At 43.7% G+C, this 248,067-nt stretch overlaps 1 protein-coding gene, 1 long non-coding RNA gene, 1 other non-coding gene and 2 pseudogenes across 10 annotated transcripts; 2 read left to right on the top strand and 3 right to left on the bottom strand.

Annotated features, from left to right (window-relative positions):
* Positions 1–5,650: 5,650 nt before the first annotated feature.
* On the top strand, positions 5,651–52,055 carry LOC110341501. Of its 2 annotated transcripts, none has more exons than XR_002383468.2 (4): positions 5,651–5,742; positions 42,176–42,300; positions 51,736–51,788; positions 51,905–52,055. It is a non-coding gene; the product is annotated as an uncharacterized LOC110341501 (long non-coding RNA). The 2 variants fall into 2 exon arrangements; XR_002383467.2 differs by lacking the exon at positions 5,651–5,742 and adding an exon at positions 27,920–28,036.
* LOC101838323 lies at positions 43,711–45,045 on the top strand (annotated as a pseudogene).
* Nr5a2 (nuclear receptor subfamily 5 group A member 2) lies at positions 45,316–173,145 on the bottom strand. 7 transcript variants are annotated; one of them, XM_021229165.2, is made up of 9 exons: positions 172,875–173,144; positions 166,325–166,416; positions 161,787–161,924; positions 158,054–158,172; positions 156,451–156,592; positions 153,731–154,377; positions 97,917–98,036; positions 89,116–89,263; positions 45,316–48,416 (listed from the first exon to the last, which is right to left on the bottom strand). In XM_021229165.2, exons 3-9 carry the CDS (start codon positions 161,866–161,868, stop codon positions 48,169–48,171), a joined length of 1,506 nt encoding a protein of 501 aa, XP_021084824.1. In that variant the 5' UTR covers positions 161,869–161,924; positions 166,325–166,416; positions 172,875–173,144; the 3' UTR covers positions 45,316–48,168. The 7 variants fall into 7 exon arrangements, with proteins under 7 accessions (XP_021084824.1, XP_021084826.1, XP_021084825.1 ...); XM_021229167.2 differs by lacking the exon at positions 172,875–173,144 and adding an exon at positions 167,681–167,808; XM_021229166.2 differs by lacking the exon at positions 172,875–173,144 and adding an exon at positions 166,849–166,955.
* A 10,557-nt stretch (positions 173,146–183,702) lies between these two features.
* LOC101828715 lies at positions 183,703–212,258 on the bottom strand (annotated as a pseudogene).
* On the bottom strand, positions 195,617–195,676 carry LOC121137332. The gene has a single exon (XR_005874586.1). It is a non-coding gene; the product is annotated as a U7 small nuclear RNA (small nuclear RNA).
* Positions 212,259–248,067: the final 35,809 nt, after the last annotated feature.

Below are 248,067 nucleotides of genomic sequence, written 5' to 3'. Positions count from 1 at the left end.
CACCCCAGCTGGGGCTAAGTGTTCAGATACCCGAGACCGTGGCCCCCAGTCCTCCTTAAAGACCCTGCAAGCACAAAGTGAACAACGGCACTGCCACCACTGCTGTCCACCCCGGGTTCCTGAGCTGAGCCTGAAGCAGTTCTTGAGTAATTTCATGATGCATCTTTTGACCCAGATTTTTCTCTTTTCCTGTTACTGAAAATACACATTTTTCTCCCCCGTATAACATATCCTGAATATGGTTTCCCCTCCCTCTACCCTTCCCAGTTTCTCTCCACTTCTCCTCCCATCTGAATCCACATACTTTCTGTCTCTCATTAGAAGCCTTCTATGGATCTCTGTGAGTTCCAGACCAACCTGGTCTATAAGAGCGAGTTCCAGGACAGTCTCCAAAGCCATAGAGAAACCCTGTCTCAAAAAAAAAAAAAAAAAAAAAAGAAAGAAAAGAAAAGAAAAAGAAAACAGCCTTCTAAGGAATAACAATAAAATAAAACAAAATACAACTCACAGGTTGGAATAGGACTAAATGAACAATCAGAAAAATTACCCAAGAAAAGGCACAAGAAACAGACTTAGACACAGAAAGCTACTCGCTCACACACTCAGGAGTCTCATAGAAACACTAAACTGGAAACCATAACGTATGCAAGGAACCAGATGAGAGCAAAATGAATAAATAAAAACAAATAAAATAATGGACTGGAGAGATGGCTCTGTGGTTTAGAGCTGGCTGTTCTTTCAAGGGGCTCAAGCTCAATTCTCAGCACCCACATGGCAGCTCACAACTGTCTGTAAATACAGTTCCAGGGGACCTGACACCCTCATACAGCATACATGAAGGCATTGGCACATAAAATAAAAATAAATTAAAAACATAAAAATATATAAAATTAAAAATAGAAGAAATTCAAGAAGGCCTGACATAACATGAGACAAGGCACCTCCAAAGACGCCTTCGAGTTCATTCTCTGTTGGGCATCTACTGGTGGGCATGCGGCCTGCCCTTAAGAGTAGGGTGTTTCCTCAGTGAGACTCCTGCAGATAAAACTGCATTTTCATTTGCAAGTTCTTATCAATTGGAGATGGCTGTTCCTCAGTGAGACTCCTGCAGATAAAACTGCATTTTCATTTGCAAGTTCTTATCAATTGGAGATGGCTTGTGGGTTACAGATGGAAGCTTATGTCTGCTTTTTGTTTCAGCTCTAGGACCCCGTCTGGTGTAGACCCACACAGGCCCTGTGTGTGCTGTCCCAGTCTCTGAACTCACATGTACTTTGACCTTGTTGATTTAGAAGGCCTTGTTTCCTTGGTGTCCTCCACCCCTTCTGGCCTTTATACTCTTCCAGCCCCCTCTTCTGCAGGGTTCTCTGAGCTGTGAGGGGAAGGATTTGATGGAGACATCCCATTTAGGGCTGAGTGTCCCAAGGTCTCTCTCTCTGCCTACTGTCCAGCAGTTGGTCAGATTTTTCAATCATTCATGCCTTTATTCCACTCAGCACCTACTCTGTACCATTAATGCCTCCAGCTCTGGGGACACAGCTTAGAATAATATAAGCATAGTCTCCATTCATCTTCACTGAAATTCTGATGAAAAGGAGTGACAAGATCGTTGGTGGCACACACCTTTAAACCCAGCACTCGGGAGACAGAGGCAGGTGGATCTCTGTGAGTTTGAGGCCAGCCTGATCTACAAGAGCGAGTTCCAGGACAGCCTCCAAAACAATACAGAGAAACCCTGTATTACTACAAAACAAACAAACAAACAAAAAATCCAATGGTAATATGAGCCGTACATAGAAATGTTGCTAACCAAATGATATCGAGTGCTCAGGTAGTTCATTCAGACCAAATGGCCAGGCGAGATCTCTCTGGATGACACTGAAGGTGACACTCAAGACCTGAGTGACTGGCAGCCTTTTGATCCCGTGAAGACTCGGAGAATGAAATTTTAAGTGGGAAAGAACAGGCTGCTCAAACAGGCAGCGCGTGGCCTGGAACACGTGGCTGAGGGGAAGCAGGTGAGCTAGCATTGAACTGTTGAAGTAGGGTCAAGTCCTAACTGCTCTCTGTACCTTCTCAGAGCCATTACACTCCGGGGTCACATCCAGTTCCTGCACGGAGGTGCGGTGAGTGTCGTCTTGTCAAGCACTGTTAGGTGCTGGGAGTGTCCCCAAGGAGCCTCACTCTTAGGAGGGAGTCAGAGAAGGAAGCACCCAACTTCACTGCGGTGACAAACGTTCTGCTAAGGGGCAGTGCCTGGACTGTGGAGCACAGGGGAAAAACATTAACCCTGGTAAGCTGTGGACATCAGGGGAGGCTTCCTGGAGGAAGCGTAGCTTGATTACAAATAGCCCCCTGGCCTGGCCAAGGAGGAGGGAGAGCATTCTAGGGGAGGAGCAAGGATTAGGACTCAAGGGATGGCTAAGCTCTTTCTTTGGAGATGGCCTCATGCAGTGTGAGGAGAGCAAACAGTGGGTGACCGGGTTTTTACAAGAGGGGCCAATCATACTTAGTAAAGTAGGATGGGGATGTGTGTTTCAGTCATTTATAACACTATGGGAGATCACACAATATCAAGGGAGAAATTAAACTCAAAACATCTGTAGTTTGCACGGCAAAACTTCTACTCTATAGAAATTCTTGAAGCCAAGGAACAATTTTGTAAATTTCGATATTCTCAATAATAGAGCTGAAGCTTGAGAACAGACCACTTTGTCCAGTTTCTCCTTCAGTGCTTGTGTTTGCTTCTGGGCCACCCAGGTAAGGCACTCTCCACTTGTTTTCAGTAACTGAGCTGCGATTTTGTAAACAAGCTATCTTGGTAACAAAGGATGTGGCAGAGGCAGGAAGGAAGGGCAGGAGGAGACTGGAGTTACCAGGGAAGCTATAATGCCCAGCCACAGCTTTCTTTTCCTGGGGCCTCTGAAAAGATATCACGTGGACATCGCTTTGTTCCGCCTGATGAATGCACCAACCGCCGGCGGCACACCATCATTGGAAAGTGAAAAAAGAAAGGACTCTGTCCCTTGTATGCGAAGTCAGAGTGCTGCATCCTGACCCTGACAGGAAGGGAAGTTTTCATGTGTGTTGCTCCTGTCAAGTGTTCCTGTGTCGTTCTGAATTAGTCCAGGGAGGAAGGCATGCATTCCATGCGGGGTTTAGAAAGGCTGACTTGCTGTGTGAGTGTGCTAGACTGCTACCTCGCTGCATGTAGTCTTAACCTCTACATTGCTGTTGCTGGCTCGCTGGCAGATGCCTTTGCAAGGATGCTACGTGAGAAGGACGCAGTTTTCAAAGCTTATAGATGAGTGGTTTGGCAGGGAAGGGGCTTCTTCTTACATCGTGAAAATACGGTCCCCTGTGAGCAAATGACGGGTTTGTAGAAGAATTAAGGCAGAATCTTCTTTTCACACGTGTGAATTTTGGTTTACCGACAGTAATTATGAATTTGTGTGTGGACAGAAAGACAGGTGTCCCCAGGAGACTGGCTAGCCATCGAGCCTCCTAAAGAAAGCTTTAGTGAGGCTGTTAGCTCCTAATTCACTTTTGAAACTCGGACTGAAGTTACCGAACATTTTGTAGTGTACATTGTGTGTGTGTGTACGCTTTAGAGCTAACTACAGACTGCATATTCTATCTACCTAGTACTACCTATACTTCTCTCTGTAATGATGCATTAAAATGATGCAACAAATTTAATGTCAGGGAAAAAACGACTGTAGATAGGGATGAAAAAAGAGGCCAGAAGTTCTGAGATCAATATTTTATTTTACTACTTCATTTAAAGGACTAGTGTCAATTGATGGCGTCCCCTTTAACTTTGCCTATAACTGATGCAGCCGGTTTGTCCATAAAGCTCAGACCCATATAAAAATACACAGTGGTGTTGGCAATGTCCTCAGCCTTTACAGTGAGCACAGAAATAAGGTCTGTTCTGAGTTTGTGGACACCTGTGTTAAGCAGCCACTTTATAACAGGTGTTCTTGTGAGAGCAGTGTGTAGTGTGTCACAGGCCCTGTCTTCTGGTTTAAAGGCTAAAGCTTTCACCCCCTCCTACTTCTCTAGCCTGGAGAAGGTGCTTGTGTCCCTATAGGGTGTGTGTGTGTGCACGTGCACACGTGCCCACAACTGCATGTGGAAACCAGAGGTCAACTTTCTGTGTCATTCCTCGGAAGCTGTCTATCTTCCTGGGATCAGGGACCCTTTATTAGGCTAGACTGACTGGCCATCGAGCCTAGAGATCTGCCATTTTCTGCTTCCCCAGTGCACACCATTATGGTGTGTGTGTGCGCACACCAGGATGAACTCAGGTCCTCATGTTTGCACAGCAAGAACTTCGCTGTCTGAACTATCTACCCCAGCTCAGGAAAGGCAAGAAGGCTTCCCGGAGGAGGGGTGTAGGCTGTGGTTTAAAAGAAGCATTTTGGGGCCTAGAGCAGAAGATGGGGACAGCAGCTACTCTCCACCAAATGGTCACCACGATAATAAAGAGTCCCTCTGGAAGTGTTGCTGAGCTTTTGGGGTCACTCAGTACTTCATAGGCCTCTGGGGACCATCAGAGCCTGAGGTTCATTGGGGTGTACAAGCAACCAGACTCTCTTTACCTCCAAGATCAAACTGTGGGCACATTTGGCATTGTATTTTCCTCCGGTCCAACCTTAACGGGGCCTCATATCCCCGACTTGAGGGTCTTTGTTGTTCCCCCTCTTCTGTATGAATCTCCCCGGCCCTTCCCTTCCCCAGCCCTTTTCCCTCTGTGTGGTGATTGACACTAAACTGATCCCTGAGCTTGAGCATGGGGGCGGGAGCAGCGTGTGCTGAGTCAGTGATTCTCGCCTCATCTATTCTCCAGGAGCTGGTTCCCTTACAGCGGCCATTCAACCTAGATGAAGAGAGGAGGAGAGAGAGAGAATTCAATTCCCAAATCAGGGAGGCATGAAGAGAGGCTTTCCTGCCCTGAGAGATATTCAGAAGGCTCTGGCCTGATAGACTTGAGTGGGTGTTGTACATGGGTAAGAGACAAGGCTATCTCTCAGAGACTCCAGGAACATGCTTGCTCTTCTGCCTAGAAATGGATTACTCTTCTCTAAATAACTCTGATTCTGCACTTACTTTTGTTGTACTTATTTATATGCAGCATCAGAATGGAACCCTGGGCCTTGTACATGCTAGACAAGTACCACTGAGCTACATCCCCAGCCCTTGGTATTCTGAGCCCAGATTTCCATTTGTAGTTCAGGCTGCCCATGGATTTGTGACTCTCCTGCTTCAGTTTCCAGTATGCTGATAATCAGCAGGACCCGTTCTTTGTTTGTTTGAAACAGGCTCTCAGGGCCCAGACAGGCCTTGAACTCCTGGTCAAGTGCTGTGGAATATTTTAACTAGGCAAAGTTGTGTTACATTTGTTTATGCTGCAGAGTATTACCTTAACTGTGTAAAGATGTGCTACTTTTGTTTATGCTGCATTTGTTTAATGATGTAAGGATGTGTTTTAAATTATGTAAAGAAGTGTTGCATCTGTTTCACCTTGCCTGCCTAAGGTACCTGATTGGTCTACTAAAAAGCTGAATGGCCAATAGCTAGGCAGGAGAGGGATGGGCAGGGCTTCCAGGAAGAGACAATAAATAGGAGAAATCTAGGCTTGGGAGGAAGAATAAGAGGAAAAGGAGACAGGAAGAACGAGGGAGAAGCCTGGAGCAAGAAGCCGGGCAGTCACCAGTGAGACAAAGAAACAGCAAGAGAGTAAGTAAAGGTAAAAAGCCCTGAGGCCAAAGGGAGATAAAGAGAAACAGGTGATTAAAGTTTTCTTCTTCTTCTTTCTTCTTCTTCCTGAGACAGGGTTACAATGTGTAACAGCCCTAGATGTCCTGGAACGCCCTCTGTAGACCAGGCTGGCCTTGAACTCAGAGATCCACCTGCCTCTGCCTCCCAAGTGCTGGGACTAAAGACCACTGCCTGGCCTCCTTCTTCTTTTTTGACAAGGTCTAATGTACCCCAGACTGGCCTAGACCTGGTCCTGCTACCCCTACCTCACCTTTGCTAAGATTACAGATTCGCACCAGCAGGCCTGGCTCTGAGTTATCTTAAGAATCAACTTGTAAAAGTTGAGTTCAAAGAGCTGTGGTCATTAGAATTTCATTATCTTCATTAAGGAGGTTTGCTGTAGAGTTAGCTGCTTGACCCCAGTGTCTGGTCTTTGGGGGCACTCATGCACACGCACATGCATGTATGTGTTTTTATACCTCACAGGTTTGCTGTTCACATTTCTCAGTGGAACCTCACTCTGGTTAAACACGTGAGATTTACCATGAAATATGCTTTAAAATTTTCCATATTTATACTAATACTCTATCTGTTGCAGTATGTTCTACTACTCATCTCTTCACCGATTTTTATTGTGCCCAAACTAACGAAAGCTCAAGGCTGCCTGTTAGAACATCTGAGCTATATCTATGTATCTATCCATCCATCCATGCTTCCCCCTCCTCCTGCATGTGTGTGTCTGCATACTTACATGACAATCAGGAGGAGAATGTAAAGATTTAGGTCTCACTTTGTTTCGACAGTAATCATACTACCTCAGCCTTCCAAGTGCTGGGGTTATGGGTGTGCACAGCCATGTCAAGCTTATAAAGTCTTGTTGTATGAAAGCAAATAGTCCTAACAGTGTGCTGAGGGATGTCATCATTTAGACAGTTTAGAGTCCTTTGGAAAGTATCTTAGAAAAATCATGAATACTTGTCAGAAGAAGAAACCACTATAGAAGTATGATTGTAGCTAGTAGAACTCTGGCAATCTTGCCAAATCCTTGGTTCAGTAGTGATATTGTTTTTGTGACATTGAAAGACATTTTATTTTTGTTTATTTACTTAAAGATTTTATTTTTATTGCATATGGATGCTTGCTTGTGAGTATGTATGTGTACCACATGTGCGTAGTGCCCGTGGATACGGGAAGAGGGTGTTGAATTCCCTAGAACTGAGTTAGAGTTGGTTGGTCACCATGGGGGGTGCTGGGAACCAAACTGGGTCCTCTGCAAGAGCAGAAAGTGCTCTTAACTGCTGAGCCATCTCTCCAGGTCATGTTTATTTTTTCAGAGAGGGTTTCCCTAAATAGTCCAGGCTACCCTTGAAGCCACAGCAATCCTCCTGCTTCAATCTCCCAAATTCTGGGATTAGAGGGGTGAGCCACCATGCCTGGCTGGATAAGATATTTTTAAATAAATTTTGAAGCAGGTATAGATTTGGGTGTTGAGCAAGTAAACAGTGCAGAAGATCAACCAAAGAAACAGCCTAGGGCTGCTTATGCCCAGGACCCACAGTCTATTTCCTTTGAACATGCACTTTACCATGGAAACTTAAGAAAAAAAAACATATTTACTGAGAATAAGTTTAAAAATACAAAACTTATCTTGATCTTTCTAGCTGTTGCTATGGTTTTGAGTAATCCATCATTAAAGCTATGGCACTTCAATGACGTATTAAAGTAATATATCACAACAATGCCAGGGCTTTGATGATATATTAATGTAATACATCGTTAAGGCGCCATTGGCCTCATGATGTATTACCCAAAACACTACCAATTGGTTAGATCAACACACAGGGACTTGTGTGTTAGGGACAGGAGAATGGCAAATGATTTTAGACTCGAGCACAATTGAACTTCTCAGAGATGTCTCACTCACAAAAGCAGTTCTGTGAGATTGGATGGCTTCAGAGGCTCACCCAGGCATGGTGGGGTTGACCTGTGAGTGAAGGACAAGGAAGGCATCTGCCCTGACTGCCCTGGGAACTCGTGCCTGGGACCAGATATTCACGCAGGGAAGAGCACGGTGATGCTGCGCCTAGCAACAAACTATGTGTGATGCCTGTGTGCTTTCCTCTCATTTCTACTGAGACACCAGGGAACCAAGGGTGGGGAAGAAAGCGGCAGTGGCGGTGGCAGACTTGTTGGCCTGGCTCCAGAACTGGGCCAGGCTGATGCATCAGATTTTGTGGTCTCCGTTTAGGGAAGTTATGTTTCTTCAGCTATAAAGGGAAAGACCAAGAAAAAAACTGGCTTTCAGAGTTCCCCTTTTTCCCTTCCTCACCCTCCATTCTCATCTGTCCAACACCCAGAGGTGGCATCTGGCAGATCAGATCTGGGAAAACATTGGCAGCTGCCTTGCTTTTTCAGGGTGCTGCCAAAGGCCTGGGCTCAAGGAATAAGGCGCTGGGAGGGTGCTGTGCTGGTGACCAAAAGCTCAGTTTAGCCCAAATTCCCCATCAGCATTTAGGCCTCTTTCCTGACTTCTGCTCTCACTATCAGCACAAACCCATATTCTTCTCCATGACCAGGATGTCACCATGCTGCCTCCATCCTTCCAAAGGCTTCTTACTGTACTTGGAAGAAAATCCAAAGTCTCGCCAACTACAAGGGCTGTATTGGTCGCCTGTCATCTCCTACCATTGGCTTCTGTATCAGTTTGATGGCTTTGCACAAGTCAATGACCTTGGCCATCTTTGGATTGCTGTTTCTTTCTCTGCAATCTAGTCTTACATGCTGCTTAGACTTTCTGCCCCAGGTCACCCAGCCATTTGTGACCCCAGTTCTCCCTGATAGTTGACGGTTTGTCTTTCTAAGAATCCAAGTGGAAAGCCTGGACCCGATGTCTCTAACCCTCTACTCTGCTGGGCCTGGCACAGCTCAGAGTGTAGGTTGTGCACAATGTGATAGCAGAACCCTAAGTCTGGGTGTTTACTGATTCACTGTAGTGAAGACAACCAGAGGGTGAGAAGCTTCCGAGATGAGATGATACTGAGCTAAAGAGAAGCACACAGTAGCTTAATACAAAAGGGCCTGAACAAGACAGTTGGCTCCTCAGTAGGAACCAGGAAGCCATCTCTACAGGAATCAGAGGAGCGTGAACAAGTTGGATTGGGATCTGGGGAACGTAGATACTGAGTCTCTAGAGCTAGAGTATATATTGTCTTACATGTTCACATGATCATGTATGTACAAAATTGTGACCACTATGTCATTCTTGCCCTTCCACTCGTGTGTGATTATTGAAGCAGCTGGGTTCATGCTTACAGTGATCACAAGGGTTTAATGTAAACACAATCACACATTAAAAAACAATAACACCCTCTAGCTTGTGTTAGCTTGTGGACCTCTCAACCTAGAGTCTCCTAGTTAAAAGTATGTTTGAAAAACATTAGAATGAGAAAAAGGTCCATGCTTGTATCCTGCTATCTTGGAAGTTTTGTGGTAGAAAAAAATTAACTTTCAAGTAATTTCACTTCATAATGAAAAGAAGATTGAAAAATCTGAGACTCTGGAAGTTGGGCTATCTTTCCCTTTACAACTCACTTGTCTCTTGGGGTCTTGTAAAGCAACTGACTTCTAATTGTTATTAAATTAACTCATATTAAGACTTCATTAATTTGGTGTATTGCCCTTTCCAGAGGCACTTGCAGTTACAGGAATACTCGGTGACAACATTGTACTATAGAAAACTTGAGGCAATATGAAAAATGCTTCTTAGAAGCATTTAGAATATCCCCCAAATTAAGGAAGACTCTGACTGAAGTGGCCTTCAGTCAATAAATGAAAAACATTAAGTGAATAATTTTCAGCATCTTCCATATTGCAGTTCTCGGAGATGCAGTGATGTCCCAGGTGACAAGCACATGATATAAACTACTCACCCCATCCCTCTAACAGAAGAACCAAAAGATGTATGGTGTAGACTTAGGTACAGTTTGGAAAGCAGAGCCCAGGAAGAATTTTACTGGCCACTGACATCAGGCAAGTTTCCCTTTGTGCAGGGCTGAGGTACAGCATAGCTGACTCTGCTCACAGTTGGGTGTGGGAGACACTTGAATTAAATAATTACTCAGTCAAAACTAGAAGGGGAGAGCAGAGGGTCCCAATAAGCCTGCGACTAGGAACCTCTCCTATTGAAGGCATCAGTAAAGGGCTTCCTCAGCAACCTTCTCCAATCCTGAGTTCTTAAGGGTGAGGGTGGCAGGAGCCCTTCCGAGTCAACAGCCCGAGCCCTAAGGAAGTCACAGGGTTTGAGCTGTGTCTTACGAGGATGAAGAAGAGAACTAAATTGATTTAAGAATCTCTTACCTATGTATCGGGAATCAAGCTAGCAAATGATTCTTTCCTGTAAGATGCTTTCACTGTGGTAGTGACCCACATACAAGGCGAGAAGGCTTTCCTGAAAATGGAACAGCTATGGTTTAAGGGCAGTTGGGCCAGCGAGATGGCTCAGTGGGGATGTGCCACCAAGACTGGACACCTGAGTTCTACTCCTGGGAACTAAGTGATGAGAGGAGAGAATCCCCTTATGGATGGATGGATGGATGGATGGATGGATGGATGGATGGATAGGTAGGTAGGTAGGTAGGTAGGTAAATAAATAAATAGATGTAGGGGGGGGAAACTAAGGAAAGTAGTAATTGGTTCACTAGCCTAGCAAGGGACATCTCATGGATTACGTCTCCAGAAGCCCGAGAGACCTCTTTTTGATCCTTTACGAGTCACTGTGACCAAATTCTGGATGCAAATTTAAGATGCAACTTAAAGGAGGAAGGGATTTATTCTGGCTTGCGGTTCCATGGCAGGGAAAGCAGTCACCAGGATGGCTCCGGCCTGTGGCAGTGGGAACATGAGGCCCAGCTTGCCCACATTCTGGAGGACCAGGAAACAGAGTTCTGTCCAAACCAGGTAGATCAACCCTCCAGCTCTGCCCACTGTGGCCCTATGTCTGCAAGGTAGGTCCTGTGTCTAGAAAGTTCCATAACCTCCCTAAACAGCACCTCCATCTGGGGGCCTCGTGCTCAAACATGAACCCATGGAGGACATTATGGTTTACAGCATGGTAGACTTCTAGATAGCCTCTGCAGACATGGGGAAGCCTTTGGATAATATGGATAATAGATCCCATTTTAGTGCTCTCACCACTGCAGTCCGTCATGCTAGCATACTACCTTTCGGAGGTAAATGCCAGAATTGCTTGGCACCAGTTTCTTTGTTTTCAGAGAGCACGTGTCTATGCAGAGGTGGTGGTGTGTAGGGTAGACTGAAATAACGAAGATCAAGCAGGGGGAGAGAGAGAGAGGGAGAGGGAGGGAGAGGGAGGGAGAGGGAGGGAGGGAGAGGGGGAGGGAGAGAGGGAGGGAGAGGGGGAGGGAGAGAGGGGGAGAGAGAGGGAGGGAGAGAGGGAGGGAGAGAGAGGGAGGGAGAGAGAGGGAGGGAGAGAGGGAGGGAGAGAGGGGGAGAGAGGGAGAGAGAGGGAGAGGGGAAGAGGGAGAGGGGAAGAGGGAGAGGGGGAGAGAGGGAGAGAGGGAGGGAGAGAGAGGGAGAGGGAGAGGGGAAGAGGGAGAGGGGGAGAGAGGGAGGGAGAAAGAGGGAGAGGGAGAGGGAGAGAGAGAGAGAGAGAGAGAGAGAGAGAGAGAGAGAGAGAGAGAGAGAGAGAGAGAGAGCAATGCTGCCCGTGAACCCTCAGGCAGGAGCTTCCGGAGAACGTGTGCAGTGCAGAAGGAGAAAAGCTGTGTAGTGCTAGAAAACCAGTCTGCAAAAGCCCGAGCCTGACTGAAGGCTTAGTTGCAGTGGCTCTTCCTTTCAGCTCACCACAGTCAGTGTTGACCCTTGCCGGCTGTGTGGGCTGCCGTTGCCATGCACAACTGAAAATCCACTGAACTTTCAGCCAAGCCAGGGAAGGCATGTGGCAGGGTCATGCTTGAATGCGTCTTCTCTGAATTCATACAGAGATGGAACGTTTGGGAGGTGGTTATGTGGAGTGGAGCCGCATGACCGGGACCAGTGACCCGATGGAAGAAAGCACAGACTGGGAATGTGGTTCCGTGGGACAGTGTTTGCCTAGCATGTGCGAGGCGAGACCTTGGCTTCCATCCCTAGCACTGAAGACAGGGAAGGGAGGGAGGGAGGGAGGGAGGGAAGGAGAGAGGGAGGGAAGGAGAGAGGGAGGGAAGGAGAGAGGGAGGGAGGGAGGAGAAGGTGAGAGGAAGGAGAGGGAGGGGGGAGGGAGGGCAGAGCATTTCCAGTCCTCTTACTTAACCCATGAGGGCATCAGGCCATACTCCCAGGCAGGCCCGCTCACAGCCTCACCAGATCGGTTCCTCCACATTAGACACCCAGCTTCCACAGCTGTACCTCATCACCTAAAGCCCATCATGCCTGTGTATTTGTGAGAAAATACCTGGTTGCAGCCATGTATTCAGATAAGTGGTCCAGGCTGTGTGTTTGTTGTGGCATAGACATGGAATTGGGAGAGCAGCTGAGTGACACACACCAGAGTGACACACACCAGAAGCATCTTCCACTTGGGTTTTGCCTTGCCTTTATTTTGTGCCTACCTTTGAGATCGTTGAAACCAAAAAAGTCTAACACCGAAATGCCTCTGCGGTCCCCGGAGTCCTGCCAAGCTTGACAGCCAGACACGGGGCACTGCGCTGAGCCATATCTGCCAGGGGTCACTGCCAGCCTATCACTCTTTGGAGAAGTGACAGGAGCATGTTCACAACGAACAGATGGCGTTTCACCGTGCCCTTTGATCTGTGCAGACCGGCTTGTAAGGTGTCTTGTTATGACTGTCACTTTTCGTGTCAGGCTTGTTGAACAGGTTTGAGACTGTGGTAGGCGTGGCAAGGGAGTAAGGCATCTTCTCCGGGCAGGTGATCCTAAGGTCGCCAGATGGCTGGGGGACTTGGCAGTGAACCTGGGCTGCAGGTGCTGAAGCGACTGGATCCCGAGCTTGCTGAGTTAACAGGATCCTGACACTAATGGGACAGGTGGTAGTGACAGGAGAAAAATATGGCTGCCTCCAAGTGTCCTCTGTCCCCTCCTGCCTGCCCTGTTTCCGGGTTGGTAGTGTCTGTGTGTTAGAAATCCACTTAAAAAAAAAAAAGCCGGACGGTGGTGGTGCATGCCTTTAATCCCAGCACTCGGGAGGCAGAGGCAGGAGGATCTCTGTGAGTTCGAGGCCAGGCTGGACCGACAGCCTCCAAAACAATACAGAGAAACCCTGTCTCATAAAACCAAAAAAAAAATTTTTACCTCTGCACCAAGAGTAGAGAATATGGAGCTGTGGATGCAATGAGTTATGTGCACCTTAGTCATGTGACTTCCTTGTTGGGCACAGCAGATCACTGAGATGGGTTACTCTGTGCCCATCGGGAGCCTCGGGATTTACATGTCTGGTGCTTCAATTGTCTTATGTCTATGATGCCTCTATTTAGCAGGAGGACAGGAGAGAGGGGGAACTGGGATTGGTATGTAAAATAAGATTGCTTTAAAAATAAAAAAAGATGCCTATATCTTAGCGTAGATGTCTATATCATAGCTTACTAAAACTAAGACTTCATGGGATGGATGTGTGTGTGTGTGTGTGTGTGTGTGTGTGTGTGTGTAGGTATATGCATGTGTACAGACTGGCATCTTCCTCAATTGTTGACTGCCTTAGTTTTTGGGGGGCAGGTTGTCACTGAATCTGCAGTTCATCAATTCTGCTAGACTTGCAGGCCAATGAAGCCCTGAGATTCATGTGTCTCTGCCCTCCCAGGATAGGGCTCCAGGCATGTGTCTCTGCCCTCCCAGGATAGGGCTCCAGGCATGTGTCTCTGCCCTCCCAGGATAGGGCTCCAGGCATGTGTCTCTGCCCTCCCAGGATAGGGCTCCAGGCATGTGTCTCTGCCCTCCCAGGATAGGGCTCCAGGCATGTGTCTCTGCCCTCCCAGGATAGGGTTCCAGGCATATGTCTCTTTTATGTGTCTCCTGAGGATCCAAACTCAGGTCCCTTATACTTGCAGAGCAGGTAGTTTACATCTATCATCCCCACAGTCCCCGTCGTCTTTAAGACATTCATGCCATTCAGAAGTACTTAAGTATGGAAAATCAAGGCAGTGAAGGACATTGTCCCATGTGGTGTTCCACAAGCGTGTCACTGAGGTTCTGCTCCTTTTGGTTCCCTCTCCTGGGTTGGGTGGGAGGGTGAGGACGGAACAGAAAGCATTGTGGTAAATGCTACCAGAGGGTACTGTGGCCATTGCCAGCTGTGGAACAAATTCCCAAGGCACTCATATCTGTTGAGATTCTGTGATGAAGCTGACAGCTACCCAGCTCTCAGCAGCTCAGGGAAGAGTGAGACGTCACAAGCTCATATGAAATGGAAGTCTTCTGCAGTCTGGATGCAGGTGTTCCATGTCCACAGGAACCCGTCTCTCATCACGCAGGCTGCCTTCCTGTGTTTTGTTACATTTTCAGACAAATCACTACCCAGGTGTTGGTGACGATGGACACATCAGTTCCAGACATTTGCTGTGGCAGCCATGCTCTCAGAGGAGATTATCTCCTTTGTCCGCAACCTCCAGTAGATAGACGTTCGCTCTGTGGGTGGCGCTCTTCTGCCATCTCTGGGCAGTCTCTCTCCTGGAAGCCATCATGGTAGTTCTTCAGGGACAGTGCTCACTTTTGTAACTGGAGATCATGGTCCAGCACCCAACATGAAGCATGGACTAAAGGGTGGAGGGAAAGCAGTTCCTGAAAGGAGAACATGTCCTCCTGCCAAAAGAAAGGGAAACGGATGTTGTACAGGCAAAAAAAGAACAGATGTACAGAAAGAGCTTATGCCTGCAGAGTCCCATTCATCCTGTTCTCAGCTCCCATTAGCCAGGGGCCACACTAGCCTCACTAGTCCTTGTATGTCCAGTCACCTGTGGTCATTCTATGACACAGCCTCTCTATCACCTTTCAAGGCTATTTCTTCCTTTAAAAGTTTTTTCCCCCCTTAAACTAAATGTCAGTGACCATGGTATAGAATTTCAGATCAGTTCTAGTCTCTAGTCCCTGTCATGACAGAAGTAGTATGGAGTTGTAGAAAATGGGTCTCTTAACATATACGTCCTCCCTCAGTTAATATTTTCTCTTTTTAAAAATAATTGTATTATTTACTCTTCAGCATGGTTTTCAGCTTGTAAGTCTTGATATTCCATGTCAGCATGCAAAAATGTTTTCTAGAAACCACTTAATATCTCTTAAGATGCCGGGCGTTGGTGGCACATGCCTTTAATCCTAGCACTTAGGAGGCACAGGCAGGTAGATCCGAGTTTGAGACCAGCCTGGTCTACAGAGCGAGTTCCAGGACAGGCTCCAAAACAATACAGAGAAACCCTGTCTCAAAAAAACAAACAAACAAATAAAATCTTTTAAGATGAATGCACTTTAATATATTCAGTCATTTTCCTGCTCATTTCTGTTTCAACCAATTCTGTCATGGACAACCTGTGCACATAGCTTAGGGTCTTTTGGTAAATACAGCTATTAACTAAATCCCTAGTGGTTAAATATATTCAAGGTCACAGACAGTCATGGAGGCCCACACCTTTAATCCCAGCCCTGGGGATTTGAGACAGGTAGATTTCTGTGAATTTGAAGGCAGCCTGTTCTACAGTGTAAGTTCTAGGACAGCTAGGGCTTGAGCTAGACTCTTGTCTCAAGAAAAATATGCTCAAGGTTATACAGATTTTAACTTTGGGTAAGTATTAACAGATTGGGCTCCCAGAAGATTGCCAATATCTTTTCATTTCCAAAACTGTTTTTGTATATATTTATATGTTTGAATTCATGTGTGTGTAGGTAGGTACACACGTGTAGATATGCATACATGTGTATGTGTGTATCTGTATATACATGTGAAGGTCAGAGGACAACACTGTGTATTGTTCCTCAGGCATTATTTACCTTTAAAAAATTGAGACAAGAGCTCTCACTGGCCTGGAACTCACCAAGTAGGTCATCCTGGTCAGCAAGGCCCAGGGATCCTCCTGTCTTCCACCTCTGGCCCTGGGCTTACAAGTATGCCTTTTTTTTTTAAATACGGGTTCTGGCCATTGAACTTAGATCCGTGTGCTTGCAAGGTCAGCACTTTACAACTGAGCCCTCTCCCCAGCCCCTCTGCTAACGTCTGAGGGTATTTGCACACCCAACCACCACTGGGTATCTCTAAACATTTTATTACTAATCTGATAGGTGAAATGTCATGCTGCTGTTTTTATTTACATTTGACACTTTTAATTTTATTTGGGTTTTTCAATACAGGTTTCTCTGCATAGCCCTGACTATCCAAAACTCACTTGGTAGAGCAGGCTGGCCTTGAGCTCAGAGATCTGCCTGCCTCTGCCTCCCAAGTGTGGGGATTAAAGGTGTGTGCCACCATGACAATCTAGATTTATTTTATGTGTTGAGTGTTTTAGCTGCATGTATATGTGCATCACATACGTGCCTGGTATTCATGGAGATCAGAGGAGGATATCAGATCCCCTAGAACTGGAGTTACAGACAGTTGTGAGCTGCCATGTAGGTGCTGGGAATTGAACCTGGGTTTTCTTGCTTTTAATCACTAAGTCATCTCTCCACTCCCGTCTTTGGGTTTCCATTGCTCTGAAGAGAAATGACACCATGACCATGGCAACTCTTATAAAGGAAAACCATTTAATGGGGTGACTTACATTTTCAGAGGTTCAGTCCATTATCATCATGGTGTGACAGGGTGGCATGCAGGCAGACATGGTGCTGGAGAAGGAGCTGGGAGTCCTACATTTTGACCTGCAGGCAACAGGAAGTGATCTGAGACATTGGGCATAGCTTCAATATGTATGAGATCTCAAAGCCCACTCCACAGTGACACACTTCTTCCAACAAGGCCACACCTGCTCCAACAAAACCACACCTCCTAATAGTACCACCCCCTATGAGCTTATGGGGGGCCAATTACATTCAGACTACCACACCTCCCCTATTGCATTTTAAGACCACAAGTGATCCATCTAGGGATATAGGTCAGTGTCACAGCATGTGTCTAAGGCCTGAAGTTCACTTCCAGCTCTGTTCAAAATAAATAAAGGGAGGGAAGAAAAGAAATTACACAATAGGTCTAGTGGCTCCCTGTACAGGATAACCTTGAGTTTGAGGCCAGAGTAAGATGCTGTCTCAAAGCAACCAAAACAAAAGATGACAAATGGAGTTGGGAATTTGTAAACACATTTAGGTATTTCTGTATGATCCCTGCGGATCTGCGGTCTCTTCTTTCCCCTGTTAAAATGCTGTTGGAGCCTCCTGCCCACTTCATACCAACTCAGGATGAATCAAGAAAGAAAATCCAGTAGCCACCGTCCCCTGCCCCCACCCTGTGTCAGTACTTGGATTGTTAAATAGAATGAAAGAGATACAGGAAAAACAGTTATGGTATTAGGTATTATCTCTAACCTCCAGCGAGCTATGCAAATCCCCATGAAATTAGAGCCCTTTCATTTTGATCTGGTAGTTAGACTTTTATCTTCTTTCTTCTCCTTAAGGAGCTCTTAAATAATTACTACAACCAAGTTTTTGTCATTAGGGGAATTTAAAGATGAGAATTGTCTGTTACAGATTAACCCAGGGGATTCGAAGCACTGTCCAAACTCCACAGTTCCTGCTAGTTCCTGTTGGAGTTTTCCCCGGTACAAGAATGAGCCTTTTTTTTTTAAAACTCATCCTTTAACACGTGATTTAGACACATCTTCCTCCCTCCCTCCTCTCTCTCTCTCTCTCTCTCTCTCTCTCCTTCCCTTCCCCATAACTGACTCTGGAACTAGAAAGCTATTGACAGTTTTCCAGTGATGCTGCTGCACACTTGTCCTGCCAGCACCTGGGAGCTGAGGCAGGAGAATTCTGAGTTCAAGATGAACCTGTGCTACATGAGCAGACTCTATTCAAAACCATGTTTTTCTCCAATTGATGGAAAATACATGGCATTGAAGAAAAGAATTGAAACAAAAATGATGGGTAATTAAATGGTTAACCTAATCATAATTTATATTAAGAAACAAAAGCAGTGAAAATGAAATGATGCTGAGGTTATATTAAAAAGAAACAAGGCATATGCATCTTCTAAGTACTGTACTAGACAGTGCTATTGCACACAGCCTCGAATTTTTCCTCAAATGTATGTAGCTTGTCACAGTTCAGCTGGGGGCTGGGCTTAAGGGCCCAACTGTGCTATTTATTTTCCAAGAGAGAGCTCTCGTATGTCTCCCCCCTTTCATTTCTTAATTATTGAAATGCTGCACATTCTCTCCTGATACAAGATAGTTCCTGGTTTTGTGTCCGATGAGGACTGCATAATGGATACAGGGGAACTCTCCCAGGCCGGCTGGATGGCCTCTCCAAGTACATTGGTAAGAAACTGTTAGAATCAATCAAATTGTACCCTTGATTTCAGCTAAAGGCAATCTGGAAACTGGCTTATTAGGTACTAATACGTGTTCTTGCTTTTAGACATTAGCTTGCTGGGGAACTAATGGCTAGTGTGGGGTGATTTAAATAGAGACTGTGGTGGAGGAGGGCAGGGCTGCATCAGTGCTGGTCCAGGATGTGCCACCCAACCAGTCGCACAGCCTGGAAGGCTGACGACACAGCCTGGAAGACTGACCTGTCAAGCCTTAGACTGCAGACTTCACCATTTGACTGTGAGGTTCATCTGGAGCAGCACACTAGAGGCTATCGGAGGGCTAAGAGATCCTTAAAGGGTCGTTCAAGGAGAAGAATTAGAAATAAGCAACTTCGCACATTGGGAAGACTGCGGGCAACCACAGAGAAATGCAAGAAACCATGGGGCAAGGGAGGGGTTTGCTTGGATGGTGGGGAAAGGAAAAACCACAGATGGCTGAGGGCAGGATGGGCTGGCAATAGTCCTGGAACAGCTGGAGGAAGCGTTGACCCCAGGAGACATAGGATAAATGATGACTGAGAAGTCAGTGAGGTGTGGAGGGTGAAGTGTCCTCTGGTTAACACAAGTACTAGGCTGTGGTGAACTGACATGCCTCTCACCATTAGAAACCAAAGGTGGACAACATAGCAAAAGTCTAGTCCAGCTCTTGACACATTTGTATATTCCATACATACATGTGTGCAGGCATGCATACATACATATATACATATATGCATACATACATGCGAACATACATACATATATTCATACCAATGCACTCATACATGCTAGATAAATGCTATACTGTTGTATCTCCAGCCCCTTAATAGTTTTATTTTGAAACAGAAGCTCACTAAGTTTCCCAGGCTAGCCTTGAACTTGTGTGATCCCCCTGTCTCAGCCTCCTAAGTAATTGGTGCTACAAGCCTGAGCCACCAGGTTATCTGGCAGCCCTCTGATTTTTGTCATATTTTCTAGGTCTGCCTGTTACAGTGTGTAAGTGTGTGTAGTCCAGTGCCATGCAGTTCTGCTGCCCCTGGCGGGCCCAGTAGCTGGTCATTTTTACCTAAACTGTATGTGGCTTTGGATTGTGAATTCATTCCAAGTCCCCTTTTATTAGAATAATTATATTAATTTTGTTCTACTTAAAAAAATCAGAAAGTGACTAAATTCCAATTATTTGGCTAACCAAGAAGTGACTTTTTGTTTATCTTGTTTTGGTTTTTTCGAGACAGAGGGTTTCTCTGTGTAGCCCTGGCTGTCTTGGAACATGTGAGTGTGGGTACCTGCAGAGGCCAGAGGCTAGGAGCTGGAGTTGCAGCTGGATGTGAGCCATGTGACACGGGTGCCATGCTGGGGACTGAACTTGGGGCCACTGGAACAACAGTGCACTTTTAACAATTGAGCCATCTCTCCAGCCCCCATTTTCCTTTTCTTAATTAGCTAATTCCAAATCTACTCCTTCAACCCTTCCTTTAAGTAAATTAAAAAAGTGTTACTTAAATTCTGCTGTATATAATTGTGAGACGACAGAGAGCAGAGGGTTACTAGAGTGAAGATTGTGAGCTCCCCCATGCATTGTGACCGGTCAGAAAGACCCGCGGTGTCTGCTCATTTGGTAAAAGCCCCAAATACAGTGCTGTTGACTGTAGTACTCAGACCGTCCCACATTAGGTCTCCAGACTTGTTCTCCCTACTTTGTGTTCTTGGACCAGCACCTCCCATTCCCCGCCTCCTAAGGTAACCACTACTTCGCTTGTTTCTTTGAGACTCTGCATCATTTGTTTGTTTGCTTTTTTTGTGTGAATATAAGCATTTAATGGAAAAGCATCAATATTTGATTTACAGTCACCTGAAAAGATTGTAACTTGTTAAAACAAGCCACTTTGTTTTTTTCTCTTTTCCATGCTTTATTTTTTCTAGACCATTTTATTTTTGAGATTATATTTTAATTACTACATTTCTCCCTTCCCTTTCCTACTTCTAATTGCTCCCATGTACCCCTCCAGGAATTTCAAATTTGTGGTCCCATGTTTCACGAATTGTTACTGCATTCATATATGTATATACAATGTATTACTACATATAACCTCTTCAGTCCATATAATTTACTTGTACAAGGATGATGCAAATGGACATGCCAAGATGGGCGGAGCAAGGCCTGTGATGCCTCGACTCTACACGATGAACTGTAGGCAACTGAGGGAAGCCGGAAGCGGGACAGGTGGTCTTCCCTAGGGAAGAGACGCCACTTGGTGTTTGCTTGCCCTTTGATCCCACGTGAAAGAGAAATCATGCAGTACTTTTTTTCCTACTTAAGTTGGCCAGACGTCCTCCAGGTTCCTCCATGTTGTGGCTAATGGCAGGGCCTCTCTTCTCAAGGCTGCTCAATTCCGTTGTCCACGTGTACCGCAGCACCTTTATGCAGTTCTTGTGGAGGAGGTTGCTGCAATGACCACAGGAGTGCAGATGTCTGAGTGCTATCATTTCCTTTGTGTATACTCTGAGTGGAGGTTGAAGGACTACATGATAATTCCATTTTTACTTCGTTTAGGAACTTTCCTACTGCCCGCTACCTGCTAGGGCTGAACTAAGAGCCTCTCATTTAGCATCAAGCTGCCCACCCTGGCTTTTGGAGAATGACCATCCTAATAGGTACACACAAACCCTATGTTTTGTTATTTATTCAAAATATTGCAGAATATATCAGTGACTTTTCTGTTTTATTAAATATGGCATGGTGAAAGTGATTTCATTGTCTTTCAAGGATTAGGAATTTAACAATGCCTATGAAAATTATGAAAGCATTTCAGTCTTTGTTCTCTGATAATTTCTCACAATCTAGGAATCAGATTTCAACACAGGGAAATAATATTTTTTGCTCTAATATGCAAAGTTAGAGTTATTTTTTATTAGTGTATATTAATTGTACAAAACAGTGAGGTGTTTGGTTTGGTTGAGACAGTTTCTCTATGTAGCCCTAACGACACACGCTGTAGACCAGGCTGGCTTTGAACTCACAGATCTGCCTGCCTCTGCCTCCTGAGTTCTGGGATTAAAGATGTATGTCACCACTGCCCAGCTATAAACAATGAGTCCTATTATGACATTTTCATATACACATATAATTTTAAAATCATAACTGAGTACCCATTAACCTTCTTTATTCCTCTCTTCCTCATGCTGACTTGATTTTTCTCTCAAAAGTTCTCCTGGACTGAGGTTTTGAGCAGCCATGACCTGTAGCCCTCCCTTCCTGATGAGAGTGCAGGTGGCCAACAGCTCTTAGCCACTGGACGTTTTGGCTGTCAGCTCAAGGTCCCCACACTGCCAAGGCCAGTTCACCCAGGCGGTCCTGGTCATCAGCTGTTTCAGCGAGCCTCTATGATGCCACTTTTGCTCTGAAGCCTCCCTCCCCTCCCCTCCCCTCCTTCAAGAGAGTTAAACCTTATGGTGTAGAAGGTTCTCTCTGTGTGCCTTCTCCTACTCCCCTTCCCTTCACGGAGAGTCTCCTGGCAATTCTCCTGTGCTTCTCAATCCATTTTAGCCTCTGCCTCCTGGAGAACATGAGCAGGCAGCTCCTGGGATGGATAGGAGTCAGGTAAGAAGCAGGATCAGCAGTGACCACAGAGATAGTGCGGCCCTAGGGGGCGGGGAAGCTAGATGGTGCCTGCAAAGGCCGGGTCCAAGCACCAGGACGGTTGTCAGTGAAACTAGCGGGGGAGGCAGAAGCAGCACCACAGCAGCAAGCATGTTTGCTTTATCACGCAGCAGCATCCTCTCAGGACTTTAATCAGAGCGGATGTTAGGCTTGTGCTTTGAAGGTGGTATCTGAGAGGGGTATTACAGCAAAGGCACCAGCTAAGAGCTAAAAGGCTGGTGTGTGATGTCGGAAAATCGGGATGATGGTCTGGGTTCGTGCTCTTAACCACAGAGACATCTCTCCAGACCCTTGTTGCTGGTTTTGTTTTAGACAGAGTCTCACTGAACTCACAAAGTACTCCAGGGAGGCTGCTCAGCAACCCAGTGGAGCTCTCTGTCTTTGGCCAGTACCCCAGCACTGGGCTTGCAAGCATGTGCCGCCATACCCAGCTTCCTTATGTGGGCTGTGGAGATCATACTTGGGTCTTTATGGTGATCACTTCACTGGCTGAGTTACCTTCCCAGTCCTGAGCTTAGGGGTTCTCGATGAGAACTGGGTGTGTATAAAGGAAAACTGTCCATTGCCTTTGACTGACTGTATTTGAGATGCTCAGGATGCACTAGTTGAGACTCAGGTAGGCACATGGTGTCAGGATGAGGCAAAGTATTTGCATCTGTAGGTAACTGAAGCTGAGGCTGTGGATTCAGGGCCAGAATTCTCTTCAGGAAGCATGGCAAGTGTCCCAGAATATGGAGAGGTCCAGTCTGCCGCTCCACTCTGCCATCCCGAGCCCTGCCTGGGGAGAGAGTCCGGTGTGTATTTGCCCCTCACTGTGGCTTCCTCACTCATCCATTCTTCTCCAAGACTCAAGTTCTCTGCCACTTCCTTCTCTCACCTCTTCCCTGAAAGAAGTCTCATTGCCTGGGGCTGCTTAGCACAGCTGAAGGAGTTCTTGCCATTAGTGTCTTTTTCTTTTGGCTTTTCAATGGCTAGGATAAGGCCCACCTGTGCTATTGAGAGTGTTCTCTTTGTATAAAGTCAAGTTATTGTGGCTGATTACCACATCTACCAAACGCCTTCCCAGAAACACTTAGACCAGCATCTCAGTAACTAGGTGGGTGCAGGAGCCCAGGGTGCTGACATGGAAAACCCTGACAAAACTAGGACTTTAAGTGGGGAACACTGAGACTTGGGGCTTCAGTGAAGGGGGCAACGGGGAAGGGGAGCTAACATCCTGCTACATTCAAGGATTCGGGGGCCGTGAGTCTGGAGGGACAGTTCCAGAACACTATTAGGGGGAGTCATAAGCTCAGTGAAAACTGAGAGCCTCTGTGACTTAATTTTTTATTTTTTTAAAGATTTATTTATTTATTATGAATACAACATCCTGCCTCCATGTATGCCTGAACGCCAGAAGAGCGCACCAGATCTCATTACAGATGGTTGTGAGCCACCATGTGGTTGCTGGGAATTGAACTCAGGACCTCTGGAAGAGCAGTCAGTGCTCTTAACCTCTGAGCCATCTCTCCAGCCCCTTTAGAGAAACAGGTGCTCCCAGGCTTCCCTCCCACCCTCACCCCAGGCTTCCCTCTCTACCCCCACCCAGGCTTCCCCCTCTATCCCTACCCCAGGTTCCCCCTCCACCCCACCCCAGGCTCCTCCTCCATTCCTACCCCAGGCTCCCCCTCCACCCCACCCCAAGCAGTTGAGACTATGTCCAGCTTGGCTGCTCTGAAGTCTGGGCTGTCTTCAGGGACCCTTCTTTGGCTATGGAGCCTGGTACCATGTCATGCTCTCCACCCCTCTGGCTTTCCTGTAGTTTCCATTGTCTTGGGCCCTTCAAATCTGTTTATTTTTTAGTTTTTATCCGGTTATCTAAATTGTTTGTCCTCTATTGCCAGCTGTGGCATGTGATCCAGAAAGGAAATGACTTTTGGGAGTGTGGGAGCCAATAGCTCTAAGCAGGAACTGCCCACCTGTGGGAAAACAAGTTAAAAATCGCCATTGTGGTGACATAAATGTATTTATACTTTGACAGCACAAACTTTCTTGGAAGGAGCAAAGAGTTGCCCTGTGATTAAACAAAACAAAACTGTCACACATAACCACTAGTAGACAATGAAAAAGTTGACCTCCCCTTGTGTGAGTGAATTTCCTGTCTTCCGTGAAGTGGGGGAAAACTTGCCCCTGCTTGGATCATTTCTGTTTCACAAGGTGAAATTAACCGACAAACTAATTAATCAGAGGAAGTTGACCTACTAGACAAATGGGAGTTGCTATCATTTACAAGTATTTCTATTATTTATACATAATCTGAATGCAATTTGTTAGTCTACTTTGGTGTTAACAAGAAACAGTACACTTGGGGTTGTTCCAGGTCTGCTTACCCTAAAAATTGCTTATCATTGAGTTAAATGTCTGCTTTGTTGATCAGATTGCTTATTTAGGTTTTCTTGGATAGCCCGATTTTTGATCCATGGGTTAATGCCCAGGTTAGCCCAGCTTTTTGACCCGAGGGCTGTTGGGCCCCAGCCCCCACGGGGTCTCTGTGAGTTGTTTATTAACCATAACCACAGGTGCATCCTGTTTTCTGGCTTACAGCCCTGGCCTTGCCCCACTGGCATCAACCACTAATTATGAAAACACGAGCTCTTACACCTAGGATTTCTCCACTGTGCTGTAAGTCTGTATATAAGGCTGCTACCTCCTTGCAATAAAGACACATACATGCACGCACACACACACTCTCTTAGCACAAATGGCTGGACATCTTGTCTTTCACTTGAAACTCCAGGCTTTTGACCAATATGTTAGACTTGCTCGTGGAGCAGGTGCCACAATTGGAGGTCCCACCAAGATCAGGAAAGAAAGGGGACCCTGAGAGATCACCCTTGGAGGTTATGAGGGTGAATTGAAAATGGGTACCTCAACTTCTAAGAAAGAAACAAGTGAAAGAAAAAGTAAAAGAGTAAAGAAACAAGGTACTGGTACTAAGTGAAAGAAAAAGTAAAAGAAATAGAATAATAAGTAAATAAGCCATGTAAAGATGGAAAGTACACAGAGTCTGGAATGCTGTGTGCTATTGTTTGTGTTGTCTTTCAGTTGTTCAATTGCTAAAGAAGGAACAATAACTGCTAAAATACACTTGCTTATCAATGCTGCTAAATTAATCCAACTTGAATATTTTAAAAATGCTTTGACTTCAAAATTTAACTATAAGGACAGGTTACTTGGGAAAAGAATTTCTGCTTTTGTTTCCACATAAAATGAAAAGCTGTGGCTTCCTTCCAGATTAATATTATTTGATGAAGCAAGGCTCCCTGAAGCAGTGGCCCAGGTGATCCAACATTCAAAGCATCTGGGACAAGGCAGCCTTGCAGACCACTACAGCCAGGATTTCTGTTTTTTCTTAGAATCCCCAAGGTATTTTCACACCCTCAAGCAGCAGGAAGCCCACACTCCCAATATTGTTCATAAATGTTTGTTTTCCATTTAAATGGGGTTGGTTATGGTAGGCCCTTTAACCAAAGAATGGGCTGGTCCCTATCTCTGGGTCTTGTAGCCAATATGTTAGACTTGCTCATGGACTTATTATCATATACTTCATTTGGCTAAGGTGCCTCCACACTAGACAAGCCTAGGCTCAATTTGTCACTCGAGGGCCACAGAGAATCCTTCAGCTCAACTATGGTTGAGCCTACAGAAAAATTAGGCAGCCAGTAACCAGCAACACTAAGGGGATGCCAATCAACCTAAGAGGAGGGTCATGCAGCCTTGGGTGATTTCTTCATTGCCGGGTAAGATTGGTGTTAACATCCTAGTCACTTAAGATAGGAGCTGGTTTATATATAAAGAAGGGGGAGATGTTGGGCCCCAACCCCCACGGGGTCTCTGAGTTGCTTGTCAGCCAATAACCACAGATACATCCTGTTTTCTAGTCCTGACTTACAGCCCCAGCCTTGCCACCCTTAGCATCAACCTCTAGTTATGAAAACACGAGCTGTAACACCTGGGGTTTCTCCACTGTGCTGTAAGTCTGTATATAAGGCTGCTCCCTCCTTGCAACACACACACACACACACACACACACACACACACACACACACACACACACATTTGTAGCACAAATGACTGGACGTCTTGTCTTTCATTTAAATCTCCAGGCTTTTGCCGATACATTAGACTTGATCATGGCGCAGGCACCACGGAGGGCCACACTGGTTTCTGACTGAGCCTGGCCTCCCATGTCCCAAGGCTGCTGCTATCTGCAGCATCTTAGCCATTCGTCTGCATTTCATTCTTTTCTCACCATTGCTTACTGGTGGCTCTCTGATCTCAGCCTCTCAAGTACTGGGATCACCTGTCTGGCTTCTAAGCTAATATATAAACATTTTCTTTCTACAACCATGGTGTGATAATGTTAGGAGTAATTTTTAATGAGAAATATACATTATACTTCTGTAAGTGTGGTCACTTATACCCATCAAACTTGCATTTGATATTGTAGATACAGGACATTTCTGCTTATACAAGGGGCATGGGTGTACTCACAAGGAAATTACTAAGGACAAGAAGTCACTGGGACAGTGAAAACATGTAACAAAGACATTTAAGAGGGGAAAAGTTAGCTTAGTGTCAAATCCCAGAGTGATTTTCACATGCAGTGTAATGGACCATCAATTATGATGCCCGTGTTAAAGGCAGCTTAAAGCTTTCACTGCACTCTCTTCAAGCTCTAGTAGAGACCCATGAAGGGGCTTTCCAGGGATCTCAGCATTAACAGTGTAAAGGTTTAGGGGGTGGGCAGGCAGAAGTGTGGCCTCTGTCCAGCACAATAAAGCCCTAAGTTCACTGTTGAACTGCACTCATCCATTCTCCTGGGAAACCCTTCTGACGGACAGGAGCCCTCCCTCCTTCTGCAGGTGTCTCTCTAATGCAGTGCAGCGTCCTTCCCGTGGCACACCCTCTCCCCAGTGTCACCTTTGGTCCCTTATCTGGCTATATATTCCATCGTGGTACTTTGTGGCACGTGCTTTTGTACTCTGCCTCCTTTTGTCTCTTCCCATGAATCTCAAGCTCTACAAAGCAGGGGATTTATCCTGGTCATTGCTTCCTTTGCAAGGCTCTGAACAGGCAACATTGGCCCAGTAGGTATTGAGGAAAGGCACCAAAAAGAGTTGGTGTGGAGGGAATGCCACAGGCAACTGATGTCAGATTAGCAAGACATTGTTAGAGTCTGTTGTTTTCTCCCCGGCATTACCTACAACTGTTGAGTTTGACTTCTATTTGTGGTGCTGGGGAATTGAACCCAAGGCCTTCACATGTACAGCAAGCATCTGCGACTGGGCTGGGATGTGACATCAGAGTTGCTTAGAATGGTGGTGCTGTTAGAGCAACAGACCTTTCTTTCCTTGCTGACGCCTGTGTAGCTCAGAATTGCCAATCAGCAAACAAAGGCCTGAAAGGGCTGTGGCGCCCACCTTCTGCTATGTTGGTGCTATTTGCCCTTTTTCTCTCCCAGTGCCACTTTTAACTGATAAGATACATTTTAAGTTGAAGTCTAAGTGACCAGCCCAAATCCAAAACTTCTAGCTAAAACCAAACATCAGAGAACTGTTTCTGGGAAAGCTAGCTACTGTCTTTACAGCTCCATTTGGTCCTTAGATGGTGGGCATGGGTGAAGCTCCAGGATTAGCGTGAAGGGTCACACACTTCAACAAAAACCTTATAAGACAGGAATTTGGAATATATGCTATATAGTTGTCAACACCTACGCTCAATCAAAACAGATCTCTCTAGACCATGAACCTTTGTGGACAAGAATAGCATCTAACACATATGTTGCACACAAAGGCACATGTGTGGAATATGGAACATAGAGTTTTGTCAACTCTACAGAAATCTAGTCACAGCTGGGAAAAGAGAATCTCAGTTGAGGAATTGCATATATCAGGTTAGTCTGTGGGGGCATTTTCTTAATTGCTAATGGATGTAAGAGGGCCCAGAACGCTGTGGGTGGACCTATCCCTGAACAGGTGGGTTCAGGCGTTTGAGCAAGGTAGCTGAACAAGCCTATAAGCAGCATTTCTCCACAGTCTCTGCCTTGGCTTTCCTGGATGACGGGTCCTGTGAAGGTAAGATGAAATGAACGCTTCCCTCACCAAGCTTTTGGTCAAGGTGCTTATCACACCCACAGAAAGCCAATTAGAACACACAATGAGGAGGGTCCATAGACATTTTGGTTTTTTCAAGACAGAATTTCCCCGTGTAGCCTTGGCTGTCCTCAAATTTGATCTGTAGCCCAAGTGCTGGTATTAAAAGCATCACTGCTCAGCACAATTTTTAATTGACTGCTGTTAATTATGGGTGAAATGTTTGGGGCAATAAGCCTTCCATGGCCCAAGGATTCAGGGCTCTGGAACAAGAGTATGAAGAGCTGTGGCCAGGAGGGTGATATTTTCACTGCAAAGACTGGTATGTTTATCTTTAAATTGCTCTCCACAAAACTCTGTTTGCAATGATACCAGAAGCGTGCTTTTTTCGTGTGTGTAATGATACATAAAATAGTGGTATGGCCCCTCCCCCAAGAAAGACTGTGAAAACCAGAGTTGGGGATGGTGGAGAGGCAGTGTCTTCTGGACATGATAGGACTATTGTACCCAGGAACTTACAGCAGCTGCCAACTGTTAAGCATAGGGGCAGGAGGAGCTTATGAGCCCCACCCCTACCTTAGGAGCTATTGATGATTGATGGCTGGCTTCCAAGGGAGCCGGAGGCAATTTTCTCTGAGTAGGTCCTAGTGGGTTGACCATGCTTAGGCATCCACACGACTGATCATCAAAAAGGAAGTCAGGACAGAAACACAAGCAGGGCAGGAACCTGGAGGAAGACGCTGATGCAGACCTCATGGAAGGGGGTTGCTCTCTACGGCTTGGTCAGCCTGCTTTCTGATAGAATCGGCCCAGGGATGGCACCACCCATATCTATCACTAATTAAGAAAATGCCCTACAGGCTTGCATACAACTCTATCTTACAGCATTTTCTTGATTGAGACCCCCTCCTCTTAGATGACTTTAACTTGTGTTCAAACATGAATATGTATTAAATATGTACATTCCCACGTTTCCTTGAAGTCTCTTTCTCTTAAGACTTCCACATGCTTCAGCTCTCGTGTCGGGTTCCCTCTGGTATCTGTCATGAGGCTTTGTTGCATATCAGGCTATATTTGGGAAGTTTTCGGCAGTGCTGGGAGAACAGGAAATTGCCATCTATGTAGACTGGGAATCAAAATAGAGATGGAAAACCCCTTCTTAGGATGCTTACAACAGGACCATCTGAGTTCCTGCTGCACCTGGTGAGAGCAAGCATGGGTGGTGTGTCTGGGATGCTTCGGTAGAGTGGGTATACACACACACATGCGAAGGGACATAGGCATGCTTTAATAGATACCTAGGGAGTGTGGTGTTGAGTAATGTATTGTGAGAATGATGCAAAATGTTCTTATATAGATCAAGATGGCTACAACCTATGCCTCTACATGATGTAATCTTATGGGACCACCTCGTACATTATAATGTGGCACTTGACTATAATTATTTGGTATCAACTTCAAACACAATGATGCCTCATTAGGTCACACAGTGTTCCCAGAGCAAGATGGCACAGTGACATCATTCACAGCAGAAACAGAAATGCAGTTCTTGTTCCTTGTTCACCGCTAGCTTATGGGTTCATTCATTCAGCTACTGTAACTCTGCCCCTCCACTGGCTCTGTTACTCCTAACACTTAAATTCCTCCATGCTTGAGCTCATCCCAAGGTCTGTCCAGGCCCTCACCTTCTGGTCTCCTTTCTCTCCCTCTTTGTGGGTCTCCATTGGTCTCTGGCCCCACACCTCATTTCTCAACAGCTGCTGTTCAGGATTTTCTGCCTGTGGAAGCAGCATCCATATTTAACTACTGAACCTTCTATGAAATCCTCTTTGGCCAGTAACACTTCAGACATGAACCCACATTCCAGCATTTGAACCAACCAGCTCCTCTCCTGAGTTTCCTCTAAAGTGAGCCAGTTGTGGTGTTTACCTTTGATCTCAGTACTTGGGGAGGCCTAAGGTAGGCATACCACTTTGATGTAGGCTAGCCAGGTCTACATAGAGAGTTCCAGGATAGCCAAGGATATATAGTGAAACCCTGTCTCAAAAACAAGCAAATTCACCCACCCCCAAAACAAATAAAAGCATCAAAGGGAAATCAGACACAGGGGTGCATGAAGTGAAACACACGAGGGGTGTGTATAGTGAAATGCACAAGGTGTGTGTGGTGGACTGTACATGGTGTGTGTGTGTGTGTGTGTGTGTGTGTGTGTGTTACACAGAGTGAAATGTACCTGTGGCAATGTTTTGTGCCCCTTGCTTCTGGAATGTCTCAGCTGTGGTTGAGAACGGGAAGATTCTTCCGCAGGTGTCAGGTGATGAAATGAAAAGGAAGAGGTAGAAGTCTTCTCCTCGGCCCGTGTTTTTTCCTAGATTCTGTGTTAACACAAAATGAAGAGTGTGACTTGTGGCTAGAAGCCTGGGCTGTGTGGTCTGATGAGGTCTCTCTGCCTCCCAACCCTGTCACTTATCAACTGTACACCCTTAACTGATGAAGTTACCCCTCTCCCCCAAAATCTGCATTCCTATGGCACTGATGAAAGTAAGTGTGGGTGGTGTGCTTTTGGGCTGCGTCAGTAGAGTCGGTATACATTTTTGTATGTGCATATACACGTGTATACATAAGTATACTTTGATACAGACCTGGGGAATGTATTCTTGGGTCTGTGCTGTGACTAGAATTATGCTATCCTTTTGGGGGGCTGTGAGAATTAAGGAGGTGATGGAATGAAAATGAGGGCCCAGTCATTGTTAATCGCCCACACTGTTTTCTTCCTGAGTGTGGATGAGCAGGCACCAACTCTGTGCTGAGCCTCTGATAAAGGACAAGGCGGCCTCCTCCATGGCCCCAACTTTAAGACATCTTTGAGAGAGATGGAGCGAAGAAGTGAGCATCAATTGCACATTTCACAGGAAGCCTGGCAGGAACCCAGGCCACACACTAGCCACAGAGATATCTGATACTCAATGTAAGACCACAATGTGGTAGCAGAGGGGAAATAAAACCTGCTATGACAACACTTGGAGGCACAGCACGCGCTTATTTATATGTGCTCTTTTCCTCTCTGTGGCACACATCTCATTGGGGGTAAAAGTTTTGGAACAGAGACTTTAACCAGGGAGTACTTTGAGAACTGCCAGTGGCAGAGGAATCTGAGCCTCAATGACACAATAACCTGTTTTCTCTTCCTAAGTATGGCTTGGCATCTGCGTGTTCCCCAATGCACAGAGGACATTCTCAAATGATTCCGTGGCAAAATAAATAGGGAAGTCACTGATCAAACTGAGATATGAGAGAGTTGGTGTCCCTCTTATGTAATAGTACAGTCGGGACTCATGTTTGGGAAAAGAGGGCCATTTCCTATTGAGACGGTACATATACAAAGGTTCTTGGATCTGTACTCTCATTCGTGTGAGACTCAAAGACTATGCTGTGCACATTCTCAAAGCTCTGGCCAACACTCTCCTGTTTTATGTTTTATCTCACAACTTTGAGGATTGAACCTGGGCTTTGACATATGAGCCAAGCACTCTGCCACTGAGTCAGAACCCTGCACAATGCCGTTTTAGACAGCTGGGCTTAGAACTCTGCTTGTGGATAGAAGTTCTTGTTGAGAATGGAAGTGTTTCACTCTGTTTTGATTTTGATGGCATGGACTTTAAAAAGCCTACCTGCCACTGTTGCTTCTTTCAGCCCTGAAGAGAACTCTCACAGGGTGGTGGTTGCACACATCTTTAATCTCAGCATTTAGGAGGCAGAGGCTGGTGGATCTCTGAGTTCAAGGTCAGCCTGGCCTACAAAGTGAGTTCCATGACAGCCAGGGCTACACAGAAAAAAAAATCTGTCTCAAAAAAACAAAAAGAGCAGTGCGTTGGTGGTACATGCCTTTAATCCCAGCACTCGGAAGGCAGAGGCAGGCAGATCTCTGAGTTTGAGATCAGTCTGGTCTACAGAGCAAATTCCAGGACAGCCTCCAAAGCAAAACAGAGGAACCCTGTCTTGAAAAAAACAAACAAACAAACAAAATAAAACCAAACCGAAAAGAAAAAAAGCCTCTCAGCTGAGGGAGGGACAGCAGCTTCTCAGGGTGTCCTGGTGTGTGCTTTGAGGAAGGTTCTGTCTAGTTAGTGCCTCCACAGGCTCTGCAGTCACACAGAACCCTACTATTCTAACACTTAGTAACTGCAGGGCTTAGGCAAGTCACGGCAATCTTTTTTTTTCCTTTTTTGAAAATTTATTTTGTACATTCCAATCCCAATTCCCTCTCCCTCCTCTCCTTCTGCTCCCCCTACCCTACTCCTCCTATTTGCTCATTGGAGAGAGTAAGGCCTACCCTAGGAAGTCTACTAAGTGTGTTCCATCTTCTTGTTGAGGCAGGACCAAGGCACCTCTCCACCCCCCACACCTCTGTGTCTAGGCTGGGCAAGGTGTCTCTCCATATAGAATGGGATCCACTAAGTCAGTTTGTGCATTAGTGTTAGATCTTGGACCCACTGCCAGTGGCCTCATATATTGTCCCAGTCACACCATTGTCACCTATGTTAGGGGAGTTTAGTTTGGTCTTATGCAGGTTCCCCATTTGCCAGACCTGAGTCTGTGATCTCTCAGTAGCTCGGGTCAGCTAATTCTGTGGGTTTCCCCATCACAGTCTTGACTCCTTTGTTCATTTTATTGCTCCTCCCTCACTTTGATTGTACTCCCAGAGCTTGGTCCATTGGTTAGTTGTGGATTTCTGCATCTGCTTCCATCTGTTTCTGGAAGAGGGTTCTAGCTTCTCTGGGGTTGTAGCTTGTAGGATGGGTATCTTTTGCTTTATATCTGGTATCCACTTATGAGTGAGTACATACTATATATATCTTTCTGGTTTTGGGTTACCTTGCTCAGGAGATTTTTTTTTCTAGTTCTGTCCATTTGCCTGTGAATTTTAGGATGTCATTGCTTCTTACCATTGAGTAGTACTCCATTGTGTAAATGTACCACATTTTCTTTATCCATTCTTCAGTTAAGGGGCATTTAGGTTGTTTCTGAGATCTGGCTATTACAAATAATGTTGCTATGATCATAGTTGAGCAAATGTCCTTATGGTATGAATTTGCCTCCTTTGGGTATATGCCCAACAGTGGTATTGCAGAGTCTTGAGGTAGATTGATATGTATTTCTCTGATGATGAAGGATGTTAAGCATTTCCTTAAGTGTCTTTTTACAATTTAAGATTGTTCTGTTGAAATTCTCTGTTTAGATATGTACCCCATTTTTTAATTGGAGTGTTTGGTAGTTTGACCTCTAGTTTCTTGATTTCTTTGTATATTTTAGAGATCAGTCCTCTGTCAGATGTGGGGTTGGTGAAGATCTTTTCCCATTCTGTAGGGAGCCATTTTGTCTTGTTGACCATGGTCTTTGCCTTACAGAAGCTTCTCAGTTTCAGGAGGTCCCATTTATTAATTTTTGCTCTCAGTGTCTGTGCTACTGGTGTTCTATTTAGGAAGTGGTCTCCTGTGCCTATGCATTCAAATGTATTTCCACTTTCTCTTCTGTGAGGTTCAGTGTGGCTGGATTGATGTTGAGGTCTTTGATCCATTTGGACTTGAGTTTTGTGCATGGCAATAGATGTGGATCTATTTGCATTCTTCTACATGTTGACAGTTATACCAGCACCATTTATTGAATTTGTTTTCATTTTATATTTTTAGTTTCTTTGTCAAAAATTAAGTGTTCATAGGTCTATGAGTTGATATCAGGGTCTTTGATTCAATTCCATTGGTCCACCTGCTTATTTTTATGACAATACCAAGCTGTTTTCATTACTATAGCTCTATAATAGAGCTTGAAGTCAGGGATGGTGATGCCCCCAGATGATCCTTTATTGTACAGGATTGTTTTGGCTATCATGGGTTTTTTGTTTTTCCCATGTGAGGTTGAGTATTGTTCTTTCAAAGTCTGTGAAGAATTGTGCTGGGATTTTGATGGGAATTGCATTGATTACTGTAGATTACTTTTGGTAGGATTGTCATTTTTTACTATGTTGATCCTACCTATCCAAGTGCATGGGAGATCCTTCCATTTTCTGATATCTTCTTTAATTTCTTTCTTTAAAGTCTTTAAAGTTCTTGTCATATAGGTCATTCTCTTGTTTGGTTAGAGTTACTCCAAGATATTTTGTTATTTGTGGTTATTGTAAAGGGTGATGTTTCCCTGATTTCTTTCTCAGCTCATGTCATCTGTATATAGAAGGGTTACAGATTTTTTTGAGTTAATCTTGTATCCTACTACAATATTGAAGGGTTTTTTTTATCAGTTATAGGAGTTCTTCGTTAGGATTTTTGAGGTCACATATATACCATCATCAGCAAATAGTGTAAGTTTGACTTCTTCTTTTCCAATTTGTATTCTCTTTGATCTCCTTTTGTTGTCTTATTGCTCTAGCTAGAACTTCAAGTACAATATTGAAAAGGTATGGAGAGAGTGGACAGCCTTGTCTTGTTCCTGATTTTAGAGGAATTGCATTGAGATTCTCTCCATTTAGTTTGATGTTGGCTGTTGGTTTGCTGTATATTGCTTTTATTATGTTTAGGTATGTTCCTGTTATCCCTGATCTCTCCAGGATCTTTTTCATGAAGGGGTATTGGATTTTGTTTAAGGGTTTTTCAGCATCTAGTGAGATGATCATGTGGTTTTTTTCTTTCAGTTTTTTAATATAGTGGATTACATTGATGGATTTTCGTATGTTGAACCATCCCTACATCCCTGGGATGAAGCCTAATTGATCATGGTGGATGATTTTTCTGATGTGTTCTTGAATTTGGTTTTCCAGTATTTTATTGAATACTTTTGCATCTATGTTCATGAGAGTAACTGTAGCCCCATAAAGAGTTTGGCAATGTTCTTTCTGTTCCTATTGTGTGGAATAATTTGAGGAGTATTGATATTAGATCATCTGTTAGAATTCTACACTGGATCCATCTGCGTCTGGGCTTTTTTTGGTTGGGAGACTATTGATAACTGTTTCTATTTCCTTAGGGGCTATAGGCGTATTTAAGTTGTTTATCTGTTCTTGATTTGATTTTGGTATGTGGTACTTATCTAGAAAATTGTCCATCTCCTTAAAGTTTTCCAGTTTTGTGAAGTATGACCTGATGATTCTCTAGATTCCCTCAGAGTCTGTTGTTAAGTGCCCCTTTCCATTTCTGATTTTGTTAATTTGGATATTCTCTCTCTGTCTTTTGGTTAGTTTGGATAAAGATTTGTTTAATTTGTTGAATTTTTCAAAGAACCAATTCTTCGTCTCATTGATCCTTTGCATTATTTTCTGTGTTTCTATCTTATTGATTTCAGCCCTCAATTTGACTATTTCTTGCTATTTACTCCTTCTGGGTGAGTTTGCTTTCAGTTGTTCTGTTAATTCACTAGTGTGGGATTTTCTCAGCTTATTTATGTAGGTATTTTGTGTTGTGAGCTTTCCTCTCAGCACTGCTTTCATTGTGTCCCATAAGTTTGGGTATGTTGTGAGGTCATTTTCATTAAATTTTGGAAAGTCTTTTCTTTCTTTCTTTATTTCTTCCTTGACCCAGTGGTGGTTCAGTTGATCATTGTTCAGTTTCCATATGTTTGTGGGCTTTCTAAAATTAATGTTGCTGTTGAATCCTAAATTTAAACTGTGGTGATCTGATAGGGTACAGGAATTTATTCTAATTTTTTTGTATCTGTTGAGGTTTGCTTTGTTACCGAGTATGTGGTCTATTTTTGAGAAGATTCCATGAGGAACTGAAAAGAAAGTATATTCTTTTGTGTTTTGGTGGAATGTTCTGTAGATATTCATTTGAGTCATAACCTCTGTTAGTTCCCTTATTTCTCTGTTGAGCTCCTGCTAATAGATCTGTCCAGTGGTGAAAGTGGGGTGTTGAAGTTTCCTACTATTAGTGTGTGGAGCTTGATTTGTGATTTAAGCTTTAGTAATTTTTGTTTTACAATACAGGAGCCCTTGTGTTTGGGGCATACATGTTCAGAATTGAGATTTCCTCCTGATGGATTTTTTTCCTGTGATGAATATGAAATGCCCTTCTTTGTCTTTTTTGATTGATTTTAGTTTGAAGTCTATTTTGTTAGATATAAGGTAGCTATACCAGCTTGTTTCTTAGGTCCATTTGATTGCAAAATTTTTTCCCAACCCTTTACTTTGAGGTAATGTCTGTCTGTGAGTTTGAGGTGTGTTTCTTGTATGCAGCAGAGGGATGGATTCTGTTTTAGGTAATGTCTGTCTGTGAGTTTGAGGTGTGTTTTCTTTTTTTATTATTTATTTTTAAATTTAAATTTAGATTAGAAACAAGGTTGCTTCACAAGTCAGTTCCAGGTCCCTCTCCATTTCCCTCCCCTCCTCCCGTGCCCTTCCACCAACCCCCTGAGGTGTGTTTTCTTGTGTGCAGCAGAAGGATGGATTCTGTTTTCATTTCCAGTCTGTTAGCCTGTGTCTTTTTTATAGGTGAATTGAGACCATTTATATTAATGGATATTAATGACTAGTGATTGTAGTTCCTGTTATTGGTGGTGGTGATGGCATTGTGTGTCCAGATCCCTTTTTTGGGGTTTGCTGCTATAAGCTCATCTATTTTCTGTGTTCTTGTGGACATAGGGCTGGGTTTGTGAAATTACAGCAATCTTTAGTGGCCTAAGCCAGAAGAATTGAAGGTTGAGGCGGTGTATACTTGTAATTCTAGCACTCATGAGGCAGGAAAGGTTGTTTTCGGCCAAGTTAGAGGAACACAGGACATTAGGGTAGGATAGCCTGGGCTACGCGTGGTAAGTCTGCCTTAAAATACTCAATTGTTGAGAGGATTCAATCTTGTTTGTATGCTAAGATAAAGCCCATGGGGCTGGAAAGATCACTCAGTGATTAAGCACATATTCTGTACCTGATTTAGGTGGCTCACAACTGCCTGTAACTCCAGCTCCACGGAATCTGACACCCTGTCCTCACCTCCTCAGGCACCTGTACGGAAGCATTCATGTGTGTGCATGGTGCACACCATTTACAATTAAAACAAATCTGTAAAGAAAAATCTAAGCTTAAAAGAACCACCAAGGGGAAAAAAAGAACCACCAAGATAAAGTGGCTCAAACTCTCATTTTTCTCCCATCCGAAGCTGGCTAGTGACATGATCAGGTTGTTAGGGATACTCCATGTTGCTGCTCCTCAGTGTCTGCTCTTGGGTCACTGTCTACACTGGGGCCCTGCCAGGGAATGTGGTGCATCTCTACTGCACGAAAAGACTCTGGCCCTAGCTTTTGCTCCTGCTCCATTGCCACAGCGCCGCCTTACGTGGGCACAGCGGAGAACACGGGAAAGTAGAGTCTTCAGGAGGCCAGGCGTTGAGTGGGGAAAAAGGGAGTTTTGCTGGACAAGGAACCACTTACCACTGTACACAGCACCCTGTTTAGTACATTGCTTAGAATGAGATCCTATTCTCATCAGTTATCTTCAGTATATATTCAGTGTATTTCCTCAGTGAGCTCACCACCTGGAACATACTAGATATGCCCAACCATTGCTTTTTAAGAGAAATACAAGCCAGTAGACCGACTCTTCCTTCAGAGATGTGTTTTTTAAGGGATGGTAGGCTGCAGTGGTACAGGAGGAGTGTTCTCTCTTTTGTTAGAGGGGAGTTATGAGGAAGGGCTGGGAGATCAAGTATCAAGACCTCATCAACCATGAGCATGTCTGTCGGGCATGCATGTGTGTATGAGGTGGTGCATGCATGTGTGTGTGTGTGTATGTGTGTGTGTGTGTGTGTGCATGTGTGTATGAGGAGGTGTATTCATGAATGTGTGTATGTATGAGGGGGTGCATTCATGCATGCTTGTGTGTGGTGCATACATGTGTGTGTACATGTGTGTATGAGGGAGGTACATTCACACACGTGTGTAGAACAGGGGTTGACTGGGGATATCTTTATCATTTTCCACCCTGTCTTTTGAGACTGGATATTTTCACTGGACCTGAAGCTTGTCATTGCAGCTGGATAGGTTAGCTGGTTAGCCTTTAGGGTCCACCTATCCCAAGTCCGTCAGTGCCAGGGTTATAGATGCAGCTGGATAGGTTAGCTGGTTAGCCTTTAGGGTCCACCTATCCCAAGTCCATCAGTGCCAGGGTTATAGATGCAGCTGGATAGGTTAGCTGGTTAGCTTTAGGGTCCACCTATCGCGTGCCCATCAGTACCAGGGTTATAGGTGCACATCACCATGTGGAGCTTTTATGTGGGTGTTGGGGGTCCAGATTCAGCTCTTCATTTTTGGCCATAAGTGTGGGCAATCTCTCGCTATGCAGCAGAAGCCTGAGAGGTAGGTTTTGCTTACAGTGGTGGGGATTCAACTCAGGGCATCATGCGTGCCAGGCAAGTGCTCCCTTACTCAGGGCATCATGCGTGCCAGGCAAGTGCTCCCTTACTCAGGGCCAACTCTAACTGCATGAAGAAGGCTTTTGGAAGCCTAAGTATAGTGTTTCAAAGAGTAGACACATTTTCTTTCCCAGCGTGTTGACTGTTGCCTATTTGTGAGGCTGACGTGTCTCATAGGCAGTGGTTTCCCTCCTACGTCATAAATACTGAAATGAGCTCCGTGAATTCATCAGGTGGTTTTCAATTCTCAGTGAAACATCATTCTAGCAAACTGGAAAGGCACAAGCAGATTATCCCTGGAGGTGGGAAGGGAAGGTTCTTCTTAAAGTTTTGGCTAAGCTATTTGTCTGGCCAGTTTGGAATTGGGCACTGTCAGGTTTGGAGGAGCAAGTACTGGCTAGCCACCCTAAGCAGAGTCCCATTCTCAGTACAGTTGTCCAGTCTGGCTGGCCTTGAGCAGAAGAGTTTCTGGAAGATCTCAGCCTCTAGTACAGGTGGCCTAAGTTTTGGACCTCTTTTTTTTTTTTTTTTTTTTTTTTTTTTTGCTTGTTTGTTTTTCGAGACAGGGTTTCTCTGTATTGTTTTAGAACCTGTCCTGGAACTCACTCTGTAGACCAGGCTGGCCTCGAACTCACAGAAATCCGCCTGCCTCTGCCTTCCAAGTGCTGGGATTAAAGGAATGTGATACCAACACCTGGTTAGACCTCTTTTATTGTTAGCATTTGTTTTCATCTTTGCCTTGTGATATGCTCTTTCATGGAAGCACCTGTCTGTCTTACTCAGGCAGGTTTTTCCTCTCTGGAGTTACACAGTATCATTTTAGATCCTCGCACATCTCTTTCTTCAGATGGTAGGGCATTTTGTGTAAATAGAGTGTCATTTTCACTGCCTAGTTCCTTGAACTAGTGTGTAGGCATGTGATGGTTAGTTTTTGTTTGTTTGTTTTTTTGGTTTTTCGAGACAGGGTTTCTCTGTAGCTTTGGAGGCTGTCCTGGAACTCACTTTGTAGACCAGGCTGGCCTCGAACTCACAGAGATCCGCCTGCCTCTGCCTCCCGAGTGCTGGGATTAAAGGCGTGTGCCACCAAAGCCCGTTAGTTTTAATTGTCAATTTGACGCAACCTAGAATCACTGGGAAGACAGCCTCTGTGAGGGATTTTCTTTTCTTTTATTATTTTAATTTTAAATAGCTTGCTTCACATGTCAATCCCAGTTCCCTCTCCTTCCCCTCCTCCCACACCTCCCTACTATCCCCCCCAGCCTCCCACCCTATCACCACTAGTGTCTGTCATTTCACTCAGGGCAGGGGCCAGGCACTCCCCTAAGAGTCCAGGCTGAGAGAGCATCTATGAGGGATTTTCTAAGCAAGGTTGGCCTGTGGAGGATTGCCATGACTGCCTTAGCTGATGTGGAAAAGCCTGCTCTGAAAATGGGCAACAATATTCCTGGGTTTGGGCCCCGGACTAAGAGTATCCAGCTAAGCAAACGCATGCACGTTTCTCTGCTCTGGAGTGTGGATGTAATGGAATCGCTGCTTCAAACCCACAGTGATGCTTTCTCCCATCAGCTGATTTTTCATTAGGGTATTTTTTTTTTTATCACAGCAACAGAAATGAAATGAGGACATGTTTGCATCTCCCACATTGAAACAATTCTGTCTTAGAGGGAAGGAGGAAGGCAGCTTGAAACTTACTGGTCATAAGTTTAGAAAATGATAAACCCTCCTTCCCAGAACAGCTAGGTAGAGCTGATTGCCAATTAGCCAGGGAGCTCCAAGGATGCAGCTTTGAGAGTGGGTAGTCTCACAAAGTAAGATGAACTTACAAGTGATATGGCTATCTGTGAGCCACCTAAGCTCCTGGAACCCCAGTGAGCTCACTAGTTTACCACTAGGGCAGAATTGTTTCTTTTGGTCTGTGTTGACTCATGTCTTCCCAGGAAAAGTCACACATCACTGAACGACAGGAGTGAATTGCCCTTGAAAGAATATGAAATACCCTTGTGATTCTAGATTGGGGGGCACAGGGATCCCAGTCAGTGCTCCACTAAGTTGTGCATGGTCCAAGTTGAGGCAAATGAAGACTACTGTAGTAAGGATCTCGAATGTCTCCTAAAGATCTATGGGCTAAAATTGTGGTCCACGGGTGATGGGAATTTTAGGAGGTGGGGCCTTGTGGGGGTCCCCAGGTTACTGAAGAGAACTGTGAGTGCCCCTCCTTCTTCCTATCTCAGTTTTTGTTTCCTGGCCATGAGGTGAACACTTGATGGCCTCATCAAGTGTTTCTACCCTCTCCTCAGATGAGAAACAATGGGGCCCATTGATCACAGGCTGGAATCTATAAAAGTCTGAACCACCCCCTCCCAGTGGAAGACCACAAACAACACACACCAAAGACCACCAATCCTTTCTGGTTAATTATTGCTAGCATTTTAAAATTTAAAAACTAGCCCAAGGATTAATGTGGTCTGTGGGTCAGGGAGCTTTAATGTGTGTGTGTGTGTGTGTGTGTGTGTGTGTGTGTGTGTGTGTGTGTGTGTGTAAATTATGGGATGGATCTATCAATGTCTGCACTGAGCCAGAGATTTAGAAGTAACTGTCATTGCACCTGCCCTGATAGTCGCAGTTGTTTGTGGTGAGGGCAGGGATCAGATATGGGAAGCAGAGGTGTGAGTCTCAGGTAAGTCACACCCGATGGGGTTGGTGTCTGTGCCTGGTTGGAGTTCATCTGCCATGGGGAACAGCTTGAAAGGGAGTAGAAGCAGGAAAGACCAGCCTGTGCATGGGCCGAGCAGTCATGGTTCTCTGTGACTGGGCCTGGGTGGGGTTGGGAAGGCTAGACTCGGAGGCAGGGAGTGCTGAGGAAAGGTTGTACTGGGGTGAACCTCTTGGGCTGGCTGCTGTACGGAGCGAGGTTGGGAATGGACGGACTAAGAGCAGGGGTCGAACTGGGAATCTAATGCAGAAATTCAGGCCAGAAATGCCAAGGGTCTGAAGTGACAGGGAGGCCAGATGTAGACTGATTTGAGAGAGGCAGGGAAAGGAATGGGTGGGTTTTAGATACTGAGGCTTTGTGGGAAGAAGGGGCACCAAAGTAGAGCAGAGGACTGTGGGTGAGAAACTAGGCAGGGCTTCAGCTCCTGGTGCAGACCTGCAGGGAAGCTCTAGCTTGGCCTTAGCTAATTGAGCTGGGCTTCACTCTCAGAGGGATATCCCAGACCACAGAGGATGGGGGACGGCACTGGCTCACACACAAGGATTCTCTCAAGTTGAGCTAAGACATCTAGGTGTCTATACCGCCTTAGTGATGCTCCTTGGTTATTCTTAACTCGTAGGGTCTTAGTGAGAATCCAAAACCTAACCTGCTGTATGTAGCTGGGAGCTTGACCTGGCCAAAGCTCCTGTTGCAGTTTCAGATCTGAGGAACAGAGTAGGTAGAACCAGTTCTCTGTATCCTACCGGGTTCTTGATAGTTCAGTTTCAAACCCGGCAGCTAGTCTAACCATAACGCCCCCTTTGCCACCTTCCCTTTCTTAGCGGCAAACATGGAAGGCTCTTCTTCAAACAAAACCACAAGCCCAGCCCGCCACCACTCACCACGTTATTAATTCGTAACTTAACACAAAACAAATGCTTACGAGAAGCAGTTAAGACTTCTCCAAGAATATTTATTTTGAGTGACTAAACTATACACTTCCTGTTCGGCGCTAAGGAAAATTGGTCTGTATTATTCCAGGGAAATGTCAAGACCACTAAGTGTTGGTGCTTTCTGACCTGTGTTCTGGTGAACAGTCTCCACATGGTTCTCATAATAACATACATCAGAGATGGCTTCAACCCGAACGTCAAACTTCATTAAAGGTACAAACCCCCTCAAAGTTATTTTGAATATCCCACAAAACAAGCAAATGCACATCAGCACAAGTCATTTTCCACCCCTTTGGGCGCCTTGTGCTGCAGGGGGTTTAGCAACTTGGTGTGTGTTATTCTAAGGGTGGAAGTTGGGCCCCTTGGCTCTGTCAGAATGACCTCTGCCAGCGGCCAATGGACTCTGGAGAAACTCTCCTGCTTTAGAAAAACATTAAAAAAAAAAACCCCGATGTTCTCACCTCAGCTGATTGATCCGGTGATAACCTGGGTGCACACAGTTCAATTAAACATGAATATGTATTTGTATTTTCTGTGACATGCCAAGAGTCATTCTGCTTTTTTCTTTCTGGGGATTGACACAGGAGGCGGGATTTGTGGAACAGTCTAATTGCTTGAAATCTCAGTTTCATGATGTGTATGTCCCATGTGGATACATCCGGCTGGTAACTTTCTGCAGTATCCTATAGCTGTAGAATGCCGTGCAGGACCAAGGCCTCCTGCCTGCCTTAGCCGGAAGAGGATGAGACGGGCACAGTGAGAAAGGGAGCTAATCTTTGATGTTTCATAATTAAGTGGTTTGACTCTTGTAATACTTTATAGTGCATATTTTATTTCCAAAACGAATGTTTGTATCTGTTTTGGTTGGCTTTGAACATCTCCAAAAGCTGGGTAGTATTGAAAGAGGCCTATTTCTTTCATGTTTTTTAGATATCTTATTTTTAGGGTTAAACTCCAGGGGATAAAAGCTCTTAGGGTTCTGAGGGTAATGTTCTGTTTGCATATGTATGTGATGTATGTTCATGTGCCTGCGTGCTTGCATATGAAGGCCCGAGGTTGCCTTGGATGTCTTCTATCACTTTCCACTTCCTGAATCTAGCTGCAGTTAGGTAGGATGCCTCGACTACCTACCTTTTACTGGGTTCTGGGCCTTTGAACCTTGGTTCTCCTGTTTGTACAAGTACTTTACCATAGAGCCATGCCCCCTGCCCCTGGTTCTGAGTTGATGCATACATACGGATGCCTGATTTTCTCTACTATCTTTGCCTTTTGATACCTAGTATCTTTTCGAAGAAAAGAGAGTGCCAAAAGCTGTTAGAGTTCCTTGACTCACACCACCTCTATTCAAAGTGCTCCCAGTGGGCAGGGTATAACGCAGAAGTCCTGGCTTGCTTAGTGAAGCCATGAATTCTAGCACCGCTAATTACCAAAAAAAAAAAAAAAAATACAATCCCTGCTCTAAACCTCTGACCAATATGGTGCTTTGTTCAAAGGGCTTTAAAATGAAGCCATTCTGAGGATCTGAATTTAAGACACTTTGGAAAGTTATTAGGGCATTGTTTGGTAGGCAAAAAGTTACATTAAGAATTTTGTGCCAAGGGGAAGGAGCCAGGGCGCCTCAAGATGTATCGTCTGACCTCATTCGTGCTGCCCGGGGCCTTGGTCATGTACAGTGGCAGAAGCCTCCAAAGCAGTGCAGTGATAGCAGCCTACAAGTATGTGAGTGTACAGGAGCTTGAGATGGACACGAAGTCCCCAACTGAGCACGCAGCTCGGACTCTGATGTGGACAGAACTTATCCAAGCACCGGGTATGACCCTGAGCTACCTCTTTGGGGAACCTGCCATCATCAACTATCCATTTGGGAAGGGACCACTGAGTCCACGTTTCCATGGGGAACACACATCGCGCGGTTGCCCATCTGAGAAAGAACGCTGCATTGCCTGCAAACTCTGTGAGGCTGTCTGTCCTGTACAGGCCATCCCCATGAGGCTGAGCCAAGAGCTGATGGCAGTCGCCGGACTACACGCTATGGAACTAGCTCTTGTAGACCCCCTGCCTGCTGGGATTAAAGGCGTGCGCCACCACTGCCTAGCCAGTGCTCAGTGTTCTAGCAGAGCATCCAAGTAAGGTTCCCAGCGCCCAATGGGTGGGTCACAACAATCTGTGACCCTAGTTCCGGTGGTCCAATGCCTCTGACCTTCACAGGCACCCAAACTCGTATACATACATACATATGCATAGTTAAAAATAAATATTATAAAACCAACTGGGTGTGTACTCATAATCCCAGCTCTCAGGAGGTAGAGGCAGGCAGATCTCCATGAGTTTGAGGCCAGTCTGGTTTACAGAGCAAGTTCCAGGACAGCCAAATAAATAAAAATATTTATTATCAAATATAAATGAAAATTAAATAAAAATTAAAATACTGTAAAAAATAATAAACAACAATAAGAGAAGCTCACTAATGTGAAGCTCATCACCCTGGGTCATATTCTACTCTATTCCCCTGGAGTTTTGAGTCAAAGTTAAAGTTACAGAAGAGGGGGCATGGTTTTCCCAGTAGGGTCAACCTGCAGGGTCTGGAGGTGCTCAGTTTCAGATCTGGGACCTCTCTGCATCCAGGGATGCAGAGGCTTTGGTTGTTGTTTTTCCTTTTCTTTCTTTTTTGGTTTTTTGAGACAGGGTTTCTCTGTATTGTTTTGGAGACTGTCCTGGAACTCGCTCTGTAGACCAGGCTGGCCTCAAACTCACAGAGATCCGCCTGCCTCAGCCTCCTGAGCGCTGGGATAAAAGCAGTATCTAGGTTTCTGCCAGGAGGCCTGCCCTGTTTATGCCATCGTGGAAGGCCCCAACTTTGAGTTCTCCACAGAGGCACATGAGAAGCTGCTCAACAATGGGGACAAATGGGAGCCTTAAATCTCTGCCAGCATCCAGGCTGACTACCTGTACCGGTGACCTGGCCACTTGGCTCAGTCCTGTGTCCTGATGCCCATAAAGAAGCTATGATCCCCCCACTAAAAAAGAATTTTGTGCCAACTGCTTAAAGCATGGTATCATTTTGTCTGAACTATGGTACACAAATTGAATGTTCTGTTGTCATTTCCCGCATCTGAAGTCTTATACACAAAGTATCTATATTCTTATGACATTCTTTGGATTCCATTCATAGGCATGTTATTTAATTACTAAATGCTTTCATATCCAACACAAGGACAACATAAAGGGTTTTAAAAGTTACCGGGTGGGCATATCAATATTTATTGAAATACTGAAAAAAAATCCATTTTATTGAGAAATTCCTGGCAAGAACTGACATGACAATATGTATTTCACTGATACAGTAAGAAAACTGTCAACAAGTAACCAACTTCACATCTGAACACAGCATGGATTCCAGAAGAGCCCATAATCCAAAGATTTAGACATTACAGATCATCTGTTTACAGAGACCAACTACAGGAGACCCAGCTCAGCTGAAAACCTTCCCACTTGAGTCTGCCTTTATGAACAACTGTTGTAATTGATAAGGCAGTTGGCTAAGTTACAGACTGGCTACCAACTGACATCAGACAACTGGCCAGTTCTGAACGGGCCATCAGTGCTGGGCTAGCACTCACCTGCTTACTTTCTGTCCTCGGCATGGATGTGGCTGTTGCTTGGCTTTCTAACCATTCTCAGGGTAAGAGCTAATAGGTTAGTGCCGTAGCAGGACAATTTTAGGCTTAATATTCAGTGGGGAGTACAGTATATTTAAAATAAGGAAATATGGATTTTTTTCAATGTAAAAAAATCCTCTGCATAACCATCCTTCTAGCCTTTAGCCCACACTGATAGACAGGCTAGGGCTTTCTCATTGAACGCTGACATCACCATTCCTTCTCCAAGTGCCTTTAACCAACTTGGTTTTTAGTTGGGAGGAACAGCCATGCTTCTGTTTTATTTAATGCTTTGGATCTGAGCTGATTAATGACCTTCCATCCTTCTTTGAACCATGAAGATAACACTGAGAGTCATTGCCTGGCCCAGGCAATGCGCATCCCTCGTGAGGATGGATAGTAGAGGTGATTAATAATAAATGTAATAAGATAATCAATCTTCTTTGTACACACTGAAGTAATAAACTAATATCTTTGGTATACAACTTACAATATTTGGAAAGGAAAACCAGGTAAGACTGGGTCTTGTTAAAATGACTTCAAAACAAGAAAAAGCTACAAGTCACGTGATTCACAATGGATATTAAATAAGCTACAGAAGGATTATGGGAATTTCCAGACATGTAATCAAGTGGATGGTTTTAATCATTAAGACCCTTCTATACCCCTGAACTATGTTCCACTAACTTGAAGACATGCTATAGTAAACACATATTTGGTTTCTTCAGTCTTGGCTCTATCTTATACAAAGGGGAACCAGAGGAACAATAAATTAGCATCATAATTGTCTACAGTTGAAACTATGATATACAATATAAATAAACTATTCCAAAGCCAGAAAACATTTGAGAAAAAAAATTAAGGGACTGGGAGATACTTTATTTTTTACAGTTTCTACAAGTGATTGTGCTGCTGATCTCAACAAATCAAAGACGAAATGAGAGTCCCATTCTTGATTTTAGTGTCTCACGACATACAGTAATTAAGTACTGTTAAAAATAATTACGAACCAGAAAAGTAACACTAAAAGAATGACTGTTTATGCTATCTTGAAGTGTCAAAGTCCCCCCAACACCCCCCCCCCAGGACCTAAAGAATGTAAACACTATGTTTTGTTTGACTTGAAAGTATTAATACTTTATTTTCAACAAATGCTGATCTACATCTGCACAGCTCCCTTTTAGGACCAGGAAGTAAGGCGAGGCTTCCCTATGTGGCCATGGCGTATTAATACTGACAGCACGTTTGGAGAGTGTGTTTGCCATCTCCGCCCTCCAATAGTTTTGTTCTACAGCAGACTTTGGTCTATAACTTAGGCCAGTATCGTTCTCTTCCATTGCTCTCTGCAGATTACTGTCTTTCCAGGCCATGAGAATCACTGCTTTTGCATCCCAAGTTAGGAGGTGCTCTCTGATTATCAATGAACCTTGCAACAACTGCCTTTGCAGCTCAACCATTCTTTATTTGGCGTTGCTTAGCATGCTTTGACTTTTTGGCTACTTACACTGTGATTATTTGACATCCCAGCAAAAAAAAGTTTAGTGTTTTTATTTTTTAGTGTACTATAAATCCTGATGACTAAACAGACGGATGTATTCTAACAAGTCACTTGGCCAAAATTTCTTATGAAACTCAACCATGCCAAAGCCACAGTTCAGCAACAATAGCAGAATTAAGGTCTAGCTTGCTGGGAGTATTTGTTTAAACTTGTTTGATTTCCTTTAATATTAACTAATGCTTATATAGAAGAGGGATACTGCCTGCTTTGCTTTTTAATTACGAACACACGACAAAACAACTTCAGAATGTATTTAAAATGGCAAGCTGACATATTTATACATTGTTCTTATTAGCTATTGGCAGGTCTAAGACAGACATTCAGAACTCATGATTTAGTGGAGCTACGGGAGGGTGTGGCTGAACAAAGTCCTTAGTACAGCTTCAGGGCTCACGGGTCAGAAGGTGTAGGGCCTTCTGGGAGGAGGGAGGGGCTGCCAAGGCACAGCCCATGTGTTCTTAGAGTCGTTCAGCTTCACCAGGGAGGAATTCTGGACAAGTCCAATTAATAACACCGATCAAATGCTGAAATTTCTTAACAGATCAGTTTAAATACACAAGAATTGTTCTGTCCATTTCTATTCTGATGTGGTGGTATTGGACTGTGAAGTCAATCACCCCATTACACAGGAATCCTTACTCCTTTGGGGATGAGAGGCCTTCAATTCACAGTTTGCAGTACGAATACCCTGATATATCATTTATTTGCAATTAAGTATTTGATTATTATGCGTTTTAAAATTCGGTGTCTTTAAACCGAGTCGTAATTAGCATTTCTAGGAGCAGTTCAGAGTATTATGTTTTCTTCCTCCTCCTCGACTTCCTCCAGTCTTTGTTCCTAGAGCAAGCTTCTAGGAGTGGTAACTTAGGCTCTTTTTGCATGCAGCATCTCAATGAGAAGGTTATTGTAGGGTACATCCCCATTCAGATGCTTGTAGTAGAGGTACTCTTCTGCCTGCATGCTGATTGCCCGGATTTCGGGGAGTCGAAGAAGTAGCTGTCCGAATTTCTCTGTTTGCTGTGGGTAGTTACAAACCGTGTAGTCCAGCAGAGCGGCATTCACCTGTTCCTGGACACCTTCCACCAGCTGGAAGTTCTCAAGATTCTTGACATCTGCGTGTAAAACACAAGATTTCAATGGCGTGTTTTTTTTTTTTTTAAGATTCCTATTTACTAAAGCAATGTTCAGTTCATGGTTGTGTTTTCCCCTTGATATAATGTACGGTTTATATACTGTTGAATATTCAGGAAACCCCACTCACCATGCTTTCTGGAAAAGGGATCGCAAAAGAGCTTTGCAAGATGGTCTTGTTGAAATTCTGCATATACCTCAAACCAATTAGACACCAATGGATTTTGAGCAAGGTCAACTCTTCTCATATCTTACAAAAGGAAAGGCTTGAGGAGAGGGATCATAATATATTGCCAGCAAATGAGTCCCTAGAGAAAGACCTATCTTAAACCAGTATATTACACAATTCATATAATTCTGTATTAATTTTTCTGACCCAAGGTGAAATCTGTGTCCAGGGTGTGATGTAGTTAATTCTAATAAAAAGTGACAGGGTTCTTGTTTCTGTTTGACATTTTCTAAATGATTCTGAAAGCCTTTGCCTTGTCTAGCCTATGCTAATGAACCATCTGGTACACTCCAGTGACTGCCAACTGAAGGTTCACTACTGGGAACTCTCTCAAATATATATCTCAGTGACTAATGATCTTTATCAAATGAAAGCCTTGTCCTTTAGGCAGAATACAAGCCAGGATGTTTGGTGCCCTTTAACCTGAATGTAGCTTCATAAGGCCGACTCTTTACTCTTTTTTCCTCCTGGTCCTGGGTCACGGCTATGAAGAAGCTGGACACAGGCAATTCATCCTGCCTGACTCCGGGTCATCATCTAGTTTTGAGACGTCAGCCCTAGAGGTCCTTCTACATACTGGATAAGAGACACAGTACCACAAGAGTAGGCTCACATACAAACGCACACAGATGATGGCCACGGGAAAGATGGAATGTTGGAATTTCACTTCTGGAGTTTATTTATGTTCACTGTATAACATTTATATGAAGTGTGTATAGAAGCTGCTGGAAAAAATATACAGATGTGCATGAGTTTATATATATATTCCTCACAGAGTTAAACAGACACAGCCATCCTCATCCTTTACTTTCTAATTGGACTAGAATAAACAAGATTCTGAAGTAAACCAAATTACTATGAGAAAATTAGTAAAAGGTTAAATGTGCTAGATGAAAGGTCGTTACCATAGTAACTCATAGCCAATATGTTAGGCGCCGTCAAACTAGCCTGTGCAACGTCTGTGTGTGTTCCTCGTTCCTCATCTCTCCATGAGTCCACAAAATGGAAGGTTCCCTTCCGTGTACCACTGAACTGTGCTTGGAAGGATCCGAGTGTTTGTTTGAAGCATGATCTACACTAGTGCTTCTCTCTATTACCGAGACCCTGGCCCAGATTCAAACCAGTGAGGAATCGGGAAGAAGTAAATACACAATATGGAGACAAAGTCCTAGCTCAAAGTGAGAGAGATCGGAGGTACAAAAATACTTGATTATTGTCTGAGTGGGCAACCAGATGCACGCTACACTGAAGCTTTGTACTACTTGTGGCACTTGGCATTTATTTGACAGCCAACCAAATACTTCATCTTAATGTGAACACACCCCTCGCCCAACACACACACACACACACACACACACACACACACACACACACACACACACACACACACCGTTCCTTTGTGTAGCCCTGGCTGTCCTGGAACTCACAGAGATCTGCCTGCCTTTTGCCTCCTGAGTGCTGGGACTAAAGGTGTGCGCCACCACTGCCCCCCTTAATGTGCAATGTTTTTAAAGTGGGTTTAAATTACTTAATATTTAGAAGTATGGCTACGCTCTAAAGTTATGCTTGGTTCAAAATGAGCAAATGTAAATGATCAGAAACACCTTCAATGTGCTCTCCTTCAGTAGTAAAGAGAACTCTACATTTAGTTAGGTGACAGTGATTGAGAGATGACCACACATTTCATGACAGTGTAAGATGGACATGAGGCAGAGAAGCTGGAAATAGTCGGAGACCAGTTGGTAGGATGCTGGAATTTGAGCAATGTGGAATACACAAGATAAATGAGGAGTTTTGGGGGCAAAGTGGTTTTTTAGATTATTTGTATACTACTGTTCTAAACTGAGCACTGATGAATCTCAGATTATCATTTATGGGTAACTTCTGAGAATACTGGTCCAAATTTGTACTTCCTCTGAGAAGTTCAAAACATTTGCAGTTTTCCACATAGGAGGAAAGTACCTAGGTTAACTATATGCCACCCACCCACAGTTGTCAGGGTTGAATTCACATGACTAAATTAGCATTAAAAGTATGCTGTTAATTGTCCCACAGACTTCTAGGTCTAGGCAGGTGGCAAAGATCCTGATACTTTGAGATTTTCAAGAAAGCAAAGGCAAGCCAGGCATGGTGGCACACACACATAATCTAGCTGCAGCAGGAGGGCTGTGGACTCCGTGCGAGCCTGGAGTACACAGCCAGAACCCAAAAGGGCGAGAGGAAGGGGGAAGGCAGTGTTGAACTGTCTCCCATCTGCTGGCAAGCAGATGCTGGGTCACTGCACTCTTGCCTGCCTCTGAGCTGCCTCCATCTATGAAACTGTCCCTTTCCCTCCAGAGACTGCAAGCTGCTGAGGAGAGGACCACACATTAGTCAGGGCATCCTCAGAAAGAATGCTAGTGACTGTCCCTTTACATTGTTGGTGTATTTTCACAAGACTGTAACTGTGAAGTGACCTTTACTATGATCCTGTGAGCCAGCCTGCTTTCCTTTTCAACTAGAAACTCATTTTTTGAGAAAACTTACATATACAATATTTTCTTTAATTGAAATTTTTTTTTTGATTTTTTTTCCCCAAGACAGGGTTTCTCTGTATTGTTTTGTAGGCTATTCTGGAATTCGCTCTGTAGACCAGGATGGCCTCGAATTCACAGAGATCCATTTGCTGAGTGCTGGGATTAAAGGCGTACACCACTAACACCCAGCACAACTGAAATATTTTAAAGGTTAATAATGCTCACAACCTTTAAAATTACAATGTGGTTAAGTTTTGCGGTCCAAATGGCAAGATTCACTGGTTGGTGTTGCCATTGAGAATCAAGCCTGTAGTCCCTGGGGTCCTGTGTCTCCTGAATCTCTGGGCCTGACAGATAAACCTTGGTTTTTTTTCCCACCCAATCTAAATGGTCTATATAGAGAAGAGCTCACAAGGACCTAAAAACAACAGAGATGGTAAATGTCAAAATATAGGTGAAAATCTCTCCTCCCAGGAAACCGGGTTTGTTTTTGTTTTTGTTTTTTTTTTTTTTTTGGTTTTTTTTTAATGTGGTTTGTGTGTACTTTCTCTTCAGGAAGCGTGACTGCATTCCTACAATAACCACTGAATTGGTGTTTTTTTTTCCCTGTAAGTTTATTTCCTTTCATGAACATTTAAGAATGCAATAGATTTTAAACGCAAGTCCTGAGACTTGCAGTTCCGTTTTCCCTCAGTAAATACTGTGTGACACATCTGGATTGCAGGAGGAAGAGAGTGACACCCACCGGAATTCCCACCAGCTCTGTGGCGTCTTACACCTGATCTCAAACATCTTGCATTTGGCACTCTGTGCTCCTTTGGCATTTTACATAACCTTCATTCTCACACAATTAAAACACTAGTGGCTGTTACAAATTCTGCGTTGGAGACTGTATGTAAACAGGCAGAGGCATCCCCAACCCCTCCTTGCAGCATTTAAAATTTGATGCCTGGCAAGAGCACTTGGAGCTTCCTTCTAAGTATCAATCGCTTATCTATTCTACTTTAGTCACTCGGGGACTAATTACCAACTTTTTCTATGAAGCACATTACGATAAGCTCACAGTGGGGTGCTCAGGGTTTTTTCCATCCTTATTGAAAAGTAGACCCTTAGGCCTTCTGGAATATATTACTGCGCTGCTGACTTCTCCGTCATCGGCAAGATTCGGCTTTCTCTGAAGATGAACCTTGGCCTCCCTGGTCACTGTCACGGGAGAGGCGGCGACCTTGCTGTTGCACATACTTTCAAAGATTGCTCTTTTGCTGAGCAAGGGGCCTGGCGGGCACCAGGACAAGTGTCTTTTCCTGAGACACAGTCTTTTAAAACAGAACTGAGGGATGACGGGATATAAATATGTAGGTATTGTCACGTGGTTTGTTGGCAGAATGCTTTTTCCTTTGATACAGCAGGGGAGGAAAAAAGAATTTTCTATGAGGAAGTTTTAAAAGTATTTTAAGGGGATAAATTTGAATAATTTGTATAAATAATTTTGTAAGAAGTTTTGGAGGTTGGAGAGGAGACTTGCTCTTATATGAACAAAATGCACTCTGGAAAAGAGGGTTGGGGAGAGGAGAGGAGGGAATCTTCCGTGCAGTTGCCTAAAATTAGATTCTATTCCTCAGTTCCCAGTAAACCCTGAAACTCAAAATTTCAAACTCATCCCTATAACCCCTCTACTTGATATATTTGTAGTGATATTCTTATTAACCCAAGAGTTTTTACCAAGTTGAACATACAACTTGATACCTTTAAGCAAATTAGTAACAAGAAATTTAACCCTTGTGGAAGGGCTGTGCTTAACACATATATACCAGCAGTTTCAACGTATGGGTGACTAACCCCTTTTCAGAGTCAAGCGACCCTTTCACAGGGGCCACCCATGACCATTGGAACAACTGATATTTACATTACAATTCATAACAGCAGCAAAATTACAAGGTATGAAGTAGCAATGAAAATAATTTTAAGTTGGAGGTCACCACAACATGAGGAACTAAATTAACATCTCAGCAATAGTAGGGTTGAGAACCATTGATAAAGTGCTTGCACTCTTTACATTTGTAGCAATAGAAGCTCTTACAACTGTGGGCCTTTGTGGTCTACAAAGCACTTCAGCACATCTTACCTTTTCATACATACGTACACAAGGCATGGCTGCCTGAGCCAGATGTTGAAGATACAGGAATAACAGTCCCTAGGTTAAGCAGTCCATTTAATGTGATACAGAGCAGCAGTGGGACCTTGAAACCACATTGGATGGACATCTAACTCAGGGCTCAAGGCTTCTTTGTGGAGATGAGGCTTGAAGAGTTTTGGGTGCTGGGAATCAAACCCAGGTCCTCTGGAAGATCAGTCAGTGCTGAGCCATCTCATCTCTCTAGCTCACTTGTTTTGAAAGGCTTAGGGGTGAACCAAACCAAGAGATGAAAAAAGATGTCCTACAGATAGTGTCCCATCCACAAAACCCGGGAACAAGACAAAAGGAATCCATCCTTGGAACACTGATACCTCACAATGTCTGTTTGAGGGGAGCAAGTGTGTCAGAGAGGGACGGGCTGAAGCCCCCTTATGTGTGTGTCAGGCAGCCTGGATTTTCTCTAAAAGTGGTGTTCGTGCACTTTGTTTTCCAAAGGACACTCTCCTAAAAAGACAGGAAAGCAATTGGCGTGTGCAGGAGTCCGTTGGAAGAGGCTGTGGGGGCTCTGCAGCACCACTCATGGAGGATTATTTATGAGAAGGATGATATGATACACACAACGAAAAAGTCAGAGTTGGAGATAGTGAGGTTTTCAAGATGTCAGTGAGACCCAGGGATTAACAGACAGGCCACCAACACTTACCAGGCACTAATCAACATGCCTAGTTACTTTCTTTAAAGAAAAAAAAAAAAACGCCCCCATTAACTTTTCTTGCTCTCACAGAGAAAATAGTCATATTCCCATTGACATGTGTGTATACATGATGTGGAATGGGCCATGGGCCACAGTCCATGCTCAGAGGTCAGAGGACAACTTTGTGGTGTTGGTTCTTGCCTTCCACTTTTGTATGGGTTCTATGGATTGAATTCCTTATCACCAGGCAAGTGTCTTTAACTGCTAAGTCATCTTTCCAGCCACTATTTTCATTTTTCAAAAGAAAAAATCCCAAGGCCTAGTGCTACATCCGGGAAAGCAGAGCCCTCATTTATGAGCAGGTATGTCTCACCCCGTTCCCTTAAGTCCATACCACAGGACTTCCTTCAGCAGGGTCGGTAACTAATCTGCAGGTGGGGACATCCTGGCTAACCAAACTGTTGACTTTTGAAAGTGTACAATATGTTAAAGAATGCTCCTCCTCACAAACTTAGCGTCTATACAGGAATGCATCAGCTACTGCTCCTGACCATTCAGAGGCAATTCACCATCTTAAATGCCACCATCCATTGTGAACTGAAGACAGTCGAGCGTTGAGGGTGCCTTCAGAGACATCTCTGAATAATGCCTACCCAACCCTCTACACCTGGGCTGTGAGCGTGCCAAGAAGTTTCTGTGTCCTCGGCTTTTTTACATGCAGGCATCAGGGAAAATGTCTAAATGACTAAGACAATTTCATCCCATGGTCCAAATTTGAGTTCAACAAAAATCACTGACAACGACGGTCTAATGTAGTCTTCATGACTAGACCCACAAACAAGCTACTCAAATCATCAACGCCAACTTTCTCATGTGCAAAACGGAATTACTTCCCCATTTTAAAAGGTCACTTAAAAGTAAAACAGCCCTTCAGGAGTGAGCGTTGCTTTCCTGTGCGGATGACATGTGGAGAGGGTGTTTGCTTCCACAAACGTGGAAGGTGGCTACGGTCTTTCTCAGCACCAGTCAACCTGGCCATTTTTCCAGTGGTTGACTTTTCATGAACAAAACCCAGAAATCTCTGAAGGCCCATTTCCCAAAATTAAAGTGAAAGGCAGGAGAAGCACTCAGGGCATCAATCCATTCTCAATCAAAAAGGGATGGGAAAACAAGAAATCTACACTTGTCTCTATTTTGCTATGGACTCAAAACTGCTCCAAAAAAGGAAGACAGAAAAAAGCACCACATAAAAAGTTAAAGTCTATATAGAAAATAAGATGATAAGTTCTGTGCATATTCTGCCTTAACTAAAATTTTCTTGTCTTGAGGAGATGAGTCAGTGGTTAAAGAAAGCACTTGCCAAATAAGCACGCTGAGCAAACCTATACAAATGCTGGGTCAGAGGTCAGGTGTGGTGGGATGCACACTTAATTCCAGCATTTGTGAGGCTGAGGCAGAAGGAGCTCTGAGTCTGCGGCCAGTCTGGTCTACACAGTGAGTTCCAGGACAGCCAGAGCTATGTACAGAGAGCTTATCTAAAAACAAAACAAAAAACAGTAAAAATCGGGTGGGAATGGTGTCCAGCTTCTACTTCCAGTCTCCAAGGTGGAGACGGCATTCCTAAAGCAAGCTGGTCAGCAAGACTAACGCTATCAGTGGAGTGTGGGGTTGACTGAGCACCCTGCTTCAATGAGTGACGTAGAGGAATGACCAACAAAGATCCCTAACATTGACTTCAGAACCCCCGAACCACACACGCAGGGAGGGATAAGACAGAGATGGGAAAAAAAAATGTGCATGGGACTAGGGCCATAATAGTTTGCCTAGCATGTAGGAGGCCATGCTTCCATCTCTAGCAATGTGAAAAAGAAAAATACAATGCATATATGTTTCTAAGCATAATCTAATATGCACAGTCTATACTCATGTGAGATGTGGGTCATCTGTGTGTTCCTTCCCTTATCACCATGGAGGTCCACCAGGTGACTACTGCCCTGATTCTGATACTTAGATCATTTATAACTCTAAGTTCATACCATTGCTAGATTTTGATGGCTTACATTACACATATATTTTTCTAGATATTTTTTCTTGTTAGCTAATTTCTTTAAAAATAAGTGCCTAAAGTAAAGGGCATTTTTAAAAAAGTTGTCTTTCTCATCTTCTACAAAGGCAGCCCTAAGGGAGACAGACATGGTCTTTGCAGCTGGATCCTCCCACTTGGCCAGTACATAGAAGACGAACAAATGTAGCCGCTTCTTGAATATTCCAAACTAGCATCTCCCCCACACACACACAAAGTTTGACACACTCTCATTCTTCCACACTGGATTCACAACAGCCTTCTGTTTTGCATAGAATCATTCCCTAACAGGATGCAACACACACTCCAATCCCATTATGGATTGTGCTGCCTGGGGAAACCGAGTCAGTCGGGAGTCTTGCCAGGTATTCTGTGTGGTGTGCCTGTGTCTCACATCCTTTGAACTCTCCCATGCTCAGCGTCTTCATCAGCTCTGTCAATGCCCATGCTGGAGGCTGCCAAATAAATCTGACTTTAGGCATACTTATGCCCTCTCTACCTAGATGGCTGGGGAGTTCTTAAGTTCACAATGTTTACAACTCAACCAAATCTCCAGTGTTCTAAAACCTGAACTTCTCCTGTCTTTCCTGGGCCAGAATCCATCCAATTACAGATGTCTGGCTGGATGGAGACACACTTGATGCTCCTCTCTGCCAGTGCACACGCCACCAAGTCCTGTTGGATCCGCTTCCTAATTATGTCTCCAATCTATCCTTTCCTCTGTCACCACCATAACTTGCCTTTATTGCTTCAGCAACCTCTTTAACTGTTCTCAATTCTTCCAATGCTGCCTGCCTCCAATTCATTTTCTTCGGGGCAGTCAGAAAGATAGCTTTAAATAGGAATCTGATTGTGTGCCTGAAATTCTCCAATGGCTTGCCACTGCCCTTGGGCTAAAGATTAAAGACATCCATCTAGCATTTACCTCTCTGGTCTGATTTCACCCGTTACCAACTGTTTTGAGATGGGCCTGAGCCCGGACCTGTGCTGGCCCCTCTGTGATTTCCTTTCCTTCACCTTCTTTCCACTAACTGGTCTTGATCCCGAGACTCAGGGCAGACACCACTGTCTATGAACGGCTCAGTGACGTATTCCATTTCCCCATCAGGGCACTGAGTGCTCCATGGCCACTTGTCTGCTAGCTGCAAGACAGCAACATGCCCAGCTGCAGCCTAGGAGGATGTCTTGGCCTTTCAAATTAAACAATATGCCTGCCTATCAATTTTATACACATCGACCTTGCTTGTGTCTGGAGATCTTTTAAATATTCTGGTAACATCTTTCTCACTAAACTTTTTTTCTTTCTCCATCTTTCTTTCTTTCTTCCTTTCCTTCTCCCTCCCTCCCTCCTTCCCATCCACTAGTCCTCGGCTTATTCTTGTCTATGCTGCTAGGCACACTCCCTTGGAAAGAGGCAGCCTACAGCATCTTGTGTTTTATTTCACACACAGTGCAGACATACCCTCCGACACCCGGTGCCTATATGACTGAACTTAGTAATTTCTATTAAGCTCCTAGGAATAGGACATAGAGAAACTAATTCAAAAGGAATTTACTGAGCTTTTTTTTAATGAGACAGCAGTACCACTACTAAGTTTACTGCCTTGTCAAATTCAAAACTAATTTCAAGTATAGTAGAAAACATCTCCTATATTTTATCTCTAGAAAAGTACAACTTGATTGAAAATTGTAGGAATTGAGTTCCACGAACAGTGGGAAAGCAGTTGTTTGAAACGGTAAAGTAGTGATATATCATGTTAGCGACACTGTATCAGGTGATATAGAACATTTATTTCTTCATTTTGTGTTCTTAAAATATGAGATAGGATCCTATCATGTAGCCCATGCTAACCTAAAGCCCATGATCCTCAGCTACCAACATTTTAACATCTGTGTAATGATTTGCGATTTAATTTCCGAAATCCCTAGGGACAAAATGTGCAGAAGAAAGGTGGTGTACAGCATTGAGATTTTAAGGCCAGCAAATGGATTATATGGTGTACAGGTCAGGTGGCTGTGACAACTACCTCTATATGCATGGACAGTAAGAGACAGAATTTAAAGGGGGCATATTACTTAATATTTCCTTGGTGCCTTTAAACTTCAAATAAAACTGTGTGTGAATCAGACTTGAAGACAGAGACTAATGTTTGATAAAATATGTGGGCAACATTTCACATGTGAGCATCAGAACTAGAGCCACCTTGGCTGGTCTTGGGAGTCGCAGTGGCTATTTCCTTTCACAGAGATCATCTGTCCCTAGAGTAGGGGACAGCCACATACATCCCCAGCCATACCTCCACTCTAATAGTCACATTCTGAAACAGTATTGAACTATATTTGCATTTGAATGAACTACATTCAGGAACTTTGGTAGTTTTTTTTTTGCAAAGTTTTCTTATTTTCTTAGAATAAGATATGAGGTTCAGTTTGTTCAGGTGGCAAGTCAAGACTATGAATAAACCAATGTTATCATATGAAAGAGAATTAAATAGGCAGATCCAAGTGGGGATATATTAAGCCAAATTTAAGCTCCAGTTGTGGAGTTTAGCCTGTACTAGATGTCTGGTTTGCCTCAGGATAAATTCAGCTTTCCAGCTAATCGAATGAGGAAAACCGCCTAAGGTATGATAAAATTTACAAGAGAGTGCAGTTGAACAGTTCTTGTTAAAAATATTAGCTTAAAGGCATTCTTATCGTCTTTGGGATGAAGATTGTATTTGCATTTAATTATCTGACTTCAAACTTTTATGAATTTGGATCAAATATTAGCTCAGTCAATTAAAATATTATTTTGGGTACGTGCACCTATCAACCCAATTCCGGTTCACCTTGCTTAGCTTTGGTAGTACTTTGCAAGCAATATCAACTTTCAGAGAGATTATGTCTAAGCAGAAAAAAAGGGTAAGATTTGAGCAGTGAATTGAGAATAAAGAGTTAATTTGAATATTTCTCTATATTATAAGTCCAGAAGACAAAAGATGGAGTCTTCTAGATAGTTCTACCCAATCAATACTCCTTCATAATTCAGCGTTTTTACAGAAATCCCTTCCTTTGAAATAGCAGTCTTTCCACAAGATAACCTACAATTTAGATAGCCAGGGGCCGCTTGATGTTTCTGGGCTCTGCTACCCATACAAGGCTGCTCACAGCCTGTTCTGCAGCCAGGTGCTCCCAGAGGAGCAAGGGAGACCATTTCAGGCTGAAAAGTGGGCATGGATGGAAAGGGAGAAAGAACTACAGGAAAAGGAGGCTTCTATGAGACCGAAGAGTACCAGAATACCTGTTTTAAAAGTCTTCCAAACAGCAGTGAAGAATGAAGACCTCCAACATTATACAAAATAATTGAGTTGTGTGCAACTCAAGGTATCTGGTCCTCACCGCCAGCTGTTGCCTGCACCCAAAGGTCATACAGAAACTTCCTACTTAGAGGACAGTGGAGACAGATGTAGTCAACAGACTTCAGGGTGATACAGTCCTTGGCAACATCTTGACATTGACTGATCTTCCAAGGTTCCATGGGGGTGGAGGGATGCGGGGAGTGGTTAGTTGCATGTGCAGGAGAACCATACTCATGGTTCATCTCATTTGGGCAGATTTGGGAATCCTGGTATAATCCACTTGCTATATAAGAATAAATATTTATTGCTACAGAACAGTGGTTTCTCAAACTTCCTAATGTTGCAACCCTTTAATATAGTTCATGTTATGGTGACCCCCCAATAAATTATTTTGTTACTATTTCATAACTGTAATTTTGCTATTATGAATTGTAGTGTAATATCTGATATGCAGGATACCTGGTATTTGACTCCCAAAGTGGCTGCGACCCACAGGCTGAGACCTTGCTTTAGTTCATAATCAAGTTCATAAAAACAAGGCCAGGCGTGGTGGCAGACGGCTTTAATCCTAGCACCAGAGTTCAAGGCCAGCCTGGTCCACAAAGTGAGCTCTAGGACAGTCAGAGCTGTTTGTTATACAGAGAAACCGTGTCTCAAAAAACAAAAACAAAAGAAAAGATGTGGTGGCCTTTAATCTTTAAGCACTTGGGAAGTGAGTTCAAGGCCAGCCTCATCTACCTAGTGAATTAGAATTCAGCCAGAGTCATAAAGTGAGAGCCTGTCTTAAAACAAAACAAGACTCCAAGTAACAGCCGGATGTCCTATAGAGCTTGGTGATTATCCCCAGTTAGGACTGAGCAGCCTGAACCCCACCTACCTTAGATGTTTCAGTTTTATTTGTGTTGGGAAGTTTAAACTTCCTTTCTGTCCTGGGTTCTGAAGATCTTAGGAGAAATAAATTCACCCCTCAATGAACAGCAGAGTCTTAAACATCAGGAATTAAGAGTGCTATTTTGTCTGCTTTTGTATCAGTATTATGAAATATTGGCTGAGAATTAAAATTTCTTTTTTTATTATCAGAGCCTTTCCATTTATTATATCACTTTTGGAGTAATTCCCCGCGGCTCTGGTCTAAATGTTTCTTAAGAGACACAGGATGAATAAATGAATAGTGTCAGGAGAAGGTGGGTATTTTAGTGTTGTACCTGATCCGCTCTAGTCCTTTTAATATTTTTTTATTTATTTTGTTAAAGGTTTATTTATTTTTGCTTTGTGTGTATGGATGCCTTGCCTGTGTGCACATCTGTGCACTATGCGCTGTCAGTGCTCACAGAGGCCAGAAGAGGGCGTCTGCAAAACTGTAACTGGAATTAAGAGGTTACAGATTGCTAATTTGGGTGCTGGGAGCCAAACCCTGGTCCTCTTAGAAGAACAGCCAGTGCTCTTAACCACCAAACCATCTCCCCAGCACATCTACTCCCTTTTAAGTATACTACCATAATTGCTTCACATTTACAGAACTTTAGTACCCATTTCTTGGAGAAAGCATGGGCTTGTGGTTACCAGAGGTGTACATTTACTTAGCAATTGGTGACCACACTGAAAGGTTTTGCATTAATGGGGCTTCTACTGGGACTCTGTGCTCCTCTGAAGAAGACAACAAACAATCCACCCTACCCCGCACACGGAGGCCAATGAGAACCTGTTATTACTCACACCTAAGTATCCAGGGTCTCGCTAGACTATGAAGCTCAAATAAAGTCACCTTTTAAGAGTCAGATGCACGCTTTGCCTGTTATTACATCATTTCCCGCAGCTTATTGAAATTCAGCTCAGTGAGGCAGAGGTTGAAAAGAAGGGAAAAATTATTCAGAAAACCAATTCTTAGCTTGAATTATTGGGCTTGAAAAATTAAAAAAGAGGCTCTTCAGGGTGGGGTGCTAAAAGAACAACCAGCTACCTAACAAGATCGTTAGAGCCAAATACTTATCTAGGTTTTGGACATAACTTAAATTAATAATTCATTCAATTGCTCATGGATTTGTATTTCTCTGTGAAAGACAGAAAATCTATATTACCAATCTGTTTCATATTTGCGTAATCATGTGGCAGAGATCTAGCAGGGAGATTAGGCTGAGTACTCCAGTTCAGGGGCTTGTCGTCTGCTGAGGAAGCTATCTTCATCTGGGATTTTAAAATGTAACTCTAGATTTTGCTAAGACAGCTGTAATAATATATTTTATATTTATATTTTAGATATGTAATATATATCTAAATCTATGATTATGTTGGTTTAAGAAGTTGCCTTTCCATCTCCGTTTATTCGTCTCAGGATGAATTTAAAAAGAAAACAGTAATGACTACAGGATAGGACGGTGCAGCATCAGTTACTCCCTCTCCGTAGCATTGACTGGACTGAACAACTGTCCTTGTTAGTCCATTCAGTCCTTGCCTAGGAAAGCTCGTATAAAACTCTGTACCCACCCACTGGTTTCCAGACACCAGCCTCAAGCGAAGAGTGTCAATACTTGGAGCTCTTCTGACCTTTCCAATGGCCTTCCCTAAGGGAGGACACAGGTCCCCAGATGCTGCCTCAGCTCAGGCTGTCACCGTGGAACCATGACTGCCTCGTGGGATCCTATGCTTTAGGATAAGACAAGCCAAATATTCTTCCCATGAGCCTCCTGTGGAATCATAAATTATACCCATGCCAGAGTCAAGGGCAGCCTCCACCAACTCAATTTTCCAGCTGTAGCTGAAAAATGAGCCAAGCTCTCTACTTCGGTGCCCAAAATTTGATGTTGGGGGTTATCTATGGATTGAAGACTGAAAATATTGAAGATAGCTTTGTTAGGTCCAAGACAGTGAACTACAGCACCAAGAGCAAGCTGTGGGCCATTCTGATTGTGGCCAAAGGCAGGGTTGGCTGCAGGACTATTTCTTTTTCTGCAATGCAATTTCAAGAGAAAACTGAGATGTGACTATCTACTCTTTGACCGAAGGAAGTCTGTTTACTTTTCTCAACAACTGCTTTAACACCAATTCCTGATCATCTAACTCATAGAAAGCCAAGAACACAATCTACTCCAGGCCAAACCCTGTTAGAAAGTGTGACTACTCAGAGGACTTACACATCACCTACCAGTGGTGGCTAAGCAGTTTTAGTTTAAGTGATGAAAGTTTTGTGCTTTGGACTCACGATGTATTATTAACTAATACTAATTCAGCAGTGAGAATGCGTAAGACTCAGTGGCGTTGACAATATCATTCCCTCTTCTAACACTGGTTAATGAAGCTCCTGCTACAGTCTAAGCTCCACCCTCTATGCTCCTCTCTCTGCCTTGCCCTTCGTTTCTAAGTATTTGATGGGCATGGAGATGAGGTGCACTTCCTTCCTACCACCAAGACCCTGCCCCGTCTTGGTCCCAGAGTTGGATCCAGAGCTATTCCAGAAGCCCTATCTACAACCCTTCATGGGTAGGGAGTGCCTGTGGAAGCCAGAAGGGGGCGGCAGAGTCCCTGGAGCTGGAGTTGCAGGCAGGGGTGAGCTGCTGTGATGTGCACACACACTGATGAGTCAGCAAAAATGAAGCATCCTTTAACCCTTCCGAAAGAGGCAGGATAGCCCACACTTTGGTAGTCAACACATCGAACACTGTGTTATAAAACACAACTGCTTCGTAATCATCTACCCATTCTGGTCACTAATAAGAAATCCTCAAATGCTTAGTTGAGATTCCCAGAAGGCCTCCATTGATGAGATTATCTACCTACCTTGAAGTAGTGGGCACCTGGGGGACACCAGTGGAGAGTGACTTTCTCTTTGTTCAGTGGGGATGAGTGAGCATTGCTGAGCCAACCCAGCTACAGGTTATTCTCAGGCTGCATTCAAGCCTTTGCCTGTGGCTGAGCTAGACAAAGTGGGGACAGAGTGCATGGCACAGTCCTGTCCTTTGTCCAAGTGTGTCCAGGAAGAGTGCAGTGACCAGTGAGTGGGAAGGCCAGGACAGGAAGTAGCACCAGTTGTGGGGCAGGCCACAGACACTTGCACACAAGCACGCCACCAGGGAGGAGCCTGAGCAGGATCTGCAATGAGGGTCTAGAAGACACTTCTGGGAAGAAAGGCTTGTAAGTGAAAAACTACATTGTGGGATGGGAAAGACCTGAAGTCACATCTTAGATTATTTACTAAACACCACACCAGTTTAAGAATTCGACTAGATCACAGAATAACACTTATGTGAATGCAACAAAAAATGTTAGCATAAGCCTCTGTGGTTTTTTTCTTAATAGGGAAGAAAATTTCAATCTACTGTGACCAGTGACAGAAGCTGTAACCACAGCTGCCTTTATTTGATACACGTTTGGTTTGTTTACAAACCTACTTTCCGTCTCTGCAAGTCTACTCATTATTTATTGCCTGATTCTGTAGACCAGGCTGGCCTGGAACTCACAGAGATCCACCTGCCTCTGCTTCTTGAGTGCTGGAATTAAAGGCTTGCACCACCACCCAACTATTGCCTGATTTTTTTAATATACTCACAATTTCTGCTTAAGATATTCTTCCACGGTATCTTTGAAGCCTACATACACATACACACGTGCTTGCACGCTCAGCAACCTCTCTGGCAGGGAGCCAGGTAGGTGGGTGGGTGACATGCCGGCTGTCACTCTGGATTTCCCCCACCAGCGTGGCCCCACCGAGCTCGGAACAGCCAGCTTGGAAAGTCCCTGCTGTCTATAACATCCTGCCCCTTTCCTGCTGGAGTCTGCACCCTCTGACCTCCCCTCCAGAATCCATCGGGTTAAGCCAGAGCAAAAACTCTCCTGGGTGACTGTGGAGAATGTCACGGAAGGAAGGATCTCTCCTCTAACCCAGCTGGGGATGAAACCCTGATTCTTAGGTTGACTCATATCCCCAGCCTGGAAAGACAGTTCTTTTTTTTCCTCCTACATATATTTTAATGACTTATTTACTCTTATTTGACGTTTTGCCTGCATATATGTCTGTATGAAGGTGCCAGGTCTCTGGAGTTACAGACAGTTGTGAGCTGCCATGTTGGTGCCAGGAATTGAACCCACTTCCTCTAGAAGAGCAGCCAGTTTTCTTAACCGCTGAGCCATCTCTCCAGCCCCGAAAGACAGTTCTTTTACCAAGAGCCTGAGTGCTATCTAGAGGCAATATCAGGTGCAATCAGAGATTCTGTAATCTTCCGAATGATGTTTACATATATCTGATTACAGTTAGGATAACCATACTGAAAGTAGGTTTATTTAGGCACGGGGGTGGGGAGGGGGAGTTGCTGGAGATGGCAAAGTGGTTAAGATCATTTATGGCACCCACATACCATGGGGCTCACTTGTGCCTGCCAACTCCAGGGAATCTGATACACCCTCTTCTGGCCTCCACAGGAAGCCCAACCATGTGACATACACACACGTGAAGCACACACATTTTAAAGTTTAACCGCTAGACTACAGGTAAGGCCAGGTGGGGTGGCATGCTCCTGTAATCCTAGAGGGAAAAACAGGAGAAACAGGAGAGTGAGTGAGTGTGTGAGTGTGTGTGTGTGCGCGTGCGCGTGTGGTGTGGGCATCTCAGTATACACGCACAGAAGATATAAATGGATTGTCAAGCACTTGCCTAATGTTATGAGGCTATAGGCTCCAATTCAGCAATGGAAAGAAAGGGGAGGGACAATTTAATCTTGTTGATGTTACTATTGCCTAACTAATTTGGGCAATGAAAAGCTTTTTCCAGGAAGGGGTACAGAAAAAAAGTTGGGGAGTCTTTCGCTGACTTCCTAGGATCCTCAGCTATAACCAGCATGGGCTAACTACAAGGAACCTTTGCATAACTGAGACAGAATAAATGCCAAGCAGTTTCCCGTGGAAAAGCATTCTATTGTACTGTCAGGGTCAAAGGCGGACACTAAAGCTACTTGGCTTTTTGGTTTTACAACTAAAATTAAAACAATTTTTTTTAGTGGTAACAGCTATCCACCCCCCTACATACACAAGCACACACACTCACTCTTGAATGTGAAAAAGGGTTTTAGATGCAGTATTTCCAAATGGCCTTTTGGGGGAGATTGAGATAGTTTTTTGTTAGGGTGTTTGATTCAAATGTTGCTGAGAGATCTACAAAAGTATTTTCTAGTTTAAGATTCTTATATGAACACAAAAATGACCAAGGCATACATTTTTGCCTTCTTTCTAAATGTATAATTTCTCAAGCTCAAACTAAACTGAGTTTGGAGTTGGACGGTAATCATGACAGATGAGAATGACTTAGTGGACTGGCACATGAAGAGATGGGTAAAGTCCTGAAACCTACAGGCTTGGATGCATCCATCGCATGGGTTTGGCGGTGGGGAATTCACTAGGTTTTACGATTTCACATGGATCAGAATCAGGACTGCTTAGAATTGCTTTGTCAGTTTTCTCTGTGCATTGCTCAAATCAACACTGAAGTACTGGATAACTCTGGGGGCTTTGGCAGTTCCCACAATGCCTGTGTACATGTATTTCATTTCCCAGCCATCTTGATTTTACATGCACTATCTGGTAGCTAAATATGACCCAAACACAATAAGCCCCACACCCTTTTTTATTTCCAACATGCACTCTGAGGGAGAATGAGAGTTTGGTTCAGACCAGGGTAGCATCAGCTTCTTAGCTCTCTGAGGCCCATTGCTTGCCCGGTGTGGAGCATGGTATAGTACACCATCACTCCCCCAGTGCTTACTCCTGCAGCCTGGAAGACCTGAAGAAAACTGCAAAATAGAACACATGGCAACAGACCTCTATGCTTGTTTTGGAATGGTTGTTTTCCTTTGATAAAAGGATTAAACTCTATGCAGAATTCTGTGCTTTCTTTTAGAAGATAATCAGACAGACACAGACACACACACACCATATATGTATTATATTCATGACAACCATATTTATACAATCTGAATGTTTACAATTCTCTAAGCTGATTTTTCCCATTCAGTCTGGGGAAAAACAGCAGCGCACAGCCCTCTTCCATTGGTGGGCATCTAACAAGGCATGCTCTTGAAGCGTGCGGCTCTTGACTTGATGTACACGGTAATGAAAGCTTGCTATTGATTTTTCTGTAGCTGCTTGTAACTATTATAGTTGATACATCAATAGAAAAGGAAAGCACAATGTTTCACGGGAGGCAGAAAATCACAGAATACATGGTGCTCTGACAGTAAATCACGGCATAATCCTAAGAATTGATAGATGGTTCCTGCTAACTTGAAACCCATGGCTTTCTCTGAAAAGACTGTCCTATTATCGCCCCATACTTCCAACCTGACTGACTGCCTACAATGGTGCAAAAGGACGACAATGTTTCATCTCCCGAAGCCTTTCTTTCCCTCAGGGGGTGGGTGGGGTGCGCTGAGTGGGGACCTGCCTGCCTGCTGGTGAGCAGTCATGGGGTCATTTTCCTCTCTCAATTCCTAGAACTGAGATGATGTTGACTAATTCCTCCAAGAAAGTTCCGAGGTTAATTTCTGAGAATAATCAACAATAGAGCGCAAGCAAGACAACAAACAAGCAGGTTCATCCCTAATTGTCACGAGAGGGGCATAAAACAGAACCCAGGACAGAATGGTTATGAATCCTCAGCTTCTGCCCTCAAAAAAAGGCAGTCATCAAATGCTGCAGATCTTAATGTAATCAGAGACAAGGTGGGGGATGCTTGGGGCACAGGAAGGCCTGTATTCATTCTCTCACTGAGTATGATATCTAAGGTCTCCAAACTGCTGTGACAGCTTGTGATCCTCTCTCTCCTACCTCCCAGCTCTACACCAAACCATTTTGTTTGTTTGCCACTTAAGCACACAGGACTCGTGTTGAAACACTGAGACCTACATGGTAGCTTTCGTGGTTAAGCCGCCCTATGAGCATCTTGTAACCAATCCATTAATTACTGGAGCTCTGAGCATTGCTTGAGGCTACCCCATCACACGTAGTTAATTATTTAACAAGGAGTCATATTTTTAAGTGGTGCTGATGACCATCCAAGTAGTTTGACTGTGATAGCATGGAGCATTAAATATGGATGACACTCAGCGGAGTCATGGAAGACATACTTGTCTCTAAACCAGGTTGATGCCATCAAGACAAAATGGGGGTGGTCTCCCCATTAACTCCTTGTAAGGGCAGTATAACTGTTTGTTCCCTCTGCCAGGCATCCACCAAGGGAGGCAGGAGAGGGTTTGGTCTCGTGTCTTTCAACTTGGCTTTGGTTGTTTTCCACCACCAGTCTCAAGATCGAATGAACTGAAAATGTTGGAGAGGAGGTAGGGGGAGGGGTATGAAGGGGGAGGAGCAGATGATAATAAGCCTTTCAAACTTCCTGTTAGGGCTTCTACTTAATCACTGTTCATTTATCCATTCACCCATCTCCAGGCAGTATGAACTCCTACTCTCTGCTCAGTTTGGGCATTATAGACGTCAGTTAAGTGACAGAAACATCCATACAATAACTTTGATACAGTACTTTCTGCAAGGCACTAAATGGAGCGGGGGAGCCCCCAAGAGAGTCAAGCAGATAACCCGTGAAGAATCAACTTGTAGGCCCTAAGCGATGGCCAGGAGCTCATAATAGAGAAATACAAGCTCAGGCTTCATAGGCATTAGTAGCCAGCTGCCACGGCCAGCTAAGACAGGCAGGGCAGTTCACACAATGAGGAGCTCTGGGACGTACGCTCTTGGAAATGCCATGAGTGATTATGGGGCTGCCTTGGTGACAGCTGCCAGGGTGCTGCACTCGGGGACCTCTCTGCCTTCCTCTACTGTACCTGGGCGTGCTGGGTGGACACACAGATGTGGCAACAGCAGTGGGGTGCTTTCAAATTGCCACAAGTCGGTGGCTGACACACACACTTATTGTGTCACAAGCATAATAAAAAAGGCTCTTTTATTTATTTGTTTCTTTATTTTATTTATTTTTGGTTTTTGTTTTTCGAGACAGGGTTTCTCTGTATTGTTTTGGAGGTTGGCCTCGAACTCCGAGATCCGCCTGCCTCTGTCTCCCAAGAGCTGTGATTAAAGGCGTGCACCACCAACGCCCAGTATTCTTTTTATATTTTTATAATATATTTATAATTTTAAAAATCTGTAAGAGTTATACCCCAGTCAGCGGACCCTAGAAACCAATGCTGAAGCTGTAGCTCATCACTGATTTCTGGGACAGGAGTGGGTAGGGCTGGGGAAGAGCGCCCTAGCTGCCCATCCACAGATGCATCTGACCTTGTTCCTCCATAAACCCTCCCAATTAGGGCTGGGAACACACAGTACTAAAAAGTGCAGCTGGAGACAAGATGAAGAAGGAAAGGACAGAAAATGCCCAGGAGACACAAACTCCATCACTATATGCCCAGAAATCATTTTTCACTCCTCTTTTTTGTGGAATATTACTGAGCCAATGAAATATACAAAGGGAAAGTTATCCACAAGGAAAACAACTTTAATAAACTAGGAGTTTATCAGGGAGACTTTGCTTCATTGTTTATGACCAGGGTCCCACCACATAGCCCAGAGTGACCTCAGCATCCTAAGTATTGGTACCGCAGAGCCATCGCGGCTGACTTGCGTTTTAAAAATGCCTTCGCCTTATTTAAGCTTGCCATTCTCATTTTTGATTCAGAAATCTTTCCCAATGCATCTCCATTTATTCTTTACGCTACAGCAGCATTTCTCTCTCTTGATTTTGAGCTTCTTTCTTTTTTAACTAATGTGACTATTAACCACTAAGCTACCCAGTTTTGTTTTGGAGCTGATCAAATCCGTAGTTAATTGTAACTCAGACACCTACTCAACATGTAATAGTTACTTTACTGACTTACCACTTTTTTTTTTAAAGTTTAAATTTAGATTAGAAACATGGTTGGTTCACAAGTCAGTTCCAGGTCCCTCTCCCTTTCCCTCCCCTCCTTCCGTACCCTACCCCCAACTCCCCCATTATCCCCTCATTTCCCCAGGGAGGGTGAGACCCTCCATGGGGGTGTCCATAGACTGTCATTTCATCCAGGGCACAGCCTAGAGCCTCCCCCAAGAGTTCAGGGTGAGAGTTCATCTCACATTGTTGGATGGGAGTCCAATGTCCATGTGTATACTCGGGATGAATACTGATCTACTGCCCAAGGCTCAATAGATTACCTACGCCTCCTCACTGACACCCCCATTCAGGGGGTCTTGATCAGTCCCATGCTGGATTCCCAGGCATCAGCCTGGGATTCAAGAGTTAACCCTTGACTTACCACGGTTTAAAAATGAAGACTGTGTCATCTACTCATCATAAGCTTGCTTTAGAACAAGTGATTCTCTAAAAATACCTGAGAAAGATTTGTTAATATTCCCTCTGTCTGTCTGTCTGTCTGTGAGTGTGTGCAGTACATGGACTTTGGAGGCCAGAGACGAGAGATCTGTGCTGGAGTTGATGGCTGTGAGCTCTGCAGTGTGGCTGCTGGAAAGAGAAGACGGGTCCTCGGCAGAGGCAGCCACACCTGGTGCCCCTTCTCCAGTCCCAAGCACATTCTCAAATACATTTTCCAAGGACTGAGAATATTTTGAGAGATTTGTTGACTGATTTTGAGATCCAGGCCTGGTTGACCCTCTAGTCTCAAAACTATGATTCCCAAAGACCAGGAGAATGACTTAGAGAGTGGCCGCCCTGGTGATCTGCACATGGAACCATTTAACATTTATTTCCAATTTAGTTTTATTTCATGTTTCACGACAACAAACACCCTTTCTTGTTAACTGAAAAGATCTTAAACATATCATAGGTTGTCTGAGAAGGTCGTTGGCTAACTTACCCAAAGATAAAGAATGACATGAGGTGAGGTTTGACTGCTACCTATGGATGGCTTTTTATGTAGCCTATTAAAATCACAGCTGTTATCTCGGGGAAAAACAAACAGCCCTGGGTCTGCCTCCTTACCCAGATTCCTAAGACAGCCACAGAGCAGCAGATTCTACCGTGGTCCTTTCAGCTTGTTGTATAAAGAAAGGTCAGATTCACTTAGGAGAATCTTTATAAACCAACAGGTGCAGTGTGGTGAGGGTGTGTGTGTGTGTGTGTGTGTGTGTGTGAGAGAGAGAGAGAGAGACAGAGAGAGACAGAGAGACAGAGAGACACACAGAGACAGTCAGTCTATGAGAATCTCTTGGCTGACATTTAGTAAATGTTCATAATCTGGTATCTTGCATGTAGTTACTTTTCATACTTAGTAATCCTTTCACTTTCTTTATATTTTGCTTACTTTGTATATACACAAATGTGTGTGCACGCTGTGTGTGGTGTGGCAGAGGACAATTTACAGGAGTGTGTTCTCTCTATCGTGTGTCCCAGGGTTCGAACTCACGTCATCAGGCTTGGGGCATAAAGCATCCTTTCAACTGAGCCATCTCAGTCACCAAAACATTTTTAAAGTGAACATTTTGAAGGATAGAGTTCAATTTGGAAATGAAGCTCTGGTAGCAACGAATAATTTACTTAGTGTAGTTTATTTAGCATAATTATCCTATAAATGTATCTCTTTTGAAGGTTAAGGCTCTCATTCCTAAATGTCTGAAAGCAGACAAGACACCTGTGCAGCAATCTATGTCTGCATTGCTTCCAGTTCCCTTTGCTATCTGTCTGGGCCCTCGAGGGACACTTACAAAGCTACACAAGTGGACATATATCAGTAGGTGCCCCCTTTTCAGAAGGGTCCTCAGATCCCCATTTTCTGCAGATGCTTGGTTTGTGTGTGAGGGGATTCTATGTTAAGGCATTTGTGTAGTGTAGTGTATTTCTCACGAAGGAAGAAGCAGACCGTCTGCCTCAGTCTCCCCAGGGAAGCTACTGAAAATATGGACATTATTATCCCAAACACTCTGGTTTAATTCTGGGCATTACTAACTGACCCTTTCACCCTCTACTGACTCCTAAGGAGCAATGGCGTTTAGGAGTTCAGACACTGAATGGTGGAGAGTTCTTGGTAGATCATAAAATTCAGATTCCTGAACCCTAACCATTGACATTCCCGTTTAGCAGGCCTAGGCAAAGTCCAGGAACCTGGATTTCTCATGAAGACTGGATAAGGCCTTAGACACTGACTGGTCTGAGGGACTGTCATTCTAGTTGTAGTGACAGGAATTTCACATGGAGAAGGAAATAAAAGGCAAAATATTTCTAGAAGAAAGAACAGAAAGAAAGCAACTCCCAATGGTTTAAAGACCTGGCAGAAACTCCTCAAATCGTCACGTTTGCTAGGGGTGGAGCCATGAGAAGAGAGAGCAGTACCATGTGAATTTGGTTAAGTCCATTTCACAGGTCAAACAGCAAGATGACTTGCAAAAGTGCAGATCAAACTGTCTCTGTAGGAACTGTATGGTGCACACAGAAATGAGCACGGGAAAAACTGGAGAAACACATAAACACAGTAACTGTACATACTCACTGGACTGGACCAGTACTGCTTTCTTTGACCTAAATCACAAAATAAGGCATTCTTTTGGGGAAAATGGAAGAACACATGTAGCCCTCCTGGGTGAGTATTTCCTCCCTGACTTCTATCAAGCCTGTAACAACTTCAAAATTAAAGGTTGAAAAGAGACTAAACAAATACAGCACAAGCCACACAGTGCTTCCAGGGAAGCCACACGCCACAGAAGCACAAGAAATCCCACTACAAAACTAAGCAGCTGAAACTAAACCGATGGGGAAATGGCGAGGTAATTATTAAGAAATGGTATGACTTTCTTCAGATCAGACAACGTAGACTTTAAGAGTAGAGGATTAAAGGACAGCAAGAAGAATTTGGGATGGGGGACATGATGAGGTAAAGCTGACAGGAATTGGAGGGGACAGTGTGGGGTATACAATAAAAACATTGGATCCATGTATGAAATCTCTAAGTAAGACAATATTATTATGTAGGGCTAGAAAGATGGTTCGGCTGTCTTATAAGGATGTGAGTTTAGTTCCCAGCAGCCACATCAGGTAGCTTTTAACCACCCATAATCCAGCTGCCTCCATCCTCTGCAGGCACCTGTACTCATATATACCCCCCCAAAAAACAAACAAAACCTATGTGAAACTATTCTTTTATGGCAGTAAGAGTCTATCAAGAAAATGCATCAAAATGATCAGAATGATAAAGGTGAATAAAACCTGACACTTGACAAATATATTGTATTACATAAGTCAAACTTTCAAAAATGAACTAAATTATCACATTACAAAGAAAGTCTCTATCACATGTAGTTTGGTTTACAATCCAGAAATGAAAACATAGCCAAATTCATATTTGTTTGGGAATTTCAAAGCCCACCACTAGAGAAACCATTGATTTTTAATACTGTAGTAGAACACAATAGAAATATAGAATATTTGGAGATGACTATAGAGCCACAGAGAAGACCACTCTTAGGTTGCGTGCACCAGGCTCTGACATAGACTCTTTTGTGAGTGGCGCCCCCTGGAGTTCCAGAGATTGACAAGCATGACCTTCTAGACTCCCCGAAAGCCACGGTCGCTGAAGATACAACTATGGTTGTGCCAAAAGGCAACTTTTTAAAACTTTCCAGAAAACTATAAATGTATTGCTAAAAGCAGATGAAGAATGTTCAACTCAAGAAGCTAGAATGAGCACAAACTAACAAAGAGGATGATCTACTGAAATAGAAGGCAAAGAAAAATACAGCTCTGTATCTTCAAGGTGAACAGTGTATTTTCTTCATTCCCTCCTATACAAACAGAACTTCTCATAGTAATTCCTGAGACTTTAGAATCATCTTATAAGAGGTATAACTGTTATCACAGCTCCAAGTTACCATTATCCAGTCAAAAAAGCAATGTAAGTAATTTGGGAAAAAGACCAGAGTACATCACAGAAAAGTCATTTCATTTAGCCAGGGAATCTGGTGGCTTATTTGACATTTATTCAGTATGTGGATATTAACTAATGAGACTATGTCAAGGAAAGGATGGCACTGTAATAACAAACTCTGCAAAGAAGCTAGAAAAGCACCCTGTCTCGTAAAACCCCCCCCAAAAAAAAGCTAGAAAAGCATGAATTAAGAGATCGTGCAGAGGGGAGAAAATGGCACAGCTTCCCCCGAGGCTATCACCACACCGCCACCAACTGAAGAAAAGATAAACCATCTTCATGAAGTAAAACGCTTTCCCCAAATCAACCTCTAAACATAACTCAATTCCTACCTTAGTTGTCTGCGGAATAACAACCCACCCCTACCATGTCTGTGGAACAGCAAGTCTAAGAACAATTAGACTATTTTAAAACTGAGACCAATTACCCAGTTATCAGGATTCACTGTTAGGAGCTACCATGGTGGTACACACCTTTAATCCAGCACAGAGGAAGCAGAGGCAGGTGGATCTCTTTTGAGTTTGAGCCCAGCCTAGCCTGGTCTACATAGCAAGTTCCAGAACAGCCAAGGCTATGTAGAGAGACTCTGTCTCATAAAAACAAAAAGGAAAAAAAGAAAGATTGTAAAGGTTTTTATAAGGATTAAAATACATGATATTTACTTTGAAGTAACTAAAAAGGTCATTGACACAAGATAAAAAAATTCAGAAAAGACCCATACACATACACTTTAACTATATAAAAAAACATGGGGCCAATTAACTACCTATAAGAAAAAAAGCACTCATGTACTATACACAAAATAAAGTCTGAGTATTTTAAAGGTCTATATATCAAGGTATTTATCTTCATTTTTCGACAGCGATGTTCATCACTCCAAAGTAAACTACAGAAAATCTATTTCAAATGATATGGCAATGCTTAGCTATGTGGTTATGAACTAATTAGAAGATACGGAAAAGAGCCGGATGATGGTGGCGCAAATCCCAGCACTCGGGAGGCAGAGGTAGGTGGATCTCTGTGAGTTCGAGGCCAGCCTGGTCTACAGCGCGAATCCCAGGAAAACCTCCAAAACAATATAGAGAAACCATATATATGGAAAAGGATCACATTATAGTATGTATATACTCATACACTCACACATACTTAAAAGTTGAAAAGTAGCTCCTAAAGAAAATACAAACACCAAAATCACACAGGAAAATATTGACAACTATAGCCACTTCTGGGAAAGAAAAATATGCACTCACCCATCTACCCACAGAAGGGTGAGTCCTTGTGCCTGAGTAAGGAAAACATATTTCCCAGTGACCTAATGACATGAGAGGACAGTTTAAAGAAACGGGTAGAAGAGTGTTCCAAATCACTGACAATCACAATTACAAATTCTAAATAATGGCAACTTCCTCTAATGAACTATAATAAATGATGGCGTTGAGTATGATGTGGCGTGATAGGAAGTCTTTTTTACTCTGCAGTAGAATGTCATTATTTGGTACAGCCAAACTGGATAGGAGAATAAGTTAGAAATTTCTAGAAATGAAAAGAATTAAGATATGGAGAAAAAACGGTTTCTTAAATTTTCTAAATATTCATGAACTGGGGAGCAAATCATTAACTCGTGGAGTTTGCCATGTAATGGAATGATGTGAGCAGTGGTAACAGGTGACCCAGCTTTCCAAAGAATTCCAAAGGTTCTCAAATCAAAACAGAAATCTGGAAAATATAACCCGGAGCAGGAGGGGGCAAACCAAGATGTTTTTAAATGCTGAAAGCTGTATTCTTTTGTAAGACAAGAATAAGCTGCTACAGCCACCTCATTGAGAGAGGAATTTCCTTGAAGTTATAATTAGAAATAATACTGTTACAGTACGCAGGGGCTCCAGGTCTGCTGATGGGCCCTACCTTGGACACACGCCAGCACATGTGGTTATCCCATCTATCTCGGAATTCCTTGTGGCCAACAACAACCGGTTATGGTCTCTTGATTTTAGGAGAAATCACTAATTACTAAAACTCTTTGCTGGCCTTCTTTTATTTCTTGTGCTTCGTGTTTTGGCCCCCATTCATTAGGAAAGCCCGAATCTGCTGTGAGTCCAGGCTTAGAACCTGTGACCACTGATCCTTCTGCTCATCATAAAGAGCCGTCAGATTGGGAACCTTGTTTCCGTATGCTTCTTCGCATTAAAAAAAAATCTGCAGAGAGACCAGCATAAGGGTCCATACCCTGCAAGCTTTTGGCTTTGCAGCGATCAAACTAGTAACCCCATTCCCCACTCTGGGAAAACAAGAGAGAAAACTCCAGCTGTGAGTTGCAGTGGGGGCAGGGAGGGGAACCCCCTGGGCAAAGGCATGTTGTTGGGTGCATACTTAGCTTCCATTTTCAAAGGAAGTGTAGAAGGATTTGATTTCCTCCAGGCTCCTGACTGGTCTACTTAGAATGAGTTACCATCAATGTAACGGACGAATGTGGACACTGCCTTGTGTTTCCATCATCAATTAGCCAGAAAAGCAGCTGGGAGTTGTGCAGAAACTCTGGCCTCTGTCTCTAATGAGTGCAGAGCTCAGTTCTGTTCTTTACTACCAGGGTGATTTTTTTTTAACGTGGTTGTTGGATCTCTCTGCCTAAGGACAGCACAGGAGCCATGTCTTTAACTTGCTGTAATACTCACAAACAATGCATGCAAACCACGCTGCCCATACACAACATTGAGATGGGCAGTCATAAATGAGCATGCCAACTAAGCAAGTGTTGCTTTGTCATTTGAATGGCATTCCAGGAAGGACGCTCCCGGAATCAGGCTCGAAATACAGAATGAGAACTGAGCTGGTTCTCCAAGAGCTGTGAGGCACACGGAACAATTACAACAGAAAATGATCAATGGTGCCCTGTCAAAGAAGCAACACAAAGTCAGGGGAAGAAATGAATGAAGGAGGATTCTTACACCCACACGGCCTACAGCATAGGTTGCCACTGTCTGAAGCTTGATAGCCAAGAAAAGTGTCACTCCAGATGACTCCCAGTGTCACAGGTGAGGATAAATGACCCACTTTCCTGTGTGTGTTCCAATGGCTCTGCTTCCAGGTGGTAGGACAGAGATTTTGAATTTTGAACTTCATGTCTTTGACCATAAAAATAATGAAAACATACACAAGTATGTTTGTTTGTTTGTTAATTTAATGGTTAGCAGTGCCTCTACCCCAGGTTGGTATTACAGAGTTGTGCCAGTAGGCCTGACTTACAAATGCATGTTTTAATCTCTATGCCTTACTCTCTGACTCTGCTTGGTCCCTTGATTTTGAGGCTAGCAATATGAATAAAGGGGAAATTTTTGACGTTATTATTGAACAGCTATTGCACATAGTATTGATGAGACAGTATGCTGGCAGTTTTATTTTTATTTATTTACTGATTTAGCTTAACCTTTGTTCAAGGACAAAGCTAATTTTTCTAACAGGTTTTGGTCCTCAAATTGTAACAATTCCTTTAAAAAAGATAAATTATCTAGGGCTTTATTTCCTAATAACACAGCCTTCCTAAGTGAAGCCTTCATATTTTACGTTCTTGGGATTTCTATTTAATCAGCAGTGTTAGAGACTACCCACAGTAGATCTAGAGAACTGTAGCTATCACAGACAGCACGGGTGATCTCAAGAGCATTTCCAGTTGTGGGAAACTGAAGGGCAATGCCTAAGTGCCTGGCCTGTTCTCTGCTAGCATCATCACTTAGGCTCCGCCCATCTTTGCTCTTTGACTTTGGTTTGCTTTGGGGGTAGATGGATTAAAAGGAAATGGCTAGAGTGGCTTCATCTGCCAAATTTCAGAATATTAAAAGTTAAGATAATGCCTTTAGTTAGTGGATAGAATCAGTTAAAGGTGGGGCTTGGAACCGAGTTGACAAATCAGCTATGGATGGGTAGTAGTGGCACTCACCTTTAATCTCAGTACTAGGGAAGCAGAGGAAGGTGGATCTCTGAGTTCAAAGTCAGCCTGATCTACAGAATGGGTTCTAGGATGATACAGAGGAAACCCTGTGTAGATAAACCAAAACAATAATAAACACCAAAGAGTTTTATGCTGGCAGGAGAAAGCCCTTTGTCCATATATCTGTATACCAGAGATTACACCTGAAAAGAGACGTTTCCCAACAGGTAGCCTTCACTTAGAGACTTTCACTAATGGGAATACAGATGTGTCTAGAAATAATTATTTATTGACATAATTTCCAGACATTTTGCTTCATTACTATTATTTAATCTTCATGAGACTTTATATAGATCTGTACTGTTTTGAATTTACAGATATGGGCATTGAGATAGTTCCCCAAAATACAGCAGAAAGGGTCCAAATTCAAGTATGCAAGTCTTACCAACATGCTAGCCACCCCTACCCTGTCCCCCTCGCCCCCACTGGTAAGAACTAGTTAAGAATGTCTCCCTTTCCTACTAGCTGCTTCATGCTCTATTCTTTAGGCTCTACACACGACTTTCCCATATGTGGTATGGAGTGATGAAAACAGGCTTGGAGTCAGTGACCAAGACTGGACCATGAGGTATCTTAGCTTCCTAGATGTGTGGCCTTTGGCACAGCAGCTATGCAGTCTACAAAACAAATGTGACAGGCAAAGCCCAATGTTAAATGTAGAGGATACTTCCTAATAAAGATGGAAAGAATACACACTTAAAATATAGTTATTAGTAATACCAGTGTAAGAAATATTTTTCTTAGGATAAATATCGGAAAGGATTATTTTAGATGAGTTATTACATAGAAAACAGAGAGGTTGCTCCAGGGGCTGGAGGGCAGGGGAGATGGGAATTACACCTTCATGGGAACAAAGTTTCAATTTTGGAAGGAGATGACAGTAGTGATAGTCCCTACAACAATGCATATGTATTTAATTGAATGCTTAAAATTATATATAACTGTATGCTTAAAATGGTCTGAGTTTGATATATAGATTTCACCACAAGTTAAAAAAAATAGGAACAAGCCTACTGGGTTGTAGCTCAGAGACAGACTGCTGGCAAAGCCAAAAATGTACCTCCAAAAGCTGCTATGGATGTCTGTCAAATTTCTCAGGTAGAGGCAAGATCAGGACTTTTGGGACATGCTGGGATAAATGAAACCTCATCTTGAAAAAGAAAAAAAAGTCCAACCTAAATGAATACAAAGCCCAGGCTGGGAGAAGGAAAGAACACATACTTAAAATATATAGTTATTAGTAATAATTACTTCTCTTAGAATAAATATCTGAAAGACAGGATTATTTCAGATGAGCTTACATACAAACATAGGACAAAATGACATACAACTGGAATGCAGTCATTCATTCTTGACTAATCAGGCAGACTGCCCAGATCTGAACTGAGCCCTGTCACTCAGGTCACACCGGCCTATTCTGAAGGTCCAAAGTTTCTCATAGCCTCAGCAAAGCCAGGAAAATCCACGAGAGAATGAACTTGAGAACTGATGTCTTCCAAACATCTATAGTATGGTGGTATGTATAGTGCTGGAACATGCATTCTGTCCTTTTCTGAGAATGTTTGCCCATGGTGACAAGATGATGACTTTTTTTTGATAGTTAGCAAGCTGTGGCACATGCCCAGCCCCCAACAAATAAAGGAAATGTAATCTGGGTTCTATACAAGAGCAGCATTTCCTGACTGCTACAGTCCCTTCTGTGCCCCCATCCTAAGGTGGAGTTGGCTTCCAATCCTGACTAGAGATGGGTTCAGGAGATGGGTTCAGGTCTCATAACCGCTGTCAGCTTCACTGTCCTTGTCCTGATATGACTTGACAACACCACAGGTTTAGCATGTTAGAGGTTCTAAGCTGTTGTTCTAGAATTCCACCTTTCCACACACGAGACAGATGATTTTCAAAATCTGTGTGGCTCGGGGATTGGTGAGCTCCTGGGGGTGGCCCTGCTCAGTTTCCTCAACAAGAGAGTTGACAAAGGCCTTGTCACTAACGTACTGTATGTAGGGCATGCCTTGGTTCAGTGGGAAAAGCTACCACACAGGAGGCAAAGGCAAGTGAACAGTGCAGATGACATGTGGACTTTGAACTATTTGTTTGCTTCACCTGCCTTATTTGGAAGGGTGTCCCCAAGACCTTAAGAACAGATCCCTATCAGGTGAGGCTTTCTCTACAAAAGCCATATATGTTGCCACATCCTCCGGCGTCTTGAGTAGCAGGTGTTCGGTATATTTTGTGGGCTTCAGCGTTTCCAAATGATGACATGTCTGTTAACTTTCCTAGCCATTCTTGCCTCCTGGGTTGTATGGGGTCTGTTTGGAATTTAACCTCCTCCTCAAACACTGTCAGGATCTTATCAGTCAACAAAGAGGAAGCTTCGACTCCTGGCTCAGAGGTGAGCTACCGACATGCCCCATTCTAGACCCAAGGTACATAGGTCCAGGGCTCACTGGTGTGCTGATCTGGGATGACCCCGGTGCCCACTTCTGCACAGGTCTACGCTATGGTCCACACTTCCTCTGATGTGAGCAGCGCAGCTGACATGATGAAGCAGGAAGAAATGCCAGGAGCAAAGTGCTTTCTCCCTTTATTTGCCTTTCTGGTTAGACTCAACCTGCCATGGCACGTCTCTGAAAAATCATCTCACTAAGTAGTGGTAGTTAGCAAAGTGACAGTATTGCATTAACAACTAAAACATACTAAATATTTTAAAGCATACTCTACTCAGAAATATGCTGAAATGAATGCTATTTGGGCAATTATATTCTCATGCCAACAGATAACAAATGATAATCACTTCACCGGTGGTGGTAAATACATATTGATTAAGTTCAAACTTAGAACTCCAAAATGAATTATATCTGGTCATGGTTAAACTGCTTTGCTCACTGAGAGGGAAAAAAACAAACAAACAAAAACCCCACACACAACACCTATTATACTGCATTTAATTAAGGCAAGCATCAGCTTTATGTACCATTATTTGCCTCTGCCAAATCTCTGTGGTATAAATATTGAACTGTGGCGTCTCCTGAATGCTAATCAATCCGTTCTGAATTTCAAATGATTACATAAATTTTAGGAAGTGCTTATTTGCTGCCATTCCCTCAGCTACAGATACCTCACCAGGGCAATCGTATGAAGATATGCATGGCCACTTGACAAGTGTCTAGTGAGTGTTTTACTAAATTAGAATATCATAGATGAAAAGGTAAAAACCAACCCTGCATGTTAATTGTACAGTGAATCCAGAGATATTTCCTTTGCTTATCTGACTTCATGAGGAACAATTTAACCAATTCATGTGGGGCAAGATGTGAGATGAATACACAGCACTGTGGGACTCCGTGGGCCAGTTGTCAATGGTGGTGTGTTGTGGACTGTGTGGTAGGATTTAGAGGAAGGTCTTGATACAGCATACAGCATGCTAGTCTGAGAAAGGACAGCAACCTAGCACAGCATGGGGAGATTAAAACACCTTTTATAACAGGTTTCACATGTAGTACATCTTGCTACTCAGCCATAGATTGCAATGCATAAGAAGATTTTTGCAAGGTTTCAATCCCTTTGTAAAACATGTTTGAGTGTGTTTCTCTCTACTCCCTGGGTCCTGGGGAACAGAGCTCAGGTCATCAGACTTGGTGGCAGGTCACTTTAACCTGCTGAGTCAGCCACCTAGCCATCCCCTGAACATTCTTACAGCACTTCTGGAGCAAATCCTCCACAGACAATGAGAACAAAACTATTCCTGCCCTTCCAGCAAAGGGTCCCCATGATGTCCCCTCCTTGGACTTACAAAGGAAAGGAACCATTCCTTTTGCATTAGAACTGCAAACACAGAGCTTAATCACTGGGGTCAAATTCCTCCGTTAGGTTTGGAAGCCTCTTTCACTGACTGGATTTAGTATTCCAAAAAAAAAAAAAAAAAACCAAAAGGAGAACTTGTTCTTTCCTTAGACAAAGAAATGGCTCCTCCCAAACCCTATAAAATGTGGGTTGGTCCTCTTCTGGAGGGTTCATAAGGTAAGTTACTCTCTTTTTGCAAACCCTGGGTACATCCTTCCCCAACAATGTGTCTAAGATGTTTGGAGGCAGATTCCAACACTGAGGGAAGAGGCACCAAGACACCACACCTCTTGTGGCCCCTACATGTCCCTCCTGGGACTGTGCAACTCAGGAAGATCGGGCAAGGGCACAGCCTAGGTCAGAGCAATGCTTCCTTCCCCAACCAGACAACCCATGAGCAGCCAGTCACCAGACAGCTTGCCAAGAACTTCCTCTCGGAGTTACTTATACTCCAATGCCTTGCTGACATCTGGACTTGAAATTAGCACATGGCATTGCAGTTGAAGCCGCCAGCATGTACTGGCAACTGCATAAGACTGGCCCTATCCTAGGAAGAGCCAGTCACTGAGGACACAGGATGAAAGCCCCATGGGCAGGGGAGTCTTTCTTCTCACACAAGAGTCTTGGAAGTAACTTCATAAATAGTTTCCCTATTGGCACTAAGGAGAGGACAGTCCTGGCTTAAACACAAGTGCCACAGGCAAGCAGAAAGGAGGTCTGACTGATGCCCAAGAAATGTCAGGAACCTCTTGAAACCACACTTGATGATCAAAGGTTTACTCTTCACTAAGTCCCTGCTGTGTCTGATGGGAGGGGAGATGAAGAGTTCCCATTTATAAAGTCTTCCTTTCCAAGTGAAATATGCAGCCCCAGCAGCAGGACACACTCCCATCTAGGAAGATTGTATAGGATCCTTTGACTCTGACTGGCTTGCTCTCAAGAGGCCAGCGCATGCACGCCCGCACGCACATACCACCCACCCACCCACACACACACACCCCCACACACACACTGGCTTGCTCTCAAGAGGCCAGCGCACGCACATACCACACACACACGCACGCGCACACCCTCATCTCGCAGGGCCCTTCACTGGGCCCAGCTATCAAGAGGATACGTGTTGCATAGAGACAAAGGTAAAGGAGCCAAGCACAAGGTCTTTATCAAAAGGGAAGCATCAGAGGCTGAAACTCAAACATGGGGGGAGAAAAGCACCACATATCAGAAACTGAAGACCATTGGAAACTAACCAAAAGCTAGTTCAGACAGTAAACACTGTATGACTGTATTTAATAATAAAATGCCAACAGCATGTTGCAGGCTCAGAGTGACCACCAAGCTCTTTCGTAGTCAGAGCCTCTCAAAGGCAGAACCCACAGGTTTAGTCACCCATGCTTATCCCCGAAGGGTTTTATCCCACTGGACATTAGACCTGGGATAGAGGTAGCACATTTATACCAAGTGTGGCCCTGCTGGTCTCCATGAAGTGTCCCTTCTAGACCACATTTTTCATATAATTGCGCTATTTCTATTTTGCCCGTATAAATTTCAACATTACATGATGGCTTCCAAGATCTCTGAAGAGGCCAAGGGCACAGAGCAGAGAGCAGAGAAGAGTTCACTGGCACGGCTATTGGTTCCGGGCGTCACCCCATACTAACATACTTAGTAGATCATCCAGTGTTCTTTCTTTACACTCAAAACTGGAGTGGGGTGTTGACTTAGGTCCCTTTTTCCTGTAAAGAAGACACTGAATTAGCTGGATTCGTTTTTAATTCCAGTACCTGGGAGGCATAGGTGGGTAGGTGAATCTATTAAGTTTGAGGTCAGCTTGGTCTACAGTGGGAGATGTAATACACAGTGAGACCCTGACTCAAAAAAAAAAAAACACAAAAACCTTTAATCCCAGCACTCGGGAGGCAGAGGCAGGCAGATCTCTGAGTCTGAGGCCAGCCTGGTCTACAGAGTGAGTTCCAGGGCAGCCAGGACTACACGAAGAAACCCCGGGGTGTGGGGGAACACTGACCCCAACAATAAAAACAAAACACGACACTAAATTTTGGGATGTGAGGATATTTACTACTAACACCACTGAAGGGGAGTGTTGAGGAACTTTCCTGCATGACTCACAATGGTATTTCATTCTCACTGTAAAATGCTAATGGTTCTGCATATGATTTTTCTTCTTAAAGGAAAGGGACTCTCCATCTAATAACCATATTCATAATGCAGTGACAGATCCCTGTTTTCGAAAATAAAACATACCAAATCCTCAAGTATTTCTCCATGGGCTCAACCTAGGCTATCTTTCTCCAAATCGCATGCTTCTGCTTTTTAAATTATATTTTAACTATTATTATCTCATTTCCTGTTACATTTTTCCAAATGCAGAGATTGGGAGGAAAGGCAATAAATATTTATTAAAACCCCCTATCTGTCAGGTAGAGTACAAGAAACAAAACATGCACTATATTATGACTATACAGCGCGCTGACGGGGTAGATAAGAGGCCCAGGCTTCACCATACAGCGGCCTTTGTCTGCTCTAGACTGGGACAGGAGCCACAGCAGACAAGGTAAAAAATGCCCTGCTCTCCTTACAATGCTTCGGGTTTTTCTTTTCTTCTTTTTTTTTTTTTTTAGATTCTTCAACATCTCAAGGTTCACTTTGATCAAGTCCTACCAAATTTATTCTCTGATCCTATACAGAGACTGGAGTACTCCCTCAAGATAAAGGAGTGGTGTTCGGAAGCAGAGAACCAGACCTGGGCTAGAGCAACCCATTCTACAGCAAACACGGTCCTCACCTCCATCAATGCTCCACAAAGAGGACTCTGGGAGCAGACAAGGTGCTGGAGCTCCTCTACATGGACCATTTGTGTCATTCCTGGAGACAACCAAACCCCTCTTGCCTAGAGTTGTTGCCACCACAGGGATGACAAGGATGTCTGTGATGTATAATCAGGTACCATAGTCAACACTGGAAATTTTGGATAAAGCAAAGAGCTAGAATGGATTAGTAAAGACAGGATGTTCTCATCTGTTTTACTGGATGGAAGATTCCTTCAACACCACGGAGGAACCACAAGAGATTCCTTCCCTACCATTTCCTATCCTGGCCTGAAAGTCGCTACTTGAAACAGATGTCCACATACTACCAGATTTTAGTCGTGAATATTCCTTCCAATCTTTCTGAAAGTTAGCTACCCCCAAAGAGCTGATCAATACAATATCCTCTCATAAAATCAGAGACTGGAAAATGATAGAAGAGTTGAATTTTCAAGAGAGGTTTGTGTGATACACAACTTCTCAGCTAAACTATTGCTTGTTACACTTACTTTGGCAAAGGCTTTGGGTTTAAAACAAACTATGTCTATTTGTTTCTGTATTTTATCAATAAACATTTTGTAGGATTCCCTACTGTGTACTTGGTGATGGGCTTGAAGCCTATCTGTAAAGAAAACATAGCGAAGAATTTTAACGTCAATGAAGGCTCCACTTACAAAGCCGGATTTTACTGTAAGAAAGCATCTGAAAAGCCGAGTCTGTTTCTGAAGGCTACCCTATACTGAGACTTGAGGCAAGAGTTACCTTAGCCACCGCTTAGATCTAGCTATTTCCCCTCAAGGGAAGCAACTGTTAACAAGAGATAAATATCACAAGGACTTCGAGAACTAGCGTCTGATCAGAGAAGGCGGCAGTTTACAAGAAAGCAGGGGTACTCACTCAGGGAGATGAAATATAATAGGCTTCTAGGTCTTTCATTTTTCACCTGGGAAACAACAAAGGCTTGGTAGTGTCACGCCATCCAGTCTCCAGGCTAAGAAAAATCTCTCCCCAAGTAGCATCGTAGCTGGGACATTCCAGTGACTTGCTGCACTGAGAGCTTAAGCCACATTAATATTCCTCTTAGACTCAAACATGGATGGCATTACTCAAGTTTCTTAACAGACAACCAACCAAAGCACTCTCCACTTCTGCCTGCGTCATCGTGCTACAGTTTGTGAGCTGTATTGGTAATGACAGTGAGGATGCTGGAGCTACACTCTTCCTCTGTAACATTTACTTCTGCACTGATGGATGATAGTAAGTTTTATCAGTGAATTTAGCTCCTTGTAAGACAGAACTGGCGTTTAAACCAGTTAAATAAACACTAAAACAACTAGAGAACTCATAGCATCTCTTTTCTATCAGAATACCAATGGGCACAAATTACATTATTTGGCAACAAAACATGATAACTTGGTAACTTAGCAGATATGTATTTTGAGACTAGGTCTTATATATCCCAGGCTGACTTTGGTGTGTAATTGAGAATGACCTTGAACTGCTGACTTTGTCTTCCTTGTGCTAAGATCACAGGTGGATTTTTACCATACCTAGTGCTTGGGATCCAACCTCAGGGCCTTGTGCATGCTGGGCAAGTGCTCTACAACCAAAATGCACCCCCCTAGCCCCAGTTTAGTAGAAGCAACATATAACATCCTGCAGAGATTGATCTGTATAGTCTAGCATAGGCCACATACAAAAGACAGAGATTAGGGATTTTTCATTTTTACTTCCTTTCTTGATCAGTTAAACCAACTGTGTCCCCTTGTGAATTCATATAGTAGTCCTGAAAAGTCAAGTGCTTTTTATTTTAGTCCTGCCATTTAGTGAGTGACTAGTGGGGGGGAGGGAGGGTAGCTGTTTGGGGAACCTGCCATGACTAACCTTGTCAACTACTGTCCCTGCAGACTTTCCTGGCTAAGTACCAGGCATGAGGTCCTCATGGACCTCTGCTTTCCAACTCTGTCACAGCCCTGAGACCCTCTCCTTGTTTCGTGTCTCTTCTCCCCCTTCAAACCTCCATGAGATATGAAAACCACTTCTTTCCATGCTGTAGCCATAAAGTCACAAGAACACGGGCTGGCCAGCCCATTCCCCCTCTATTCCCCAGTGCTACCTTGGAGTTGTTGGATGGACCAAGGTCGGTCCTGTCCTTCTAAGGCCAGGCTGCCCACCTACTTTCCAGCCTGCCTCCTACTTCACCCGCTCCCTGTTCCTTCAACTCATCTTGCCTTTGAACTTCAGCACTGGCTGCTCTTTCAACTCAAAATGCTGTACCTGCTCGAGCTCACACTCCATCTTCTCTGGCTGCATGAACCGGGGAAGGGCAATGTCATCTCCCTCATGTGGAAGAGGACGATGCAATCACCTTTCAGCACAGCCTCTGGCCTTCGTCTACTCTATGTCACAGCCTCAGTTTGTCAGGATGAATGAGGGGCAAGGCCGGGAAGCTCTCGGATCCGGATGTGTTTGGTTCAGACTCAAGGATGAAGAGTTTGAGGAACAAGCGCCTGGCCTAGGCAACAGACTGGTGTTTCAAAATGGCCCTGTATGACTTCCTCCTCAGTTAGAGAAGAAACAGTTACTTTGGGATCTAAAGTTCATTAGCTACGTAACTCAATAGAGTTGAAAAAAAAAAAAGATTGATTATCTATTGTTTCCATGGGGAAAATTAATGAAGAAGTTTACCACTCATAAATTGGAAACCACCTGAGTTATACTGCTAATTATATTTTTACTACTTCTTTACACACGAACCCTTGACCTAACTGTATTATACCAGTGATCAAAAGGCCTTATTTCCCTTCTTCCTCAGGTAGTGAGTAGACAAGTTTTAGCAGATAGCTTAGGCTGGCTCTTCCCCGGTGCTGTGGGCTTCTCTAGAAGCCATTGAAGGAGGAAGCATGTGGTGGGGCTCTGACAAATACGGTCTTCATCCAGAAGATCACTCTCAAGGTCAAAGGTCGAAGGTGGTGCTGACCCACCTGTCTCCTTGGGACTGGCAGCGAATATAGTTGGGAGAACAATGAAGGCAAGATTAAAAAACAGAAAAGTAGCCGGGCGTTGGTGGCGCACGCCTTTAATCCCAGCACTCGGGAGGCAGAGGCAGGCGGATCTCTGTGAGTTCGAGGCCAGCCTGGTCTACAGAGTGAGTTCCAGGACAGCCTCCAAAGCCACAGAGAAACCCTGTCTCGAAAAACCAAAAAAAAAACAAAAAAAACAAAAAAAAAAAAAAAAAACAGAAAAATAATGCGCACGAGGGCAGGGGAGGCGGCTCGGTGGTTAAAAGCACTTGTTTCTCTTTCAGTGGACCAGGACTCAATCCCTGCACACACACAAAACAGCTCACAGTCAGCTGCAACTCCAGTTCCAGAGGATTGGATGCCCTATCCTGACCTCCCTGGGCATTGGCCACACACGATGCAAATATACACACGTAGGCAAAACACTTACATACATAAGATAAATAAATAAATGTAAAAAAGGTTTCCTTAGTTTGCATGACTTACTCATTTTTGCTTTGTTTTTGTTTATTCAAGATAGGGTTGGTTTTTTTTTTTTCTCTCTCTCTCTCTATGTAGCCATGGCTGGCCTTGAACTCACAGAGATGGGCCTGCCTCTGCTTCCCAAGGTGCTGGAATTAAAGCTGTGCACCACATACATCTTCACACACAGTTCTCCTCCTTCAAAAGTATGCCTCTGAGCTGGGATCTTAGTGTCCTGCCAGGAAGAAGCTGCAAAACACTCACAGACACCCATATTTCCCACCAGCTGGAAACACCAACATCTTGCCATAAACAGAATCTGTGAGGTCACAGCAAGCAGGCCTGGGTTATCTTATGTTTGGTGACCCATGTACTGCTCTTGCATAATAGGCACAGACTTCCTTGAATAGAACTTCCCTGTTTGTTGTGGTTAATAGAGAAACCACGTAGGGCATGGCAAACCTTTGAACACTCCTTTTTTTTTTTTTAAACACTGTTGTCTTTTTACATTTACACTGACATCTCTTTTTGCTGTATTCACCACACTTTCCAAAATGCGAAAATGCTTTTTTTATTTTCGGCGTTTGGCTACATGAGAAAAATTAAGTCTGGTCCTGAGACTTCCAGCCACCCCTTTATTAACAACAGTTGTATGGTGCTGTCAGGAAGGATTCTGAAACCAAGAGGCCCAATTTGGAGGGCAGACACATCTGTTTCACTTTGTAGTTTGTTTTATTGTTTTATTTCTTCAGATATGAATTCACAACTATCTTCTAACTGAAGACTAAAGAAACAACATGTGTTGGTAAATCTGACTTCTGCCATTATTTTCGTTCAAGGGAAGTTGCCTCCCTCAGCCTTCGCCAATGAGGGATGAATGGACTCGGCAAAAAGTTTATTTAAGTCGGCTTTGTTAAGCCAAGAAAATTCAGAAATCAAGTAAGGGACAGGCAGAAAAATCTGTTCCTTTGAAGTCAATAAAAATCCATCTCCTTAATCCTTTTTTTATTCCAAGCAGGGGTGATTTTTCTCAACTGGCTCACTGAGAACCTTGATTTAGCTAATCTATCTTGCTTAGTTATCTTTCTACTCCAAACCCATGCTAAAGAAGCATCCTTCCCCTTGACAACCACTATCCGTTATCTGTGCAGAGTGGCGCATCTTGTTATAAACTTTCTCCAGCTACTCCTGATAGAAATGTAAAAAGCAGGCTTTTAATTGTTACCCCCATTTTAGAAGGCTAGAAGCATCAGAAGTTAGAAGGCAGAACAGAAAACAAAACAACAACAAAAAAACACGTTCATATATAAATGGCAGAAAGATGACTCCAACTTGGTAAAGTGGCTCTCTTCCTATGTCTCCACTGAGCCTTCCTGTCATTGCTATCTGTCCACTGCTCCATCACCTGCCCATCAGGGAGGAAATCGTAGCACTCCAACAGAACAACTCCTGTTCTACACCCCAACCCATCTGCTCAAGGGCTAAGAATTGTGTAGGAATACATCTGAAAGCATGGCCATCTCTAAAGATTTCACTATGGAAGTCATTATCTTTGTAGCATCAAGACACCCGGTGCTGGGTATTTGAAAACAATGTCTGGTTGAATGGACTATGAAAAGCAAAACAAAACACTTCACTTACCTAAGCTGAACAGCACTAGGAACTTCAGACACACAAACTCTCGGTGATCAATCTGTAGGGAACGGAACCTCAGCACTAGGTCCTGTGAATGACTCACGAGGTTGGAGAGTGTGACTCCAGCTTGTGAGACAATGCTGGCATAGTCAACCTGCAACACAGAACCACAGCTGTGACAACCAACAGGACGAGCAATACGAAGTTCCCCAGAGATTACTAAGAACTGTGGGAAAAATCAGGTTGCAGTATAGCTCTCTAACACAGGCCAATCTGATGGAGGCCATTCGGCAGCTGAGGTCCCATTCCTTCCAGGTGACTCAAGTTGACAGACACTTACCAGTACAACTAGGGAGAGCTTTGCTCTTGAGAGCAGTAGGAGATACCTCCTGCAAAATGTACCATACATATTCCGATAAAAATCCAATCATGTTGATGATGACTTTCATAGGGAGTAGTTTTTATTGCCTACATTTTGTCAAGTACCTATACTTGCCTTTTCGGCAGTGAAAATATCTCCATGCAAGGTAATTATTTTTAATTCTGAAGTATAAATTCAGAGAAAAATTTACTATGCACAAAACGAGCCACATAATATTATTTCTACATGTACATAATACCATTAACCAGCATGAGGAAAATAAGGTGGAAAAGAATCTAAGCTGGCATTGGGAACTGCCTTAATATAATCACGGTGCAAGACTACAGGACTTTTTTAGAACTAGAGCCTCATTATGTAGCCCAAGCTGGCCTCGAACTCATCATCTCAATTCAGTGTCTCCATGCTCAACTCAAATAAATAGTGCCTATTTATTTGCTTTACCACATCCTTAGGAGCTGGCATGAAGCTGTTAGTTTGAGATGATTACATTAGATTCTATCAAATTGCTTACCACCACCCCCCTTGACATATGTCCTAATTTTTATGCAGAATAATTTCTTGATCTGGAAAACAAACCCCCAAAGTCTTATTTTCATTTTGTAAAACGCACTGAGAGGCACCCATTTTTTTTTTATTTGTGGGGAACACTAAGATGTTCAATTTATAATAACAAGAGGTTAGGACAGCTGTCCCTGGTAGTCCTGGCTTTGCTCCTGAGATCACAGCAAGGGAGATCCTCTTGGTACCCGGCACTCCCAGCCTTGTTTTTCAGGACAGCTCTTGAGCAACCAGATGCTCTTTTAGGTGCATTTAATTTTTGCAGGAGCAGCAAATTTGTCTGGGAGGCAAGTCCTCATCTGCCACTCACCCAGAGCAGACTGTATTAAATTTTTATATTTATTGACATTTCATTACCATAATTGACTGCACTTGCTTCGCTAGGAGAAGGCACAGGGCTGCCTCCTACGCATGAGAACTAGTCCCTTGAGTAGAATTTGCAATTAAAAACAAGGCAGAATGGATTTTTTTATTGTGTAAATATGATGAGTTGAATTTTCAGCTTTAACTAGAGAATACTGGGGGTAAGGAAATATTTTTCAAGAGTAGGGAAATTATGAGTCGGTGGAAAGATGACCCCCTCCCCAAAGGTGTCAATCAGCTTACAAGAGAGTCAACTAACTGCCTGTGAAAAAAGCCACCACTGACGTATAGTCCAGGGAAGGAAGCTCCTGCTTCAAGCCCTATGCCATCCAACTGCTCCGCATGCACCCCTGGGCTGGCATCTATCTACCCGTGCAATTCAAATGTCAAACATTCCATGAGCTCCTTCAGGTTCTGTTTCAAGAATGTGTGGAAGGAAGGGCCAGTCAGCTGGCAGCTTGAACTCTAGAACAGGAGATGAACAGGAACAGTGCAAGAACGTAACAGGGACACTTCAGGCTTGAGAGTGACAAGCGTTTCACCACTTGCCTTAAAGGGAAACTTTCTACATCAAAGGGTAGATGGGACAGCACAGACACTTGTGGCCCTCACACCCCAGGAAAGGGTTTATTGGGCTTACAGGTCACAGTCCATCAGGGAAGGAAGCCATGGCAGGAACTGAAAGTGACCTTGGAGGGACACTGCAACGGACTCAGTTTGCTAATACAAGCCAGGACCACCTGATCAGGGGTGGCACTGCCCACAATGAGCTAGGCTCTTGCTCATCAATCATTAATCAAGAAAATACCCCGGAGACTTGGCCACAGACCAGTCTGAGAGGTGAGTCTAGCTTGTGTCACAGTGACAAAAACTAACCTGAAATGTTTGGGGAGGCAGAGACAGGAAGACTGCCACATGCTTGGGGCCAGCCTGAACTACACTGTGAGTTCTAGGCCATCCAGGCCTACTTAATGAGACAAATCTCAACAGTCAAATAAAGGTAAATACCATTAAGTTTGCTACTGGTATAACACAGGCTGGAGATCCTAAATACAAAACCCTGGTGAGTATTCAAGTCTGGTCACTCATATCCTTAAAACTCAGCATTCATTTGAGGGCCAGCCTTGGCTACTTATTGAGACCCTGGCTCAAAAAACAAACCAGAAACAAAACCCAGACACATGAAATACTCTAAGATCTAAAACTTTCTGAGCACAAATAGGACAACTCCAAGGAACAGGGTCTGTGTTACTTGGCTCACCAAAAAGTGTTGAGATGATTTTGCTCATCTCTGGACTATGTCTAAGGTGTATATGAAACCAATGAATTGCAGATTTAGGTCTGGGTCTATCCCTTAGAGATCTTGTTCTATCTCTGGCACTTAAAATCTGAAGCACTCTAGTCCCAAGCATTTCCAGACAAGAGACATTCAGCATGTCAGAGATATTCTACAGGGCAAACGGGCGAGGCGGGAGAATGACAAGACCCAACGAGAGGACAATGATGGGAGAAACTAGACAAAGACAGAGGACATGGATGAAATGATGACCCTTACAAACCAGACAGTCATCAGCATTAAATAAGGCAGTTGAGCTAGAAAAGGCACCAATCACTTCTGTGGCTATAAAGAGAATTCCAGTGAGGACGATACTGGTTGATGATTGCCGCCAACTAAATACACCGTGGGCACTGCTTAATACACATAAGTAGACAGGAGTAGAAGTCATCGGTGGCTAATCCCTGATCCGGAAGGCCGTACTAAAATAAATCTTAATTATTTATTAAGATGAGGTGACTTAAATTAGGTGTGTATCAACTTTCAACACGCCTATGACAGTAAGTCTGAATAGCAGAATTTCATACTCAAAGACATAAACTCCCCACTCCACGTTAAAGGAATCCCAGTGGGTTCCCAAGATTATCTATACAGTGAGAGACCTTTAGTAAGATATACCTTGAGAAATCAATTGGCATCTCAACCTTTATGGCCATACATTTATTTACATGCTAATTTGAAAGCTCAAACATGCTTATTAAATGGGGGCTCCGACAACATTTCTTCCAAGGATGATTTATCAAATTGCACAGCTCACAAGGAGAACAATGGTTCCCTTCTGATAAATCACAGACCCGCAACTTCCTTACATTTTATTGCAAACGTAATTATACTTTCATTGTTGGATGCAGAGTTTGTGCTCATATCAGGAGCAGCTGGCCTTGTCTTTTATGTACTTAGTAAAATTAATTGATTGCTCTCTTACATGTAATCTTTATGTCATTAAATTCAAGGGGGACAGTGAACAATGTTCTAAGACCGTGTCCCCTCTGGATAAATTTCACTCATCCTGAAGATGCAGAAATAATTTAAGCTAAATTGCTTTTAGTTCTAATGTCCAAAATTTTGATGACTTGGACACTTTAAGATTCTTGTCATTTTAATATGGTCACAATAACAGAAGGCATTAAGCTGACAGTAGACTTTTCCCTTAGGATGATGTTACAGTAGCTGTTTATTAGGTACAATATGCAAATACTAAAATCTGACCTCGTGTCAGAGTATTCTATTCTACAGTTATTTGATACGTAAACAGGTGTACGTGCATGTGTGTGTGTGGCTTTAAAATACTGGCTAAAAAAAGAACTGCCATAAAAGTAAGATACTAGCTAAAGTTTGACAACATCAAATATTAGTGATAACTACTCTTTCGTTTTTGCCTCAGAGTTATTCAGTCTTAACTTATATCAAAGTTAAGTTTATGCTGGATAAAAAAGCACACAAGTAGCTAAGCACTCAGGAGGCAGAGGCAGGTAGATCTCTGCAAATTCCAGAGCAGCATGGTCTACATAACAAATACTAAATCTGCCAGGCTACGTGGTGCGAGACCCTGTATTTAAATTACACACACGAGAGCGAGAGAGCGAGAGCGAGAGAGCGAGAGCGAGAGCGAGAGCGAGAGAACGTAAAATGTAAGTTTAAAATGTGATGCCAAACTCTTTGGAGTTTAACACCTACATGTGGAACACAGAGCTAGCACTAGCAGCCTGGTCACGGGAGGCCTCAGCTCCAAAGATGACTTTACTTTTTGCCACTTTCTGCCTCCCTCCTTCCTGCCTTTTTTCTTTTTCTTTCTTTGATGTTCTAGGTAATAAGCTCAGGGCCTCACACATTTTTAGGCAAACATTGCCCACCAAGCTGCATCCCTCAAAGTACGCCTCGTTTTTAAAATTCTATGTAGTCTTTTCTTCCTCCTCTGCTCCAACAGCACTCCATGAAAGTAGAGGAAAGTAAGAACACTGGGTCTTGCATCCTTTGGTTGACCAGAGGGCTGCCATAGAGGTATGTATGGCCACCGTGCTTGTGTTTCAAGGGAATAGGAAATTACTGTCTAGGCTTTTTTGTGTCAAGATTTTGTGTTTGTTTTTTTTTTTGGTATTTGTCTTAGTTAGGGTTTCTGTTACTGTGATAAAATACCATTATGACCAGAGGCTGGAGAAATGACTCAGTGGTTAAGAGCACTGGCTGCTCTTCCAGAGGACCTGGGTTGACTTCCAAGCACCCATATAACAGCTCTCAACTGTCTGTACCTCTAGTTCCAGGGGACCAGACACCCTCATGCAGACAAAACACTAATGTGGATAAGTTAAAAAAAAAATACCATGACCCAAAGCAGCTTGGGGAGGTGAGGGCTTGTTTCAGCTTCTGTGTCCTGACCACTCTTTCTCTTCTGCAGTTCCTACATGGGGGGTGGGGGGGGGTGGGCACGGGCACCTTACTGTGCTGCTGTGCTTGCCTGTAGCACTGCCCAGTGCAGATCACATCAGTTGCTGCCATTATCAAGCAAATGGAGGAAGGGCCTCTCTTATCGCAGCTCACTGCAGGGTGGTGTCTAATAGTTCTCTGGCAGCTTTGATGGCTTTCCATTTACTCCTCCTCCAGGAATACCTTTTACCCAAATGAAAAAGCATCTCTTCCTCACCTATAGGTGAGTGCCAGCCATTAAGCCTTGTTTTGCATGCTTTATTGGTACAATGTGGCTGAATTTCTTCCCTAGGATATCAGCATGACCTTGACACAATGCATCATGGAACCAGACTTCCATCTTGGTGTGACAAGCTAAACAAGTCTTGGGAATAGGTCACTGTGTCGCCATGTCAACCTTGTCTCCAAAACTTATACAACTATTTCCTGTCATTTCTACTGCAGTCTTCTCACACAGATACCATAATGGTTCCCACCAAAACTGACACTTGAAAGGTAGGATGACTTTCTCAAGATGGTGTTCCTAGTAAATTCTTAAAAAGGTACACAGGCTGTCCTGACATACAGAGATACAAATACACACATATTTACATATGCATAAATACTCATAGATACACAGACACATATATACAAATGTACTCTTACTATTTCCAAATCATGGTACATGTTTGTAATCTGACAGTAAGGAGACTGAAATGGGGATGGGGGAACCATGAATTTAAGGTCAATCTGGGCTACATAGTCAACTCTGTCTCAAAAAACCATCTTTCCTCATAGAAAAACACATGCTGTCCCTATCTTTTCTAGGCTGTAGATATAATAAGGAAGAAGGGAGCTCTTTTTTCCCCCATGTACTTTAATATATTTGTTTTCTCTAGAATATTGCTTGGCTCTTAGGTTCAATATATCTCTCCTCTTTTCATCATTGCATCAACTGTCTCAATATTGGCATACAGGCTACATTAAAATAATTGATGTAGTTATAGTCTCCTGCTTTTGATATCTGGAGAGTATTCATCATCCTAAGAAAAAGTACTTAGCATTTCTCTTATCCTCCTGAGCTACTGGTTAGAACGTAGTCTAACAAGGGGATTTGTGACTAGACATTGCTGCTAGCCCATACCTGAATGGTGGAGAGAGTGGTATCCAGCCTGGGAATGGACATCTGGGTCATGGCTAACTTACTTTTTAAATCAGGTTTTAGGCTGGAGATACAATTTAGCAGTGATCTACTATTTATCACTTGGCTAATGTATTTAATGCTATAGCAGCTGCTAAAAGCAGATGCCTAGCAACTTGACTTCAAGTATCCTTTTCAAACCAGTGAGGGTAGAGGGGCTTAAGGGCAAAGCATGTGTGAGGCTCAATATGATATTCTCCCAGTGTATGGACAGACAGACACCCCCTTCTCTCTCTCCCTCCCTCCCTCCCTCTCTCTCTCTCTCCCTCTCTCCTAGAGTCTCAGAACCAACACTCCCTCTCTCTGGTGTCTGTCTCACCTTCTGCCCCCTGCTATTGGAAAGCTCGTGGGCTCCACAAGTCTTCCCTGTGAGGCTCTTTCTTTGCTTGCCTTCTCTGTAATCACAGGAGCCTGGGCATATGCTTCTGCTTGCTCCATAATAGATGGTAAAAGCCTTCTCCCATAGTTACCATAAATGAGAATGCTTAGTTACAAGAGCCATCATCAGGGTGTTGACATTGGGGAAGGCGGGGCATCTGTACTGCAGCAAAGGTACAAGGAAAAAGGCTAGGAGATTCCCTCCTTCCATTCCCAGTACTGTCGGCAGTGGTACTTTACTGGCTGCAAGGATAAATAACACTGTTTACTCTGTGCCTGCGGCTGGTTTCAAAATTAAGAGACAAGAGGTGTACTCTCTCTACTTTTCAAACAGTACTTACTGTTACTCTAAGTACTCAAATCTTTCTAAGAAACTGGGATGAACTGGCACAATTTTATTTAAGAAATGAGGTAGGAGATTACTAATGAATGAATTAATTCATGAGCTGTGTCTTTTACTTTTTTTTTTTTTTTTTTTCTTGATTTTCGAGGCAGGGTTTCTCCGAGGCTTTTTTGGAGGCTGTCCTGGAACTAGCTCTTGTAGACCAGGCTGGCCTCGAACTCACAGAGATCCGCCTGCCTCTGCCTCCCGAGTGCTGGGATTAAAGGCATGCGCCACCAACGACCGGCTGTGTCTTTTACTTCTAATACAGCCTCTAATTTGTCGGGGGGGTGGTCATAGATATACCGTGATTGGACTCAAAAAATGGGTAGATTCTGTTCAAAGACTTGGGTCACAGAATGAAAACACCTAACAAAATCTGGAAGACCAGGAAGTCAAACAGACTTTCCTATCTTGAAAGCTTTTCCTCCCAGAGTTGCTGAGAGCAAGGACTAGATAGTGAATTGATCCAGGCGGCGAAAGCTCTGAAATGGTGCTTGCTTTTAATTTGATTGGGAAATGTGATTTATTAATAATATGGCCAATGGTGTGAAGACAGCCTTCCATTTTCAAATATGCACGGCTGTGGTTTCACAGCACATAAACATTTATGACTAAATGTAAAAGATCACAGTGCCTTCATGCTGGAGCCACCCTGGCTAAACACTGCCCTGAATAGCTGTGACCAAATGGACTACAGAGCTCACAGTGTACCAGAAGTTTATATTACCAATCAATCCATCATTTGTAGGGAAGAAAGAACAAAACCAGAACAATTTACCCAAATCCCAAGAAGTTGGAATTAATCCTTCCTTGTCTCAGATGTCTACACAGCAGTCTCTGCTCCCTCTTGTGTTGCTAAAATGTCACTTTCTCAATAAGGGCAAACAACTATTCAGTTAATTCTGTAATTCTTAGGTCCAATTGAAAACCTATCCATGAATATGTGCTCACTTCTTTTCCTGCTGGATCCTATTTCTTAATATTTCTTTGCTCCAGTATACTACAGGCTTGTGTATTAGATTATTATTGTCAACCCCATGGTACAACATTAAGTTCCAAAATGACAGGAAGTTATCTTCTGTTTCATTATTCCATAATCTACACCAGTGCCTAAGAATAGTGACCAGAACACAGCATGGCACCCAGGGAGTGAATTTACAGATTCACCAAATATCAATCCAGAAACAAGCCTGACTTCACAGCAATTTTTCTGTCTTGAAAATTGGAACTTGTCCCTATGCCAGCGGTTTTGACTCCATATGACATTTAAATCAGACGCTTCCACTGACATCATTCCAAAACAGCAAAGATTTCCGGGACTGGGTGGATAGCTCAATAGTGGTGAGCACTTGCCTAACATGCAAGAGACTCTGAGTTTTATCTTTAGCACAGTCATCACCGTCATAATCATCACGGTCATCATCGCTCATCACCATTATCGAAACAATAAGGACTCTCTGGTTTATAAAAGAATTAAACTGGCTAGTTAACATGCAGATGTGGTATGCTCATGCAGAAACTGAAATTCTGAGTTTGATTTAGCTGTAGCTCTGACCCTGTACTGGCCTCCCCGTCCTGCAGGCTGGCAGCAGAAAGCTGTTGGTTCTGTTTCTCTTCCTACATTCTATCACAGCAGGGACTGAGTACCAGGAGTCATCATTTCTCAATCATTTGCAGCTGATCTCTCCCTGTCAAAGTATGAGAGTGCTTCTGACCTAGTTAAGTTCCTGCGACTCCAATGTGCTTAAAACAAGCTTTTTGTTTTTGTTCTGTTCTGTTCTGCTCTGCCTGGAATACTCACTTGTTGCCCAGTGATCAGTAAGAGTGACCCTTCCTTCCCATATACCACTTGCCGGTAAACATGATCGAGGATCAAGAGCTCACTCCAGCAGTTCTGAAGCAGCTTCATTTGGTCATCAACCTGCAAGTGGAAAACAAGAAAACCAATAAAGCCAGGAAGTCCCCGTCAATGACCCTCACAGCATCTGCATTACTGTTCTTGGAAAACACTATTTCTATTTAGACAAATACTTCAGAGTGTAAACTAAGTATATGTAACCAATGGGCTGCCAGGAAAAGGCACTCCATTCGATTGTTCTAGCTAGCATTCCAGGAGCTACTGGAATTTAGTTGTGGAGTTTACAGGTGCCTGGATGGTCCTTAACAGATCCTGAAAGAGCCGGACGGTGGTGGCACACGCCTTTAATTCCAACACTCGGGAGGCAGAGGCAGGCGGATCTCTGTGAGTTCGAGGCCGGGCTGGACCGACAGCCTCCAAAACAATACAGAGAAACCCTGTCTCGTAAAAACCCAAAACAGACAGAACCTGAAAGAATGACCCCAATAGTCCATTCTCACATACGCGAAGGTTACAAATTGTAGGCTGCTGCCAAACAGAAAGAAAACCAACAGGGCAGCCCGAGGGATTTCTGGAGGTAGAGGAACTGTGACCATATTGATCATGCGTGTTGACTACAATCCTATGTTTTTTCAATTTAATTAAAAAATTTATTTTATGTATCTTTCACATCTTGTATCTTGATCCCATTGATTCCCTGTTCATTCGAATTCACCCTCCACATCGCCATGCCCTGCCCCCATGAAACAAAATTCAAGAGAAAAAGGAAGAAAATATGATGAAGAATAAAAAGGGAGAGAATTAAAAATCTTGTTATGGAAGCTACAGTGTGACACGTTACCAACAAGTCACGCCCTCCACCCCATCGTTCACCCGTCTCTACTTGCAAGGGTTCATCACAAAGAGTCACCGGTCTGGTTTGAGGCCCCTAGTCCTCACTACATGATCAGGGCTGGGCCCACACTAGGACTCTGGACATCCTGCTGTCACCCTGTGTTGTGGAGATCCTGCAGCTTTGAGTCTGCAGATCATATCCCTTCATGTGCTCAAACAGATCACATCACAGATGGTATGGATGGATGATGGGGCGGGCCAAATGATCACCCTAGATCTGGGCCGGGGTAGTTGTAGGGTTGGTCTGACAGATGGGAAATAGGAAGAGCTCTCTCATAGTCACACAATTTCAGGGCTGGCCTACCCATACCTGCGCTAACAGTGTTGGCTCTATTGTGCTACCCTGGCTAGGTGCAGGGCCTGTTCTCCTGAGTGCTGCGGTTGGTAGGGCTCAGCTCTCTGACCTGCCGCGCGCATGCCTGCGTGTTTTCCACTCTCCTGCCCAGGCCACCATAAGACATATGAAGAGTGGGGACTTCTCTCCCTTGCTCACCCACACCTCTGCTAACAGGGCTGGGTCCATTGTGCTGCCATAGTTGTTAGTGATGAAAGACTCTCAAGACAAAGATCAAGGAGATTCTCGCCTGTGATTACAGTACCTGGAACATTTGGGCCAGACTCATCTACACAGCACACAGGAGGGTTACAGGAGTGCCTGTCTTGGAATAAAAACTAATGTCCTGTACTAAAAGTTTTTTTATGACTTAAACAAATTTCCCACAAATCCTCTAAATGTCAGTTTCCTTTTATTTAAGGATTGCTGTGAAGATGAAAATGGAGTCACAATAGGCATTTCTTACACATCCCATCTCACCCTCTAGGGAATTGTATTATTCGATGACATTGTCTCACATACCGTCTACACATCTATGATCTAAATGTGCAGAGAATCAATCTGGCATCACAACTGTTCCTGACACTCCATTCCCTCTTTTGTAATTTTTCCAACCCAAACCCTGATGTGTCTAAATGCAAGATCGTCACTCATGCCACACACATACTGAAGCAAGGCTATGCCGGGGAATGCTTTAACGGTGTCTAGTTATCTTGTGTCATTGATGAGAAAGGCTATCGCAATTAAAACAGGAAAACACAATGACAAAAAGCAACTGAGGGAGGAGAGGGTTATATTCATTTACATTTCCACAACAGTCCAAAGCAGGAATTCAATCAGGGCAGGAACCTGGAGCTGATGCAGATGCCATGGAAGGTGCTGCTGATAGGCTCCTTCCCCGTGGTTCACCCAGCATGCTTTCTTACAGCACTGCAGGACCACAGGCCTGGGCTGGCACCACTCACAAAGCAATGGGCCCTCCCCCATCAACTAAAAAACTGCCCTGGATTCTAGAGGCAATTGGCTTGCCGAAGGCATGAAGGCATTTCTCAGTTGAGGATCCCTCCTCTCAAGTTGACCTGGTAACTACTCAGCACAAAGAGTTTTATGTACTAACTTTTGACACACAGAACACGCTCTTGAAGTTAGCAGGCTGGTTGGTACCATTCTGCTCAATTTTCAAATGGTACAATGAGATCTCTGAGATAATGTTCTTTCTCCCTCCCCAAATCTAGGTTGTCTCCCCATTAGACCAAGAGGTATGAAAAGTTTCTAAATCAAAGCCCCTCTAGACTGACCCTGGATTCTGCCTTCAGTGCCGAGTACCCCTAGCTTCCAGACCCCAATTACATAGACTGAAGCCAACACTGAGCTAGGTGACAGGCAAAAGTCTTCCATCATGAAAAAAGGATGCCACTCAGAATTCCATCTGTGTTTTCAGGAATGGGATTTGAACCCAGGACCCTAAGCAAATGCTTTGCCACTACGCAAGCCCAAGTGGCTATTTTTGAGTTAATGATTTAGTGGGACTAAGTGTGGGGCTCTGGGATAAAAAGGATAAACAAGGTAAGCAGTCCCTGTCACTGTGGAAATCACTTGCTTGGCCCAATACCCAGCAGGACAGGTGAAAGTGGGAGTCCACTTCCTTCTTTAGAGGCAAGTCTCCAGAGTGCTATGTGCTGCTGCTGGGGGGTTGGGGGCAGGACTGCCCAGTAGCTAGGTACTTTATCCTCTGCCCAGGGTTGGCTGCCGGTGAGCCGCTGGCCCACAACCTAGCAACAGGCATGTCACTGCACCCTGAGCGCTCTCCCCCCCCCCCCCCTCTCTCTCTCTCTCTCTCTCCTCTCTCTCCTCTCTCTCTCTCATATGCTAAGGGTGATTTCAGAGCAAAGTGCAAACTACTCCTCAGGGTTTTATTGCATCCCCATATGCTATCAGCATCTCATTTCAGATTTATCAGTCTACAGTGGTAATTTGGCTCCATTCAGTTTTTTAAATGTGATATGAATCTTTCTCTAGTTATTTATTTAGCTCTCTTTTCAGGGAAGCCCAAAAATTGTACTTTGAGATCATCTTTCCAACAATGACCACCCAGGAGAACATTGTACAGAACTTCCAGGAGGTGGGGCCAGGCAGACTTCCAAAGTCCACATACTGGTAAGGAAGAGGGATTCTGGCTTAGGAGTCTAGTTAGACAGCACGAAAATTGATTGTGACAGAGCACGCCTTTAACCCTAGCACTTGGGAGGCAGAGGCAGATGGATCTGTGAGTTTAAGCCCAGCCTGGTATAAATCCCAGGTCAGACAAAACTACATAGTGAGATCCTGCACTACTTTTCCAGGGTTTATAGAAACCATGTAAGGTGGTTTACAACTGCCTGATACTCCAGTTGTGAGAGATCTAACTCCTCTGACATCTTTGGGTATCTGCATGCGTGTATACATGCCTACACACAGACATATACACACATAATTAAAAATGATTTTTAAGTCCTTTGTATAATGAAAGAGTAAAGGGGACTGTCATGGAAATGAGGAAGGTGAGTGGGCATTAGGAAGCATGTTTCCTGGGTCCCCCACCCCTCCCTTAGTTTTCAACTGATACCCATTTTCCACACGTAACCTATGAGACACGGCTGCTGTCAGAGCTTGCCATGGTGACTGCACCATGACACTGCAGCACAGAACTCTGACCTCTCCCAGTCCTTCAGAGTTGAGGGCCCACATTCAGACCTGCTCAGTTCTGTCCCATCCCCACTACCCGACCCCCAGCTTTGGAAATGGAACAGGTGTCCACTTCTACATTGAGTGTCGTTTTGATTTTCCAATCTCCTGTACCTTGTCTGTTTCACAATAAATCCTAATTGTTCATCCGTCTGTCCTCCTCTAAGAGGCTCAGGATGCCTTTTAAATGAAGGAACCAATGCCCGAATCGCTTCCTCCTCTGTGGTTGTTTGCTTTCTCCCTGTGGCTCCTTCGGCCCTTGTAAAAGAAATGACTGTCTTTGCACACAGTGACCAGCCACGCATGGCTGCCCCTTCTCACACATGTCCTGGTGGTCTGCACGAGAAGCTGGCCCTTGGTAAGGGCTTCTGGACTGACTATGATTTCAAAAGCCCTCCTGAGCAATTAAGCCTTTGTTTGAATGCCCTCTGATGGTTCGACACCAGTATTCCATCACTGAGTCTGTGATATTTTATGACATCTTGAAATTGGTGAGAGTGTAGCTTCACGCTGCTCTGGATGACATCGCCTTCATGAGCACAGTAATTAAAAGGAGCTGGATAACAAGTGCTGGCAATTTATAATATATATACATGGGGGCATATGTATCTATACATACATATGTGTGTATATATATGTAATTTGTGTTATATATATATAGATATATAATTTTTTTTCTTATGAGCTTTAAAGAGATGCCTACCAAGAGCCAGAAGGAAAAACTAGCTTATGTTTTATGCAGAAATTCTGCTAGCAGTAATGCTGTAATGTTTAGGGTGGCATTTGGGGAGGCCAGGAGGAGGACAGCTTAGCTATCAGTCCCATTGCAGAGAGAAACGTCTCGCTGGTGGCTAGCAACAGCACCCCCTATAAGCACAGGCTATCTGTTGTAATAAGATAGCTTATCTCAGAAACTAGTTACTCATCAGAGAAACTATTTATCCTGACATTATAGATGAGGGTGTAAAGGAACACAAGTCTCATCCTGCCATGCAGCACGGCTTCCCACACCCCAGCCTGTTAATCATTAGAAGTGTGAGCACTCTCGTGCCGAGAGGACCTGACAGTCAACCTGAAGAGGAAAAACGTAGATCTTTCTCAACTCCACATTCAAGTTATCAAGCCTTTTTGGTAGCCCTCCCCTCAACTCTGAACAGGTAAGAAACTGGCTGAACTACTATTTCACTTTCCGTCTTGCAGGGAGTTTGTTTTGTTTTTTGGATTTGGCCATCTCCTTTCCCGAATCCTTCCCGCCTCACTACCCAATCAAGTTAATGTGCCTTCCACCTTCTCTTTTAATTTAAATAGATAAATAGACAAATAAACACACCTTTCAAACAAAAACAAACACAACATGCCGTAACTACCACAACAAAACACAGAAAACCAGAGTCCACTTTGTCTGGATTTAGTAATCCTGAACACGGTGCCTGCCCTGGAGTATGGTGACATACCCAGTGTCAATCAATTGGAGAAAACTGATTTTCCCTCTTAAGCAGGTATCAGTTGAAAACAGCGTCTTGGATAGGGGTGGGACTTGGTATGCCCCTTTCCTGTTCTCAGTTGCAGAGGCTTTTATTACACCATGAATCATTTCAGTTGAGCCTTTAGAAAACTAAGGAAGAGCCGGGCATTGGTGGCTCACGCCTTTAATCCCAGCACTCGGGAGGCAGAGGCAGGCGGATCTCTGTGAGTTCGAGGCCAGCCTGGTCTACAGAGCAAGTTCCAGGACAGCCTCCAAAACAATACAGAGAAACCCTGTCTTGAGGGAAAAAAAAGAAAACTAAGGAAGACATTCCACTATCAATTTGGGGGAGGGGGTGGATGAGGTGAGGGACAGACAGATAAGACATAATCTGTGCTTTTCAGAATTCAGACTCCAGTGACAGGAGCAGACTGTCAACCAGGTAGCCAAAGGCCCATTCCACCAGTACTCCAGGGCCACAGAAAGGTGGGCACACAGACTTCATTCTGTAGAATCTATTTGTTTGTTTGATTCTTGACTTTTAGTTTTGGGGTGGGTTTTCTCTGTGTAGCCCTGTCTAGCACTCACCATGTAGACCAGGTTGGCCTTGAACTTAGAAATCTTTCCACCTCTGCCACTTGAGAAAAGACATGTGACACTATGCCCAGAACATGTAGAATTTTTAAGTAAATCCCTGCTTTCCCTTATTGACTTCTGTTAGAATGACTCCTGAATCCAAATGTAGTTTAAAAATGAAAGAAAAGAAAAACATAGGAAAAAAAAACCAGGTCTGATGATAGCCCAGTGGGCTGCAACAGTTGCTGCCAAGCCTGATGACCTGAGTTCGATTCCTGGGACCCATGGGGCAGGAGAGCAGAGGCCTGCCAAATATCCTGACCTTTACCCACAAATCATTCCCTCAAAAATAATAAATGTGAGCGTGCACACACATACACAGGCAGGTACCCATGTATGAGCTATTATTAAACATTCTTCATCATTACTACAAACAATGCCCAGGCAAACAAATCTCCAAAGGAAGGTCACCATTTCATTTTGCAACAATAGTGACGTTTGTATGTGTATATTCAAAAGCAATGAGAAAAACTGAAACCCAAAGCATCCGAAAGTCAAAAAATTTCAATAGAACCTGCTTTAAGCATACAGACACATGGCTACCTTAGGCGTGTAGTGTTTTATAAAGAACACAGATGATTATCTGAAACCCATTTAGAAAACCGCTAAAAAGTCCAAGAAAAAAAATGATTTCACATTAACAATAATTAAACAAGCAATAAAAAGAATACTGAGGCAGAGAACTAACAGCTAGTAAATCTCTAGTCAGTTGATTCAATGCTCGTAGATTTATAGTTCTTCCGCATCCCAGATAACCAGAGTAGTACAACATGCTTCTAATTGTATTGCTGTTGTTCACAATACAAGGACCCATCTGGTAACAATGTCCTAGGATCTAAGCTATGCTGGCCCTTTCTATACTTCCCAAATGGCAAGGGGTCTCCATCAAGCCTTCCATGGAAGCCAACTATCCAAGGAAGGGAGCAGAAGGTATTAATTACCCATCTGCCTTTTCCTTTTCATTTCCACAAGTCACCAGTGGAGGAGGGTCTTCATACACTCCCCCTTCCAAGACCACCAAGCACACCCCAGAACCTAGGATTGAGACAGTGGACACACACTCTCTTGCTGGAATCCATCCTAAAGGCAGAAATTAGAATCATCTGGTATATGCATCTTGTTTATCTGGACTTCAACTTCTTCCAGATTCCCCAGACCCTCCTCCAAGGTGCTTCAGCACACACGAGTGGACAGGTGTGCACTGGACAGTTATCAGTGTGCGGGCTGATATCCCAGTCGGGATGGCTGCAGGAGCCAGCAGCTAATGAGAGTTATCTGTGATAGTGGAAATCAGCTCTGTTCCTGTGGATGTGTTACCTTGCACATGGGTCCAGAAATAAAAGAAGGAGTTCTGGTAACTTCCTTCCTATCCCCATGTCATTGTAGCTCTCTCAGGAGCATCACCTGTTAGTTGCTGTCATCCCCCTGTGGGCACACTGGACTATAGCAACTAACAGGAAGTAGTGTCAAATTCTGTGCCAGGCTTTCATCCTGACAGCTTTCCCTAACGAAAGGGCTTTATAGACCATGTTAACACCTTTTCCCCCCTTGGTTTTTCAAGACAGGGTTTCTCTGTATTGTTTTGGAGGCTGTCCTGGAACTCACGCTATAGACCAGGTTGGCCTCGAACTCACAGAGATCTGCCTACCTCTGCTTCCTGAGTGCTTGGATTAAAGGTATGTACCACCAACGCCCATCCAGATATTGAATTTAGAGTCTCCTGCATGCTATACAAGCTTTCTACCACTGAGCTATATTCTCAATTATTTTCATTGATTGATTGAATGACTGACTGACTGACTGACTGACTGACTGACTGACTGACACAGGTCCTATTAAGTTTCCCAGGCATTCCTGAACTCACTCTGTAGCTCATATGGCCATTAAACATAAGGTCTCCCTGATTCAGTCTCCCAATGAGGCTGGGATTAGACATGCGTCATGAGACCCAGCTATTATACATTAAAAGATAAGCAAATAAAACAATGCTTACATCGATGAACTCCTTTCATCCCCACAGCACTTGGTAAGGCAGACTGAACATGATCCCTATTTTGCTAATGCGGAAACTGAAGCACAAAAGTTACACAGTTTTTGCAACTGGGTTCTGCTAAACTGAAGAGTCAGGATTTGAAAAGTTCATGATCTTAGTGACCAGGAATATTAATATAGTATCAGCCCTCCCAAGAACACTCACACATTCCCATTCAAAAAGCTGCCTCCTTCTGAAGTCCTCCCTGATCAGCTCCATCCATACTGGTCATGCCTGTACTTTTTAACAAGTTCACCTACAAAAGCTGATTTTTACCAAACCCTTAACTAGGGATTGAAAACACGAGGCTCTATAGACTTGGAAAAATAAAATATGGGCAATAATAATCCTTCATAAGCACAGAGTCAAAAAGGAAAACTCCCCCACCTACAGCATCACCACAACCTGGAATAAAGGAGAGCGGCCGTCGTAGGGTAGCTTGTCCTCTCCAGCTGGCCCCCATCGATGAATGAGAAGTAGAGAAGAAGCCCTCAGGCAATGTCTAGGACACCGTGGACAGAAGACTAATAAACACCATTGGGAGCCACTCAGGTGTGGCTTAGCACGGTCCTGGGCCTCATGATCCCCTACGGGAAGCACTGTGGATGTCCAACAGTAGATACCCAGTCATCAAGAGACCTCTAGGAAGAAAGGAAGGAAGTTTGGGGTGTCTGGAACTTGTCTGAGTGAACTTCTATCAAAAATGGTTAACTTTTCTTTAGTCCCGTGCTTCTGAATATTACCCAGACTATCCGTGAGTGCATAATGCCTTGTTTCTGGGACGTAAATGAAGTCCTGCTTTCTGTAAAGTTGTACTCAGGCCAGGATGTAAATGCGAAGTACTCAGAGATAACTCGGAGTTTGATGCCTGAGGCTTCACAGAGTATGTAAATGTTAAATGTCACTATTCAACACATATTCAAATCAGTTATTACAGGTGAGTGCCTGTAATTCCAGCTCTCCCAAGGCTTAGCCTCAAGTTCAGCCTGGGCTTCATAGAGAGATCCTTTCTCAAAACCTCTGCATGAAAGCTGAGGAGTTATCTTAGTGGTTAAGACTACTGGCCCGGGTTCAGTTACCCGCACCCACATGGCAGCTCAGAACCATCCAGTTCTAGGGATTCTGGTGCCCTTTGCTGACTTCCTTGGGCACCAGGCATGCAAGTGGTGCACAGACTTACATGTAAGCAAAATACCTACACACTTAAATAACTCCCACATGAGGGGCTGGAGAGATAACTCAGCAGTTAAGAGCACTAGCTGTTCTTCCAGAAGGGACCCAGGTTCAATTCCATGCACCCACATGAAAACTAACAACTGTCTATAATTGTGTATGATTCAATTCCCTTTTCTGGTGTGAAGATATACTATACATACAGCACTCGGGAGGCAGAGGCAGGTGGATCTCTGTGAGTTCGAGGCCAGCCTGGTCTACAAAGCGAGTTCCAGGACAGCCTCCAAAACAATACAGAGAAACCCTGTCTCGAAAAAAAAGATATACTATACATACAAACACCCATATACTTAAATTAAAAAATTTTTAAAGATAGGGACTAGTTAAACTAAAACCACTATCATGTCAGATTATAAATAAATTCCCAATCAGCAATAAAACTAAACAACAGATTCTTTTTTCTTTTATTGGGTTTTTTTTTGAGACAGGGTTTCTCTGTGTAGCTTTGGAGTCTGTCATGGAACTAGCTTTTGTAGACCAGGCTGGTCTCAAACTCAGAGAACAACCTGCCTGTGCCTCCCAAGTGCTGGGATTAAAGGTGTGCGCCACCAATACCACCTGGCTAAACAACATATTCTGAGTACCCTGAAGATTCATGAACACCTGACCTGGTTTGGTGCTTATCCCGAGGTCCCACCCCTAGAGTTTCTCTGTGCAGCCCTGGCTATCCTGGAACTGGACTAGTAGACCAGGCCTGCCTTAATCCTGCTGGGATTAAAGGCATGAGCCACCTTCCCTGGCTTAGTGACTGGGTCTATGTGTAAGAGCTTGTGAAAATTTCCCTCTTCCATGTTAACATGTTCATTTATATTGTCATTGCCCCAAAACAAAACTGAACACAATGCACACATCAATGGATCACAGGGAACACATTCCCAACAGATACATAAATATCATCTTGCCTGCATTTATGGCTCAGGGAACACCTGAGAAGGGTCAGAAACATTGTAAGAATATCAGATTATCAGCAAGTCTGTTTTGAAACAGTATAGAAATGGCTGCATAAACCCAAGTTGCTGCAATAGAAATCCTAAGAAGACTATGCATTTTTTGTTGGCTTACAATGTCAAGAAAGGATTTGTATGTAATTATGGTGACATCTTCATAATCAGGAAATGACGTTAATGTCTGTAGTTCTCCCTTCTAGTGACTGCCATAACAGTAAGCATGTCCCCAGCACTCGGGAGGCAGAGGCAGGCAGATCTCTGTGAGTTTGAGACCAGTCTGGTCTACAAGAGCAAGTTACAGAACAGTCTTCAAAGCCACAGAGAAACCCTGCCTCGAAAAAACAAACAAACAAAGAAACAAACAAGCAAACAATAAGCATGCCTCAGGGCAGGGGAGGATTCTAGGGATGTGATAAGCCCATCGTTTAGCATCTTAGATTAAGACATGGATGGAAGAAGGTTCTGGCTGTTCCATTCTTGGTGAAATAGAAAAATACATTTGAGTTCCTTGAGATGACAGGGTGGAGGAGACAAGGCAGGCATATTCTTCTACAGAGCATACTGTGCCCTCTACAGTAACTTAACAATTGTCCTTTCTAGAATGCCTTTCAGTCTTAAAAAAAAAAAGTGTTCACAGGCTAACATGTCCTTGGTCCCTTTTGGCTGGCTGCTTCCATCAGGCAGTTAGCCAAAAATAGAAGGAAAAAAAAGCCAAAAAACAAAAACACCCTAGTGGCCTAAATATCTCTCGACAAAAACACAACTAAAATTAGGACAGAAATGAAGCCACAGGCCCTAGGGACTGTTTGATGATGGGAATTCTCTGGGCACAAAAATTCCTAGGAGAATTTTTATTTCATGCTCCCCAGGAATACACAACAGGACTTGTCCCTTCACATTATTCAAATTCCTCTTTCAGGTCACCACAGTGCCAAATGTAGGTTTGCTCTATCTTCAGAGACCCCAGAGATGGGGTCACAGAAGAGCCTGGCATGGGCCAGAGCTCCCGGTTTGGAAGTTTGACCTCAAGGTGCAAAAAGGTCATTTCTAGGTAAACCAAACAATGTTTGCTTCATTAAAGCTTTCCAACAGTGTGTATCTGGAAATATCTACCCCAGTGCTCCAAACATAGCACAATGATGCTAAACAGGTACCAGGAAAACCCCTGTCAGTGGTAGTGTGAACAGCACCCCCAGCACTTACTGCTCAGACTGACTGTTGACCCAAAATCTTCCATGCCGAGTCACACCCTGGTCCTAACTCTAGGCTCATAGTTTCTGATTAACTAGAAGTTGCATGCTCAAGACTGAAAGGATCTGGTAACTACCTCTGATTCAATGACTTCATTTTGCAGAAGAAAAAATTCAGGATGGGTGGCATCATCAGGATGGGTGGGCATAATTTCACAGTACCCTGACTACGGGTGCCAGAAATAGCAGAGGAATGCAGGCATCCCACCCAGTGGAATTTAACTACACTAGTCATAGAGAAATATGTTACCTGGCACTGGTGGTGCACGCCTTTAGTTCCAGCACTTGGGAGGCACAGGCAGGAAGATCTCAGTGAGTTTGAGGCCGGTCTGATCTACAAATCCAGTTCCAGGACATGCAAGACTACACAGAGAAACCCTGTCTAGAAAAGTAAACAAACAAAAACCCTGTTATAGTTTGGGTCTTACATGTTCTTCAGAAACTCCTAGGATAAAGGTTTGGTCCAAATCTGATAGTGCCACTGGATAGTGATGGGACCTTTGGGGGGTGGGATTTAATGGAAGGATGTCAATACCCCTTGAAGGGATTGTTCAGATGTGCCCTCCACCGTAATCATCATAGGTAAATAGCCTCCTCCACTGTAAGCTCCCATAATTCTATGTACCATCAACCTGTCAAAGGTCCAAAAGTGAATAGAATAGGTTTGACCACAATTCTAACCTTTGACACACTAGCCAAAATAGTTTCTTCTGACTAAGTGGATGTATCAGGTATTTTGTCACAGTAATAGAAGGCTGACCATAAACATCCCAATTTACCTCAAATAAGGAAATATATTGACAGCAATATAATTTCTCTATTTAAATGTAAAGACATTTATGACTTGGGAAATAGAGACCTTTGGGAAGTTGCAAAAACAAGCACCAAATAACAGAGTTTAGCATGCTCTCTGCCTGGGGGAAGACTGGGAAGGCAGCTGAGGATGGAGAGATGGTGTCTGCTTAATCCCACAGGGAGTCTGGCTTTATGCTCTGAAGGAGAAGGGAGTGCTCCTTGGGATTACAGGATGAAAATGCAGAAATTTCGAGATAGAAGATACACTGTCTGTTTCTGAAAATCCAAAACTTGAGTATGTGTTTAAGTAACAGAGTTACCCAGCTCTTGTCTCAATATTTTTAGGCACGCAGAACTTAATTTGATCCTTGAGCGCCCCCCCCTTTGTAGTAGCTTACAAAGACCAGCATAGGAAAGTGAATGGCATTTTCACTGTCATGGTACACTGGGCAGCATGTGCCAGCAACCTGTAAGAAACACCTGGCCCTGGTGAGCCTCGATGGCCCACCACGTGAAACCACCTTTAGCCCTGTCCCATCGCTCAGCGAGGCTCCTAGCTCCTTGGGCCTTGTGGTGGTTTGAATTAAAATGGCCCCACAGGCTCATATATATTGGGATGCTTCCTCACTAGGGAGTGGCACTATTTGAAAGGATTAGAATGATTAGATGTGTCCTTGTTGGAGGAGGTATATTTTGTTAGTATAGTGGTCTGCGCTTGGGGTTCTGACAGGCTATGTCCTCAGCTTCAGCCACTAACATATTCACTACATTCCCTTTTAAAAGGGCCCTGCCCACCTCCCATCTTTCTCTCTGTGTCTGTTTGTCTGTCTCTCCTCCCCCCACACTCTTTTCTCTAAGCGAGTCCCCAGTTAAACGCTCTCTTTTATAAGACACTTTGCAGTAGAACAGTGACTTAGACAGTCCCCTAGTAAGTCTTCACTGAAAGAACCAGTTCTCTCAATTGCAGAGACCTACCTATGGGTGGACTTAGTGGCTATGTCTAACCAGTGTCCTGTTTAGCTATTTATAGCTTAGCATCGTGGAGTATAGACCCTAAACCTCCACTAAAAGGCATAGACCTAAAGCAAGGTCACTATTACCATGAATACACTGTTCAGCAAACACAAGTCTCAAACAGTTTCTACCTTTTGCCAGTTAAAGAAAGATCCTGTAGTGACTTTAGAGTCAGTTTTAGCTACATCATGCCTATCTCTTCTGTACCTGTGTGAAGAAAGTATGCCCGATAGTATATTTACCACGATCTCCGTTTTCATATTGTTTCAATTACATCATAAGACAAGTGGTTCTCAACCTGTCCGTTGCAGCCCCCGTGGTGGTCGAATATCAGACATCTTGTGTATCAGATATTTACATTAGGATTCATAACATTAGCAAAATTAGGTATGAAGTGGCTGTGGTTGGAGGTCACCACAACATGAGGAACTGTATTAAACGGTCGCAGCACCAGGAAAGCTGAGAACCACTGACTTAGAGAGAAAGCCATGCTGGACCAGTAAGATAGCTCAGTGCCAACCCAGACGATGACCTCAGTTCAATCCCCAAACTCACAGAGGGGAAGAAGAGAACCAACTCCTTCCTGTCGTCCTCTGACCTGCTTAGTGGTGCTGTGGAAGGTAATGTCCCCCGCCCCAAACAAGAAAATAAATATGGAGAAAGCATTTTAAAAAGAGCCTGCAGTCTATATGCTGTCTGCTCCCTTCCCAAACACTCATCCAGTACAAAGCCATGAGACAGAGGAATGCCCACTTGAGCAAACCCCCATGAGGCAAAGAAGGCTCATGTAGATTAATCCAAGCCAGTTCCTTTCACTTTCCGTTATTTCCAGGTATTCTTTCCTTTGGTCACTCTTTAATAAACATCTAAAACTGCTGGGTAGTGGTAGAGCACACCTTTAGTCCCAAGCACTTGAAACACAGAAGTAGGCGGATCTTTGAGAGTTCCAGGCCAGCCTGGTCTATAGAGTGAGTTCCAGCATAGCCAGAGCTATGCAGACAAACCCTGCCTCAAAAGATCAAAAATAGAAATAAATATACCTAGACAGACAGACAGACAGACTAAAATCTACAACTACTGCGTTTGTCATCGAGTGCAGGCACTGAAGAAAGAGCAAAACCTAAGAACTTATGAACTAGCAGATAGCCTGATATACGGAACATACACTGCAACAATGGTAGCTGAACGGAGTGCAAGGACTGAGTCCCACACTCACACTGATTCCCATGTAAAGAGAGAGATAAGGACTGTCATAATGCTTTTCTCTTAGGGATGAGTAGTGATGGAATCCTTGCTCCCTCTCAAAAAGGGGGGATGGAGACAACTGTATTCCTCAGGGTTTCATACAGTCAAAATTTGCTTGATGAATGGATCCATGGAAACAGATATGTTATTTATTAATAGGAAGAAGTCATTTACCGTTTCCACGTACATACACAGTGACGGGAGGGATAGTGTTCTTCAGAGACAGAGCTGTGTGGTCCCCTGGGGCTTCTTGTGCACATGCCTATTCATATGTGCTGTTCAGTGCATCCCGGTGACAGCTGGCAGGCTGCTTAGCTAAAGTGGGCTAGTTACTTATGACAAACAAGAAGGTGATTCAGTCTAGCTGAATTAACTACCTTGCCAATGGCGTCTACGTTGTCCAGATAGATACAGATGCATGGGAGAAGATCACCATAAGCAGCCATCATCATACAATTCTGTTTTCACACACCAAGGGGTGGGGATGTACCTCAGTGCCAGGGTGCCTGCCTACTATGGGCAAGACACACCTCCTTTGCTTTAACCCGACCCCAAATTTTCATACAGCCCCTCATATAAATATTGTACATAAGTGTTGAACAGCGCTGTGGAGTAGGGGGGGGTTTGAACACTGAAGAGTTTTAAACAGACATCACTATGATCAGAATCTTCTAATATTATCCAACATGTAGTACTTGCTATCATAACCTATTGGGAATCTTCCTGACTGAAAAGTATTTTAAAGTCTTTATGATTCAAGACCTTTCCCTAGAGAATATCCAGCAATAATCACAGCTCCCTCCCAGGAGAGAGGACCTAACAATAATGTGCCGGTGGACCTAACCTGCTCCCAGCCCAAGGCCAGCTGCACCAAGACAGCACTGTTCTACACCAGCTGAGCCTCGCCTGTTGCTGCATTTTTCAGCAGCAGCCTAAACATGGTTATTCAGATCAAAGCACCTCAGATATCCTCATATCATTCCAGTGGCTCGAAGAGACTTGAGAATCTGGCTGAAGAGCCTACCGCACCCTCCTCCTCAGTGGGACCATCTGCCTGTACAAAGGTGGCACAGGAAAAGCACCAAGACTTTGAATCTTACATATCGAAGATTTTCTTCACCTTCAAAATGGGTTTAGTATAATCCTTCCTGTCACTTCCCCGCCCACATGGACTTTCTAAATGAGTACTACAGGACTCTTTGCTCAATGTTCTGATGACCAAGGACTAAGATGTTGGTTGTTTTTCATATCTGACATGAGAAGTGGCATTTTGTAGACATTTTTCAGAAAGATCCACAGTAGCAAGGCAACCTATTCTGTTAAATCCTTTTCTCCAAGTACTTCCTAAACAAGGAGAAGATCCTAATGCTAGGAGACAGACAGGATGCCTAAATGAGGGTGAGCGCATCCTCCCTGATAGCATCCTCAGGCTAAGAGCTATCCGTCTCCATTCACACACCACGCAACCAGTTCAAGGAGGAGAGTACCAATGAGCTCTCGGATCAATACGATGAAGTATGGAGATTGATCTCATCCTGGAGTGAGTGCATTGATGAGCTCCTCCACATGACCTTTGCTCCCTAGTACAAATTAGACTCTCCCACAAGCCACAGTCTTGCACGGGGACCCTCAGTCTTTGCTTGCTTTTAATAAAACACACTGCGAGCCAACCTCAAGATGACTACAGAAAATATGCCCCGTCTTTACAGATGAGGTGGTCCTGAAGAATATGCCTGTAATTATGATGTCATAAATGCATAGATAAAGTTATTATTTTAAGAGTTTTTTTCATTTTTGTTATTATAGGTACTACATATTTCTAGGCTGGGAAAGTCCTACTTGACTTAATTCTCTCTTCAAACTTTAGGGAGATCCAGCTACACTTCTCGGGTGGGTGGTGGTGCCACATCAATCAGGATGTGGGGCAGGCAGATTTCTGTGAGTTTTCAGTCAGCCTGGTCTGCAGAGCAAGTTCCAGGACAGCTTAGGCTACATACACAAAGAAACCTTGTCTTGAAAAACAAACAAAATCTATGTTTTCAGAGCCTAATATACCTACAGTCCATCTGGAGACCTCACGGTGACTCAGTGGAACTCTTCACATTTAATCAAGTGAGCAGCCCGCCAATGCTGAGGGTTAATGCACCACACTTTGAATAAAATAATCTGTAGGAAGCTGCATCAGGCATACATGTGTACATGTGAGCATCATCTCACACGTTGGTGTGTTCATACACTAGTATTTGAGGCACAGGACTATAGATAAAGGTCATTTGCTCAAAAGTTAAGGGCAACCACTGTGGGATCAGAAAGTGGATACAAACCCAGGGTCCTCAAAGGGCTAAGGGAATTGGTGTGAAGTTGGGTGGACAACATAGCCTTTGTTTATTTCTGCTTCTGGAACGTTCTAATATTGGTGCATTGACCTCTACGTTTTTGTGAGGGTTAATGAAGACAAAACTTGGGCTCCACAAATAACAGCTACTATTAGAATCTATCACTTTTCTTCCATTACCCCTAGCTCAATCAAGTAAGATTGTAAAAGCAACAATTCCAGGCTTTCCTTTGGATATGATCTCCTTGATACTCTGACTTCAGCTGTGCAGGTCCAATGAGACCTGCTGGCCCTTAGAGGAAACTCAAGGTGGTTGAGGGCAAGGTGGCACCAGACAGAGGTAGAGAAAATGCTGAGATCTTCAGAAATTCTATCATACTCCAAAGGGTCTCAGTCAGTCAGTCAGTCAGTCAGTCAGTCTCTCTCTCTCTCTCTCTCTCTCTCTCTCTCTCTCTCTCTCTCTCTCTCTCTCTCTCTCTCTCTCTGTGTGTGTGTGTGTGTGTATAGTTTGTACTGGGGAAGTAGTGACTGATGGATTACTGAGACATCCCGTGCCCTATACCTAGCGCCCTACACAAATATCCAAGCTATCCTTCACACTTCATAACCAGTGCCTCTTCCCACCCTGAGCCAGGAGTGTAGCCAAAGGCACTGACTGAGAAGAGCTAGGGCACCAAGAAGGGCTTCTGTGCCTTTCGGTATCTGCCTCACTATTCCACTTAGTGACTTGAAAGCATCCGAAGTTGAAGCTAGACCTGGTGAAGCTCACTATAATCTCATCTCAGAAGATGGGAATGGAATGATTGCAACCAACTTAAGGCCAGTCCAGGTACTGTAGTGAGACTCCATCATAAAGCTGTGAATGGAAACCGGCTATAAAGTTCAGTGTATGACATGAACAAGGCCCTAGGTTCCATGCAATTATACAAAACAAAAGAAAACCTAAGACAGAAGAAAAGGAAATTCTATGTAGGGTTAGTATTCAGTTGGTATCAAACTTTCTCAAACTTTAATCCACATGAGAGAGTAGCTATCATGAGAGTGATGATATTTAAAACAATAGCTTACTAAGTCTGGTAGGAGAACAAGAGGTTAAAACTATCTTCTCAATGATACCAAAGATGTCATTTGCCCTTTCAACTCTTCTGACACTCCACCTCTTGGGAGTACCTGGAGGCTGCAGATGTAATGACATCATCACTCTGGTGGCAAATGGAGTGTGTGCTTTGGGGATTCTCTGTTTGACTCCTAAAACATTAATTTTGATAGTCATCACTAACAGCTGTAGGGTGTAGCTCGGTTGTACGGCAAGTACTCAGCTCATGGAAGACATGAGTTCCATCCCAAGACCCACCAAATGGGGGGAAATTATTTTAGTTCCCTAGAATGCCAAGCATCCTGAGACAGACAGGACCCCTATTTATTTTAAATCCATCTCAATCATTTCCACACCATCATAAATGAGTGCTAAAGATGACTAGGTTCAAAACTCTACGTGCTTGGGTTATAGGACAACTGGTGATGAGCAGCGGCGGAAGACACAGATGAACTTGAGAGAAAGGATGCAATGGTAGCCTTCACCTGGCCCAGACTCTGCAAGGGTGGGAAAGCTTTACAACTCCATTTCATTTGGTCAAATCAGCTTTGGTATGGGGGAAGGATGGGCTGGAAGACACTGATGGTGTGTTACCTAGTTGGGGTGTTTGAGGTTTCTCTGTATGTGCAATGGAACACTGTGGATGGTATGCTCAAATGGGAACACAGAGATGCTCAACAGCTAATGGAGAGTCTAGACAACAATTCCAAAGCCTACAGCAGTAGCTAAGAGACAGAGGTCACTCAATAAAGCCCCTCCAGCTACCGCAGAGACTAAAAATTTTCTTTGCTTGTATGTCCCCAATTTAAACCCAGGTCAGGGTTACAGAAAAAAAAAGATTCAAGTTTACTGCGATGTGACCCTCCTTTACGGGACTTCTATTATTGAATACACTTGCCATATTGTAAGGTAATTAGTGAGCTTTTCAGTTCTAAAAAAGTTTCCGGAACTCATTCTCTCCCCACCCTCATACCTTTCCATTAATAATAGACTTAATTATTTGGCATAAATAAGACTTGTTTGGCATACTAATAAAAGAAAGGCTAAAAGGCTCTCAACAATAAATGAATCACATTGTGCTCGGTGATTCTTTTCATTTTCTCCCCCACTTGCAAGCAGGGTTAAGTGTCTCCACTACTGCATAGGTAGACAGTTACACACCCTGCTCCTGATTAAAAACTCCATTCCCTCCACCTCTACCACGTTAGAGGTGACTCGTTTACCTTACAGCAAGACCATAGAGGAGTAGGACAGTCATCTTCTACTCACAATGTCTCAGAGTTCTGCTAACCTCTGCACACAAATAGATGTCATGTATGGGATTTTGCACCCAATTTCCAAACCAGGAGCCCTCTGGTATGGCAGAAGAGAAATGGCTGTACCCAGTGCCTTGACCCAAAATTAAGCAGTCCCTGAGTAGATCCAACAGCACCAGGGACTTTTGGGCTTGCATGGCATTCAACGTATATATATATATTCATATTCTACCAGGAACTTGATTTGTGTTAAGTCATTTAATCCTCAGTAAGATCACTGGAAGAGGTTAACAGCAGGTTTTACAGCTGAAGAAACAACCTGCAAACAGCTAAGTAAATAACCTGGCAACTAGGAAAGGAGGCGTGACCACTCCCACCCCAAAGATTAGCACTACAATTAGGCAGAAGCATTTCATATGGATTGGGGACACTATCTTGGGTCCTCTTGGGGCCACTCCAGGTCCTCTGCTGACTTTCATCTCCCTGAATGAGTCCTGTGATGGAACTTTTTTATCACATATTGATTACCATTTAGTAGTATACAGCCACACAGTCATTTTGTGCCTAGAAAACCTGGTCTTCCAATGTAAGCAAACTTGTTTTCCTTTGATATCTCACAGATATAGCTAGAGTAGACTCTATCCAAACTGCGTATTTTTTACACTAGAAGTGTTTATTGCTCCTGTTATCAATTATCAACTAAATTAGAGAGCTTACTACAAAGAAATTAGTACAGTGTTAATGAACATACATAATATAACTTGCTATTTGATAAACATAAACATAGTAGACAATTCCGAGGATTACAAAAGACAGAATTTTCTCGGAAATCCTTGGTAATCGGAAGCTATTCTTAAGAGTCTATCCACTTTAAAATACATTGTCAAGGTGGTGCAGTAGGGTAAGGTGCTCATCCCCAAGAAAGACAACCTTCGATCAATTTGCAAAACTTACATAGCATCTTGGTATGTGCAGTATGGCAGGAAATAAAACCACCCCCATTGTCTAGTTTCATATTTCTATCATTTTATGACCAGTTCACTTTAAGTCATAAACTAGGTATTCATAGATGAGCATGGTAGTACACACCTTAATCTCTGCAAAGGCAGGCAGATCTCTGAGTTCCAAGATAGCCAAAGCTACCCACAGAGATGACCTGTCTCAAACAACAACAAAAACAGTGGATAAAATTTTTGCCTTTAAATTCTGACAACTTGAGTTTGATCCCTAAAGCCAACACGAAAAATATCATTTTTATATATAAAAGGCACTAGATGCAGTTGCAGACATTTGCAACCCCAGAATCCTAAAGTAAGACGGACCAGCTAGCTAACAAGAGAGCCTGCCTCAACAAGGTAGAGGGGAGCCCACTCTTGAAACTTGCCCTGTCCTTCACACCCATGTCATAGCGTGCATGCGCAGACACACACAGATATGCGCAGACACACACAGACATGCGCAGACACACACAGACATGTGCAGACACGCATATAAGGTTTATCTCTCTGTGCAGCATTGGCCATGACCTTCAGAAAACAGCACAAACACTCGGCACCGTGGCACATGCCTGACACCCCTGCACTTGAGAGACTGGGATGAGAAGAGCAGCATGAACTACAGAGCAAGCAAGACCCCGTCACCAACTAAGAAATAAACCAGCAAACACCAACCAAACAATAGAATAGAACTGAACAGGACAGTACTAAAGCAACCCCTGTGCATGGGCAGGAAAAGCTTTAACCTCTGAAGCGTCACAGTGGGACCTCACGAGGTGTCAGAAGGTTCATCAGAGGCAGCAGAAACACGCACTGTTAGGCTGTTTGCTATCTTCAAAAAGGGTTAAATCCCATTAGCGCAGTTATATAAAAGACTTCCAGTTGCTCATAGAGATTAAATACACTTCTTCAAAACAAGTTTTCCATCTAGGCTTTCCATGTGCAATTTCCAGGCTCTAAAACATTACCTGAATACAACTGACGCTTTATCTTTTTTAAATGAAAGATGGAAGCCAAAGAATAAATGGTCAAGCCAGACATGCTTAGGCATGCCTGTAACTCCATCATTTGGAAGGTAGAAGCTAGAAGGCTGGACAGTTGAGGCCAGCCTTGGCCAGCTTGGATTATCTAAAACACCATCTCAAAACAAAAGATAAACAAATGAAGAAAAAAATAGTATCTGCCCAACCCTATGATCATTAAACTATGACACGGAAAGAAATAGTAAGGAAATAGGCACTGTCGTTTTGTGATACACAGCCCTGTCTTTCCAGATCCAGCAACAATTAGAGGCCTTTGGAATCCTCACAATGCATGATGTTTTTTCTTATTTCATCATTTGAATTGGTGAAAAGTCCATGGACACTCCAATAATTTAGCTTACTTCAGGTCAGAAAATATAGGAAACCTCTAATGAAGGATGTATTTAGAATTATCTCGTGGTGCATGCTTTTGATACCAGCACTCGGAAGGCAGAGGCAGGTGGATCTATCTCTGAAATTGAGGCCAGCCTGATCTACATAGTGACTTCTAGGATAACCAGGGCTATATAGAAGAAGAGAATCACAAGTGAGAATATTTGCCACTAAGAACAGGCAGCTGCAATTGATTTTTCAGGCTACAATGAATTGGTTTGAATTTCAAAAAAAAATATACTTAGTTGAACTATGTCTTTTAAAGTGTTTCCTATTTTGTTCATACTATATTTATAAATAAATCAAAAATTTTTCAATTACTTCCAAAATGCCACTGAGGTTGAAATGATATCTTATGTTCATAGATTTTCTGAAATCTATTGTCTTGTGTGAAGTATTAAAAAATCTCAATTCTAATAAACTGAACATACAAACTGGTACAAAAATTATGACTTCTTTCCTTAAAGTGAAAATATGTATTATTATGGCTTTAAAAACCAGTATTCCAAAATTCCAAAACCTTCTAGTCTGAAATTCTCAGAGGTAACTGGTGTGGGTTTAATCTTTACAAGCATATGCTACAAGGTTCGTCCCAATCCAACAAATAAATCACTCGTGGTTAGCGTTCATGTCTTTTAAGATTAAAATCCCACTAAAGGAGCTGAGTGGACCCTTTAACCCCCATACTCAGGAACCAGAGGAAGGCAGATGTCTGAGGTTCAAGGCTAGCCTGGTCTACAGAGTGAATTTCAGGACCCCCAGGACTACACAGAGAAACCCGTCTGGAAAAAAAAAGAAAGAAGCTGGGAGTTGGTGGCGCACGCCTTTAATCCCAGCACTTGGGAGGCAGAGGCAGGTGGATCTCTATGAATTCGAGGCCAGCCTGGTCTACAAAGTGAGTTCCAGGACAGCCTCCAAAGCCACAGAGAAACCCTGTCTCGAAAAACCAAAAAAAAAAAAGAAGGAAGGAAAGAAAGAAAGAAAATGCCACTATAGGGATGGTGAGATAGCTCAAGTGGCATTAAAAGCGACAATCTGAGTGCCATCCCTGGAGCCTGCACGGTAGGAAGAAAGAATCAGCTTCAATAAGCTATCCTCTGACCTCCATAGCATGAGCTTTACCTTACCTTTACAAATATGTATTTATCCTACATATGTATATACATATATATTCAAATAAGTGAACTTTAAAAGGCTAAAAATACAGCTAGTTGGTATGGTAGAGCTCTTACCTTGCATATATGAGGCCTTGGGTTCAAGCACTAGTACTGCAATAATAAAAATTTTAAAAGCAAAAAGAAATCCATTAATAATTTAAACAAAGGGGGGCCTTTTTAGGTATACAGCCAGTGTTTTGAGGGGTTATGTTGAGAAGATGACAACTAATGACAAAAGCCTGACGGGACTAATCAATTATTCAGATCAACATTAGGTGCCTATTATACACAGAAACATGGGAATTATGTCTCCCTGAAGTAATGAGCTAAAACCATGAGTGTAAAACACTCTCCGGAAAAAGGGGAAGCCAAAGCAGATATGTTGTGTAAGACCCTCAAAATAATGAATTCACTTGAATGCATGAGTACTTTTTTTCCCCAGTTTGATTCCTTTTCTATGTGGGGAATTAAGAGTTCGAGGGAGACAGGGTCTCAGGAACATCACCTTCATTGTGTGGGATGAAATCTTGATTCTGATCCTCCTGCTTTTGGTTTTTTGAGACAGGGTTCCTCTGTAGCTTTTTGGAGCCTGTTCTGGAACTCCCTCTGTAGACCAGGCTGCCCTTGAACTCAGAGATAGGCCAGTATCTATCTGCCTCCCGAGTGCTGGGACTAAAAGCATGCACTACCACCACCTGCTGAATTTCTGATCCTCCTGTCTCCATCTCCTAAGTGTTTGGATTACAGAAGTGTGCTGCCATTCATAATTCTCTGCGGTGCTGGTGTTTGAACCCAGGGTTCCTGCCTGCAAGACAAGCATTCTACCACTGCACTAACTTCCAGACATGTCATATACATTTAAGATAACATTTATCTATGCTGATACATAGCACCTAATGTGATGCTCAAAACACCACTAAGGAAATAATCTGTGTTTGTTCTTCAAAGAAGTTTCATTCAGAGATATACACTCAAATATGACAAATTTTAAAATACCCATCTTTTACAAAGTTCCTGTCCGCCAGGCATGGTAGTGCAAGCCTTTAATCCCATCACATAGGAAGAAAAGTTCCAGGCCAGCCAGGACTACACAGTGAGATCCTGTCTTAAAGAAAGAAAGAAAAGTGCATGGTGCAACCTATTCAGTGTTCAGCATCTTTCTCCTAATCCAAGATATTTTTCCAGACAAATGAAAGCATAAATTTCCTTCTACAAACACACACTTTGGGGGAGCCTGTCATATATGTGCTATTCCTTCCCTCCAATGAGTACTCTCTGGCAAGAAGAGAAAAAAAAAACCAATTCTTCAATAGATTTAAGCCATAAGAAAACCAGTAATAGATGCAACCAGACACCTGCTGACAAACAGTGACAAATCCCACTGACACTGTAGTGACCCCCAGTTAGTCAAGATTTAATTAAGGGGCATAATTAAGTCAGTGGAACAGAACACTAATGAGTGTTTTTTTAATATGGGTAATTACGTGTAAAAATACCAAGTGTGATGGAGACCTAAATATATCATTAACTGAACAGTATAGAATAACAAACAGACTGTGAAGTCTATTGCTGTTAGAGACAAGAAGGCCGACTGGGTCTCAGGTTGAATAAAAATCAGGCAAGTTTATGTTGGCTTCATGCTGGGTGTATTTGTTATTCTAATTCTGCAGTAATAAGCAGCTATGTGTATTAAGAACTCATTTTTCAATGAAGATTCCATTGGCTTTGACGTCCTTTTGCATTAAGCATTTTGTCTCAACTGCAAATGAGCAATTAAGAGGCTGTTTGCAAGTGCTTGCTTCCTATGGATCAGCTTATAGAGGTGTCCATCTGAGCTAGGAGACTGACAGATGTAGGGACAGTGGCGTTACTAACGCTCCACGGGCTTCCTTTTTAGCCAGCTGTGTGGGTTTCTTCTGTTTGATCTCTGCCTGAGGAGTACTTAACCCACAGGACTGGAATCTACTGCCTGAAAATACCATTTGGGACAGTGAATATGGCTGAAATGAAATCAGTAATTTTTCAAACAAGCAAAACAAGTCTTTATGTCATTAGCCAAAACCAGGCTAGCATAACCATAGGATATGCTGAGATTGGAAAGCACGGCTGTGTGGGTTTGCAAACCTCACTCTCTGCTTGAGCATGTTATCTGTGATACTTGGAGCTGGTGCTCTCAAGTCCTTACCAGCCTTTTATGTGCGTATCCAAGCATCAAGTATGAGCATAGATTCTTGACTACCAGCACCCCTGGCCCAACTCTATACAATTTGGGATTAGGAATCTTTCATTTAAATCCTTTCCCATTTTTTTCCCTGAGACATTAAATATGCCTATCCACTTTTCCTGCTTCCAAGCTAACCTCTACTTGGCAATATTCCAGAGAAAAAGAAAAGAACATCTTCATTTATTAAAAGAAGCCAATAGCCAGATGCTGCTTCCTTCTGCTAAGAACTGGACCTGAGTGTCGTTGTCCAAACCTGTCTTCTTTCCCCTCTCACCCTGTAGTGATGGAGTCAGAGCCTAGAACATACCAGGGAAACTTGGTCCCTCTGAGCTGCTTCTAGAACCCTGGTCTTGATTTTATATGATAGGCTTCTTATAAAGTATTGATAATCTGATGTGCAGCAGTGTCACACATTCAAGAATCAATTCATATTGCTACTCATTATCACACTTGTCTAATGCTACCTCTTTCAGATAAGTACTGAGTGATAGTGGGAAAAGGGAAGTTTTTTTTTTCCATGACAAGAATTTGTTTATGACAAAGCTGTTGGGGACAAAAATCTTCTGGGACAGAATTCTGATACCTCACACAATGGTGTGGGAACGCACCGGACACAAGGGCAGTGGAACACGAAAAGAACTGAAAAGAAAACCAGCTTTTGTTTAGATAGTGAGTTTATGGAGCTCATTTTCCCTTAATGCCAGCCATAAAAACAAGCATTATCTCGGGAAGGCTAGTATAGCAGTTATCACGCATTATAAAGTCAAAGCCTTCCTATATACACACCCCAAACCAGGTTAATAATTAATTTCAAAATACTATAAATTGGAGCCTATTAGAATGCCAAATATTTTCATGAATATTAACCCTGTGAACCCTGGGAGGCTGGAACTTGATTATTTCTGTAGCATGGCTTCTGCAGCCGGCTACATTCTTCCGTAGCATGGCTTGAGACATGGGTTAAATCAGGCGACCGTCTCCATTTCAGCTATTAGGCATATTTGGGGAGAAGAGTGCATAATTGGTTTATTAGGGAAATTAATCATCCTTTCCCAACCATCCCCTCCTTCTGTCAAAGCACCTTGAAGTTTTTGAAAACATTTTTTATTTTAAAAAGAGTAAATCATTGGTTTGGATCTTGGGGGACGGGGGATGCCATATAAAGCCTTCTGACTGGTACCTACCCTTTAAGCAAGCAACTTTTGGAAGTTAAAAGGCTAACTTTTAGATGGAGCCCATCTTAGGAGACCAAGCCTCATGCTTGGTTCTCTCTCTTCAAGGCCACTCTTATCAAGTTGTATATGAACAGACAGAACTGTTGTCTTTCACGGGATGCTCGCCTCAAGCTTCACAAGGAACCAACCTCGAAAGTAACAACAAAATCCCAACACCCCGCCAAAGAGCTTGCACTTGCCTGCTTCTTAAAGGCGAGGAGAGGTTGGAGGGCTCAGCAAAATTTTTATGTAGGGGAGCAGGCCCAAGGAAAACTCACACGCCATAACCAATTGTGGACAGAGGATCATCTATCAGGAGACAATGCAGGAACTCCAGAGTGCCTCTCCTCAAATGAAATAATATATCTTTGAAAGCCAATGCCCGTTTTAGGCCCGAGGCCCATATATCAAGCCTGAGAGGCTTGTGGAATCGCTCCAGGGCCATTAACCTTCCACCTGTTTCCCCTTGTCCTTCAGGATGAGCCCCTGCCCTTGATTTTACTCCCGTCCCCTGTTCATCTTCCGACAGAGTGTAAATGTAAAGCAGTGGGCCTGTGAAATAACTCAAAGGCAATGGACCAGGGGCATGGTTACAAATCTCTGCCACTGGCACTGTGACTTATGCAGGCAGTTTGTCACACATGAGCCAGGTGACCTCTGTGACATAACAGAGAAAAATATCACCCGGAATCAAAGATGGGATTCGGAGCTCTCTAAGTAACTGCATCCCACACACTGAGCAGGTTATGTGATGCCCAAGGATTCCCCCCTGTGCCAACAACATTTTGCTCCAGGGAAAAGGGAAAGGTGGGCTAGGGGGTTCCCTAATTGAAATCATTTCTGTCAAGTAGAACCAAGGCCTCTCCTGCCATTTCTGGATTAGAATTTCTGCCCTCTTGATTGCTCCTGAGGTTGCTGCAGATGCTGGCCCTAGGCAACATGAAGCCTTCTATTTACCAGTCAGGAGCTGAGATAAAGTAAAACAAAAGGCACCAATGAGTTCTTACAGACTTCCTTAGCTTGAGTACTTAAATCCAGGTAGACCTCAAGAGAAAGTTTTAGTGTCGCTTCTATTTTTTTACGTCAAAGAATGGTTTGGTTATTTTGAGATTCATACTGTTCATTGAAATGAGTCACACAAGTCAGGTTGGGGACATGCAGGTAATTCCAGCACTCAGGAGGACTGTAATTTCTAGGCTAGCCTGGGCTACGTAACTAGATCTTCACTTAAAAATGGAATTATGCATTTTTATATGTCATGCCCACTATATATCATGCCTACCAGTATTAAAAGTGATAATAATTAAAGGATGTAATAGAATGTGTGAAGTCACTTTTAATAGTCTAGACTGTTCTCCAAACGAAATTAAAATTTAGAAAAATGTAGAATTGTCTAACACTAGCTTTAAAAAAACAGAATTATATGTCAGAAGGAAATTATCAGTCTAAATATCTGAAATATGTTAATATTAATTTTCAGTTTGCACTCATTGCTTAAATTATGAGTTTCCCGGCCATCTGTCAGTAAAGCAAAGCCTGCTGGGTGCAGAAAATAAAAGATTCTTAACTAGACCTCCCTAGAGCCATTGTCATTGGGGAGGGAAGCTCACTGCTACTTCCTTCCAAATGAACAATGATTACAGCATCGGTTAGTTAGACAGTTCTGAGGTCAGGAGGCCAAGCACATACTCGTCATCCACTCGTGCACAGCAGACGACAACTACCTGTAGCTCCAGCTTCAAGGGATTCAAACCCTCTACTGGCTGCTGTGGAGACCTGCAAACACATGGCATTCACACCGCCCCCAGAGAGGCATATACACATTTAAAAAACAATCTTGTTATAAAAACGGAAACAGATTACAACACCAAGCCCACTTCAGTTTGCTCTTTCCTGCTCTGACCACAAGGTAGTATTCCAGCTGTGGGGAAGGAGCATCCCTGGTACCTTTTAAGACACAGTTCCCACTAATTTAGAGCGCTTTGTCCTTCAAGCATGCTGATGCCACTGGCAAACTGCTAATGTGGAAATGTCAGTGGATGAAATGGGGTCTTTTGGTTGGTTAGTTTGGAGGAGGGAAGAGGAGAGAGAAAGAGGGGAGGGGGAGGGGAGGGAGAGGGGAGAGGAGGGAGGGGAGAGAGAGAAGAGAGAGAGAGAGAGAGAGAGAGAGAGAGAGAGAGAGAGAGAGAGAGAGAGAGAGAGAGGGAGGGAGGGAGGGAGGGAGGGAGGGGAGAGAGAGAGGGAGGGAGGGAGGGAGGGAGGGAGGGAGGGAGGGAGGGAGGGAGGGAGGGAGGGAGGGAGGGAGGGAGGGAGAGAGAGAGAGAGAGAGAGAGAGAGAGAGAGAGAGAGAGAGAGAGAGAGAGAGAACACGTGCTGGAGCACTCCCCAGATGGCTTGTTACTAGTACTTGTCCTCTGTCTCAGCCTCCTGAAGAAGATCAAGGTTGTGAACAACCACAGCTGGACTGAAATGTCCGTTCTTAATAATTAGAGAGCTCTCCCATCTTTGTCCTCAGACATCACCCGCAAACCAGGCAGTGGTGGCAGAGGCAGGTGGATCTCAGAGTTCAAGGCCAGCCTGGTCTACAGGGTGAGTCAGGACAGCCAGGACTACACAAAGAAACCCTGTCTTGAAAAACAAACAAAAATCACATATATGTATGAAATAATCTCAGTGGCCGCCGTTAGTGACACACGCCTTTAATCCCAGCACTCAGGAGGCAGAGGCAGGTGGATCTCTGTAAGCTCAAGGTCAGCCTGGTCTAGGACAGCTTCCAAAACAATACAGAGAAACCCTGTCTCAAAAAAACAAACAAAAAACAAAAGAAATAATCTCAGTGTAACCCTCAAATGTGGGCAATTATTATGCATCAACTCAACATTTAAAATTTACACATAAAAGTCAGGCATGCAGTGGCAGTGTACACCTTTAATCCTTTAATCCTGGCACTTGGGAGGCAGAGGCAGGTGGATCTCTATGACTTCAAGGCAAGCCTGGTCTACAGACTGAGTGCCAGGACTGCACAGAGAAACCCTGTTTCAAAAAACCAAAAAGGAAAAAAATTACACACAACTGGCTAGGAAAGATGGCTCAACTGGTACTATTTTCCATGCAAACCTGACAACCTGAATCCCATGGGAGGAGATGAAAACTCCCTGTGGCATTAGCATGCACGCGTGCACGCGCACACACACACACTTTAGAGTAACTAGGGCTGAGAGCACAGCTCAGTGGCAGAGTATGTGTAAAGCATACATGAGTCCCAAGGTTTGACCCAAAGCACTACCAAGAAAGCTAAGTTCTGGAAAAGTTTAGAGAAATTTAAAATGCCTGCTTAAACTTTCACAAAACAGGAAACACCAGTCTTTAGTCAGGCACAGGATTCTGTCCCTGTGTTTAGTGTGGGATTTCCAAGGCCAGTGACATTCTATAATTGCGCCCAGAATTATCAGTATATGCATTTTCCTGGGAAAATTATAATAACTTCCACCTGGCATTCAGAGACATTGGCGATTCCAAGGGGTGTTAGCAATTCCTGATACAGAAGGACAGGATCTGAAGCCTTGAAAGATCTTGTTTTCTGTGCTTGAGATGGAGTGTTTATTATGTTACTGTGGCTGTCCTGGAAATTTGGAGACCAGGTTAGCCTCAAACCCACAGAGATCTGCCTGCTTCTGCCAAAAAAGCCTAAATTATCAAGCTATAATAAAAACATCTGACAATAAGGAAGGGTGCCCAACGTATGCAGTGAACAGGACCTGGAAGATGAGTAAAGAGGGAACCCCAAAACAATAGCTGGCGAAACTGTTGGCAGGATTCCAGATATCTGCCTCGAAATCTAGGCTTCTTCTCAGACACACGGTATAGTAACCAATCCTTCCTTTGGCTATTGTTTAGGTGCTGAACTTTATGCCCTTTAAAGTAATTTTTCTGTGATGCAGAAACCTAATTATGAGAAATCCATATGTTTTCAAAAGCATTTAAACAGTTGTAGCCCCCAGGCATCTGTAGATATGAATAAATGCCCAAAGTCCTTCATCTATAGATTAAAACTAGTTTCCATAAAATTAATTTTATGACAGATATGCCTGACACTCTCATTAGAAGCTCTCATTTCTTCCCAAGGAAAAAATATTTTCATGCATCCTGGGCAAGGTGTACCTCATTTGGGGTCCTTTGTTCATTACAGTCATATTTTGAATGTCTCTGTAAGTGAATATCTAAATGTCACAGATAAAGCCATTTTTCTATGAAAATGATTTACTGGATGCTCCTCTATGATACTGGTGAGAGCCTGCACCTGAGCTCATGAAGTGTTTCTACTTTGTAATTATTGTTTTGATTTCTCGCTGCTTTCATATTATTAGCAAAAATGTTAAGCAAGGCATCACACTCTACTTGCTAGATGTAATACCAAAACATCCGACCTAACATACAGAATCTGAGGAACTGTCAACTGTCATCGGAATTCTCCAGGAAAGGAAAGGCATTCAGGATTTTCAGTAAGCCTCTTGAAATGATCCTTTTAGAAAAAAAAGAAGAAAGAAAGGACAGACACATTAGCTAGGACTTTAAAAAAAAAATCTACCAATGTTCTCTGATCTATGATTTAAACAAATATGGTTACAATCCAGAAAAAAAAAAAAAGGGCCTGGGCATGAATCACTGCTTACATTCTTTTCCACCCACAAACAATTTCATTTGGGAAAGCTGCCACATAGTATCGACAGTGACAACAAATGGCATTGTCCCATGAACATCTGTTTCCGACTCCCACACTGATACTGTGGCAGGGCACCTCAGAGTTAGTTGGTCTTCACAAATCGCTGAGCAACAAAGGAACTGGAAATCGCTGGTACGACGAGGTTTTATTATTGGAACACAGGAAAACTTTATCATCATGCTGGGAAGTTGTGTATCTTTTGAAATATTGGAACGGGGTTATGTTAGCACATTAAGCCATGCGGAAGACTACTTCTGAAGAGAAGGGAGGAGAACAATGTTTCTTGTCTATTATGTCCTTGGATTGAGGTCCCCCTTCAATCTTCATACAACTTTCTCACCCAACCTCAACTTGAAATTCGTTTTCGTTTAAAGATGTTATTGCAGCTAGTTTCTTGCAAAAATTGAGAATGGAATACCAAAGAATTTCTAAGCCAGCATGATAAATAAACACTATTGTTTCTTAGCAAAAAGAAAAAAAATAAGTCAAGACCTTTTAAATGTTCTTTCACTATTTTTCCCCTAAATTTACATTGCCACACTTAGACTTTGTGAAAATCTGGCAACCTAAGGCTAATAAAGAGGCCCTCAGTCCGTGTGTTCAAAGGGCAAAGGTCTACTGAGGTGTCTGTTTTTGCAGCAGTGGCTGTGTTACGTGGTGACACTGGCTAGCCGGTCATTAGCCACAGGCCGGAGGCAGATTGCTGCTGTACTGTACCGTTTCTCTGTGTGCCATTCGATTTTTTTAACAAAAACTGCACTAGAAAGTTGCTCACAATGGAAATTCTAAATGAACACATGTTTCAACTATTTGCACATTCCAAAGTAATCTGCATGCTGCTGCAGCTAGAACTTTCTTTTCTTGGTTAAAAAGGGACTCAGATTTTTATAGAAACGTCCAACAGTATGCAGTCAACATGTGACCGCTGTATACCTTTTTTTAAAATGTTTTATTCTACAAAGATGTGTTGGAGCAAATTCCATTCTATATTGTTTTCTTCTTTGGCATGACTCCCAATAGATAATCAAAAGACATTTGTTTGAGGTCAGTGGCTAAAACATCTGATGTACAGCCAGGCATGGTGGAGCACGCCTTTGATCACAGTGACCAGCAGGCAGAGGCAGTTGGATCTCTGTGAATTCCAGGATAGCCTGGTCTACATTGTGAGTTCCAGGAATGCCAAGGCTATGTAGAAAGACCATATCTCAAAAGCAAAAAAAAAAAAAAAAAAAAACCAAAAATCCCACTTGCTGTATAAGCCTGAAGACTGGAGTTCAGACCCTCAGAACCCCATCAACACCAGGTATGGTCACAACCCACCTGTGATTTCAGCACTCAGAAGGCAGAAACATGGAGGCCTGAGCAAGCTGGCTAGAGAGACCAGATTAAAAAGTGAGCTCTGGGTTGGATTGAAAGACCCTGCCTTGCCTTGCATGGTGATGCACGCCTTTAATCTGGGTGTTCAGGAGGCAGAGGCAGGAGGGTCTCTCAGTTTGAAGCCAGTTTCTTCTAAACATCAAGTGCCAGGGAAGCCAGGGCTACAGAGAAACCCTGTCTTGGGGAGGAGGAAAAAAAAACTCTGCTTCAAGGGATAAAATGGAGAATCATCAAGAATATCCCCATTGTCAACCTCAGATCTTCATGTGTACATGCCTATCTCATACATGTGCATTCTCAGTATGTGAACATGTGTACACACATAACACATGAGGACAAAAACATACTTGCTGACTAGAACTCTAAATGAAATTTAAAAAAAAAGACTGACTGAATGCATATTGGAACAAACAGCAACTGTCTGCTAAGAAATAATTCTATTACTTGCTTTATCTAGAGTAAATATAGTTTATGAAGAAGTGCTATCAGTTTCTGTAGCTACTACAGAATTTCAGTGAGAAATCCACCATTATAGTCTTGAGACTGATCAGTCTTTCACAGCTACTCATGAAAAACGTATTTGGAGGTTTTTATTTGTTTCTGTTTCGTACTGACTTTTTTCCAATCAGTGTATTTGAAATTTGTGCGGCTTTCACTTTTACCCAAAGTATGAGGATTGACTTTCAAAAAATCATGGTGATAATTAGTCGTCAAAAGAGAAAGAAATTAACTTTAAAAATCAGAGATTAGAGCCGGGCGTTGGTGGCGCACGCCTTTAATCCCAGCACTCGGGAGGTAGAGGCAGGCAGATCTCTGTGAGTTCGAGGCCAGCCTGGTCTACAGAGTGAGTTCCAGGACAGCCTCCAAAGCCACAGAGAAACCTTGTCTCGAAAAACCAAAAAAAAAAAAAATCAGAAATTAGGATTAAAAATTTAATGGTCTCCTATGTGAATAATACATGTGTGTATGTATGTATGCATGTATGTACCTATGAAAAAGTGGGGGAAGGGCTGGAAAGATAGCTGAGCTCTTAAGAGCATTGTACTTCCCTTCCCCAGGACTCAGGTCTGGTTCCCGACTTCTATGTCAGATAGCAAACAACATCCTGGAACTCCAGTTCCAGGGGATCCACCACCTCTGACCTCCAGGATACCAGCTTTTACTTACACATACACAGACACACAAGCACACAAATTAGACATAAAGTATGTGTGTTACATGGGACAATACTAGCATCAGCTTATATGTTCATGGCTTCCCACATGTTATTGATTTTCACAAGCCCCTTATAAAATAAGTAAGTACAGCTATTTTTGAGCCATTCTTTATAAGTCTGTTATCCTGGTCCAACATGGGCAAAGACTTGGTGTTTTTGTCTACCTTGTGTTCTTAAAGCTCAGCTCTGTGGCTGGCATATCAGGGAGCTCTGTGTAGTCTGCTACACTAGTTCATTTAAAAAACAAACAAACAAAGCTGTCGCTCCAGACAGAAGCAGGTGGATCTGTGTTGAGTTCAAGGCCAGCCTGGTTTACAGAGTGACTAGGACAGGCTCCAAAGCAATACAGAGAAATCGTGTCTTGAAATCAAAAATAAATTAAGTAAAAAAATTTTTAAAAAGCTGTAGCTCAGAGGAAAACAAAACAAAAAAGTGAACATGTATCCATGTGCACATATAAATATCTTTTTTTTTGAGGCATGGAGTATTGGGATTGAATGGTGTACCCCACCACACAGCACCTGTATCTATGTTTTAACCAAGGCCAGGAGGGGTTCAGTTGAAATGTAAGAACTGGCCACGCATGCGCACTGCTTGACTGTCAACTGCCCCTGCCCAACATCTGATAATAACCAAATAAGCTAACAAAAAAGCCAGCCACCAGAGCTGATTTTAGTAAGGAAGCAAAGATAAAATTCTTCATCGCACCTTGTGTCACCCAAAGGAAACATCAGCCCGCCAATTTTACAAACATGCCAGGAAAAGCATTTCCTTGGCAAAGTGACAGCATGGAAATGTCCTTTTCAAAGATCAATTAACCCCCTGAATTCATGAGTTTCTTATGCCGTGGACTGAGAGGTTCAGGGAGAGGTGCTCGCCTTTCTATTTTGGGACATCTTCTTTTGTTCATTCTCGCTAAGAATAGTGGCAGAGCTCGGGGTGCTATTTATAGCCCCAAAGGCAGCCTGACTTCGAACACTTTATTCATTTATATTTCCCGTGTTTATTGTTCCCTTACCTTTTTAGTAATTAAAAGTGTTCATCCAAGATTTTATTTAGTAACAAATCAGTTGTAAATAGCTTTTCTTTTAATATATGAAAAAAAGCCTATATTTAGACAATAAAATATTTCACTCCCGCTTCCGTTTTAACTAAAAACAGTTTCAGCAGGGGTGGGGTATTTGGGGTTTGGGCATTTGGTGTTTTGATTCAGAGGTGGTAAATCCTACTTTCTCAAATTACCCCATTTTGCCTTATCTTGGACTGCCACTGAAGCCATATCATTACGTGTTTATACACTGAAATGTATCTGATTGTTCTAAAATACGGGTAAGATGGAACAGTAAATCTAAAGTTTTCTCAGAATGGTGTCACCTGGGGTTTCCCGTGGAACCCGCAGAGATCTTCTGTGATACGAAGCATCCAAAATCAGAGAGAGACAATTTCCCAGATGCACCTACATGGCCCATTTACTGGGCTTTGGTGAGTGGCACCTTCTCCCTCTGTGAGCACCTCCCTATGAGGACAGTCACCTCGTCCTCACCACATCTGAAACTCCAAAACCTGTACATCCCACCAGACTGAGCCAGGACTCCGTGACTCCTGAGTCCTGCGCTCCAGAACAGGCTGCCTGCATCGCACCATCCAGCCTGGGGCAGTGTGCGTACATTTTCAAATTTGATCACCTTTTAAGGCCTCCAGGAAAAGAAAAAATACTGTGATTGGCTCTGAGGCCAAGCAGGGGAGGCCTGAGGAGCACAGGTGGTTTTGAAGCCACGGTTCCAGCGGAATATCAACTCTGTTTTTCATTCCCTCAAAACCCACTAGAAGGGACACAATGGGGGCTTTTATTTAAAATGCTCTATTGGGGTAATAGTCAGCAGTTAATTAGAGCACTCGGGCTCAAAGGCTCTCTTTTAATAAAAATTTCAGCTTCTCTGTTCTAATAGTGATCAAGCCAAGAGATTCAGGCAAAAATGGGAGCCGTTCTGCAATCACTCCCCAGTTCTCAATGCAAGGTAATTTCACTTGAATAGATTGGAGGAACTGTTGTTTTAAGTACCATTGTAGTATGCTTTTTGCCTGATGCTTTATTTAGATAAAGTTGAAGGGAAATAAACACTCCGTATCTGAGAGTTCTGTGAAACGTGGCATCTGTGCACCCAGCCCTCTCTGCTCTCAGCTAATTACTGATATTAGGGCTTCTCCACTCTTCCAGCATGAAATGGGAGCGGACTCAAAGCTGTGGGGAGATCTACAGCAGAAACTCGCGAGATGGTCTGTGGAGATTCTCGTCTCTGAAAGTGATCTGCCTGATGCATCTGATTTACAAATCAGAGAACGTTAGACAAAGTAGTTTAAACACAAACTAACTGGCTAATCAAGAATTCTCACTAGTTTACCATCTGGGTAAAGAATTCATAATAAAGAAAGACAACTGCTCAAAAACAATAACTTAGCAAAAGGACATGTGTGAGGAAAGGTAGACTTGGTAATTTACTTATTTACTCATGCTTTTTGATGCTCTTGGAAGAGTCTTGGAATGTAGACTGGTCTGGAGCCCATGATTCTCCTGCCTCCATCTCCAGGGTTCTATGGTTACAGGTGTACACTGTCATGTTATTATTTCCAAAGGCGAACTCTTAGACTGTCCCTCACTTTGTCAACACATTTTGACATGACTTACAGATTCTTTCACAATTCCCCCATTTATTTAAGAGCTACCCACACAAACTGACACCTTTTATGCATCCTACAAGCTCTTTCACACAAACATGGATGTGGATAATCGCAGAAGATCAAAAGTCAGTTCAGACTCATTCATACATCCAGTAGATTTAGTGAAGCCTCCTGATGGCCATTTAAAAAAAAAAGGCAGGTTCTGGTGACTATTTAAAAGTCAAAATCATCAGGCTCTTCCAAATGACTAGCTTAGTTGGGTATGATGGCTTGCTGTACTCAGGGGACCCCATATGGTAGATCTCTGGTGTCTCAAGGCCAACATGGTTTACACAGTAAGTTACTGGCCAGCTAGGGCTACACAGTGAAACCCTGTCTCAAAAAGGCGCACGCACGCACGCACAAGCTAACAGAATTTTTATAGACTGTGGTCTCTCAAATATTTGTGGGAAGGAGGTGAAAACAGGGTTTCTGTGTAGCATTCACTGTCCTGGAACTTGCTCTGTAGACCAGGCTGGCCTCAAACCCCTGAATGCCACTTGCCTGCCACTTGCCTCCTGAGTGCTAAGGCGTGCGCCGCCACTGCCCAGCTGTTGTTATCGCTCTTTACCTGAATGAACTCTTTAAAATCAAAGACAGAAAGCCCAAGCCCATAACAAATGCAGAAGAGGCTTTAGCCATCTTGTCTTTCATCTGTTGGGTACCCATAGCATATCAAGAACAGGAAACCATCTCTTAGGATGCGTACAAATCACTCCTTGGTCATTTCTATACTCACATCAGTTATACTGTCTCAGGAATAATGGGAACTTGAATAAATCACTCCCTTTTCTAGCAATGTTAGAACTGAATGATTCTTTTTAAGATGTGGTCTCACATACCCCAAATGGAACCCAAACTTCTTTAAATAGCCAAGAGTGACCCTGAAAAGCAGCTTATTCTTCTGCTAGGAGAGCTCTGTGCTGCCATGCCTGGTTTGTGTGGTGCTGGGGACAGAACACAGAGTTTACTGCTGTTTTAATTTTGCTGAACTTGCACTCTGCAGACCAAGTGCTTCACACAGAGGCTTTTTAGCTCCCATTTTAAAGTCAGCCACAGTCTCTCTCAGAGTTAGGTGCTCACAGATGCACACATACAATTAGAAATGTTTTCCAAAGGTTTTTTGTTTTTTTGGGGGGGGGGGTTGGTTTTTCGAGACAAGGCTTCTCTGTATTGTTTTGGAGGCTGTCCTGGAACTCACTCTGTAGACCAGGCTGGCCTCGAACTCACAGAGATCTGCCTGCCTCTGCCTCCCGAGGGCTGGGATTAAAGGTGTGTGCCACCAATGCCTGACTCCAAGTCATTTTACAATTCTAGTCTTAGATGGAGAAGGTGATGCCTGGTAAATAACACCAAACCGAAGTCTGAGATTACTTAATGCAGGTTGAGCATCCTGGAACCAGAGCCCTAAAACCAGAAAAGCTCCAAGTGAATTCATGTTTAGACTTGAAGTCCATCCCTTAAGTATCTCACTAGGTGTGTACAAATATCCCCCAAATCCCCCCCTCTCGAAAAAGAATCCAAAATCTGAAACTCTTTAATACTGAAACATTTTAGTCAAGACAACCTAAACCTACACTCAGCCGCATGATTCCTCTTTTTTTTTTTTTTTTTTTTTTTTTTTTTGGTTTTTCGAGACAGGGTTTCTCTGTGGCTTTGGAGGCTGTCCTGGAACTCACTCTGTAGACCAGGCTGGCCTCGAACTCACAGAGATCCGCCTGCCTCTGCCTCCCGAGTGCTGGGATTAAAGGCGTGCGCCACCAACGCCTGGCCGCATGATTCCTCTTAAGCACAGAAACACATTTCTGCATCACAAACACCCTAAAATGTTGGTAACCTGATTAATAATCTTAACATAGGGAAACCCCAATTGTAAGATCACTATGGAACTGTTCTACATTATTACAGTATGAACTAACATTTTTCAGTACTACGGATTGAAGCCAGGACCTTGTACACACTAGGCAACCCCTGCTGATATTTTGTTTGTTTGTGTTGAGGCAGGGTTTCACCATACAGCCTTGACTGGCTTGGAACTGTGCAAGCTGGCCTTAGACTGTGAGGTCTATCTGCCCTTGCCTCCAGAATACTGAAATTAGAGCAAGTACGCTACTCCTAGCCCCCACCTTGTCAACACACTACAAAGTCTTGAGAATAAGGAGAGGAAGTCTAACTGAACACAGAATTAGTAGAGAACATGGGCTGATTAAGACTGAGTAGCTGGTAATACTCTAGTGATATTGCCAGTGTTGTACTTGAAGCAGAAAAAAATCCCTTCAGTCTTCAAGCATAGTGGTCTTGATAGGTCTTGGGTCAAGGGGAATTTGTCTGGTTTTTTGTTTTTGTTTTTAATTGCTGTCTATCCCAGAGTGACCTAAATCTTATACTTCCCCTGTCTGAACTTTCGAATTACAGATGTATGCCACCATACATGGTAAAGACTTATTTTGATGAAGGAAAGGTATAGGAGGTTAATATCTGAGAGCCAACATGGGTTGCCGAGATTTAAATCTCATTAGATTACAATGTATAATGTTGTCATCAAGTAGGTTTCTAACTTTATTCCTATTTATGAGACACTTCAGCAGGCCTGCAATTCAGAGGCAAGGTCATCACTACTGACTTCAGCTTGAGGACCCATAACTCACACAGACATCTCTACAGTACTTTGAGGAACCAGGGCAGTGGTATGCACCAAGTCTAATATTCTTATAAAATATGCCAGAGATGCCGGGCGTTGGTGGCGCACGCCTTTAATCCCAGCACTCGGGAGGCAGAGGCAGGCGGATCTCTGTGAGTTCGAGGCCGGGCTGGACCGATAGCCTCCGAAAAATACAGAGAAACCCTGTCTCGAAAAAAACAAAAACAAAAAAAATATGCCAGAGGATGTTACTCCCTGCATCCTTAAATATGAGTTTCCTGAATTGTGTCGGCTTCAGGGTCCACAAGGCTGCTGCTGACATGCACTAGGAGGGCAGGAGAGAAGCTTTCTTCCAACTTAGACAGTCAACAACAGATGAATCTGTTTTTGTCCCACCCCCAATGGTTATAAGTAAATTAAGTATCAAGTATTAGTCCTATTGGATTATAGGGAGACCTAAGAATTATAAGGTACAAAATACTCATTGCTATTAACAGGGTAATTGATTTTGTTGTCAACATTTTTAGTTCCCCTATAATTTTGTAGCTAACTCTCTAGATTTAACGTATTGCTTGGTTGAGACAGGATTTCTCTCTAAAGTCCTGGCTCTATAGACCAGACTAGACTCAAATTCAGAGATCTGCCTGCCTCTGCCTCTCCGAAAATGCTGGGATCGAAGGTGTGTGCTACTACACCCAACAGATTTGTTTTATGGTCCAAACACCAGCCACTGCCCTGCCCTGGGTCAAGAGAAGCCACAGAATACTTGATCTTGGATATCTTGTGTTAGTGGAGGAAAGAAAAGACCTCTTAAAATGAAACCAAATGAAGGATCACAGGCAAAATTTAGAATGGATGTTTAGAATAATGAGAAATCTGGAGAAAAACAGTCTGTGCATGGCATAGACACAAACTGTGGCTCTAATTCTCCTAGAGGACCTAGACTGAAGACACCTATTTTGTAGCTCAGTGGTGGAGCACTTGCCAGCAAGCTGGAGAGCATGGGTATTGTCTTAGCCGGGGTTTCTAGTGCTATGATATTACACCATGACCATGAGCAAGCGGGAGAGGAAAGCGTTGATTTCCCCTTTCACTTCCAGTTAACACTGTCACTGGGGGAAGTCAGGGAAGAAATTCAAGCATACCAGGACCCTGGATGCAGGAGCTAAAGCAGAATTCATGGAGGAGTGCTACTTACCGAGCTGCTCCTCCAGGATTGCCCAGCTTGCTTTCCTACAGCACCCAGGAACATTTGCCCAGCAGATGTTTCCTCTTGACAAATAACTCTAGCTTGTGTCAAATTGGCGGGGGAAAAAAAAAAAACCTAACACTGGCCAGAGTGGGGTTAAAAATACCATAATGGCCGGGTGTTGGTGGCGCATGCCTTTAATCCCAGCACTCGGGAGGCAGAGGCAGGAGGATCTCTGTGAGTTGGAGGCCAGCCTGGTCTACAGAACGAGTTCCAGAACAGCCTCCCAAACAATACAGAGAAACCCTGTCTCCAAAAGCAAAACAAAACAAATACAAATATATCTCATAATGTCGTTTGAACACAAGAGGCCAAAGCCTCTTGCTTCCTTGAGCTCAGAGCCGATCTGGGAGCCAGGAGAGTCACGAAGCACAGGGACTTACTATCCTTAGCTGTTCCCCTGCTGAATTTGTGCCTGATTAGTCTGTGTCTTGCATAGGAGGCAGTGTTGACCAGAGCAGATGCCTAATGCATAAGTTTGGATCCTCAATGACTGAGTTCTTTTTGTAGGTTTTCCCAGTTGCAGTTCAACGAGTAATCCTGTACAAGGCGATGATCAAACAATGGGTCATGCTCATCTAGTAACAGCCCCCAAGGGACTGACATACACTGTCAAAGGCAGGACCTCAGTTGTATGTACAGTATCTCGATTGCTCTTTTCCTCTGAAACAGACCAACGGGCACTGGCTGAAGAGCCCACCCCTTAGAGGTCTCTGTGGGAAGCTTCAAACCACAGGCAAGAGTAGGTTCACCGAGTTACACTACCTTTTCTAGAATGGGAAGAAGGATAAATCAGTGGTTTCTAGAAAGCAGACCCAGGTCAGGGTTTGTCTGCTTGCATGTCTGGGAAATGTTAGAGCTGGCCCCAGAGATTGTTTCCCTTATAAATGGCTGCCAAACCTTAAACCAGAAACTGACTCTTGCCTGTGTCATCTTACTGGGAGAATCTGCCAGCTGCACGTCAATCTCTATCACAGGTCCACCCACCCCTCAGCTCTGTTCTCTTCCTGGGCTGTAAAATCTCCCAGGCCCCCTCTGGACTTCTTGCCTCATCCTTTGCACCCCAAGCAGCCCTTTCCACCTGGAACCTGAGTGTAGCTTTTGGAGACTATTCCAGCACTTGCTCTGTAGTCCAGGCTTGCCACAAACTCACAGAGATCCTCCTGCCTCTGTCTCTTGAGCGCTGGGATTAAAGGCGTGCACTACCAACACCCAGCAAGCTGGACCTTTTCAAATGCTTTGGTCTTACAGAATGCTATTTCCCCTCTGTCCTTCGCCAGGCACTGGCCTTCCCAGTCTCTCTTGGAAGTGTTGAGCCGGTTCCTATAGCAGGTTTTCTGCTGTCTGTTCTGCGTCTGGACAACATGTCTTTGCTCATGCTAGCTTGTTCTTGCTGTTCATACCTTAGCTCAAGGGTCATATCTTCCCACTGGCCACCTCAGAGGCAGAGCTGGCTATGGGCTCCCAGCTCCTGCCACTGGCTATGGTCCCTTATCCTATCAGTTAACGTTTCCTTGGTTAGCTTGTCTATCTTCGGCTTCCCTCCCACTGGAACAAGAGCACCAGAAAGAAAGAAAGAAAAAAAAAAAGACAGTGCCCTTGTTGATCTTGCTAGCTACATTATCTCCAGGTCTAGAACAGGGTACTGTGGGAATTTCATTAACATATGTTGAATAGATGAGTAATTCATCCCATCTGGGGCCAGCTGTAGTAATAAGTAATTTTTTTAAAGCCAATGTGGTCATCACTTTAGGCCCGCTGGGCTAGACACCCATGTGTACCAACACTTAGAAAGCTGATTTCAGGCCATTAAACTGACTATGAAATAAAAATCAATAAATCAACTTCTGGGTTAAAGGAAAGTTTTGTGGTCAAAAAGAATGTTATCTTAAAGAAATGTTAAAATATCACATGTTTAAATTAAGCATGAAATAGTTGACTATGACCTCAAATACCTATGTATCACAAAATAACCAAAATTTTCCCAGAAGGAATCAGATGGTTGGATTAAAAAAAAAAAAGCAATTTAGCATTTTAAAGATGCCACCTGCGCCAGGAGGTGGTGACGCATACCTTTAATCCCAGCACTCGGGAGGCAGAGGCAGGTGGATCTCTGTGAGTCCGAAACCAGCCTGGACTACAAGAGCTACTTCCAGAACAGCCTCCAAAGCCACAGAGTCACCCTATCTCAAAAAACTAAAAAGATGCCACCTGCATATATGACTTCTATATAACAGCAACAAAATCTAAACAGTTCAGAAGGTGCAAATATCAAATGCATTTTCAGATAAATGCTGGCAAAATCATCAGTTGGTGGCCCATACCTGTGGCTCAGCACTCTGGAGGCTGAGGCAAAAGACAAGAGTTCTAGACCCACCTGAGCTCCATACTGAGACACCCATCTCAAAAAATGAACCAAGATCCAAACAAACAAACAAACAAAAAAGCCTGAACGCCGTGAAACTATATTGGGAAAATACATCTCTGTCATATTTTCATTATGTTTTCAGTCCTTCCAGTGTTCCCTTGCCTTAAGCAAAACTCAGTATTTATGAAGTTTATGTTAGAGCCAGGCATAGTTATGCACATTTTTTAGTCCCAGCCCTTGGGAGGCAGAGGCAAGCAATCTCTATGAGTTTGAGGCTAGCGTGAGTCATGTTGTAAATTTTGGGATAGCCAGGGCTATGCTGAGGCCATGTCTTACAAACAAACACAGATCCATGTTAGTGCCCATGATCAACTGTCTGTCTGTCTAGCTTTCCTTGCTTGTTCACCTTCCCAGTGTAGAAGCTAAGCCAGCGTCCCCAAAGGCACAGCCAAGGCAGCTAGAGTCTCACACCAGCTGTTCTCTGCCAACAGTACCTCGCTCGTCTCTGCCTTCCCATCTGGCTCTGCACTCCTCCTCTCCTCTCCAGATCCTCTCTCTGGCCACTTCTGTCCCTCCTGTTCTGGCTTAGGTGCCCTCCAAAGGGCTTGTACTACATTCTGGACAAGATGCCATCTCTCTGTTTTAATCTTCCTCGGACTAAAGCAGTGTTGCTCAGGGGCTGGCTGGCTTGCTGTCTTTGGGGATTACACAGCCTGATGCCAATGTTGTTGCGAATCTAGCTGTAAGCACAGGATTGGTGGCATGCCACACTACCAAACCTAAGAATAGGACTTCAGAGTTCTGAGCTTGGTGCTGGCCTCAAATGCTGTATCTCTCTGGGGAAGTATTTTGATGTTGAGAAATAAATGGACCCTGGGGGACTTAGCAGGTGTTCAGAAGACTGCTCTTGCTGATGTCTCTGAAAACTCAGCATAAGGATTAACGCACGGTAATTCTATCTGTGTGATGAATGAGCGAATAAGCAAATTAATACATGGATCAAGCCTAGTCACACCTACTCAACACTGTAGCAGACTTTCAGGGATAATTTGAGTGTGAACTAACTCTTAAAAAAAGTGCGCCCTCCTACTGAGATGAAGGTGTAATATGTGACTTTTTATTTACTGCTTTACACGTCCGTGTGTGTGTGTGTGTGTGTAGAGAGAGAGAGAGAGAGAGAGAGAGAGAGAGAGAGAGAGAGAGAGAGAGAGAGAGAGAGAGAGAGAGAGAGAGAGAATTTTACCTTAGCATCCATTTGAATGGTATCACTCATGCTAGCCTAAGCTGAAGATTCAGTGAAGGATTTTTTTTTCTATTTCTAGTCATCTCTCAGCTACAACTAGATATTAGTGTTTTTAAAGGCATGCCATCTCAAATGGGAACCAGGACTATTGTTTTCATTGCAAATAGCTGATGTGACTTGAATGTACTAACAGCAATATTATTGCACCCAGACATCTTCCCACCCTTAATCTCTGTGCCAAATACATCCAGACTTCTTTTCCCTCGGAGTTGGAGTAAGAATCAATTAAAGTACATAATAGTGTGTTAACTAGCTAATACAGCAGTTAACATGAAGGGGCATCTCAAACCTCGGCGTTTTTAGCAGCAGAGCCATTCTTTCAATTATAGATCTTACCGTGAGAGCTGCCTTTCATCAGCTCCGTGAGCTACATTTCCTGCTTTGATAACTGCGCAAGGAGAAGCTACGGCACTTCAAGCTACCCAATTACATTTGATTAGCGAGTCAAAATAATGTAAGCGCTTTTCATCACCCAAAGGAAAACTTTTGAAGAGTTCTGTTACCAACACTTCAGCACAAACACTAATCTATATCATTATTTTTTTTACAAGGGAAATGTAATATTTAGTTACCTTTTTTTTAATTAGGCAGTAAGTAAAGTCTCTTATTCATCACAACTTTAGATCAAACACAAGTAAGCCTTTGAAAAGATGCATGTGGCAATTTCAGAGTCGACAGGATACGGTGGTCAAAATAAAACAACATGTCTTAGATACCCAGCTTCAGAGAGTGAGCCCAAGAACAGGATATGCACTGGAAAACACTGAAGCAGAACTAGCTGGTACCCTCAAACCTGTGTGTGTGTATCATCATCCACTAGCAAATAAAGGTGAAGATATCTGAATTAAAATAAGAAAAAGAAAACAGCACTGCTTGTTAAGAAATCATTGAAAAGTCAGGCTGTGGTGACCCACACTTTTAATCCCAGCACTCAGGAGGCAGAGGCAGGCAGATCTCTGAGTTGGAGGCCAGCCTGGTCTACAGAGCTTGTTCTAAGACAGCCAAGGCTATACCACAAAAAAAAGTGTCTCATAAAAAAAACATGGAAAACATCATTCTAATATTGTTTTCCCCCACTGAGGACAGGATACTTGTCCAACATTACCTAATAGTAAAAATCAAGGGGGTGGGGCTGGAGAGATGGCTCAGAGGTTAGGAGCACTGGTTGCTCTTCTAGAGGTCCTGAGTTCAATTCCCAGCACCCACATGATGCTTCTCAACCATCTATAATGAGATCAGGTGCCCTCTTCTGGTGTGTAGGAATATATGCAGACAGAACACTGTATACTTAACAAATACTTTAAAAAAAAATCAAGGGAGTATAGCTCAATGACACAGCACCTGCCTAGCATTCACAGGACCTTGAGAAGGAGGGAGAGACAGTGCTGGGAGAGGGAAGAGGGAGTGAGGGGAGAAAGAACCAGCCACTTTAATTTAAGTAGAGCAGTAACTTTGTCAGTACATCAAGCTGCCTTGGAGCTAATCAACGCTCCTGCCTTTGCCTTCCTAGTGCTGTGATTACAGACTGTACCACCTAGATTCTCCTTTGAATTCCATGCATACTTAGCCAACGTGAATCTAAGACATTTCGTTTCCATAAGATATTTTCAGTTCAGCCTTTAATCCCAGCACTCAGGAAGCAAATGGATCTCTGGAGTTCAAGACCAGCCTGGTCCACACAGTTCCAGGCTAGCCAGGCAAAACCACTGTCTCGGAAAACAAAGATGAAAAAGCAAGCCTTCAACTTCATTTGCTCTATAGCTCTGGGGTAAAACCCAATTGCCGGCAGGAGGTCCTTCTATGGATTTTGACAGCAACACAAAAGCCAGCTTCTTGTATGCTGTGAGCAGCAAGGACAGACACCAGAACTGTCTGTCCTGTGGCTCTGCTGCACTCTCCTGAACACAATCAGAAGCTGGCTCAAGTTTGGGTGCAAAGTCAACCCTCCATGAAGTGCAGCCCAAGGGGCATCATCTCTACATCTCCAGGGCAACGTGCTCGGAGATGAAGAGCAGCACCACTCAAAGCCCAGTGAACTTTAGACTCTGGCCATTTCTCCATAAGCTTTTGGCTGTCCCTTCAGACTATACCACACATGAAGAGTTGGGGCTGGGAAGTCGCTTAATGTCAGAGCACTTACTTAGCCCCTAGGTGTCCTGAGTTCAAACCCCCACACCACTGTATTTTAAAAAGAAATCACAGAATTAATTGGTCATAGGTAAATGGACATGGCATCTGAAAATGACTGCCAAGGGAAACATAGGTGGCCATCTGTTGGACTGGACAGAAACGTGTCGAGACCAGCATGGAAATGCATGTCACACATAGGAAAAACCTTTGAAGGCTGTTTGAAAACAAAGCAGGGGTGGTTCTTTGCTTTGTAAAGGAGTATTTTCCTTCCCTTTTAAAGTTAACATACAAAGTCATGGGTTTTCATACACATTTTCATGCACACATGTATACTTTGTTCTTATTCATCCATGCCTTAAGAGAGGGGAATTTCAACGTCACTTTCCTTTGAGTGACACAGACCCCCATCTATAAACACCTTGCTAGGTTGGATGCCCAGGTTTCCTTCACTCTGGCCACCAGAGGAAATGGTAAGAACAGGGGGTCCACAGTGCCCTCTCTGGACAATGACCCAGTAGAACGGGAAGGAAGCTTTGTCTATTGCAAAGCAGACTTGATCTCTGGGGCTATCTACTCAACTTTATCTCTTATCCCTTAGCCCTGTGAGAATGCCTTCTCCACACTCCACCTGAAAGACTACAGGCCACACAGTCAAGGGCAGGGGCTAGACATCATTAGGTCCACCATCCTGCATTACCAGATAAGGAAATCCCAAGGTCCTGAGATCCTAAGGCAGAAAAGACAAAGAATAAAGGAAGCTGGGGAGGAAGAGAGAAGAGTCTGGATGGCTAAGAGGAGAGTGGAGATGACTGATCGACGGATCCCAAGCAGCCAGGAAGAAGGGCTCCCAACACCCTGGTTGTCCAGGCTCAGCCTGGTAGGAGAGACCTAGAATCAGGTTTTAATATCAGCCATTGGAGAAACAGTCAAATGTTGGAGGAGCTGATGGACTGTCTGTCCTTGTGTTTGATTGTGGGTGGTATTCTTGGGTTGGAGATGGATGTCTCTAACATGAGTAGTTTAAATGCCCAATTCCCATGCAGCCATTCTGCAAATGGATGTTGAGCTCCTGTGTGATCTACTTCCCTGGCTGCAGAAGAACAAGTCAGAGAAAAGTCATTCTTTAGTCATCCCGGGAAATAAAAGCATCTATTTCGCTTCCTAGGTTCAGGGGGCAAAGTCCTTCAACAGTGCGTGAAGGGGTGTCAAGCATGAGTCATGTTTGCTGGTGTCACTAGCCTGCTACCCAGGGATGCTGGGTGCACACAAGGATCCATAAACAGGGAATCTCACCGCCTAGCCTTGAGGAACTCATTCTAGCAGGCAGGCAACCCACGGATCGGCCAGCTAAGTATATACCCTTCTGTGAAAGCACAAGCCTTAAACTTAGGGTAAGCAAGGACACTAATTGTTAGCAGCAAGCTCACACGGAACCACTTCTAAGTAGACAAGCTGACAAAACCACACCTACTGACCATTCTGTAAGGAAATAGTTCTGACCCTGGGAGACTGGAGAGGGCAGGGAAAGCCCACCCAGGTATTCACGAATGGAAAGGACCACCACCCTGGTCCTGCACACCTGGTGTCCTCGCCCTGTGCCTCCAGGTGTGGGCCAGTTTACAAGCTGTTTCCAGAACAGGCCTCAGCTCCCCATGCAGATACCTGTCTGTTCTGAAGCAAGCTTACTGTATGTATGGGTCTGTGTTCAATTTCCTACAAAGAGCTCCCTTAATTCAAAGAAAAAAAATTTAAAGCAATGAATTTCCATATCCCTGAGTCAACTTAGGAAAAGGTACCAAGTCTAAGGCCTGTGTGCATAGGCATGGGTGGTGACAATGGTGACAGGAAGCACTCTATAGCTTACAAAGGACTCCCGTTCTCCCCACACCTCCAAATTGATTCAATTAGCCAAGTTAACTTTAAGAACAAATTATGTGATTAAAAGGACTGACTTGTTTTTAAAACAAACAAGTGAACAACAGTTTTTCAGCCTGAGAGGACATCCACTGGTTAAGACAGGACTGTCCCCCTGAGCCCCAATTTGTCTATGAACGGCTGATGTTCCTGCCTTGGACTTCTGGGTGATGGCTTTACAAGAATGTGCCACCATGCCCAGCTCGCAATTTTACTAAACGGTTAACTCATATCACTACAGACTAGTAGTCTTAAAAGTATGATGAGTAACAGGAGGATATCCCGTGAGAATAAATATTTTATGTGTGACCTATGACCCAAAACTTTTCTATTTCTTGTTGAACAAAAAGAGACCATAGGAGCCAGGAGTAGCAGGAGGCTGGAGTGGTAGGCCAGGCTGAGATCCCAGCACCCGAGTGGAAGAGACCAGAGGACTAGGGGTTTCAGACTGGCCTCAGCTGCCCAATGTTCAAGTTTGAGGCTACACAAGTCCCTGTCTCAAGAAACTAAAAACAAAAAAGACCATATGGTGTGCTGTACTTACTTCACGGCAGGACAAAGTCTGTCGTCGGCACTGAACTCAGGCTGCAGTGTGGACCCAATAAAAAACCATCGCTCTTCTGCACCTGACCTCGGGCAAACCAGACCATCATTATCACCCGTGGGCACACACCTGACCTGGCTTGTCACTCTTAGACGTCTCAGCTGTGGTGTCCACCCTGCTGCCCATAGTCAAGTAAATTACATTCCTACTAGTAGAAATGGCAAGTTTGTTGGCTGTGTAAAAGTAGGATGATGGCTTCAGAACAAGGAGGTTTCTTTTTAATTTTTTTGTTTGTTCAGTGATGTTTTGCTTACTTGTATTTCTGTGTGAAGGTGTCCAAGCCCATGAGCCTAGAGTTTCAGACATTGTGAGTTGCCATGGGGGTGCTAGGAATAAAACCTAGGTCCTCTGGAAAGAGCGGCCAGAGCTTTTAACTGCTAAGTCATCTCTCTAGCCCTCAGGACTCTTTTCTTAAATGAGAAATGCTGGTTTGTTTGTTTCCAGGGAGGCTATGTTCCCATGGCTATGGTCACTTTGCTGGGCCATACAGACACCAAGTTCAATAAGCTATGGAGGTTACATGAGCTTGCAGCTTATAAACGCATAAGCACTAAACAAAGCAATGCGCTAACCAGAGCACAAACCACCCACTGCATGAAGCAGTGCTGAGCAGAGCTGATCTACCCACCCCGTCTACAGTGAGCCCAGAAGCAAATGTAGGTAACAGATTCCTCATATAGTCACAAGTCTTATAATACCAGCCCTCCCCATGAGCGAGAGCATAGAATTGTTTCAGATCAGTCTGGAAGTTGAATACCAAAAGGAACCCCAAAGGCAGGGTGCCAAACTGACTGGCTAACCCACTCTCCAGATTTACAAAGACAGACGGAAACATCACTGTCCAACTCTAGTGGAGGAAAGCCGTCTCCCCACTGCCTAGTAAATCTACACAAGTTCTATCTCTTTTATTGTGGCTTTTGTTTTGTTTATGAGCAACTAGCAGTAGAAGGTTTAATTTGCTTTGAGCAATCCGGTAGGAAGGTAAAATTCCAAGTTTCTTTCTTTACTTCAGTCATTAATCTCCTCCTTAGATTGACTGTGCTGTACCCAGAGAAGTGAAACCAAGGTAGGTGAGGTGTCTTGGCTACAGTTCTGGAACCTGTGTGAGTGAGCCTCGGGTGTGGGACTGGACCTGTCATTCCCAATTCCAGTTGCCAGGTAAAGGAAGAAAGCCAATGGGAAGGATAATGTGGGAAGATGCTAGACAGGCTCATATTCATCCTCCCCGCCCCCTCTAACTTTAGTAAAGAATTAGGGATGGAGAGATGGTCTCCATTCCCAGAACTCACTCAAAGTGGTCCTCACCTGTTACTCCACCTCTCCTTCTGGTTTGAGTACAACTGTAGTCAAATGCTCACATCCTCACATACACACATACGGATATACATAATTAAAATTTCACATATACACACACATGGATATACATTAAAAAAAAAGATCCGTTAAATTTTAATTAAGTTTTTAAAATTGGGGCAGATCCAATACAAGTGTATTGGGTGGAAAGGTGCGCTGCAGTCTGGTATGGTGGCACACAGCTTTCATCTCAGCACTTGGGAGGCAGAGGCAGGTGAAATCTCTGTGAGGCTGGCCTACATAGAGAATTACAAGCCGGCCAGGGCTGCATAGTGAGACCCCCATCTCAAAAAAAAAAAAAAAAAAGGCAAAATAAATGTTAAAAATAAATGTGACTGCTTAGAAATTCTGTAATGGATCAGAGAAAGAGAAATCTTGCCCCCGCCTTTGCTGTTTTGATTTAGAGAAAACCACACTTAAGAGCTGGCTTCAACATGACTGAATTCCTTTGACACAAACTCCCCAAGTCTCTGAGACCTATTTTCCACAGAAATGCTAGTTACGAGTTTCAGTCAGGATTAATTTAGACTTTTTTTATTCCTACATGTATCAGAATCATTCATGGAGGGGAAGTTCTTCTGTATCCATTCCCAGAATCCTCTGAGGACATCTGGTCTCATTAAAAGATCAAATAGATACTCCAGATTCGTTAGTTGTTTAACAAAGTGGGAATTATTTTCTCACTGTACTCAACATTGTGAGATAGATATTCCAGTCACAGGTGATGCAGAACAGAGGGAAACAGCGCTTCTTTCTCCTTCCCTCACGAGGGGGCCTCTTTTCAACAGGATGAGCATAGGCCGGTATGAAACAAGTTCAGAGGGTTATGTCTCTTATCTGTGGCTGGAATGTGACCTGGGTTTCAATCCCGCTTTCTCTTTCTGCCCATCTTCTCTGGCAGAAGGAACACATACTGCACATGCCTTGTCCCAAGCAGAGAACATAGAACAGAATCAGGGCAGGCCGTTTGGCCAGCTGTTACAGGGCCTGAGTGCTTCGGAGTGAGTGCTTAGAGAGGTTGTGTAAGGCCTAGAAGCACTAGCCGGTAGATCTACACAGAATGGTTCCCTAGTGGCTGAAAAGAATTATTGAGGCTTTCTAAAGTGACTCATTCCCTCCCCCGAGTCATCTGGGCTCAGGGAAAACCTGTCTTGCTGATTATTAGTGATTTAATGGTGGTGGTGATGGACTTCTGATAACTCAGAGATCCGCTTTAGCATTACTGGCAAAGGTCTGTGGTCTGGAAGTCAAAGGTCACCAAGCTTGTGTGAATGTGTCTGTTGTGTGTCTGCTTCTGGTCTCTGTGTGTGTGTGTGTGTGTGTGTGTGTGTGTGTGTGTGTGTGTGTGTGTCTGCGTGCGCACGCACTAGGAAGGGACACACAAAGTCCACTTCTCTGACCCTGAGTCTCAGCTCTGCCTTCACTAGGGACAAACCACACTCTGGAAGGACAGCCCAGTGGATAGTGTTTGTTTCTGATCCCCTAAAAGCCATGTAAAAAGCTGAGTGGGAAGCTGAGTGGGTAAGACAGCCAGCCTGCCTTGGCTGCACAGGGGAAAGGACAGAAGCTGGCCAGCCAGACTCACTCACTGCTTTTGCACCAGATTCCAGAGAGGCTCTGCCTGGGCATAGAAGATGGAGAGTGGAGAATGACGGAAGACCACAAACACTGGCCACAACACATACAAGCACATGCGGACATGTACACACGCGAGCACAAATACACATGCACAGCCATGCATGCATTAAAAAAGACAGAGAGGTCACCTGAGTCTCACCAGCTTTGCCTCTGAAAACCAAGGCAACATCTCTCTAGGCAATGGGGACCGCAGATTGCCACTTGTGCTTTTTCAAAAGTGACAAGTGGCAGAGATGCCATTGTTTAGGGTGGAGAATGAAAACCAAGCCAGTTGAGGTATTTGTGGCTCCTACATCCTTCATTTCCAATTGTGCTTTCTATGACTCACTGTCATCTTTCCGTGTGGATTCCTAGAATGATACTTTGAAAACTAATTCCCTTTCCACATACACCTCACAGACATGAAGCCAACTCAAAACTACCCACTCGCCCTTCTGTTCCCCTACATAAGACCTGTCTTCTCTCCTTTTGACACAGTAGGAAGTGTAACTTGTCCTGTGCATGTGATCAAGGGGTCATTTGCAAAATTGCCTCATTATCCTATTATTTTCCAGGAGCTTTCTGTCCTGAGGTGGTAGGGGTGCAAGCAATCTGTCCCCTAAGTGTATCGCTTGATGGGCAATTTGCTGTGACATTAACAAGAAGACAAATCTTTCTGAACGAGACCTAAAAGTACCAACTTCATCAAAAAGAAAAGAAAGAAGATTTAAGACTACGGGCTTTAAGGAAGTCTTTCTAGCCCATGCCAGGAAGAAGCCTTTTTGAGATGGAGGTGACAGGGAGGTGACAGCCAGTGGACAGACCACAAAACCTTCCCTGGAGCAATACTTCTTGAACTTCGGGTCATGCATTGATTAGTGGGTCATGAAATCAATTTAGTGGGTCATGACCACAGAATAAAAAACAAAAGAAGTATAAAATAAGTGAGACTAAAGCAGAATAGAAAGTTCTAGAGTGAGTGTATGAAACGTAGGTCACAGAATATCATTCGAAACCTTGATTTAGGGATGAGTAGAGAGTGTGTGTGTGTGTGTGAGAGAGAGAGAGAGAGAGAGAGAGAGAGAGAGAGAGAGGGGGAGGGGGAGAGAGAGAGAGAGAGAGAGAGAGAGAGAGAGAGAGAGAGAGAGAGAGAGAGAGAGAGAGAGAGAGAGAGAGGAGGGGGGTGGTATACCTTGCACCAATGCATAATGTACTTCTTACTGCGGTTCATACTTCAAAACTTTCAAAACTATATCCCCCTGGAGGTGTCGTCTCAGTGCTGGTTTCAAAGAACTTGCTCAGGCTTTTTGATGTAGTAAATTTATACAAAAGCAGAAAGAAATTCTCACAGCTCTGCTTAAGCGGTCCTCAGGTTACCGAGTTCTACTTTTTGTTCTCTGAAAAACACTTAGCTGAGTGGGTCCAGGTTTTCTGTCCCCTGGGGGATCTTCCCCCTTCATAGGTATCCCAGCATTTGCACATCTGTATTTTCCCTGTCCAACTTATTTCCTATGATGGTCTGTCAAGCACATTAAACAATAGTAAAGATGTCAATGCTCCATTCCAAACCAAGACATTGACATTTCATGCACATTTAAGCCCATGCCTTTGTACAGAATCACATTCCAGAATTTAGCTTCGAGGAAAGGACATTTGAAAACTATCTTCCCAGTATTCTTGAAGTCTAACCTGTGACTAGCCTTGTTCACTAACATTTTGTATATATACATATACATAATCATTTTTGTTTTGTTTTCTTGGGTTTTTGAGACAGGGTTTTCTGTGTATCAGCCCTAGCTGTCCTGGAACTTGCTCTATAGACCAGGCTGGGCTCAAACTCAGATCTGCCTGCCTCTACCTCCTGGTACTGGGATTAAAAGTGTGCACCACCACTGCCCTGCCCATTGTTGATTTATTTTAAGGTTCTCTTTTATTGTACTTTGTTTATTTTTATTTCATGTGCATTGGTGTTTTTGCCTGCATGTATGTCTGTATGAGGGTGTCCGCTCCCCTGGACCTGGAGCTACAGACAGTTGTGAGCTGTCATTGTGGGTGCTGGGGATTGAACCTGGGTCCTCTAACAGTGCTGAGCCCCTGTTGCTGATTTTTAAAACATACATCTCTTTGCTGTCTTTCTAAAAGAAATTTGTTGTTCTTCTTTGTTTTGTTTTGAGACAGGGTCTCATTCTGTAACCCGGGCTGGGCTAGAAGTCAATGTGTGAACTTGCTGGCCTTGAACTCATAGCAAACCTCCTGTCCTAATCTTCTGAGTGTTGGGATTACAAACATATGCTTCCACACCAGGCTGTCTTGGTTGTGGTTTGATTTTCTTTTAAGGAATTATATAGAAAAATTAAATGCAAAATTATTAGAAACTTTAGGGAGAAGTATCTTTTATCTCAATCAACTTGAATATAAAGGTCATCTTAACACAGCCAACTTGCTACCTGGCTATTTTAAGGAGTTTCTTTGAGTATTCATCCCAATACAATCATACCATCTCCTGTAACACTTCATTCATACCATTTCCCAGGGCCATATTAAATGATGTAAGATTGAACATAAGATTGTTACATAAAGGCTTTCATCCAAGCAACTTAATAATTTAGAGAAAATTCCCTTTACTGTGCCTGCAGTATGGCAGACCCGTAGTGCTGAGTGCCTTTCACACACACATTCACGTCTGTCCTTGCAGAAACTCCTCAGCACGCTAGTTCTCTGGCACTCTCCCATGGCGCAAGCAGTTTTACAGGTGAAACCATTAAGACTTTGGCAACACTGATCCCTGCCTGCACACAGCCACACGCCCAGAGAATGTCATTCAGCTCCAAGTCCATCTATCTAACTGCCCCTACTGGCTTTCCTCGTATATATCTATACATCACTTCGCCTTCCCATTGCAGCCAAAAACACTTTCATTTTTAAGTAGCTCATCTGTCCTCTCAGGGACATGGCTATGAATATAAAAGCACCCAGAAAATTAGAGTGTTTGGTTTTTGCTTTTTAAATAAAGGATACTGAATCATAGAGAGGTTCTCTAGCCTACCTACTCGGAAAGCACCTGGTCTTACCAGGCTAGCTCAATGTTTTCTGTTTGCTCTCTGCTGCCTGGTCACTTCACCTTCAGCCACCTTTCTGTGTAGCAATAAAGGACAGGAGAAGAAGGGGTCGGCAGGATGCATCATCACTGCAAGCTGGTGGCATTTTATTAACCTATTTAGATACTCGGGTAATTCTGTTTCCACATACATACATGCTGGTGCTGGAAGACTTGGAGGAAGAAAGTATTTTCCCTCAGCACACAGCTTCTTTATTCCCCACGCCTCTGTCTGCACAGCACATTTTTATAATAAGCCTTTCGCCTAGAAGTCTGCCTATCGATAGGTTATCAGAAGTCACAGACACTTATCATCACCTCACCCCACCATGACAGCAAAAGCACAAAGTTGATTTTATAATGAACCAGCTTTAGAAATCAAAGTTAGGGATTTGCTTAAATTGGGAATGGAATGATTAGTTACAAAATGTGGTTTGGTCATTGCTCAGATTCCAAACTCCTAAATAACTTTCCTGTATTAATTCAGTTTTAAGTTTCAGGAAATAAAATGATCATGTAGTTAAACACAGATCCTTATGCAAACAAGTGGTGTGTTTACAATGTACCAATCCATTTACTTAAACCACAGACATTTGCAAGGAACCCAACAGACAAGCACTCACGATTGGCTCACTCCCCATGCAATAGCAGTCAGCAACCTACTGGCATCTGCTCTGAAAACAATGGTTTTACTGCCCTAATGTCAGGGCAAACAAATAGTAAATGCCTACTTGATACCACTAGCTAGTGGTATCATCTGCACTTTGCGAGACCTGAAACAATTAAATATTGGCCTTCTTTTCCCGCCTCTGCAAAGAAACCTTCAAATAACATCATTATAATATAGCTTGTGGCTTAGTCACTTGAAAAAGTTTAGTAGCTGTTCAATGTTGCATTTTGAGGGAAACAATCCATCTCTGAGTTAGAAGATACAAGTGCATTCTGCTATATGGTAACAAAACAGTACTTAATGTCATGTTAAACACTGTAGCCCAATTAGGAGCTACCAGAACCAAAACCCTATCAAAGTTAACCTGTAATAACCTTGCAGTAATAGTCACAAAGCCCTCTTTTTTAAGTCACATAAACAAAAGGAGAACCTATTCTAAGCACCAAGAACATAAGTAATGGTCAGGAACCTAGTCAGATCTTTCTTAAGAGGAGGGTAGGTCATGAAATAGCATACCGTCAGTTCTCTGAAGAAGATACTACTCCTGGCCCATTCAACAATGGAGAAAAGGGTCTGGTCCGCCATTTTGCACATAAGCCCAAATGTGTTCAGCTTTTCATGCTTGCCTCGGATCTCCTGCTCCTCCTGTAACTTAGCTATGATTGTCCCTTGAACTCGAGGCCCATTTGGCTCACACTTCAAAAGTTCCAGTATCAGGTGTGGGATGCTGGCTGGGGAGCTCGTCTGATAACCATCCACGTAGGAGTAGCCCATCATTGACTCAGGTGAGCTGGTGTAAGGATCTGGATACTCAGACTTGATGGCCCGACTAGGAAAGTGACCATATGGTTGGTAACCTTGCAGGCTGCCATGAGGTGGCATTGTCATGCTAATAGGAGATGTGACAAAGGGACTTCTGTCATAGTCTGTGGGAGGCAAGGCAGCATGGTTCTGAGGTAGGCCTTTGGAGACAGAATGAATGTTCTGAATTGCAGAGGAGATGGTCAGGTCTGGGGGCATGGCTTGGATCACCTGAGACATGGCTTCCAGCTTAAGTCCATTGGCTCGGATGAGGGCTTTCTTCTGTTGCTTGAGGGCCCTGTCTCTCTTGTACATAGGCCCAAATTTATTTCTGCCTCCTCGCATTCGGTCAGCTCTTACAGCTATTGACAGAGGAGAAAGGAAGGGTATATAAGAGTAAAGTTAGCATTCTGCAAGATCTCTAGGCATTTCAAATTATTGATAACTCACAGGAAGTGATTTGAGTACCCATGTGTATGTTGTGCTTGTTTTCATTGTGATAACCCACAGATATTCCAAGAAAAAAAAATGTCTTCCTTATGAATTCTTTCCTTCAAGTGGGCTTTGTTATCAAAAACATATTTGGGAACCCTGTGTGGACTAAAAGAAGTTTCAAAACAGTTATTTAATATTCATGGGGGAGTGTGTTCCTTTCTGGATGGGCCAGTTTCTAGTATTCGCGCTATGTCCTGATTTCTCATGGAAACCAAAATTGTACACCTGCTGTATACCTGTGTATGTGTCTGTGTAATATTTGTTTGGTTTTTTTAAAAGAAAAAGATAATCAACCCATTTCCAAATAAGTACTTTTTTCCCAACATTTCCTCATTCCTTGTGATTTTGGACACTTTGTTACTCTCAGAAAACCCCTTTCACCTGAGAGTACATTTGGAAAACCACCAGCCATGCTTTGAATTTAAGAGGGATTGGACATAATTAAAACAAAGTCATTTCAAAAGTTGTCCAGAGGCTCTGCTATGCCAAAGGGGTGTGGAATGGGAGGCGTGCCTAATAAGTTAGTCAGCGGAGCTCTCCAAGTCCACGACAATGGCCAATGGTCATTAGACAGAGCCCAGCAACCTCTGACAGCTAGGGACATGTTGAGATTGCTGGAGGTCAAGTTGTTGAGCTTCTTAATCTTAGGATTAGTACTTACATAAAAAATTTATTGTGACTTCTAAGAACCCATAATTCTATACTAGATCATAAGAGCTTTCCATTTAGATAATTCATCAAATATTCTATTGTTCTATGACCTTTGCTAAAGTTTAAGTATGGTGATGGGCAACTCACACACAATTAGCACAGCACAATATTGATGTTAAAAACACCCAATGTCTTTTGTTTCATTAAAAAACAATCAAGTGACAGTGTGTGGAATCATACCATTTAAGTTCTAGCATTTTATCTTCTACTCTTATAGTTAGCATCTGCCACTACTTGGCAACTAAAGGGATTGATGATAAAATTAATAAGTATCAATTATTTCCTTTCTCAATCTCCTCCTAAAATTAGTCTCTATGCTAAACCAAGTGGCTGCTTCTATTTGAACGAATGTTAGCAATTGGCAAATTTACTCAAAAAACACAACTCATTCATTTTTTTCAGTGTATCTACCAAGAGTTCTATGTAACAGAAAACCTTCAAATAAAAGTAGCTGTGTCTCCTTGATCAAATGAAGTACATTCTAGCCCAGTGCTGGGTACCCCCACCATATTACGTTATTTGCAGTCTGTTTAATCTGTGGAAGGCCAGCAGGTCAAAGGCCGGAAAATAGCAGTGCGCCATAACAGTCATGAAGTACAAATTATTTACAGCAGTCACATATTAACTTCACTGGCTGCCAAGCTGAATGCTGCAGCGGTCTTTCAACAGTTTACTGTGACTTTTTAAGGACCATTCTTGGGTTCATCAAATCATTGCTGATTTGAGTCCATCGCTTTGTGTGCTCTTGCTTCCCTGTTGTTAAATTTTATAGATTCAGTCACTACCTTTTTCTTAAAAAAAAAAAAGTTGTATACTTTTATGCTATATTAAAAACTGAAATACTGCATGAAGAAATTTCTTTTCACACTTAAAAACTTTCTTCAAGAACCATGAAATGAATAAAAAACTATGGCAAGCACACCAATTTTCTTTAAAAAAATTTTACAAAGGAATTTTATTTGTTCTCAGTAGAGTTGCTTCAGTCTTGTTGATCTTTTCAATATCAAATGTATCCTATTTCAAACCAAAAGGGGGAATGGGACAATTTTTATGTTCTCTTTTTTCCCTAGTAGGTGTTACCATGTTCAAATGCCAACTTATTCTACAGACAAAACATAAACACAATTTCCTTCATTATCAATAGTCTTAAAGGGCTAGAAAAGGAATGTCCCCATGCTACACGCAGGTTTAAGTCCACGTCCCAGGAGACTTAATTGGCAGAATCTTACCTTCTAGCTTCATTCCAACACTTAGACATTTTTGGAATCGACAGTAAGGACAACGTTTTCTCTGTGTTTTGTCAATTTGGCAGTTCTGGTTTTCTATACATGTGTACCTTTTATTGTTTTGGACTGTTCGCTTAAAAAAACCCTATAAGACAGAGAAAACAGTGAGGCATGTTTTAAGTCTAACCTGCTTCTTCTACTGTTTTACTCTAAGGAAACCACCAGTAAATCCTCTTGTGCCATTGAGCCCTTATGTGGGCCTATGGCTTATTCACACTTCAGTAAGACCAAGCCTCCTGCAGCAGCTTCAGGCCTCAGTGACGATTTTTCTAGCCTTGGAGTTATATTCCTGAAGAATTACGTCAATTTCACACGGTTTCATTCCGATAGTCAGAAAAAAAAACTCTATATTGATTAATGATTTTTTTAAAAATTCAGTTTCCTATTAACATTAATGTTCCAAAGAGAGGTAAGACATAGAACCCTGCATTGTTTTTAGGTAGTCTCACACAATCTCGGTCACAAACCATTGTAAAATGCCAGTGTTAGAACTGAATAGCAAAATACCTCAGATCTTTTACAAATGTCAACACTTAAAAGGAAAAGGACTTCAAGAGCAAAAATGGGGAAATGCTGCTAATGCCACTGGAACCTATTCAAGGGTGGGAACTGTGTTTTAAAACATTCAACTAATAGGAAAGATATGCACACAGGCAGGGACACGTGCACAATCCGTGAAGCAACCGCAGAGCAGCTCATGGCTGCCTTACACTCAAGGGGACTGGTCAGAAACACAGTGTGCGGCTTTCAAATAATGCCACCTCTACTAAGATGGTACCCTTGCCTATCTGAGTGACCACAAACAGAAACAATCTTATTTTGTTGTGGAAAACATGGGGGGACAGGGATCCTAACAATGATTTAAATAAATGCCCTGAATTTTCTACTTTAAAGAATATGTTGGGGGGAAAATACAGATAACTGAATTTATGGGGACTATAAAAATAATGACACAGATTCTCAAAGTCTTGACAAGATTAGTAATAAAAGATATTGACCTCACCCAAATTCCCTGTATTTAAATAAGTCACATGACACAAATAAGAAAATTGTGCGATTAGAAACTAAAATCTGGTTTCTTGGTACCTTGATATAAATTCCAAAAAAAATCTTTAAATTATTTTTGGAATCCATCAGGATGAAGTCATACAGTCAAGAATTCAGATCTTCATGTCTTCTAGATTAAAAAAAAAAGTTCCAACTTGCAGCACAGATTACTCTCAAGTTAAAATGTTCTTGGGATATACTTTGTCATGTTTCCTTTCAAAATCAATTGTTTAGAACTGTTAGAAATGAAGTCCTATAGATACATCAGTGCATCACAATAAACTATTTTAAAGCATGAGACTGGCAGAGTTTTTAAAGAACATATGTTATCTTTGCCTTTAGAACTAACTCACACATATTTTAAGTACTCCTTATCACGCTCCCCCATTTTTTAGTTGAAAAGAAAGAAAAATTTAGCTTTGAAGGGTAATTCAGTGGTTTATTTTTTTTTTTTTTGGTCTGAACATTCTATTTCTTAGGTAGCACTGGAAGAGCGAACCTTGCAGCTTTCACAGGTAAGGAGACCATAATGGTACCCGGATACTTTATCGCCACACACAGGACATAGCTCTTCAAGATCTTCATCATAGGAGTAATTCACCATTTTAAATTGAGACACTGAAACAAAAAGAGAAATGTGCACACATGCCCTATTAGTTTCCAATATAGGTTTAAAGCTGGAAAAAAAAGGAGGCATTTTAGTGGTTGGTGGTCAAGTACCACCAGGTTTAAAATATAAAAGAATGTTGACTCAACTGGTATTGAAGGAACTACTTTTACAAAATAAAAGGAAAACATCTTCAGGCATCAGTGAACATGTACCACCAGGTTTAAAATATTAAAATAATGTTGACTCAACTGGTATTGAAGGAACTACTTTTACAAAATAAAAGGAAAACATCTTCGGGCATCAGTGAACATGTACTACAGATTTTTAAATTTAAAATAATTCCAACTTTTTTTTTGTTAATAACTTAAACTGACCACTGTTCAACAAAAGCCAACAGATCAGAATGGAAACATGAACCATATAAAGTAACAACCTAAAAAACTCTTTTAAACCTCTAACATTCCAAAATGTCACCTTTGCCTAATGGAGCAAAATCCGGCTCCAAGTGACTGGCACACTCTTTGTGAATACACCTCACATGCTGCTTGGTGAGCAGTGAACACTCAGAAACCTGCTTCTCAGAAGCAGCCTGTGGCTCCCAGGGTTCAAGTCTGTTAGACTAATCAAAACACTCAGTTCCGTATTGACTGTAGTTCTGTTCTGACCACTTTCATCTCCTCACGCTTGAAAATGTCCTATGAAAATAAAAACAAGGAAGAGGAGAGGACACCCGGAAGGGGGGCAGAAACAGACAAGGAAAAGAAACACAGTAGGGTTTAGCAGAATTCTAGACCTTTGTAAATGAACCTCAGAAGCTTCCTAAAGTATAAACACCTCCAAGATTGCCCGGCTGAAGAGAAATCAGAGCCATGGCATCCTGGCTCACTAGAGCTAGGGACATTAACCCGCGAACGCCCTAGTCTTAATTGTACACGTGAAGGTCAGTGACCAGAAGACCCCCAAGGAACTACCAGATGAGACTGAAAACCCATGTCGGTCAAGCCCCCACCCCTACTCCCAAGTGACTGGCAATCAGACAGTTGTGGGTCGGCATCCAGGCAAGGGGCAGGTCTGTACAACCGGTCACCACCGGGTGCTTCCCGCATCCTCTTTAAACCCTAATGTGCACCGGCTCTGGGTCCCTTGCTCAACCTCCTCTACCCAAAGGCGCACAAACTCCAAAGAAAGTTTGCTTTAAGTTAATCAGTGGCATTGCAAGGGGCGGGGCGGGGGGAGGGATACCCACAGCCTGGCAGAGGTTTCCTCAGATTTGTTTACTAAAAAGGAAATGGAGAAATAACCCCTACCCCATAGCCAAATTACTATTCCTCTTTATTACCGGGTAATATCCTTAGTCTTTTAAAATAAAGTTAGTTTTTATTTTTTTTTTCTGAGTCTTGATGGAGTGTCTGTTCGCCTATGCAGAGCCATAAGCTGTAGCTTAAGTCAGTACGAGAGTAAGCAACAGTTTGCAAAGATCTCACAAGAGGCAGAGCAGTCCCTGGACTCAGAAACTTAGAAATAAAGGATGCTGAGCGTATCTCTCCCCAGCGATGCCAGCTTGACTTCCAACTCTCAGTAAGAGGCAGCGCCACTCTTCCGAACCAGTACATGAGGATTTGGGGAAAGCTGTGGGTTCGGGAAGTTTGCTTAGCAGGCTCTGAAAATTCTTGACTTCTGTTTCCAGGAGCAATTCTGAGCCGAGGGAGGACAGTGCTTTACTAGATGTGTGTTCTCCTGTCTCCAAACAAAGTGAAGTTTCACTTCACATTGAAGAGTATCGGGGTTGGCAACCACTTATACTCTCTGTGCCCATCTGGAAGATGCCACCATCTTCCGGCAAAATTGAGTCTGTAGGCAGAGGGGCATCGTTTTGTTTTTTGTTTGTTTCTCACAGCCCACCCCCACCCCCGCGACGACTGAATTAAGAGTTCAGCTACTCCTAGATGAAGAGATGTCCGGGAGCCTGGAAAAAGAACAACCGGTTCTTAAAAAAATCAGTCTTCTTAGAATTCCCCTGAAGTTGGATGTCCCACGTTGCCTGAGAATCCAGTAGATTCTCTTTCTGGTTCCAGCACCCGTCAAAATATGGGTGAGCTACTGTGGTTAGTGAACCTACTAGCGCGGCGGTCTCAGCCTAAACTGCACCAGGCTTTTCCCACTTTCAAACCTGGACCAAGCAACCTAGAGCCAGAGCTAGCCCCCCCAGCACAAAGGCAAGCTAATGCCTTGCCTTGGCATGGAGGTTGGAGGCCAAGAACTTAAAAAAAAAAAGTTACCAGGGCATATCTCTCCAGTCCTCCATACACCCTGTATTTTGCTCCATTGCTCTGCTTTTCCCGCATCTGTGATCAGCTACCCCAACTGTCTGCTTCGGGGCAGGAAGTAGCAAGAACCCCGTCCTCCACCCGGGAGGAAACTTAGCAGGGCTGGAGGCCAGAGTGCAGGAAGCAGGCCTGGGGCACTTCTCAGGAATCCCAGGTGCCAACAAGGCTGTCTTAGCAACAGACACATAAAGTCAGTCTGGGGACTTTGGCCGGGGAACTTCTACAGTCCTACCCAAGGACTTGGAAGACCCCAAGATAACCCAGGATAACTGGACCACCTACATGTCACCACTTTTCTCTGTACAGCAAGATGTCCTTAACCTTCGGTTTCCCAGCCAGAGCGCACCGGGGCACGTACCTACCCCGCAGAGTAGAGTGCAGTAGCCCTCAGTAAGGCTCTACTCTTAACGCCTCTCTGGCCGTTTCAATTTCGCGCAAAAGGGCGGCAGGAAGCTTCTCGATCGTAAGCCAGCTGACCCTGCACATCCTGAACTCTGGTAGGGACGAAGATGCAAGAACTTTTCCTAGCATTGTTCCCACCATGGCCCGTAGCTAAAATAAAATTCTGAAGAGTTTAGACTTCAGAAAATACAGCAGATGAGATCTGATCTTTTTCTGATATCAACCAAGAGCATGGACACAAATGGGATTCTTTACTCGCAGCTCGGTGGACAGACACGGCAGTGAGCTAAACCTGAGCACCCCAAACCCGCATTCAGAACTATCATGGGCGGGAATGGAGTTGGGGGTAACTGGCACTTTTTAAGTTACGCCAGCAGTTTTGGAGCTGCCCAAATCCCAGCCGTTGGCTTCCAGCTACACTTTTGGGGTGCTCGCATGGTTTTAACACCAACTGTCTTCCTGTGATCTTCTCTTGTATATATTTGCCTTTTCTAGTCTGTCTTTTCCCTCTACACGGGAGCATTAAAGTGTGCGACAGTTCGAACAACCTAAACCTGGGGTGATCAGCGAGGAATTCCATTCCTCAGAAAAATTATTCCATGGTACCCTTAGCGGTAAGCTTCCCCTGCTCCAGTTGGCTATGAGTTAGAAGTCTCTCTACTTAATTAGAAGTGGCCAATTAGACACTGATGAGAAACCACAGTCCGCCTAGTTCAAGTGCCATTAACTTTTATGCTAGCTCCTAAGGCCGGCGCACTGCCCAGCAGCCTGTAGCAGGCTGAGAACTGCCGGTCAGGTTGCCCTGCTGTCCATGCCGCAGGAGGCTGAAGCCCGCACGGTTAGCCCGAGGGCGGTAAAGCCAGGAGCTGGAGCGCCGCACCGCAATCCCTTACCTTGCATGTTTTCCGGCATCTGCCCCTGTTCCCCATGCGATCGGGTCAGTCCTGGGGCTTCCGTCTCCACTTTGGGCAGCATGACAAGGCGGCTGCGGGCGGGAATGCGGGGTCGGGGTCGGTCCGGAAGCCCAGCACCTGGACACGGGCAGCACAGATTCAACTCCGGCAGAAAGGGAGAAGGGGTGACCAGTGTGCCCGCTTACCCACCCGCTCGCCGCCAGAGCTGCCGGGCAGGACTTCGGAGCCCTGTCCGGTCCCGCAGCTTTAGAGATGTCCCTGAGCTGCGCGCGGGAGATTCCCCGCTACCAAGCCGCACTAAGGAGACCGCGTCCTGCTGCCGGGGTTCGGCCCCGCAAAGGCAGAGGCAGCGACCGCCAGGGCGCTGCTGCCCGGGACAGCGATCTCTGCGCGCCGCACTGCACTCCGGAGGGCAGCAGAGACGGCCGCCAGCTGCTACTGCTGCAGCGGCTGAACGGCTCCAGGACTCCTTCCCCTCCCTGCACCCGCCCTCTGGCTCAGGATCGGCAGGGGTCTCTCTCTCTCTTTCTCTCGCCTCACTTCTCTCCCCTCCTCTACTGTCCTCTCCTCTCTTCTCCGCCCCTTCCCCCTATCTCATTCGGAGCTCTCTTATCACTACCACAAGTGTGGAGTTCTGAAGTTCCAACCTCCCACTCCTCTCTGATCGAGAACAACCCTTTCCAGCCCCGAGAGTGACAGTGCCGGGAGGACAGGGGGAAGACCAGCTGGAGAAGGGAGGTAAGGGGGGATGGGGCTGGGGGGGGGGATGAGAGGTGAAGACAGTGAATGGGGACGCAGGTTCCGGACTCAGGTCGGACACTAGCCGCTAGCCAATAAGGAAGCTCTGGCCTCTCTGGTGCCTGCCCCAACCTCTTCACCCCGCCTTAATCAACTCCCACTCCACCCTGGCCTGGGGCGGGAGGAGTGGGTGGGGGACGTAAATGCTACTAGGTTTCTCAGCTATTGAGAAGCGCCCTGTGTCTGCGCGAAGTGGCCAAGGATCTGAAGGCTGAGAGGTCGTTTCAAAGAGCTGAGGGGGAGGCAGGACAAGGGCTGGGGTGTGTGAGTGGTCTTTCCTTGAATGTGGGGGATGAGGAGACCTGAGTCGAGTGCCCACTTAAAACACCTAGAAGAAAACGGATGTTGGACTCGTAAGTGGAGGGTGGTTGATCCCGCTATCAAGAGCCTCCCTGCAAGCAAGTCATCTGAGAGGCACACCCTGAGCGGCTGGGCCCCAAGGAACCCAAGGGCCGAGGCTCACTTGAGCTAGAGTCTCTGAGATTTCTCTCACTTGCACAGAATCTGAGTAAATGACAGTCATCCCTGCTTCCCCACTCTGCTCTGCTGCCCAGCTCCCCGCTTATGAAAAAACTCTCGAGTCCAAGACTGTCTTGGTGACAGACTTCCTGATTTCTGCGAGAGCTGTGTTTCCACATAGTAGAGAGAAATCAGGCCCCGCTTTAGAGTCCCTTTGGTGAGACGGATCCACACAAGACCCTGAAGATCAGCATTTAAAAAAAGTTTTAAAGAACCATCTGTTATGCGCGCTCTTAGGCCATCAGTCCAGCACCATCTTCGAAGTTTTCAGATCTTATCCCAACAAGATGAAAAGCATTCTCCCCAGCCTCCTAGATGCACGACAAAAGCTCCATATCCAGGGTCTGCCGGGCAACTGGGTAATTATCAGAGTCCACCCAAAGGGGGGGGGTGAATTTGAATCTCAAAAGATCTGAATTTATTCTATCAAAATGGCCTGGAGATCACATAAAGTGCCCAGTCTGGTATTTAATGAATATGAAATTTTCCACTGGTTGCTTACTTTTATATGAAGTGGGCGATCCACTGACAGCAATTCAAACACACTGACTCTCTAAAAACTGATTCATCTCTTTGCTTCAAAACATACATACATATTCAGAATCCAAACTATTTAACTTTAAAAGTTTTTGTAGCATCTTGAAGGATGCTAAGAAAAGCAATGGGGCCTAAGCAAGTCCCTTCTTGTCACAAGAATTGAGGGGGCCCTGCCAATTAGTTTGTATGGGGGAGTGGGCTGAATTTGCCTATATTAGTGATCATTAAGCTCAAGTTTTCAAGTTGGTATCAAGTCACAATGTCAATACATTTTCAGTGTTGCCCGATACTTAAGACATCACTTTGAATTACAAACACATATTCTTACATAGTTCAGAAAGGGAGCAAATCTCCAAGTTCAAATCATTACTCACCGCCTGCTTTACTCGAGTTCAGGCAAACTTAAGAAATCGGTTTTATTTCAAAGCTTTAAAAACAGGCTCCTCTTACCGCAAACTCTAAGAGTTCATAATGGCCTTTGTTCATTGTCTTCCTACCCAGCAGCCAAGAAGGATGCAGGACTCCAGCTTCTTGGTCTGCACTTTGTGGTACCAGGAGAGGCTCCCAGAGTTGAAGGAAACTGAAATAAACTCTGGCAGGCCCTTGTGATCTTATTGGGGGGGGGGGCAAAACAAAACACCTAGCCAGAACCAGAGGCTGAGGCTGACCCAGAGAGGTGAACTTTGTGGTCAGGCTCCTAGCACCAGCTTCGGGGCCAGAAAGAGTGGCTTCCCTATCCGGCTTTGTCGATTTGTCCTTCCAGCTGCAAACCTCTTCAAGACAGAGTGATGTGTGCCAAAAGGCCCAATGGGACTAACATGTCTTCCCACAGGTGGACTTTCCAAGAAAAAGCACCATAAACGAGGGGGAAGACGGGGACTAGGTATTAAAGACAAAGTTTAAAAGAATCTGGCCTTTGACATTTAAGTAATACCTCCTGCCTTCTGGAGGTTCCCAGCCTGTCTGGCGGCCAACTGAAGGGGTTCTAAATGTTAGAAGTCTGAAGAATAGAGAAAAGTGCCTTTTTTTTTTTGGCCAGGTGTAATAGCTCCCACCTTTAACCCCAGCATTTGGAAGGCAGAGGCAGGAGGATCTCTGTGAGTTCAGAGTCCAGCCTGGTCCAACGTCTCTATAATTAGTACAGGTCAGCCAAAGCCAGACAGTGAGACCTTGTCAGAAACGCGCGCGCGCGCTCGAGCACACATACAGACACACATACCCCTCTAACCCGATAGATTTTTACCTAGAAACAAAGGGAACTCTGACCTCCAACAGCTCCAGGGTAGAACAAGTTACCTAAGATCAGCCTTATTTCATATTTCCAGGGGCTTAAAACCACCATCGGAGGTTTTCAGGGTTGGAAATCTACAGGAGCTGGATTTTGTCGGAAATTCAGGGGCACACTCACGTTTTGCCCGGAGTCGGAGTCGTTCCTCAAGTTTGGGGGAGGGGCCAAGTCCCCAGCAAAAGGAGGGGTGAGGGAATCATGCATCCATGCTCATCCCAATGCCCTCTAAAATACCCAGCAAGCACTCTGGGTCGTTCACCCTCCAGTTCCGTTGGGTAGAGACACCACTAAAGCAGGGACCAGCTTGTTCCGTGACCTCGGCAGCATCGAGGTGCCTCTTAACAATGTTCTCTCTAGCCTAGAGCAGTACAAGGAGAAGGCGGAGCCTAAGGTATCCACCTTCCACTACCTGGGACGGTTCTAGATTCCTATGGCCTCAGATGAGGTTTAAGAGAATGGCTGGGAAAGAGGAAATAGTTGGGATGAAAGAAGGTATCAAGAACTATGTGATCTCAATGCCGATGCCAACAATCGTCAGCAGTGTCCCCAAATGCATCAATCGTAACCTGGTATACACATTCCACCCTCCACAGTATCTTTTATCAAATGCCACTCAGCCTCTCTATGGAAGCGCTTGTAGGAATTGTCTTTAAGTAGACTCACAGACAAGTTCCCCGTAGCTACCGTTAGCGTTCCGAATTTCTCTGGCACTCCCCGGTCAACTTCTAGCAAACTTCTCCCTCCTCACCCCTCCCCCACGCCTCCTCCTTTCCAGCAAGGGTAGTCTCCGGGGCTCGCCCTTCCCGGCTTTGACTTTGTCTTCAAGTGTTGATTGACGGTTGCAATTACAAAGGATGATAGCTCGGGGAGGCTCCCGCAGCCTTGATGAGGCCGAGAAGCGCAGGCCTGGCATATTTTATCCAGCCTCGGCGTTCCGGGGCCGTGCGCGCCCCATTCACCCAGCTGGCTGGAGCTGAGGAGGTCTCGCACTCCCCACCCACGAGGATGCAACAGCGGGTTCTCCTCCCGTCCTCTCCCTTCTCGAGGTCGCGCGCCGCTCGGTGGAGCGCGCATGGAGAACAGTCTGCCCTTGACCTGACCTAAGTGCCGGTCCGCCCCACGCGCCTAACCCACTCCAGGCTGCAGCTGAAAAAAATATCAACATTTCCAGGACCAATTCAAATTTCCTGACCCCTAAAAGCAAAGCAATAGACACCACTTTCCCGCGCACCTGGGGAAGATGACTCTTGGAGCGACCCACCCAACTTAGCAACAAACTTGCAAAACTTTATCCCGGTAAACAAGTCTAAAGCTTCCTTCTAGGTTCCCACTTTCTCTCTCTCTGGTGTTTTAGAAAGAAAAAAAGTAAAGTTACCTTTCTTGTCCTACGTAACTAGGTATCATCTACTTCTCAGGCCCGGGAAGAATCCTAGGTTTTTTGTGTTTTTTTAAAAAAGTCTTCTCCACCTGGCCACGACAGTCCAAGGAAAAAGAGAAACGAATTTATCAGCTCCTGAAGTTCGAGCTTCCATATTTTTCCCCCTCCTCCCACTTGAAAAGCCCACCAGAGGCTGTAAAAGTCACTTGAGCAAATACTGCATTTTGCCTGCGGGCTCTGGGGATTGAGCTCCCCGGCTCAACGCCCTTACCAGGGGCGCTTTGTTTTAAAAAGAACTTCAGCACAGCTGAAGGCTACGAAGCACCTACCGTTCGTCGAAACAAAACACAAACTCGAAGTCAGTCGCCTTTCCTCCGTTAAAAAAAAATTTTTTTTAACTCCCTTTGTGTTGTATGTGTCAAATGAGCACTACCGGCCCGCTGTGGGGGTGGACATGCCCCCTGGGAGCAGGCAGCCAATTCCCCGACTTTGGGCAAATCCGCTGATTCACAAACCCTTACCGGAGTGTCCTAATAAATACCCCCTTCCGGGCTTTTCGCCGTGGAACAAGCAATCCCAAAGAAATGTCAGAGTAATCCCTTCTTCCCGACCTCCATCCCGGGCGCCCTCCCATCCTTGCCCAGAAAGAAAGGAAGGGCTTTTGGAGATTTTGACCTCCCTTTTAAGGCTCTTTATATTAAAAATGACGTCACTGGGAACTTTCTTCAACCCGGGGTCCAAGCGTGCCCTGCCATGGGAGCCCCGGATTTTTAAAGGAGACCTGGTCTCCAAAGCTTTGTGTTGAGAAAATGATCTGGGCTAGGTGTACCAGACCAAGAGACACTTGGCATTGACAAGACAAGGACAGTTCGCGAGTTAGCCTGCTAAGAGGTAAACTAGGCAACACTTGACATTTCTTTCCTCATAACCCCCCCCCCCCCCGGCCTCAACCTGGACTAGAAAGTCTTTTAGAGAACGATGCTTAGTTACTATTCAGCTGTATCCGACTTCAGTGGGAAGTTTTTGAGCCAGGGAAGAGTGTTCTCAGGTGGAAGGAACCCTACTGTTAAATGATCTGAAAAGGACTGTTGTTAAAGAGACTACCTGACTCCAGATAAAACAGCGATTGCCCTACAGGGGATATAGAGAAGCACAATTTAAGACCTTCATCTATAAAAAGGCAGTGTGAAAAACCAAGGCTTATGGCTTGAGCGTGGGGCACCCAAGGAGGGAGGGATAGTTTTAGAGGTGGAATGACTACAAAGGCTTCACAGTTGGGGGGGTGGGGGGGTGGAGCACTTCAGAACCCTGGCTTTTCTCCCAGAGCACCCAGGTCTGATTCCAAGCACCTACCTGGCAGCTCACAACCATCTGTAACTCTATTCCCAGAGGATCAGAGACTCTCTTTTTGGCTTCAGGCACACCCAGACAGACGTACAAGCAAAACATTTATATAAGTTAAAATTTTAGGCAAGGTGGTGGTGACACACGCCTTTAATCCCAGCACTTGGGAGGCAGAGGCAGGCGGATCTCTGAGTTGGAGACAAGCCTGGTCTGAGAGTTGATTCCAGGACAGCCTCTAAAGCTAGAGAAACCCTTCCTGAGCCCACCCCCACCCCACCCCACCCCCGCAAAAGAATTTTTTTTTGTTGTTTTTTCGAGACATGGTTTCTCTGTATTGTTTTGGAGGCTGTCCCGGAACTCACTCTTGTAGAACTCACAGAAATCCGCCTGCCTCTGCCTCCCAAGTGCTGGGATTAAAGGCGTGTGCCACCAACGCCTGACTCCGCAAATTTTTTTAAAGCAAGCACAATTCAAAGGGTATTAATGTTCCTCTACTCAGAAGGCAATTCTTTTGTGACCAAACGATGATGGGATAGACCTGGGGTGTGCAGCTTAGTTGATATATCCCCTTCCTATCATGTGCAATCCTTAGATCACAAAAGAAAGACTAGGGCCAGGTGGTGGCAGTACTCACATTTAACCCCATAATCGCAGCACCCAGGACGCAGAGGCAAGTGGATCTCTGTGAGTTCGGGGCCAGCCTGGTCTACAGAGCGAGTTCCAGGACAGGTTTCAAAGCTACAGAAAAGCTCTATCTCGGAAAAAAAAAAAAAAAAGACTAGGGGGTGTAGGGTCCAGGTGTTGGGAGTGGTAGAGGCCAGGAATGGCCAGCCAATAATCCTGAATTTAGGAGGCTGAAGAGCAAAAATTGCGTCAAGTTTGAGCCTTGTATTTACTACAAACTCAGAACCTGTCTCAGAACCCAGAGAAATAGATGTGGAAAGAGTGAACAAGACTTGAGACACAATCAGTAATGTCTTTTCCAGAGTTTTTTGTCTAGAACCTGGAAGTTTTAAGAACTAGCAATGGGGCCAGGCGTTGTTGGTGGCATCCGCCTTTAATCCCAGCACTCCAGAGGCAGAGGCAGGCGGATCTCTGTGAGTTCGAGGCCAGCCTGGTCTACAGAGCTAGTTTCAGGACAGCCTCCAAAACAATACAGAGAAACCCTGTCTCGAAAAACCAATAAAAAAAAAAAGAACTAGCAATGGGTATAAGTATAGCTGGGTGTGGTGTGCATGCCTTTAATCCTAGCACTTGGGAGGCAGAGGCAGGCAGATCTCTCTCTGTGAGTTTGAGGCAGCCTGGTCCACTGTAGACAGCCAAGGTTATTACACAGAAAAACCCTGTCCTGAAAAAAAGAAGTAGCAGTGGGAAGTTATAAGTGACCCTAGGAGGTCCTTGGAAGGGATTCTCTTGAGCTGGGAGGAATACAGACACAGTTTAGATCCTGAGCAAGGAATCCATCATTTCTCCACACCGGAGTGACAACCTTGTCAAGGGTTTTTTAAAAAAATAAAACTGTTTAGCTGTTACTTTGCCTAGACCCTCCTTCTATAGGGAACAGATCTCTTTTTCTAAGCACAGTCATTCAGGTGACACTCCGTCTTCTTCATGCTGACTCTGTAACTAGCATAGACACTGTGAATTTCCTTAACTGATTAGGCATGCTTTGGCTGTGTGCATTGCCACAGCTTTATACAATAGCCTTAGGCCAAGACCACCAACAGTTCCTCTCCCTTCCCTTACATCTATAGCTACCTCCTTAGAGGTTATCACCAATTCATCCTCATCTCACCCCTCTGAATTCTACATGTCCCAAAGCTGTAATTTCCATTACAGAATACAAAGGAATATAAAGAGCCATTTACAGGTGTTGTTTGGAAAAGTCTGGCCAACTTCAGCTCATAGTCCTGAGTACCAGAGGGAGGGAGGGAGGAAGGAAGAGAGGGACGGAGGGAGTAAGGGAGGCAGGAGATTGAAGATACATTGCTGGGGTTCTATGAGCTTCTGTAAAGCAAGAAAACTTTCAGTAGTATATAATAATTTACAAAATGGGCTTTGCAAGATAAACTTTACAGAAGAATGGAGAGTAGCATGCTGTTGGGAAAAAAAAAAGCCTTGCTTTGGCTCTCTTTCCCCTAATTTCACCCAAGCTCATCCTTCTATAAGTAGTTGGAATAAAAAGGAAGTCACCTAGGACAGCTAAAAATAGATTCTCTGGGAGGGAGCAGTACCAGCTAAACTGTCCATCTTGTAGTGCTTGACACCATCCTTATTGATCATAATATTATCCCCAGACAAAATTGCTTACCAAACAGTTAAAGTTTTTTGTAGTTTAAAAGTTAGACATCTTTGATTGTCAATCAAAACATAACCAAAAGACTTAAAAAAAAAAAGACATAACGTTGATCAATTTTGGTGAATTTCAGATCATCTGGATTTCCCTGTTACAACCTCTGAAGGGTTGCTCGTACGCTACACCCCAAGAGAGTATGCCTCCCAACTCCTGAATTCCCTTAAATCCAAATGAGTCTCCAAGAATTTTCCCTTCCAACTGGATCAGTGGAGGGTCCCCCCATGGTAGGTCCATGTGGAGTGGGGGTAATGGCTATAAAGCAAAAGTGTGTCTGATGTCTGAGGAGTTTGCTCCTGAGGCTTTCTCCAGCTCAGCTCAAGTTCCAGACTGAACTCAAGATACCCTCAGCCCATGGGCCGTGTAGAGGGGGTCAAATAAAGGAATAAAGCAGGACCAAGCCTCAGTTTGTTTCTTGCCTTTTGTTTTTGTGTTTCAAGTCTCAAAGACTCACAGCAACTAAACTGAGCTTGGGGTTGGAAACCCCAGTTAGTCTCTTGCATAGGCTGCATTCAGCTTGCCATATCCAAACTACCCAGGTATCCCACTCAGCAGCTGCCCGAGGGTGGATGAGGTGGGCGTTCATCTCAGTGGGCCTGCCCTGTGCAGTAAAAAAGATTCAAGAGAAAGTCAATGCTCCTTCAGGAATGGGCTCAACCTCTCAAGTTCCTGATCTGAAGATGCCTCACCACCCCTAGAACAGCTCCCTTCTGTCATGACTCCCCAGGGTGATCTTTGGTAACCAGATGCAAATCTGGGTGCCTATAGCCTCTGAGATGAGGCTCATTGGAAGGTACTCCAAACCACCTAGAGGACTGTAAAACCAGAAGTATGCCTAGATGGCTGCAAAAGAAAAAGGTTCTCCTTGACCCCTACCCCTCTCTCTCCTCCCTCACTCCTTTTGTCCTTCCTTTTTTCCCCTACCCCTGTCCCCCAGCTCCTTTGGGAAAATTTAATGGTATTTTTCTATCTGGCAACCTGAAGGGCCTAGGAAAGCCGATACTTTTCTGGGTGTATAAGGCCCCAGCAGCCTCTGGAAGGTCTAATCAGTTCTGGTTCCATCGCACCTCAGTCCCAGCATAGCCTTTGAGATACTACTGCTGGTGCCCTGAGTGAAAACAGCTTCCTCCCGTTCGAGAGCAATCTGCACTCTGCATGCTGCCTTGCCATCTTTAGTCATCCCTATGGACTAGGGACCCTGCGCGGGCACCACGTATGTGGTCCCAGAGCTGTCTTCTCTGTTCTGGGCAGCCCTGTGCCGTCAAAGCCCTGGTAGCCTCGCGAGGGTGCAAGCCTTGGGCGCGCTTCCCTCAGGGGCGCAAGCCGCCGCCTGCACATACGCTGCGTTCCCTCCTAGCAAGTGCACAGCTTTTGGTGTCCTCAAAGTTTGCATGGCTCTGGTGCCCGGCTTCCCTACTCTCTGAAGAGCCAATGCTCTCTCTGGCAGTCTCTTCCCAGTGTTTTCTTTTTCGCAAGTACAAAACGTTTCTTGGTGAACATTTCCTCAATTGATACTTCGGGGTGTAGCTGGACCATAAAAAAAAAAAAGCAATCACTGCCTTAGGTGGAGTCAGCTGGCTGCCCCCAGGGACAGGGACTAAACCTGCACCTTGGTGATCCTGTTCCAAGCTAGTCCTGGCTGGCAAAGACCTTGGAGAAGAGTTGACCCAAGCTGGGGTCCAGAGGAAGCAAAAGGGGTGTGCTCTCCAGCTGTCATGTCACAGCCCACTAGAGAAGGTTCCTTTGTCTTTAATTCAGGGTTAACTGAATGTGAACTTACCAAATTTGGGACTCTACATTGGTGTGTGTGCGTGCGTGTGTGTGTGTGTGTGTGTGTGTGTGTGTGTGTGTGTGTGTGTGTGTGTGAGAGTCCCTGTCTTTTTAAAACAACGAGTCAGGCATGGTGACTCACACCTACAGTTGCAGCATTGTGGAGGCAGACAGGGGATCAACACAGGACAGCCAAGGCTACTTAACATAACCCTGTCAGTACAAAACAAAACAAAATCCCAATCCTCCCCATCTCCCAAACACCAACAAAATCAAGATGCTTCACTTGGCTAGGTGTGTAGCCCAGTAATAGAGTGCTTGCCTAGAAAGTGCCCAAAGGCTTCTACTTGGTGGCAGGGCATGTGCTTTTTTGTGTCAATAAGAGCAAGTCACACACACACAGTGCATGCCCACCTGGGATCCTTTGATAATAGTCTGGCTTTGTTTCTCTTGAATGACTTTAATTTCCTACGGGCATTTTTTTTCTCTCTATGATCCAGTGTCTTGAAATGTCACAATGCTAGAAAACTTCCTGTTAGGTCGTTTGATCAGTGGTCAATCAATGCAATTTGCTTGTTTCAAATTGTTCAAAACTTCACCTAGTATGGTTGATTGAAAATGATCAGAAATTGTTAAGGCTGAAATAGATGATTAAGAACTGTATTTTCTGCTGGGAAGTGGTGGTGCACACCTTTAATCCCAGCACTTGGAAGGCAGAAGGATCTCTTTGAGTTTGAGGCCAGTCTGGTCTACACAGAGAGAGTTCCAGGACAGCCAGAGCTATGCAGATAAACCCTGTCTCAAAAACAAAAACAAACAAACAAAAACCTTGCATTTTTGGGCACAGTTGATCTAATACAATGACATCCCCCAAAACCAACACTGGATACAATAAATGATATGCATGTGTTGAAATATTCATTTGTTTCTTGGAAAATCAAGAAATGTTAATGTATGATATATGTGTGGACTTATGGTATGCTTTTAATAGTTACCAGAGGAAAAGAAGTGCATTAAAACACAAATCCACTAGGAGTAGCAGAAACAGCCAGATGATAAAGAGAGTGGCTTCCTACTTACCAATAGCTGTAAATCCATGCTTAAGAAATTCTTGAAAATCCCCAGTATCCGAACTAGCAGACATTCTTAGCGAAATTATTGGCAGTCCTTTGGCTTTCAGCAGAAATCATTGAGCATGAGAAAGATTGCGACTTGTCATATTTTGTGGCCTTGGGAAGGAAACCTCAAACTACAGTAACCCTTATTCCCTTAGTGAAAGTTAAGAAAAAGGGGGAAAATCCAGAATTCAGAAGGGTGCGAGCCATGTCCCCTGGACTCTGCACTTTTTCCAGCATTAGTGACCTGCTGTAAACCATGTCTCCAGTTTCATGATGGGTTCTAATCAGAAGAAAGGAAGCTTTCAATAGGCTTTGACTGGTCACATGACCCTGTGCAGGTTGATAAGAGGACCCTGTTATAAAGTGACAGCAAGAGAGATAAGAACTCTTGGCAGATAATGGCAAAGAAATGATTAACTCAGAAAAGGAGGGGTTCTCTGCAGCCCAGAGAGTGGAAAGTTGTAAATCTGAGGGGTCAGGAGATCATACTTAGTGGGGAAAACTCCCCCAAACTACCTTAAATCCATTAACTAAACCAGCCTGTGACATGCTTCTTTGATGTCACTGCTGCTCAGCACGGAGGAGGACAAGCAGGACTCTTATGACCTCTGCAAATACATTTTAGATGATAACATTGGCTGACATTAGTTCCTTCGATGATGACTGCAGATATGATTGACACTTTGAAAGTCTACAGGTAGCACTTCCAAGCTCTTGACCATTTACTTATGATCTGATCAATTGTCTTTAAAAAATCTGTCTATTCATTAGATGAAGAATTAACTAGCTTGTTTGTATACTGGTCATTGGGCTGACAAGGCAGTTTCTCCATAAAGTAAACTTACATTTTGAGATAAAATTTGGACAAAATGATAAATGCATAATGTACTTTCATAAATAGTTCAGTATTTATGAACATATCTGTGCTTGTGGGGGGCTCACCTGTGTGTGTAAGGGGTAGATGGAACACTGTGTGCATATGGAACCCAGAATACAACTTGTGTGTTGTTTCCTAGGTAATGCCCACTTTTTTTGTTTTGTTTTATTTGCTTAGTTTTGTTTTGAGCCAGGGTCTGACTAACTGGTCTTCAACTGGATATTTAGACAGGCTGGCCTCAAACTTACAGAGATCCACCTACATGTGTCTCCAGAATACTGACATCAAAGGTGTGGACCACCATGTCTGGCTGTAAACTTTTCTGAAAGAGAAGTAGACATTTAAAAAATAAAAACGATTTTGATTTTTCCATTGCATTTAGTCCAATAAAAAATATATGAGTTCCAGGATAACAAGAGCTACATAATTACATAGTGACACTCTGTTTCAAACAAAAGAAACAACAAACAAGAAAGAAAAAGACCTCTCCCCCTTAAAAAAAATCCCACAACAGTTTAGAGTGTTGGGTCTCCACCCTTTTGGGGGGGGGTCGCATGTCAGATATCCTATATCTGATATTTACTTTTCCATTCATAACGTTACAAACTTACGATTATGAAGTAAAAGCAAAAATAATGTTATGCTTTCGGGTCACCACAATATGAGGAACTGTATTAAAGGGTCGCAGAGTTAGGAGGGTTGAGAACCATCGAGTTAGAGGTAAAGCAATCTAGACACGAGGACGCCTCCACATTATTCTCTTTTTCTCCTCTTAAAAAACAGCCGCTAAGCCGGGCGGTGGTGGCGGCGCACGCCTTTAATCCCAGCACTCGGGAGGCAGAGGCAGGCGGATCTCTGTAAGTTCGAGGCCAGCCTGGTCTACAAAGTGAGTTCCAGGACAGCCTCCAAAGCTACAGAGAAACCCTGTCTCGAAAAACCAAAACAAAAAACAAACAAACAAAAAAAACAGCCGCTATAGGATGCACCATCACAAAAATGAAGGGAAAAGGGAGAAGCATGGGCCTTTGCAAGGACAGTCCCTCAAGGTGACATACAAATGTGGACTTGTGTCTGCAAAGGCAGAGTGTAGATACACACCAGACACTCAGTTACAATCCAGCCAGCCAGAGGAGCCTGGTTTCGTTTTTGTTGTTGTTGTTTTTGCTTGATACGGGATTTCTCTGTGTAACTTTAAAGGTTGCACTGGAACTAGCTCTGTAGACCAGGTTGGCCTCAAACTCACAGAGATCCTCCTGCCTCTGCCTCCCGAGTGATGGGACTAAAGGCATGCAGCAATACTGCCCAGCTATAATGAAGCATTTTTAAAGTTATTTAGTTTTTGTGGGTTTTTTTTTTTTTTGCTTTGGTTTTGGTTTTTCGAGACAGGGTTTCTCTGTATTGTTTTGGAGGCTGTCCTGGAACTTGCTTTGTAGACCAGGCTGGCCTCAAACTCAGAGATCCGACTGCCTCTGCCTCCCGAGTGCTGGGATTAAAGGGGTGTTGTTTATCTTTTAAAAGTCTTTTTGATTTTTTGGAGTAGGATCTTCCTGAGTTATCTAGGATGAGTCTGAACTTCCCACCTTCCCATCTTAGCCTTTACAGTTGGTGTGATTAAGGTGTAATGGCTACAAGATAAGATTGTTGTTGAGACCAAATACTTATTCTCCAAACTGAGATGAAAATCCCAAAGGGCCATATATTTCTCCAGGCATGTTCACCTGTGTAACCCTTTGGAACACGTCCACTTCTCCCATGTCTGTCCTGGTTTTGGAGACACGTCTTTTAACCTATGGTGTAGCATGCAGTCACTGAATGGCCTTGTCTGTCAGATCCGGTGAACATGCTAACAGTGGCGTTAATTCCTTTTAAGTCATGTGGTCTGGGCAGACACCTGCAGCACCTCTGTTACACATGGTGAGAGCCTGCTGGCAGAAAGCTGGTTAGGCTGCAGAGTGGTCATTAGCTTGGTATTTGGGCTCAGAAAGCTCAGAACTCTCTGCTCAGCCTCTTCCTGGGGCAACGTAATGCTTGACTTATTGCTTTTTATTTTGTTAATTTGTTTTTGTTTTGTTTGTTTGTTTGTTTTTTCCAGATAGAGTTTCTCTGTAGCTTTGGAGGATGTCCTGGAACTTACTTTGTAGACCAGGCCAGCTTCAAACTTGCACAGATCCACCTGCCTCTGCCTCCTGAGTGCTGACATTAAAGGCATGTGCCACCACCACACAGCTATTTTGTTTGTTGTTAAAGATTTATCTAGTTTTATTTTATGTGCATTTGGTGTTTTGCCTGCATGTATATCTGTGTGAAGGTGCCAGATCCCTTAGTACTGGAGTTACAGACAGTTGTGAGCCGCCATGTGGGTTCTGGGAATTGAACCCTAGGTCCTATAGAAAAGCAGCCAGTGCTCTTAACTGCTGAGCTATCTCTCCAGCTCCAATGCTTAGCCTTATTAAGCCTTGAATTCCTTATAAAGAACAGTGATATACATGTTTGTTTGTAAAGAACACGTTTTTGTGAGCAAGAGGAGATCAAAGCACATTTAGATGACATAGCATATGCAACGGATCCCTAGTCACAAATAACTGTTTCTAACAGGTAGCGTGGCACACACCTGTGACCCAAGCACACTGGAGGCCGAGGCAAGAGTACAAAGCAAGTTTGAGGCCAGCCTATGCCTCATAGTGAGACTCATATACAAAAGAGCTGTATGACTTGGCATCTTCAGCCAGAGACAGGTCTTAATGAAATTGTGGAGACACACAGGTTTTGCTTTTGCTCCTGACCCCGAGTCTAAGCAGTCACTACTATTACTTATTACGTGGAAGGTTCCTGGAGTTCTCCAGCATCATTGGGTGATTCGTTCTGCTTATGGCTGAGGGAACACACAACAGCACACACAGTAGAATCCGTGCTGCCACCTGCCTCTGACCAAATGGTCATTTTTGGGAGAGTTCGGAGAAGGATGAAAAATGACAGCATCACTGGAGGGTTGCCTAACAATCCCCATGAGAACTTTCCTAAATGCCTCTTGCTGTTTGTCACTCTTCAGTCGCTTTCCTATGAAAGTTACTGGCATGCCGAGGAAACTTTATATTAATGAGTTACCTTGGTCTTTTGAAGCTTATCTCTCAGGCTAATTTAATAGAAATAGGAACCTGGTAGCTTGTGAGAAAGGAACACATTTTTCTGAAAGAGAGACTGAAGTATTGTTCACACATGGCTCAAATAACAGGTGCTTAGCATTCAGCCTGCACCACAGTCAACAAGCAACTTACCTGTGACTCTGCGGAGGCAAACACAAAATAATTCATAGCCTCTTGATTTAGGAACTATTTTTCTCAATCAAGGATCAGTCTTGCCATTTCCTTTGGACAAATGTGGGCATCTCCTGTCACAGCCTTCTGTTCGAAACACCTTCCTCACCCCCCTGAACGAATCAACATCACCGCTGACCGTGACTCACATTTACAAGAATACATGTTTGTAATGGTAACACTCTATTTGCTAACTGATTTCAGAAGGGATTTGTAAATGATTGACAGATAACTAATGACTCCAAGGTATCTCTGCCAAAATCCAAAAGGCACTCAACGATGTCATCTGAAACCATATTGCGCGAGGATGTTAAAGATCAGTTAATCAGTTACAGTCACTGTAAACTTCCTGAGTGCAGGCTTCCAGGATCATGGAGGCACATCTACTATGAACTATTATCCTCATAAAATTAGACTTAGAGTGAACAACCTGTGAGAACATGCCAGCAAGTCCCTTTAAGTATGTGACTTATCTGGGGTCACATAGAACAAGCATCCTATGTCATTCAAATAGACTACACCAGACACCAGGATCTTTGCAGACAGGTTAGAAGCGCTAAGTTACTTAGCTCCTGCCGGCTCATTGCTTAATTGTGCATTTTCCCTGGTACCCCTTGCTGAGTCCATATAGGACCCAGGTTAAGGCTGGCATGATTTTTTTTATCAACTTTTTTTCTTACTAACCACTGCCACATTATGGAAAATGGTGGGGTGGTGGGTTTGAGTGAAGAGTGATTAAGTAAAGATTTTCCACCCATTCATGCACTAACTGTGGGAAATGTAGCATATGGCTGGAAAGATACTGGCTTTTCTTCGGTACTGTTCCGAACAGGTAAATATTACTCATTTCTTACAAAACTAATCATTAATCAGAACCCTAGTGAATCCTTTGAAAATAAAAATGCTCGTGATTTCCTCTCCACTGGCTGTGTTGTGTCCTCCTGGTTTTCACGTCCCCTGCTAGTGCCTGATTCAGAGGAACTGAAACAAACGCCCTACTGTTTTGTTTCCATTTTAGGTTCTCTTAAAACATTTAAGCAGCCAGGCGTTGCTGCACATATTTAATCCCAGCACTCGGGAGGCAGACAGGTGGATCTCTGTGAGTTCGAGGCCAGCCTGGTCTACAGAGCGAGTTCCAGGACAGCCTCCAAAACAATCCTGAGAAACCCTGTCTCGAAAAAAACCAATAAATAAATAAATAAAATTTAAGCAAAGCAGGGCAGTGGTGGCACACACTTTCAATCCCACAGCTCTTGGGAGGCAGAGGCAAGTAGATCTGGTCTACAGAGCAAGTTCCAGGATGGCAGGGCTACCAGAGAAACCCTATCCTGGAAAACTAAAAACCCAAACCAAACCAAACAAACAAACATTTAAGCAGATAGTGAAATGATCTAAATTTTAATAAATAAATAAATAAAAAGGAAACTGCCCAGAATCCAAAGTGATTTCTCTATGTATAACATCATTATTACTAAAATACATGTAGCCCATCAAGATGGGTCTCTAACACTCCAGATTCATAGGACTGAATGTTACATGTTATCTAAGATTAGCTGGCAGATGACATGAAAATGAACAAACATTCAATGGCCAGTTGTTTCTCCAGCCTGAACTACGGGACATGGCTAAATCTGTGTGAAGCCACAGAACTCAAGTTTCAGTCTTCTCTCAGTACTTTAAGAGAAAAGTTTTAGCCAGGCAGTGGTGGTGCAAGCCTTTAATCCCAGCACGTGGGAGGCAGGGGCAAGCAGATCTCTGTGAGTTTAAGACCAGCCTGGTCTATAAAGCTACACAGAGAAACCCTGTCTCAAAAAAAGAAAAAAAGAGAGAAATGTTTTAGCCAGGCAGTGGTGGCGCACGCCTTTAATCCCAGCACTCGGGAGGCAGAGGCAGGCGGATCTCTGTAAGTTCAAGACCAGCCTGGTCTACAAGAGCTAGTTCCAAGACAGCCTCCAAAGCCACAGAGAAACCCTGTCTCAAAAAAACAACAACAACAAAAACACAGGATATTACAGGGGCTGGAGAGAGGCTCAATGGTTAACAGTACTGGCTGTTCTTCTGGGGTTATTCTCAGCACCTAGATGGCAGCTCAAAGCCATCTGTAACTCCGGCTCCAGGGGATCTGACACCTTGAAAAACCAAAAGCCCATAGCTTATTTTATCTCTGAAATCACAAAACTAAAAAGACTTTCAGAGTCAGGGATGGGGCACAGACTGTAAACCCAGCATGCAGGAGGCTGAGGCAGGAAAATCGGGAGTTGAATGAACTTGTCAGTCAATCAGACCCTGCAACATACTCTCACTTTTCGTCAAAGAGGTAGGTTCACTTGTTGCTCGCTTGCTAAGCTCAGGATCAAGCCCATAGGTTTGTGCATACCAGGCAAGTGCCTTCCTGCAAGCTACGCCCTCAGCTACACCCGCTGTGCCCTCGGCTCTATCTCTACTTCCAGGTTTAGCTAGTAAATATTTAGCATCTCGCTGCATTACTCAGGAAGGCATGACCTATCTGACCTGTATTTACACAATAATTAAGAGGAGAGAATGTGACTACAGATAAATAACAAATTTACAACTATGAGAGTTCAGTGACTACCTCTGATGGTTAATATTGACTGTCAGCTTGACATTTAGAACCACCCATGAGACAAGTCTCTAGAGGGCAATGCCTGTGAGGGATTATATTGACTGATTTATTGATTGATTGATTGATTGATTTTGGTGAGAAATTCAAAATGAGAAATGCCACCCTAAATTTGGACCAAAGCCTCTTCCAGCTACCAAAGAAAAGTGTCTGCTTTTAAAATTTCTCTTTTTCTTTTTACCTCCTTGAGGTCACCTCTTGCTGGTGAGTGCTTCCCATTCTGTGGTTGTGGTTGCCACCACTGCTGTCATCCTTCTCTGATACCCAGTTTCTCCAGCCTTTGGGTGTAGACTGAAGGCCAGAAGCTCACCGGGAACCCTCCAAGGTCTTCAACCTGGGCAGCTACTCATTCACTGAGCCTTTTCCTTGGCATGGCTGCAGTATGGCCCATCTCTTGGGATCCTGGGAGGAGGACATGGACATCGGGTGGTGTATCTAACTCAATGACTGATAAATGCCCTTTATTACTTCTCAAAAGATCTCTTCTCTTTCCAAATGGCCCCCTGCATTTGCTCTGGCATCTCATGAGACATCTGTCGCAGTCCTAACAAAACAACAAACCAAATAAACAAAGGGCTGCAGCTAAAGCCCAGCAGCAGGCTGTGTGCTTAGCTTGTTCAAGGTCTTGGGTTTAACCACTAGTGTCATAAAAATAAAGTGAATTCTACAGCACGGTCGTGTGCACCTTTGTTGCCAGTAGAGGCATGCGGATGTCTATGAATCTGAGACTGACCTGATCTATATAGTGAGTTCCAGACTAGCCAAGGCTACATAATGAGAGCCTCCCTCAGAAACACAAGAAAAAGAAATGTTGAAAAAGGAGGCTGGAGCCAGGCGGTGGTGGTGCATGCCTTTGATCCCAGCACTCAGGAGGCAGAGGCAGGTGGATCTCTGTGAGTTTGAGACCAGCCTGGTCTACAAGAGCTAGATCCAGGACAGCCTCCCAAGCCACAGAGAAACCCTGTCTTGAAAATTTTTTTCAGTGTTTTTTTTTTAATATTCTTTATTTTTTGGCATATTTACTTTTATAGCCCTGGCTGGTCATGAGTTGAAGAACTCTTCTGCTTCAGCCTCTGGAGTGAGAGGATTATAAATGAATATGTCACAACCTCCTCCATGTCTAACTTTTGAGTCCCTACTGTTTGGTACCTGACTAGAGTTACGATAAGAACAGTTTCATTAGCCCGGTGGTGGTGGCATACGCCTTTAATCCCAGAACTCGGGAGGCAGAGGCAGGTGGATCTCTGTGAGTTTGAGACCAGCCTGGTCTACAAGAGCTAGTTCCAGGACAGCCTCCAAAGCCACAGAGAAACCCTGCCTGGGAAAAAACAAAACGAAAACAAACAAGCAAAGAACAGTTTCGTTGACCCTTCAGGAACGCCCAGGTTAGGTAGTTAGTGAGCCTTACCCCACATTCACCCTTCACAACTCTTAAAGGATGAAGAAACTGGAGGCTTGTGAAGTAATTTGCTCAATTGGTTTATGGCCCCTGTCTAGTTGAGAGTTGAGGCACTTGTCACTGCTCTTCACAGGCTCTCAATGGGGCCTGGGCCAGATCTGGCTTCAGGGTTTGTCAAGTAGGTCAAGCGTGGTGTGTCAGCCCCTGTGGTAAATTGCCCAGCCAGCCTGGTTCCCAGTATGTTTTTCTCCTTTCATAGTTTGTCAGAGGGTTATTGACATTCTTCTAGAGCTACCTCGTAGTCTGTAAAGGACAAAATCCTGTAGTCGGGCATGACATCAAGAAGGGCAGAGTGTCCTTAGAGAGATGACAGGGAGCCTGCCTTCTGCGTACCCAGCTGAAGGTACACAGTGGCCATGCCCTTTTTCCTCCAACTGTGAGGCTGGATGGTCTTCAGAGTCACATCTGTCATCTGCCCTCTCGTTGCTTCTGAGTCATCCGTGAGCAGATTTTGAGGACGAGTGGGGGGGGCCACAAGATGGGGACATTAACAAAAGTGACAAAACATAAACCAGTTTTATCTCTAAACAAGATGCCTTCAGTCACTGAGGGCTGAAACACGGGAGGATGGTCCAGTTCTTCAGCTGGGGTGAGTGAGGAGGAGTGAGGAGCAGGGCTGAAGCTCAGGCGCTGAGCCCACACTTAGCATGGGTGAGGTCCTGGGTTCGAGCCAAGTTCTGCACCATCACCACCAACCCAAGGAAAACGGGCTTTGGCTCAGGATGCCTATGCTTTCCAATTGCAATTAGGGAAATGATCATGGGCAATCCCTTTTGGTGGGGGAAAATCATGGTTTGGTGACAGAATAATTCCATATTCTCTCAGACCCTGTTTTGTATGTCTTCATTTTGATACAGTGGGACTTGAAACTCTTAGATAGAGGTTGCCTAAACCTGGGCTGGAGGGATGGGAACATTTGGAGAATTTTCCCTTTTTTTGTTTTGTTTTGTTTTGTTTTGTTTTGTTTTTTTCAAGACAGGGTTTCTCTATGGGCTTTGAAGGCTGTCCTGGAACTAGCTCTTGTAGACCAGGCATGCGCAAAACACCACCAGGCTCCTTTTTCTTTATTTAATTCATTACAAGAAAAAAAACCCCACACTTTCATGTGGGTTTTTCTTATTCCTTCTCCTCTTCTACATAGTCCCTGCTGGCCTGGAACTTGCTATGTATATCAGGCTGGCCCAGAACACACAGATATCCTCTGTTTCTGCCTCCTGAGTACTAGGATTAGATATTTGCGCCACCATGCCTGGTTTATGTTCTTTCTCAAGTCCAGCCTTGGTAGGGACTTCTCATAGATCGGCTAGGCCTATCTGTAGCTCATCATTGTCAGAGGCTTAGGCAGCTGTTGGTGAATCCCTTTAGTTTCAAACTTCCAAAGGAAAAGACATCCCTGTCAGCTCTATGTAGGGAGTTTCAGGTCAGCCAGAGCTACACAGTGAGACCCTGTCTCAAGAAGGGCAGCAACAAACAACAACCTGAAATACAAGTTCTATGACCCTGCCATTACACTCATTTTAAAAATGAAGAACTGGCCAGGCATTGGTGGTGCACGCCTTTAATCCCAGCACTCAGGAGGCAGAGGCAGGCAGATCTCTGAGTCTGAGGCCAGCCTGGTTTACAGATGGAGTTCCAGGACTGGCTCCATAGCCACTGAGAAACCCTGTCTTGACAAACAAACAAACAAGTAAACAAACAAAAAACAGATGAATTGAGGCTCAGCTGGGTGTGGTGACATATGCCTATAGTCCTAGGGCTTGAGCCTGTGTGGGGTATGGGTGGAGAGTGGAGGCAGGAGGATTGTGGGTGTGTGAACCTGGGCTACAAACAAACCACAGAAAAACAAAGATAGTCAGGTGCCTCACGTTTTTAATCTTAGCACCTCAGGCACTTCCCTGTGAGATCAGTGCCAGTGGAGTCTACATAGACAGTTCTAGGGCCAGCCTGGGCTACGTAGTGAGACCTGTCTCAAACACAAACAGATAAAGCAAAAATTGAGGTGGAAAGATCACGTAACTGTCACAAGGTTGAGGGGTGGTTGAAACAGCGAGTTTCTTATTGTCTTCACACATGCCTATTACATTCTAATGTCTCCGTTGGGAAGCATGGCCTTGGGGAAGACCCTGCTATAGTAAGTTTTGCCTTGACAACCTTAGTAAAGAATGTTCTAGAATGTGAATATGTTAGACAGTTTTAAAACTAGAAACCTAAGAAATACTTAAGTCCTTTTCTCTGGCAGGCTTGGTGCTAGAGAAGCAGCACTGTGTGGGGCTGCGAGAGCTTCTCTGATAATAAAATAACCTTGGGGGCAGCGAGGATGACTTTTGATGGGATACGTCACTGTTTTCCCAGAATACCTTTCAACATACAAGGCTTGATAGCTATTCATTTACTTATTTTGCATTCTAGGAAGGTTCACTTAGGAAAGACCAACCTTAATTTTCTTTCCTTTTTTTTTCTGTTTTCGAAACCAGAACATTTTATTTTATGAATGACTGAAATCCTCAAGATGAACTGGATGCTGCAACAGCTGCCCTCTTGGGTTTGGGTGTTGTCCCTTCACGGACTCCATGTTTGACTCTTCCCGATAGACAATTTTTCGGTGCCTCATCCTCCCAGTCCTGGTAGTGTTTCACCTCTTAGCCTTGGCACTCCAATTATACTTTCTCTTGCGCTTGGCAGGGTAGTCACATTTACCACAGGTGGATTTCTGGAGATGGTAGGCCTTAGAGCCACAGCGGCGGCTCACCGTGTGCGTCTTATTGTGACATTTCCCAAAGGATGACATTCCTTTTGTTATCTTGCTTCTGTCGCAGAGGCCAAACAGCAACCAACCTTAATTTTCAAATGAGCTGACACTAAAATAAAGCTATTCTGGGGACCGTAGGAGCTGTTCAGAAAGTTCTGCTCTGATAAAGGGGACACAGACATCCTCTGCTTTATTCTAAAGACTGGCTTTAAAAAACAAAAATGAAGGCATAAACCAGGCAGTGGTGGTGCACGCCTTTAATCCCAGCAATCAGGGGGCAGAGGCAGGCGGATCTCTGTGAGTTTGAGGGAGGCTAGCCTGGTCTACAGATCGACTTCCAGGACAGCCTCCAAAACAATTTAGAGAAACCCTGTCTCGAAAAACCAAAATAAATAATAAACAAACAAACAAGCAAACAAACAAACAGACTGAAATCTTTGTATACACTGTCTCCTGAATGTCGAAAATTCATGTTCCCTTCCTAGGAGAAAAATCTCTGCAGGTTGATATCCACCTTCCGATGACCCGTCTTTGGTGCTCGCAACTTTGGATATCTCTTCTTTTTCTTGCTCGTTTTGTTGCTGCTGTTTGTTTGTGTTGTTTTGAGACAAGGTGTGTTACTCAGGCTGCCCTGGAACTCACCATGTAGACCTCAAACTCTTCTGACTCTTGTCTTCTGAGTGTTGGGATTAAAGGTGTGTGCCACCAAGCCTTGGCACCTCATCATTTTCTAGCACCCCCCCATGTCCCCTTTCTGCTCTCCTTCTCCTCCCCTCCTTTGCTTCTTCTTTCTGAGATAAGATCTCCCTATGTAGACCAAGTTGGCTTAGAAATCTTACCTAACCTTTTCTGTTCTGTATTAGCTCAACAAAGTAGATACCTAACTAATACCTGAGGTTGGATCCATAACCCTGAAGACATTGAGCCATATTTGAAATATTCGGCTGGGCGGTGGTGGCGCACGTCTTTCATCCCAGAACTCGGGAGGCAGATGCAGGCGGATCTCTGTGAGTTCCAGGCCTGGCTGATCTACTAAGTGAGTTCCAGGACTGTTTCACAGAGAAACCTTGTCTGGAACCTCCCCTCAAAAAAAGAAAAAGTGACAGGTTTAAAAAAAAGGATTTATCTGGATGTGATGGTGCATGTTTTTAATCCTAGCAGACCTCTGAGTTTGAGGTCAACCTAGTCTACACAGCAAGTTTCAGGCCAGCCAGGGTTACATAGTGCGACCCCATCTCAAACAAAGAAGCAGCCAACAAGAAAACAATGACAGATATAGGCTGGTGTTACAGCTCCGGTGGAACACTTGCCCAGCACAAGCAAGGTCCTGGATTCCACCCCAGCACTGGAAAGAAAGGAGGAAAGAAGGATCACGTGGTGTTGGGGACACTGGGAATGTGCTTGTTTTCCCCTTGGAGCCTACCCATCCTTGGGGTCATTGTTTACACAGACATTCTGAGTCATCAGCAACTCAGACTGGGGTCTGGGGGGTGGGGAATGGATCTGGTATGTACTAGAATTTTGCTCTGAGGGAAGCTGGTCCCCGAAGTTGAGTAAGTAAAGCTTTTGCATCAGCTTCCTGATGTAGTCTGGAGTAAAGTTTGAAGGCTAATGCCACATGATAGCCGGCAGCCACACTTTAAAAAAAAAATCAATCAGACACATTGTTGCCCCATGGGGTTTGATGGACATGTTGTAATGAGGTCCTGAACCATCCACTACCTCTTTATGTACCTTCTGTCTAAAGACTCGTTGCTGGTGTGACCTATATTCATGGAACCACAAACAAAGGGGTTAACCATTAACCTTCAAGCCACCTCCAGATGAAGTCTTTTCTAAGGGGAGAGTTATATAGGCTTCCACTGGTTGCTAAGAGGAAACAAGAAAAGGATTTGGGTTGAAGGAGGTTTTTAAGGAATTGGAGATGATGAGAAGGATGAAGACGGCCTCAAGGTCGTCGTCTGCCACATCTCTGTAGCCCACGTTCCAGCACCCCACCACCCCAACAGAACTGACTGAGAATAGAGTTAAACTGTGGCCATAGTATGCCTACTGGGTAACAGCCTCCAAACTATCTGAAGAAGAGTGTCTCCTAAGGTGCCAGTTAATATTAGGTGTCTATTTTCTAGGCCTTGAGAAAGCTTCAGGCCACAAAGGGCATATTATTTCTTTAACCAACTAAGGACACTTGGACCTTACTCCCCACCCCCAACTTAAATTTTTTTTTGGTGAGTTTCCTATTTTTTTAAAAAAGTGCATTTACTGGGACTGGAGAGATGGCTCAGAGGTTAAGAGCACTGGCTGTTCTTCCAGAGGTCCTGAGTTCGATTCCCAGCAACCACATGGTGGCTCACAACCATCTGTAATGAGGTCTGGTGCCCTCTTCTGACCTGCAGGAATACATGCAGACAGAACACTGTGTACATAATAAATAAATCTTTTCAAAAAAGTGCATTTATTTTAGTTTTTATGTGTGTGTGTGTGTGTGTGTGTGTGTGTGTGTGTGTCTGTATGCATGTATGTGTGCCATCTGAGTGCAGGAGACTTGGAGGCCAGTAGAGGGTGTCAGATCCCTTGGAGCTGGAGATACAGGCCATTGTGAGCTGCCCATTGTGGGTGCTGGGATCTAAACTCCAATCTTCTGAAAGAGCAGCTGGTGATCTTAACAACTGAGCTATCTCTCCAGTCCTGAATTTCCTTTCTTTTTTCCCTCATTTTTCGAGACAGGATTTCTCTGTATTGTTTTGGAGCCTGTCCTGAAACTCACTCTGTAGACCAGGCTGGCCTCAAGCACACTGAGATCCGTCTGCCTTTGCCTCCAAGTTCTGGGATTAAAGGAGTGCGTCACCGCTGCCTATTTTTTAATTTTACTGTTTTGATTTTTAAATCTCCATCTAGAGCTGAATCTTTCTGAGCTGGAGGTATAGGTGGTTGTGAGTCACCTGGCCTGAGTCGTAGAACTGAACTGAGAGCCTTTGCAAAGGGCATCAAGTGGTATTCCCTTCTGGGCCATCTTTCCAGCCTATCTATCATCTATCTATCTATCTATCATCTATCTATCTATCTATCTATCTATCTATCTATCTATCTATCTATCCATCTATCCATCTATCTATCTATCCATCTATATCTGCCTGCCTATCTATCTATCCATCTATCCATCTATATCTGCCTATCTATCTATCTATCTATCTATCTACCTATCTATCCATATTTGTCTATCTATCTATCTATCTATCTATCTATCTATCATCGTCTATCTATAGCTTTCTACCATCTTTTTTTTTTTTTTTGAGGTACGTGCTGTGATTATAGACATGTACCGCAACACCTGGCTTCCTTTTCCGTGTGACAAATCAGGTAGGAGTCTGGAGGTGGCTAAGGTTTCTGGGAAGCCGCACAATTCAGATAATGTTTGAGTGGTAATTAATTTTATTGTTGTTTGACAGCTGTAACAACAAAGGGTTTATTATCATTTGCAGATGAAATAAAGGCACCGTCCTTCACCTGAAAGGCTTTAAAAAACATTTTTGGACTGTATCATAACACCAGTCTGCCTATTTTATACACCCATTTGAGTGTTAATTAATATAAAAATATTTATGTAAACCAAACCAAGAACAAACAGTCCTGTTGGAATAGTGAAATTGTCATTAAGTCTCCTGTAATGCACCTGGGGCTCTAATCCCCATATGCTTCTTTGAGTCGCTTGAACTCAAGGCATGGTGCAATTTTTTTTCTTTAATGTTAGGAAACGCTTTATTCCACCCTTCCTGTAGATTAATTATTTTTCAGAACCGATCTATCGCTTGTTTCACCTGCTGGCCCCAATTTTCAGGTCAGGAATTAGAAGCGAAGCTGAGTTTGGGCAATAGGCTTGCCACCATCCAGGCGTCAGCAAAAGTGAGCTTTCCTCTTGGAGGCCCATCCTGACTTCCACTCACTCACGAGGCAGCTCCTGGGTAATTGCTTTTAGAGTAAAAAGCACTGAGTCACAAAAATACAAACCTATTTCAGTTCAGCTATTTAACTGGCTTTGTCTTTGTTGGGAGAAACTTATTTGCCCCTCATTGAGCAGTTTATCATAGAATGTGCCAATCTGTTGTCATTTCCTATTATTCTCTGTTATCCTCTACTTAAAGCTAAATTCCCTAGGAAAGATGATGCTCTTTGTAAATCTCTCAAGAAAAGGGTCCATGACCAGTAGTTCTTTGCAGTGGTTGTACACATGGGCTTTGGGAAACCTTAACTTCAAAGTTTTGGAATATTTCTTGCAAGTATTAGTCTATAAATCGCTCAAACAGTTTCTTATCTGGTTAGGAATAGAGTAACAAAAAAAAATAACTGAAGTCAAGAGGTAAGGAAAAGTCTATTGCTCCTCCTCCATTTTTCCTCACCCACCCCTAAAGCCTGATTTAGGAGTTGAAAAGTCAAGGGCACAGAATACCAGCCCATTTGTTTTGAGTGTATAGCTAACGCTACAATGGCAGATTTTTCTATGCATCAGCTGGCGATGGTGTCCTGCACCAAAGTACTTCATACCATTAATTTTGAAAACTGTGAGTGTGGACATTTCTTATTACTGTCATATCCCACATATACTTCAAGAGTGTTACCTTATTGATATTTATGACCACAATATCCCTGTGAGGTGAGTGCCACACCACCCTATTTTACACTGTGATAAAATTAAAGCCCAGAGGTGCTTGCTAACTTGGTTCAGACAACACAGATGGTGAATGGTGAGGCTACCAAGAAGACAGGTGATGCCAAGGCTAGCAAGCCAGTAAGCAGCACTCCTCTATGGTCTCTGCATCAGCTCCTGCTTCCTGTTCCTGCCCTTCTTGAGTCGCAACTTCCTTTGGTGATGAACTGTGATGTGGAAACTTAAGCAAAACCCTTTCCTCCCCAGGTTGCTTTGGTCATGTATCTCACCACAGTGATGGAACCCTAAGCAAGACAACATGCTAGGAAACACTGTTCGGGTCTGGCACTAAGAGCAATGGATGTTCTTGTAGAGAACCTGGGTTCTAAGAGCAATGGATGTTCTTGTAGAGAACCTGGGTTCTAAGAGCAGTGGATGTCCTTGTAGAGAACCTGGGTTCTAAGAGCAGTGGATGTTCTTGTAGAGAACCTGGGTTCTAAGAGCAGTGGATGTTCTTGTAGAGAACCTGGGTTCTTCTCCTAGCGCCCACATGACAGCTACAGACTGTAACTTCCGTTCCAGGGGATCTGATGTCTTCTTGACTCCGAGGGTGCCTAAACACACGTGGCACACATAAACTATGTGACTATACATACAAACAAGAACAAATAATAAATACATTTTAGTGCACTGTGAGATGAAAGCATATCAAGCAGAGATAAGAGATGCTGATGCTTCAGTTGGGTGGTGACTCATGCTCTCAATTACAGCACTTGGAGGCAGAAGCTGGTGGATCTCTTGAAAAACTGTGAGCCACATAGTTGGTAAGAGAAAATCAGATTTTCCCAGAAACACACACACTATTATTCCTTCCTTCCTTCCTTCCTTCCTTCCTTCCTTCCTTCCTTCCTTCCTTCCCTCTCTCCCTCCCTCCCTTTCTTTTCTCTCTCTGTCTCTCTCTCCCTTCCTCTCCCTCTCTTCCTTCCTTCCTTCCTTCCTTCCTTCCTTCCTTCCTTCCTTCCTTTCTTTCTTTTCCAGGGTCTCATGTATCCCAGGCTGGCCTTGAATTTGCTATGTAGCCAAGGATGACCCTTAACTCCTTATCCTCCTGCCTCCACCTCCCCAGTGCTTGGATTCAGACACCTGCCACTTTGAATGTCTTTGGCCAATAGAATATGAGAATTATACTACATTTGGGACAAAACAGTCTTCAGTTCCATGCTCCCCAGAATTCTTTCTCCCTTCCACATTAACCAAAGGGGCCAGGACTCCTGGCTGAGGCAGTTAAGAAACTCGACGGCAACACACAAGACTTGCCTTGCTAAATTGCCACAGTGCTTTAGTTCCCTACTCAGAGATGTGGGATCTGGGTGTTTCTCAGGGATAGATGCCATCAATACAAATGCCCACCATCAATGCTGGGGTGAGCTCCTCTACCTTGTATCATTTGTGGTATGAGAGTAGAATGTCCCACAGAACCATGTGTACTGGAGGCTTGGCTGCTGAGAGATAATTGTTTACACTGTGAAAATGTGTCTTTGCCAAGGCACCTTCTGATTGGTTTAGTAAAGAGCCAAATGACCAATAGCTGGGCAGGGGGAGGTTAGGCGGAACTTCAAGGGATAGAGAGGACTCTGGGAAGAAGAAAGGGGAGACATCATCAAGACTCTGAATGAGTCAGACACACAAAATGGGAGAGAGATTAAAGCCTCGTGGTAGAATGTACTTTAATAAAAATATGGGTTGCGGGGCGGTGGTGGCGCACGCCTTTAATCCCAGCACTCGGGAGGCAGAGGCAGGCGGATCTCTGTGAGTTCCAGGCCGGGCTGGACTGATAGCCCCTGAAACAATACAGAGAAACCCTGTCTCGTAAAAACCAAAAATAAATAAATAAAAATAAAAATATGGGTTAATTTAAGTTATAAAAGCTAAGGCCAAGCTTTCATAATTAATAAGTTTCTGAGTCATTATTTGTGAGCTGGTGGCCCAAAGAAAAAAATCTGACTACACTTGGCCAGAAGGTCTTTTTTTTCCCCCAGAGAAAAGAATTAGGTCAAGTCGGTCATACCCTCAAGAAAGGATCAGTTTTACTCTTGTTGAGTGGGCTTGGTTTGTAGAATGGAATCATTTCTGATGATTTTTGATTTTTGGTTTGGGGTTTTTGCGTCAAGATATTAGACTATAAGCCAGTCAGTGTTGGCATATAACTTTAATCCAAGCATTCAGGAGGCAGAGGCCAACCTGGTCTACAGAGCAAGTTCCAGGAGAGCTAGGCCAGTTACACAGAGAAACCATGTCTTGCAATAAATAAATAAATAAATAAATAAATAAATAAATAAATAAATAAAAATCCCTTTGGTAAATGGCCCCATGGCTTCTCCTTGATGTTCTTTCAGATTGTTCATTACAGAGGTTTCGGTTCAAACTAATTTTAGTAACCTTATCTATGGGATAAATTAGGATCACACTGGAGAGAAGGAGGGTAAAGACTGCAGAGAGGTTTATGATACTTTCCATTCATCCATTCCCCCATCTATCCATTCATTATTTCATGAGTGCTTACTCTAAGTTAGTATGCAGGTGCTCTAGTAAGGAAGTTGTAAAATCTGATTTTCTAGGAATTTCTTCAGTTCAGCATGAGACTCAGGCAAACGGACAGGCAGTTAATCAGCAACAAGAGGTCACTCAAAGTGGAATGCCGACGCTTACACAGAGGTCCCCAGGTGGCAGCCAGTGTCCTGATTTCTCCATTGCCTTTGTTATCTTTCCTCCTGTAGAAGTTCTCTGTGTGTATGCTTTTATAATAAAACAAAACAAAACCCTGGGTCTCTCTGTAGCAAGGCTCACCTTGAAGTCATAGTAATCCCCTGACCTCAGCTGTACACATATTCCAATACTACATCTTTGAGAGCAAGCGCTTTCTGTCTTCTCTTTCAATGTTCTCCATTGTACCCCACTCAGGTACCTAGCAGAGACAGAATAGATGTTGTGAGGACATAAGTGCATTCTCTCCCTCTCAAATGGTCGCTTTACATATAATTTACATATGACACAAATACAGTTCTTGGGTTTTGCATCATGATTTCAACCAACCTCAGACTCAAAATATTTTAAATATTGTCCCTCTGTTAAACATATGCAACTTTTTCTCTTAGTGCTTGATTTGGGCACCATTTATAGTCTTAGGTATTAATCTAGACCTGATCTAAAGCACATAGGAGAATGCAAAAGACCACACACAAACCATCATTCTTTACAGAGGACTAGGTGGTCTTGATGCCTGTAGAGTCTTCTAGAAACAACCTTTCATGGAAACTGGGGAGTAGCTATATTGCATGGGGGAACCCCAGCTTCCAATGATAACATCACACGAGAATAAAGTTGTATCACATGGACTTGCCACATTAATGAGTGGATAGTCATGAGTAAATGAATACAAAATTTCAAAAAGTATGTATATTTGTAGACTCCACACAAAAAAGTGTTTATCTGTAGACTCTACGCATAGTCTCTCCATAGGTAAAACTTAGAACCTAGGGATAAGACAGCAAACAAATATGTTTTGAAATTGCAGTCTATCCAGCCCATTTCGCCTTTTCTCCTACTCTCCTAGGATCAGCCTTGACCTGTAAAGGCCATTGGTTCCTCGAAGGAGGAAGGCGATCAGCATGGGTAGATGGGAGGGAAGGGGAGACAGCAGCTAACAGACAGGCAGCCAACAATTGGAGCCCTTCCCTCTCTGGGTTTTGCCCCAGGACTGAGCCCTCCTGTTCTGTTAGTCTTGGAGTCTCTGCAGTCATGCAGGTGGAAAGCAAACAATGGCTTTCCTTTCCTTTAGGCTCACTGTTGAAGACCCTCAGTCTGCACCCACAGGAGGAGCTTCGAGAAGAAAAAGCAGTCTTCCCAATTTTATTAATGCACACTTAGGGAGCACGGACATCCAGACCCTAATCTGGACATAGTTCTTCCGAGGGTAATAATGCCATCTAGGATGAAGATTGTCCTAAAACACTCCTGTGAAGTGCAGCAATCATTACTGAGTAAAACATAATGAGTACACTAGCTTCAACGGGGCTCAACTATGAATTGTGATCACCCAAAATAATAGTTGCTTCAACCGACAGGAATTTCTTCCCTTATACAGTGTGGCTAATCCAGGTCCGCTGTGGTGGCTCCATGGATACCAAACACCTAGGGTTCTTGCCTCTCTTGGTGTGTGCTTTGACTGAAGGGGCCAAGACATCACTTTTATTTTATTACTTATTATTGCTACAAGGCTTCCTTCCTTCCTTCCTTCCTTCCTTCCTTCCTTCCTTCCTTCCTTCCTTCCTTCCTTCTTTCTTCCTATGCGCAGCTGCTACATGTCTTTCAACAGGAGCTCAAGGTGCATCTCACCGCTCCATCCTGGGGGTGCACACATGACTTCTGCTTGCATCCCACTACCAGATATTACTACAATGGTCACATGACAATAGGGACTAGGAAACACAGTTACTGTAGTGAATAGTTATCTAGCTAAAGATGAGGATTTTATTTATTTATTCATTGTTTTTTTTTCCAAGACTGGGTTTCTCTACGTAGCCTTGACTGTCCTGGAACTCACTCTGTAGACCAGGCTAGCCTTGAACTCTCAGAGATCCACTGGCCCTTGCCTCCTGAGTGCTGGCATTAAAGGCGTGCGCCACCACCACCTGGCTATGATGAGGATTTTATCCACAATGAAAAGACAGCAAGGATGACTGAAGACATTGCAGTGCGTGGCATACTTACTGGGCCAAGGCAGAGAGCCTTGCTAGCAAGGATGATTAATTTGTAGCTTGGATTTCTTCAAAGGACATGTAAATCTATGCAAATCTCATGGAAACCAGGGTGCTGACTGAAGTATGTGACCAGTGTGTGGTTGGTGGCTTTTGATAGCAAGACAGAGATAAGCAAACTAGTAATATCTTTTTAATTTTAGTATGTTATTAACTTAATACTACAATTAGTTCCAAGGCTGGAGAGATGGCTCAGACGTTAAGAGCACTGGCTGCTCTTCCAAAGGACACTGGTTTGATTCTCAGCTCACACATTGTGAAACTCCAGTCCCAGAAGATACACTGCCCTCTTCTGACCCCTGAGGGCCCCACATGGGGTAGTACACAGCCATAGGCAAAACATCCATATGCATGCAATAAGAATAAGGAAAAACTAAAGTTAGTTTCATTTGTTGTTATTAACTATTCCAAGGACGTTTGTTTGTTTTAGGCAGGGCCTCGTTGTGTAGGCCTGGCTAGTCATAGCTGCTGCTGAGCTAAGAAAGCACGTCAAGTGGCATGAGAACAGCTGAGGAAAAATCTAGCCGGGAGCTGCACAGTGATGGTGTGCTGCTTGAATCCCAGCACTCGGGAGGCAGAGGCAGGCGGATCTCTTCTGAGTTTGAGGCCAGCCTGGTCTACAAAGGGAGTTTCAGGGCAACCAGGACTGTTACACAGAGAAACCCTGTCTCAAAATACCAACAAAACAAAACAACAACAACAACAAAAACAATCTCCAAAACCTAAATTGAAATAACTCGTTCACATGTGTAGAAGTGAACTGTGGGTTGGCTCAGTCTTGATGTGTAGACTAGATCTACCTGCCTGTCTCAAGTGCCCAGTTCTCTCGAGGAATTTGTTTGTTTTTATTTTTTAGCCTCATGTAGCTCAGGCTTGCTTTGAACTCCCTACATGGCCGAGGTTGGTTTTGAAATCTGACCTCTATCTTCCAAGTGCTTGAATCTTTAAATTTGACACTTCCCTCTCTATTTGTAGGTTTCTACAAGAATAGGGCAAATGTGATATCACAGGCATGACTAGTCCTGATTTGATCCTGAGATCTTAGATGAAGTAGTTGCCCTGGTGTCTCTGAAAAGAGAGCCCACGTGGTTTGAATATATATATATATATATACATATACATATATATATATATATATATATCTGTTTAATATTGGAGGTGACTTTTCAGATTCTAGAGATGAGTAAATCATTGATTGAGCAATGGATTAGTATTCTCTACTTAGGAGCTATGCTAGCCACTAATTATTACACACACACACACACACACACACACACACACACACACCACACTCCTTGCTTTGTAGCTCTTGCTGGCCTCAAATTTACAATCTCCCTGCCTGAACTTCTCTAGTGCTGGATTTATATCCTGCTTTCTTGTTTGTTTGATTGTGGTGTTGGGAATTGAGCCCGAGGCCTTGCACATGCAAAGCAAAATCTATGACGAACCACCCCACAGTTCACTTCTAGATATATAAATGAGTTGCTTCCACTTAGACTTGTTTTCTCAGTTGCTCTCAAGGTGCTTCCCCAGCTCTGCCTGCAGCTATGGTTATAGACAGTCTGGTTCTAGAAAATTTCTGTCATTGAGCAAAGTTCAGCTCATCTTCTGTCTGTACTCCTGAGAGCCAAGAGGTCAAACTGAGCAGACAACACGCTGTATCCCTCTAAAAATTAGTATTATTGCCCAAAATAGTATATTAAGGGCAGTGAGGTGCACACCCTTGATTCCAGCACTTGGGAGGCAGAGGCAGAGGCAGGCAGATAGATGTCTGTGAGGCCAGCCTGGTCTACAGAGCTCCAGGACAGACAGGGCTGTTAAATAGAGAAACCCTGTGAGAGTGATGGCTCAGTGGTTAAGATCACTTGCTCTTCTTCCGGAGAATTCAGAGCCTCAGCACCTATGTCAGGTGGCTCACAACCACCTTTAACTACAACTCCAGGAGGATCTGATAACTCCAGTCTCTTCCTGTGCACATTTCCACACTTAGAATCTTATGGACTCATGATTAAAACCAAGAAACATTGCATTTGAAAAATAGTATGTGGTTGGGGATGTAGTTCAGTCATATGTCATTAGCTTTGTTGACAATGCTCTGATTCCTCAAGGAGGATGGTGGTGGTGATCTGAGGGGTGACATGTATAAATATAATATATATATATTTACATGACATATGCATATATATTATATTTATAATGGGGCGTGGTTTCAACAAAAGTCAGAAACCCTGCTAGACAAGTTCTAAAAGAGCTGTAACACTGAATATATTTCTTTTTGATCCTTTATCATTTTCGTTTTCTCTTGTGTATTTGCCTTTTGCTGATTCTGGGTAATTCTATTATTATTATTATTGTTGTTTTTAATGATGATTTTCATGCTGGGAATCAAACCGAGGACCTCATGCTTGCCTGACAAGCATTGCATCAGTGGACTATACCCCAGCCCCACCTGGTTGTTTGTTTGTTTGTTTAAGTTTCCTTTGGTCTTTTGAGATAGGCATGACTCGGAGCTCAGTGCTGATAAGGCTGGCCAGTAGCTTTGGACTTGAACTCGAGTGACTCTTCTGCTCCCGCTTCCTGAGTGCTGCTGCGTCAGTGCTGTGCTACGAGCCAGGCTTCACTCCTGTTTATTTAGAGACAAGTGCTCACTGAGATGCACCTGCCTCTGCCTCCCAAGCGATAGGATTAAAGGCGTGCCCCATCGCACCTGGTGTTTTCTACTTACTGTAAAGGACTTGAAAGTCGATTAATCCTATTTAGATGTCTGATTTTCTGCAGCAATATGAATCCCTGTTTTACATTTTACTACTGTTCACAGAATTATCTATTGGTCTAAGTGCATTAAAAAGCAAATCCATTCTCGAAAAAACAAAAAAAAACAAAATAAAAAAACAAACCCATATGCCAGGTGGTGGTGGCACATGCCTTTAATTCCAGCAGTTGGGAGGCAGAGGCAGGTGGATCTCTGTGAGCTTGAGGCCAGCCTGGTCTACAAAACTACACAGAGAAACCCTGTCTCAAAAAAACCAAAACAGAAACCCAAACAAACAAAACAACAACAAAATCCCAGTATCTTTGTAAAACAAAACAAACACAGTATGGCAGTAGTGGCTTATATCATTAATCCCAGCACTCAGGAGGCAGAGGCAGGTTAGCCTCTGTGAGTTCTTGGCCAGTCTGGTCTACATAGTAAGTTCCAGGACAGCCAGAGCTATACACAGAGAAACCCTATCTCAAAAAACTACAAGCAAACAAAAAGAAAAAAAAATTCCAAACCAAACCAAACAAACAAAAAAAGCACAGGAAAACATGGCTGCTTGCCCTGAAGTTGACTGAGAGACACAGTGACACTCCATTGGAGTAAATTTATTCTTCCCTTCCCTAGTAGGTACCAGTTGCAAACAGCTTCTTGGTAAGGGGAAGGGCTTTGTGTCCTTCTCAGTGCTGGGATTTTGTCTTTATGTTACATGCCGCCTCCTGGCATAGGCTTTCTGAGTTCATATGAGCATCAGTCCTGTTGTGTCTGGAAGATTCTGTTTCCTTAGAGTCATCCACCACCTTTGACTCTTAAAATATTTCTGTCTCCTTTCCCATGAGGATTTATGTCTCCCTTCATGAAGTTTGGTGGAGAGGGAGGTGGGGGGAGGGGTACTGGCAGGAGTCGTAGGAAAAATTGTGATCAAAATATATGAAAAGAACCCCAAAAATCAATAAATACATTAAAAAACCAAATCCACAAATAATCAAAACCCACCACCAAACAAAACTGTCCCAGTGCTTGCCACCAACTCAGATAACCTGAGTTCAATTCCCACGAAGTGAACTGAGGCAACCAACTCCTGCAAGATGTCCTCTGGCTTCCTACACACACACACACACACACACACACACACACACGCACACACGCGCACACACACACACACACGCACACACACGCACACACGCACACACACACACACGCACACACGCACACACGCACACACGCACACACGCACACGCGCGCACACACGCACACACACAATGTTAACAGTGATACTTAAGATTAAAAACTACCATCTCAGCTGAGTGTGGCCACTCATACCTGTAATCGAGGCTGGAGGATTGCTACAAGCTAGAGATGATCCTGGGGGAGTGGGTGAAGGGCCTCAAAACCAACAGAAGGAGCCCTCCCCTTTCAGACTGTTCAGTGGTAATTTTCCACACACCTTTTCAGCAGGCACCACTCCTACTGGTGATTTGGCCGTTTCTTTAAGGTTGTTTAAGGTTGTTGGAACAAGGGGCGTCCTGGAATTTTCATGGTTCCCGGAGAGTGCAGCGTTTAACGAAGAGGCTTGGAAAGCTTATTCTGTGTCAGAAGGTAATTGTGGGTAGTACATGAGTCTAGTCTTACTTGAAGCTATAAATCTTATCTTAGTAAATAAAATAAAGCTGGCTAATGGTCACCAACCATATTTTCTTTTCTTCTAAGGTAAGGACTTGAAAAACAAGGGTTTCTTTTCCACAGCACTAAAACAGCTCTTAAGAAGAAAATGGCCTTCCGTCAGTCAAGTCAGGTCACCCCCGTTGTACAAACACACCTTTTGGTGCTTCATGTTGCGATTGTTTTCACATCTCTAGAACACCACCAGAGAATACTCCCCAGATGAATTTATTTCTACTGAAGTACTTTCTTTTCCAGGAGAATCAGGGGCTAGCTTCATCATAGCGTGCCAGTGTGGGCTGAAATGGGATGGAATTTCCATCAGAAATAGGCCCTTCCCCTGGGGGGGGGGATCCAAACTTTGTCTACCATACACAATTCAAACAATTAAAAATTTGTCTGCCACACACCTTTCCCACAATTTAAAATCTGTGCAACACAGAGGACCATTTGCGTGAGGAGGCAGAGGAGAAAACTGACACAGTTAGCTCTGGGCGACTCAATTATCTAGTGGAGCTAGAATCTTGGCTGAGAAACTGCCTTGGAAGTAATTCTAGATCAGCCACAAGAGACCAAGAGACCCAGGTTTGTGATCTGTCCCAGTTGCACTGAAATACATTAAGAGACGAACTTTTGAGGCTCTTGAGCTTCGATTTTGGTGGAAATGCCGTAGGTCCTGGTAGGTGCAAAGAGTCTGGAGATCTCTGTCCTATCACAGTGAACTACACATTCCCTGGAGGGGACAACAGAGCCATTGTGTCTTAGGTGTTTACAGCTCAGTGGAGGAGGCAAGACCTGTGCATATGAAAATTTAACTAGCAGTAAAATCCAGTATCTAAGCAGGACCAAATGATGGAGTTGTCACTGAGGGTTCAAAGGGCACACTGGCAGGGTGTTCGTGGGGACGGCAATGCTGTATGTTGGAGGATTCCGTAGCAGCTTGGGCGGAGGCGACTGGATCTGAAGGATGGATGGGTGGAGAGGAGGAAGGAGTGGGGAGCGTTCAGGTGAGAAGTAGCCTAAAGACAGATCAGGGACAGAAAGAACAGAACGTTCAGGAGAGAGTGATTAGATAAGGCAGGCTGGGGTGGAGAAGAATAGAGGCAGAGCCTGTGAGTGTGCCTGAACAGCCTCACATGCTAAGTGACCAGCTGCTAAAACTAAGAAAACTGAGCTTTCTCTCACTCATCTTAATGGAAGCTCTTTTTGAGTCTGAACACCAGGCTTCTCCAGAGCTGTGCTGGAATTTGGCCCTTACATCATCGTTGTGCCCTTGGCACTCTGGGAATCAGCACAGGGAAAGAGCAGGGGGCCATTAGGACAGCAGGTCTGCTCTGCCAGCCATTATAGGCTTGTTCAGATCCACAGAACGTACAAGAGTGGGCTTAAGTCTAGAGGACCCAGATTTGGCTTCCAGCTCCCATATATGGTGGCTCATAACTTTCTCTAACTCCAGTTCCAGGGAATCCAATGGCCTCTTCTGACAAAAGGCAATGGGCACCTGCTTGTAAATGGTGCACATACATACACGTGGCTAAAAACACCCATACATAGAAAATAATCTTAAAAAACAAAGAAATTAATGCACACTTGTGCACTAATTTGAAATGTCAAAATCATTGACTAAGGGGGAAGAAAAATCCATTGCCCACTCTCAGTAGAGCTAAAAACTAAAAATTTAAAGTGTTTATATTTACAAATTTAAATTTATTTGAGATGGTCATGGTGGCTCATGCCTTTAATCAGCACTTTAATCAGTAGGCAAAGGTAGGAGGATTGCTGTGAGTTTCTAGGATAGCCTGGTCTATGTAGGGCCTTCTAGATCAACCAGAGCTATAGGATGAGACCCTGTCTCAACAAACAAACAAACCAAATAATTGTTATTTGAGAAAAATGCAAATCAACCAAATGATTAGCATATGGGTATCCATCAGAGTTAGAACAGGTTTATGGATAGGGAATGTCACTGAGGGAAAAAGAGCCACTAATTATAACTGCCTAGGGCTGAGTAACATTTAGCCACAGAGCAACAGGAACTCAGCAGTGAGTATACACTTAGGTGAACAGTTTCATTTAGCGTGAATGACACCATATTGGTTTGTGCTGTTGAGTCCAGTACTGGAACACAATCCAAGTCAATAGCTTCCTAGAAATTATACTAAACAGTGGAAAGAAGTCCTTATATGCAGTTTTGCACATCTTAAATAAAGTCAAGAATTGGAGAACTTAAAAGATTAAAGTTCTTTTGAAATAGGTATTTTAAATGACTTTTTTCTTTTTCTTTTTTTTACATCTGAATTCCCTGGACAATTGTCATCATAGTTGATTTTGACTTTATTACGGGGAAATGCTCTTCAAGCATTAGCTACTGTACACTACCTCTTTAATGATTCACATGGTTGCTCATTTGCTGATAAAACTTTATTGGGCACCTAATTGTTTTTTGTTTGTTTGTTTTTTTGAGACAAGGTCTTGCTATATTGTACTGGCTATCCTGGAACCCACTATATAGACCATGCTGGCCTCTACCTCACATAGATCACATGATCTACCTGCCTCTCCCTTCTGAGTGTTGGGTGTTTTGGAATATGAAGATGTGTCACTGTGATGATGACTTAATAAAGAGCTGAATGGCCAATAGCTAGGCAGGAAGAGGTTAGGTGGGACTTCTGGGGACAGAGAGGTCTTGGTGAAGAAGAAAGCAGAGTCGACAGCCAGCCAGATGCAGAGGAAGCTGGACATGCAAGAGAAGTAAAAGCCACAGGCCACATAACAGCATGCTGATTAATAGAAATGGGTTAATTGAAGTTGTAAGAGATAGTTAGACAGCCGGGCGTTGTGGCGCACACCTTTAATCTAAGCACTCAGGAGGCAGAGGCAGGCGGATCTCTGTGAGATGGAGGCCAGCCTGGTCTACAGAGCCAGTTCCAGGACAGCCTCCAAAACAATACAGAGAAACCATATCTCAAACAAAACAAAACAAAACAAAACAAAACAAAACCAAAACAAAACCAAAAAAAAAAAAAGAGCTAGTTAGAAACAAGCCTAAACTAAGGCCAAACTTTCATAATCAATACATTTGTTGTGTCATTTTTTTCTTGTGAGCCCTGTTTATTGTGTACCAACTTAATAAAACGTTATTGGACACTGACTTCAGGCCCGACACCTTATAGTCCTGGTCCTACAACGGAGGCTTACTTTCACAGAGCCTGTGCTCAAGTGGGAAAGAGTAAGTCGGAGTCACAGAAGAAGGAAGACACGTCAGTGGAGAAGGCAGCAGACCCCTCCTCAGGGGTCAAGGAAGGCAGGTGAGGGGGAAGTACAGGCAGAGACACAGCTGCTGTGTAACTACCTGGGGACCGTGGGTTTCGGGCACCAGATGCTGGGAACCTAAGATGAAGAGAGGCTCCCTCGGACTGGAGAGATGGCTCAGAGGTTTAGAGTACTGACTGCTCTTCCAGAGGACCGAGGTTCAATTTCCAAAACCCACATGGTAGCTCGCACTGCCTGTAACTCCAAGATCTGACACCCTCACACAGACATACATACAAAGCACGAATACACATAAAATACTTATTAAAAGAAAAGAAATGCTCCCTTGTAATCTGTCTTTTGTTAGCCCCTGTGTGTGTGTGTGCATATGTGCGAGTGTGTGTATATGTTATGTGTGTGAATATGTGTATGTGTGTGTGTGTGTGTGTGTGTGTGTGTGTGTGTGTGTGTGTGTATACGCATGCACTGGAGGGCCAGGGTTATCCAAGGAGGAGATTCGATGGGTAATTTCAGCCATAGTCCTAGAGGATGGGAGCATTCTTTGCCTTTCTCTCCATTTCCCTGTCTACATGTCATCCTTTCAGAGTTGGTGGGAGGGGAAGCTTTTAAGAGGCCTGTCATCCTTAAAGAGCACATTTTGATTTTCCTTCAGTGAGCTAATGTTAGCACAGATACGGGCTGTGCAGTCAGGGTGTTTCCACATGCTAGCCACGGGGATAAAGGAGGTAGACAGTTATTGATTCTTGCAGTTGCAATATTTGTTTTGTTTTCTCTTTAAGTACCAGCAAACTCTAGTTCTGACTGTTTCCCCCTGGAAGACCTTTTGAGAGGAAAGTTTTCTGAGGATTTTACCTTCCATCCACAGTCACTAGTGTTGATGGGTGGCTTCACTTTCTCCATTGAGTAATTCAAAAACAAAAACCCACCAGCAAAGAAAAATCCCAGCTACTGGGGAGGTAAAGGCAGGAGGACAGCGAGTTTCAGAATAGTCTAAGCTTCATGGTGATACCATTTATTTCATTTTAATTATTTATTGAGACAGACTTTTGTTATGTAGCTTAAACCGACTTGAGATACACTCTGTAACCTGCCCCAGCCTTGAACATTCGATGATTCTTCTGCCCCTAGTATGCTGGGATTACAGGTTCATGCACCATGGTCAGCTAAACTCTTAATTTTTATTGTAGAAAAAAAAGTGATAGGGTTGCTGGGCTGTGATCGCACATGCCTTTGATCCCAGCACTTGGGAGGCAGAGGCAGGCAGATAATCTGTGAGTTCCAGGCCAGCCTGATCTAGAGAGTCATTTCCAGGACAGCCAAGACTAGACAGAGAAACCTTGTCTCGAAAAACCAAAAAAGGAAAAGAAAGGAAGGAAGGAAGAAAGAAAGTGACCAATAACTCACATTGAATGACACGGCCAAGGCAGGGTTAGGGTTAGTTTCTCCATTTCCTACCCCCTTCACTGGCTGTCATCCCTAAACTGGCTACACCCTTCCTTTTCCTCCTCTTGCCTCTGCCCCTCCTCTGACCAGCTTCTCAGGCTGCAAGCTTCTTAGCACATAGAACCCATTCAGACTCTCAGCTCTGCCTCCTTTAGACATAGCTCCTCTCTCATGAAGCAGGAATCTTGCTAACTGCTTGTCAAGAGGCTAAGGCTTACTGACGCCCTCCTTGGCAGAGCCAACCATTCTGTAGGCTGTGGTGGATTTTGCAAGCTTCCTGTAGTAGTCACGTGATTTCACCATTTGTGTCATTTCCCTATGAAATGACATTCTACTTCAAAATGCCTGCTCAGCTTTTGTGGTTTTTTTTTGTTTTTCTCTTTAATTGCTTTTCATGTGCTACGCTTCCCCATAAGAATGGGCAAAACTCTGCTGTTGTATAGAACAGAGGGCAAGAGCACTTTCCAGTTAGAAGCTGGCATTCCAAAGCCCATGGGACAGACACATAGAGACAACACTCACAGCAAAACAGGTGCCTAAAGATGTACCAAGAAAATTCGACGAAAGGAAAAGATTAAGAGCCGTGGAACCACTCCCACTAAAGTGCAAAAGTCAGCACAGAAGGCCAAATTCACCACAAGAGGTCGTGGTGGTTAGGGAGCCCACATGAGAATTCATAGACAACCGTCAACGGAAGTTCCCTAAATTTCCGCTGTATTTCTCTCATCTCTACAGACATCCTATCATCTCAAGCTCCACCCACCTCACGTGATCTCTTGGTACGGCCCTGAGAAAATTAAGGAATGTCAGCCAGGGGAGCTCTCGCCCTAGGTCCACTCCTATTCCTCCCAAGGTGTGCCCTTGTGACTGACTCAGTATCTCTGACCTGCTCCATCATGCCCAGCCCTCATGCCCTGTTCACGGCACTGGGGAGCTGTCAATCCAGCACAGATGGCGACACACAATACTGCTGGAATGCCTAACAGAAGTCTCCAGTGTAACATGTTCAGATTTGATCTTGGGATCTCTTGCTTTCATTTCTGTTCACGCACAATACTCTCCACTTGGGTTGTTGTCAACCTCGTCCTTTCAGGAGGATGAGCCTGAAGTCTTGGAGACACCCTCAGGTGGCTTTTATTCCTCCCATTGATCTTGATGCCAATGCCTTCAACTCTCGAACCAGCTGACAAAATAATCAACAACTGTGCTCCAAGTTGTCAGTGCCTTTAGCTTTTTCATTGTAATGGGTGTCGGACTGGTCTTTCTTCATCCAACTTATTAAAACAAAAACAGAACCCAGCTGGGCGATAGTGGCACACGCCTTTAATCCCAGCACTCAGGAGGCAGAGGCAATCGTATCTTTGTGAGTTCGAGACCAGCCTGATCTACAAGCACTAGTTCTAGGCCAGCCCCCAAAGCCACAGAGAAACTCTGCCTCAAAAAACCAAAACAGGATGAAACAACAGTAAAGCAACCCCAAAGTTGGTGTGTAACTGAGAGTGGTCTGGCCTTTAACTGAAACTCGTGTCTTTACCTCCTAAATGCCAGGATTACAGACACGCATGCCACCAAGCCTTGTTCTAACTAGACATTTTTTTCTTTTAGTTTTCCTAGACAGGGTTTCTTTGTGTAACAGCCCCTGTCCTGGAGCTTGCCCTGTAGACCAGGCTGACCTACAACTCACAGAGATCTGCCTCCTGAGTGCTAGGATTAAAGATTTGCACTACTAATGCCTGGCTTCTAGATGGATTCTTTTTTGTTGTTATTTTGTTTTTGTTTATTCCGAGACAGGGTTTCTCTGTGGCTTTGGAGGCTGTCCTGGAACTAGCTCTTGTAGATCAGGTTGGTCTCGAACTCACAGAGATCCATCTGCCTCTGCCTCCTGAGTTCTGGGATTAAAGGTGTGTGCCACCACCGCCTGGCGATGGATAATTTTTGTTTGTTTTCAAGACTGGGTTTCTTGATGAGTGTTGGTGGTACATGCCTTTAATCCCAGCACTGGGAGGCTGAGCCAGGATAGGCTCCAAAGCTACACAGAGAAACCCTGTCTTGTGGAAAAAAAAAGACTGGGTTTCTGGGTTTCTCTATGTAGTACTGGCTGTCCTGGAACTCACTCTCTAGACCAGGCTGGCCTTGAACTCATCGAGATCCACTTGCCTCTGCCTCCCAAGTGCTGAGATTAAAGGAGTGTGTCACCACACTACCATCCACTCATCTTATCTATCCATTTATCTATCTATCTATCTATCTATCTATCTATCTATCTATCTATCTATCCACCCATCCATCTACTATCTATCCCTCTAACCATTCATCTATTCCTGACAGATCTTATCTCTTTTTTTCTGTTTATCAAGAGCTTCACTTTCTCTTAATAAAAAGCCAAATATTGGCTGGGCAGTGATGGTACCAGCCACCAGCCTTTGCACTGGCTCTGCCCACCTGGGTAATTGCATGACTCCCTCCTTTGCCTCTTCCGTGTCTTAGTTCAAACCATGTTACCGTCTTGTTCAAACTTGTGACCTACTCTCCTGTACCCTAGTATCCTGGGCTAACTTGTCCTTTGCCCCTGTTACTTTCAAACACAATGGAACGTTTCCGTATGTATTTGTGTGTATAGGTGTGGTGTAGTGTTTTTTTGTGTGTGAGACAGGATCTTATTTAGCCCTTACTTGCATCAAATTTGCTGTGTAGCCTACTCTAGCCTTAAACTCCGGATTCCACTGTGTTTTCTGTCTCTAACCCCCTTGATTACAGGTGGGTATCACAACTTTTTTTAAGGTTAAAAGGAAATTTATGTGTTAGTGTCTGCATGTACGTATGTGTACTACATGTGTGCCTGATGGTAGAATAGAGTATCGGAGTCGCTGGAACCAGAGTTTCAGGCAATTCTGAGCTATCACATGGGTGCTAGAGACCCAGCCCAGGTTCCTCTGTAAGAACAGTACACTTTTAACTTCTGAGTCATTTGTCGAATCCAGGATAAGATTCTCTGATTTGTCTTTTCTTCTTTATAGTTTCTTTCTTTAATCCCAAGCATTAGATCCACATAGCAGGCACTCAGTTTTATTGAATGAATTAAAGAACTCAATGGTGAGAAGCTGGAGAGATGGCTCTGAGGTTAAGAGCGCTGTCTGTTCTTCCAGAGGTCCTGAGTTCAATTCCCAGCATCCACATGGCTGCTCACAACTTTCTGTAACCCCAGCTCTAGGAGACCTGACACCCTCTTTTGGTCTCTGTAGGCACTGCATGCATATGGTATAGAGGACATACATGCAGGCAAAATACCAACACGTAAAATAGATATAAATCAATCTCAAAACAAAGAAGTCCCCCTCCAAAATAAACAAACTTGTTTCATTAAGCAGCTGTACAAGGAACACACTGGTAACTGAAGGTGACATGTCTAAATCAAACGGTATTTATTGGACATCTCTATATAGCAATTGCTTCACAGCAAGCCTAAGAGATTGGTACTATTGCCACTGGTCTGAAGTATAGAAAGGCTATCCTAAGATCAAAAGTGACAGAGCCAGATTTGAATTTAGGCAGTTTGATTTCACAGTCCTGTAAGTTAGTCAACTGGGCCACTTGGCTTAAGAGAATATAACGCAAGACTTCTAATCAATAATCATCACCGGAAAGCATTAATTGCACACAAGCTTAGTGCTAACTACAAAAGGTGAATGAATGTCTTAAGAATCGGAATGGTTTTTTTTACCCCTGAGAGCCTGATACCCAATAGGCGGTCAATAAATGGTGATTGAAAGAATACCATTGTCTCCAGACATAAATCTGGGCTCAAGGAGGAAGTTAACCACAGTGGTAAACCATTTTAGATGTGTTAATGTTAAGTAGGAGTCTAGGGATCAAAAGGTGGTTTAGGACTTCCAGCCCCAAGGCTACCACAAGTGTGAACATCTCAGGCCGTTTATCTCTTGGTAACCAGGCACTAAGAGAGCACTGTTTTTGTTTGTTTGATGTTGAAATAGACGGGGTGGGGAATAGCATCCTTCCCTCAAGTATTCCTTCCAGGCAGCAGTTTCTTAGCACTTTTTTTTTTTTTTTGGTTTTTCGAAACAGGGTTTCTCTGTGGCTTTGGTGGCTGTCCTAGAACTAGCTCTTGTAGACCAGGCTAGTCTCAAAGTCACAGAGATCCGCCTGCCTCTGCCTCCCCAGTGCTGGGATTAAAGGCATGCACCACTACCACCTGGCTTAGTGTTTATTTTTTAAGCTTGAAACTATTTATTAACTTAAAGCTACTTGTTATTTATTTATTTACTTATTTTTTTGTTTTTCGAGCAGGGTCTCTCTGTGTAACATCCCTAACTGTCCTGGAACTAACTCTGTAGTACCAGGCTGGCCTCTCACTCACAGAGATCTGCCTGTCTCTGCCTACTGAGGACTGGGATTAAGGGTGTGCACCACCACCTCCTGGCCCTAAGGCTATTATTTTAGAAGACTCACTTTGAAAGTTAAAATCCTGTTGCTTCTGATCAGCCTCGCTTCCTCCAGGAGCATTCTTCACTTCTGTTTCTTCATCATTATGTTTATTTTTCTTTTTGTTTTTTGTTTTCATTGCTTGAGATTGAACCCGGGGCTTTGTGCAAGCTGGATATGGGCTCCACCATAGAGCTCTAGTCTGGGACCACGTATGTGTCTTTTTCTCCTTCAGTGGCTTGGAAGCTAAGAGAAGCCAGAGTCTCAGTTTTATATCTTGGTTCTGTATAATGCAGGTTTAATAAAAATGTCTTTTCCTGAACCAATTTCTGACTGCTGAATACTGGCAACCCACAGACTCTTTCCCTGGGAGGTAGGAAGCAGCACTTTTAGAGATGTACCTTTCTGAGTGCAGGGTATGAAGACACCATATTATTTTTGAAGGTAGTTTAGGAAGAAGAGAACAAAATATCTAGTGATCGAGAACCAAGTTCTAAGGACATTTACTCCATGACTCTCATACAATTTAGTGACACTGTTTCTGGAATACGGGTCTATTATGTATATAGTTTTCTCCCTCCCTCCCTCCCTCCCTCCCTCCCTCTCTCTCTCTTTCCGAGACAGGGTTTCTCTGTATTGTTTTGAAGACTGTCCTGGAACTTGCTGTTTAAACCTGGCTGGTCTGGAATTCACAGAGATCTGCCTGCCTCTGCCTCCAGAGTGCTGGGATTAAAGGCGTGTGCCACCAACGCCCAGCTAAGTATAGTTTTCTAGTTGGATGCTTACCTGCATGCCAGAAGAGGGCACCAGATCTCATTACAGATGGTTGTGAGCTATCATGTGGTTGCTGGGAATTGAACTCATGACTTCTGGAAGAACAGCCAGTGCTCTTAACCTCTGAGACCATCTCTTGAACCCCCACACAGAGCTTTTATAAAGGGATTTTCGAGCTAGGCCTCATGAAGCAGTAAATATATAAGCGAAGTAAACATTGTAAAGTCACATCTGTGGTTGTTTCTGCTACCAACAGTTGAATGGTTCAGGCATTACGCTGGCCTGCCCGTTACCTGGAAGAATGCAGTCAGGTAATTCTCTGGTCAGCCCAGGGTTCCACAGTACAACCTGCAAGCAGGCGCAAAGGACCCCTTTAAAAGACAGACCCGGGCCCACTTACGCTGTTACCTCACCTCTTACCTCACTGTTACCTTACTCTTCTGTAATCTCTCTCACTCTTCTCTCTCCACTCCCCCACCCCACTATAATAAACTGTGATTAATGCTCTCCCTGTGGCTCTCCCTGTGCTCCATCCATCGCGCCGCTCGCGCTCGTGTTTCTTCCTTCGCCCCCTTCTAACGTCCAATTTCTAATCTTAAGCAAAATAACAACAACAGTGCTTCAGAATTTAGTCAAACGTGTTTTTAGATTTTTTCCAATTTATTTCCCCCGTTTAAGTTAACAAGTCAAGTATATAGATGAAAAGCTGGGAACCAAAATTCAGGCACCGCCCTCCCACATATCAGAGCATCCCCCTTCTACACACAGTCTCTTTTGGAGGGGGTGCAAAGAACCCCGGGTGTCAAGCCCCGTCTACTGATCAAGTTCCAGGACAGATAAGGCTCTTACACAGAGAAACCCTGTCTCGAAAACAAAACACAAAAACAAAAACAAAAACAATTAGCATTAGGCTAAGTAAAAAGATTGGATAAAGACTATGAAGATAAAATTGAACAGACTTGGGAGGGGGAGTGAAATAATATGGCCTAGATAGGTTGTGTTCCTTAGTTCAACCAAGAGAAGCAGTATTTTGGAAAGGAAGCCGGGAGTAAACAGGAAGGAAGTAGGCGGGCAACCTTGCAGGAGGCGTCTTTATGTATCGAACCCTTAACTGTTTGTGTGACTATGGTTTTGTTTTGTTTTTTGCTTTTTATGTTTGTTTTTCTTTTCTTTTCTTTTTCTTTTTTTGGTTTTTCAAGACAGGGTTTCTCTGTATTGTTTTGGAGGCTGTCCTGGAACTTGCTCTGTAGACCAGGTTGGCCTGGAACTCACAGACATCCACCTGCCTCTGCCTCCTGAGTGCCGGGATTAAAGGCGTGCACCACCACTGCCCAGCTTTAAAAAATGTTTTTAATGAGTTTGAGTTCATCACGGATAAAGTCAGTTTGACAGGGAGCTGCTTTCCTTGTCTCAGCTCCCACAGAGACCCTTCTCTTTTGGAAATGTCTTTTCCTTGTAGTGGGTGGAGGGGTGGGCCTAGCACAGAGGGAAGCCGGCAAGCTGCAAGCGTGGGCCTGAGTGCAAATTCATCCAGACAATGTTGAGACCCCCAAGCCAAACCAGAGTTCTTACTCTACCCTCTGCACAGTAGGTGTTGGGGGTGGAGCATCCAAAGGATGTCCAGGATGGAATCTCAGGATGATTTCACGGTGAATAGATTGTACATCTACCGGATTTGGACCTTCTGGTCCATGAGACCAATTTGCTTATGTCATCAGTTCTCACCCTGTGGGTCTGAATCCCTTTGGGGGTTGAGTGACCTTTTTCAGGGGTCACCTAAGACCATTGGGAAAACACAGATATTTACATTACGATTTAGAACAGTAGTAAAATTACAGTTATGGAGCTGCAATGAAATACTGTTATGGTTGGAGCACACTACATGAGGAACTGTATTAAAGGGTCACAGAGTTAGGAAGGTTGACGGCCACTGGCATAAGTGACTATGAGGAAAGGCTGTTCCATTACAGCTCTGGAGCCCACATTCTGGGCTCTGCCTTGGTTTTATTGTCCTGGGAGGTGATTATACCCAGAGGGAGATGTAAATGAAACTCTGACAAGTGCTTGTGAGCCACTCTCTGACCTCTGAAGCTTCTAGCCTGAGGTAGGTTCTTCACCTAAACTAAAAGCACAGTGAAGTCTGCTCAGGGCAATGTTTTTAGGTTATCTCAGTGGTAACTTCTAATGGCCACAAGGAGAAAACGGACCAGCAATTGACAAGGAATTCATTCCTGGACTGTGGACTGCACAATGGTTTGGATAGGACCTTGGAAAATTCTACAGATCCCTATAGAAAAGTTTCTTTTTGGATGACATGTTATTAAAGTTCATTGACAAAATGTTAATTGGAAAAACACAAGTGGGTTCAAGTCAAAGGTGTAATTATGTGCCAGAGATACTGGGAGGAAATATAATTGCTGTTAAATACAGCTAAGTATTTTCTTTTTACCATCTTCATTTTTTACTGAATTAACTCACCAAAATGCTTTTCTTCTTGTTTTTTGAGACAAGATTTCCCTGTTTAGCTTTGGAGCATGTCCTGGAACTCACTCTGTAGACCAGGCTGGCCTCGAACTCACTGACATCTGTCTGCCTCTGCTTTCTGAGTGTTGGGATTAAAGGCCTGCACCACCACCACCACCACCAGGCCCAAATGCTCCCCCAACCCCAGACAGTGTCTCTTCCAGACTGGCCTCAAATTCATGGCTAATCTCTTGCCACAGCTATCCAAGTGCTAGGATTCCAGTGTGAGTCACCTCAGCAGGCTTGCTGATTGTTTATTTCTTCAGGATAAGTCCTCCTTGTGTTGTTCATGTTGACCTCTAACAGTTGGACACTAGAGACTCCCTTACCTGCCTTGTCTGAACCTGAGACTTTAGGCAGCACTGCCAGGCCTGGCTAATGATAGATTTATAGGACGTTGCTGTATGTTTCCTTCTGTGGAATGACTCTGAAGAATTTATGCTGCCTCCTCAGCAGATATGGAATGACTGAGGTTAGAACAGGACGGGAACAGGAATGCATTCCCGAATAGGTGGTATTACAGAGCAGAACTAAATACAAATTGTCAAAAAGAGGGTAAGGCCGCAGAGAGTAGAGATCTCAAACAGGGTGGTGTGTGTGTGTGGGGGGGAATCTTTGTGTTGCAGGGGCCTCTGAGACCCCTGCAAAGCCTCTGTGGTTTCTGTGGAGTGGGAAGGAAGGAGAAGTTGTCTTGGTTTCAAGCCACAGTGAAGCCTCATTGGGTCTCTGTGGGAGCTGACAGGGTTTCTCTGTGTAGTCCTGGCTGTCCAGGAACTCACTCTGTAGACCAGGCTACCCTCAAACTCACAGAGATCAGCCTGCCTCTGCCTCCTGAGTGCTGAGACTAAAGGCGTGCACCACCATCACTTCGCCATTTTGAATTCTCCTCCTCCTGCTTCTGCCTCCTGAGTGATGAGATTATAGGGGCCACCACTGCTTTTATGTGGTGCAGGTGATAAAGCCCCAGCTATGGGCATGGTATGCAAGCACTCTACCAACTGAGCTACAAACCTGTCCTAAATAAGAATTTAAGGATCTTTTCCTGATGATTGTTATTGTGGTTTCGAATAAAAATTTCTGTGGCTGGATTTGTAGTTCAATGGTAGACTACTTGCCTACAATGTCTATGACCCTGGGCTCAATACTTACCATGAAGGGTTAGTCAGCCTACTTAAAAAAATTATTAATTTACATTTTACATTCCAATCCCAGTTCTTCCTCCCTCCTCTCCTCCTGATCCCCCTACTCCTCTCCCACCTCCCATCTGCTCCTCGGAGACGGTAACGCCTCCCCTAGGAAGTCTACAAAGTCTGTCCCATCAAATCGTTGAGGCAGGACCAAGGCACCTCTCCACCCCTCACACCCCTGTGTCTAGGCTGGGCAAAGTATCTCTCCATATAGAATGGGTTCCACTAAGTCAGTTTGTGCATTAGTGTTAGATCTTGGACCCACTGCCAGTAGGATGCAGGGAATTGCAGGTGGGAGCCACCAATCCTAGCTAATAAAATATTTTTTAAATGTCCAGATTGAATTGCGTTTTATGAAATGTATTCTTCTATGATGGTTGATATTGAACTGATCTGATACTGATCAGATATTATTTTATTTGAAATGAAACCTTAAAGTTAAATATTTGGAATCCACAGGCTAGGTGGTGGTGGCGCATGCCTTTAATCCCAGTACTCGGGAGGCAGAGGCAGGCAGATCTCTGTGAGTTCGAGACCAGCCTGGTCTACAAGAGCTACAGCCTCCAAAGCCACAACCAACTTGCATTTATCATTAAGGATTTTTAAAGGGCCTTGAGAGCCTTACAAGGCTCTTATGAAGAAACCGTATTTTTTTCTGTAGAAATGAGGTAATGAGGTTTTTTATGGGATGCAGGTAGCCCAATCTGCTCATGTGCTAAGCCTTCACTAACTGTGTGGTGAGGGTGAGGGCACGAGCAGCAGGGGTGTTCTCCTGGAGCCCCATCGCCGTTCCTGTTTCCTGTTTGGACTCAGCAGCACACACCTGTCCAGTGATTTTCAATGCCTGTCCCGCCCTCATGCCAGGTGGGCAGAGGGTGACGGGGATGACTGGGTCTAACTTAGGGCCTTAGACAGCCTGGGCCAGGGCTTTGCCTCTGCTAAATCCTGCCCTCCCTACCCCACCGACATACAAGAGATGGACTTTCCAAGAACTTACTGTCATTGTTGGTATGCCTATATAGTTAGTTCCACTGAGTACCACAGTACCGCCTTATAGCCTTATGTCTCTGTTAATGTTTATATCTCCTCCATCATAGCTAGGGTAAGCCTGATAATGGCAGGGGCTATGCTTACCTTCCTATGCATCTCCTAGGACAGTATTATTGAATACCAGTTATACACCCAGTTACCCAGTTTGTTCAAGAACTGTGATATTTGGTCTAGTTTGATTTAATAATAAAAAGCCCAGGGGAAATATTGTCTTATGAAGGCTAGTCACCAGTTTTTTTCCTTTGTGTGTGTGTGTGTGTGTGTGTGTGTGTGTGTGTGTGAGAGAGAGAGAGAGAGAGAGAGAGAGAGAGAGAGAGAGAGAGGAAAATGTTAAGATATATGAAATCATAATTTCAGGAAATGTAAATTAAAAATTATAGGAGAACTCACCACCATGAGATTAAAAAATTAAAAATAACCACCTAACATGCAGCCTACAACCTCAACAGGTATAGTTCATAATTCTTTATACTTACCTACTTTTATTTAATTTGTTTTGTTTGTCACGGCACATGGGTGGAAGTCAGAGGAAAATTTGTTATGGGGTCTGTTCTCCCCCTTTACCCCTTGGTGTCTAGTACCTTTACTCTCTGAGCCATCTTGAGAGCTTTTATTATTTAATTTTATTTTTACTTTTACTTTTTTATTTTTCCGGAAGGGGGTCTCACTCTGTAGCCTAGATGGGTGTGAAACTTGCAATGCAAACAAGGTTTGCTTTGAACCCACAGCCGTACTTCTGACCCTGCCTGGTAGCAGGCACCGAGTAGCTCTGTGACTTTCACAGGGTAGCAAAGCAGAGAAGCTGTAGAGGTAGGAATTGGAAGGCAGGCTGGTTCCGGCATCTGAGCTCACTTCTGGCCTGTCTTCCTTTATGATCATGTAGGGCTTGTTGTAGAACCCTTTTACAACAGTCTGGCATGCTATCTCGACCTTCCTGTTTTCATTCGTGGCTTGAGGGGAGTGATGAGAGAGGAGCCTGTCTATAGGCACGAACTCCATTCTGCGGGGGAACCGTGCTGGCTGGCGGAGAGGCAGGGCTGGAACGGGGCAGCCTGGCAGGCTGTTGAGGGAAGTAGGGCTTTGTGCAGACTTGGAGACTTTTAAATGCACATCTTATTACCTGGGGCAGATTGCTCATCACTTCAGCCCGCATTCCTCTGTCTGGCTTTGGAAGTCAGAGTCGCTCTTTGCTCTGCGGTTTTGAGCATCCTCCAAAGAAGAAATTCTTCGGAGATTCTACCAAAAAACAGTTGCTCATCAGTTGCTTGAAGGGGCAATGTGACTTACACCAGCTCCATCCTTCCTTCTTGGAGCCAGGGCGGTGTGGAAAGAGCCTGTTCAGCTGGGTTTCATCCCCGCTTCGATGACCCAGGGCGATCGTGCCACAGGACTGTATTTTGAGCAGTGTTGGCGATTTGTTTTTTGGGAGTACAAAGCAAGCAATAAATCTGTCACCCTGAAAAATCAGGTTGTGACCTAAAGAAGGAGCAAATTGTGACTTTGGATAAAAAGAGTGACCTACCAGGGAGGGTAATTTATCATGATAACAAAAATGCCGACGCTCTCCCGGGCGCCAGGGAGAAAGGCTACCGTAAGCTCATTCAGGAGATGCAAGTGTCCGAATATTTTTAACTGATCAATATTTCCAGGGCTCACAAGCAGCCAAAACCCTGTCATTGCTCAGAGTAAGTACACTGTGCACCTGATTTCGTAAAGAGGAAAACGGAGCGCTTTAATTATCCTCTGAAAACAATGGCACCACTCACCAACAGGCATTCTTCTCTCCAGGATGAAAAGAAGTATCTCCTGAGGATTTAAGTGCAAATGAATATTTTGGGGGTTTTTTGGTTTGTATGTTGGGGGAATTAAAAGATTATACTTCCCATTGGCATTAATGTACTTTCCTATTTTTACATCAGAGCTGCTGGAGGGGAATAGAAGCAAGTCACTTTATCTAGGGAATCGCTGGCGAAATACTGACAGGTGAAACGGTTCCGACTTCCACTGGTGTTGGATACTTTCCACATGCCTGGCAGGTTCACCCTTCAACCTGCTTCTCATCCGGCTGCTCTAGGGCCGGGATGCCTCTTCCAGGGACTGCCTGCCACCTGGTTGGGTTTGGTCAGTGGGCGGCACCTGCTGGAGAGTGGAGGAAAGAGAGAGCTTCTCCCCAAGCTGGGTGGCCCGACTTTCAAGGGTTGTAGCTCAGGTTGGCTGATCTTGCCCCACAGCGCTTTCTGTCTCTACTTTGCAATACTCCTTCCCTTCCCTTGACCAAGCGAATAAACACACTCTCTTGCTGCTTTGTCAGGCACTGTACCGGGGAGCAGTTTCCTCTTTGGTCCTTATCTGGCAGGCAGTTTGAGTAGCCCTCAGTGTGACCAGGACATCCAGGAATTCTGGATAGCTAAGGCTCTTCGATGGACTCCCATCTCCTAAAATGGTCCTGGCAAATGTAATCAATCATTCGATGAAGAAATGCGGAGTTTATGAGTTCCTCTATTGAGAGTAACTTGATCCACCCAGGCTGTGGTGTTATGAAACAGTGATTCTGTCTGTAGATTTTGCTGACAAGCACTCATAGGATGAGAGCCACTTTATGTCATTGTCCCAGGAAAGTGGAAGGCTAGATAAAGTACCCATTATCTCTCTCAACCACCATGGCCATATGGCCAACGATCATCCTCCCTCCACCAGCCTACAGATTTAGCTGTCTATCCAACAAACTTGGCAAGCTCACCCCATTTCTCAGGGAAGATTTAATAGCAGTGTGTACCTCAAAGACTTCATTAGTTTTACTAGCTCTCTGTAGTCCATGCTTACTGGTGCACTGGGAGAGAAGACCGAATACTCTATACCTGTTAGAAATATAAATGCGCCCTAATGCACCACTACTTTAATTCTACTCCTTGTAATTTAAAAATTACACTCGTGTGTGTGTGTGTGTGTGTGTGTGTGTGTGTGTGTGTGTGTGTGTTTGAGTGGGCAGATCAGAGGACAGCTTGCAGGAATCCATTGTTCTGGGGTTGGAACTGAGAGCATCAGTCTTAGCTGTGAGTGACTTTATCTGAGGAACCCTCCCTACCCTCAGACAGGCTGGCCTCTAATTGAGAGACCCACCTGCCTCTGTTTTCCAGGTGCTGGGCTTAAATGTTATGCCACCACATCTGACTACCCGAGGGACCTATATATATGCTTTCGAGACAGGATTTCTCTGTGTAGTTTTGCAGCCTGTCCTGAACTAGCTCTTGTAGACCAGGCTGGCCTCAAACTCCCAGAGATCTTCCCCTCTGCTTTTTGGGGTTAAAGGCATGTACCACCACACCTGCAAGTGACATTATTTTTAGGACGAACACCTAAATCCACCCCATGGTTTAAAGGCTTTGCGGCCTCCTGCCTGTTCATTTCTAGCCACTCTGACCTGATCCCATCTGTTTTCTTCACTTTGCAACTTTGGTCTTCAGTCCCTCAAATATATCAAGCTCCCTGCCACCGCAGGGCTTTTGTGCTTAGCCCACTCTCATTGAAATGTGCCTCTATGAACTCGTTAGACCTTGGCTCCTTTGCTGGAATTGAATCCCTGTGAGAACAAGGGCTGTGCCATTTATGCAATAAAATGGAAAATTTTGTTACACATTCAAGTTATTAAAATTTGTTTAGCATTCAAATATTTTTGTTTGTTTTTGAGACAGGGTTTCTCTGTATAGCCCTAACTGTCCTGGAACACTCTCTGTAGACCAGGCTAACCTTGAACACAGAGATCTACCTGCCTCTGCCTTCTGAGTGCTGGGATTAAAGATGTATGGCACCACTGCCTAGCTTCAAATCACTTTGAAATAGGCTTTACCTCTCTCATGGAAATCTCAGTGAAAGAATGGTTTTAATAATAAACATTTGTTTTGCTCTTGGATTTTTAGATTTGTGATTGAGACTGGGTGATTTCTGTTTTTTAGCTGGGCTAATTCTCCTCTTAGTCTCCTGGAATTGAGCATAGGTGATGCCTGCATAGACCAAACTTCCCACCTCACCCTCCAAATTGAGACTATCTTCCTATATAGCCCAGGCTGGGTTGGAACTCTGAACTCTCCTGCCTTGGGCTCCCAAGTGCTGAGATTATGGGAGTACCACTCCATGCCTGGCACTGGAGTCATATATCATTTATTTTATGGTGGGTTAGCCCAGACTGCAGCTCCTGTGGTGTCAGAGGGCAAGAGAAGGGACATCCAGGCAAGCAGTTTCTAATGCACTCTTCTGACATCTCATAGAGCAAAACAATTGCCTGTACAGAAACTGAGTGACAGGAGCCAGAACCTCTTTCACATTGAAAAAAGGTGGGTGTGAAGAAGAATCTAGGACCAGGGCCATTCGCAATGAGCACACACTGTGTTGGCTCTCATTACTACTCTCCTTAAAAAGATTATGCCTTGGCTTTTATTGTGAACACAATATATTTTATAATCATGTTGTGCAGGTTGAAGAATCCACTGGGATTCACACCGGAGACAGGTAAACATCAGATGGGGAGCCGGATGCATCTAGCTGATGGTTTCATTTCATCCTCCTGCAAATCACCACCCATATTTCACAGGTAGGAAGTGAAGGTCCAGCAGATTAAACAACTTTTTATCAGCCGCCAAGTAAGTTAGAGATTGCTACTCAAACTCCAAGTTCCACCTCAGGGTTCTCCTGTTCCTGGCAGCTGCTTCCTCTGATGATGCTGCAGATCACAAAGCAGCCTGGAAAACTGCAACACGAGATGTGTCCCAGTGATTTATTTATTGCATGTGAGGCACATCAGCCACAACAGAGAGCAGTGCAGGTCCAGGGAAAGTGGGCCCTTCAGAGGTATACTTGGTGATCTAATGATGATGGGTGGGTTTGGTGATCCAGTGATGATGGGTGGACTTGGTGTTGGTGATCCAGTGACGATGGGTGAGCTTGGTGATCCAGTGATGATGGTGATCCAGTGACGATGGGACTTCCAGGTCCATCAGGAGACAAATTCTCTTCAGCAGCCTCCTGTCCTTGAGCCTCTGCCTGTGTCTTTGCTTAGTTCTGCTCTTTGGTCTCCATGTCACAACCAGTTGACTTGTGTTTCACCCATTTGTCCTCTTTTGCCTTTTTGGCTGCACATTCTCTTCTTCCTGTCTCAGCCCAGAGAGCCTTCTAAGATATTGTCTAGACTGAGCGATGACCAAATGATTTTGAAGTCCCTTATATATCTACATTTCTGTAGGTGACATTCACGCAGTTTTTGATTTGTGATGACTCTTCTGTCTCCTTTCCATCTCATCTGTGGCTTAGATCCAATGACATAACGTAATTTACATGACTGAGAGGAAGTTAATCACAAGAGAACTGTAGCTGACATTTACTGTGGAGGCATTAACTTTTATAGCTCTATTGTGTTTTAATCCTCTCAATTTTCTGGCAATTTAGAAGAACAACTATTTATAAGGGGATTAGCTGTGTCTTCAGGCTGCCAATGTTTCCTGGAGCGGCACTGTGGATAGGGTCAGGGGCTGTCTTATTTCCCTTCATTCTCTGACAAACTACCCAATCGGTAAATTTTCTCTGAGTAATAATCATTTAGAAAGTGAAAGATTTTGATTAACATCCAAGTGGTGGTTGCTGGAAACTCTGGAAGCAAGCAGTAGCAATGGAATTACTTGAAGGTACATTTATTTATTTATTTTTGAGAGTCTCAGCATGTATCTCTTCCCTGATTTCAGCTTCTCAAGGACTGGGATTCTAGGCCTGCGACACCATGCCTGGTTTGTGGATTCAAAAATAGCAGAACCATGCTGCTTGTGAAAACTCAGGCATGTAGCTCTTATCTTAAGGTTTTAGCAGAGTCCATCAGTGTAAATCATAAGTTGGAACACCATGGAATGGAACCGTGTGTGTCTGTGTGTGTGTGTGTGTGTGTGTGTGTGTGTGTGTGTGTGTGTGTGTGATTCCTGGAGGCTTGGCCCTAAGGAAAGGATTTCAAGCCAGGTGGTAGTGCACATCCTTGATCCCAGCACTGGGGAGGCAGAGGCATATGGGTCTCTGAGTTTGAGGCCAGTGTGATATACAGAGGGAGTTCCACAACAGCTAAGGCTACACAGAGAAATAATTTCTCAAAAAAGAATGAAAAGAAAAGAAAGGAAGGAAGGAAGGAAGGAAGGAAGAAAAGGATTTCAAGGTAATTAACACTAGCTGATGAGACTTGACCAAAGTAATTTCACAAGAATTGTCAAGTCTTTACAAGACAGCTTTATTTGTCTGATACAAAGTCTTGAACTTGGGAGTCTTCTTGCCTTTGTCTCCCAAGTGCTGAGACTATGGATATTTGTCACTATGCACAGTCCCAGGCCACTGTTCTGGACTGGTCTCCATAATGTCTCCAAAAGACAAGACTCAAAATAAAAAAAAATGGAGCTACTACTTTTCATACTCCTTTTATAAAACTATATGGTTAGTCTGACTTTCTAAGAAATCAGGGTTAGGGGCCGGGCGTTGGTGGCGCACGCCTTTAATTCCAGCACTCAGGAGGCAGAGGCAGGCGGATCTCTGTGAGTTCGAGGCCAGCCTGGTCTACAAAGCGAGTTCCAGGACAGCCTCCAAAACAATGCAGAGAAACCCTGTCTCGAAAAACCAAAAAAAAAAAAAAAAAAAAAAATCAGGATTAGGGAGAACAGCCAAGTTTTTTTTTTGTTTTTGTTTTTTCTGAGACAGAATTTCTCAGCGTAACAGCTATGGCTGTCCTGGAACTTACTCTGAAGACCAGGCTGGCCTCGAACTCACAGAGATCTATTTGCCTCTGCCTCCCAAGTGCTGGGATTAAAGGTGTGCACCACCAAGCCCAGCCAGCCAAGTTTTTTTTTAGGCAGACCAGCTTCATCGGCAAGATAAGAAAGCCCAGCATCTCCCCCTACAAACTAGCCTGAGAAGACCCAATGTTAACTAATCTGTTATATGTTCTTTCATTTCCTGGTTTCTGCCTTACAAAGGAAGTAGCTTTGAACCCATCCATTTAAGACCATTCTTCTTTTTCTTTATTCTTTTCACATGTAATATATCCTGATGGCAGTTTCCTTCCCCTCCTCTTCTCCCAGTCTCCGCTCACCTCCCCTAAATTCACTGCTCCTCCATTTCCCTTCAGAAAAGAGCAGGTCTCCCAGGGGTATCAAGTGAACACGGCATGACAAGTTACAATAAGAATAGGTGCAAACCCTCCTATCAAGGCTGGACAAGCCACCCAGTAGGAGGAAAAAGGTTCCAAGAGCAGTCAAATCCATTTTCTGACTATGAGAAACAATTCCTTCTTGGTTCATTATAACAGTCCATTTACTATATTGACAAGCAAAACTAACTAAGATCTAAACTGTCAGGGCTGGAGAGATGGCTCAGAGGTTGAGAGCACTGACTGCTCTCCCAGAAGACTCAGGTTCAATTCCCAGCACTCACACAGTAGCTCACAACCATCTGTAACTAGAATACTCTTCTGGGCTTGTGGGTACCAGGCATGCATATGTGTTTAGACATTCATACATGTATCTTCTGACAGAGCGAGGTTCTCCTTGCTCAGCATGGAATTTTGTAATGTTTAGTCTTCCTGTCCACCACCTGGTTCCTGTTGCTGCTTTCAGCCCTCAAATAACACACAGGACACTATAATAACTGTGAAGCTGTTGGCCATTTGCTTGGTTTCTTATCATCTAGCTCTGATTTGATTATTAACCCATAATTACTAATATATATTTTATAAGAACTTATCTTTTTGAGGACACACGCCTGAGCACCTGTTGCTCCCAGGAGATCACATGGCAAGAGCTCTTCTCACTCCAATTCCCAGAATCCTCCTATACTCCTAGTCCCACCTATCTTGTTTCCCTATTGGCCAAGAGTGCTCATTCAAACCAATCAGACACAATTTTACAGAATGACGTCTCCCAACAGAGTTTGCCATGTTGCTTGCCCTGTGGCTACCCTGAGGAGAGTATGGTTCAAGCTGCAAACATCATGAGAGCAGTAGGAAGGTTTTTCTGTTAAGGATGTCCACCAAGACCACACTGGATGATAAACAACATTCCAATAGTGTTAAGCACCTGGGGATGGGAGTTTGTTAAAAGTTACCTACTGTGTGAGTGGTAAAATATTATTTTCAGGTGTGAGACTTTTGTTTATGCTGCATTTGCTTAACTCTGTGAAGCTGTGATTCTTTGCCTGTCTAAACTACCTGATTGTCCTAATAAAGAGCTGAACAGCCAATAGTGAGGCAGGAGCAAGGATAGGCAGGGCTGGCAGGCAGGGAGTATCAATAGAAGGAGAAATGAGGAAGGAGAACAAGAGAGCAATGAGATGAGGGGCCAGCCATCTAGCTACACAGCAGTCCACAGAGTAAGAGTAAGATTTACAGAAGAGAAAAGGAACAGCCTAGAGGCAAAAGGCCAGGCACTCATGACTAAGAATACTTGGGAGCTGGGTGGCCAGCCCCTCAAAAAGACAAAAGAATAAAGCTGCACACAATGGTGGTGGTTTGAATGTGAATAGTTTCAGCAGGCTCTGCTTGACTGCTTGGCCACCAGTAGTGGTGGACCTGTCTGGGAAGGATTAGGAGGTGTGGCCTTGTTGGAGAAGGTATGCCACTGGGGGTAGGCTTTGGGGTTTTAAAAGACCCAGGTTGAATCAGGTGGTGGTGTACGGCTTTAATCCCAGCACTTGGGAGGCAGAGGTGGGCCGATCTCTGTGAGGCCAGTTCAAGACCAGCCTGGTCTATGGAGCTACAGAGAAACCCTGGCCACTCCTAGTGTTCCCCTTTTGCTTTCTGCTTTGTGGATCAGGATGGAAACTCGCAGCTACTACTCCAGAGCCCGGCTTGCCTGGTTGCTGCCATGCCCTCAACCCCCCATGATAGTCTTGGACTCTGACCCTCTGGAACTATGATCCTCAAATAAACATTTTCTTTCATAAGTTGCCTTGGCCATAATGTTTTGTCTCAGCGATACAAATGTAACTAAGACACCTGCTTCTATCAAGAGTTTAAGTGTAGCTATAGGGAACAGAGACTGCACATGTTGTATCTGCCCACAGTGGAACATTTGTTTTTTAGAGTTAAGTGTAGGGGTGTTTTGCCTGCACGAATATATGTGCATGCCTGGTTCCTATAGGTGTGAACTGCCCAGCAGTTACCAGGAACTACACTCAGGTCCTCTGCAAGAGCAGTAATTGCTCTTAACTGCCCAGCCACCTCTCCAGCCCTCTTTCTTTATTCTTTTTGGCTTTTTGAGACAGGGTTTCTCTGTGTTGTTTTGGAGGCTGTCGTGGAACTCGCTTTGTAGACCAGGATGGCCTCGAACTCACAGAGATCCCCCTTCCTCTTTCTTAATTTATAATATTGAGAAGCTTATTTTTAGCTCCTTTCAAAGCTCAGGGAACACAATAGAACATGAACAAGTCACATAGAAAGTGACTCAACCAAGGTCCTTGGAGCTGGCTCTGATCCCCTAGATGCCATGAGATTTTCTTTCTTTTTCTTTTCCCATTTTTTCAAGACAGTGTAGTGATATATTATTTATGATTTCTTAAAGCTTGCCTGAGGATTCAGAAAGCAAAGCCAGTCATAAACCATAGAAGCCATGCACACACCTTTAATCCCAGCTAGGAAGTGGTGGTACACACCTTTAATCCTAGGACTCAGAATTAAGAGATAGATGGATTTCTGTGAGTCCAAGGCCACCCAGTTCTACACAAGAGTGAATCAGTCTAAAGGAGAATTGTAGCTCACACTTTTAATCCCAACATTAGGGAAGTATATAAGTCAGAAGCAAGGTCTCAGAGAGGCATTCAGTCTCCAGCCACGGTGATAAGAGTTTACTGTCTGAATCTTGGTGAGAGCTCTTGGAGACAGGATCAGTCTACCCAGCTTGAGTCGTAGAGGTAAGAAGCTAGTGGCCAGCTACTTTGCATTTCTGAATATTCAGCTTAAAGTTTGAATCCCAATATCAGTCTTTGGGTCTTTTTTTAGTACTATAAGACAGGGTTTCTCTGTGTAGCCTAGGCTGTGCTAGAACTCACTCTGTAGACTTGGCTGGCCTTGAACTCAGAGGTCCTCCTGTCTCTGCCTCCCGAGTTGCTGGGATTAAAGGTGTGAGTTTGTCACTATCTATCTAATCTATCTATCTATCTATCTATCTATCTATCTATCTATCTATGTATGTATGTATCTATAGATAATCTCAGTTCCATTCTGATTTGTGGCCCAGAGTAGTACTGACTACCATACTGCATGCCTGCCTTCAGACACTGTCTGCATGCTTATTCTTCTATTTTCTTCTATAATGCAATGGGTAGAAGCTGATAACATTTAGGCTTTGACAACACCTTATTGAAATCATTTTTTTCTCTCACATTTTATTTTCTCCCCAGAGAGCAAGAACCCTGTGCTTATCATGGGGTTAAAAAGAAGCCAAGCCTTGTCCATCATCCCCCTCCGTCGGGTGCTGTGTGCCAGGAACCTTGAATGTCACAGCCCGCAGCACGCCATTTTGCTCTGAGCGGCCTCTGGTTCCTTTTGAACAGTCAAGTCAGGCGGAGGCACCAGAAAGCCAATGAGTGAGGACAAACTACAAAACTGACCCGAGCTCAGCTTTGCCATCTGCCCTGAAACGAACCTCTTCAATTCCTTATCCCCATTAGAGAGATTGTTTTCAAACATATTTCCAAGGAGATGAATTTGACTCTTTATTTCTCCAGGCTCCTTTGGCCCTCTATTACTTTAACTGCAGACTTACATTTGCTGAAGTATGTTTGCAGCGAAGCCTGGCAGAGCACATTAACAGACCCGGCACAGCACAGCTAAGTGAGCCAGTAAAAGTACCCTTGTTGTGCGGGCCACGCGTCCCCGGGACCATTTCAGTTACTGCTGTAATTAGTTCTGATTCAAGTATTTCACCGAGAATGCGCTTTCTAGATAGAAAGTGGTCAGATGCAGCTTGGCAGTGGGGCTGGAGGATTCAGATGGCAGACAGAGCCTGACGGGGAGATGAGAGATGCTTCTATATGCCTCAATTTGTAGCATTTCTGATTTTTATATGGACATTAAACTTGGTCAAGCTGAGTGCCATTTGCTCTAAGAGATGATAATGTACACTCATCCCTGTGCTTTCTAAAAAAAAGAAAAAGAAAAATAGACTAAGGCTGGAGGTGGCATTCGTGTGGGGCTCTGTCTCAGAGTGACATCTACATTACTGAGTGCCTGTTATGTGGGTTTGTAGACAGGGAAAGAATAAACACACTTTTCCTGATAGTTCTAGGTGAAATGATGTTGGTCCTCAATGGAAGATGCATGAGCCTAGATGATAGTTCTAAAAGATGCACAAGAGATCATATGTTTTTTAAGTTGCCAAAGTATCAGTTTTTATCAATGAGTCAGCAGAATTATTTACTACGGGCCAGGGACTTGGCGAGGCTTTAAGAGTGTCATATAGGTTATTGTTTGCATTCTATGATGAAATAAATACCTGACAAGACAACCTAAAAGAAGGAAGGATTGATTCTGGTTCCTGAGGAGGGTTCAGCCCATCAGGGCAGACAGAGCTTAGTAGCATAGAGCAGACCAACTTCTGCCAGGGTGCAGAGTGTTCTGTATGGGCCCCCTTTCTGCTCTTTTACTCCATCTGGGCTCTATGTCTGTGGGGTGGTCTTCACCCCTTCTAGTCAGTCCTAAAGGCGTGTGCCACCATGTATGACTATAGCCAGATCTTATGGAGGCATTTTCTCAGTTGAGGCTCCTTCCTCTCTGATGACCTAGCTTGTGTCAAGTTGACATAAAACTAGCCAGCACAGTGTGTGTGTCTGGATATGTGGACATGTGTTCCTGGTGCCCATGGAAGCTGGAAGAGGGTACTGGATGCTCTGGAGCTGGAGTTACAGGCAGTTGTGAACTACCCAATACGGGTGTTAGGAAGCAAACTTGGATCCTCTGAAAGAGCAGCGATTGCTCTTAACTGAGGAGCCATGTCTTCAGATTGCTCTTAACCGAGGAGCCATGTCTTCAGATTGCTCTTAACTGAGGAGCCATCTCTTCAGACCCTTGTTTTGCTCTTTTGAGATGGAATCTTGCCCTGAACCCATGGCAAACCTCTTGCCTCAGCTTCCTAAGTACTAAGTTTATAGGAATGAATCACTTTTCCTGGCTTTCTCAAATTTATTTACTTGTTTCTAGACTAATTAATTAATCTTACTGTGTATCCAGGCTGGCCTTGAATTTACAGAGATTGACCTGTCTCTGCCTCCCAAGTGCTGTGAGTAAAAGTGCGTGCAACCATGCCTAGTTAACTATCACTTTTTTTTTTTAAAGAGAAATAAAGTTCAGGAGTTTGATGAACATGTGCAGTTGTGTGATCAACACAGAACACTCAAATCACTTCATGTCCTAGTACAGTCAGTCCCTGTCTCCTGCCCCGGCTCCTGTCAAGAACGAATCTGATCTCTGTCTGTGGTTTCATGCATTCTAGAACGTCACGTCAGAATCACATGGGAGGCGCTGTTGATGTTTGGCTTTGGACATTCACCCATGGTGGTGTGTATATCAGTAGCCCCTTGCCTGCGTGTGTGTATCTCTGTGCGTTTGAGCTGTATTCTGGATTATTTTTTCTAAAGCATTGTCCTGTTCACAAACTCTTTTCTTCTCCCATGGCCCATCTGTTGTTTAAACTGGTCTACAAAGCTAGTATCAGGACAAGGGCTAGGGCTGTCATACAGAGAAACCCTATCTTGAAAAACAAAAAACAAAACAAAACCAAACCAAACAAAAGAATTGAAAATGGTATTGAATAAATTAAAGAAACTTCTTCATAACAAAGGAAACAAAAGAGTGAAAAGATTGCCTTCAGATTGGAAAAAATCATCACTATCTCTACATCTGACAGGGAACTAATATGTACAATATATAAAGAACTCAAGAAACCAAACACCAAATATAAAACAAACACAAGACATCTAATCAGCAAGTGGAATAATGAGTTTAAGTAATAGTTCTTGAAAGACCTGTAAATGGCCAGTAAATACATGGAAAAATGTTCAACATTTTTTGGGGAAACGCAATTACAAGTACATCGATGTTCCATCTCACTCAAGTCAGATGGAAATTATCAAGAAAATACAATCTGATGAGGACAGGTAGGTGGGGATACTCACACATTTCTGATGGGAATGAAAACTAGTACAGCCACTGTAGAAACCAGTATGGATTTTCCTTTAAAAAGCAATCATCATACCACTCTTGGTTGTATATTTGAAGGAACCTAAGGCAGCATACCACAGAGAAATTACACATATATGCATTCCGTGGCATGATTCAAAATAGCCAAGTTGTAGAATCAACTTATATGTATATCAACAGAGGAATGAACAAAGAAAACTTGGAATAGACAGTTTTGCTCTTTCATAAAAGGAACAAAATTATGTTATTTGCAGGAAAATGGGTAGAACTAGAGATTATCATGTTAAGAGAAATGGCTTAGACTCAGAAAAACAAATATCATGTTTCCTCCTTATGCTGGATATAGATTTGAAAAACATATGTAACCCAGCGTTGGTGGTGCATGCCTTTAATCCCAGCACTCAGGAGGCAGAGGCAGGTGGATCTCTGTGAGTTCAAGGCCAGCCTGGTCTACAGAGTGAGTTCCAGGACAGCCTCCAAAACAATACAGAGAAACCCTGTCTCGAAAAACAAAATAAAAAAAAGAAGAAAGAAAGAAAAGAAAAAATAGTAATATTATACTATTTGGAAAAGGAAGGGACCAGTGGGGGTAGGGAGGGAGAACAAGAGAGGGTAATGGAGAGTAGGTGACACACCTATATGCAAATGTCATAAGGAAACATTGTTTAGCATGCTCATTTAAAAGCTAGAGTGTAAATTGGATGGTGGTGGCTCACACTTTTAATCTCAGCACTCGGGAGGCAGAGGCAGGAGAATCTCTGAGTTTGAGGCCAGCCTGGTCTACAGAGTGAATTCTAGGACAGTCAGAACTACATAGAGAAACCCTGTCTTAAAAACAAGATAAACAAATAAAAATCAAACAGACAAAAAACCAAACAAACAACCCCCCTCCCACACACACACTCTCAACCTAGAGTGTAAGACTGTCCTGAGCTCAGTGAAGAGCAATTCTCTTCTATGCACACAGAGAGAAAGCAGAATTTTCACTACAGCATTTCTACAGCCACAAAATAACTGGAATAGCTTAAATGCCCATCAGAAGGGAAATGAAGCAATTGTTTTAGATCTCTCAAAAGCAAAGCCAGAAGCAGCTGGAGAGATGGTGCAGTGGTTAAGAGCACTTGCTGCTCTTACAGAGGACCCAGCTTTGGTTCCCAGCACCCACAGGGATATCAAAATCACCTGTAACTCCATTTCCAGGGAATCCTGTGGCCTCTTCCAGCCTCCACGGACACAAGGCACACATGTAGTGTATTATATATGCTGGCAAAAGACTCAGGCACATAACATAAAAATAAATAAATCTTAAAACAATGCTGGAAATTTGACCCAAAACAATAAGTTATTTAATGATATGTACAACTTACAGCATTAGGTTTTTAACCCTGAAAAATCAGTGTATGAGTATATTATTTTATATCACATGTAATATGCATGAAAATTGCATATGCATTATAAAATATGCATTAGCATTATGAACACTAGAATCAACACCATGCTTATCCCTGGGAAGAAACTTGAGAATGGGGTTTCTGAATTTCACCCAAGGGGATTCCATGTTTTTCATTCATTTTCTAAAAAGAGAATCTGTCAAATTGTGTGATGCACGATTTGTTTTCATTTTCATGTTTTACTTTGAACATTTTTATGCTCTTAACATAGCTTATAATGGGATTGATTTAAAATTCTGAGAAGCTAGTGAAAGGACACAGCCTTGAAGGCCTGGGTGAAGAGTCAAATAAGCATTTTAGGAGGAGAGAGGGAAACAGGGGAAGCAAGTGGAGACAGAGATCCCAGCCTGAAGCACTGTGACAGCGGGGACAGCATCCCAATGGGACAATGCTGACGGCAAAGGTGCTCTGAAGTCTGGGCAGGATAGGAATGGACAGGCAAAGGGTTCCAGTGGTTTACGATGGGGACTCTGAGGGAGCAGGTGATGATGGGGGATGTGGCCGGGGCTCCTTGTTTCACATCCTGGTTACACAGTTGCTAAGGGGTCTAGAAAGAGAGAAGGGCGCATTAGTGTAACAGACAAAAGGACCAGAGGAACCCCTCAGCCCTCCACCTCCCATCCCCCACCCCGCCAGAGAGGAATTCATGTGGAGGGAGAGCTAGGTATAGGACCAGGTGAACGGTTGCAGGTGTAATGGGGTTTTAAAGGTCAGGATTTCAAATGTGAGCAACTCTCAGTGTCCCCAGGTTGTTGGATGTGGCTGGGGAAGCTGTTACGGCAGGAGGGGCTCATTCTGGGAGGTTAACGTAGAGACAGCGAAAACGATGGTGTGAAGTGTGCCTTCGGGATTGGGCAGCCTGGATTGCCCTGTCCACTTTCTCACTGGTAACTCGTGGTTGAAGGTGGCACATGTCTTATGGGATTGGTGGGGTGATCAGAAGAGCTCATGGGTAGAAGCATCAGCGTGGTCCTCGGCACACAGAAGGGGTCCAAACTCAACAGGATCACCACTATTTTGAACTGTTTCCATAGAGCTGTGAGAGTTTTCTGTAACGATGTGAGAAACGAAAAAAACACAAACTAGACACCGCTATCAACAGGTAGTCAGAATCGATGGAAAAGGAGAGGCTGGTCTTCCAAGGCAGCTTGGATTTCGGAGGAGAGGATTTTATGGATAATTTAGAATAACATGAAACTAGCAACTAGTGACTAAAAGGACTGACTCGCTCTCCCCTTTAGATGACGATGAGAGGGTGGGTAGAGGGTGGGGATGGAGGGTGGGAGGGAGCACTTGAGTTGGGGCATTGTCTGAGAATGCAGGGATGGAGAAAAGGACATTAAGGAACTGCTTCAGTTCTTTCGGTAAAGATGGAGGATGACAAGTCGTTGCCATGGGTTGTGGTGAATCTGAAGAGTCAGGAAGATAGAATGGCCTGTAATCCAGCAAGAGAAAGTGACAGAATATCAGAAATTCAGAGAATCACAGGGTAGTTAAAAAGCATGCAAAAACAGTATGATAGCCCAGTGCAGGACTCACTGAGGGATGAAGAAGGACCAGATGCTTCATACAAAAGACTCTGGTTTAGGGGAACAGAAAGAAGCTACTCCAATATAGTGGTTTTCCCCTTAAATGTCCACTTTACTTTTAGTAGTATAGTCTTATATATTCCATGCCCCCTCCCCTCTCTTTCTTTTGGTTTTTCAGGACAGGGCTTCTCTGTGTAGCTTTGGAGCTGACCTGAAACTAGCTCTGTAGGTTAGGCTGGCCTTGAACTCACAGAGATCCCCCTGCTTCTGCCTCTGGAATGCTGGGATTAAATAAAGGCCTGTGCCACCACTGCCAGGCAACATTGTTTTCAAAGTAGTGATAAAATGATTGGTTTGAAAAAAATAATAATGAGACAAGATAAACTTGAGCTCAGAATCCTTTCTAGGTCATCTAGTTGACCTCTGAATGTTGTCAACAATGCCTTTGAAGTTACACTCTAGAGACCTCTAAGAATCAGCAGGGTGTAGAACACACTAGTGATTCCAGCATTTGGCAGGTGGTAGCAGGAGAATCAATAACTCAAGATCATTTTTGGTTATCTTGTGAGTTCAAGGCCAACCTGGGTTCTAAGAGACACTGTCTCACAAAACAAACAAAACATGAAAGCAACTGTCTTGGCCGTCTTCTGTGTTACTTTGGCTATTATAATCTAGATCTTGGGTATGTTTAAATGAGGAACTAAAAATCTTCAACCACTAATGCATTGGTTTTTAAAGTCCCCCACCCCTATTTTAGATCAAATCTGCTTTCAGTACACACTCTGATTGGCATTCAGATGAGTTGAGGTAAGTAGACGATCAATCACAGGAGATAACAGACACCAGTGATATTGCTTTGCAGGTATATATCTTGATTTATGTCAGGCAATTGTTGTTTATGATGCCTTTAAAACATTTGTGGTGGAATAAGGGTTTTATAGCCAAGCCTCAAAGACAAAGCATTCACTTGTGTATTTACTTAGACAATATGTTTAGCCTTATAGTGATTAAATTTGGATGTTTGGAGTAGTTGCCTGTAGTATATAATTCATAAAATGAATACTTCTCAGTTGATGGGAATATTAACCGATGGGCACACAAACTTTAGTTATTGGTTTCAAAATTCTTTTCTAGTTCCAAAATTCATTTTCAGTTTTGGGACTTAAGGTCTTTTAAAAAATATTTATTTTTTTTTATTCCTGTGTTTTTCTGGTATATTCCATGTGTATGTGTAGGTTTGTGCACATGAGTGCAGATGCCTGTGGAGGCCAGAAGAGGGCATCAGACATTTCAGAGCTGGGAATCAAGCTCAAGTCCTCTGCAAGAGCCATGTGCGCTTTTAACTACCTCTGAGCCCTATCTCTAGCCTTAATTTTGTGATTTAAGCTTGCATTTACCCAGATCTCTGAAAGTTGTCTAAAGTTGGATGGTTGAACATATTATTTTGCTTTCAACTTATTTAAACCACTTTTAATAACAAGAAAGACATTTTAAAGTATTCCCTAGTATGTTTGCCTCTTTCAGTTCATCTGCTTTGATTGGTATGAAAAACGACTGCACAAGTAAGCAATTGCACTTAACACTTTACCATGGAGGCATTTGTAGCAAATTCCCTCTTTTCCATTGTTTGCTTCTTCCTCTTCCCTCTCAATATTGTGTCACTTAATCCCCTGTCACTCACACTTCCTCCAAAGCAGAAGCCGCTGTCTGTGAATTACCTCTTTTCTTTGATACCAACATGCTCTTTTTAGTCAGCTATCATCGATCCTCCCTTCTGTCTGAAGGACTTGGCAGCCCAGGCTCTGGGTGGAATTGCCACTCACCTTCCAAGAATCTTCAGACCTTTAATGATTCCTGCTGTCTTAAGCAGAGTAACCTTTGCTCTCAGGTTCTTCCTATGGGGTTCAAATAATCTCCAGGGACACTCCATTAAAAACCAAGCTGACCATATGTAAAATAAGATTGTTTCTAAATTAAACAAATAAATTAAAAGAAATTTACATGAATCAAACTAAAAACAAAAACAAAAACGAAGCTAACCCTCATTATATCCTTCAGTTCTCCAAGTCCCTGTCAAATCTGTCATCTCTCCCCCCCTTTTTTAAAATTTTTTTTTGAGACAGGGTTTCTCTACTGTTTTGGAGGCTGTCCTGGAACTCACTCTGTAGACCAGGCTGGCCTTGAACTCACAGAGATCCACCTGCCTCTGCCTCCTGAGTGCTGGGATTAAAGGCATGAGCCACCACCAGCTGGCTCTCCCCCATAATTTTAAACTGTTTTTAAATAGTTGAGGGAACTCATGCATTCCTTACCTTCTGTTGCTCACCAACTCATCTAAACAGCTTCCAATCACTAAACAATCACTAAATCACTAAACAATCACTAAACAGCTTCCAATCATACCACTCTATGGAAAACAAACCCCTTTCTGTCTCTCTCTTTCTCTTTCCTCCTTTCTCTCTCTTGGCATAGTCTTGCTATGGCAGCCCAGGCTGGCTTCAGACTTGATATTCCTTTGCAGTAGCTTGCACGCGTTGTGATTACAGGTGCTGGTTCCCACACTCAACTTCTGTATGCTTGTTCCATCTTTAGAGCTCCACCAGGGCATGGCCGTCAGAGAAGAGAGGTCCCTTAAAGGAAATATTGGGTACTATGATAAGAACAAGGGGAAGGAATACTGGAAGCCAAAACTAGGGGAGGAAAAATAAAGGAAAATCAAAAGAAGCCCCAAGTCTACCAAAATGGTGGGACTACCCGTTTTTGCAGTTGGTTTATTCTTTTACTTTTTTTTCCGAGACAGGGTTTCTCTGTAGGTTTGGAGACTGTCCTGGAACTCTCTTTGAAGATCAGGCTGGCCTTGAACTCACAGAGATCCTTCTGCCTCTGCCTCCCGAGTGCTGGGATCAAAGGCATGCGTCACCACCACTGTCTATTTGCAGATTTCTTTTTACTCAGACTTACTCATTACATTCCCCCTCAACTACTCTACATATAATTGTTCTATGACTAAGCTCTGCTGATTATTATGTGTGTGATTGAGAAAGGTCTGGCTGGCTTTGAAATAATACACATTGAGGATCTGGGCTTCTTTTCCCTAAGTCTACCTGTTACACTAACCTGTTATGTGCTACGGGGAAGGAGAGAGACAACACTTATGAGTTCCAAAGATCTTAATAATTTACCATATAAGCAGGTCACTGATTAATCAGGGCTACAGGACAAGGACTTGGTAGCCTTGTTTCTCCTGACAGACCATAGCAGGGGCAGGAGTGGGGTTTATAAGCACACAGACACACACACACAGACACACACACACACACACACAGACACACACACACATACACACACACACACACACAATCACATTTGTTGCCAAGTTTTCACCAACCAGGGTTTAGAGATTAGGGGCTTCCTTGAATATTCCATCGTCAGCTGTTCAGTCCAACCCATCAGATTCATCTGTTCCTTTTGTGGTTGGGAAAAGCCATAATGTTTCTAAAGAACTACAGATGCATAAAGGAGTAACTAAAGATGTAAGGAGGAGGTGGCTTAGCCACTGGAAGATTCCCAGCTCTCCAAGGGCTTTGAAACCTGAACTTGGTTTCACCCTCCAAGTAAAATGGAGTCTGAACTCAAAATGGCAGTCCTTAGGCCAAGGTGTTTTTGCCTGTGTCCTTTCCTGTCAAGTGGAATCCTACGTATGTAAGACTTAAGTTTCTCCCCAGGGGCTGTTCTTCTCCTCACTATGCCTGCCTCCTTCTTAAAGTTTTACTCTTAATGGATTTAGTGTGTGTGTGTGTGGGCATGTACGCACTCATGGAGGTCAGAGAATACCCATAGGAGGTGGTTTGCTCCTACTGTGTGGAGTTTCAGGGATCAAGCTCAAGTTGCCAGGCTTGCAGACAAGTGCCTTTAATTCACGGAGGCTTCTCACTGCCCATGCCTGTTCCTTTTTGTACTCTTGTGATGCACTGCCTTTCCTGTGGGCACTTACTGTTGTTTCACTCCTGCTATAAGCACTTCTGTTCCTCCCGGCAGCTCTCTGCTGGAATGTAAGCCCCACATGCACAAGGGTTTGACCCAGCTTGTGTCTTTTAGCCATCATAGGATCCAGCCAAGTTCATGGCAAGTGCCATGAATATTCTTTTGGTTTGGTCATCATTGTTTCTAGAAACTGGAACTTTGAATTGTTAAACAGCAGAGCCCACCGACGAAAGGAAAGATGAGATTTTCCTTTTTACGTTTAGTTAAATAATGAGGTTGTGATGTTTTTCTCGGTTGTCAATCTGTATTCATTCCGTAAGATCTGTGACTCTAGAGAACCCTGACTAACACAGAAGTTTACCAGAAATAGGCACAACTTTCAGAGTTCCAAGTGCTAGGACGTAACAAGGCCCTGTTGTTTCCCATTGTTACGTGGAGATGATACCCTTATTCTAAATATTGTGTTTTCCCCAGCCTGGTTTTATCTTTAACGAACGACCTGCCCTTTGGTAGCTCCATGTTCTAAACAGATGCGAGCAATTATGGAATCGTCTGTCTATCAAGTAACTTCTGGGGAGAACGCAATGACCCCTATGATAGTTGGGAAGGCAGACTGTGACCTTCAGCTGTAATCCTCTGCTTGTATCATTTATGACAGCACTCATCCTATAAGTCAAAGGGGAGAGGATGGCCATGTTTACACACTGGAGGCAGCTGTGCTTTCCCAAGGATGGGCTGGGGAGCATCGCTGCGCCTATCTTTTCCTAGACACTGGAGGGATGAGGTGAATATGACCTCAGTTTTCCTCTCCCATTTAGTTCTGCTGAGATTTGAGGCTAACAGTTTTAGCGACTGCAGCTTTTCATCTGGATGTAAGAAAGACCCTCCTAGACACTGCCATCCACCTTGGGCTTATTCAGAATTATCCACTATATTCCCCCTCAGTTACTTCCCATCAATGGTGCTGTGTCCAATCTCTGCAATGGTTTCCTGGCAACAGCAGTGAGGAAGGGATTGATGGAGATGACCATCAGAGATACTTTAAGGATAGAGTAAAATGTTCCTCAACACTCTGCCCTGAGCAGTTCTTCAATTTCTTCACAGCCTCTCTAACCATCTTTCCTGACATACAATAGTATGAATCTCTGTCTGGTCTGGTCTGGTCTGGTCTGGTCTGGTCTGTCTGTCTGTCTGTCTGTCTGTCTCACTCATTTTTTTTTTTTTGAGATTAGGATACTTGCCACACAGGCCAGGCTGGCCTTGAACTCATGGCAACCTTTCTGCTATGCTTTTGAAGTACTGGGATTGCAGGCATGGACTCAGATCGGCACCACTGTCTACACATTCCTCGGCTTCAACAATCCCTGAAGCTTGCCTGATGGAACTGTTGTACCCTCTGGGAAGAGCAGGGCAAGGTCTCCATAGACCATATTTACAGGATGAAATAAAGTGGAGTCAGTCTCAGTCCTGCTGATTAAGACAATGTCTAGAGAGGGCAGCATTTCTTCCTCGTTTGCTTTAATGTCTTTCCTCCGTGTTTATGGTCACTGAAGTCCATCACTTCCCGTGCTGCCAGAGCCTTGCAGTGAGCGTGTTCCTCTGTTGTCTGTCTCAGACCCTGACAAGAATCATTCTGCCTTCCTGTTGTAAAATTATGATTTTCATGACTTACAATGCCTTTGTAAACATGAAGCAAAAAATTAATAAGATGCAAAAATGACACTTTAGTACACACTATTTTTTGAAACACTCTTTAATTATATATTTAAATTAGAAACAAGCTTGCTTCCCATGTCAGTCCCAGCTCCCTCTCCCTCTCCACCATGCCTGCTTCTCCGCACCAACCCCCAACCAATCCCCATTCCTTTCCCCTGGGAGGGTAAGGCCCTCTATGGGGGATATCTAGAGTCTGTTATTTTGTTCTGGGGGGACCTAGGCCCTCTCCCAAGTGTCCAGATTTAGAGAGCATCCCTCATTGTGGGATGCGTGTCCAAAGTCCACTTGTGTGCCAGTGATATATACTGATCTACTACCCAAAGCCCCATAGATTGCCTAGGTCTCCTCACTGAAACCCATATTCAGGGGGTCTGGATCAGTCCCATGCTGGCCCCTCAGCCACTAGTTTGGGGTCTAAGATCTCCCCCTTGTTCAGGTCAGCTGTTTCTCTGGGTTTCACCAGCCCAATCTTGACCCCTTTGCTCATCACTCCTCCCTTTCTGTCACTGGGTTCCAGGAGTTCAGTTCAGTGTTTAGCTGTGGGTGTCTGCCGCTGCTTCCATCAGCCATAGTATGAAGGCTCTAGGATGGCATATAAGGTAGTCATCAAACTCAATATCAGGGACGGGCATTTAAGGTAGTCTCTGTACTATTGCTTAGTTTTCCAGTTGCTGTCATCCTTGTAGATCTCTGGAAACCTCACTAGTGCCTGATCTCCCCTCAAACCTAGAATGACTCCCTCTTATGGTATCTTTCATCCTGCTCTCCTCTATTCTTCTCCTGAATCACCTTCCTGCTCCCCCATGTCCTCCTCTCTCCTCGTCTTCTCCCCCTCTCTTTTTCCTGGCTCCCCCCATGCTCCCAATCTGCTCAGGAGATCTTGCCTCATTCTCCTTCTCTGGGGTACCATGCATATCTCTCTTAGGGTCCTTCCTGTTTCCCAGACTCTCTGGCAGTGGGATTGTAGGCTGGCACTCCCCTGATTCATGTCTAAAATCCATATACGAGTGAGCACATACCATCCTTGTCTTTTTGTGACTGGGTTACCTCACTCAGGATGGTTTCTTCTAGTACCATCCATTTGCCTGCAAATTTCAAGATTCAATTGCTTTTTTCTGCTGAATAGTACTCCATTGTGTAAATGTACCACATTTTCTCGATCTACTCTTCAGTTGAGGGGCATCTAGGTTGCTTCCAGGTTCTGGCTATTACAAATAATGCTGCTATGAACATAGTGGAACATTGTTGTATGAATCGGCATCTTTTGGGTATATGCCTAAGAGTGAAATTGCTGGGTCTTGTGATGAACTGATTTCCATTTTCCTGAGGAATCTACATACTGATTTCCATACTGGTTGTACAAGTTGGCACTCCTACCTACAGTGGAGGAGTGTTCTCCTTTCTCCATATTCTCTCCAGCATTAACTGTCATTGGAGTTGTTGATTTTAGCCATTCTAACAGGAGTAAGATGGTATCTCAGAGTTGTTTTGATTTGCATTTCCCTGATTGCTAGGGATGTTGAGCACTTTCTCAAGTGTATCTCAGCCATTTTAGACTCTTCTATTTAGTTCTGTAGACCACTTTTTAATGGGATCCTTTGGTGCTTTGGAGACTTGCTTCCTGAGTTCTTTGTAGATTTTGGAGATCAGCCCTCTGTCAGATGTGGGGTTAGTGAATATCTTTGCCCATTCTGTGGGCTGCCTTTTTGTCTTGCTGACTGTGTCCTTTGCCTTGCAGAAGCTTCTCAGTTTCAGCAGGTCCCATTTATCAATTGTTGATCTCAATGTCTGTGCTACTAGTGTTACGTTCAGGAAGCAGTCTCCTGTACCGATTCGTTCAAGGGTGTCCCCCCCCCACTTTCTCTTCTAAGAGGTTCAGTGTAACTGGATTTATGTTGAGGTCTTTAATCCATTTGGACTTAAGTTTTGTGCATGGTGATAGACATGGATCTATCTGCAGTCTTCTACATGCCAGCATCCAGTTTTGCTAGCACCATTTGTTGAAGATGCTTTCTTTTTTCTATTGTATAATTTTGGCTTCTTCATCAAAAACCAAGTGTTCATACATGTGTGGGTTAATATCAGGGTTTTCGATTCCATTCCATTGGTCCACCTGTCTATTTTTGTGCCAATACTAAGCTGTTTTCAGGATTCTAGCTCTATAAGAGAGCTTGAAGTCAGGGATAGTAATGCCTCTGGACATTGCCTTGTTGAACAGGGTTGTTTTGGCTATCCTGAGTTTTTTGTTTTTCCATATAAAGTTGAGAATTGTTCTTTCAAGGTCTGGGAAGAATTGTGCTGGGATTTTAATGGGGATTGCATTGAATCTGTAGATTGCTTTTGGCAAGATTGCCATTTTTACTATGTTGATCCTACCTATCCAAGAGCATGGGTGATCTCTCCCATTTTCTGGTGTCTTCTTTAATTTATTTCTTTAAAGATTCAAAGTTCTTGCTATACAGGTCTTTCACTTGTTTGGTTAGGGTTAACCGAAGGTATTTTATGTTGTTTGTGGCAATTGTAAAGGGTGATGTTTCTCTCAGCCCTTTTATCATCTGTATATAATAGGGCTACTGACTTTCTTGAGTTGATCTTGTATACTGCCACTTTGCTGAAGGTGTTTATCAGCTGTAGGAGTTCCCTGGTAGAGTTTTTTGGGGTCAGTTATATAAACTATTATATCATCTGCAAATAGTGAAAGTTTTACCTCTTCCTTTTCAATTTGTATCCCCTTGGCTAGAACTTCAAGTACAATATTGAAGAGGTATGGAGAGAGTGGACAGCCTTGTCTTGTTCCTGATTTTAGAGGAATTGCTTTGAGTTTCTCTCCATTTAGTTTGATGTTGGCTGTTGGTTTGCTGTATATAGCTTTTATTATGTTTAGGTATGTTCCTGTTATCCCTGATCTCTCCAAGACCTTTATCATGAAGGGGTGTTGGATTTTGTCAAAGGCTTTTTCAGCATCTAGTGAGATGATCATGTAATTTTTGTTTCTCTACTTGTTTATATGGTGGATTACATTGATGGATTTTCGTATGTTGAACCATCCCTGTATCCTTGGGATAAAGCCTACTTGATCATGGTGCATGATTTTTCTGATGTGTCCTTGGGTTGGATTTGCCAGTATTTTATTGAGTATTTTTGCATCAACGTTCATGAGGGAAATTGGTCTGTAGTTTTCTTACTTAGTTGTGTCTTTGTGTGGCTTGGGTACCAAGGTAATTGTAGCCTTGTAAAAAGAGTTTGGCAGCAAACCTCTTGCTTCTATTGTGTGGAACACTTTGAGGGATATTGGAATTAGCTCTTTGAATTTCTGGTAAAATTCTGCACTGAAGCCATCTGGGCCTGGGCTTTTTTTGGTTGGGAGATTTTTGATGACTACTGTATTTCATTAAGGGTTATATATCTGTTTAGATTGCTTATCTGTTCTTGATTTAGTTTTGGCAAGTGATACCTATCCAGAAAATTGTCCATTTCCTTTAAATTTTCGAATTTTGTGGAGTCCAGATTTACAAAGTATGTCCTGATGATTCTCTGGATTTCCTCAGTGTCCGTTGTTATGTGCCACTTTTCATTTCTGACTTTGTAAAATAGTGTGCTTTCTCTCTGCTTTTTGATTAGTTTGGATAAAGTTTTGTCTATCTTGTTGATTTTCTCAAAGAACCAACTCTTTGCTTCATTGATTCTTTGTAATGTTTTCCTGGTTTCTACTTTATTGATCTCAGCCCTCAATTTGATTATTTCCTGGCATCTACTCCTCCTGGGTGAGTTTGCTTCTTTTTGTTCTAGAGCTTTCAGTTGTGCTATTAATTCTCTAGTGTGACTGTTCTCCAGTTTCTTCATGTGGGCACTTAGTGGTATGAGCTTTCCTCTCAGCACTGGTTGCATAAGCTTGGTTATATTGTGTCTTCATTCTCATTGAATTCCAGGAAGTCTTTAATCTCTTTTTTTATTTCTTTCTTGACCCATGGATGGTACAATTGTGCATTGTTCAATTTCTGTGCATTTGTAGGGTTTCTGTGCTTTGTGTTATTGTTGAATTCTAATTTTAATGCATGGTGGTCTGATAAGAAACAGGGGGTTATTACAATTTTTTTGTATCTGCTATGTTTCCGATTATGTGGCTGATTTTAGAGAAGGTTCCATGTGGTGCTTAAAAGAAGTTATATTCTTTTGTGTTTGGATGTAATTTTCTATAGATGTCTGTTAAGCCTAGGTGGATCATAACTTGTTAGTTCTTTTGTTTCTTTGTTAAGTTTCTGTCTGGAGGTTCTGTCTAGTGGTGAGAGCAGAGTGTTGAAGTCTCCTACTACTAGTGTGTGAGATTTTATGTGAGATTTGAGTTTTAGTAATGTTTCTTTCATGAATGTGGGTGCCTTTGTATTTGGGGCATAGATGTTCAGAATTGAGACTTCATCTTGATGGACTTTTCCTGTGATGAATATGAAATGTCCTTCTTCATCTCTTTTGATTTATTTTAATTTCAAGTCTAATTTGTTAGATACTAGGATTGTTACACCAGCTTGTTTCTTGGGTCCGTTTGATTGGAAAATCTTTTCCCAACCCTTTACTCTGAGGTAACGTCTGTCTTTCATGTTGAGATGTGTTTCTTGATGCAGCAGAAGGATGGGTTCTGTCTTCATATCCATTTTGTTAGTCTGTGTCTTTTTATAGGCATGTTGAGACCATTGACATTGAGGGATATTAATGGCAATTGATTCTTGATTCTTGTTTGTTTTTGATTATTGGTGGTGGTATTGTGTGTAGGTTTTCCTCCCTTTTTCTTTTGGTGTTTGGTAAAATGGGATTATCTGTTGCCTATGTCTTTGTGAATGTAGTTATCTTCGTTGGGTTGAAGTTTTCCTTCCAGTATTTTCTGTAGGGCTGGATTGGTGGATATGTATTGTTTAAATCTGGCTTCATCATGGAATATTTTGTTTTCTCCATCTACAGTAATTGAAAATTTTGCTGGATACAGTAGTCTGGGCTGGCATCCTTGTTCTCTTAGTGTTTGTAGGACATCTGTCCAGGATCTTCTGGCTTTCATAGTTTCAATTGAGAAGTCGGGTGTAATTCGTATAGGTCTGCCTTTATATGTTACTTGGCCTTTTTCTTTAGCTGCTCTTAATATTTTCTCTTTATTCTGTAGATTTGATGTTTTGATTATTATGTGGCGAGGGGACTTCTTTTTCTGTTCTAGCCTATTTGGTGTTCTGTAAGATTCTTGTATTTTCACAGGCATATCCTTCTTTAGGTTAGGAAAGTTTTCTTCTATGATCTTGTTGAATACCTTTTCTGTACCTTTGAAGTACACACTATTTTAATTTTTCTTGTGTGTGTGTAGTGCATATACACATTCATGTTTGTGTGTGTGTGTATGTCTGTTTGCATGTTGAATTTTTTTTTGAGAGAGAGAGCTACTGTGTAACTCTGGCTGATCTGGAACTCTTGATGCAGACGAGATTGACCTTGACCCGCCTGCCTCTGCCTTGAAAGTGTTGGGAATTCAAGGAGTGTTACTGCCCCTCCAGGGTTTGAAATTGTTCTTCAGAGGGAATATATACTTGTGGTGGTTTGAATGGTATGGCCCCCATAACCTCATATGTTTGAATACTTGGTCCCCAGATGGTGGAACTGTTGGAGAAAGATTGGGAGATGTGGCTTGTTGGAGGAGGTGTGTCACTGGGGGTGTGTTGTAGAATAGTACTTTAACTATGTAAAAGTGTGTTACATTTGGTTAACTATGTAAAGATGTGTTGCTTTGCTGGCCTAAGGCATCTGATTGGTCTAATAAAAAGCTGGACAGCCAAATAGTTATGCAGTAGAAGAATAGGTGGGCTGGCAGGCAGAGAGATTAAGTAGTAGGAGAAATCTAGGTTCCAGGGGAGAAAAAAAGAGAGAACGAGGTGGAAAGAGAGGTTGGTAGACACCCAAGACCAGTCAGCCAGGCAGCTAGCAGCCAGACATGAAGAAGAAGGAAAAGCAGGACACACAGTGAAACAAAGGTAAAAAAAAAACCCAGAGGCAAAACATAGGTGAAGAGAACAGGTTAAATTAAGTTATAAGAATGAGTGGGGCTGTGTGGTGGTGGCGCATGCCTTTGATTGCAGCACTTGGGAAGAAGAGGTAGGTGGATGTCTGTGAGTTTGAGACCAGCCTGGTCTACAAGAGCTAGTTTCAGGAGAGCCTTTAAAGCCACAGAGAAACCCTGTCTCAAAAAAACAAAAACAAAACAAGAATTAATGGGACAAGCAGATAAGGCCGAGCATTCATAACTAATAAGTCTCCGTGTCATGATTTGAGAGCTGGTTGGTAGCCTACAGAAAGCCTGCTGCAGGGGTGGGCTTTGAGGCTTCAAAAGGCCTACACTGTTTCAGTTAGCACCCTGTTGGCTTCATGCTTGTGGATCAGATGTAGGCTCTTAGCTACTGCTCTAGCACCATGCCTGCCTGCTGCTGCCTTACTGCCTGCTGCCATGATGGTCCCCCTTTGAAGACATAAGCTCCAAGTAAACTCTTTTTTGAAGATTTATTTATTTTAAATGTGTGTGTGTGTGTGTGTGTGTGTGTGTGTGTGTGTGTGTGTGTGTGTGCTGGGGTGGTATGTGCACATGTGTGTGGGTTTCAATAGAGATTAGAAGCAGTCATTGGATCCTTGGAGCTGGATTTTACAGGTGATTGTGAGCTACCCAATGCAAGTGTTGGAAACTTAACTCTCCTCTTCAAGAGCACCAAGGGATCTTAACTGTTGACACGTCTTGTCATTTCCCCTGCACCCGTGTAAACTCTATAATTTCTATAACTTTCCTTGGTCATGGTATCTTTTCACGGCAAAAGAAAAGTAAGGAAGACAGCTTCCTAAAATTGTAGCCAGACTTTTGTTAAACTGTGAGAGCCTTCCCAGCATTCTCTACTGACATTTACTTCCTGGGTACAAGACAAATATCAGGTTATTTCATGTATTAGTCACCATTTGTGTTGTTATGACGAAATACCTGATATAGACACCTTGGAACGGAGGGTTGACTTTCCACACAGTTCAGAGCTGTCTGGCTGACTTCATGTCTTTGGGTATGAGGTGAGCCTGAGCATCATGGTGACAGTGGTATGTGAAGGAGGAGACTGTTCACCTCCTGCTGGACAGAAGGCAACATCGAGTAGTAACAGGAAGGGGCCAAGGCAAGGTGTAGTCCCCAAAGGCATACCCTCTGTGATCCATTTCCACAGTTCCAGTACCTCTGAGTAATTAATGGGTTGCGCCATTCATTAGGTCAAAGCCCTCATCATAAAACTGTCCCTGGAAACGCCTTTACTGACATGGAGGTGTGTGCTGTGCCAACCCAGAGGCATTTCCCGATCTAATCAAGCTGATAGTGAAATTAGTCATCATAGTTACTCTCCATTAGCCAGATTGTCAGGTGAAAGGGAATGCACAATTAAATTGATATTTCAACGGAAATTGGTATTTCCATTTTTGAAGTGTATACACATGCATGCCTCAAACAGTATATGGACATATTTATGCTGAATATGTGGCTTGGTGTTTTTCTGAAACTAAAAGTTAAACTAGGTGTCTGGCATTTTTGCTTACTAAATCTGGCAACCCTGACAGGGTGGAAGAAAGCCTTAAAAGTATTTATTAAACATGTATTTACTTATTTACTATGTGTATGATACATGTGCATATATATATATATATATAAAATGTGTGTGTGTGTGTGTGTGTGTGTGTGTGTGTGTGTGTGTATGCAGCTGTGAGAACAACCTCAGGTGTCAGTCCTTTCCGGCTGTGTGTGAGACAGGGTCTCATTGTTTACTGTTACTAGGCCAGGCTATCTGGCCTGCTGGCTGGTGGGAGTTCTCCTGTCTCAGCCCCAACCTCATTGTAGGGGATTATAACTGTGAACACTGATTGGCTCCATGGTGGTTCTAGGTCATCAGGCTTGTGTGTATGGAGACGTTTTCCAGCCCCTTGTGTAACATTTCAATGGAGAGTTTCATTTTGTTTATTTGATTGTTTGAGACAGGTTCTCACTATGTATCCCTGGCTATTCAGGAACTCATTATGTAGACCAGGCTGATCTGGAACTCAGAGATCCGGCTACCTCTGTTTCCTGGTTTCTGGGATTAAAGGTGTGTACCACCGAGGGTGACTCAAAACTTCAATTTGTAACAAACTTGTCTTTGAGGTAAAATTTCCTTTCTTTTGTTCCAACTGAGGTGACCTGTGTCAAGCAGAAGAGCTGTGTGAGCCAGGTGTGGTGACTCCTCTAATCAGAACCCTCAGGAGGCTGATACCTGAGACAGGAGGATCAGTTTGAGGAGAGGAGAGTGTACGCAGTGATCCCCTGCCTAAAAATGCCATAGTGTACATATGCACAAAAGTTCCTTCTGGACTCAGAAATATAGGCACAGCAGTTTTGTCAGCATTCAAAAATATAAAATGCAAGACAGTGCGCATATAAAACACAGCCTCACTTCAAAGAGAATAAGGGACAGTTTGTTCTGAGCCAAATACAAGTGGCCTTGGTCAAGGAACATGGATTCAGGTTACCCTGAAAAACACATTTCATGATGGAAGAGTTTCATAAAATTTCTATCATTATAAGACAAAAGAAAGTAATAAGTCAAGACTTTTATCAAATATATCAGGAAGGCTCGTTACAGCCAAGCAGGAAAACACTGTTGCTTCCAGATGCTATCAGCCGACAGGATTAGCTTTGGGCTGGTGGAAGCCAGTGGTCTGCTAGTAATTCATTCTAAAGGTTTTTATCTGATAGTCAAAAGGACATTAGGTCAGAAACAGAGGGGACGATAGATGGCTACTGTCTTGGTTACTTTTCTATTGAAGCGAAGAGACACCGTGGACAAGGCAACTTCTAAAAGGAAGCATTTAATGAAGGCTTGCTTGCTGTTTCAGAGGATGAGTTTATGACCATCATGGTGGGGAACATGGCAACCAGCCGGCAGGCATGGAGATGGACTAAGAGCCGAGAGCTTACATCTGATCCACAAGTGTCAAGCAGAGTGGGGGTGGCTTGTGTGGGTCTTTGAAACCTCGAAGTACACTCCCACTGATATACCTCTTCCACAAGCATGCACCCCCTAGCCCTTCCCAAACAGTTCCAGGTATTCAAGTATGTGAATGAGCCTATGGGGACAATTCTTTTTAAAACGAGTACAGCTACTACAAGGGCTATTCTTGGTTTCCAACTTGACTACATCTGGAACTAACTAAAACACAAATGTCAGGGCACACTTGTGAAGGATTTTTCTTAATTAAATTATTTGAAGTGGGAAAACCCACTTTTTTTTGCAGATCTCTGAGATGGCACAATCTACCTTCAGTCTGGGTCACACCTTCTGCTGGCAGCTTATATGAAGGACATGGAAGAAGGGAGCTCTCTCTCTCTCTCTGTCTCTCTCTCTGTCTCTCTCTCTGTCTCTCTCTCTCCCCCTCTCCCTCCCTCCCTCTCTCCCCATCTCCCCATCCCTCCTTCCCTTCCTCCCTCTCTCTCCCTCCCTCCTTCTGTCTCTGTCTGTCTGTCTGTCTGTCTGTCTGTCTGTCTGTCTGTCTGTATTTCTATCAGTCCTGTTGCTCTAGAGAAGCTTGACTGATACAGATTTTGGTACCAGAGTGGTTCTAGACCAACAGAAGTATAAGGATGAAAATTTTAAGTACCTGAAAAGGCTTTACAATTTGCCAAACCTACAGTTACGCAAGACTCTCCAGTTATCGAAGCCTCTCCTGGAAGCTTGGAGAGTACTGAAAGTCCATGGTGTGGACTATTTTACAAACTTGAGACAAATACATTTGTTTATCCTGAGAGGCAACAGATTTGGTCACTGTGTATACATTTTTTGGGGGGGAAGGGGAGACAGGGTTTCTCTATGTGTAGTCCTGCCTGTCCTTGAACTCCCTCTGTAGACCAGGCTAGTTTCAAACTCAGAGAGATCTGCCTGCCTCTGTCTCGCAAGTGCTGGAATTAAAGGCATTCACCACCACTGCCTAGTTTGTATATAAAGCTGTTGACAATTTGTGGAAAAATAAGGAAAACGATGACGTTGTTTGGTTGTTCCTAGCATCTCTGGATAAACTGACAAAGGAAAAGAGTGAGCTCATGATGAAAGACAACAGTGAACTTAGGGATAAAACTGTGGGAATAACCAGTCTAAAGTTCTCGAAATGTGTCCTGGAAGAGAATCTCCTCTCCAGCAGTCACAGAGCTCAAGCTGTACAAAATCAAACTGAAGCCCACACTATAAGTTTGGCTGAATTACTGTCAAAGTTCAACTGCCAGTCTCAGAGGGGTCACATTAAAATAAGAGCATTAGTTGGTAAAGAATGATATCTTATGACTTGGGCTAGGGATGTGTGGGAGAACCCTATTGAAGCTGAGAACTTTGAAGCCTTAGAGTCTCAAGGGATTATCTCACCTGAGGAAGTAGTCTCTCCACCCTCAGCAGAAGATGCGCTCACATCCCAGCCTCTGAAACAGTGCCTCTTCCACATTTGACTGAGAAAATCAATCCTTCATTGTGCACTAAATCAACAGTGACTTCCCCTGAAGATATCTCTTAGGGACCACTAATAGTTGCCTCTGCACCTATAACTAGACTTAAGGGTAAGCAGGCTCCTAGAGGGAGAGAGAAAGTGTAGTCCATGTGGAGGTGAGCTATACTACCAAAGAGCTTAATGAGTTTGCTAACTCATTCAAGCAGAAGTCTGGGAAATATGTGTGGGATGGGTTTTAATGCTATAGGAGAATGGCAGAAGGAATATAAAACTGTATCAGGATAAGTTTATTGGTATCAGCCCACTGAGTAGAGATTCTAGGTTTAATATGAAAACCTTCACAGTTAAAAAAGGTGTCAAAGTTTGAATAGTTGCCTTATTAAAAGATGTTCTACTAAAAGGGGGTTGGAGATGTATGATTCCCCTTGGTTTAGTGTTGAAGGGATCTTCAGTCTCAGAAAAACTGTAGTGTTAGCGTGGGCACACTGTAAAACCTAATCCTCTACAATGGGAAGGCCCAGAAGACATGCCTTCACTAATCCCATAAGATACAAAACAGTGAGGGGGCACCAGCACATTTGAAGAGCTTTGTTGTGGCACCTTTTCTTGTCCAGACATTAGGTTAGAGATGGACAAATTAAGTGCAGTGAGTTTACCTGGGCCCGGGGTACCAGGAGCAAAGTGGCAGCATGGAATCGCTAAAGGCTAGGTGATGATAATTATCATACTGCAATGTCTATAATGGTCTGGGCCATAACGGCCAGCCCAAGCAAAGTGGATTTTATGGTGGCATCACTTTTGTGAACCTTGGTACTGGCTAATCAATTATGGTGTTTCCAGGCATGAAATAGATAAGAAACCTACTTCCGTGTTTGGTCTATATAAGAGGAAACGTTCTCAAATAAGTGAAAGAAAGTCTACATTGGATCATGGCAAAAAGGAATCTCAGCCCCTGAACCAATTTCCAGATGAGTCAGTTTGCAGACCCAGAACCCCCGGAATGGCCAGGTACCCTGAAAAAGGACCTTGGCAAAATACCTAAAAGTTTTACTGTTAGCCTTTCTCCAGTCCTTCCAAGTGGGACATACAACCCTTCACTGTAACTGTATACGGGGGGTAAGCTAAGAATCAGAAATAATGTTGATTCCAGGAGATCCCAAGAAACATTGTTGCCCTCCAGTTAAAGCAGGACTTATGAAGGTCAGGTGATTAATGGAATTTTGGCTGAAGGTCCAGTGGGTTCCTGAACTTATCATGTGGTTATTTCTCTAGTCCCAGAATGTATAATTGGGATAGGTGTACCCAGAAGTTGGCAGAACTCTCACATATTAGTGAGTGTCCTGGAGACCATAATGGTATTTTGCCAAAGACTGTGGCTGCTTTCTGCCCTTGTCCAAAAATTCTGCCTGCAGCTAAATCGAACATTTTTGGATTAATGGTATTGGCAGAGGAGTAAAGGAGCAGCAGAAAGTGTAATGGAGCTAAGTCCAGTGATCAAGGAGATAAAAAGTTAAATGAAAAGCCTGATGCTAGATGGAATAAAGAGAGTGGTGACCTCAGTTCAAGACCCCGCCTAGCTAGACTTCCAATTTGTGAAAAACAATCAAATGAAAGTATTAGCTGCGAAGGGAACTATCAACAGCAGAAGGCCAATGCAAAAGTGATTGAGCAAAGGAGTCAAGATCCGGCTCCATCCAGCCGAAGAACTTGGCAGCTTTTGGCCACATGGTTTTGGCTTTAGAGTCAAAGATACAAGAAGGGGGCTGTGGAATCTTCCTCTGTGGCTAAGGAAAGCTGCTAAGGTCTGGTGTGTGTCAGGGGTGTCCCTGAATGGAGGCCCAGAGAGGTCATTGCTTGAGGCTGTGAAGGTAAAGCCTAGATTGCCTTGGTGATGTCAAGGTGTTGGCGATGCCAGAGTTGTGTGATACCTGCCAAGAAGAGTTGCAGGCCAGGTGTGGAACCAGCCCGAGACAGTATGCTTCAGTCAACGTAGCTAGAAAGAGTTGGAGATCTGAAGAGTGCTTAGACATCACACGTGCAAACTCAGAGTGGTGTTTGCCAAGCTGGTTTTTTGTCTTTCTTCATTTCAGTATTTCTCCACTACATTCCCTTTCCTCCTTCTTGGAATGGTGATGTATATTCTGTGCCTTTGTATGTTGGAAGTACATGATATTTTTTATTTTGATTTTATGGGAGGTTACAGTTAAAATGTTGCCATGAGACTCAGAAGAGACTTTAAACATTTTTTTTTGAGACAGAGTTCCAGTGGCTGTCCTGGAACTCACTCTGTAGACTAGGCTGGCCTTGAACTCAGAGATCCATCTGCCTCTGCCTCCTGAGTGCTGGGAATAAAGACGTGCGCCACCACATAGTGAACTTCTAACTTTTAAACGGTGTGGAGACTGTAATAGACTGTGGGGACTTTTGAAGGTGGACTGGATGCATTTCTGCGTTATGATATGACCATGAGGCTATGGGGCTCAGGGAGTAAGTAGAATGCAGTGGTTTGAATAAGAGTGGTCCCCAATAGACTCATATGTTCCTATTCATATGTTTTTACCAGGGAGTGAAACTGTTTGATAGAATTAGAGGTAATAGAAGGTGCTCTTTCCCAGAAGTGTGTCACTGGGAATAGGCTTTAAGGTTTAAAAAGCTCATGTCTCTCTTTTTCTCTAAGAGTCTGTGGATTAGGAAGAAGCTCACAGCTCCAGAGTCATCCATGCTGCCATGCTCCCTGCCATGGCAATCATAGACTAAATCTCTGAAACTGTAAGCTCTCAATTAAATGAGTTCTGTAGTATGAGTTGACTTGGTCATGGTGTCTCTTCTCAGCTACCGAAGGAACTAATGATAATCCAAGATAATTTGGCTGTGGAGCTACTCTCTTTGATTACAAAGTTCTTAGCCAGTCAGTCGGTCCATCAATTAGGTAATCGATCAGTCTTGCAAACTTCACATAAGAGTCACCTTTTTTTTTTTCTGTCAACTTCAATTCACAAGTATGACAAGGGGCTGGGGAGGTAGCCTCTTTTCTACATCATTGGTCCAAGCTGGCAATCTGTACAATCTGTTTTAGATTTGAGAGCTTGTAATGGAGAATAATTGCAAATATGTTTGCCATTGTATTTATAATAGAAA

Source organism: Mesocricetus auratus, unplaced genomic scaffold (assembly GCF_017639785.1).
Source record: "Mesocricetus auratus isolate SY011 unplaced genomic scaffold, BCM_Maur_2.0 Super-Scaffold_100676, whole genome shotgun sequence".
NCBI classification, from domain to species: Eukaryota; Metazoa; Chordata; class Mammalia; order Rodentia; family Cricetidae; genus Mesocricetus; species Mesocricetus auratus.
Note: the sequence above shows the minus strand (reverse complement) of the source record. Positions and strands in the feature narration are given on the sequence as shown.

Coding starts and splice junctions, on each gene's coding strand:
- Nr5a2 (XM_005073438.4), bottom strand. CDS start 172,938: ATGTCTGCTAGTTCGGATACTGGGGATTTTCAAGAATTTCTTAAGCAT. Junction 154,378..156,450: donor TGTTGGAATGAAGCTAGAAG/GTAAGATTCTGC, acceptor CTCTGTCAATAG/CTGTAAGAGCTGACCGAATG. Junction 48,417..89,115: donor CCTAGTGCTGTTCAGCTTAG/GTAAGTGAAGTG, acceptor TTTTACACGCAG/ATGTCAAGAATCTTGAGAAC.